General features: G+C 46.3%; 1 protein-coding gene and 1 long non-coding RNA gene across 2 annotated transcripts; one reads left to right on the forward strand and one right to left on the reverse strand.

The window, feature by feature from the left end:
- The first annotated feature begins 2828 nt into the window (after positions 1-2828).
- DOC2B (double C2 domain beta) lies at positions 2829-241081 on the forward strand. The gene is made up of 19 exons (XM_070931387.1): positions 2829-2908; positions 3556-3699; positions 8845-8974; positions 16947-17033; positions 22128-22314; positions 30653-30766; positions 31899-32066; positions 62750-62931; positions 64782-64891; positions 66271-66875; positions 114872-114951; positions 147751-147825; positions 169106-169215; positions 222078-222229; positions 222615-222625; positions 226208-226392; positions 230179-230260; positions 239812-239908; positions 240945-241081. The coding sequence occupies exons 1-19, from the start codon at positions 2832-2834 to the stop codon at positions 241079-241081; spliced, it is 2733 nt and encodes a 910-aa protein (XP_070787488.1). The 5' UTR covers positions 2829-2831.
- Positions 52775-54213, reverse strand: LOC139308460 (uncharacterized). Its single transcript, XR_011599720.1, has 3 exons — positions 54137-54213; positions 53783-53988; positions 52775-52853 (listed from the first exon to the last, which is right to left on the reverse strand). It is a non-coding gene; the product is annotated as an uncharacterized lncRNA (long non-coding RNA).
- Positions 241082-253218: the final 12137 nt, after the last annotated feature.

Genomic DNA, 253218 nt, shown 5'->3' on the forward strand with positions numbered 1-253218 from the left:
TTCTGGGAGTAGAAGTCCACCCATCTTAAAGCAGGCTGCCTGGGGAATTCTGGGAGTAGAAGTCCATCCATCTTAAAGCATGCTGGCTGGGGAATTCTGGGAGTTGAAGGCCACCCCTCTTAAAGCATGCTGGCTGGGGAATTCTGGGAGTGGAAGTCCATCCATCTTAAAGCATGCTGGCTGGGGAATTCTGGGAGTTGAAGGCCACCCCTCTTAAGGCATGCTGGCTGGGGAATTCTGGGACTGGAAGTCCACCCTTCTTAAAGCAGGCTGACTGGGGAATTCTGGGAATAGACGTCCACCCATCTTAAAGTTGCCAAATTTGAGAAACCTTGTTTTAAATTCTAAATGTTGCAAGTAGCACAGTCCGCCCTTTTTTCGTCTTGTGTGATGGAAGGGGCACCATTTGGTGCTGGGAATCAGTGGTTGAGATCCCCCCCCCTACTTTCCAACTGCCAAAATGGAGCCTTTTTGGCCCTGGGAACAGAATAGACTGGAAAATATGCTATTTCCTGCCTGCAAAAGAGGCCAAGGACAAACAAGCTATTTGCATTTTCGATAGTGCTCGGGTGAGGCAGTTGGGCAGAAAACCGGCCTTGACCATTGGAAGAGGCAGGAAAACTGGCATTTGAAGCATGTTTGCCTTTTCCCTTTATCAAAAAAGAAAGAACGTGTGAGAATATATTTTTCCACAGCCAAAAATCAGACACCGAACCGAACAAAACAATGAATCTTTCGCGGATACATCCATGTTGGATTTGAGGTAGCGCTCAACTTGCGAACATTCGCTTACTGACCGTTCAAAGTTACAACGGCACTGAAAAAAGTGACTTATGGCCATTTTTTTCCCACTTGCGACTCTCGTAGCATCCCTGTGGTTGCGTGATCAAAATGCAGACGCTTGGCAACTGATTCGCATTTACGACGGTTGCAGTGTCACGTTTTGCGACCTTCTGACAAGCAAAATCGATGGGGAAGCCGGATTCACTTAACAACCGTGTTGCTAACTTAACAACCGCGGTGATTCACTTAACAGCTGTGGCAAGACGGGTTGTAAAACCCCTTTAACTGTCTCGCTTGGCAACAGAAAAGTTGGGGGTCAATTGTGGTCGGAAGTTGAGGACTAACTGTACCCGAATCTAACAGTGTAAAATCATCCCCTTTTAGAGGGAAAAACGATCAAGAAACTGAGGTAAAATTTATTCTGTGCTTATTTCTGCAACCTGTTTTGTTCTACAGCTCATCCTCAACTTACAACGTTTAGTGACCGCTCAAAGTTAACCCCTGCACTAAAAAAAAAGTGACTTATGACAATTTTTCACATTTACGACCCTTGCAGCATTCCCATGCTCACTTGATTAAAATCTAGATCCTTGGCCACTGATTCATATTTATGACGGTTGCAGTATCCTGGGAGGATTAAATGATCCTCTTTTGCAACCTTCTTGACAAGCAAAATCGATGGGGAAGCCAGATTCACTTAACAACCATGTTACTAACTGAACAACTGCATTCACTTAGCAACTGTAGCAAGAAAAGGTCGAAAAATTGGCCAAAACTCACTTAACAGCTGTCTTGCTTGGGCTCCATTTTGGTCACAAGTCGACAACTGCCTGTACCTGTGGGTAAAAGTTGGTTTGTAAAATGTTAAAAAAAGTGATTGTATAGACTTATCATTGGATGTTTTTTAAGAAGAGGCTACTTTAGATAGTCACTTATCTGAAATGGTATAGATGTCACGGATGGCGAACCTTTTCAGGACCGAGTGCCCAAAAAGGAACATGTGTGCATCTGCGTGGACCTGAGCACCGGAAGCCCGAAGACCAGCTGGCCGGTGCACACATGCCTGTTTTTTGGCCATTTTTGGCCATTTTCTGGGCCGTTTTCCAGGCCGTTTTTGGGCTTGAAAACACCCCAGAAAATGGCCTGAAAACGGCCCCGAAAAGGTCCAGAAAATGGCCTGAAAACAGCCCGAAAAACAGCTGTAAAAAGGCTTAAAATGGCCTGGAAACAGCCTGGAAAACGGCCTGAAAAAGGCCCCCCAAAGGTCCAGAAAATGGCCTGAAAAAGGCCCCAAATAGGTCCAGAAAACAGCCTGAAAACATCCTGAAAAACAGCTGGAAAAAGGCCTAAAAATGGCCTGGGAACAGCCTGGAAAACAGCCGGAAAAGGGCCTGAAAACGGCCCAGAAAAGGTCCGGAAAACGACCTGAAAGCAGCCGGAAAAACAGCCAGAGAAAGGCCTAAAATGGCCTGGAAACGGCCCAGAAAACTGCCCAAAAAAGGTCTGGAAACAGCTTGAAAAACGGCCTGGTTTTTGGCTGTTTTCAGGCCGTTTTTGGCAGTGCCCGCAAAAACCAACTGGCCGGTGTGCTGGAAACTAGAAGAGCAGCTGGCGACGGTGCGTGTGCCCACAGAGAGGGCTCTGCGTGCTACCTCTGGCACACATGCCATAGGTTTCCCGTCACCGGTATAGGTTCTCCTGCTTGAGCAGGGGGCTGGACTAGAAGACCTCCAAGGTCCCTTCCAGCTTATTCTATTCTATTCTATTCTATTCTATTCTATTCTATTCTATTCTATTCTATTCTATTCTATTCCATTCCATTCCATTCCATTCCATTCCATTCCATTCCATTCCATATTTTCTAGTCTAGTCTAGTTTAGTCCATTCCATTCCATTCCATTCCATATTTTCTATTCTATTCTATTCTATTCTATTCTATTCTATTCTATAAATCACTTTTTCTCCAAAATAACTCCTCCCTCTCTCTCTTTCTCTCTCTCTCTGCAGGTTTGACTCCGCTTTCTGCAGAGCCCACGGCTGACCGATCCATGGCGGAAACCATTTTTGGCAATGGGAACGACCAGTGGGTATGCCCCAATGACCGACATCTGGCTCTCCGCGCCAAGTAGGTGGTGGATCCGTAATTTTTCCCATCCTTTCATCAATCATGATCATAATTGGAAATTTTTCTCATTCCTTTAGGGAAACCTGCTCAGTCTTGCTTATAGAACTTAAATTTAAATAAGGTGTGACGATGGGGCCTTGGGGTCGATCTGCAGGTAGTCCTCGAGTTATGACAACAATTGAGGCCAAAATATCCCCTGCCAAGCGAGTTTGTTAAGTGAGTTTTGCCCCATTTTACGGCCTTTCTTGCCGCAGTCGTTAAGTGAATCTGGCTTGTCAGAAGGTCGCAAAACGGTATCAAGTGAACCTGGGACATTGCGACCATCATAAGTACATGCCAGTTGCTCAGCGGCCTAATTCTGATCATGTGACCATAATTGGGAATGCTGCAGTGGTTTTTTTTAATAGAATTACAGAGTTAGAAGGGACCTTAGAGGTCTTCTAGTCCAACCCCTGCTCAAACAGGAGACTCTACGCCATTCTAGACAAATGGTTGTCCAAACTCTTCTTAAAAGCCCTAAAAATGGTGGCAAAAATAAAATTTGAGGCAAGCCGTATTGAGATAACGCAAATGCTGCATTTAAAGAAACAGAAACCTCGATTGGCTGGGGAAAAAAAAAATTCAAAACTGGTTTGTTTCCTTTGCAGGCTTCAGACCGGTTGGTCAGTGCACACTTTCCAAACGGACCGCCAGAGGAAGATGCAAGCTCTGGATTCGAAAGAAATGGAGGTCATTCTGGCGGTCATCCGAAGAGCTGAGAAGCTGGACATAATCGAGCAGAAGAGAATTGGGTATTTGTCTGCGTGTCTGTCTCTCTCTCCCTCTCTCCCTCCCTCTCCCTGTCTCTCTGTGCCTGTCTGTGTCTGTCTGTCTCTTCCTCTCCCTCTATCTCTGCCTATTCATCCATCCATCCATCCATCCATCACCTATATCTTTCTCTCTCCCTCTCCCTCTCCCTCTCTCTCTCCCCCTCCCTCCCTCCCTCTCTCTACCTGTTTATCCATCCATCCATCCCCTATATCTTTCTATCTCTCTCTCTCTCTGTGTCTGTCTGTCTGTCCTTTCCTCTCCCTCTATCTCTGCCTATTTATCCATCCATCCATCCATCCATCCATCACCTATCTCTTTCTCTCTCTCTCTCCCTCTCTCTCTCTGTGTGTGTGTGTGTCTGTCTCTTCCTCTCCCTCTATCTCTGCCTATTCATCCATCCATCCATCCATCCATCCATCCATCCATCCATCCCCTATATCTTTCTATCTCTCTCTTTCCCTCTCCCTCTCTCTCTCTGTGTCTATCTGTCTGTCTTCCTCTCCCTTTATTTATTTATTTATTTATTTATTTATTTATTAAATTTTTATACCGCCCCCTCTCCCGAAGGACTCAGGCGGTGAACAGCCAAAATTAAAAACACACAATACAAACATTAAAATACATTAAAACGAAATTAAATTATCTTTGGCTTCTCCAATTTAAAACCCCTTGCCCATAAAATTCCCCAATTAAAAGATTTTTAACCCTATCTCTGCCTATTTATCCATCCATCCATCCATCCATCCATCACCTATATCTTTCTATCTCTCCCTCTCTCTCTGTGTCTGTCTGTCTGTCTCTTCCTCTCCCTCTATCTGTGCCTATTTATCCATCATCTATATCATCTATATCTTTCTATCTCTCTATCTTCCTCCCTCTCTCCCTCTCTCTGCCTCTCTCTACACACACACACATACAACACACTATGTATATGATGTATAAATTGTGGAAACCTTTTGGGAAAAATGTATTTTTGAGGTTTGATGGCTATAATAACACCACTGTTTTGGGGGGGAGTTCCAAGATAATCCTATTCCACTGCTGGAATGGCCTGGGAATAGCCCAGACCTTACTTAACCCAATTGAAAATCTATGGAGCCGACTAAAGAAACTGGTTAGTCAGAAGCAACCCAGCAATAAAACCCAGTTAATAGAAGCCATCATTCGATCTTGGTTTCACATTAGAACAGCTGCAGAACTCAAAGACTTGGTTCACTCCATGGAAAGACGTAAGGCCGTCATTCATGCTAAAGGTTACCCAACTAAGTATTAACTGACATGGGGATAATTTTTGTATATCTCATTTTTTTCTACGTGTTTCACTTTTCTACTTTATACTTGTAACTGCTGTTCTAATAGCAAATTCTTCATAAAAGATATAATTTTATGGTACTACTCCAAAAATAAGTAGCATTATTAGCTAGTTTTAGAAAATACACTTTTCCCAAAAGGTTTCCACAGTGTTGGCCACTACTGTATATATATTAAGAGATATCTATATTTATATATACGGTATGTATCAACAGATATATCTATCCGGTGAAATCCAGCAGGTTCTCACAGGTTCTGGAAAACCGGTAGCGGAAATTTTGAGCAGTTCGGAAAACCGGAAAATACCACCTCTGGCTGGCCCCAGAGTGGGGTGGGAATGGAGATTTTGCAATATCCTTCCCCCAGGAGTGGGGAGGGAATGGGGATTTTGCAGTATCCTTTCCTTGCCACGCCCACCAAGCCACACCACGCACCGTCCACAGAACCGGTAGTAAAAAAATTTGGATTTCACCACTGCTCGCTCTCTCTCTCTCTCTCTCTCTCTCTCTCTCTCTCTCTCTCTCTCTCTCTCTCTCTCTCTTCATATTCATATATATCTCTGTTCATTCTAGTCACATCATCCTTTTAATGGATGAGCCAACAGGTCATCAGCTTGTCTGGTTGAAAAATAAATGGCTAAGCTGTTTTTTGTAGCCGGTTTTCCACCTTCTGGAAATAATTGAGATAATAATCCCCGCAGCGTTCAGCGGGGTTAATGCGCTTGCGTTCTTTGAAGCTTAAAAAAAAAAAAAAAAGATTGCAGCCGGGATGGCACTTCCAAAAAGAATTACAGCCTTAAATTAAAAGACACCGAAAATTTGCTGCCGAGAAACCTTTTAGCCATCGATGCAAGTAGCTGCTCCTTAAATCCCTGAAAAATTGTATTTTGGGCGACGGATAAAGTCACTTTGAATTTCGTGGTGGGCCGAGTCCATTACAACTGTTTTCCTAGCTGGATTTTAAAAAAAAAATTAATTTTATTTTCTTTTTTTTTAAATCCAGTCACTTTTGTCATTGTCTGGGTCTTTGAATGAAAGCTATTTATCTCTTTTATCTGTCTGCTAAAGGATTTGGAAACCTTTTAACTTTCAAGGTCGGTGGCATTAAATCGGGCAGAAGGGATTTGAGGAAAGTAGCAGAGATTATGAGTTCTGGCCTGGAAGAAGTAAGCTGTAAAGTCTTGCACGTCTCACCGATTGTGCTTAAAGCTGCTGTAAGGTTGCACCTTACGTCTGTGTGAATTGGAGATGAAGACAGACGTTTTTATCTGCTGCGGCCTTAAACGTTGCCTGCGTTAGGAAGGACTCTTTTTTTAAATATATAGCCAGATTTTTCCTACGTAACCAAGGTTTTTCTGCAGCCTTAGCTCAGTGGAATCACATCCACTCGATTCTGGGCTTTTTTCTTTCTGGCAGCCAGCAAGTTCTTGCTGCTGGGTGAGAGACTTACATAGATCTATTTCTGGCTCGTTAGCCATCATCAGTAAGCCACACCCACATGTATCCTCCCTGTAAAGGTACAATATCTATTTTCTTACTTCTTCGTAGGATTTATGTGTGTTTTTCCTCTAGCCAGGTTTTTCCTACGTAACCAAGGTTTTTTTTCTGCAGTCCTAGCTCAGTGGAATCACATCCACTCGATTCATATATATATATATGAATGCTTTTCAGCAGGATACAAAAAGCCCAGAAACTTGTGAATGAGATTTCACAGAACTAGGGCTGAGGAACAACTTAGCTTACGTAGGTGGAACCTGGCTAGAAAGAATATGCACATAAAAGCCTACGAAAAAAGAAAAAGACACATTGTACCTTTACAGGGAGGATACTTGAGAAGAGGGTGTGGCTCACTGATGACGCCTTATAAGGCAGAAATAGCTATTTGAGTCTCCCAAATTGCAGCAGAGAGTTGTTGCTTTTCAGCAGGATACAAAAAGCCCAGAAACTTGTGAATGAGATTTCACAGAACTAGGGCTGAGGAACAACTTAGCTTACGTAGGTAGAACCTGGCTAGAAAGAATATGCATATATGTATATGTATATGTATATGTATATGTGTGTGTGTGTGTGTGTGTGTGTGTGTATATATATATATATATATAATTGCTTTTAAAATAATGACAAAAAAGGAAAAAACAAAGCTGAGATAATTGGGATTAAAATGTATGTATATTGTCAAAGAAAAAGGAAGGAAAAACAAGCATGGAAAGTGCTTTTTTAAAAAAAAAAAAAAAAAGTGAATGAATGAACCAAAAAACCCCATGTAGGATATACCATTTTAACTAAACAAAAGAACAGAATAACCGAGTTGAAAGGACCTTTGAGGACTTTCTAGTCCAATTCCCTGCTCAGGCAGGAAACTCTATACCTGTGATGGTGAATTTATGGCACACGGAGCCATATCTGTGGGCACGCGAGTGTTGTTGTTGTTGTTGTTGTTATTATTATTATTATTATTATTATTATTATTATTATTATTATTATTATTATTTGGACTTATATGCCGCCCTATCTCCGAAAGGACTCAGGGCGGCTCACAACAATAAAACACACAAAGTTCATTTTTTTAAAAAAAATACCCAATAAAACTATAAAGACCATTAAAATCCCCTCTAAAACCCCTTCAGTCCAAGCCGGCCAGGCGAAATAGCCATGTTTTAAGGCCACGGCGGAAAGAGCGAAGGTCAGGGGCCACCCGGAGCCCCAGCGGGAGCTGATTCCACAGGGTAGGTGCGCCCACAGAGAAGGCCCGCTCCCTAGGGGTCGCCAGCCGACATTGTCTGGCCAACGGCACCCCAAGGAGAGGCCCTCCCTGTGGGAACGCACCGGGCGATGGGGAGGTGTCGTTGGCCGCAGATGGTCCGCCAAATACCCCGGGCCTAAGCCATGTAGGGCTTTGTAGGTGATTATCAGCACTTTGAATCTCACCCGGAGGGCAACTGGTAGCCAATGCAGGTCCCGCAGGAGGGGTGTAACATGGGACATTCCCATCACTACCCGCGCGGCTGCATTCTGCACCAGCTGAAGCCTCCGAGTGGTCTTCAGGGGCAGCCCCATGTAGAGAGCATTGCAGTAGTGTTGCCCTAGTTCAGCTCCAGCTGATTTCCAGGCCTACCAGAAGTCAGGTTGTTTCCGGCCTCCAGAAGGCCTCCGGGGTGGTGGGGAAGGCTGTTTTCGCCCACCCCAGGCTCCTAGAAAGCCTCTGGAGCCTGGGGAGGGCGAAAAATGGGCCCACCATGCCATCGCGTGCCAAAAGTGGGGTGAGCATGGGGTGGGATCACACGCATAAGCGGGGGGATGGAGTGTGGGGGTGCATTGAATTATGGGTGTGGGCACTCACGCATGCAACATCCCCCCCGCTCCCCCGCTTTTGGCACGCGATGGCAAAAAGGTTAGCCATCACTGCCCTATACAAATTTACCAATCCCAAAGGCCAAATAAGGAGAATAATGGATGGAAACTGATCAAGGAGAGATTCAACCTGGAAAAAAGGAGGAATTTTCTCACAGGGAGAAACAATCAACCCATGGAACAGAAGTTGCCTTCAGAAGTTGTGGGAGCTTCATTCCTGGAGGCTTTCGAGAAGAGACTGGGCTTGCCACCTGTCAGAAATGGTGTAGGGTCACCTTGCTTGGGGCGGTGGGTTGGACTAGATGACCTACAAGGTCCCTTCCGACTCTTGTTAATCTGTGATCTGAATGAAAGGTGGTCTTGAGAATCCCAGCGGGGAAATGCCGACGAATTTCGGGACCTTTCTGGTTCGATTTGCAGGCCGCGTTCTCGGGGCCTGTTTTGACGGGAGTCTCTGCCTTGCAGGCGCCTGGTGGAGCGGCTGGAGAACATGCAAAAGAACGTCCTGGGAAACGGATCGTCCCAGTGCCTGCTGTGCGGGGAAGGCCTGGGGTTTTTGGGGAGCACGGGGGTGTTTTGCCAAGACTGCAAAAAGGTAAGCCCCCCCCCTTTCCCTCCCTCCCCCCGCTTCGGGGTATGGCCTAGAACAGGGGTCTCCAACCTCGGCAACTTTAAGCCTGGAGGACTTCAACTCCCAGAATTCCCCGGCTGGGGAATTCTGGGAATTGAAGTCCACCGGGCTTAAAGTTGCCAAGGTTGGAGACCCCTGGCCTAGAAAAATATTTGTGGTGTTTTTTTGGAAGCGTCACCTGGCTTGGGCGACGTTTGAAACGTGCTTTGGGATATATTTTTTTTTTGCAATCGATCCCGATAATATGTCTGCAATTCCGCTTCTTCCCACCTACCTTAACACAGGCAAGTCCTCGACTTAACAACCTTTTGTTTAGTGACCGTTCGAAGTTACAACGGCAACAAGAAAAGCGACGTGATTTTTCACTCTTGACAACTGGTGCCGTGCAGGTACTCCTCGACTTACGACCACAATGTATGTCGTTGAGGGAGACGGTTGTTAAGGGAGTTTTGCCCCCATCTCACGACCGTTCTTGCCACAGCTGTTAAGTGAATCCCTGCAGCTGATGAGTTGGTAACCCCGGCTGTTAAATGAATCTGGTTTACCCCATTGATTTTTTTTTTTTTTTTAATTTGATTTATATGCCGCCCTTCTCCGGAGACTCAGGGCGGCTTACAATGCGTTAAGCAATAGCCTTCATCCTTTTGTATATTTATACAAAGTCAGCTTATTGACCCCACAAACTGGGTCCTCAATTTACCTACCTTAGAAAGGATGGAAGGCTGAGTCAACTTGAGCCTTGGCGAGATTCGAACCTGCAGTAATTGCAGGCAGCTGGTCTTAATAACCAGCTTAATAACAGGGTGCCTTAGACCACTGTACTACCAAGGCTCTTTTCTCGTCGGTTCTTGTCGGTTCTCGTTGGAAGGTCACAAAAGGGGATCACGTGACCCCGGGTGCGACCATCATAAGTATGAGTCAGTTGCCAAGCATCTGAATTTTGTTCATCTGACTCTAGGGATGCTGCAACGGTCATAAGTGTGGAAAAAACGGCCATAAGTCACTTTCTTAAGTGCCGTTGTAACTTTAGGTAAAGGTAAAGGATCCCCTCGCACATATGTGCTAGTCGTTCCCAACTCTAGGGGGCGGTGCTCATCTCCGTTTCGAAGCCAATGCTGTCCGACGACATCTCCGTGGTCATGTGGCCGGCATGACTCAACGCCAAAGGCGCACGGAACGCTGTTACCTTCCCACCAAAGGGGGTCCCTATTTTTCTACTTGCCTTTTTCACGTGCTTTCGAACTGCTAGGTTGGCAGAAGCTGAGACAAGTCACGGGAGCTCACCCCGTTACGCGGCACTAGGGATTCGAACTGCCGAACTGCCGACCTTTTCGATCGACAAGCTGAGCGTCTTAGCCACTGAGCCACCGCGTCCCTTAGTTGTAACTTTAAGTGGTCACTAAACGAATGGTTTGTAAGCCGAGGACTACCTGTAGTTTCCTGCGGTTGTCAAGTGATGGGATTTGTAGTCCCAACAGGTGGATGAGCAGGTTGTCTAGCCATTCTCCTATGCCTCTTCCTGCTCCGCCCCTCCCACCTTCTGACAGGCGATATCAATCAAAGCAGGAATTCTGCAGTTAATTTAGGCCAAAGATTAACAGCCTTCTAATTATTCTTGGTCCTCCCTTTGAACTGTTAAAATGAACATTTTGGAAGATCCCCCAGGCTTTCCTATTAAAAAAAAAAAAAAAAAAACTACCGGGGTTTTAATTAATTCTCAATAATCTCTGCAAAAAATGTTATTTATCGATTTATATTTTATTTATTTTCTCTGTACGGCCGTTTTGAATGGAAGGAAAAGCTGTTTCCTGGGTGATACGGCAATTTTTTTTTAATACTGTAGCGTGTGCGTGCGTCTGTTTATAAGTAATGACAAAGGAAAAGCACGTTAATGGATTTGCCAATTTTATAAGCTCCACAAGAGAGGGAAGGCTTGGTATCCAAATGCCAATTGAGCGCAATCATATATTTTTTTTTACCGAGATTGTTAGGGTGTGTGTAAAAAGTATTTGTTGCTTATGCAACGAGCAGAGCAGAAACACACAGGGAAGGAGATAAACGTGCAGCTCGTGTGAGAAAAATACTTTATATACAAGATAATAAGCAGTCTCGGTGTAAGTAAAACAGTCCAAGGTCATAAACAATAATATCAGTCCAGTAAGTATCTTCCCTTACCAAAGCAAACAGACTTTAGTAACTCTTGGTATACAGTACCATATAACAATTCAGTCTAACACCAATCAGCAGAAAGACGCAGGAAGCAACAGGAACAATCAGGAACAAAGAACGCTTCTCTGCGCTGCTTATTTATGCACTGTAGCCTAATTACAGGGTTCAGCAAACCCTGATTACGTGGCTCTGTTGTTTCTTAAAGAAACAGATATATTGCCTGACCAACAGGTTAGGAGTAAGCTACAAGCTGAACCTAACAGAGATAATAAGTAAAATTAGAAAACTGGAATTTGGGTTCCGAAGAAGAGGACAAAACCACTCAGCAAGCTCAATGAATTCGCTTTCACGGCAGCCATTCATTTAGTAACCGAGTGGGGCCGTGGCCTAGAGGTTGAGCTCTCGCCTCACCATCAGGAGGCTGATATTTCTCTCTCTGGGCACCATGAGAATATATCTGCTGAAAAAAAAACTCCGCATTGGCGACAGGAAAGGCATCCGGCCAGTAAACACTCCTCTCCATTCAGTTGCCCATGACTCCACCTCTCAAGGGATTGTGGACTCATTAAAAGGAAATGGGGAGAAACAGACTCAGGCTCAATCCATCCAAGACCGAGTGGCTGTGGTTTCCGACATCCCGATATAGTCAGTTGGTGCCATCACTGACTATCGGGGGCGAGTCGTTGGCCTCCACGGAGAGGGCTCGCAACTTGGGTGTCCTCCTGGACTCACACCTGTCTTTAGAAGGGCATTTGACGGCTGCGGCCGGGAGGGTATTTTATCTGGTTCACCTGATTCGCCAGTTGCGTCCCTTTCTGGATCGGGACTCGTTAAATACCGTCACTCATGCCCTCGTCACTTCCCGCCTGGACTACTGCAATGCTCTCTACATGGGGCTCCCCTTGAGGAGCACCCGAAGGCTCCAGCTGGTCCAGAATGCGGCCGCGCGGGTGGTTATGGGAGCGACGTGGCGCTCCCATGTGACCCCCTCCTGCGCGAGCTGCACTGGCTCCTGGTGGTCTTCCGGGTGCGCTTCAAGGTTTTGGTTACCACCTTTAGAGCGCTCCATGGCCTCGGACCGGGGTATCTACGAGACCGCCTTCTGCCACCAGTAGTCTCTCACCAACCAGTACGCTCCCATAGAGAGGGGCTTCTTGGGGTGCCGTCGGTCAAACAGTGTCGACCGGCGGCTCCCAGGGGGAGAGCCTTCTCTGTGGGGGCACCTGCCATCTGGAACGAGCTCCCGCCGGAGATACGGAGGATTACAGACCTGCGCGCTTTCCGCCGTGCCCTCAAAACATTCCTATTCCAGCAGGCTGGCCTGGCTTAACCTCTTTTTAAACTGTTTTAAATTTTTAAATTTGTCTTTTAAATTTGGGGTGTTTTAAAATTTTGTTTTATGGGCCAAATTATTTAATTGTATTTTAATGATTTTTTTAAACATTTGTATTATATGTATTTTATCTTTCGGCTGTTCACTGCCCTGAGTCCTTCGGGAGTAGGGCGGTATACAAATTCAATAAATAATAAATAAATAAATAAATAAATAAATAAATAAATTAATAATAATAATAATAATAATAATAATAATAATAATAATAATAATAATAATAATAATAATAAAAATATATGATGATGATTCATTTAGTAACCGTTTGACTTTGCAACAGCACTGAAAAAATTGACTTGCAACCAGTCCCCGTGCTTACGGACCGACATCACATCCCCACGGTCACAAGAGCAAAATTCAGGGACTGGGCAATCAGCCTGTGTCAGCGTCCCATAGTCACGTGATTGCCATTTGTGCAAAATGGGGCTTAACAACCATGTGATTCGCTTAACAACGGCAGTTGATTTGCTTAACAATCGTGGCAACAAAGGGGATAACATTGGCGGTAAGCCATGGAAATTCTGCTCTCCACGGTCGTTGTAAACCGAGGACAACCTATATCTTGTTTTATCTTCCTGCTGGGGAGCCCAGTGAAGGAGAACAGGTGGTCCTTGACTTACGACCGCAATTGAGCCCAAAATGACTGTTGTTAAGTGAGACATTGGTTAAGTGTGTTTTGCCCCCTGGTACGACCTTTCTTGCCACGGTCGTTAAGCGAATCCCTGCAGTTGATAAAAGTTAGTAACCCGGTTGTTAAGTGAATCTGGCTTCCCCGTTGATTTTGCTGATCAAAAGGGGGCAAAGGGTGATTCCCATGACCTTGGGACACAGCAGTGGTCATAAGTGTGAACCAATTGCCAAGTGCCTGGATTTTGCTCACATGATCCATTGGGCTGCTACAAAGGTCGTAAGTGTGAAAACCAGTCGTAAGTTGCGTTTTTCAGTGCCGTTGTAACTCTGAACGGTCACTAAATGAACCGTTGTACGTTGAGGACCACCTGTACTGAAGGGTCCTGTGCAGGGGGTTGGACTAGAAGACCTCTAAGGTCCCTTCCAACTCTGTTAGTCTGTATTCTGATCCCTCGCAGTTACCGCTTTTGAGCCAAGGTACCCAAGGGTGAAATGCTCCCGGTTCGGACCGGATCGCCTGATCCGGTAGTGATGGTGGCGGGTGGTTCGGAGAACCAGTAGCAAAAATCCCTGCCCCCCCCCAATGCCCAGCTGAGCCACACAATCATCAGAGGCTTTTTTTTTAACTTTTAAAAGCATTTTTTCTACAACCTTTTTGGGCAAAAAATGCTTTTAAAAGATAAAAAAAAAAAAGCCTCTGATGATCGCGCGGCTCAGCTGGGATCGTCCAAGGCTTTTAAAAGAAAAAAAGGGTTTTTTTCTTTTAAATTAATATATATCCTTTTAATTGTTTTTAATGTTTGTATTGTATGTTTTTATCTGGCTGTACACCGCCCTGAGAGTCCCTTGGGAGAAGGTGCGGTATATAAATTCGAAATAAAATAAATAAATAAATAAATAAATGTCTCTGACGATCCCAGCTGAATTTTTTTTAAAAAAAAATTTGATTTCTATGCCGCCCTTCTCCGGAGACTCAGGGTGGCTTACAATGCGCTAAGCAATAGCCTTCATCTTTTTGTATATTTATACAAAGTCAGCTTATTGCCCCCACAAACTGGGTCCTCAATTTACCTACCTTAGAAAGGATGGAAGGCTGAGTCCACCTTGAGCCTGGCGAGATTCGAACCTGCAGTAATTGCAGGCAGCTGACTGTAAATAACAGGCTATTAGCCAGCTGCGCCACCAGGCCCCAGAGGTAAGCCTCTGCCGATCGGGCAAAATGCTTTTAAAAGTAAAGAAAAAAAAAAAATAGCCACGCCCACCCAGTCACATTACCCCCACCACCACCAAGCCACGCCCACAGAACCGGTAGTAACAAATTTTAGATTTCACCACTGCAGGTACCCCTTTTTCTGTACCTGTCCATTCGGTTTTTCTCGCCTAACCTTTTTTCGACTGAGGACCCCCTCCAGGTTGACATTTTTTCAGCCTCCCGTGACTGTTCAGCATCCTGCCGCGGATACGGCCGGCGGCATTAATTTACCAGCGCCGTGCAAGGGAAATGGTTATTCCATCTCGCTGTGGAATTGATTTTTTTTTCCCCCCCAATTCTCTTTTTTTATTGAGCCCTCCATTTGATTTTATTCCTTCTGTTCGGGCCTCGCAGCTCTTTTGAAATCTTTTATGAACCGCTTTGCCCTGCGGGCTCGTTCGGCTTGTCCAGATGGCTGGAAAAAAACAACGGCTGTGTCTATTTTTTTTTTTTTTTTTTTTTGCTGGCTGGTCTTGAAATCGGAAGACGGGAAGTGTTGTGGCCCGCAGGCGGCCAGCAGAGCTGGCAGCAGAGTCAGATAGTGAGGAGGTTGGGGAGGAACATGGGCCAGTTCAGTGGTGGATTCCTCCTGGTTCGGCCCGGTTCGGTCGAGCCGGTAGCAGTGACGATATGACGTCACCGAACCGGTTCTCTTTTTCTGGGAGCTGGGCCCTCCTGCCCGCCCCCGTGTTATTCCTACCTTTTATTTCTTTATTTTTAGCCCAGCTGATACGTGCGGCAGAGTGGATTGCCGCACCTCAGCTGGGCATATTCCTAACGCGCTTGCGCGAAGACAACCGGTAGTAAAGCCGGTTAGAACCCACCACTGGGCCAGTCCTGGGGGCTGGGGAAAGCTCAGACGAGGGCTCTGCGTCGGAGGCAGAGAGGGAGGTAGACAGCAGCGAGGCAGCGGAACAACCGGAACCCGTTCCCAGTGTGCACATGCGCAGAGCTGCCAGAAGACAAGAACAACTCAGAAAGCAGGGTCGACTCGGGAGTAAAGCCACGCCTTGGAGGTGATTGGCCCCTCCCACAGGAAATAAAAAAGGAGTAAATAGGGAGTGGGATTTTTGCAGGAAACAATTAGTTCCGTGACTCCTTGAGAGACTCTGTGCCAAGTTTTGCCTTGTACTGCAGTTACGTGGCAGCTTGCCAAACGAGATAAGGTCTGTGTTGATGAATATTCCTTTGGAAAACTGTTTGGACAAACCTTGCTGACCGGGAATGAACGTAATTCACAAGTCGTGTAAATAAAAGAGGTTTTGCCGGGACCAATTCTCGCCTTCTGCTTGTTAAGGGAGCCCAGGTCAGAACAGGAAGAGAGAGACCTGCAAAGGCTAACATTGCCTTGATGATTCGTTCTGGCCCTAATCCGATTGCGGGAGATCGAAATTTCATTTTAATGTGTCTATGGGAGATTCTCGGCCATCCAAGTCGTGATTGTCCCAAAACTGCTTTTTAAAGAGGCAACTGGACTTCCTTTAGTTTTGCTTTGAAGACGTATAGCTTTGAATGGTTACTAAATGAACAGTTGTAAATTGGGGACTACCTGTATTTGAACCTCTCGAGAGAGGGTACCTCAAGTGCATTGTGGGAAAATACTTTGGGTTCGAAGTGCCAATGTTCAAAGTTAAGAAAGTAGTGCTTTCGTATGTCCTCAACTTACGACACACAATTCAACCCCAACTTTCCATTGTTAACCAAGTTAGTTTGGAAAGTTTAATGACCATCCAAACTTACAGCAGCACTGAAAAAATTATAATTTATGACCGCGTTTCAGACTTACGACCATTGCAGCATCCCTATGGTCACATGATCAAAACTCGGGCGCTTGGCAACTGGTTCATATTTATGACGGTTGTAGAGTCCCGGGGGGGGAATCATGTGATCCCTATTCGCGGCATTCCCAGCCGGCTTCCGCCAAAGAAACCAGATTTGCTTCAGGACCACACGATTTCCTTAACAAGTGCAGTGATTCGCTTAACAACGGTGTCAAGAAGGCTTGTAAAACGGGGAAAAACTCACTCAATCACTGCCTTGCTTAGCAAGGGGCATTTTGCGCTCGATCGTGGTCGTAAGTCGAGGACCGCCTGGAAACTTGGGGGGAAATCTGGTTTTTTGGAATTATTAATTGCAAAATAATAATTATATTATTACTTTGATATTAATAATTATATTATTATCTCAACTTGCAATTATTATTATTATTATTATTATTATTATTATTATTATTATTATTATTATTAATAATAATAATAATAATAATATAAATATTAATTGCAAGTTGAAATAATAATATAAATAATAATATAAATATTAATATAATAATATTATTTATTATTTCAACTTTTTCCTTTGCTGGAGGCAAGACATTTCCCCACATTTTTAGAGATTGATGCTTTCTCCCCCATGTCCCGGCCAACCCACCCATCCACCCACTGGTGTCACCAGTTTTGGATTGATTGGTTTCTCTCTCTCTCTCTCTCTCTCCCCAGAAAGTTTGCACAAAGTGTGGCATAGAAACGCCGGGTGCCCATAAGCGACCCGTTTGGTTCTGTAAGATCTGCAGCGAGCAGAGAGAGGTGAGTTTTTGCAATGGTGCCACAATTCTGCTGATAATTGTTCTGATAATTTGCTGTTTGTCAGGGGAGATTATTTTTAATCAGTTTTTCAACCTTGGCCCTTTAAAGACGTGCAGAATTCAACTCCCAATTGGGAATTCTGGGAGTGGAAGTCCATCCCTCTTAAAGCATGCGGGTTGGGGAATTCTGGGAGTGGAAGTCCACCCATCTTAAAGCATGCTGGCTGGGGAATTCTGGGAGTGGAAGTCCATCCATCTTAAAGCATGCTGGCTGGGGAATTCTGGGAGTTGAAGTCCACCCATTTTAAAGAATGCTGGCTGGGGAATTCTGGGAGTGGAAGTCCATCCATCTTAAAGCATGTTGGCTGGGGAATTCTGGGAGTGGAAGTCCACCCATCTTAAAGCATGCTGGCTGGGGAATTCTGGGAGTGGAAGTCCACCCATCTTAAAGCATGCTGGCTGGGGAATTCTGGGAGTGGAAGTCCACCCATCTTAAAGCATGCTGGCTGGGGAATTCTGGGAGTGGAAGTCCATCCATCTTAAAGCATGCTGGCTGGGGAATTCTGGGAGTGGAAGTCCACCCATCTTAAAGCATGCTGGCTGGGGAATTCTGGGAGTGGAAGTCCACCCATCTTAAAGCATGCTGGCTGGGGAATTCTGGGAGTGGAAGTCCACCCATCTTAAAGCATGCTGGCTGGGGAATTCTGGGAGTGGAAGTCCACCCATCTTAAAGCATGCTGGCTGGGGAATTCTGGGAGTGGAAGTCCACCCATCTTAAAGCATGCTGGCTGGGGAATTCTGGGAGTGGAAGTCCACCCATCTTAAAGCATGCTGGCTGGGGAATTCTGGGAGTGGAAGTCCACCCATCTTAAAGCATGCTGGCTGGGGAATTCTGGGAGTGGAAGTCCACCCATCTTAAAGCATGCTGCCTGGGGAATTCTGGGAGTGGAACTCCACCCCTCTTAAAGCAGGCTGGCTGGGGAATTCTGGGAGTGGAAGTCCACCCATCTTAAAGCATGCCGGCTGGGGAATTCTGGGAGTGGAAGTCCACCCATCTTAAAGCATGCTGGCTGGGGAATTCTGGGAGTGGAAGTCCACCCATTTTAAAGAATGCTGGCTGGGGAATTCTGGGAATGAAAGTCCACCCATCTTAAAGCATGCTGGCTAGAGAATTCTGGGAGTGGAAGTCCATCCATCTTAAAGCATGCTGGCTGGGGAATTCTGGGAGTGGAAGTTCATCCATCTTAAAACATGCTGACTGGGGAATTCTGGGAATTAAAGTCCACAAGTCTTAAATTTGCCGTACTTGGAGACCCCTGTCTTAGATGGCAAGAAATGAACCAATGAGACACACTGGTCTGGACTCCTTTGAGGATTGAATAATAATAAAAATGATCTGTCTCTGATTCTTGTTTCCTACCATGTTATCAGCTACACGTTTATTTCTCCATGTTGTCTTTTCTTGTCCAATTTTAAAGAATAAATATCTCGAGGCAGGAATTCAGTCTGTTCTAATCCGTTGAGCATCAATTCACATTTTATTTTATTTTTCCAGAATGGAAAAATAAATTTCTCACGGGGGAAAATGTCTTATCTGGCACAGTTTCCATAAGTCTAACACTTTTGTGTGCGTGTGTTTGTGTTTAAAGTGTGCCCTCGTTGAGTTTTTGATGAGCTTTTGCCGGCGGGCAGAAATTAAATTGAGTTTCAGGGTTTCGCCTTTCTTTCTGTGACAATTGCTCTTCCTTTTGTGCGAGGCTGTATAGATTAAAATATGTTTTAATAAGTTCCCTTCGTCCCTAATCTCTGTATTAAAATCTAAATTGGAAGGGAAAGTGTGCTCTTGAAAAAAAATTGGACGGGGTGAAGTTGGTGACCGGCTTTCGTGACCTCTTATCATCCGTGAGGTTTTGGCCCTCTTCTTAACTGAAATTACTTTTCTCTTGGCTCGAATGTATTTTCAGCTGAACATCCCCAAAATTTCCTCCTTGGCTTTCTGTAGAATGCATTTACGGCAAGTCCTTGACTTATGACCACAATTGAGCCCAACATCTCTGTGGCTAAGCAAGACAATTGTTAAGTGAGCTTTGCCCAGTGGTTTCATTCAAATTTTTTCCCTACTGGTTCTGTGGACGTGGCGTGGTGGTGGATCCTGTGATGGAGTGGGCGTGGCCAACTCAATGTCACTCACGGCCACTCAATCACATGACCCCACCAAGTCACGCCCACAGAACCCGGTAGGAAAAAATGTGTGTATGAGCACCAGAAGGGTTCATAGTGAATGCTGTGGCAGAGAGAAACCTGTTGTGGTTGCCAGCAGCCCGCGGAGCTGGCAGTGGTGTCAGACAGTGAGGAGTCTGGGGAGGACCATGGGCCAGTCCTGGAGTCTGGGGGAGGCCCGGACGAGGGCTCCTCATCGGAGGCAGAGATGGGGCCAGGGCCATCTGGAAGTGATGCGCACACTCCGGAGCCTCCAGAGGCGGACAGCAGAGAGGCAGAGGAACAGGAGGAGCCTGTTCCTAGTGCACGCATGCGCAGAACTGCCAGAAGGCAAGAGCAGCTAAAGCAAAAAGGACGACTCGGGAGTAAGGCTAGGAAATGATTGGCCCCTCCCATAAGGCTTAAAAGAGCAGCAAAGGCTCTTGGGCTCTTTGTAGGATAGCAACGTTGCTAAATCTGTTTCCAGTCGGCATCTCTTGTTTCTGAACTTCATGGGGCTTTGCCAAGAAAGGCCTTTGGTAGGGTGCCAAAAAAGATAAAGGTTTGTGATAAGCCTGAAGGATTTTTTCTGAAGAACTTGTTTTGCAATTAATTTGGACTAAACTGGGAATGAAGTAATTCTCAGCTGTTGTAATAAAATAGGTTTGTTTGAGACTAATTGTGTCTTGTAATGACTAAGTGAGCCTAGGTCACAAGAAAATCGAACTTTTCTCCCTCCATTCACAGAGGAGCTGCTGCTGCCTTTATGGTCCCCTCCTGGCCCCCCTCCCTCCCGGGGACTACCTTAAAGGGGCAGGCTGCAGCAGCTCCGCTGTGAATGGAGGAAAAAAAGTTCGGATTCTCTCTGCTGCAGCATTTATCGGTGAATGGGTCGAGTGGCCGGAAGGGGTGAGTGGTGACTGGGTGGGCGTGTTCGTACAAACCGGTCGAATTTCACCCCTGGCTTTGCCCCATTTTACGTCTTTTCATGCTACAGTTGCTAAGTGAATCGCTGCGGTTGTTAAGTGAGCAACACGGTCATTAAGGATACTGTAAAATCCCCACTCCCTCCCCACTCCAGGGAAAGGATACTGCAAAATCCCCATTCCCTCCCCACTCCAGGGGAAGGATACTGTAAAATCCCCATTTCCTCCCCACTCCAGGGGAAGGATACTGCAAAATCTCCATTCCCTCCCCACTCCAGGGGAAGGATACTGCAAAATCTCCATTCCCTCCCCACTCTAGGAGAAGGATACTGCAAAATCCCCATTCCTTCCCCACTCCAGGGGAAGGATACTGTAAAATCACCATTTCCTCCCCACTCCAGGGAAAGGATACTGCAAAATCCCCATTCCCTCCCCACTCCAGGGGAAGGATACTTCAAAGTCCCCATTCCCTCCCCACTCCAGGAGAAGGATACTGTAAAATCCCCATTCCCTCCCCACTCCAGGGGAAGGATACTGCAAAATCTCCATTCCCTACCCACTTCAGAGGGAAGGATACTGCAAAATCTCCATTCCCTCCCCACTCCAGCGGAAGGATACTGTAAAATCCCCATTTCCTCCCGATCAGCTGGGATTTGGCAGGCAGAGAATAGATGGGGGCTGGGCCAGTCAGAACTTTTACTACCGGTTCTCCGAAGTCCGAACTACTCAAAATTTCCGCTACCGGTTTTCCAGAACTGGTTAGAACCTGCTGAAACCCATCTCTGCCCCAGGTTTTTTCACACATGTGCACAAACTGCAAACGACTATCGGGGTCTCTTTTTTTCTGCCCAACCTCCCAAATTCAAGGTCGCTATTTGGAATTATTGTTTATTTTAAATTTTTATAGCCGCCGAGCCTGGGGGAGATTAAAATAAATTTTAAATAATAACCACAACAGAGGTTCACAAACAACACCCATCCAATTGTTTGGAATTGGGTTGTTTTTTTCATAGGTGTTTTCGGAACAATATTGAGGATATACCTACAAATGAAAGTATAATTAGAAAAATATTACCCTGTTTCCCTGAAAATAAGACCCAACCGGAAAATAAGTCTAGCATGATTTTTCAGAATGCTCGTAATATAAAAATAAACCCCCAAAATAAACCCCAGTTAAGATTGTCAGTCAGATGGGTACATTTAGTACCGTATTTCCCCTCAAAATAAGACCTAACCAGAAAATAAACCCTAATGCATCTTTTTGAGCAAAAATTAATATAAGACCCGGTCTTATTTTCGGGGAAACCTGGTAGATTGTGCAGAGATGAATAGACTGACATTAATAATAAAAGATAAGGAAGAAACAGAATATTTTTTAAAAATGGGATATGTTTTATCAATGGTTGGATAAAAGAGGTAGAACTTAGAGGATAAAAGATTATTGAAACATACAAGCAAATGAAGTAAAACATTTTTTACTATATTAAGTAAATTGTAGCATTTTAATTATGGATGATCTTACAATTATTATTTTTACTACTAGTTTATTAATATTTTGTATAAACAAATAGATCCAGACAATGCACTTGTTTATTAAGCATCTATGTATTTTAAAAATGTATAAATAAAAAATATTTTTTTTTTAAAAAGGAACAATATTAATCATTATTATGAAATGCTTTGGGAATGCGGCTACAAAGAAGTTTATTTTCCATAATTTTACCCTGATTCACCTATACGGACAATCGGTTTTGCAAGATTCCACGAACGTAGCTTTAACAATGAAGTCAATGATCTCATCTTCTTACGTTGGCTCTGTGTGGGAAGGCTGACATTAATTTTGCAAGCCTGAAAGCGAATGAATATAAAATGAATATTAAATAAAGTGAAAAAATGAATAAAAATAAAGGAGCAATCCGAATAATTGAACCCCTCTTTTTTTAATTTATGTTTTTAAATGTCGTCTTTAGGTCTGGAAGCGATCCGGAGCCTGGTTCTTCAAAGGCCTCCCCAAATGCATCCTGCCATTAAAAGAGACCAGCGGCAAAAAAGCCAAGGAAATCCACCTTCGGCCCCCTCCTCCTCGCCCAGAACCGTCATCGCTGGAGCTCCGGGGTAGCAGGACGGATCACACCTATACCTGGGCCAGAGGAAAAGGTTAGCACTCCCCCCACCCCCCATGAGAGACATGGGGAACTTGGAAAACAGAAGCTCAACTTCAGCAATGTTAAGATGGGTGGACTTCAACTCCCAGAATTCTCCAGCCAGCATGGTAGCAGGGGAATTCTGGAAGTTGAAGTCCACCCGTCTTAAAGCATGCTGGCTGGGGGAATTCTGGGAGTGGAAGTCCACCCCTCTTAAAGCATGCTGGCTGGGGAATTCTGGGAGTGGAAGTCCAACTATCTTAAAGCAGGTTGGATGGGAAATTCTGGGAGTTGAAATTCCCCCATCTTAAAGCATGCTAGCTGGGGAATTCTGGGAGTTGAAGTCCACCCCTCTTAAAGCATGCTGGCTGGGGGAATTCTGGGAGTGGAAGTCCACCCCTCTTAAAGCATGGCTGACTGGGGGAATTCTGGGAGTGGAAGTCCAACTATCTTAAAGCAGGTTGGATGGGAAATTCTGGGAGTTGAAATTCCCCCATCTTAAAGCATGCTAGCTGGGGAATTCTGGGAGTTGAAGTCCACCCCTCTTAAAGCATGCTGGCTGGGGAATCCTGGGAGTTGAAGTCCACCCATCTTAAAGCATGCTGGCTGGGGGATTCTGGGAGTTGAAGTCCACCCATCTTAAAGCATGCTGGCTGGGGAATTCTGGGAGTGGAAGTCCAACTATCTTAAAGCAGGTTGGATGGGAAATTCTGGGAGTTGAAATTCCCCCATCTTAAAGCATGCTAGCTGGGGAATTCTGGGAGTTGAAGTCCACCCCTCTTAAAGCATGCTGGCTGGGGGAATTCTGGGAGTGGAAGTCCACCCCTCTTAAAGCATGGCTGACTGGGGGAATTCTGGGAGTGGAAGTCCAACTATCTTAAAGCAGGTTGGATGGGAAATTCTGGGAGTTGAAATTCCCCCATCTTAAAGCATGCTAGCTGGGGAATTCTGGGAGTTGAAGTCCACCCCTCTTAAAGCATGCTGGCTGGGGAATCCTGGGAGTTGAAGTCCACCCATCTTAAAGCATGCTGGCTGGGGAATTCTGGGAGTTGAAGTCCACCCATCTTAAAGCATGCTGGCTGGGGAATTCTGGGAGTGGAAGTCCACCCATCTTAAAGCATGACGGCTGGGGAATTCTGGGAGTTGAAGTCCACCCATCTTAAAGCATGCTGGCTGGGGAATTCTGGGAGTGGAAGTCCACCCATCTTAAAGCATGACGGCTGGGGAATTCTGGGAGTTGAAGTCCACCCCTCTTAAAGCATGCTGGATGGGGGATTCTGGGAGTGGAAATTAATCCCTCTTAAAGCATGCTGGCTGGGGAATTCTGGGAGTGGAAGTCCACCCATCTTAAAGCATGACGGCTGGGGAATTCTGGGAGTTGAAGTCCACCCCTCTTAAAGAATGCTAGCTGGGGAATTCTGGGAGTGGAAATTAATCCCTCTTAAAGCAGGCTGGCTGGGGAATTCTGGGAGTGGAAGTCCACCCCTCTTAAAGCATGCTGGATGGGGGATTCTGGGAGTGGAAGTCCACCCCTCTTAAAGCATGCTGCCTGGGGGATTCTGGGAGTGGAAGTCCACCCCTCTTAAAGCATGCTGGCTGGGGAATTCTGGGAGTGGAAGTCCAACTATCTTAAAGCATGGCTGGCTGGGGAATTCTGGGAGTGGAAGTCCACCCATCTTAAAGCATGCTGGCTGGGGAATTCTGGGAGTGGAAGTCCACCCATCTTAAAGCATGCTGGCTGGGGAATTCTGGGAGTGGAAGTCCAACTATCTTAAAGCATGGCTGGCTGGGGAATTCTGGGAGTGGAAGTCCACCCATCTTAAAGCATGGCTGGCTGGGGAATTCTGGGAGTGGAAGTCCACCCATCTTAAAGCATGACGGCTGGGGAATTCTGGGAGTTGAAGTCCACCCCTCTTAAAGCATGCTGGCTGGGGAATTCTGGGAGTGGAAATTAATCCCTCTTAAAGCAGGCTAACGGGAATTCTGGGAGTTGAACTTCACCCATCTTAAAGCATGCTGGCTGGGGAATTCTGGGAGGGGAAGTCCACCCCTCTTAAAGCATGGCTGGCTGGGGAATTCTGGGAGTGGAAGTCCACCCATCTTAAAGCATGGCTGGCTGGGGAATTCTGGGAGTGGAAGTCCACCCATCTTAAAGCATGACGGCTGGGGAATTCTGGGAGTTGAAGTCCACCCCTCTTAAAGCATGCTGGCTGGGGAATTCTGGGAGTGGAAATTAATCCCTCTTAAAGCAGGCTAACGGGAATTCTGGGAGTTGAACTTCACCCATCTTAAAGCATGCTGGCTGGGGAATTCTGGGAGGGGAAGTCCACCCCTCTTAAAGCATGGCTGGCTGGGGAATTCTGGGAGTGGAAGTCCACCCATCTTAAAGCATGGCTGGCTGGGGAATTCTGGGAGTGGAAGTCCACCCATCTTAAAGCATGACGGCTGGGGAATTCTGGGAGTTGAAGTCCACCCCTCTTAAAGCATGCTGGCTGGGGAATTCTGGGAGTGGAAATTAATCCCTCTTAAAGCAGGCTAACGGGAATTCTGGGAGTTGAACTTCACCCATCTTAAAGCATGCTGGCTGGGGAATTCTGGGAGGGGAAGTCCACCCCTCTTAAAGCATGGCTGGCTGGGGAATTCTGGGAGTGGAAGTCCACCCATCTTAAAGCATGGCTGGCTGGGGAATTCTGGGAGTGGAAGTCCACCCATCTTAAAGCATGACGGCTGGGGAATTCTGGGAGTTGAAGTCCACCCCTCTTAAAGCATGCTGGCTGGGGAATTCTGGGAGTGGAAATTAATCCCTCTTAAAGCAGGCTAACGGGAATTCTGGGAGTTGAACTTCACCCATCTTAAAGCATGCTGGCTGGGGAATTCTGGGAGGGGAAGTCCACCCCTCTTAAAGCATGGCTGGCTGGGGAATTCTGGGAGTGGAAGTCCACCCATCTTAAAGCATGGCTGGCTGGGGAATTCTGGGAGTGGAAGTCCACCCATCTTAAAGCATGACGGCTGGGGAATTCTGGGAGTTGAAGTCCACCCCTCTTAAAGCATGCTGGCTGGGGAATTCTGGGAGTGGAAATTAATCCCTCTTAAAGCAGGCTAACGGGAATTCTGGGAGTTGAACTTCACCCATCTTAAAGCATGCTGGCTGGGGAATTCTGGGAGTGGAAGTCCACCCATCTTAAAGCATGCTGGCTGGGGAATTCTGGGAGTGGAAGTCCACCCATCTTAAAGCATGGCTGGCTGGGGAATTCTGGGAGTGGAAGTCCACCCATCTTAAAGCATGACGGCTGGGGAATTCTGGGAGTGGAAGTCCACCCATCTTAAAGCATGCTGGCTGGGGAATTCTGGGAGTGGAAGTCCACCCATCTTAAAGCATGGCTGGCTGGGGAATTCTGGGAGTGGAAGTCCACCCATCTTAAAGCATGGCTGGCTGGGGGATCCTGGGAGTGGAAGTCCATCCATCTTAAAGCATGCTGGCTGGGGAATTCTGGGAGTGGAAGTCCACCCATCTTAAAGCATGCTGGCTGGGGAATTCTGGGAGTGGAAGTCCACCCATCTTAAAGCATGGCTGGCTGGGGAATTCTGGGAGTGGAAGTCCACCCATCTTAAAGCATGACGGCTGGGGAATTCTGGGAGTGGAAGTCCACCCATCTTAAAGCATGCTGGCTGGGGAATTCTGGGAGTGGAAGTCCACCCATCTTAAAGCATGCTGGCTGGGGGATCCTGGGAGTGGAAGTCCATCCATCTTAAAGCATGCTGGCTGGGGAATTCTGGGAGTGGAAGTCCACCCCTCTTAAAGCATGCCGGCTGGGGAATTTGGAATGTCCAGAATGGTATTAGGTCTCTTGCTTGAACAGGGGGTTGGACTAGAAGATCTCCAAAGTCCCTTTCAGCCCTGATATACGTTGTTCTAAGCAATTCCCTGTTTTACACATTTCCTAGCCAGAGGTCCCTTTGGGGTGGGGTGGGGGGGACAGCCTGCCAACTAAGTTTAGCTCAAAATTAGATGATAGGAAGGCAGTTAGATTGGCAAGGGGGCCCTTCATTCTTCCTCTCCATAATCTCATCTTCCCCATCCAACAGCTGCCTTCTGCAGATTTCCTCCCCGCAGGCTGCTTAAATAGCCGAAGGGGAGGGTGCGGATTCCCACTTGTAAAGTGGGAACAATTTCCCAGTTCAAATAGCCACCCTGGGGTTTTTTTTTTTTTTTGTCAGCTAAATTGAGGCTTGTACCTTTGCCTTCTCTCCCTTCAATTTGAGTTTGCAAGAAAAAAAGCAGAAATGCCAGATGACAGGTGGGTGGGAAGCCACGTAATGAGGTTTAGTGCTAATACACCCTCCTAGATTTTTTGGGGGGGGGATGGATGAGGGGTGGGAGGTGGTTTCCTTTTTTTTTTTTCCTCCTTAAAGAAAAAAAAAAAAGAACATCGGAATTGATTTAACAGCCACCATATGCGTGTTTGAGTCACACGCTCCGCTTGTGACAGCTGCGAAGTCTCTGCAGGTTTCTGGGTGTTTTTTGTTTTTTTTTAAAGGGATTTTTATGAACTTTCCAAAATAAAAAAAAAAGGTAAAATACAAAGCCTCTGCGGATTTCTAGGTTTTGTGGTTTTTTTTTTTAAAAAAAGGATTCTATGAAGTTTCCGAAATAATAAAAAAGTCAAAATCTAAAATTACCGTAAGGGAGGGTAAAAAAGGAGTAAATGAGGTTAAAGGCCAACAGTGCAGTTCATCCTCGTCTTATGACCACAAATTGAGCCCAAAATTTCCGTTTTGTTCAGCAACACCGCTGTTAAGTGAGCTTGGGCTCATTTTATGACCGTTCTGGCCACCGTTGTTAAGTGAATCACTGCGGTTGTTAAATTAGTCACACGGTTGTTAAGTGAATCTGGATTCTCCGTTGACTTTGGTTTGTCAAAAGCGGATCACATGACCCCGGGACACCGTAACTTTATTTATTTATTTATTTATTTATTTATTTATTTATTTATTTATTTATTCATTCATTCATTCATTCATTCATTCATTCATTCATTCATTCATTCTATCTATCTATCTATCTATCTATCTATCTATCTATCTATCTATCTATCTATCATCTATCTATCTATCTATCTATCTATCTATCTATCTATTTATTTACCCCCACAATCCGGGTCCTCATTTTACCTACCTCGGAAGGATGGAAGGCTGAGTCAACCTTGAGCCTGGTGAGATTCGCAGTAATTGCAGGCAGCTGGTGCTACTTAACAGCACTTTAGTCTGCTGCGCCACCAAGGCTCTGTTAATATGAGTCGGCTGCCAAGAGTCTGAATTTTGAACACGTGACCATGGGGATGCTGCAACAGTCATAAGTGTGAAAAACGGTCCTAAGTCGCATTTTTTCAGTGCCGTCGTAACTTCGAACGGTAAGTGGACGACTATCTCTACATCATTTGATAAATATTTTCAAATTATTGAAATAATTCAGTGTAAATTTCAGTCCGTCCACCTATTTTCCCAATTTTCAAGCAGAATATTCAGTAACAGAGTCGGAAGGGACCTTGGAGGTCATCTAGTCCAACCCCCTGCTCAGGCAGGAGGCCTGTACCAGGGATTCGAACCGCCGAACTGCCGACCTTTCTGATCGACAAGCTCAGTGTCTTGAGCCATTTGAGCCACCTGGTCACCTCCCCTTACAACAGTTCTTTTAGTGACCATTCAAAAATTACAACACGACTGAAAAAAAACTGGCTTATGAGCATTATTCACACTTAACAACCGTTGCAGCATCCCGATAGTCGCGGATCAAAATTCAGACGCTTGGCAACTGACCCGTATTTATGACGGTCGCAGTGTCCTGGGCTCATGTGATCCCCTTTTGCGACCTTCTGATGAGCAAAGTCAATGGGGAAGCCAGATTCACTTAACAATCGTGTGACTAAGAACTGCAGTGATTCACTTAATGACGGTGGCAAGAAAAATTGTAAAATTGAGCAAAGCTCACTCAACAACTGTCTCGCAACAGAAACGTTGGCCTCAATAGTCGTCGTAAGTCGAGGACTACTGTACCTTTATATCCAAAACCTCCTGCTTATTTAAGCATAAAATCTGGACACATATTCCTCTTCCTGATTCATCGTCAATAACAATTTATGCACTTTAGCAATAAGATGTTCATCAACGGCGCATAAGTCTTTTTCAAAATCGGCTCCTTTCGTCTGTCAAAACAGAATTCTTTTTTTTTAAAATCCATTTTAAATCTTCCAAGCAATTGAGCGTACGTAAAAAAAATTGGCAAGTAAAACCTTCCTTCCTTGAGATTTTCCCTTATTTTTCAGACAGGCTTCTCTTCCAAGGAATGTTAATCGCTCGTCATATGTCAACCAAATGGGTTTAATTATCATTTTTCTCCTGAAGAGAAGTGTTCTGACCAACTCCCAGACATGACAAATCCTCTGAAGTGAACTCAAAAGATTCCTTTATTAGGGGCGCCGGCAGCCCCAGCAAAAAGTTTCCTTCTCAGGCTAACAAGTCCGTCTGTCCGGAAGACGAATAGTTGTCTCCCACATCTACTCGTCTCTGCCCCCTGCATTTTATCTCCAGAGCTAGCAGCAATGGCTCTTCCGTCCCGAGGACCGGCCCATAGATTTCCACTGCTCTCCTCTCCTCTGCCTTCTGCGCATCCATGCGTCAGGCACTGGACCCAGCTGTTCCTCCTCTTCCTCATCAGCCACCTCCAGACCTGGGGACTGTTGACTCTCCATCTGAGGGCTGACGGACGGCCCAGGCTCTGCCTCTGTCTCTCTCTGACAGCTCCATTCCCTCTTCCCGCTCGGAGCCCTCAGAGTTGCCTTGATGCCTCCTCCTCCTCCTCTGATTCGGCTGCTGGAGGGGCCGGCGGCCGACAGGCCACAACAAGAAGAGAACTTCTGTGGTTTTGGTTTATACCTGTTCCAAATTCTCAAAAAGTACCTCTAAAAAGGCACTACCGTATTTTTCGGAGTATAAGACGCACCTTTTCCCCCCCCTAAAAAGGGGGTGAAAATTTAGGTGCATCTTATACACTGAATGTAGCCCCGCCCACCCACTGGCCCCCACTCTTTGGCCTTTGCCTCTCAGCAGTTACCTCCTTTTATTTATTAATTTATTTATTTAATTTGTATACCGCCCTTCTCCCAGAAGGGACTCAGGGCGGTGAACAGCCAAAATTAAAATACATACAATACAAAAGTTAAGATAATTAAAAAGAATTAAATCATTGGCTTCCCAATTTAAAACCCCCAAGTCTATAAAATTTAAAATCCCAATTAAGAACCATTTAGGCTAGGCTTGCAATTTCCTTGCAAGCAAACAGCAAGAAAAAACAGCTCCTTTCAGCTTCAGCACAGCCTAATTAGCACAAGTTGATTGGATCGGCCTCCCGACTCTCAGCTGTTTTGCTCTCAGCTGTTTTGCGCAGGGCTCTGCTGCTTCCTGCAAAGAGGTAAATTGCTGGAGCAGATTTTTTTTTTCCCCTTGTGCTAATCAAGCTATGCTGAAAACGAAAACGAAAGTAAAGAAGGCTGTTGGCTGTTTGCTGCAAGGAGGCAAAATTGCTCAGAGGCAGAGGGAGATTTCTTTTTCTTCTTTTCCTCACCAAAAAAGGTAGGTGCGTCTTATACTCTGGTGCGCCTTATAGTCTGAAAAATACGGTACTTAAAATTTACATTCGTCTTAACTTTATCATAACTTAAGTAGCTGTGCCATCCAAATTTCAAGTCACGTCCCTCAACTGACAACAGTTCTTTTAGTGACCATTTGAAGTTACAACCGCACTGGAAAAAGCGACTCGTGACCGTTTTTTCACACTTACAAACATTGCAGCATCCCTGTGATCACGAGATCAAAATTCAGATGCTTGGCAGCTGACTCATATTTATGACGGTTGCAGTGTCCCCAGGATACTGTGATCCCCTTTTGCGACCTTCTGACAAGTAAAGTCAACGGGGGAAGCCGGATTCACTTAACAACCGTGTGACTCACTTAACAACCACAGAGATTCACTTAACCACTGTGGCAAGCAAGGTTGTAAAATGGGGCAAAGCTCACTTAATAACTGTCTCTCTGGGCAAAGGAAATTGTGGTTCTAAATGGAGGACTAGCTGTACTATTAACTACTATTATTAACACCAACATAAGTCCCCAGTTGATAACTCTCTTTTTTTTAAAAAAAAATGGGTGTCAGGTAAATATATCCTCAATGTATATAGGTAGTCCTCATCTTATGACAGCAATTGGGACCAAATGTTTTGTCATTAAGTAGTGCAGTTGTTAAGTGAGACGAATGACGGCCTTCACCTTCCACCATTTTGTTTGTTTTCCCGCAGTTGTCTCCAGCGACAGCGACAGCGATTCTGAGATCAGCTCCTCCAGTTTTGACGATCGGTCCTTGTCCGTGGGATCAAAGGGTTTCCAGATCAGGAAGCACCCAGCAGACTCCGGTGAGCAAAACCCACTGTTAGAGAATGTGCAAATAGGCGTAATTGTGACTTCACACTTCTTGCGGTTACTTCTGTCCTACTATCGCAGCACCATTGAGAGTGTCCTGACATACGGCATTCTTGCATGGTATGGCAGCAGCTCTGTAGCAGACAAAAAAGCTCTACAGAGAATCATTAAAACTGCCCAGAATATCATCGGGCTCCAGCTACAAGCCTTGGACGACATCTTCGAATCTCGCTGTTTGAGGAAGTTGCATAACGTTCTCAGAAACTCTTCCCAACCTGCTCACAATCTTTTTGGACTGTTGCCTTTTGGCAGAAGATACAGAATAATTAAAACTCAGACCACACGTCTTCTGAACAGTTTTTATCCCAGAGCTATAATTGTACTCAACAATGAACTAAAGGGCCACCATCAGTGAGCTGTTGGACAGCATTACTTGGTCTGTTGTGTGGATGTTTGGGTGGTTTAGGGGTGGGAAATTGTGGTGGGTGGGAGTGTTTTTGGGGATTGTTATGTGTGTTGGACCTGGTCTTTGGGTGTTAAGTGAATTTCGTTGTATGGGTATCCTGTGTATACATGTACAATGACAATAAAGTTATTATTATTGAATTAATCCATTGGGTGAGTTTACAGAAGACGATGAAAAGCTATTACATATAGTCCTTGAGCCCAAAATTTCTGGGTTTTTTTTTTGCTTTGATAGTGGAGATGGATTTTGGTTCATTCATTCATTCATTCATTCATTTGCTCGCTCGCTCACTCACTCATTTGTTCATTCATCATGGACAGTGGCGCAGTGGTTAGAATCCAGTATTGCAGGCTAACTCTGCCCACTGCCAGGAGTTTGATCCTGGCAGTGGGCAGATCGACTCAAGATCGACTCAGCTTTCTGAGGTCAATAAAATAAGGATCCAGATTGTTGGGGGCGATACACTGACTCTGTAAACCATTTAGAGAGAGCTGTAAAGCAGTGTAAAGCGGTATATAAATCTAAATGCTATTGCTATTCAATTTATATTTTTATTCACCGGGATTTTGTCCTACTGGCTTCCTGTCCAGCAGTAAGGCCAGTTTTCATACTCAAGATCACGTTAAATTTATTATTATTATTATTATTGCTTCCTGCAGTTTCCAGTGGCGAGGCTGCCCGGTCGCCAAGCGGGAGCATCGGTCGGACTCTGGGAAGCACCAAATCAGAAAGCCAAAGCAGTCTGGGCAGTGAGCGATACAGTGCCCCGGAGGGCTACCAGAGTGACCGTGAAGATGGCGATAGCGATACTGTCCGAAGCACTCCTGGTAAGTAGGGCAAAGAAAATTACCTTTTTTTCCTGGCTAGGGATGCGTTGTGGCCAGCAGAGCTGGCAGCAGATTCGGACAGTGAGGAGGTTGGGGAGGAACGTGGGCCAGTCCAGGACTCTGGGGAAGGCTCGGACGAGGCTCTGCATTGGAGGCAGAGAGAGGGCCAGGGCCATCTGGGAGTTCTTTGCTGCCTCCGGAGTCTCCGGAGACTGACATCAGCGAGGCAGAAGAGCAGCGGGAGCCTGTTCCCAGTGTGCGCGTGCGCAGAGCTGCCAGGAAACAAGAACAATTAAAGAAACAGGGTCAACTTGGGAGTAAGGCCTGGAGATGATTGGCCCCTCCCATTGTCAGGTTCTGGAATTCCGTGGTGAAATAAGACTCCAAACCAGAAGTTATCTGTGTTTTAGCAATCTTTATCCTCGGCTCCAGCACGAACCAACAAACACACGTGGAGAATGGTTTTTTGTCAGCGCTACCGCGCAGTGCTTCCCATCACCTTTTAAAGCTACCCGCTAATCCCGTGACTCCACCCCATACTCCCCCCCCCCAATGTTAGTTACATTCCGTCATTGTGGGTATGATAAACAAAGCTTCGCCCCTCCAGCTCGTCGAAACACTAAGGAATAGTCTTTAATATTAGAAGCCGCGTAGTCACTTCCGGGTTCGCCTCTCAGCTGTGCAGTGGTGATAGCGTTGGAGCTGCTAAAATGGAGGCTCCCTTAGCGGCAGAAATCCTATCCAAGGCTTTCACATCCCGGCGGCTACTGCGGAAATGGCGAGCAGGGTGGAATCAGCAACGGTACGCAGTCTGGATATGACAACTGGTAAGCGGGGTTTTCCCTCCCCCCGCCCAGCTGAATAACAACCACGACGCGTTGAGGTTGACACCTATAAGACATAAAAGAGAAGCGAACGGGACGTGAGCTTTTGCAGGAAGCAATTAGTTCATCTGGCCAATTCAAGGTTTGAAAGTTCTGTTTGTGACTCTGTGCCAAGTTTGGCCTTGTCCTGCATCTGGAAATTAGCTCTTTGGCAGTGTTCCACACGAGATAGGTGGGTGTTGATAACTTTCCTCTGAAAGACTGTTTATCAAGCCTTGCGGACTGTAAATGAAAGTAATTTACAGCCTTATGAATTAAAGAGGTTTACCAGGACTAAGTTTGTGCTGTTTAATTTTTAAGGAAGCCTAGATCAGAACAGGATGGGAGAAAAACACGGACTTGATTTGGTTGGGAGAAAAGAGGGTTATTACAGGTAGTCCTCGACTTACGACCACAATTGAGCCCAACATTTCTGTCGCTGGGTGAGTTTTGACCCATTTTGCGTGCTTTCTAAGTCAATCGCTGCACATGTTGAATGAATCATTTTGGTCATTAAGCGAGTTTGGCTTCCCCTGTTGACGTTGCGTGTCAGAACCCAGCTGGGAAGGTCACAAATGACGATCACATGACTCCCGATGCTGCAACCGTCATAAATGCATGCCAGTTGCCAAACGCTCAAATTTTTATTTTATTTTTTTTGCAAAAAGTTTTTTTTAATTTCTATTTTTCTCAGCAGACAAATGACATCTTTTCGGGACAGAGCCCTGATCCGGTCATCAATTTATACAATTTTTAATCGTCTTTAACAAAATTTTATATATTCCATTTTGCCATACCACTTATTTCTTAATCTTAAATCACCTATCTCAACTAATACCATCTTAAAAAAATTTACTCAAATTTACTTAATCAAAACAATTACCCTTCTATTAACCCCCCCTTAAATTTTGATTCAAGCGCTCGAATTTTGATCACATGACCCCGGGGATGCCGCAGTGGCCAGAAGGGTGAAAAACAGTCGTAACTCGTTTTTTGAATGCCGTTGTAACTTCTAACTGTCACTAAACGAGTGGTCGTAAGTTGAGGGCTACCGTATTTCCCCGAAAATAAGACCCAACGGGAAAATAAGCCCTAGCATGATTTTTTTTCAGGATGCTCGTAATATGAGCCCTACCCCAAAAATAAGCCCCAGTTAAGATTATCAACCAGACGGATGCATTCAGTACCGTATTTCCCCCCCCCCCAAATAAGACCTAACAGGAAAATAAGCCCTAATGCATCTTTCGGAGCAAAAATTAACACAAGACCTGGTGTTATTTTTGGGAAAACACAGCAGGTGCATTGAAGACAGGCTGGAATAAAATCCTGCCACGGTTTATCCTTTCTTGGAAATGATCTAGCTATCTTAGCTAGGGTGTGAGCATATGGGTGCTTTGACTTGTGAAATTTTATACACAAACATACTGTTTTGCCAAGCGTCGGGGCAGCGATCGGGTGCCCAGGCAACTCGTTCTTGTAGATCCAGAGACCATGAGCCCTCCTATCAATTAAAAGGGATGTTAAGCTTTATTATGGTCTCAAGCAAACAGAGATAAAAAGCATGATATAAAAAGGCTCTGGGCAAGAGGATAACGACAGCAGAGATATCCCCGGGGTGACCATTTTCCTCGGCACCTAGTGCTAGGTTCTGTGCAGTAATTCACACAAGGAACACAACCTGAAGGATTTTAACAAATGGTTTTAATTCTGGTCAGGAGACTTCAAGTCAGCTTTCGTGCCTAAGGAGGGACTAGAATTCATGTCTCCTGGTGATTGGCCCAAAGTCATCCAGTTCATGCGTAAGGCAGGACTAGAACTCACCATCTCCTGGTGACTGGTCCAAAGTCACCCAGTTGACTTTCATGCGTAAGGCAGGACTAGAATTCACAGTCTTCTGGTGATTGGCCCAAAGTCATCCAGCCGACTTTCATGCCCTAAGGTGGAACTAGAACTCACCATCTCCTGGTGATTGACACAAAGTCACCCAGTTCATGCGTAAGGCAGGACTAGAACTCACCATCTCCTGGTGACTGGTCCAAAGTCACCCAGTTGACTTTCATGCGTAAGGCAGGGCTAGAACTCACAGTCTTCTGGTGATTGGTCCAAAGTCATCTAGTCGGCTTTCATACCTAAGGCAGGACTAGAACTCAGTGTCCCAGTAATTAGCTCAAAGTCACCCAGCCAGCTTTCATACCTAAAGCAGGACTAGAACTCACTGTCTCCTAGTGATTGGCCCAAAGTCACCCAGCTGGCTTCCATACCTAAAGCAGCACTAGAACTCACAGTCATCCATTTTCTAGCCTGGTGCCTTCACCACTGGACCAAACGTGTTCTGGAAGCTCATGAGAAGCCATCAAGGTTTGGAGCAAAAGTTCTGTCAACTCGCAAAGCATCCCTGGCCTGCTCTCGAGTTGCCACAGGCAAGGAGTGTGGGAAAACGAACTTTGCAGCTGCAGTGAGGGAGCACTTCAGTGAAAACAAAAGCACATTCCAGCCACCTCTCTGTAAAGGCCATCTCCACGGTTACTCACAGTGGCCGGAGGGGAGTGATCTCCGCGAAATTGCTTCATTGGAGAATATGACACATCTTGGGGGAAGGGGGGAAACAGGGTCAGAGCCGGGACGTAAATTAAGTGGGGTCAGAGTTGACTAGCTGTCAGGGCTCCAACCGATGCCCTAATCAAATCATGAGCCTTGAGTCAAGCTTCAAAAGAAATCCAGTTATTTATTAGGAGCTTCATGTCGGCACGTTCCAAGTGAAGCCAACTCTGACCCCACTTATGTCCCGGCTCTGACCCTGTTTCCCCCCTCCCCCCCCCCCCCCAAGATGTGTCATCAGTCACACGAAGCAATTTTGCAAGTTGTAGAGATCACTCCCCTCCGGCCACTGTGGGTAACCGTGGAGATGGCCTTGATAGAGAGGTGGCTGGAATGTGCTTTTGTTTTGACTGAAGTGCTCCCTCACTGCAGCTGCAGAGTTCGTTTTCCCACACTCCTTGCCTGGGGCAACTCGAGAGCAGGCCAGGGATGCTTTGCGAGTTGACAAGTTCTGTATGCAACTACTTAACTGCAGCTAAGAAACAGGTCACAACATTTTGGACCAATAAAAGTTTGCAAGCGAACTGCAGGGCAAGTCCCAGCTAAAACCTCTTGCCACCGTCCAATACCGAAACACAGTTGCCGTTCTTCCCAAAATTTGTCCGTGCGCTGACATGCTTTCCTGTTTTCCTCTTCTTAAAAAGCGAGAAGACGCGTCTTAAAATGTCGCTGGCGATGACGGATCTCCAGAGCTTGCCGCCTTTATCCTTACTCACCTTCCGCGTCGAACTCAAGGCGGACATTCAACCGAGGAATCGGAGGAAGAACGCAAACCGTTGCCCACATGGCTGACAACCACACCCTGCCACTCGGTCGCTCCTCTGCCTTCATTGCTTGCCAGCTGATCGGTCTTTTTGACACCCAGGAATAGCGAAAAAAAGGAGCCTTAAAAATTCTTGCAGTTGGACTTTCCAAACAGGGTGGTGTCGTGTGGGAAAAAAACTTGGATTTAGACCACAGATGCTGAGATTCCTCCATGTTCCCTGAAAATATTTTCTTTTTCTTTGAAAATGGCAGTGGGGTGCAACAGGACCGGGATAAAAAAACCTCGGAATTTGGGTCTCTGGATAATACTGTCTCACATCTGCACACTCACAAAACCCCTTCCTGATTTTCATCCCGTGTAACAAGGTGGATTTTTATTTATTTTAATTTTTTTTTTTTTTTGCATTGTGGGTTCCTCTGCAATGCAAGGAGGGAAGGTTGAAGATGGAGCGACAGTCACACCTGCGGCTGGGAGGATGAAGAAAAGGCAGATGTCCCTCACTAGGAGTTTGGTGGGATCTAGAACATCTGGCAGGAAGAGAGAGAAGGGGGAGGTCCGTTGGGGGCTGGAATTGGCGAAATCTGGATTTCAGAAATAATTCAGCCGCTGGATTACGTTTGATTTCTATAAATTAGGTTCTGTTGATGAAAGTTGACTTTCCTTTAAGAAGAGACTTCAACTCCCAGAATTCTCCAGCTGGCCATACTGCGGTTATGACTGGGGAATTATGGGAAGCCATACTGGAGTTAGCATAAAGCATAAGGAGTGGTGCGGTGGCCTAGAGGTGGAGCTCTCGCCTCACAATCAGAAGGCTGTGAGTTCCATCCTAGGTAGAGGCAGATATTTCTCTCTCTCTGGGCACAATGAGAATATATCTGCTGAACAAAACTCCTCATTGGCAACAGGGAAGGGCATCCGGCCATGAAAACACTCTGCAAGCTCCATTCAGTTGCCCAGACTCCACCCCGCAAGGGATTATGGGGTCGTTAAACGATGATGATGATACTGGAGTTAGCCATACATTCAACTCCCAGAATTCCTCATACTGGCTAGGGAATTCTGGGAGTTGAAATCCACCCCTTTTAAAATGGCTCAGGTTGAGAAACCTTGTTCTAATTATTATGGATTCCTGAGAATCGCCTTTTTTAAAAAAAAATTCCTGTTGTTGCAATGGAGTTTTCTTAAACTCCTTTCTGCATATCTTTGTGTTGTATGTTGTCGGTTTCATATAAAGTATTTTTATTATACATGGAGCTTGCTCTCAGGATTATTCTTATTTTAATAGCCGAGATTGGCTATAATTGCACCAGATGGGGGGAAAATGTGTATATCCTTTTACTTGCCAAGACCACTTGCAGGTCAAAAAAATTCAAGAGGGCAGCCCAGTGGTGAAATCCTCCGCGGTTTACTGCTCACTCATGCGCGGTGCGGGACAAACGCATACTGCATGTGTGTATGCACAGTGCAATCCAAATACATGCTGGACACTTTCTAAGGTAAGTAGAACAGCTGGGGGGGGGAACAGCTGTGCCACGCTATTTAGATTTGCTAGAAAGCAGGATTTCCTGCTTTCTAGCTAATATAAATCAAGCGGCACAGCTGATTGTTGGAAATACCGGTTCAGACCAACCGGTAGCTTCTTTTTACTACCAGGAACCGGTAGCTTCTATCGCTACCGGTTCGCGAGAACCAGTGTGAACTGGTAGGATTTCACCACTGGGGCAGCCCCCTGGCAACCAAAGCATAGTGGTGGGCAGTGGTTAGAAGGCAGTATTACAGGTTAACTCTGCCCACAGCCAGAAGTTCGATCCTGACTCAGCCTTCCATCCTTCCGAGGTGGGTAAAATGAGGACCCAGATTGATGGGGGCAATATGCTGACTCTGTAAACTCCTTAGAGAGGGCTGTAAAAGCACTGTGAAGCGGTATATAAGACTTAAGTGCTATTGCTATTTTTGCATATGTGATTGATTGATTGGTTCGATTTATATGCCGCCCTTCTCCAGAGACTCAGGGCGGCTTACAATGCATTAAGCAATAGCCTTCATACTTTTGTATATACCTGCTTAGTAGGGCTTTCGGGCCCCCCCTTAAGGGGTGTTTTTTTTTTTTTATACAAAGTCATCTTATTGCCCCCACAAACCGGGTCCTCATTTTACCTACCTCGGAAGGATGCAAGGCTGAGTCAACCTTGAGCCTGGTGAGATTCGAACTCGCAGTAATTGCAGGCAGCTGGTGCTACTTAACAGCACTTTAGTCTGCTGCGCCACCAAGGCTGTGTTATAGCACATTTTCAGAAAGGGTAGGACTTCAATTGCAAGTTGTGATGTCATCTTCACTTTTGGGAGCCTCCCTCCCTCCATCAAGCCCTTATTATCTGCCCCCGGGTGTTGTTCCCCCCCCCAATCTCTTATTTGTAGGGTCCTTGGTGTTCTCTGAGCTTGGTTGTTTTCTTCAGCACCCAACTAGGTAACACCATCAGTGCGAGAAGGCAGTGGAGTTCTCTGTTTACGCCAATGAAGGAATTGCCAACTCAGACAATCAATAAATGACAATCGAATCAAGGAACCACCAAGAGCACACCTACCCAGGCAATGCTACGGACTCTGTTCAAGCATCTCGTATGTACCGTGTCCTTGAAAGAAGGGAGTGAACTGCCCATAATCTTTTCTACTGTCCTCACCACTCTCTGCATCACCTTCCTGTCCGAAGCAGTTAATGCTTCCGAACCAGACTGTAATGCAATACGACAGGATGCTCTCGATCTTCCCTCTATAGCAGGGGTTTCAAACTCGATTTCATTGAGGGCCGCATCAGGGTTGTGTTTGACCTTGGAGGGCTGGGGGGCGTGGCCATGGTGGGCGTGACACGGACTCGTGTTGGGGGTACCTGTAGTGGCCAAGTGCTTATGCAGGACTTCCCTGAGATCCTCCCTCCCTCACTCTCATTATTTATTTATTTATTTATTTTAATTTGATTTATATGCCCCCCTTCTCTGGAGACTCAGGGCGGCTTACAATGCGTTAAGCAATAGCCTTCATACTTTTGTATATTTATACAAAGTCAGCTTATTGCCCCCACAAACTGGGTCCTCAATTTACCTACCTTAGAAAGGATGGAAGGCTGAGTCAACCTTGAGCCTGGTGAGATTCGAACTTACAGTAATTGCAGACAACTGGTGTTAATCACAATGCTATCAGTCTGCTGAGCCACCAGGCTCCTTCCTTCCTTCCTTCCTTCCTTCCTTCCTTCCTTCCTTCCTTCCTTCCTTCCTTCCTTCCTCCCTCCCTCCCTCCCTCCCTCCCTCCCTCCCTCTTCATTCTCCTTCCTTACCCTCTTTCTTTATTTTTCCTTCCTTGCTCTCTTCCCATCTTCCCATCTTCTTCTCTCTTTTTTTGGTCTTTCCTCTTTCCCTTTCTCCTTTCCTGTCCCTTCTTGCATGCTCAAATGCAAAAGGGGAAACATTTCTCCTTTTTGTTTCGTTTTTAGTTTGTTTTGATAGCCCTCTGCCAGTGAAAACGGAGCTCAGGGGGGCTCTGCGCGGCCACCCCGCGCCCCATTTTCGGCCTGGATGGCCTACTGCAGCCCTCTGCCAGCAAAAATGCAGCCTGGGAGGCCCCCCCCCCCCAGCTCTCTTTTCGCTGGCAGAGAGTTGCAGGAGGCCATTGCGGTGTGAGGGGTCCATGCGCTAGCAGAGGCACCGTGGGTCAGGCCTTTGCTGTTTCCACGCCGGCCCCACGGGCCAAAACTAAGCACCCTGCAGGCCAGATGTGGCCCACGGACCTTGAGTTTGACACCTCTGCTCTATAGAAAGTGGTGAGGACAGTGGGAGGAAGATGTGCTTTTTTCATGCAGCACAGAAAATGCAGGTGCTGCTGTGCCCCACTTCACCCGTGTTTCACTGTTGAGCGACCAAGCTAGCCTAGATCCAACCTAGAACTGAGGAGAAACTTCCTAACAGTGAGAACAATTAACCAGTGGAACAGCTTGCCTCTGGAAGTTGTAGATGCTTCATCCTTGGAAGTTTTTAAGAAAAGACCGGACAACCACCTGTCTGAAATGGTATAGGGCAGTGATGGCTAACCTTTTTGCCATCGCGTGCCAGGAGAGGGGGGGGGCGGAGGAGGGTCGCGCGCACACATGCCCACATGCATGCGTGTGCAACCCCTCCCCCCGCTCCTGGCACATGATGGCCTGGTAGGCCCGTTTTTCTTTCTTACCTGGTTCCAGATCCTCTCTGTGTATCTGGGAAGGGCGGAAACAGCCTTTCCCACTCCCTTGGAGGCCCTACGGAGGCTGAAAGGGCCCATTTCCCAACTCTCAGTGGGACAGGTAGTGACATTTTTTGCCTCTCTAGGAGTCCCTAGGAGCCTCTCTAGGAGTCTCTAGGAGCCTCTCTAGGAGTCTCTAGGAGCCTCTCTAGGAGTCTCTGGAGGCTGGGGACAGGAAAAAACATCACTTCCTGTCCCACCGGGAGTCGGGAAATAGGCCCTTTCAGCCTACGTAGGGCTTACAAGGGAGTGGGAAAGGCTGTTTTCGCCCTTCCCAGATACACAGAGAGGATCTGGAGCCAGGTAAGAAAGAAAAACGGGCCTTCCCCACCCCACCCCCAGGCCCTCCAGAGGCAGGAAACAGCCTGTTTCCCTACTTCTGGTGGGCCCAGAAGGCCCGAAAATCAGCTGGCCGGCGCGCGCATGCGCCCCAGAGCTGAGCTGGCGTGCTCACTAATATGGCTCCACGTGCCATCTGTGGCACGCATGCCATAGGTTCGCCATCATGGGTATAGGGTCTCCTGCTTGAACAGGGGTTTGAACTTGGGGGTTTGCAGGGGTTCGGAAGAACCTCTAGCTAAGATTCTGTGCAGTTTGGAGAACCGCCAAATCATACTCCTGGCTGGGCCCGCCCGCCCCTCCAAGGAGTTCCTACGCGGCCGGTTTTGGATGCAGGTAAGTGCAGGGTACACGCGGAGGCTTGGGGAAGGCGAAAAACGGGCCTACCAGAAGATCGAGAAGAGGGCGAAAGAGCCTCTGGAGCCTGGGGAGGCCATTTTCGCCCTCCCGGAGGTTCGAGAAAAACCTCCAGAGCCTGGGGAGGGCAAAAACACCCCTCCTGCCGTGGTGCACAAGGCCGACTAGACCCCGCACACCATGGCCACGCCCACCCAGCACCCAGGCAAAGAACCCCTTCCTAAAATTTTTGAAGCCCACCTCTGGTTGGACTAGAAGACCTCCAAGATCCCTCCCAATCTTGCTCTGTTTGGATTGAGCGATCGAGTCCCATTCTGCTTCTCGAGTCGCCGTCTTCCCGCCCGACTGTGTTTCCAATTTTAGTCTTCACACAAAGGAAGCCGAGGCGGGAACGTTCTCTCCACCGGAACTTGGAGAAGCTGCCGAGAAGCCCACCCGCCCAGGATGATGGATTTTCAAGGTCCCTTTCCCCGCCCTTTGCTTTTTGTCTCCTCCTAACCATGGTGCCACCGATGTTTCATGTCTCATCCTTCTTCCACTTCTCCATCAATGCTGCTTTTGTTAGTATTTCTCTCCACCCCGTCCCGTTTTCCCCCATTGGGTAGAAAACCCATCCAGGATAATGCGGCACTTAATCATCACCGCGAAGTTCTCTTTTGTGGCTTGCAGCTTGTCATCGGTGTCTGGTATTGAAAGCAGCTTCTCCACCGCGCCGGCTAAGAAAAAAAAATCTCGGCATTGTTTGCACGCCTCATCCGGCAAGCGCTCTCTCTATATATATCTGCACCTTTTGATCTGCATTCAATCTCAAGGTTTTTTTAAATAATTGTCTTTCCGCTTCTCCCTTCACCTTCCCGCAATCGTACGTATCGTCCTTTTAAAAGCTCGGTGCAAAAAATTACATCTACAATTGGTTTTCGCTTGGCAGGCGCCACCGGGTTTCTTGCAAACATCTGCCTTTCTTTTTCTTTTCTTTTTTTACCGGATTTCTGTTTTTTTTCTTTTAATCCTTCGTTCTCCGATGTTTAAGAGAGAAAAAGAGAGGCTCCTGGCACACCTCCCCTTACAGGCGTGCCCACAACCATAATTCAATGCGTCTCCCCCCGCTTTTGGCACGCAATGGCACGGTGGGCCCAGTAGGCCTGTTTTTTTTGCCCTTTCCAGGCTCCAGAGGCTTTCTTGGAGCCTGGGGAGGGCAAAAACGGCCTTCCCCAGCCCCCCGGAGGCCCTCCAGAGGCTGGAAATGGCCTGTTTCCCGACTTCCGGTGGGCCCAGAAGGCCAGAAAATTAGCTGGCCAGCACATGCATGTGCCCTGGAGCTGAGCTAGGGCAATGCTCACGTGACCCAGATATGGCTCCGTGTGCCACCTGTGGCACGCGTGCCATAGGTTCGCCATCACGGCCCTACACCATTTCTGACAGATGGCAGTCCAGTCTCTTCATGAAAGCCTCCAGTGATGAAGCTCCCACAACTTCCGAAGGCAACTTCTGTTCCATGGGTTGATTGTTTCTCACTGTCAGAAAAATTCTCCTTATTTCCAGGTTGAATCTCTCCTTGTCCAGTTTCCATCCATTATTCCTTGTCTGGCCTTCCGATGCTTTGGAAAATAGCTTGACCCCCTTCCTCCTCTCTGGGGCAGCCCCTCCAATATTGGAAGATGCTCTCCTGTCTCCCCTGGTCCTTCTCTTCACTAGACTAGCCAGTCCCAGTTCCTGCAACCGTTCATCGTATGTTTCAGCCTCCAGTCCCATAATCATCTTGTTTGCAAACCGGAGACAAGTTTTGCTAGAACTTCCAATCTACTTTTTTTTTGTGTGTGTTATTTTTTGGGGATGGAGTAGATTTGGGGGTGTCAGGAGCAGGCATGTTTTGGGGTGTGTGTGAGGAAAATGAAAAAAAGCAAGGTGACAGCCACAACAATGCACTTGGAAGATTTCACGAAGTCTTTGACTTAGCACCATTCATTTAGCGACTGTTTTAAGTTACACCAGCACTGAAAAAAAAGGGATTCATCGTCAGTCCTCGCACTTAAGACGGTTGCAACAGCCCCCACGGTCACATGATCAAAATCCGGTGTTTTATGGCCGTCGGTCAAGACTTTTCTGATCTTCCCAGCCAGTTTCTGACCAGCAAAGTTGCTAAAGAAAACTGGATTTGCTTAAGGACTGCGGGATTCACCTCCAGTGTTTCGCTTAACAACCGCAGCAAAGAAGGTCGTTGGGTGCGACTCACTTAACGACCGCTTTGCTTAACAGTGGAAATTCTGGTCGTAAGCCAAGGACCCCCCCCTCCCCGTATTCCCTTTTTATGTACAATTCTGCTTTTTTAAAAAAAAGTTTTTTTATTTTTTACACAAACACACATACAAATATACAATGTATTTTTTCTGAACAGAGTATTTGGCTGATTCACAAATTTAAACAGTTTTTAGTCATTTCAACTAAATTACAATTTCTATACTTCCTTTTTGCCATAATATTATTCTCTCTATTTTTTTTAAAACCAATATTACCCTTTATCCTAACCTCTAATCTTAACCAAATTCAACTTTTCCCTTCCATTCTATGTTGTACCCCTCAAATTTAAAATCTCATCTAATATGATTCCTAGTATTTCCTTATATTCCTTTATTACAATTACTGATGTTTTCCATTGTCATCTATTTCAATATCCATCACCTTAGTACAAATTAATTATTGTTAATTAATTAATTTAAATTAATTTAAATTGTGGTGTTACAATCATTCATTTCTTATAGGAATAATAAACTCAATTGTTTTGTAGCATACATTTCCTTAAATAATACAATCCAACATCTTAATAAAAGTCAGTTAGTTTTATAGCTATTTTTTCTCTTTATATAATAATCATAAACCAAATAACTTTCCCCATATATTTCTTTATATAAATTCCAGGAATATAGACATGAATATTCCAATTATTACGTTTTCCATACAATCCACCTTCTTAAAAAGTCAGTTTATTATGTGGCCATCTTTTTTCTTAACATGATAATAATAAACCAAATAGCTACAATTCTGCTTTTTATAGGAAGATCTTAGGGGAAAAAAATTCTGCGAATCAGACTCTTGCTATCCTCACTTCTCATTCCTTTTTCTCTTTCTTTTCAGAACCTTATATAATTTTTTTCCTTTCTCTCGGATGTCTCCTTTTCTGTCTGACACCCCCGTTTATTTCTTCCAAACCCCCCCTCCCAACACCACCTCTCTAATTCTCTCTCTCTCTCGTTCTCACATGTCGAGTCACATTTTCGCTCCATCTCTCACGCGAGAAAGAAAATACATTTAAATATCTTTCTTTTTTTTTTTTTTTGTTTTGCACTTATCCATCCCACCAAATATGAATTCTCGTCTGAGTTTGGGATTGAGGTTTTGAGGTTGTCAGAGGCTGGGTGAAAATCTCACTTAATGGCCATTCTGTTGGGCAGAAAGATAAAAGAAATGTGACGGAGTGAAGGAAAACAGACCTCCCCCTGAACAAAGATTGGGAAGGTAGAATTAATCCCTCATCCTTGCTGTTGTGGGCAAAATTTACAGATTAACAGGGATCTTGTAGGTCATCTAGTCCAACCCTCCTGTTGGACTAACCCGTGATGGCGAACCTATGGCACGCGTGCCACAGGTGGCACGTGGAGCCATATCGGTGGGCACGCGAGTTCAGCTCCGGTGCGCATGTGCGTGCTGGCCAGCTGATTTTCAGCCCTTCTGGGCCTACCAGAAGTCGGGAAACAGGTCGTTTCCAGTTTCTGGAGGACCTCTGGGGTGTGGGGAAGGCCGTTTTTGTCCTCCCCAGGCTCCTAGAAAGTCTCTGGAGCCTGGGGAGGGCAAAAAATGGGCCTAACATGCCCACCAGGCCATCGTGTGCTGAAAGTGGGGGGGAGCGCAGGTGTGTCACGCACACATGCGCGGGGGCTGAGGCACATAGAAGTATGGGTGTGGGCACGCACACGGGCGACACCCCCCCCACGCTTCCCCCACTTTTGGCACACAATGGCTAAAAGGTTAGCCATCACTGCCCTACACCATTTCTGACCGATGTTTCTTCTCAGTTCCTTAACGCAGTGTTTTCTCATCCTTGGCAACTTTTAAGATGCGTAGACCTCTATTCCCAGAATTCCCCAGCCATGCTTCAAGTTGCCACGTTTGAAAGATGCTGGATTTGCATGATAACTGCAACCAGCATAATTTTGAGAGAGGCCTGGAGCAGTCGCTACCCCATCTCACACAGCATAGAAACATAGGGGTGGAAGGAACTTTGGAGGTCTTCTAATCCGGCAGGAGCCCCTATACCAGTGATGGCTAAACTTTTTCTCGTTGTGTGCCGAAAGCGCACGCACGCACACACGACAACACACACACGTGCCGGCACCCATAATGCAATGCGTGCCCTCCCGTGCGCATACGCAATGCGTGCTCTCCCCGCGCATGCGACCCTCCTTGTCCCCCCATGCATGACCCCCCCCGCCCCTGTTTTTGGCCTAACAGGCCTCTCTGCAGCCTCCTGGGCTCAAAAATGGGCCATGGGGGGTGAGCCGCACCCCCTCCCCCATACCTGTGGTGACCTAGGTTTCCTGAGTCATTAAAACCCACGAGTCGTCCCAAAAACCTCTTTTATTGCAACAGCTGTGAATTACGTTCATTCCCAGCTGAGTCCCAATTAGTTGCAAAAAGTCCTTCGGGAGAAGTCCTTCGGGATAATCACCAGCCTTTATCTCCTTTGACACGCTGCCAAAGACCTACTTGACAAAGCCACACGGAGTCCAGAATCAAACAGAGATGCCGACTGGGAACAGAATTAACAACGTTGCTTTCCTGCAAAGGGCCCACGTGCCTTTGCTCCTCTTTTAAGCCTTATGGGAGGGGCCAATCATCTCCAGGCCTTACTCCTGAGTCGTCCCTTTAGTTTTAACTGTTCTTGCCTTCTGGCAGCTCTGCACATGGGCGCACTAGAAACAGGCTCCTCCTGTTCCTCTGCCTCTCTCATGTCCGACTCTGGAGGCTCCGGAGTCCGCACATCACTCCCCGATGGGCCTGGCCCCATCTCTGCCTCTGACGCAGAGCCCTCGTCCGGGCCTTCCACAGACTCCAGGACTGGCCCATGGGCCTCCCCAGCCTCCTCACTGTCCGACTCCGCTGATAGCTCCGCAGGCTGCTGACGGACCACAACAATAACCCATTTTGGGCTTAGTAGTCTTCCCTGCAGCCTCCTGGGCCCAAAAACAGGCAGTGGGGGAGGCATACCCCCCCAAGCCCTGTTTTGGGCCTAGCAGGCCTCCCTGCAGCCTCCTGGGCCCAAAAACGAGCTGTGGGGGAGCATGCTGAACCCTCCACGCTCTACCCCACCCCCGCACATGCGCACACGACCCCCACCCCCATGCATGCGAGTGGCCCCCCTGTGCATGTGCGCAGGTCTCCTGCATGCGCCCTGTCCCCCGTGCACCCCAAAAATCAGCTGGCAGGCGGGAGGCGGCATGCATGCATAGTGGAGCTGAGCTGGGCGAGAGGGCTCTGCGTGCCAGCTGTGGCACGTGTGCCATAGGTTTGCCATCACGGCCCTATACCATTCCAGACAAGTGGATTCACTTAACAACCAGGGCAAAAACAGTTGTAAAATTGGGCACATGCCGAGCCGCAGAGGGAACTTTTCCAATTTCAAACACATCAAGGAGAGAAGCAACCTGGAACGAAGGAGAAACTTCCTGACAAGTGAGGACAATCGGTGGAACGACTTGCCTCAAGAAGTTGTGGATGCCCCAATGTTGGAGGTTTTTTAAAGAAGAGACTGGACAGCCACTTGTCTGGAGTTATATTATAGGGTCTCCTCCTTGAGCAGGGGGCTGGACTAGAAGACCTCCCAGGTCCCTTCCAACTCTGTTATTCTATTCAATTCTATTCTGTTCTATTCCATTCCATTCCATTCCATTCCATTCCATTCCATTCCATTCCATTCTCCTTTCCTTTCCTTTCCTTTCCTTTCCTTTCCTCTGTTCTGTTCTGTTCTGTTCTGTTCTGTTCTATTCATTGCTATCCTATCCTATCCTATCCTCTATTCTATTCTAAATTTCCATTCCATTCCATTCCATTCCTTTCCTTTCCTTTCCTTTCCTTTCCTTTCCTTCTTTCCTTTCCTTTCCTTTCCTTTCCTTTCCTTTCCTTTCCTTTCCTTTCCTTTCCTTTCCTTTCCTTTCCTTTCCTTTCCTTTCCTTTCCTTTCCTTTCCTTCATTCTATTCTAAATTTCCATTCCATTCCGTTCTGTTATCTTCTATTCATTGCTATCCTATCCTATTCTATCCTCCATTCCATTCCATTTTCATGTTCTGTTTTGTTCTATTCATTCCTCTCCTCTCTTCTAATTCTGTTCTTATCCCTATCCTATCCTTGTGTTTGTGCAAAAAAATAAGGCACTCCCAATAATCTCTCAAAGTGACAGTTACTGCTGAGTGATGCATCACAATTAGATGGAATTGATCTAATAAGGGCGGATGAAACGCAGCCCCTCCCCATTCATGTCTTCCTGCACAGTACACAGCTTAATTAAGTTTTACATCTGAGCTGCAAAAATGAAGCTATAGACTCTCTCTAAAGCCTTGCTTCATTCTCTCTCTCTCTCTCTCTCTCTCTCTCTTTTTTTTTTAAATATTCCCCTGCATTAGAGATAGTCCTCCACTTAACAACAGTGGCAAGAAAGGTTATAAAATGAAGCAAAACTCACTTCAGAAATGACCCAACTAGGTAACATCATCAAGTCTGCAAAGGACTAGAGTTTGTGGAATGAAATGGGGGGGGGAGGAGGAGGAGGAAGAGAAGAAGAAGGAGGAGAAGGAGAAGAAGGAGAAAGAGAGAAAGAAAAAGAAAAAGAGAAAGAGAAGGAGAAAGAAAGAGAAAAAAAAATAAATAAGGAAAGAGAAAAAGAAAAGAAAAAAGAAAAAGAAAGAAAGAAAGAAAAAGAAAGAAAGAAAGAAAGGGAAAGAGAAGGACTGAGGTCATTGGTGCTCTCTGAGCTGGGTCGTTTTCTTGCAGTTAATGATATAATTTTATTGAGGTTTTTTTTATAGAACACAACGAGAAAGACTTGCAAACCTACCTCGTCCGAAAGAGGAATAAATAGAGAGAAAAATAAATAGAAAGATATACGAAGGGAAGGATTAATTTGAACCTCAAGCAACAAAGAAGACGCAGAGGCAGGAACGGTTTACAAAACAAACGCAGAATAGCAATCGGACCAAAGAAAATAAATAAAAATTAGTTTGCATTTCAATGCAGCGTCAGCCCCAATTCCAGATTTTCAAACCAGCAACATAAATAGAACCGAGTTATCATTCCGCGTTCACAGTTCTCTCGCTTTTGCAATGTTGACAACACAATAAATGCATCTTGGCGAAAAGACTTGTACCGAAAACTTCATGGACATTCACGAGAAGAATGTGCAAAATAATTAAAAGTATTCCCGGATTTAAAAAAAAAATTGTATACGCATTGACGACAAAGAGACGTACTTTTGGAGAAATGAACATGAAAATGCACCCCCCCCCGGTGTGAATTGCAAACTTTTCTTTAAATGAAAGAAACCCTCAGTTTCATCAAACAACCAACTTGACAGATTTGCCGAACTGAGAATCTGAGAAAAAATACTGAATTTTCACACGTACACAAAGATGAGAAGCTGACAAAACCCAGATCTTGACACCTCTTCCCATCTTTAAAGTTGAATAATTTCTTCCGGTATCTGAAACTCAGCATGGGAACTGTAGTACGGTTAATCCTCGACCGACGACCATCATTGAGCCCAATATTTCTGTTGCTAAGCGAGACGGCTCTTAAGTACGTTTTACCCCATTTTACGAACCTTTCTTGCCATCGTTGTTAAATGAATTCCTGCAGTTGTTAAGTTAGTAATATGGCTGTAAAGTGAATCCGGGCTTCCCCCTTGACTTTGCTTGTCGGAAGGTCGCAAAAGGAAATCATGTGACATCGGGACATGAAAACCGTCGTAAGTACATGCCAGTTGCTCTGAATTTTGATCACCAATGTTGCAACTGTCGTGTGATAAATGGACATAAGTCGCTTTTCTCAGTGCCCTTGTAACTGTGAATGGTCACTAAACAAACTGTCGTAACTTGAGGACTACCTGTATAGCTTTGGCATTTTTTTGTCTCTTATGCCCAGGAATTTTTGACATCGCTCAGAAAATCTTGACTCCATTTTGACCAGAGATATTTGATCTGTTCCATAAACCATCTGATGATCTCTAAATGTATGACCCCCTTCAGTTCCCGGCATTCCCCAACAGTACTGATAGTCCCTGACTTACAACAGTTCATTTAGCGACCGTTCGACAAAAGTGACATAGGACCGTTTTTCACACTTAACGACTTTTGCGGCATCCCTGTGGTCACGTGACCAAAATTCGGACACTTGGCAAATTGACTCCTATTTATGACGACCGCAGCATCTCCGGGGCGGGGCGGGGAGGTCACGTGATCCCCTTTTGCGACCTTCGGACAAGCAAAGTCGATGGGGAAGCCAGATTCACTTAACAACGGTGTTAGTAACTTAGCAAGAAAGGTCGTAAAAATGAGGCCAAACTCCCTTAACAAGTGTGTCGCTTAGCTACGGAGATGCTGGGCTCAATTGTGGCCGCAAGTCGAGGACTAACAGTAAAGAAATTTTGAAAAAAGGAAGAAGAGAAAAGAAAGAAAAAGAAAGATATAAACAAACAGCTTCCGACTCTTTTTTTTTTTTACCGCAGTTATAAATGCATTTCTATTTGATCCGTTCTCTAATGCCAGAGTTTATCTCCCTGCTTTCCATATTTCAACCTTTCTAATCGCCAAAGCCATCAATCACACGCTCATTTTTCCTCCTTTTCAGCAAAAAGCCCATAACCGTTTCCCCGTCAGTGCCAAAGGTGGTAAGTTTGTTTTTTTTCTCCAACCAAACAAGTTAATTTTGCCAGCTCTGCAAATCCTGGCATCTTAAACCACCCCTGCCTTCCAGGTGGGCATTTAAATTTTTCCACCTTTGTGCACGGAATAATCTCAGCTGCGATTACCGAAAACAATTCTCCATCAATCCTTTTTTTGTCCATGACAGGTAGTCCTTGACTTAACAATAGTTCGTTTAGTGACAGTGGCCCTGAAAAAAAAATCTGAAGGATTTAGAGATAGTATCGTGGAGAAGAAGGAGACTGATGCAATACGGACTTAAAAGGAAAGATACAGAAAAGAAACAGGAAAACTCTAAAACAATTGTAGATTATGTAATCAGGGGGAAATAACTTTGTTAAACTGTCTTAATCTATTAATTAGTCTATTGATATCGAAAAGGGCCTGGTGGCTCAGCAGACTGATAGCATTGTGATTAACACCAGCTGCCTGCAATTACTGTAAATTCGAATCTCACCAGGCTCAAGGTTGACTCAGCCTTCCATCCTTTCTAAGGTAGGTAAATTGAGGACCCAGATTGTGGGGGCAATAAGCTGACTTTGTATAAATATACAAAAGTATGAAGGCTATTGCTTAACACATTGTAAGCCGCCCTGAGTCTCCGGAGAAGGGCGGCATATAAATCAAATTAAAAAAAAAAAGAAAAAAAGAAAGAGGAAAGAAAAGAAAAGAAAAGAAAAATTTGAAAAAGTTGCTAAAGGATTAATGAATTGTAGATTCATGGATTTGAGGTGAATGAACTAAAGTGATTTATATATCTGTATTATTGGTAAAAGATAAATATAGAATAAATAATAAGATAACTATTGACATTTTTCATACCACGGCACAATCCCAATCACGTGCACAAAATTTGGATGTTTGGCAACGGATTCTTATTTATTTATCTATCTATCTATCTATCTATCTATCTATCTATCTATCTATCTATCTATCTATCTATCGGTTCGATTTATATGCCGCCCTTTTCCGGAGACTCAGGGTGTCTTACAATACGTTAAGCAATAGCCTTCATACTTTTTTGTACATATCTGCTTATTTGGGCTTTCGGGCCCCCCTAAGCGGTGTTCTTTTTTATACAAAGTCAGCTTATTGCCCCCACAATCCGGGTCCTCATTTTACCTACCTCGGAAGGATGGAAGGCTGAGTCAATCTTGAGCCTGGTGAGATTTGAACTTGCAGTAATTGCAGGCAGCTTTGCAGCTAAGTGCTATTTAACAGCGCTTTAATCCGCTGCTCCACCAAGGCTCCATGACGGTTGCAGTGTCCCCTGGTCACGAGATCTCCTTTTGCGACCTTCGGAAGACCTTCACTGGGATTAAAATTTACATTCTCCACCCAAATTCTAAGAACAGGACATGACCTTTTAGGCAGGGGTGAAATGCTACTGGTTCAGTCCGGTTTGCCTGAACCGGTAGAAAAAAATGTAAAAAAAAAAAAGTTCCGACGATCAGCTAAATGACGCGCGATTGTCAGAACTTTTTTAAACACTTTTTTAGCATTTTTTTACTACTGGTTCTCCAAAACCGGTAGTTAAAAATACTAATTTTTTTTTTTTAAAAAAGTTCCGAAGATCGCGCGTTGCTCAGCTGATCATCAGAACTTTTTTTTTTTTTTAACTTTTTAAAGTATTTTTTTACTACCGGTTCTCTAGAACTTTAAACTTTAAAAAAGTTTTTAAAAAGGCTCCGACGATCACAGCTATGCCGCGCGATTGTCAAAGCCTTTTTTAAAAAACTTTTTAAAAGCATTTTTTTACAACTTATTCCGCGAATGCTTTGAAAATGCTTTGAAGATCGTGCGCCACAGCTGATCACCCCCCCACCTGCGTGCTGTTCTACTTACCCCCTGCCTCCTTTTGGTGTGCACTGCGCGCACGCACATTGCATTTGGTGCGTGGTGCGCACCGCTTGCGCGCATGCAGCACATGCGCAGCTAGCAAACCAGTAGTAAACCAGTTCAGATTTCACCACTGCTTTTAGGGCATAATGTTCTGCCCCAGCTCCGAATTTCCAAGGATTGTGACCAGGGTGGATTTGATTTAAATCGAGTTGATTTAAATCACAATTTAAATCATGATTTAAATCACTAGTAAAAAGACTTGATTTAAATCAACTCGATTTAAATCATAATTTTTAAAGAGCAACTGTCATCTCTGCTACTCCTTTGACCCACTGTTGACTCACCGATAGTCCCAGTGTTGCAGAATATACAGCCTCCTGCTACATAACTAAGCTCCATTTCATGCTGAATAAACTAAATTATTTATGTATCTTAAATAGAAAACTACCTTACAATAGATTTTTACCTCAAAATTTTTTTATTAAAATAAATTCGATAAAAATCAAAAAAATCCGATTTAAATCAAAAAAATCTGAATTTTTTTATTTTTTTAAAAAAATTATTGATTTTTATCCACCCTGATTGTGACACACTGTCAGGTATAAATGCTCTGCCCGTGCCAGGGATCAGCTATAGTGCAGTAGTGCAGGGGTTAACCCAGACTCCCACCTGGTCAGCTCCTCCCATAGGCCCCTCCTTACCTGAATCCCCGCCCACAGGTATAAAAGGTGGGCACACCTCTCCTCACCCCAGTTCCTGATGCATTCAAGTGATGATGTGATGAACCTGCAAATAAAAGAGTTATATTTTACCAGATGACTCAAGTCTCTTTATTGGGCCTGATCCACCATTCCTTGTAACAAAATGGTAGCAGAGGATGGTTGGTAAGGCCCAAAGATCCCAAGCCACAAAACAAGGACCCATACCTACCTGCAGAATGGCGACACCTCCGAAGCAACGGGAGAGCAACCCATCGGACTCGCCAGGGAAGGCAGGAACCTCAGCCACCCCCAAAGCCACAGCGACGGAAGAAAGGGGGGAGATCGAAAAAGGAAAAAGGGCCCACCACCACGACCAAGAGGAAGAGAAGCTGCGACTCGACGTCCTGCAGCTGCTGAAAGAGCGAGCCGGTGACAAGAACCTCCTTGCCGACCTGCGGAGCTTCATAATCGACCGCGAAGTGGCAAGGAGCGAAGAGGGCTCGGACTCTGAACTTGAGGAGCTGGACTCGGTGAGTGGATCGCCCAAAAGGGCACTTCCAACGGCCACCGAGCCCCAAAGCCCCGCTCTAAATTTGAAACGGCAGCCATCTTTGTCCACATGGTCAGACAAGATGGCCGACCCCCAACCAATCAGCGATCAGAATTCAAAATGGCCGGCGCGCGAAAAATGCCGGGCCATAAACAATGATGAAAGTGACCAGGGAGAGGGAACCGAATCTGACTCCGACCCCTGGTACACCCCCAGCGAGCGGCAAGTCGATAGGGCCATGAAGACCCTTGCCGCCGCCTTCGGCCCAGGCCTCAAAATTACCAAAGATAAGCCAGAGAGGCCGAAGCAGAAGGGAAGACGAGGAGAGGGACAGCGGAGCGCCCACCCAAGAGCCACCGACGCCCGCGGCGATTCGCCAGCCCATCTTCGCACCCCAGGGACACCGCGCCTCCGATCGCCCAGGCCGCGCACCCCGGACCGCATGGATTGGGGCAGCTACTTACAGCCGTCACCGGAGCCCCAACGCCGCCAGGATCTTCACTCGGGAGAAGCAGCCGCTGGACGACGCCCCCAGGAGCACATCTGGACCCCCAAGTACGAAGCCGAGGCCTACCCGACCGGCAGAGGCCTCCACAGCGGAGCCGCGATGAACAGGTCCTTCCTCGGCGACGGCGGAGCTGAAATGGACTTCGCGCATGCGCTCTTCCGCCTAGAAGAAGAAAAAAGAAAAAAATTACAAAGCGGGACTTTTAAATTACCGGCAAGCGTTCCTATGCCCTATTGCTGCTATAGAGACATAAGGAACCATGGACAGCAGCCAGCAGTAAGTAATTTTACTACTAGTGCTGGGAACTTACCTGTTGACTTTCCCAAGTTGAGGATGGATGGGGGCAATATCCTAGAGTGGTCACAGCAGCTCCAGGTGGTATTTCTGAAAGAAAACATGTCTCATTTTATTAATGACCCCCCTGAGAGACCATGGACTTTAGAGCTAGATTGCATGCACCATAAGGCATTCTACCTTTTAATTGCCAGTATTTCCCCCACCATTTACCACTGTATTGGCCACAACCTCACAGTATCCGAAATCATAGGGAAAATGTTTGGGTTGTTTTATAGTGAGAGTGTGTCCACCACCACACAAATTTCCAAGGAATTCTTTTCCGCCAGACTTAAGCCAGGGACACCCATGAGTGAGCACCTAGTGTCCTTAAGCGGTACCAGAGCAGAGCTACATCTTAGGGGAGAAGTTATTTCTGACCAAATCATGAAGAGTGTGATAATCAACTCTTTAGATCACTCATGGAATAGCTTCCTGACACACTTAGACACCGTCAGCCTAGGGATGCTGTCTGTGGAGAGGCTATCCAACAGGCTCATCGCAGAAGATAATCTGAGGAGGGGCCGCCCCGGCCCTCCCAGAGAACACAAGAGTGAGAAGAGAGTAGTCTTCCAAGAGAAACAACACAACACGCCCGAGTGCTACATCTGCGGGTCGAGGGGACACATCAAAAGGGACTGCCCCAAGAACTATAGGGAGAGAGGCAGGCCAGAGCATAGGTACAGACAAACAGAAAGGCACACATCCGAAGATAGGTATAGGCGTAGAGACTCACCCATCCCCAGGGATAGGAAGGGAAACAGGGACAGCTCACGCGACAGCAGGACAGGGTCCCTATATGGGATAGGGGAGCACACACACACCACACACCAAGACAAAGACACCAGCTCTTGGCTCCTGGACTCGGGAGCCTCCAACCACACCACATACAATCAGAAACTACTCTCATCATTCAAGAGAGAGGATTTTTCCATCAAAGTTGCAGACCAGAACCAAGTTAGAGTAACAGGCAAAGGGGCAATTACATTACCAGGCGTAGGGAAAATAGAGGGGGTACTACTAGTCCCGGAGATACCCCACAACATCCTGGCTGCAGTAAAACTTAGCAGGGAATCAGGGATTGAGATGATATTCTCAAAAGGCAACGTGAAGGTTAGCAAGGACGGGAAGGATATAGGGAGAGTAACCATTGACCAAGGGTTACCATACATAACTTTCTGTGAGGATTACGCCCACAGCATAAACACCAGCTCAGAGAATGCAGAAGACACTGACCAAGGCAGGGCTGAGGGTGAACAGGTAGACGGGAGGGAGGTAGATAACAATGACAACACGACACCAGAGACACAACACAACAAATACACCCAAAGGAGACCCTCAATAGGCAAACCAATGCACGACAACTGTGCCCACCTGCTGCATCGCAAGCTTGGACACGCCAGTTTTCCTGTGATACAAAAAATGGCCAATTGTACCGAGGGTGCCATAATAAAAAACTGTGAAAACTACCTCGAGTGCTCGGTGTGCAAGTGTTCAAAACTAAAAGTAAAACCCAGACCCAAGAAGTCATTACGCGCCGCCAACCAAATATTCGACCTAGTACACATGGACCTGGTAGGGCCCCTAAGGCCATCCATAACTTATAAAAAAAGGTACTTCCTCACCATAGTGGATGACCATAGTCGATATGGCTTCGTCTACACCTTAAGAAAAAAGGATGAGGCCTTCCAAAAATTCAAAGAATTCTATAAAAGAGTAGAAATCCAAAACAACAAACAGATCAAACAGATCATGACCGACAGAGGGTCTGAGTTTCTATCTAAGGACTTCTCACATTGGCTCAGGTCCAAAGGCGTGATTCACTTTACGTCGTCCCCGTTTTCCGCCTTTCAGAACGGGGTCGCAGAACGACGGAACTCCACGCTGCAAACGATGGTCAGGTGCGCCCTAGAGGACGCGGGAATTGGCCAACACTTCTGGTCTGAAGCCCTGGTCTACTCCAACTATACATTAAATAGAACATGGTCCAGTGTGATAGACAAAACACCCTACGAGGTCATGTATAACAAGAAGCCGCAGATAGCACACCTACATGTGTTCGGTGTAACGGCTGATGTACACATACCCAAGCAGTTGCGCAAGAAAGGGGATAAGGTGTCCAGAAGGCTCAGGTTTATGGGGTACGAGCCAGGAACCAAGGGCTTCAGGTTTGTGGACAATAATAATAGGTTTGTGGTCTCCAGAACAGCGGCATTCCATGAGCAAGCCAACTGGTCCAGGTTACACCTAAATGAGGTACCCACCAAGCAGGAGGATAGCCCAATCGAGCAAACCCAAAACAAAAACAAGACAGTGAAGCAGGAAGGGAGCAGGCCCAAGCCCGACCTCCAAGGCATCAAGGTTGAGGGATGGAAAGAGAATCATCCCAAGATAAGTGTCGAATCACTGACACAAAGAGAAGCCAGATATCTGCATGACACTGAGCAGGCAGCAACCAGGCCGGTCAGATCGACCAGAAACCAGCTGCCAAAAAGGTTAAATGATTACGTGATGCACGTGCATGCAAACCACGTTACGCCAAACTCATACGAAGAGGTGCTAAGACTACCCCAGGGGGAGAGGGCAAAGTGGGAGTTAGCCATGGCCAAGGAACTGGACAGCCTGAGGAAGCTGGAGGTGTACACCCCCACCAAAGTCCCAGAGGGCAAGAACACAATAGGCACCCGATGGATATTCAAAGTCAAGAACTTAGAGGGGGGCCAAAGCCTATACAAGGCAAGATTAGTTGCCCAGGGGTTTGCTCAAAGGTTTCCGGAGGATTACACAGACACCTATTCGCCCACCGTAAGAACAGAGAGCGTCAAGAGCGCCCTGGTCATCGCATCCTTGCTAGGGCTGGAAGTACACCAGTTCGATGTGCAGACCGCTTACCTGCACGCCAACCTAGACAAGGAGATATACATCAGAGCCCCCCACAGCAAAGAAACCAACAGAGGGGACACCTGGTTACTTCATAAGAGCCTGTATGGACTAAAGCAATCAGGCAAACGGTGGTACGAATGCCTGGTAGAGGCCCTGAAGTCTATGGGATTCACGGCGACCATAGCTGACAACTGTTTCTTCACCAGGAAAGAGGGGGACTCACCAGAATACATCCTAGTTTACGTGGATGACATTCTATACATCAGCAAACACGAAGCCAACCGCAACACCTTCGCCAGCAGGCTGAGCGAGCATTTCACCCTAAAGTACCTTGGGAGGATAAACCGATACCTGGGAGTACAAGTCAACCAGACGCCAAAGGGTTTCCAACTGTCGCAGAAAGAGAAGATAGAAGAGTTGCTCCATAAATGCAACATGGCAGACGCCAAGGGATGTGATTCACCCATGCAGGCGGACTTTCTAAAAAACATGCATGATGAATCACCCGAATTTGGAGACAACACGCTGTACAGGTCAATCATAGGCTCCCTCCTGTATATCGCCAACTGGACCAGACCGGACATTGCCCTATCCGTTAATTTACTATCCAGGCACATGAGCAAACCCACCACATACCACTGGGACGCAGTGAAAAGGGTACTAAGATACCTGAAACAGAGTGTCAATGCATGCTTAACCCTAGAGCCTGAAAAATCCGAAGAACCCATCCTCTCATGCTACGCTGATGCTGACTGGGCCGGAGACGCCAAAGGCCGCAAAAGCACATCTGGGTACATATTCTACTTAAATAACTGCCCAGTGCATTGGTACTCAGGCAAACAAATCCTGGTGGCAACTTCGACTACCGAAGCCGAATACATATGCCTCTCCAAAGCCGCCAACAACCTCATCTGGTTCGACGACCTACTTGCCAGCGTGTGGAGAGAACCAGCTTACCCAATAAATATATATGAAGATAACAAAGCCGCCATAGAGATATCCATGTCCGACGCTGTAGGACAAAGGTCAAGGCACATAGACATAAAATATAAGCACGTTAGACAGCTCTCCAGAATTGGTTTCATAAAAGCCATACACTGCGATACAGAGGAACAGACCGCAGACATACTCACGAAACCCCTACAAGGCAAACAACACTCACACTTAGTTTCCAAGCTCAACATCCACCCCAGGGTACCAACTAGTCAGTCAGGCCTACAGACACGGGTCAGGCATTTAGAGGGGGATTTGTCAGGTATAAATGCTCTGCCCGTGCCAGGGATCAGCTATAGTGCAGTAGTGCAGGGGTTAACCCAGACTCCCACCTGGTCAGCTCCTCCCATAGGCCCCTCCTTACCTGAATCCCCGCCCACAGGTATAAAAGGTGGGCACACCTCTCCTCACCCCAGTTCCTGATGCATTCAAGTGATGATGTGATGAACCTGCAAATAAAAGAGTTATATTTTACCAGATGACTCAAGTCTCTTTATTGGGCCTGATCCACCATTCCTTGTAACACACACACCAACGGTCGTTATCAAAGTTATAACGTACCAAGAATAAACAAAGTCCGGCAAAGATTGGCAACCAGCCCAGAAAACAAGATACGATAAGACACTCACTCTCCAAAATGCTCTGTAATAATTACACGTCATTTCCAGCAAGAAATTACTAACTGCGTGTGACTTAAATAGGCTAAGGGAGTGGCCAATTATCCTCAAACCTTACTCTCAAGGAGACCTCCTCCTCCTGAGTAGCCACTCTTGCCTTCTGGCAGCCCTGCGTGCCCGAGCATTGAGGAGAGGCTCCTCCACTTCGCTCTCTCCACTTGAAGGAGCCTCCGGAGGTTCTGAAGGCCCAGGCAGAGTCTCTGCCTCTGGCACCACATCCTCTTCGGCCTCCTCGCTGTCCGACGCGAGCGCCGGCTGCGCCGGCTGCTGGCGCAACCCCACACCAGCCTCCTCCTCATCGGGATCAGCCACGATCGGCGCAGGCCGCTGGCGGGCCACAACACCTAATAGGATTAACCCACCACCATCGAAATAGCAAAAGACACAAAAGCATCTTCATCGCACAATCCCCAGACCAGTTCAAGGTGAAATTCTTTTGTTTTGTGAATAAGCTGGCTCAATCTTTCTTAATGGGCACAAAATATCTGCTGGGGGGCGGAGGGGGGTTATTAAGAAAGATTTGAGTCTTCCTTCCAGTTTTTAAGAGCATCTTTCTCCATTTCTCCCTTTGGAGAAATAGAATATTCCACCTTTTAATATTCCTCAAAAATACTTCATTCTTCTAGGAGAGGGATGTGCGTGAGTGTTTTGGGTGGGGGGTGTGCATCTCTGTAAACGGGGCCTTAGCTGTGTTTTATCTACACCCAGAAGTGTGGGTGGGCAGGGTGAAGAAGGGAAGCTGGCTGCTCTCCCCCCCTCCCTTATCCAGGCTGCCCCCATTTAGAATAGAATGGAATGGAATGGAATAGAATAACTGAGTCGGAAGGGACTTTGGAGCAGTGGTGAAATTCAATTTTTTTTACTACCTTTGGGCGTGGCTTGATGGGCGTGGTGGGGCTTAGTGGGCGTGGCAGGAGAAGGGTACTGCAAAATCCCCATTCCCTCCTCACTCCTAGGGGAAGGATACTGCAAAATCTCCATTTCAGACAAATGGTTATCCAACATCTTCTTTAAAATAAAATAAAAGAATGGAATGAAATGAAATGAAATGGAATGGAATGGAGTGGAGTGGAGTGGAGTGGAGTAGAGTAGAGTAGAGTAGAGTAGAGTAGAGTAGAGTAGAGAATATGGAATGGAATAGAATAGAATAGAATAGAATAGAATAGAATAGAAAATATGGAATGGAATAGAATAGAATAGAATAGAATAGAATAGAATAGAATAGAATAGAATAGAAAATATGGAATGGAATGGAATGGAATGGAATAGAATAGAATAGAATAGAATAGAATAGAATAGAATAGAATAGAATAGAATAGAATAGAATAGAAAATATGGAATGGAATGGAATGGAATGGAATGGAATAGAATAGAATAGAAAAGAAAATATGGAATGGAATGGAATGGAATGGAATAGAATAGAATAGAATAGAATAGAATAGAATAGAATAGAATAGAATAGAATAGAATAGAAAATATGGAATGGAATGGAATGGAATGGAATGGAATGGAATAGAATAGAATAGAATAGAATAGAATAGAAAATATGGAATGGAATGGAATGGAATGGAATAGAATAGAATAGAATAGAATAGAATAGAAAAGAAAATATGGAATGGAATGGAATGGAATAGAATAGAATAGAATAGAATAGAATAGAATAGAATAGAATAGAAAATATGGAATGGAATGGAATGGAATGGAATGGAATAGAATAGAATAGAATAGAATAGAAAATATGGAATGGAATGGAATGGAATGGAATGGAATGGAATGGAATAGAATAGAATAGAATAGAATAGTGGAATGGAATGGAATGGAATAGAAGAATAGAATAGAATAGAATAGAATAGAATAGAATAGAATAGAATAGAATAGAATAGAATAGAATAGAAAATATGGAATGGAATGGAATGGAATGGAATGGAATGGAATAGAATAGAATAGAATAGAATAGAATAGAATAGAATAGAATAGAATAGAATAGAAAATATGGAATGGAATGGAATGGAATGGAATGGAATGGAATGGAATGGAATGGAATAGAATAGAATAGAATAGAAAATATGGAATGGAATGGAATGGAATAGAATAGAATAGAATAGAATAGAATAGAATAGAATAGAATAGAATAGAATAGAATAGAAAATATGGAATGGAATAGAATAGAATAGAATAGAATAGAATAGAATAGAATAGAATAGAATAGAATAGAATAGAAAATATGGAATGGAATGGAATGGAATGGAATAGAATAGAATAGAATAGAATAGAATAGAATAGAATAGAATAGAATAGAATAGAATAGAATAGAATAGAAAAGAAAATATGGAATGGAATGGAATGGAATAGAATAGAATAGAATAGAATAGAATAGAATAGAATAGAATAGAATAGAATAGAATAGAATAGAATAGAATAGAAAATATGGAATGGAATGGAATGGAATGGAATGGAATGGAATGGAATAGAATAGAATAGAATAGAATAGAATAGAATAGAATAGAATAGAATAGAAAATATGGAATGGAATGGAATGGAATGGAATAGAATAGAATAGAATAGAATAGAATAGAATAGAATAGAATAGAATAGAATAGAATAGAAAATATGGAATGGAATGGAATGGAATGGAATAGAATAGAATAGAATAGAATAGAATAGAATAGAATAGAATAGAATAGAATAGAACAGAACAGAACAGAACAGAACAGAACAGAACAGAACAGAATAGAATAGAATAGAATAGAGTTGGAAGTTCCTGCTTAGGCAGGAAACTTTATGCCATTTTAGGCAAATGGTTGTCCAATCACTTCTTAAAAACTTCCAGTGTTGGAGCATTCACAACTTCTGGTGGCAAGTTGCTCCACTGATTAATTGTTCTGACTGCCAGGAAATTTCTCCTTAGTTCTAGGTTGCTTCTCTCTTTGATTAGCATCCATCCATTGTTTCTTATCTTGCCTTCTGGTGCTTTGGAGAATAGCTTGACTCCCTCTTCTTTGGGGCATCCCCTGAGATACTGGAAAACTGAGATATTGGAACATAGTCCTTCTTTTCATTAAACTAGACCTACCCAGTTCCTGCAACTCGTCCTTTTTATCTGTTTTAGCCTCTAGTCCCCTCAGCATCTTTGTTGCTCTTCTCTGCACTCTTTCTAGAGTCTCCACATCTGTTTTTTTTGTATCGTGGGGACCACAACTGGATGCAGCATTCCAAGTGTGGCCTTCCCAAGTGGTATCAACACTTCATGTGATCTTGATGCTCTCCCAGCTGCAGCAGCAGTCTATCTGGGAAGCTCCAGATGGAGGACCCGCGCCTCCCTTGCCATCCCCGAGGCTGGGCTGGCCGGACGGATCCCCCCTTTCCTCTCTAGCGGGACAGGGGTGGGGGAACTGGAGAGGCGAGGGCGTCGCTTCCTTGCGAGCCTCCAGTTCCAGCAGCAGTCTATCCCAAAAGCTCCATCTTCTTTCTTGCGCTATATCCATCATCGGACGTTGGCAATCATGCTGGCGATCCTATTTTTAATCAACAGCCGCACGAAGCTTCCATACGGACTAGGAACATGGCCCGCTTGCCTTCCCGGAGGCTGGGCGACCCGGCCCGATCTCCCTCCCTTCTCTAGCGGAGGGTAGAAGGAGGGTGCTGGAGAGTCTTGGACGAGCCGCCTTCAGCCTCCCCCTTAGCCCGGCCCTTCCTTCGAGCCTCCAGCCCCAGCAGCAGTCTATCCCGGAGTATGAAGATCGCCCGCTTGCCTTCCCCAAGGCTGGCCGATCTCCCTCCCTCTCTAGCGGCTCGTAAGTTGAGGGCTGCAGAAGCTTGGGCGAGCCATTCTCGATCGCCCCCTTGCCCGCCCTTCCTCCGAGCCTCCAGCTGCTGCAGCAGTCTATCCCGGAAGACAGACTTCGCACATACGGAGCACGAAGACCGCCCGCTTGCCTTCCCCGAGGCTGGGCTGGCCGGCCCGATCTCCCTCCCCTGACTACGACCCAGGGAGCAGGTCTTTAGCCCGCTATCCGTCCCTTCTTTCATGCTTCGAGCCTCCAGCTCCAGCAGCAGTCTACCCCCGGAGTACGAACATCTCCCATTTGCCTTCCCGGAGACTGGCCGGGACGATCTCCCTCCCCGGGTCTGCTTGCAGAGCCTTGAGCGAGCCATCCTCGACCGCCCCCTTGCCGGCCTTTCCTTCGAGCCTCCAGCTCCTGCAGCAGTCTATCCCGAAGTATGAATCCGGCCCGTTTGCCTTCCCCGGGGCTGGCCGGCCCGATCTCAGGGGTCGGGTGGCTACCAGAGAGCCTTGAGCGAACTATCCTCATCGCCCCCTCGCCCGGCTCTTCCTTCGAGCCTCCAGCTCCAGCAGCAGTCTATCCCGGAAGACGGACTTCGTACATAACGAAGCACGAAGATCGCCCGCTTGTCTTCCCCGAGGCTGGGCTGGCCGTGCCGATCTCCCTCCCCCGTCTACGACCCAGGGAGCAAGTCTTTAGCCCGCTGCCCGGTTTTACGCTTCGAGCCTCCAGCTCCAGGAGGAGTCTACCCCGGAGGACGAAGATCGCCCACTTGCCTTTCCCTCCCCTCCCTAACGGCTCAAGAGTCGGGGGGGTCTGCTTGCGAAGCATTCAGCGCCCCACCCTCCCCCTTGCCCCGCCCTTCCTTCCTCCGAGCCTCCAGCTCCAGCAGCAGTCTACCCCGGGAGGACGAATATCTTCCGTTTGCCTTCGGGGAGGCTGATCGGCCCGATCTCCCTCCCCTCCCTTAGCGGGGCAGAGGGAGGTTGCTGGAGAGTCTTGAGCGAGCCACCATCAGCCGCCTCCTTGCCGGGCCCTTCCTTCGAGCCTCCAGCTCCAGGAGCAGCCTATCCCGGAGGACGAAGATCGTCCGTTTGCCTTTCCCTCCCCTCTGTAAGGCTCAAGAGTCCGGGGAGATGAAGCATTGTGAAGCATTCAGCGTACCGCCCTTCCCCCCACGCCCTCCCCCTTGCCCTGCCCTTCCTCCGAGCCTCCAGCTCCAGCAGCAGTCTACTCCGAAGGACGAACATCTCCCGTTTGCCTTCAGGGAGACTGGCCATCCCGATCTCCCTTCCCTCTCTTGCCGGCTCAGGGCTGCTTGCAGAGCCTTCAGCGACCTATCCTCGGCCGCCCCCTTGCCGGGCCCTTCCTTCGAGCTTTCAGCTCCAGCAGCAGTCTATCCCGAAGTATGAATCTGACCCGTTTGCCTTCCCCGAGGCTGGCCGGCCCGATCTACCCCCCCCTCTAGCGGGGCAGGGTGTCGAGGGCTAGAAAACCTTGAGCTTTCTAGCTCTCAACCCTTGCCCTCCCTTTCCTTCGAGCCTCCAGCTCCAGGAGCAGTCTACCCCGGAGGACGAAGATCGCCCGTTTGCCTTTCCCTCCCCTCCATAACGGCTCAAGAGTCGCGGGGGGGGGGAGGTCTGCTTGTGAAGCATTCAGCGAACCGCCCCTCTCCCTTGCCTTCCCCCTTGCCCTGCCCTTCCACCGAGCCTCCAGCTCCAGCAGCAGTCTACCCCGGGAGGACGAAAAAACATCTCCCCTTTGCCTTCGGGGGGAGCCTGGCCATCCCCGATCCCCTTCCCTTCTCTTGCCGGCTCAGGGCTGCTTGCAGAGCCTTTTCAGCGAGCCCTCTTAGTCGGTCGCCCCCGTCGCCCCGGTCCTTGGCTGGGCTCGCTTGGGCAGGGCAGGAGCCTCCAACTCCAGCAGCAGTCTATCGCCGACCTCCCTCCCCTCTCTAGCGGGGCAGGGTGTCGAGGGCTAGAAAACCTTGAGCTTTCTAGCTCTCAACCCTTGCCCTCCCTTTCCTCCGAGCCTCCAGCTCCAGGAGCAGTCTACCCCGGAGGACGAAAATCGCCCGTTTGCCTTTCCCTCCCCTCCCTAACGGCTCAAGAGTCGCGGGGGGGGGGAGGTCTGCTTGTGAAGCATTCAGCGAACAGCCCCCCGCCCTTGCCCTCCCCTTCCTCCGAGCCTCCAGCTCCAATAGCAGTCTACCCCCGGAGGACGAACATCTCCCGTTTGCCGAGACTGGCCATCCCGATCTCCCTCCCTTCTCTTGTCGGCTCAGGGCTCCTTGCAGAGCCTTTTCAACGAGCCATCCTCGGCCGCCCCCTTGCCGGTCCCTTCCTTCGAGCCTCCAGGTCCAGGAGCAGTCTACCCCGGGAGGACGAATCTCCCGTTTGCCTTTCCCTCCCCTCCCTAACGGCTCAAGTGTGTGGGGGGGTCTACTTGCGTCCCGCCCCGCCCTCCCCCTTGCCCCGCCCTTCCTTCCACCGAGCCTCCAGCTCCAGCAGCAGTCTACCCCGGGAGGACGAAAAAAACATCTCCCCTTTGCCTTCGGGGGGAGCCTGGCCATCCCCGATGTCCCTCCCTTCTCTTGCCGGCTCAGGGCTTTCTAGCTCTCAACCCTTGCCCTCCCTTTCCTCCGAGCCTCCAGCTCCAGGAGCAGTCTACCCCGGGAGGACGAACATCTCCCGTTTGCCTTTCCCTCCCCTCCCTAACGGCTCAAGAATCGCGGGGGGGGAGGTCTGCTTGTGAAGCATTCAGCGCCCCGCCCTCCCCCTTACCCTCCCCCTTGCCCTGCCCTTCCTCCGAGCCTCCAGCTCCAGCAGCAGTCTACCCCGGGAGGACGAAAAAAACATCTCCCCTTTGCCTTCGGGGGGAGCCTGGCCATCCCCGATGTCCCTCCCTTCTCTTGCCGGCTCAGGGCTTTCTAGCTCTCAACCCTTGCCCTCCCTTTCCTCCGAGCCTCCAGCTCCAGGAGCAGTCTACCCCGGGAGGACGAACATCTCCCGTTTGCCTTTCCCTCCCCTCCCTAACGGCTCAAGAATCGCGGGGGGGGAGGTCTGCTTGTGAAGCATTCAGCGCCCCGCCCTCCCCCTTACCCTCCCCCTTGCCCTGCCCTTCCACCGAGCCTCCAGCTCCAGCAGCAGTCTACCCCGGGAGGACGAAAAAAACACATCTCCCCTTTGCCTTCGGGGGGAGCCTGGCCATCCCCGATCTCCTTCCCTTCTCTTGCCGGCTCAGGGCTCCTTGCAGAGCCTTCAGCGAGCCCGTCCTCGGTCGCCTCCTTGCCGGGCCCTTCCTTCGAGCCTCCAGCTCCAGGAGCAGTCTACCCCGGGAGGACGAACATCTCCCGTTTGCCTTTCCCTCCCCTCCCTAACGGCTCAAGAATCGGGGGGGGGGAGGTCTGCTTGTGAAGCATTCAGCGCCCCGCCCTCCCCCTTACCCTCCCCCTTGCCCTGCCCTTCCTCCGAGCCTCCAGCTCCAGCAGCAGTCTACCCCGGGAGGACGAAAAAAACATCTCCCCTTTGCCTTCGGGGGGAGCCTGGCCATCCCCGATCTCCTTCCCTTCTCTTGCCGGCTCAGGGCTCCTTGCGGAGCCTTTTCAGCGAGCCCTTTTAGTCGGTCGCCCCCGTCGCCCCGGTCCTTGGCTGGGCTCGCTTGGGCAGGGCAGAGCTTGGGCAGAGCCGGTGACATCACCCTGACCGCCCACCCGCCGCCTGTGCCCAGCCGCCTCCCTCCCTCCCTCCCTCCTTCCATCCTCCTCCTCCTAGCAGCCAGCAGCGTGGCCGGGGCGCTCGGCGCGGCAGAGCCGGGCTGGCGACGGCCTCTGCGGGCTCCTGGCGGCAGCAACAGCAGCAACAGCACCAGCAGCAACAGAGGCGACGCGGACGGCCCCAGCAGCAGCTCCCGCAGCAGCCTCCTTCTTCCCCGGGCGCCGCCCGCATGAGCCACCGCAAAGGCGACAAGCCTCCCATCAGCATCCAGGAGCACATGGCCATCGACGTCTGCCCGGGTCCCATCCGCCCCATCAAGCAGATCTCCGACTACTTCCCGCGTTTCCCCCGCGGCCTCCCCGCCGCCGCTTTGCTCACCCGGAGCCAGAGCTTGCAGCAACGCCGCGCTTCCACCTCGGCCGGCCCGCCTAGCCCGGCCGGGACCCCTCCGCCCCGGGACGACGAGGAAGACCTCGACCAACTCTTCGGCGCTTACGGCACCGGAGAGACCCCCAGCCCCGCCGGCAAAGCGCGACCCCCGGATCAGCAACAGCAACAGCAGGAGGAGGAGGATCAGGACCCCCCTACCCATCATCCACCCCCGCCGGCCCGCCCGGAGGAAGAAGAAGAGGAAGCCGACGGCTACGAATCCGACGACTGCAGTAAGTTGCCCGGGTTGGGGATCCGAAGGGGCCGCGCGTGGGAAAGGCTCCAGCGGCGTCGGAGGTGGGACGGGGCGCCCGCGGGCGCCCAAAGTCTGCGAAGGAAGGGAGGGAGGAAGGAAAGGAAGGAAGGAAGGAAGGAAGGAAGGAAGGAAGGAAGGGATTTGTGCTTGGGCCGGACTTAGAGGCTTGGTCGGGTAGGGTTAGATGTGTGTGTGTGTGTAGACACGTGTAGTGTGCCCGCAAGTGTGAGAGCCCAAAGTCTGGGAAGGAAGGAAGGAAGGAAGGAAGGAAGGAAGGAGGAAGGAAGGAAGGGATGTGTGTGTGTGTGTAGACACGTGTAGTGTGCCCGCGTGTGTGAGAGCCCAAAGTCTGCGAAGAAGGAAGGAAGGAAGGAAGGAAGGAAGGAAGGAAGGGATTTGCGCTTGGGCCAGATTTAGAGGCTAGGTCGGGTAGGGTTAGATGTGTGTGTGTGTAGACACGTGTAGTGTGCCCGCGAGTGTGAGAGCCCAAAGTCTGGGAAGGAAGGAAGGAAGGAAGGAAGGAAGGAAGGAAGGAAGGAAGGGATGTGTGTGTGTGTGTAGACACGTGTAGTGTGCCCGCGTGTGTGAGAGCCCAAAGTCTGCGAAGAAGGAAGGAAGGAAGGAAGGAAGGAAGGAAGGAAGGGATTTGTGCTTGGGCCGGACTTAGAGGCTGGGTCGGGTAGGGTTAGATGTGTGTGTGTGTAGACACGTGTAGTGTGCCCGCGAGTGTGAGAGCCCAAAGTCTGCGAAGAAGGAAGGAAGGAAGGAAGGAAGGAAGGAAGGAAGGGATGTGTGTGTGTGTGTAGACACGTGTAGTGTGCCCGCGTGTGTGAGAGCCCAAAGTCTGCGAAGAAGGAAGGAAGGAAGGAAGGAAGGAAGGAAGGAAGGAAGGAAGGGATTTGTGCTTGGGCCGGACTTAGAGGCTGGGTCGGGTAGGGTTAGATGTGTGTGTGTGTAGACACGTGTAGTGTGCCCGCGAGTGTGAGAGCCCAAAGTCTGCGAAGAAGGAAGGAAGGAAGGAAGGAAGGAAGGAAGGAAGGGATGTGTGTGTGTGTGTAGACACGTGTAGTGTGCCCGCGTGTGTGAGAGCCCAAAGTCTGCGAAGAAGGAAGGAAGGAAGGAAGGAAGGAAGGAAGGAAGGAAGGAAGGAAGGGATTTGCGCTTGGGCCAGATTTAGAGGCTGGGTCGGGTAGAGTTAGATGTGTGTGTGTGTAGACACGTGTAGTGTGCCCGCAAGTGTGAGAGCCCAAAGTCTGGGAAGGAAGGAAGGAAGGAAGGAAGGAAGGAAGGAAGGAAGGAAGGAAGGAAGGAAGGAAGGAAGGGATTTGCGCTTGGGCCGGACTTAGAGGCTGGGTCGGGTAGGGTTAGATGTGTGTGTGTGTGTAGACACGTGTAGTGTGCCCGCGAGTGTGAGAGCACGTGTGAATCTGGGCAAGAACCATGGGGTGATTTGTTAGTGGAGGTTTTCCGAGGAGAGACCGGACAGACAGGCGTTTGTCCGGACTGGTATATAAGGTCTTTCCTGCTTGAGCAGGGGGTTGGGCTAGAGGACCTCTCAGGTCCCTTCCAACTCTGTGATGCTATATTTCTGAGATGCTCAAAAAATAAGGAAGAAATTTGCTGGCAGTGGCAGCGAGAACTTGTGGAATCTCCGGAAATTGTGGCTTCTCCAATTGACCGTTGGAGGTTTTGAAGAAGAAGAAGAGACTGGACAGCTGTTTGTCCGGAATAAGGTCTTCTGTTAGGGCAAGGGGTTGGACTAGAAGACCTCTAAGGTCCCTTCCGACTCTTTGTTATTCTGCTTTCCATTAAAGGCTTTCGATCAGCTTCTTGGACGCATGGACAGACCCCTCCCCTTGGTAGCAAACCTGGTGTGGGGGGAGAACCTCAAAGCTGCTGTTATGACAGTGGGTGGCACTACAGCCAGCCAGATGTTAACCCCAGGATTTGGCATCTGTGCCCCCCCCCTCCTCATCGAGTCCTTCCCAAAGATCTGAGCGAACCAGATGGGGGGGTTTAATAATATTACAGGGATGGTTTGCAGGATGTCAGCTCCTCCAAATCAAGCTGCCAGGCTGCAATTGACTGATAGGGGATTTGGTCACTGCCAAATGGTGTTCGAGGGATGCGCCAGATGTTTTGGGATTGTTATCGTCTTCTTACCCGCCTCCAAAGATCTCTGGATCTTTGCTGAAGGACCCTGCCCTCCTTCTCTGGCGCCCCGAGGTGTTCATGCCCAAAGATGCCTTACCTTTTCGGAGTGTTATTACCACTCTTAATATCTATCTTTATATTCTATTCTAACTTCTATGATAACAGTATTATTATTATTATTATTATTATTATTATTATTATTAATAATAATAATAATAATAATAATAATAGTATTATTATTATTAATAATAATAGTAGTATTATTAATAGTATGAATAATGCCATTTTCCTTCTTATCATCTTCTTCACTACCCCTCTCTGTTTGCTATTACGACGGTGATGTTTATAAATTTGTCGTTTTGCGTGTACGTTGGAGAGCTGCTGCGCCGGAGACGAATTCCTTGTGTGTCTCTAATCAACACTTGGCCAAATAAAACTATTCTCATTTCTGATCCTCTGCAAAAAAAATTCCTTCCGGGTTCCAAAATACCTCCAAACTCTTGGGAGTTGTGCTTCCCTCCCCCCCTCCTCAATTCTCCGATGCCCTCCTGCCCTCCCCTAGTTGTCCTTGCACCGCGAGAAAGACCACCTTGGGCGGGACAAGCTGGCAAAACACTGCGGCACTCACAAGCCCACTGCCCTCCAGCTGCCGCTGCAGCAGGGGGAAAAAAAACAAAAAACGCTTCCCAGCTTTCTCGCTTTCGGAAGGAAGGGATCTCCCACCCACCAATCCCCCCTTCCTCAAATCCCCCCATTTTTGAGGATTTTGCTGGAAACCACCAGTTGCTTCGCTTTGCAAAATCATGTGCCTAGTGCAACACAGAGCTGGGAGCAGGAGAAAGGGACGAGATGGGTGCAAAAGTACATTCTGCAGGCAAGGATAATGGGATGGGTGGTCCCTTGAACTGGTGGATCTGTGTCTCAGTTGGGGATCCTTGTTAGGTTTTCGGGAGCTGCATTCCTGGTTGGCGGTGAACAGGACACAGATGTGCCAGCTGTTTGTGCCGAGCGTTGGGTGTTTTTAAAGCAAGGTCTCAGCACCCAAGAGGTTGGGGGGGTCCAAAGACCCCGACCCCGACAATCCCATGCACAGAGATTCGGGTTGAATTTATGTTTTTTTGGAGCACAGGACTGGATACAAGATGCTAAGTTTCGAGAAAAAAAACACACAATTTTAAGATTCCTGTTTTGATCCTGTCCGCTGGGAACAGTGGTAACCCCAGTTACTGAAGGGAGTCAGGCAGGAATGAACCTGAATTGGGGAGGGGAGAGAGAGAAGGAGGAAGAAGAAGGTGTTTTTTGAGAAAAGAGCCAGTTTGGAGTTTGGAGAGAAAGGGATCCGGGCTTTTTAAGAGAGCCGCTTTGATATAGTGGTTAAGGTTTGGATAGACCGAAGAAGATCCAGGTTTTATTTATTTTATTGCTTTATATCTCACCTTTATCATTTTTATAAAGGTGGTGAACACACATACACACACAATGTTCCCTCATCCTCCTACTTTTCCCCGTAACAACAATCCTGTGAGGTGTGTTGGGCTGAGAAAGAGAGAGAGAGAGAGAGAGAGAGAGAGAGCGGCCCAGTTTAAGTTCACTTCCTCTCTGGAAGCTCATTGGGTGTGACTAGGACTGGTTATCCTCCCTCAACTCATCCTACCTCACAGGGCTGTTGTGATTGTGGGGATAAAATGCAGAAGGATCATCACCCAAATGAGTAGGAGTGAATTCGGGGAGAAAATGTAAAAACGAAACAAACACAGACACATGTATCTGTTTTATCTTGTGTATTTTTGTCTCATCTTTTCTCCCTAGTTTTTTTTTTCCCCCTCTCGACAACAACAATCTTATAGGGTAGGATGGGCGAAGTTGCTGATTTTTAACGATTTTCAGAGTTGCGTTGCTTGTTAAGTTGGACCGTAGATACTGTCTGCCTGCCAGCTTGAGCTGTTAAAAAAAAAGGACTAAATAGCATAGAAGTTACTTCCTTTCCAGCTGTGATTAATTTTAATAGTTTTTAATTGTGAAATGAATAATTCTAATTGTTCTTTGAATTAAGATTGCCCCCTTCCCAATTAAGAAAAAACCCTTTCAGCTTCTGTCTTGAAGGCAGAAATTCAACTGGCACAGTCCTCGACTTACAACCATTTATTCATTTATCGACCATTACAACGGCACTGAAAAAATTGACCTGCAACGGATCCTCACACTTACGACCGTCGCAGCTGCCGCACAGTCCTGTGGTCAAAATTTGAAAGCTTGGCATCTGGCATGTACTTATGACAGTTGCCGCATCCCAGGGTCTCGTGATCCCCATTTGTGACCTTCCCATCCACAAGCAAAGTCAAAGGCTCATTTAATGACTGCATGATTCACTTAACAACGGCAGTGATTTGCTTAACAACCGCGGGCAAAAAAAAGCTCATAAAATCAGACTCGCCTCGCTTAGTAAGTGTTTTGCTTTAGCATTGAAAATTCTGGCCCCAATTGTGGTCGTAAATCGAGGATTACCAGTAGTAGAGAGAGCCTTACCTGTTGAATTTCTGTTCCTGTGAAAAACACAAAATCTTTTTCTGTCCCTCTCTCTTCTATACATTTAGTCCTTGATTTACAACAGTTCTGTTAGTGACCAAAGTGACAATGGCACTGAAAAAAGTGACAGGACCATTTTTCACAGTTACGACCTTTGTAGCATCTCCGTGATCGTGTGATCAGAATTCAGAGGCTTGGCAACTGGCATGTACTTATGACAGTTGCAGTGTCCCAGAGTCACGTGATCCCTTTTTACGACCTGACAAGCAAAGTGAATGGGGAAGCCAGATTCACTTAATAACCGTGTCACCAACTTATCAGCTGCAGTGATTCACTTAACAACGGTGGCAAGAAAGATTGTAAAATGGGGCAAGGCTCACTTAACAGATGTCTCACTTAACAACAGAAACGTTGGGCTCGATTGTGGTCGTAAATCAAGGACTACCTGCAAGGGGCCCGCTGCCATCCCTAGTTTTAAGATTTTTCAGAACAGGAAATTGTAAAATTGGAATTCCAGTCACTTTTGAAGTGTGGCGCGGGCTAAATTTAATCTGGATGTTTTTTTAGCGTTTTTCCCATTTTTAAAACCTTTTTAATATTTTAATATATTTAAACTGCAATGTATTTTTTTTAATAAGCCGCCCAGACTCATTAACTGAGATGGGTGGCTATAGAAATTGAGCAAATTAACAAATAATAAAATCAATACATCCCTCCAAACTTAATTTTACCTTTAGGTAGTCCTCGATTTACGACCGCAATTGAGCCCAATATTTATGTTGCTAAGCGAGACATTGGTTAAGTGAGACTTTCCCCGTTCTACGTCTTTTCTTGCCACATTTGTTACGTGAATCACTGCAGTTGTTAAGTGAGTCACACGGTTGTTAAGTGAATCTGGCTTCCCCGCCGACTTTGCTTGTCGCAAAAAGAGGACCACATGACCGGGGACGCTGCAACGGTCATAAATACAAACCAACTGTCCAAGCATCTGAACATAATTCACACGACCGTGGGGATGCCGCCACGGTCATAAATGTGAAACACGCTCTGTGTCGTTGTAACTTTGAACGGTCACTAAACGAATTGTTGCAAATCGAGGACTACCTGTATTCGCAAAATCGCTTGAAGTCTGCAGCCCAGCCAGTCTGAACAGATCAGCAGTGAGAAAACTTAATAGTTTTAGCTGAGAGAAAATTCTGCTTTAGATCCTGGAGAGATTCGTAGGCTTCAAAAGCTATTTTTGCAGGTTGCGTTGATTCAAGGCGCCGGTCCTCAGGAAGGCTTTCGAAGGCTTGGGTCTCTAATTACTGCGGTACAAAGCAGGACTCGATCTTTTTCTTCCCCTCAAGAGGATTAACAGCTTAGCTTCTTTTTTTTTAGAAAGTAAGACACCTTACCGGGTTCGTGGGATGGATTGCAAGTTCGGTGCCTCCTTTTTTCGGCGCGGTGCAGCTTCCGAGGAGTTGTCGTTTTTCACTCCCAAACACAGGTGGTCCTTGACTTTCAGCCGTTCGTTTAGTGACCTGTTCGAAGTTACAACGGCACTGAAAAAAAAAACCAATTTAGGACCGTTTTCCAGACATACGTTGCAGCATCCCCCGTAGTCACCAGAATTCAGATGCTTGGCCTTTGGCTCATCTTTATGACGGTTGCAGTGTCCCGGCGTTACAGGATCCCCGTTTGCGACCTTCTGACAAGCAAAGTCAATAGGGAAAGCCAGATTCACTTAACAACCGTGCGACTCACTTAACAATGAGGGGTCCTTGGTGCTCTCTGAGCTTGGTTGAAGACATTTCATTACCCAGCTAGGTAAATATCATCAATGCTACCCCATAGTCGTCGTCCTCCTTCTCCTCTCCCCAAACCCCTTCTATCCCTGACGATGTTACCTAGTTGGGTAATAAAATGTCTTCAAGGAAACAACCCAGCTCAGACAGCACCAAGGACCCCTCAATCCTCCTCTTCCTCCTCCTCCTCTCTCCAAACCTCTCTCCCTTCTAGCACTAATGATGTTACCTAGTTGGGTCATAAAACGTCTGCAAGAAAACCACCCAAGCTCAGAGAGCACCAAAGACCCCCACATTTCAACCCCACCCTCCTCTCCCTTATTGGTGACTTAACAATTGCAAGCGATTCACTTTAACAACCGCGGCGAGGAAGGTCTTAAAACGGGGCAAAGCTCGCAACCACAACTGTCTCGCTTAGCTATGGAAACTTGGGAGGGGGAGACTCGATCGTAGAATCGGAGCCATCCGCTCACTCCTCCGGATTTCACAGCACCGCCCCCTTCTAGGAGTCAGCGCCGCTGATCCATCGCCTCTCTGGCTGCCAGCATCCTGTTCCTCAAAGGAGTTGATGAACGTGTTTCGGCTGCCAAGCGAGGAGAATCGTCCAGGGACGTGCGTGGATGTTGGAGCAACCCCTCCATTTACGCATGGCAGGGTGTTTGTTCACCCCGTCTTGGCTGCCGGCCTAAGCAGCGCAGGTTGTAAGGCTGGCATTCGGCAAGAGCTCAGAACTCGAGCGATGGTGTTACCCCCCACCCACCCTCTTCGGCAGAATATTCCCCATGTTTGGGTTTGAAGGCAGAAAGGAAGTTTAGCCTGAAAAGGATCAGGATAACTGGGGGACGTGGGACGTATAACTTTTGGAAATATTGTCTGGTTCAGGGCTGACCCCGGAGGCATCAACGCCGGCAAGCTTTCTAGTTCCCGTTGATCAGTTTTGCACTTTACACTTTATTTTATATTATTTCATTTCATTCTGTTCTGTTCTACTCTACTCTATTCTTTTATTTATTATTTATTTTATTATTTTGTTTTATTGTTTTGCTTTATTTTATTTTACTATTTTTATTTTATTTTTATATTATTATATTTTATTTTAATTGTTTTGTTTTGATCTATTATTTATTTATCTTTTATTTATTTATTATTTTATTTTATTTTATTCTATTCTTTTATTTATTATTTATTTTATTTTATTTTATTTTATTTTATTTTATTTTATTTTATTTTATTTTATTTTATTTTATTTTATTTTATTTTATTTTATTTTATTTTATTTATTTGCCGCCCTGAGTCTTCAGATAGGGGCGGCATATAAATTGAATTAATTATCTTATCTTATCTTATCTTATCTTATCTTATCTTATCTTATCTTATCTTATCTTATCTTTTTATCCAGCAATGAATGACTGGGTGAATAAATTGAAGCAATGGGGGGAAACTAATCAAGGAGAGAAGCAACTTAGAACTAAGGAGAAATTTCCTGACAATGAGAACAATTAACCAGTGGAACAACTTGCCTCCAGAAGTTGTAAATGCTCCAACACTGGAAATTTTTAAGAAGATGTTGGATAACCATTTGTCTGAAGTGGTGTAGGGTTTCCTGCCTGGGCAGGGGGTTGGACTAGAAGACCTCCAAGGTCCCTTCCAACTCTGTTATTCTATATTCTATCCCACCTTTATTAAATATTTTTACAAATCAGTGAAGACGGCAAACGTATTTCACACACCTTGCTCCTATTTTTTGCACAACAACAACGCAGCTGTGCTGTGAAGTGGGTTGACCTGAGAAAGGAGGGCTGGCCCAAAGTCACCCAGATAGCTTTCATGCCTTAAGCAGGACTAAAATTCACAGTCTCCTGGTGATTGGCCCAAAGATACCCAGCTGCCTTTCATGCCTATGGCGGGACTAGAACTCACCTCACCTGGTGATTGGCCCAAAGACACCCAGCTGCCTTTCATGCCTATGGCGGGACTAGAACTCACCTCACCTGGTGATTGGCCCAAAGACACCCAGCTGCCTTTCATGCCTAAGGCGGGACTAGAACTCACCTCACCTGGTGATTGGCCCAAAGACACCCAGCTGCCTTTCATGCCTATGGCGGGACTAGAACTCACCTCACCTGGTGATTGGCCCAAAGACACCCAGCTGCCTTTCATGCCTATGGCGGGACTAGAACTCACCTCACCTGGTGATTGGCCCAAAGACACCCAGCTGCCTTTCATGCCTATGGCGGGACTAGAACTCACCTCACCTGGTGATTGGTCCAATGTTACCTAGCTACCTCGGTGGGACTTGAACTCACGGCCTCCCGCTTTCTAGTGTGATGCCTTAACCGCTAGACCAAACTGTCCTCCAAAATCCGCCATCGTTCAGATCCAGTTTCTTTTTGGAGGGGAAGGAGGTGGTGGCACGAAACGGGATCTTTCAGTTCCTTTATTCCTTGTGCCGCATCGCTTGCCCAGTTGGCAGTTTCACACCGCATAGCTTTTCATTGTCGGATTTTGGGCAGAGCACAATGATGCCACCAACATCTTGGCAGAGACGGGGCTGGCATCGGTGGCAGAAAGAAAGGATGAAAAATTGGGAGCCCATTGAGCACAGCACACAGACTCTTTTCCCCCAAGGTTTGCAACCAGCTGGGGGAGAATATATGGCTTGGAGGCAACGGGTGGCAGGTTTTGGACAATGCCAGCAGCATCGGGGGGGTTTTAGAGCATTGACATGATGGTCTTAACAAACTAGAAAAGTTTAGTTTTTTTTTTTTTTTTCTTAAAAAAGGGAGCTGCATGGCTGGACGAAAATGAAAGGATGCAGAACGAATAGGATTCTGAGAATAAAACTAGAGTGGCATTGGCAGGAAAGAAAGTATTTAATGCACAAAGACATAAATGGGGGGTGGGGAGAGAGATTGAAAAAGAGTAAAGAGAGAGTTTGAAAGAGGGAGAGATTGAAAGAGAGAGAGAAAGAAATAAAGAGTGAGAGTGAAAGAGATTGAAAGAGAGAGAGGGAGATTGAAAAAGAGAAGAGAGATTGAAAGAGAGAGCGATTGAAAGAGATTGAAGAGAGATTGAAAGAGATAGAGAGAGATTGAAGGAGATTGAAAAAGACAAAAGAGAGACTGAAAGAGAGAGCGATTGAAAGAGATTGAAGAGAGAGTGAAAGAGATAGAGAGAGATTGAAAGAGATTGGAAGAGAGAGAGGGAGATTGAAAAAGAGAAAAGAGAGATTGAAAGAGAGAGCGATTGAAAGAGATTGAAGAGAGATTGAAAGAGATAGAGAGAGATTGAAAAAGAAGAGAGATTGAAAGAGAGCGATTGAAAAAGATAGAGAGAGATTGAAGAGAGATTGAAAGAGATAGAGAGAGGTTGAAAGAGATTGAAAGAGAGAAATTAAAAAAGAGAAAAGAGAGATTGAAAGAGAGAGCGATCAAAAGAGATTGAAGAGAGGTTGAAAGAGATAGAGAGAGATTGAAAGAGATTGAAAGAGAGAGAGATTGAAAGAGAGGGAGATTGAAAAAGAGAAAAGAGAGATTGAAAGAGAGCGATTGAAAGAGATAGAGAGAGATTGAAGAGAAATTGAAAGAGAGAGATTGAAAGAGATAGAGAGAGATTGAAAGAGTGAGAGAGACAGATTGAAAAAGAAAAGAGAGATTGAAAGAGAGAGTGATTGAAAGAGATTGAAGAGAGATTGAAAGAGATAGAGAGAGATTGAAAGAGATAGAGATTGAAAGAGATTGAAAGAGAGAGATTGAAAAAGAGAAAAGAGATTGAAAGAGAGAGAGGTTGAAAGAGATAGAGATAGAGAAATGGAGAAAGATTGAAAAAGAGAAAAGAGAGATTGAAAAAGAGAAAAGAGAGATTGAAAGAGATAGAGAGAGAGAAATAGAGAGAGAGCATGATTGAAAGAGAGAGAGAGAGAGAGAGAGAGAGAGCGCATAACCAGTTGTTTTGGTGGGGCTGTCCTATTTGGCATTTCTCTAAGCCCTAAATGCAAATTGTTTATTTATTTATTAAATTCATTTATACCTCATCTTTATCCCTTTGGGTAAACAATTCAAGGCGACAGGAACGTACTTAAGGCCACCTGCAGAACAGAATAATTGTAAACTCAGGCCTGAACTGTGGGGTCCTTGGTGCTTTTCTTGCAGACGTTTCATGACCTAACGAGGTAATATCATCAGGCCTAGAAGGGAGGGCAGGTTTGTGGAAAGGAGGAGTCCTCCTCCTCCCCCTCCCCCTCTCTCCACAAACCTCCCCCTCCCTTCTAGTCCTGATGATATTACCTCGTTAGGTTATGAAACGTCTGAAAGAAAAGCACCAAGTCAGAAAGTACCAAGGACCCCACAGTCCTCCTCTTCTTCCTCCTCCTTCTCCTCCTCCTCACTCTTCCTCCACTCTGCAAACCCCACTCCCTACTAGCACAGATGATGTTACTTAGTTTCTATCTTCCTCCCTGCCCTCTCTCCCTCCCTTTTCCTTCCTTCCTTCCTGCCTGCCTTCCTTCCTTCTTTCCATCCTTCCTTCTTTCCTTCTTCCCTCCTCCTTCCTTCCTTCTCATTCCCATTTCTCTCTTTCCTTCCTCCCTTCCTCTTCCTTCCTTCCTTCTCATTCCCATTTCTCTCCTTCCTCCCTCCCTCCCTTCCTTCTTCCCTCCTCCTTCTTCCCTTCTCCCCCCTTCTCCTTCCTTCCTTTTTTCCTTGATTCCTTCCTTCCTTCCTTCCCCTTCCGATATACTTCCTTTCCTCTTTCCCTCCCTTTTCCTTCCTTCCTCCCTCCTTCCTTCCTTCCATCCTTCCTTTTCCTTCTTCCCTCCTCCTTCCTTCCTTCTCATTCCCATTTCTCTCCTTCCTTCCTCCCTTCCTCCTCCTTCCTTCCTTCCTTCTCATTCCCATTTATCTCCTTCCTCCCTCCCTCCCTTCCTTCTTCACTCCTCCTTCCTCCCTTCTCCCCCTTCTCCTTCCTTCCTTCTTTCCTTGATTCTTTCCTTCCTTCCTTCCTTCCCCTTCCGATATACTTCCTTTCCTCTTTCCCTCCCTTTTCCTTCCTTCCTTCCTTCCTTCCTGCCTTCCTCCCTCCCTCCCTCCTTCCTTCCTTCCTTCCATCCTTCCTTCTTTCCTTCTTCCCTCCTCCTTCCTTCCTTCTCATTCCCATTTCTCTCCTTCCTTCCTCCCTTCCTCCCTTCCTCCTCCTTCCTTCTCATTCCCATTTATCTCCTTCCTTCCTCCCTCCCTTCCTTCTTCCCTCCTCCTTCCTCCCTTCTCCCCCCTTCTCCTTCCTTCCTTCTTTCCTTGATTCCTTCCTTCCTTTCTTCCCCTTCCGATATACTTCCTTTCCTCTCTCCCTCCCTTCTCTTCTCTTCCTTCATTCCTCTTCTTTCTCTCTCTCTCTCTTTCTTTCTTTCTTTTTTCACTTTCTTCTCTCAAATCAAATCTTTATAAGTCATAGAGCAGGATAAGGAAGGTGGAATACAAACTTCCCATCTCCTAGTGATTGGCCCAGAGACATCTTCCAAAACTTTCTTTTTTCTTCTCTCTTTCTTATTTTCTTCTTTACTTTTCTGGGTAGCCTTTTAACTCGGCAAAGAAAAAAAACAATCTTCCAACTAAAAATTTATATATTTAAACAAAATAGAGAGATGTTGACATTTTGAGGCCAAGTCTTGCCAGCCAGGAACCTTTGGTTAGAAGGTGGTTTAGCGAATTTATAATGGTTAAGAATTTCTTGTATAGCTACATTTTTTTTTCAGTCTGGGCTTTGATTCCCTGCAAGAGTGGCTTATATAAATAGGTAGACAGAGGTACGGATTAAAGGCAATTGCTGCATTTATTTCTTGACCAACCGTTAACTCCGGTGAAATAATTTTATTCCTAGCATGGAGGTTGCACAAATTCATTTATATTATCAGTGGTTTTCAACCTGTGCAACTTTAAGAGGTGTGGACTTCAACTCCCAGAATTCCCCAGCCAGCAACGCTGGCTGGGGAATTCTGGGAGTTGGTCCACACCTTTTAAAGTTGTCCAGGTTGACAAACTCTCATTTATACATTGAAGAGGCTACGGTTCTTCAAAGTTTGGCATAAGGGCAGTTGTGGGATTCAACCGGTTCGGGCAAATCACTGCCGTTGTGGGTGCCCTGTGGGTGGCGCTATGCCATCCTATTTAGCCACGTTTTCTAAGCCGTGCGCATGCGTGCCAACACATGTACATGTGTGGAAGGCCACACACGTGTGGGAGGGGTGCCTGTGCTCACATTTTCGGTACCGGGTGAACCGATTGTTAAATTAAGTGAAGGCCATCTCTGGCTAAGGGATGCAAATTTTCTTCAAACCCATCGAAGTTCAAAGTTCAACGCCTTTATCGTGATTGTACATCACGTATACAACGAAATCACTGTCCTCAGGAAGGGAAGGGAAAGCAGAGTAGGAGAGAAGGTAAGACAAGGGGGGGAAGAGAGGAGGAGAAGGAGAAGGGAAGGGGAAGTAGAGAAGAGAAGAAGAAGGTGGGGAAAGAAAGTTGGAAGGAGAAAGTTGGAAGATGAAATGTATCGTTAATAATTAAAAAGATAAGGGATCGGGGTTGCCTGAGCTCCACAATGGAAAACATTAAATTGGAAAATGAGTACAGCAATAGAGAGAGATGAAGGAATTGGAAGGGAGGAGGAAGGAGAGAGAGGGACGGAAGAGTAGGGAGGAAGGAAGGGAAGGGAAAGCAGAGTAGGAGAGAAGGTAAGACAAGGGGGGGAAGAGAGGAGGAGAAGGAGAAGGGAAGGGGAAGTAGAGAAGAGAAGAAGGTGGTGGGGAAAGAAAGTTGGAAGGAGAAGAGGGAAGAGGGAGAGGCTAGGTTTGAGGAGAAAGATTGCTGTACAAAAAAAAAAAGAAGAAGAAGAAGTGGAAGAAAGGCAGCTCCGAACAAACCAATATAAATATATTAGGAAAAAGACTGAATTGTTAACGAATAAAAGAGGACCAATATGTACAACTAGCAAAGTTAGAACTTAGGGATAAATGAAGAAGGTGTTTATATATGCAAGTATAGAAATACTTGAGGAGCACCCGGAGGTTCCAACTGGTGCAGAGCGCGGCCGCGCAGGTGGTTGCAGGAGCGACATGGCGCTCCCGTGTAACACCCCTCCTGCGCGAGCTGCACTGGCTCCCGGTGGTCTTCCGGGTGCAATTCAAGGTTTTGGTTACCACCTTTAAAGCGCTCCATGGCTCAGGACCTGGGTACTTGCGGGACCGCCTACTACCACCAATAGCCTCCCACCGGCCGGTACGCTCCCACAGAGAGGGGCTTCTCCGGGTGCCGTCGGCCAAACAATGTCGACTGGCAGCCCCCAGGGGGAGAGCCTTCTCTGTGGGGGCACCTACTATCTGGAACGAGCTCCCTCCGGAGATACGGAGGATCCCGGATCTGCGCACCTTCCGCCGCGCTCTCAAGACCTTTTTATTCCACCAGGCGGGCCTGGCCTAACTTTCTCCCTCTTTTTAAACAATTTTAATAATTTTAATATTTTTTAATATTTTTAATACTCAAAGTTTAAATTTGTTTTAAATTGATTGGGGTTTTAATCTGTCTGGGCCAAACTATTTAATTCGATTTTAATTCTGCTTTTTAAATTTTGTATATATGTATTTTATTGTTGGCTGTTCACCGCCCTGAGTCCTTCGGGAGTAGGGCGGTATAGAAATCAAATAAAAGTAAAGTAAAAAAGTAAAGTACTGAGGTATATTCAAAAAAAAAAAAAAAGGAGAGGAAGAAAGACGATATTGACAAAAATTGTAATTGAGTAAAATGTATTTGAATTTGACTAATTGTATAACATAAGTAACGATCAACACTGTTAAAAAAAAAAAGAAGAAAGAAAGATGCGAGTGAAGGTAGGAGAAGAGAAAAGAAAAAAAACCCAATAAAACTTGTTTAATAAATAAATAAATAAATCGCTGTCCTCAACTTGTGAGCAATTATTCACTTGCTCCTCAATATAACGGGCGCCGTAGCAATGGATTCCTTCCCGGGCTGGACTAACTGATCTTTAAAGGTCCTTTTTAGTCTTCGATTCTGCCTCAAATGCAGCCTCCCTATGGGAACCTTTGGCTCACAGCAAACATCCTTGGCGCTGAATTAAAACCTGGTAGTCCTCAATTTACGACAGCGCGTTTAGCGACCATTCAAGGTTGCGACCTCACAGAAAAAGAATGACTTATGGCCATTTTTCACACTGTCGCGGCATTCCCCCCCCCTCACGGTCATATGGTCAAAAATTCAGGCAGTTTGGCAACAGATTTGTATTTACGACGGTTGCAATGCCCCCGTGTGTGTGTGTGTGTGACGTGACTGATTCCCTTTTGCGACCTCCTGACGAGCAAAGTCAGTGGGGAAGCCGGATTCGCTGAACGACCGCGTTACTCATTGAACGACGGCAGTGATTCGCTTAACGACGGTGGCGAGGAAGGTCGCAGAATGGGGCGAAGCGTCTTTACGAGGCAAGTGTCTCGCTTAGCAACGTACATGTTGGGCTCGAGCTGCGGTCGTAAGTCGAGGACTTACCTGTATCTCCCAAACTGATTTCCACCGATGCTTTGCGGAGAGGCTAACTACAGTTCCCATCCTCCTGGGCCAGAAAGGCCCCCTATTCCCTGCTCCTCCAGGCTGGGGAAAAGTATCATAAGTAGGGCACGATTGCAGCCGGTTAGCTAAGCGTGACCGGCAAGGTTGGAAGTCTGAGGGGTTTTGGGGTTTTTTTTTGATAAAGTGTGAAAAATCAGCTTTTAACCTGCCAGGTAACAGCGGGGCGCACAGTTAGGACTTTCTCTGCATCAGCTACCCTGGAATTTTTGACAAGTTCTTTTTTCTCCTGGTAGCTATCAGCTTGTCTATTGATCCTTTTTCACACTGGCAGGACTCCCGTGGGAAAAATTTCAGCTTAACCAAAAACAAGAAAAAGAGCCTCTATTTGACACGTGAAGAGCTTTTGCAGAGCTGGAAATGAATAGAATAGAATAGAATAGAATAGAATAGAATAGAATAGAATAGAATAGAATAGAATAGAATAGCAATAAGAATTAGAATGGAATGGAATGGAATGGAATGGAATATTTAGAATAGAATAGAATAAAATAGAAATTAGAACAGAACAGAATATTTAGAAAAGTATAGAATAGAATAGAATTAGAATCTTTATTGAGAATAAACTAGACTAGAATGGAATGCAATATTTAGAATAGAATGGAATAAAACAGAAATTAGAACAGAACAGAATATTTAGAATAGAATAGAATAGAATAGAATAGAATAGAATAGAATAGAATAGAATAGCAATAAGAATTAGAATGGAATGGAATGGAATATTTAAAATAGAATAGAATAAAATAGAAATTAGAACAGAATAGAACAGAATATTTAGAAAAGAATAAGAGTAGAATAAAATTAGAATCTTTATTGAGAATAGAATAGAATTAGAATCTTTATTGAGAATAGACTAGACTAGAATGGAATGGAATGGAATATTTAGAATAGAGTGGAATAAAACAGAAATTAGAACAGAATAGAATAGCAATAAGAATTAGAATGGAATTGAATATTTAGAATAAAATAGAAATTAGAACAGAACAGAATATTTAGAAAAGTATAGAATAGAATAGAATTAGAATCTTTATTGAGAATAGACTAGACTAGAATGGAATGGAATGGAATATTTAGAATAGAATAGAATAAAACAGAAATTAGAACAGAACAGAATATTTAGAATAGAATAGGAAAGAATAGAATAGCAATAAGAATTAGAATAGAAGAATAGAATAGAATAGAATAGAATAGAATAGAATAGAATAGAATAGAATAGAATAGCAATAAGAATTAGAATGGAATGGAATGGAATGGAATGGAATGGAATATTTAGAATAGAATAGAATAAAATAGAAATTAGAACAGAACAGAATATTTAGAATAGAATAGGAAAGAATAGAATAGCAATAAGAATTAGAATAAAAGAATAGAATAGAATAGAATAGAATAGAATAGAATAGAATAGAATAGCAATAAGAATTAGAATGGAATGGAATGGAATGGAATGGAATGGAATGGAATGGAATATTTAGAATAGAATAGAATAAAATAGAAATTAGAACAGAACAGAACAGAATATTTAGAAAAGAATAAGAGTAGAATAAAATTAGAATCTTTATTGAAAATGGAATGGAATGGAATAGAATGGAATAGAATAGCAATAAGAATAGAATAGAATAGAATAGAATAGAATAGAATAGAATAGAAATTAGAACAGAACAGAATATTTAGAAAAGAATAGAATAGAATAGAATTAGAATCTTTATTGAGAATAGAATAGAATGGAATGGAATGGAATAGAATAGAATAGAATAGAATAGAATAGAATAGAATAGAATAGAGCTGGAAGGGACCTTGGAGGTCTTCTAGTCCAGCCCCGTGCTCAAGCAGGAGAATCCATACCATTTCAAACAAGGGACTGTTTAGTTTCTTCTTAAAAACCTTCAGAAATGAAGCACCCACAACTTCTGGTGGCAAGCTGTTCCACTGGTTAATTGTTCCCACCATCGGGAAGTTCCTCCTTAATTCCTGGTGGCTTCTCTCCTTGATTAGTTTCCATCCGTTGTTTCTTGTCTTACCTTCGGGGGGCTTGTTTGGAGAATAAATTGACCCCTCCTCCTTTTCTTTGTGGCGGCCCCTCAAATATTGAAATGCTGCTATCATATCCCCTCTAGTCCTTCTTTTCTCTAGACTCAACCCAAATCCTGCCACCTTTTTTTCCTTTCCTCCGCCGGGAACTTTCCCTGCAGCATCTTTTCATCTTTAGAATGATAATTTTTTTTTTTTAATGTCATCCAAGCCACATTCTTTTTTCATTCCTCCAGACTCCTCCGTTCTGGGTTGCAATTAAATCTTTTTTTTTAAAAAAAGACAGACGGACCGAAATTTGCAGAGGCCGTCTTTAAATAGGCAACGCAAGCAGACTAATTGCTGGAGACATCAAAGGACGGGTGAGCTGGGGGGAAATATAAATTCCGTTTATAAATTCCGCCTGGAGAAATGCTTCGTTTCTGATGAAAACCTCACCCAGCCGAAGCAGAGGCCGAAAGAAATTCAGGGATGGGATAGCACAGGAGAGGAGTCAAATTCCCCAAATCTTTTTGGGATCCAATACATACGCTGGTCTGTGAGCGCCATAAAGATTTGATCCGATTCATTCGTGATCAAATTTGTAATCGTTAATCCTTTTGGGGCAAGGTAATATCAGGCTAAAACAGTGGTGGGTTTCAAATTTTTTGACTACCGGTTCTGTGGGTGTGGTTTGGTGGGTGTGGCAGGGGAAGGATACTGTAAAAGCTCCATTCCTTCCCCACTCCAGGGGAAGGATACTGTAAAATCTCCATTTCTTCCCCACTCCAGGGAAAGGATACTGCAAAATCCCCATTCCCTCCCCACTCCAGGGGAAGGATACTTCAAAATCCCCATTTCCTCCCCACTCCAGGGGAAGGATACTGCAAAATCCCCATTTCCTCCCCACTCCAGGGGAAGGTTACTGCAAAATCTCCATTCCCTCCCCACTCCAGGGGAAGGATACTATAAAATCCCCATTCCCTCCCCACTCCAGGGGAAGGATACTGCAAAATCCCCATTCCCTCCCCACTCCAGGGGAAGAATACGGTAAAATCTCCATTTCCTCCCCACTCCAGGGGAAGGTTACTGCAAAATCCCCATTTCCTCCCCACTCCAGGGGAAGGATACTGTAAAATCCCCATTCCCTCCCCACTCCAGGGGAAGGATACTGTAAAATCTCCATTTCTTCCCCACTACAGGGGAAGGTTACTGCAAAATCTCCATTTCCTCCCCACTCCAGGGCAAGAATACTGTAAAATCCCCATTCCCTCCCCACTCCAGGGGAAGGTTACTGCAAAATCCCCATTTCCTCCCGATCAGCTGGCACTCAGGAGGCAGAGAATAGATGGGGGCAGGGCCAGTCAGAATTTTTACTACCGGTTCTCTGAACTACTCAAAATTTCGGCTACCGGTTCTCCAGAACTGGTTAGAACTTGTTGAAACCCATCTCTGGGCTAAAAACACGAGAGTCCAACTGAAGCTTGTAAAAATGATGCAGGTTCTTGCTAAAAGGCCAGGAAATAAATACAGGCAGTCCTTCCATTTATGACCACAATTGAGCCCAAAATTTCTGTTGCTAAGTGAAACTCTTCTTGAGTTGAAACTTCCACCATTTTACGACCTTCCTGACCACCGTTGTTAAGTGAATCCCGTAGTTAGTAAGACGGTTGTTAAGTGAATCTGATTTCCCCGTTGACTTTCCTTGTCACGAGGTCGCATGACCCCGGGATGCTGCAACCGACATAAATATGAGTCAGTGGCCAACCATCTGAATTTTGCCGACGTGACCATGGGGGATGCTACAAAGGTCGTAACTGTGAAAAATGGCCGTAGGTCCCTTTTTTTCAGTGCCGACGTAACTTTGAACGGTTACTAAATGAACAGTTGTAAGTTGTAAGACCACCTGTATATAGATAACACACTAAAAGCCGTATCAAATAAAGACCAGTTTTCACACTTACGACTTAATCAGGCTTAATGACACCATGATTCAGTTAACAACGGCCGTGACTCGCTTAACGAATAGGGGCAGGAAAGGTTGTAAGGTGGGGAAAAAAACTAAGTTAAGCACGGCCATGCTTAGCGATGGAAATTTGGGGCTCAATTGTGGTCGTAAATCGAAGATTACGTGAAATGGTCTAGGCCTAGACCAGTGATGGCGAACCTATGACACGCGTGCCACAGGTGGCAAGCGGAGCCATATCTGTGGGCACGTGAGCGTTGCCCTAGCTCAGCTCCAGCACGCATGCACAAGCCGGCCAGCTGATTTTCGCGTCTTCTGGGCCCACTGAAATTCAGGAAATGGGCTGTTTCCTGCCTCCGGAGGCCCTCCAGGGGGGTGGGGAAGGCCGTTTTGGCCCTCCCCAGGCTCCTAGAAAGCCTCTGGAGCCTGAGGAGAGCGAAAAATGGGCCTTCCGGTCCCACCGGAAGTCGGGAAATGGGCCGTTTCCAGCCTCTGGAGGGCCTCCGGGAGTGTGGGGAAGGCTGTTTCCACCCTCCCCAGGCTCCAAGACAGCCTCTGGTGCCTGGGGAGGGCGAAAAAACGGGCTTACCTAGCCCACGGTGCCATCGTGGGCCAAAAGTGGGGGAGCGCAGGGGGTCGCGCACGCATGCGTGTGGGGCATTGAATTATGGGTGTGGCCACACACGCACACGACCCCCCCCCCCGCACATCACTGGCCTCGACCATTTCAGATAAATGGTTGTCAAATCTCTTGTAACTGTGAATGGTCACTAAATGAATTGTTGTAAGTTGAGGACAACCTGTATTCTGTAACAGAATAAGAGAGTTGGAAGGGACCTCGGAGGTCTTCTAGTCCAACCCCGTACATAAGCAGGAAACCCTATACCATTTCAGACAAATGGTTATCCAGTCTCTTTTTAAAAACTTCCAGTGTTGGAGCATTCACAACTTCTGGAGGCAAGTCGTTCCGCTGATTAATTGTTCTCACTGTCAGGAAATTCCTCCTTAGTTCTAGGTTGCTTCTCTCCAGTGGTGAAATCCAAATTTTTTTAATCACCGGTTCTGTGGGCGTGGTGTGACTTCGTGGGCGTGGCAGGGGAACGATATTGCAAAATCCCCATTCCCTCCCCACTCCTGGGGAAAGGATATTGCAAAATCCCCATTCCCTCCCCACTCCTGGGGAAAGGATATTGCAAAACCTCCATTCCCACCCCACTCCTGGGGAAAGGATATTGCAAAATCCCCATTCCCTCCCCACTCCTGGGGAAAGGATATTGCAAAACCTCCATTCCCACCCCACTCTGGGGCCAGCCAGAGGTGGCATTTGCTGGTTCTCCGAACTACTCAAAATGTCCGCTACCGGTTCTCCAGAACCTGTCAGAACCTGCTGGATTTCACCCCTGCTTTTCTCCTTGATTAGTTTCCATCTGTTGCTTCTTGTCCTGCCTTCAGGGGCTTTGGAGAATAGCTTGACTCCCTCTTCTTTGGGGCAGCCCCTGAGATATTGGAAGATGCTATCATGTCTCCCTTAGTCCTTCTCTTCACTAGACTAGCCATGCCCAGTTCCTGCAACCGTTCTTCATATGTTTTTAACCTCCAGTCCCCTAATCCTCTTTGTTGCTCTTCTCTGCACTCTTTCTAGAGTCTCCACATCTTTTTTTACCTCATGGCGACCAAAAGTGGATGCTGTATTCCAAGGGTGGCCTTCCCAAGGCTTTATAAAGTGGTATTAAAACTTCATGTGATCTTGATTCTATCCCTCTGTTGATGCAGCCTGGGAGTGCATTAGTTTTGTTGGCAGTGTTGGACATTCACAACTTCTTGTGGCAAGCTGTTCCACTGATTAATTGTTCTGACTGTCAGGAAATTTCTCCTTAGTTCCAAGTTGTTTCTCTCCCTGATTAGTTTCCATCTGTAGCTTCTTGTCCTGCCTTCAGGTGCTTTGGAGAATAGCTTGACTCCCTCTTCTTTGTGAGAAGAAATAGACAGTCCGAACAACATCCAAACCATATAAATTACAACCCAGAGGATTGTAATGGTGTGGTTAAGTTAAAAACTTCCAGTGTTGGAGCATTTACAACTTCTGGTGGCGAGCAGTTCCACTGGTTAATTGCCTTCACTGTCAGGAAATTTCTCCTTAGTTCTAAGTTGCTTCTCTCCTTGATTAGTTTCCACCCATTGCTTCTTGTCCTGCCTTCAGGTGCTTTGGAGAATAGCTTGACTCCCTCTTCTTTGGGGCAGCCCCTGAGATATTGGAACATTGCTATCATGTCTCCCCTACTCCTTCTCTTTATTAAACTATCCACGCCCAGTTCCAGCAACTGTTCTTCATATGTTTTAGCCTCCGGTCCCCTCATCATCTTTGTTGCTCTTCTCTGCACTCTTTCCAGAGTCTCCGCATCTTTTTTTACCTCATGGCGACCAAAACTGGATGCCGTATTCCAATTGTGGCCTTACCAAGGCCTTATAAAGCGGTATTAACACTTCACGTGATCTTGATTCTCTCCCTCTGTTGATGCAGCCTAGAACTGCGTTGGCTTTTTTGGCAGCATTGCCAAAATGGGTACGTTTGAGGACGGGTGCCTTGTGGTGAGAATGCCGGTCTTAAAGAGATTTTGGCAAGGCTCTTCCAATTCGGCTTGTTATCTTTTCAGTGGTGGCCACAGATGAGACCGGTGGATCAGCTGCTGAGCTGTTGTTTTGATCCCGGAAAATCCTCTTACTTGTTTCTAATTCGGACCGCCAGCCTTAGTTCCAAGCCTCCCCTGTCTTTTATGCTGTGACTTTTCTCCGAAAATCCAGAGCCCACACGGCAGGTGGTTTTGCAAGGGACCAAAAAAATAATAAAAAATAAATAAATTAAATAAAAAAAATCACTCATGCTATCTTTGTCTTGTTTTTTTTTTTAAAAAAAAACACCGTTTGAACGATGTTTTAAAAGGTGGCGAGGAAAACACACGTCCTTGAAAGCAGATTAAGGATGGCGGCTTAATCAATGTTTGTTGGAAAGAGCCGTTATCTTTGCCAGGGGTGTAAAAAGAAGAGGCAGGCCTTATATTTACGTTTAATGGTTTTTAAAAGTTATTTAATTGTTTTTGGTTTGCTGGCCAGAGTGGCGTTTGTGAGATTATGGGTTGTCTGTCTGTCTGTCTGTCTGTCTGTCTATCTATCTATCTATCTATCTATCTATCTATCTATCTATCTATCTGTCTATCTGTCTAATCTATCTATCTAATCTATCTATCTATCTATCTATCTATCTATCTATCTATCTATCTATCTATCTACTTATCTATGTATCTACCTATCTAATCTATCTATCTATCTATCTATCTATCTATCTATCTATCTATCTATCTATCTATCTACCTATCTATCTATCTATCTATCTAATCTCTCTCTCTCTAATCTCTCTCTATCGATCTCTATCTATCTATCTATCTATCTACTTATCTCTATCTATCTCTCTATCTCTCTATCTCACTATCTCTCTATCTATCCTACTTATCTACTTATCTATCTATCTAATCTATCTATCTATCTATCTATCTATCTATCTATCTATCTATCTATCTATCTATCTATCTATCTAATCTCTCTCTCTCTAATCTCTCTCTATTGATCTCTATCTATCTAATCTATCTATCTATCTATCTATCTATCTATCTATCTATCTATCTATCTATCTATCTTCTACCTACATATCTACTAACCAGTCTACCTACCGGTATATCTGTCTGCTGTTTGTCCATCCGTCCATCCATCCATCCATCCATCCATCCATCATCTATCATCTCTCTCTTTTTGAACGTCTTGTGAAAAGAAAGACTAGGGGTGACAAGATAGCAACCAATATTTGAGGGGCTGCCATAAAGAAGAGGGGGTCAACCTATTCTCCAAAGCCCCTGAAGGCAGGACAAGAAGCAATGGGTGGAAACTGATCAAGGAGAGAAGCAACCTGGAACTAAGGAGAAATTTTCTGACAGTGAGGACAATTAACCAGTGGAACAACTTGCCTCCAGAGGTTGTGACTGCTCCAGCACTGGAAGTTTTTAAAAAGAGATTGGACAACTATTTGTCTGAAATGGCATAAGGTTTCCTGCCTAAGCAGGGGGTTGGACTAGAAGACCTCCAAGGTCCCTTCCAACTCTATTCTATTCTATTCTATTCTATTCTATTCTATTCTATTCTATTCTATTCTATTCTATTCTATTCTATTCTATTCTATTCTATTCTATTCTATTCTATTCCATTCCATTCCATTCCATTCCATTCCATTCTATTCTTGCAGTATAAACTATTGTCTCTCCTGCTTATCAATCAGAAAGAGAAAAAATACTCCTTTCCCCAGCCCGCCAGAAAAAAGGAATAATGAATTTCAATAAATTAGCTGGAGAGCTTAAAAATAGATCATCTACAAAAGATTTTTTTAAAAAAATGTATATGGCAGCGTGGAATGCAAATGAAAACAGGAATAATCAATGGAGTAGCAGCTGAGAGCAATTAGGCAGGTAGTCCTTGACTAACGACTTCAGTGGAGCCCAAAAGCCCTGCCGCTAAGTGAAACACTTCTTGAGTCAATTTTGCCCCATTTTACGACCTTCCTTGCCGCCGTTGTTCAGCGAATCGCCGCCGTGGTTAAGTTAGTCACACGGTTGTTAAGTGAATCGCCTATCCTCAGAAGGTCGCAAAAGGGGATTGCGTAACCCTGGGACGCTGCAGCCGTCACAAATATGAGACAGTTGCCAAGCCTCTGAATTTTGATCACATGACCATGGGGTGGGAGTGGGGGGATGCTGCGACGGTTGTAAGTGTGGAAAAACGGCCACAAGTCTCTTTTTTCAGTGCCGTTGTAATGGTCACTAAATGAACTGCTGTAAATTGAGGACTAATTGTAATTTTTTTTTCTTTTATAATTAAGAAAATGAGGAATTAGAGAAAGGGTAGTGTTGGCAAAAGGAAGGGATGTTCAGTCTTTGGGGTTGTTACCCAGCGTACCACGTGCCTAGTCTCCACAAAGGTGAAGAATATATAACAGATTAACGGAGTTGGAAGCGACCCTGTAGGTCCGTGACGGCGAACCTATGGCACGCGTGCCACAGATGGCACATGGAGCCATATCTGCGGGCACGCGAGCCGTTGCCCTAGCTCAGCTCCCCAGCTGATTTTCGGCTAGCCCCACCCACACCGTCCCTCCCCTCCCAGGAGTCTCCAATCAACCCGTTTTGGATGCCAGGTAAGTACAGGGCTCGCGCGGAGGCTCTGGGAGGGCGTTTTTGGCCTCCAGAGGGCCTCCGGGGGGGGGTTGAGGAGGCCGTTTTTGCCCTCCCTAGGCTCCAAGAAAGCTTCTGGAGCCTGGGGAGGGCGAAAACTGGGCCTGCCGGGCCCACTGGAAGTCGGGAAATGGGCCATTTCCGGCCTCCGGAAGGCCTCTAGGGGGCAGGGGAGGCTGTTTTTGCCCTCCCCAGGCGCCAAGAAAGCCTCTGGAGCCTGACGAGGGTGAAAAAAGGAGATTACCAGAAATCTGGAAATGGGCTTCAGGGAGGCCTGCTAGGCCCAAAATGGGGCGTGGTGGGGGGGTCGCGCACGCATGCGCAGGGGGGTAGAGCACGGGGAGGCATTGAATTATGACCCCTTTGCGTTCCCCCTGCTTTTGGCACCCGACGGCAAAAAGGTTAGCCATCACCCTACACAGATGCTCTTCCATTGTGAGTTGTTCCTCTGGTTGTGTTGTGCTTCCTTTTTTAATAGTATCTGCCGCACAGATTTGCCGTTGGCGAGATGCTATGTAAATAGATTAAATAAAGAAATACGCAAAAAGGACAAGATGGTTTCAGTAGCAGGCTGGAAAAGTTTTTATCATCGGTGCGTCCAAAAATATATATATATATATATAAAAGAACAAATTCTCACGGATGCGTGGAGAAACAAAGCAATAACAGCGAAGTGTAAATCAAACAGATAATTGCGATTATAATTAAAAACACTGCCGCTGGCACGAGGAATCATTAAAGCGTCCCTTTTGCCTCGTTAGAAGTTTCAAGGTTTTTTGTTATGAGGAGAAGAGGCTGACGGGGTCTCTGGTGCGTTTGTGTGTCTGTGTGTGTGTTTGTGTATTTACATTTGCGTTGAGATGTGCTGGGGATGGCAGAAATATTCTTACCAAAAGGATTGAACAAAGACAAAGGGAGAACAGAAAAATTAATATTTATTTAGGCCAAAACCTTTGCGATACCGAATGCATTCATTAAGAATCTCTTTGCATTCTAACAATGAGGGCAGCCCGAGAGCTAGTAAATTAAATCCGTGTTTCTAAACCTATGCAGTTTTACGATGGATGGAACTCAACTTCCAGAATTCCCCAGGCAGTAGGCTGGCTGGGGAATTCTGGGAGTGGAAGTCCACCCATCTTAAAGCAGGCTGGCTGGGGAATTCTGGGAGTGGAAGTCCACCCATCTTAAAGCAGGCTGGCTGGGGAATTCTGGGAGTGGAAGTCCACCCATCTTAAAGCAGGCTGGCTGGGGAATTCTGGGAGTGGAAGTCCACCCATCTTAAAGCAGGCTGGCTGGGGAATTCTGGGAGTGGAAGTCCACCCATCTTAAAGCAGGCTGGCTGGGGAATTCTGGGAGTGGAAGTCCACCCATCTTAAAGCAGGCTGGCTGGGGAATTCTGGGAGTGGAAGTCCACCCATCTTAAAGCAAGGCTGGCTGGGGAATTCTGGGAGTGGAAGTCCACCCATCTTAAAGCAGGCTGGCTGGGGAATTCTGGGAGTGGAAGTCCACCCATCTTAAAGCATGGCTGGCTGGGGAATTCTGGGAGTGGAAGTCCACCCATCTTAAAGCAGGCTGGCTGGGGAATTCTGGGAGTGGAAGTCCACCCATCTTAAAGCAGGCTGCCTGGGGGATTTTGGGAGCGGAAGTCTAACCATCTTAAATCAGACTGGCTGGGGGATTCTGGGAGTTAAAGTCCATCCATCTTAAAGCATGCTGGCTGGGGAGTTCTGGAAGCGGAAGTCCACCAATCTTAAAGCATGGCTGGCTGGGGAATTCTAGGAGTGGAAATTCACCCATCTTAAATCCGGCTGGCTGGGGGATTCTTTTTTATTTTATTTATTTATTTTATTAAATTTCTATACCGCCCTTCTCCTGAAGGACTCAGGGCGGTGAACAGCCATAAGATAAAACACATGAATTCAAAAATTTAAAATAGATTAAAAACGAATTAAATAATTTGGCTGAATTTAAAATACCCCAAAATTTAAAACAGATTAAAATTTATATTTAAGATTTATATTTAAAAGGGGAGAAGATTTAGGCCAGGCCAGGCCATTCTGGGAGTTAAAGTCCACCAATCTTAAAGCATGCTGGCTGGGGAATTCTGGGAGTGGAAATCCACCTCTCTTAAAGCAGGCTGCCTGGGGAATTCTGGGAATGGAAGTCCATCCATCTTAAAACATGCTGGCTGGGGAATTCTGGGAGTTGAAGTCCACCCATCTTAAAGTTGTCAAGGTTGGGAAATGCAGGTCTGAGTGCATTCAGGCAGGATTAACCTGGCCTGCATGTTACTCAACTCCCATTGTGCAATGCATTACAAAATAGGATTCTCCATGCTTCTAGTCCTCACAGTTTTAATTCACAGACCTGGCCAATAAAGCTGGAATAATAATAAAAAAAAAACCATCCCAAATTTCCTTCCTTCCTTCCTTCCTTCCTTCCTTTCTTTCTTTCTTTCTTTCTTTCTTTCTTTCTTTTTTTTGCTTTAATTTATATGCCGCCCTTCTCCAGAGACTCAGGGCAGCTTACAATGCGTTAAGCAATAGCCTTCATCCTTTTGTATATTTATACAAAGTCAGCTTATTGCCCCCACAAACTGGGTTCTCATTTCACCTACCATTGAAGGGATGGAAGGCTGAGTCAACCTTGAGCCTGGTGGGATTTGAACTTGCAGTAATTGCAAGCAACAGATATTAATAACAGTGCATTAGTCCACTGTGCTACCAAGGCCTCTTTGCAATTTGGTAATGACCTCCAAATGAATTGGAATTTGAACTTTTCCTTTTGATGTTTCAGACAAGCGCCGACCATTTTTTTCCCCACAGATAAAGAGGATTGAGAGAAGTGTCTGTGTGCATGTGTGAGTACACCGATAGATGAGAATATTTCAAAGTTGAATTTGTGGGTCCTAGAATTTGGTGGTTTTCTTGCAGACGTTTAATAACCCAACTATGTAAGATCATCAGTGCTATAAGGGACAGGAGTTTGTGGAGAGGAGGAAAAAGAGGAAGAATGTTGGGGTCCTTGGTGCTCTCTGGGCTAGGTGGATTTTTTGCAGACGTTTAATAACCCAACTAGGTAACATCATCAGTCCTAGAAGGGAGTGGTTTGCAGGGAGGAGGAGCAGGAGGAGGAGAAGAAGCGTGGGGTCCTTGATGCTCTCTGAGCTTGATGGTTTTCTTGCAGACATTTCATGACCCAACTGGGTAACATCCAGTGGTCAATTTCTACCGGCTCAGCCCGGTTCGGTTGAACCGGTAGCGATGACGGTGAGCTGAGAACGAACCGGTTCTCTCTAACGGTTAGCTTGGCCTTCCCGCCCGTCCCTGCATTATACATACCTTATATATGGTGGTTTTTAGCCCAGCTGAAAGGCGTGGCAGAGCGGATTGCCGCGTTTCAGCTGTTCTGTAATACACCGCGCTCGCGCGGAGCGCAAGTTTGACGCGTGCGCGAGCGAAGCACTTGCATTGTGCGAACCAGTGGTAACACCGGTTGAAACCCACCACCGGTAACCTCATCAGTGCTACAAGGGAGTGGAGTTTGCAGGGAAGAGGAAGAGGAGGAGGAGGAGGAGGACCAGAGGTGAATTCTACTTACCTTTACCACCGGTTCGCAACAGGATCGTGCGAGCACGATCGCTTCGCTCGTGTGCGTGCCTTGCTTCTGCGCACGCACAGACGCTTCTGCACATGCACAGATCACTGATAACGACATCCGGGGCGGTGGGCGGGTCCTCCCGCCGGTTTTACTACCGGTTCTTGCGAACCGGTCCGAACCGGAGACAACCCACCACTGAGGAGGACGAGACCTTTATCAATAAATTCCACATTTCTGAGAATGCCTCTTCGTTGTGGCAGAGGAAACGCAGGAGCCCACGCCGAGAGAACCTGCCTGGGGCAAGTGGTACGACAGAGCGGCCTTTCATCTTTTATTATTGTTATTATTATTTTCTCCAACTAATAAATGGAAAAACATTAATAATAAACGGTGTCAAGGGTGCGTTCTGGGATTGCTGCGCTGGCTCGGAGGCATCTGGAAAAGCAGATTTGTTTATTTCATTTAAAAAAAAAAAAAAAACCACACACACATATGGCTGGGGTTTATTTTCCAATCTCGGGGTTTCTAATTAAAAGCCTGATATGAGGATTAATGTCAAGCGTGAAGCACAGCAGAAGGAGGGGGGGGAGGGAGAGAGCAGATTGCAAAGGGACCGCGGTTGGCGCTAAGTGCCGGTCGCAGGACGCGAGCCAGTCCTACAGGGGTGGGGAAAAAACTAAGTTAAGCATGGCCATGCTTAGCAATGGAAATTTGGGGCTCACTTGTGGTTGTAAGTCGAGGACTATCTGAAATGACATAGGCCTAGACCCGTGATGGCGAACGTATGGTACGCGTGCCACAGGTGGCACACGGAGCCATATCTGTGGGCACTCGAGCATTGCCCTAGCTCAGCTCCAGCACGCATGTGTGCGCTGGCCAGCTGATTTTCGAGCCTTCTGGGCCCACCGGAAGTCTGGAAACGGGCTGTTTCCAGCCTCCATAGGGCCTCCGGGGGGATGGGGAAGGCCGTTTTCGTCCTCCCCAGGCTCCAAGAAAGCCTCTGGAGCCTGAGGAGGGCGAAAAAACGGGCCTAACAGGCCCACCAGTAACCTTTTTGCCGCCGCATGCCAAAAGCAGGGGAGCGCAGTGGGGTCATGCGCGCATGCGGGGGGGGGTGTCACGCGTGCATGCATGGGGGGCATGGGGGGCATTGAATTATGGGTGCGGGCACACGAGGGCATGACCCCCCCCCGCGCTCCCCCCATTTTTGGCTCCAGTGTTGGAGACCCACAACTTCTGGAGGCAAGCTGTTCTATGACTTTTCAGCCCCGTTGTAACTTCGAAATGAACACTTGTAAGTTGAGGACTACCTGTGTTTTCAAGAATTCAGCCCCCAAAGCAATCTCGAAACTCAACGGTACTGTTTTTTTAGAGAGTCATCCCGCTGAGCAGGGGTGGGTTCTAATTTTTTTTACTACCGGTTCTGTGGGCGTGGCTTATTTTGTGGGTGTGGCTTGGAGGTCATGTGACTAGGTGGGCGTGGCTAGCTGGTCAGAGTCATTTCTGGAAGGTCCTCGCACTTACGAACCCGACTCATTTGTTTGCTTTTAACACTGATCAGCTGTAGGGCGGCCCTTTGAAGCCCCGCGGCAAGAGTTTCAACAGTTTTTTTTCCCTCTAGTCATCAGCTGGGACTCAGGAGGCAGCAATAGATTGGGGGTGGGACCAAATAAAAGGTAAGAATAACGTGGGGGGGGGGGCGGGGGGGAGAACCGGTTTGGTGACGTCATATCGTCACCGCTACCGGCTCAGCCGAACCGGACTGAACCGGGAGGAACCCACCACTGCCGCTGAGGAAAAAAAAGGGCCTCTGTAACTTTAAATCGTCACCAAATGAATGGTTGTAACTCAAGGACTTCCTCTTCTCTTTCAGTGGAAAGCCTGCTCCTTTTCTTTGTGTGGGTTGCAATGTCGCACATAGATGTATAATGTTTGTGTGTGTGTGAAGATCTGCAGTGCCATTTGGGATATTTCGAAAACAGGCGTAGAAATTCCAATTTATTTGCCGTTTCTCCAAGTCTCTTTTACAGCTTGAATTTCCCTGCTGTGGCCTGTCGGCCGCCGGCCCCTCCAGCAGCTGAATCATAGGAGGAGGAGACGGGGGATTCAGGGTCAGCATCAAGGCAATTCTGAGAGCTCCGAGGGGGAAGAGGGAATGGAGCTGGCAGAGAGAGAGAGACAGAGACAGAGACTAGGGCTAACCTTTTTGCCATTGCGTGCCAGGAGAGGTGGGGCGGGGGAGGGTCGCGCGCGCACGTGCCCACGCGCACGTTTGTGCAACCCCCTCCCCCCCTCTCCTGGCACATGATGGCCTGGTAGGCCCGTTTTTCTTTCTTACCTGGTTCCAGATCCTCTCTGTGTATCTGGGAAGGGCGAAAACAGCCTTTCCCACTCCCTTGGAGGCCCTACGGAGGCTGAAAGGGCCCATTTCCCAACTCTCGGTGGGACAGGCAGTGACATTTTTTGCCTCTCTAGGAGTCCCTAGGAGCCTCTCTAGGAGTCTCTGGAGGCTGGGGACAGGAAAAAATGTCACTTCCTGTCCCACTGGGAGTCGGGAAATGGGCCCTTTCAGCCTCCGTGGGGCCTCCAAGGGAGTGGGAAAGGCTGTTTTCGCCCTTCCCAGATACACAGAGAGGATCTGGAGCCAGGTAAGAAAGAAAAACGGGCCTTCCCCACCCCGCCCCCAGGCCCTCCAGAGGCAGGAAACAACCTGTTTCCCTACTTCTGGTGGGCCCAGAAGGCCCGAAAATCAGCTGGCCAGCACGCGCATGCGCCCCAGAGCTGAGCTGGCGTGCCCACTAATATGGCTCCGCGTGCCACCTGTGGCACACGTGCCATAGATTCGCCATCACGGGACTAGGCCGTCCGTCAGCCCTCAGATTGAGTGTCAACAGCCCCCAGGTCTGGAGGCGGCTGATGAGGAAGAAGAGGAACAGCTGGGTCCCAATGCACGGATGCCCAGAAGGCAGAGGAGAGGAGAACAGTGGAAATCTATGGGCCGGTCCTCGGGACAGAAGAGCCACCGCTGCTAGCAAAGCCCCACCCTAGCTCTGGGGATAAAAGGCAGGGGGCAGAGATGAATAGATGTGGCAGACAACTATTCGTCTCCTTGCCGGACGGACTTGTTAGCCTGCGGTGAGAAAGAAACTTTTTGCCGGGGCTGCCGGCGCTTCTAATAAAGGAATCTTTTGAGTTGACTTCAGACGGTTTGTCGTGTTTGGGGAGCTGGCTCAGAACAGGTTAAACTGGAAAATGTTTGGTTTCTTTTTCTATTCAGCCTGTATTGGGGGAGAATCAGCCAAGCAAAGAGACTCTCCTTCTATTAAGTCGAGGAAACGGCGGTCGGTTTTTCCTTTCTCATTTTTCGCGGCTCATCAAAACCGCAAATGGGGGTTGAGATGTTCACCCTTCAACATCTCTGCCTTAGGATGCCACCCCCCCCGCCGTTTCCTTTGCAAACAGTTTCATTTGCAATTTTGCCCGTCGTTCCTTCAAGCTATTCCCCCCCCACCCCCAAGATATGAAGTGTAAGCTTTTTTCATAAATACGTAATATTTGTATATAGATGTTTGTATTGCTTCCCAAAGTCCCTGGGTTGAGACGGGCGGCTATAAAAATGGAATAAATAAACAAAAATAATATACAGACATCTGCCTACCCTGTTTCCCCGAAAATAAGCCCTCCCCGAAAATAAGCCCTCCCCGAAAATATTTAAAGCCAGTCCCCACCATTTCCTCTGGTTAGGATTACAGAGACAGAGCTGGAAATCGGGTAAGACGGCAGGAGGAGCCCCATCTTGCTCCACGTGCCCCAAAATAATAAAACCTCCCCGAAAATAAGGCCGAGTGCTTATTTCGGGGTTCAAAAAAATATAAGACAGGGTCTTATTTTCGGGGAAACACGGTAATATGATTGCTGATGTGTCATCGAGTCGGTATTGACTCCTAGCAGCTGCAGTTAGCCTTCCACTTATGATGATTCATTTAGTGACTGTTCAGAGTTAAACTGAAAAAAAGGTTAATCATCACGGGACTAGAAGACCTCCAAGGCCCCTCCCAACTCTTGTTACAGGTAGTCCTCGACTTACAACAGTTCATTTAGTGACCGATCAATGTTACAACGGCAGTGGGAAAAGTGACTTATGACCATTTTTTCACACTTATGACCCTTGCAGCGAGCACATTTATGATGGTTGCAGTGTCCTGGAGTTACGTGATCCGCTTTTGCGACCTTCTGACAAGCAAAGCCAATGGGGGAAACCAAGGTTCACTTAACACCCGGGCGACTAATTTAAGAACCGCAGTGATTCGGGCGAGAAACGTCGTAAAATGGGACAAAACTCATTTAACCCATTTCTCACTGCGCAGCGTAAATTCTGGGCTCAATTGTGGTCGTACGTTGAGGTCTACCCAGTGGTGGGCTGCAACCGGTTCGGTGATGGAGCACTTTGCGCGCATGTGCGCATAATAACCTTGCGCGCAGCGTTCAAAATACAGCAATTTGAAGCTCAGCCGCTTACTTTCTAAGGCAGCCCCAGTAAATAGAACAGCGGAGGCACGGAAACCAGCTGCGCCGCGCGAATCAGCTGAGCCAGAAAGAAGGAAATATAGGAAAGGATAGAACAGAGGCGGGTGGGTGCGGCCAGCTGATTGTTGGAACTACCGGTTCGTGCGAACCGGCTCGAACCGACAGCAGCCCAGCACTGGGTCTACCTGTATTCTGATACTTGGTTCATTTGAAATAATTTCAACCCTCCATTCTGCCTCGTCGATGGCCTAAAATATGCCCCCAACCCAGCCCAGATTACGTGACATGAAATTCTGATTTTGCAAATGGGGTGTGTGTAATTCTGCTTTTTTTTTCTGATCCGAGCAAAGCTTGCCGAACAGCTGGAAGGTTCAAGGTGACCCCAGAATCAGGGAACACTGAGCCATCCATCCATCACTGCTCCGTGCCAGCCCTCACATTAGAGCTTAGCTACTTTGGGGGAAAATTAACCCCAGCGGAGACAATCAAGGGCAATGCTGGTCTGTTTAAGGAGAGGATGGGTCAGGGAGATATGTCAGCAGGGGGACAGGCCAGGATGTCTGCCTACGATTGGGCCCTGCCGGAACTGGATTTGATCAAACGAAACCCCGTTTTTCTGGACGCTATGATGGTTGTTTGTTGGATTTTTTTTTTTAAACAACAATTTGGTTAAATTAAAAAAAAAAAAGAGGTCAAATTGAAAATAGCCAAAGGGGGGGGGGAAGGGGGGGAGGAAAGGAATTAAAAGGGAAGAAAGGGGGAAAAAAGAAAGAAAAGGATAGAGAAGGGATAAACGAAGAAATATATATATAAAAAGAAAGACTTGCAACTTTCCTTCTTACAGATATAAATGTGTAAGGAAGCAACCCCTTTGTCAGGTAGGAGATGGGATGGGAGGGGGGTGGCTATCTGTCAGGTTCCGATGTCATCTCAAATAAATTGCATTCCCAAACAATTAATCTTTGCTGAAATCTTTCATTTATTGAGTACGACAATCTGGCCCCGACTTCGTCGTAGCCGATACTAACCCTCTGACCCCCAATCCCTTCCCTTTCCGTTCCCCAATTCTCAGCGTCTCATTGGCCATCTTCCGAGTCAGTCTCCCCAGCTCCTGACTTCAACCCACAGGAATGTCCCCCCTCCCATCCCATCTCCTAGGGGATATTATCTACAGAGAAAATAAGTAGGTGAAAAGTCAAGCCTCGTCTTCTCCTCTTTATGGCAGCATCAGAATGCTGACATCCTTACTCTAAAATAAATAGAGGCAGTCCATGACTTGTGACCACAATGGAGCCTCCAAAATTTCTATTGCTACGCAAGAGAGTCGTTAAGTGAGTTATGGCCCCGTTTTACGACCTTTTTTACAACTCGTAACAGAATAGCAGAATAGCAAGGACCTTGGAGGTCTTCGAGTCCAACCCCCTGCTCAGGCGAGAGACTCTATGCCAGTGATGGCGAACTTTTTCGGCACCGAGTGCCCATACCGGGCATATGCTCCGGCCAGCTCATCTTCGGGTTTCCGGCGCTCTGGCACCGAAGACAAATTCCTTGTGTTTCTAACCACACTTGGCCAATAAAGAACTGCTCTGTTCTGTTCTGTTCGGTTCTGTTCGGTTCGGTTGTGTTTGGTTCGGTTCGGTTCTTAAAAGCCTCCAGTGATGAAGCACCTACAATTTCTGGTGGCAAGCTGTTCCACTGGTTGATTGTTCTCACTGTTAGGAAGTTTCTCCTTAGTTCTAGCTGGTTTTCTCCTTGCTTACGAAACGGGGAAACAGGTGCTTTCTGTCCCTGCCTCTGTGTTTAGGCCCCTCCTCTCTCCTTCCCTCCCACCTTCCCTCTCTTTCTCTGTCTTATCTATCTATCTATGTCAGGTATAAATGCTCTGCCCGTGTCAGGGATCAGCTACAGCTCAGTAGTGCAGGGGTTAACCCAGACACCCACCTGGTCAGCCACTCCCATAGACTCCTCCTTACCTGAATCCCCGCCCACAGGTATAAAAGGTGGGCACAATCCTCCATGTTCTTCATCCTAGTGTGAACGGTGATGATGTGATGAACCTGTGAATAAAAGAGAGATATTTTACCTGATGACTCAAGTCTATTTACTGGGCCCGATCCACCAACCCTCGTAACAAAATGGTAGCAGAGGATGGTTGGTAAGACCCAGAGATCCCAAGCCGCAAGACAAGGACCCATACCTACCTGCAGAATGGCGACACCCCCGAAGCAACGGGAAAGCAACCCATCGGACTCGCCAGGGAAGGCAGGAACCTCAACCACCCCCAAAACCACCGCAACGGAAGAAAGGGGGGAGATCGAGAAAGGAAAAAGGGGCCACCATGGCGACCAAGAAGAAGAGGAGCTGCGACTCGACGTCCTGCAGCTGTTGAAGGAGAGAGCCGGCGACAAAAACCTCCTTGCTGACCTGCGGAGCTTCATACTCGATCGCGAGGCGGCAAGGAGCGAAGAAGGCTCGGACTCAGAACTCGAAGAGCTGGACTCGGTGAGTGGATCGCCCAAAAGGGCACCCCCAACGGCCACCAAGCCCCAAAGCCCCGCTCTAAATTTGAAACAGCGGCCATCTTTGTCCACGTGCTCGGACAAGATGGCCGACCTCCAACCAATCGAAAGCCAGAATTCAAAATGGCCGGCGCGCGAAAAATGCCGGACCATGAACCATGAGGAAAGTGACCGGGCAGAGGGGACCGAATCCGACTCTGACCCCTGGTACACCCCCAGCGAGCGGCAAGTGGATAGGGCCATGAAGACCCTTGCCGCCGCCTTCGGCCCAGGCCTCAAAATTACAAAAGAAAAGCCGGAGAGGCCAAAACAAAAGGGAAGGCGAGGAGAGGGGCAACGAAGCACCCACCCGAGAGCCATCGACGCCCGCGCCAGTCCGCCAGCCCACCTACGCACCCCAGGGACACCGCGCCTCCGATCGCCCAGGCCGCACACCCCGGACCGCGTGGACTGGGGCAGCTACTTACAACCATCGCCGGAGCCTCAACGCCGCCAGGATCTTCGTTCCGGAGAAGCAGCTGCTGAACGACGCCCTCCGGAACACACCTGGACCCCCAAGTCCGAAGCCGAGGCCTACCCGACTGATAGAGGCCTCTACAGCGGAGCCGCGATGAACAGGTCCTTCCTTGGCGACGGCGGAGCTGAAATGGACTTCGCGCATGCGCTCTTCCGCCTAGAAGAAGAAAAAAGAAAAAAATTACAAAGCGGGACTTTTAAATTACCGGCAAGCGTTCCCATGCCTTACTGCTGCTACAGGCACATAAGAAACCATGGACAGCAGCCAGCAGTAAGTAACTTTGCTAATAGTGCTGGAAACTTACCAGTAGACTTTCCCAAGTTGAGAATGGATGGGGGCAATATCCTAGAGTGGTCACAGCAGCTCCAGGTGGTGTTCCTGAAAGAAAACATGTCTCATTTTATTAATGACCCCCCAGAGAGACCATGGACCTTAGAACTGGATTGCATGCACCATAGGGCATTCTATCTTTTAATTGCCAGTATTTCCCCCACTATTTACCACTGTATTGGCCATAACCTCACAGTATCAGAAATTATAGGGAAAATGTTTGGGTTGTTTTATAGTGAGAGTGTGTCCACCACCACACAAATTTCCAAAGACTTCTTTTCCGCCAGACTTAAGACAGGGACCCCCATGAGTGAGCATCTAGTGTCCTTAAGCGGTACCAGAGCAGAGCTACACCTTAGGGGAGAAGTTATTTCCGACCAGATTATGAAGAGTGTGATAATCAACTCTTTAGATCACTCATGGAATAACTTCCTGACACACTTAGACACCGTTAGCCTAGGGATGCTATCCGTGGAGAAGCTATCCAACAAGCTTATCGCGGAAGATAATCTGAGGAGGAACCGCCCCGGCCCTCCCAGAGAACATAAGAGTGAAAAAAGAGTAGTCTTTCAAGAAAAACTGCACAGCACACCAGAATGCTACATCTGTGGGTCGAGGGGACACATCAAAAGGGATTGCCCCAAGAACTATAGGGAGAGAGGCAGGCCAGAGCACAAATACAGACAGACAGAAAGGCACGCATCTGAAGAAAGGTATAGGCGTAGAGACTCACCCAACCCCAGGGATAGAAGGGGGAACAAAGACAGTTCACGCGAAAGCAGGACAGGATCTCTATACGGGATAGGGGAGCACACACACACCACACAACAAGACAAAAACACCAGTTCATGGCTCCTGGACTCGGGAGCCTCCAATCACACCACATACAACCGGGAACTGCTCTCATCATTCAAGAGGGAGGATTTCTCGATCAAAGTTGCAGACCAAAACCAGGTTAGAGTAACAGGCAAAGGGACAATCACATTACCAGGCGTAGGAAAAATAGAGGGGGTACTGCTAGTCCCGGAGATACCCCACAACATCCTGGCCGCAGTGAAGCTTAGCAAGGAATCAGGGGTTGAGGTGATATTCACAAAAGGCAATGTCAGGGTTAGCAAGGATGGGGAAGATGTAGGAAGAGTAACCGTTGACCAAGGGTTACCTTACATAACTTTCTATAAGGACTACACCCACAGCATAAACACCAGTTCAGAGAACACAGACGACACCGACCAAGACAGGGCTGAGAGTGAACAGGTAGACAGGAGAGAGATAGATAGCGATGATGACACGACAACAGAAACACAACACAACAAACACACCCAAAAGAGGCCCTCAATAGGCAAACCAATGCATGACAACTGTGCACATCTGCTGCACCGGAAGCTTGGACACGCCAGTTTTCCCGTGATACAGAAAATGGCCAATTGTACCGAGGGTATCACAATAAAAGACTGTAAAAACTACCTCGAGTGCTCGGTGTGCAAGTGTTCTAAACTAAAGGTAAAACCCAGACCCAAGAAGTCGTTTCGTGCCGCCAAACAAATATTCGACTTGGTACACATGGACCTGGTAGGGCCCCTAAGGCCATCCATAAATTATAAGAAAAGGTATTTCCTCACCATAGTGGACGACTATAGTCGATATGGCTTCGTCTACACCTTAAGGAAGAAGGATGAGGCCTTCCAAAAATTCAAAGAGTTTTATAAAAGAGTAGAAACTCAAAACAACAAACAAATCAAGCAAATCATGACCGACAGAGGGTCTGAGTTTCTATCTAAGGACTTCTCCAATTGGCTCAGGTCTAAGGGCGTGATTCACTTTACGTCGGCCCCGTTTTCCGCCTTTCAGAACGGGGTCGCAGAACGACGGAACTCCACGCTCCAAACGATGGTCAGGTGCGCCTTAGAAGACGCGGGCATTGGCCAACACTTCTGGTCTGAAGCGCTGGTCTACTCCAACTACACGCTAAATAGAACGTGGTCCAGTGTGATTGATAAAACACCATACGAGGTCATGTATGACAAGAAGCCGCAGATAGCACACCTACATGTGTTCGGTGTAACTGCTGATGTACACATACCCAAGCAGTTGCGCAAGAAAGGGGATAAGGTATCCAGAAGGCTCAGGTTTATGGGATACGAGCCAGGAACCAAGGGCTTCAGGTTTGTGGATAGCAATAATAGGTTTGTGGTCTCTAGGACAGCGGCATTCCATGAGCAAGCCAACTGGTCCAGAATGCACTTAAATGAGGTACCCACCAAGCGGGAGGATAGTCCAATCGAGCAAACTCAAAACAATAACGAGTCAGCGGGTAGACAGGAAGGGAGCAGGCCCAAGCCCAACCTTCAAGGTATCAAGGTTGAGGGATGGAAAGAGAATCATCCCAAAATAAGTGTCGAATCACTGACACAAAGAGAGGCCAGATATCTGCATGACACTGAGCAGACAGCAACCAGACCGGTCAGGTCAACCAGAAACCAGCTACCAAAAAGGCTAAATGATTACGTGATGCACGTGCACACGAACCACGTTACGCCAAACTCCTACGAAGAGGTACTGAGACTACCCCAGGGGGAGAGGGCAAAGTGGGAGCTAGCCATGGCCAAAGAACTGGACAGCCTGAGGAAGCTGGAGGTATACACCCCCACCAAAGTCCCAGAGGGCAAGAACACAATAGGCACCCGGTGGATATTCAAAGTCAAGAACTTAGAGGGCGGACAAAGCCTATACAAGGCAAGATTAGTTGCCCAGGGGTTTGCTCAAAGGTTCCCGGAGGACTACACAGACACCTATTCGCCCACCGTAAGAACAGAGAGCGTCAAAAGCGCCTTGGTTATCGCATCCTTACTAGGGCTGGAGGTGCACCAGTTCGACGTGCAGACCGCCTACCTGCACGCCAAACTAGACAAAGAGATATACATCAGAGCCCCCCACAGCAAGGAAACCAACAGAGGAGACACCTGGTTACTTCATAAGAGCCTGTACGGGCTAAAGCAATCAGGCAAACGCTGGTACGAATGTCTGGTTGAGGCCCTGAAGACTATGGGATTCACGGCAACCATAGCTGACAACTGTTTCTTTACCAGGAAAGAGGGGGACTCACCAGAATACATCCTAGTTTACGTGGATGACATTCTATACATCAGCAAACACGAAGCCAACCGCAACACCTTCGCCAACAGACTGGGTGAGCATTTCACCCTAAAATATCTTGGGAGGATAAACCGGTACCTGGGGGTACAAGTCGACCAAACGCCAAAAGGTTTCCAACTATCACAGAAAGAGAAAATAGAAGAGTTACTCCATAAGTGCAACATGGCAGACGCCAAGGGATGTGATTCACCCATGCAGGCGGACTTCCTAAAAAACATGCATGATGAATCACCCGAATTTGGAGACAACACGCTGTACAGATCAGTCATAGGCTCCCTCCTGTATATCGCCAACTGGACAAGACCGGACATTGCTCTACCCGTCAATTTACTGTCCAGGCACGTGAGCAAACCCACCACATACCATTGGGACGCAGTGAAAAGGGTGCTAAGATACCTGAAACAAAGTGCCAATGCATGCTTAACTCTAGAGCCTGAAAGATCCGACGAACCCATCCTCTCATGCTACGCTGATGCTGACTGGGCCGGGGACGCCAAAGGCCGCAAAAGCACGTCTGGGTACATATTCTACTTAAATAACTGTCCGGTGCATTGGTACACAGGCAAACAAATCTTAGTGGCAACCTCGACTACTGAAGCTGAATACATATGCCTCTCCAAAGCCGCCAACAATCTCATCTGGTTCGACGACCTACTCGCCAGCGTGTGGAGAGAACCAGCTTACCCAATAAACATCTACGAGGATAACAAAGCCGCCATAGAGATATCCATGTCCGACGCTATAGGGCAAAGGTCAAGGCACATAGACATAAAGTATAAGCATGTTAGACAGCTATCCAGAATCGGTTTCATAAAGGCCATACACTGCGACACAGAAGAACAGACCGCAGACATACTCACGAAACCGCTACAGGGCAAACAATACTCACACTTAGTTTCCAAGCTCAACATCCACCCCAGGGTACCAACCAGTCAATCAGGCCTACAGACACGGGTCAGGCATTTAGAGGGGGATTTGTCAGGTATAAATGCTCTGCCCGTGTCAGGGATCAGCTACAGCTCAGTAGTGCAGGGGTTAACCCAGACACCCACCTGGTCAGCCACTCCCATAGACTCCTCCTTACCTGAATCCCCGCCCACAGGTATAAAAGGTGGGCACAATCCTCCATGTTCTTCATCCCAGTGTGAACGGTGATGATGTGATGAACCTGTGAATAAAAGAGAGATATTTTACCTGATGACTCAAGTCTCTTTACTGGGCCCGATCCACCAACCCTCGTAACAATCTATCTATCTATCTATCTATCTATCTAGCTATCTATCTATCTATCTGTCACTCCTGGATCTATCTATCCGTATCAATCATCCATATCTATTTATTCTCTCTCTCTCTCCCTCCTCTCTCTCTCTTTCTTTCTTTTCTCTCTCTCTTCTCTCTCTTTCTTTTTTCTTTCTTTCTTTTTTCTCTCTTCTCTCTCTCCTCTCTCTCTCTCCCCTTTCTTTCCCTCCTCTCTCTCTCTCTCTCTCTCTTTCTTTTTTCTCTCTTCTCTCTCTCTTCTCTCTCTCCCCTCTCTCTCTTTCTCTCCCTACTCTCTTTCTCTTTCTCTCTCTCTTCTCTCTCCTCTGTCTTTCTCGCTCTTCTCTCTCTCTCTTTCTTTCTCTCCTCTCTCTTTCTCTCTCTCCTCTCTCGCTTTCTTTCTCTTCTTTCTTTCTTTCTTTCTTTCTTTCTTTCTTTCTTTCTTTCTTTCTTTCTTTTCTCTCTCTTCTCTCTCCTCTCTCTCTCTCTCCCCTCTCTCTTTCTCTCCCTCCACTCTCTTTCTTTCTCTTCTCTCTCTTTCTCTCTCTCCTCTCTCACTTTCTTTCTCTCTCTCGCTTTCTTTCTTTCTTTCTTTTCTTTTTTCTCTCTCTTCTCTCTCCTCTTTCTCTCTCTCCCTTCTCTCTCTTTCTCTCCCTCCTCTCTTTCTTTCTCTCCTCTCTCTTTCTCTCTCTCCTCTCTCGCTTTCTTTCTCTCTTCTTTCTTTCTTTCTTTCTTTTCTCTCTCTTCTCTCTCTCCTCTCTCTCTCCCTCCTCTCTCTTTCTTTCTCTCCTCTCTCTTTCTCTCTCTCCTCTCTCATTTTCTTTCTCTCCTCTTTCTTTCTTTCTTTCTTTCTTTCTTTCTTTCTTTCTTTCTTTCTTTCTTTCTTTCTTTCTTTCTTTTCGCTCTCTCTTTCCTCTCTCTCTCTCCCTCCTCTCTCTTTCTTTCTCTCCTCTCTCTTTCTCTCTCTCTCTCTCTTTCTTTCTTTCTTTCTTTCTTTCTTTCTTTCTTTCTTTCTTTCTTTCTTTTCTCTCTCTTCTCTCTCTCTCCTCTCTCTCTCTCTCCCTCCTCTCTCTCTTTCTTCCTCTCCTCTCTCTTTCTCTCTCTCCCCTCTCTCTGTTGCACCCATGGCAGTGTGGCACATTTCTGCTTCGACCTCTTCCCTTTGAGTGACCAAGGATTGTTTGACAAAACCACGGTTAAGGCTTGATATTCACCAGTGATCATGGTCAGAGGGAAGCAGCCGTGTCCTGCCAAGGAAGACAGGCTGCATTTCTGAGTCCGGCTTGCTGGTTTGATTTAAAATAGGAGAGGAAACGTGAAAATAAAAGGCATTTGTTTCAATAAATAAATAGATTCAATAAAACGGCCTCCAATAAATTCAATAAAAGACCTCTAAGGTCCCTTCCGACCCTATTATTCTATTCTGTGTTCTAATTAATTTGATTTCATTTGTCAACTCTGGGCATACAGGCAATCCTTGACGTACGATTGCAACTCACCCCCAAATTCCTGTCGCTAAGTGAGACGGTTGTTAAGTGAGTTTTGCCCCATTGCAGTTGTTATGTCAGGAACGCGGTTGTGAAGTGAATCTGGCTTCGCCATGGATTTTGCTTGTCAGAAGGTTGCAAAAGCGGACCACGCTGCAACTGGCATAAGTACATGCCAGTTGCCAAGCCTTGGAAGTTTGATCACATGACCATGGGGATGCTGTAATGGTCTTAAGCAGGGGTCTCCAAACTTGGCAACTTTAAGACTTGTGGACTTCAACTCCCAGAATTCCTCAGCCGGCAAAGCTTTAAGACTTTCGGACTTCAACTCCCAGAATTCCTCAGCCGGCAAAGCTTTAAGACTTGTGGACTTCAACTCCCAGAATTCCTCAGCCGGCAAAGCTTTAAGACTTGTGGACTTAAACTCCCAGAATTCCTCAGCCAGGAAAGCTTTAAGACTTGTGGATTTCAACTCCCAGAATTCCTCAGCCGGCAAAGCTTTAAGACTTGTGGACTTAAACTCCCAGAATTCCTCAGCCAGGAAAGCTTTAAGACTTGTGGATTTCAACTCCCAGAATTCCTCAGCCGGCAAAGCTTTAAGACTTGTGGACTTCAACTCCCAGAATTCCTCAGCCGGCAAAGCTTTAAGACTTGTGGACTTAAACTCCCAGAATTCCTCAGCCAGGAAAGCTTTAAGACTTGTGGATTTCAACTCCCAGAATTCCTCAGCCGGCAAAGCTTTAAGACTTGTGGACTTAAACTCCCAGAATTCCTCAGCCAGGAAAGCTTTAAGACTTGTGGATTTCAACTCCCAGAATTCCTCAGCCGGCAAAGCTTTAAGACTTGTGGATTTCAACTCCCAGAATTCCTCAGCCGGCAAAGCTTTAAGACTTGTGGACTTAAACTCCCAGAATTCCTCAGCCAGGAAAGCTTTAAGACTTGTGGATTTCAACTCCCAGAATTCCTCAGCCGGCAAAGCTTTAAGACTTGTGGACTTCAACTCCCAGAATTCCTCAGCCGGCAAAGCTTTAAGACTTGTGGACTTCAACTCCCAGAATTCCTCAGCCAGGAAAGCTTTAAGACTTGTGGATTTCAACTCCCAGAATTCCTCAGCCGGCAAAGCTTTAAGACTTGTGGACTTCAACTCCCAGAATTCCTCAGCCGGCAAAGCTTTAAGACTTGTGGACTTCAACTCCCAGAATTCCTCAGCCAGGAAAGCTTTAAGACTTGTGGATTTCAACTCCCAGAATTCCTCAGCCGGCAAAGCTTTAAGACTTGTGGATTTCAACTCCCAGAATTCCTCAGCCGGCAAAGCTTTAAGACTTGTGGACTTAAACTCCCAGAATTCCTCAGCCAGGAAAGCTTTAAGACTTGTGGATTTCAACTCCCAGAATTCCTCAGCCGGCAAAGCTTTAAGACTTGTGGACTTCAACTCCCAGAATTCCTCAGCCGGCAAAGCTTTAAGACTTTGTGGACTTCAACTCCCAGAATTCCTCAGCCAGGAAAGCTTTAAGACTTGTGGACTTCAACTCCCAGAATTCCTCAGCCGGCGAAGCTTTAAAACGTGTGGACTTCAACTCCCAGAATTCCTCAGCCGGCAAAGCTTTAAGACTTTGTGGACTTCAACTCCCAGAATTCCTCAGCCAGGAAAGCTTTAAGACTTGTGGACTTCAACTCCCAGAATTCCTCAGCCAGCGAAGCTTTAAAACGTGTGGACTTCAACTCCCAGAATTCCTCAGCCAGCAAAGCTTTGCCGGCTGAGGAATTCTGGGAGTTGAAGTCCACAAGTCTTAAAGTTGCCAAGTTTGGAGACTCCTGGTCTTAAGTGTGAAAAACAATCATAAGTCACTTTTGTAGCGCCGTTGTAACTTTGAATGGTTTTGTGTCGATGTTTACTTGGCCCTGATCTTATCCGCCCTCTAAAAATGCAGTTTTTCTGGGAAGTGTTCAAGAGTTGACAGAATAACAGTGTTGGAAGGGACCTTAGAGGTCTTCTAGTCCAACCCCTGACAACAGATACCATTCTAGAATATAAATACTGTAGTTATTTGTTTGTTTGGTGTTTCTCTTCATATTTTTCATTTCTCATTACCCTGTCATTGTTTTGCTTTAATTAGCGACCTGCCTGGAGTCTCTTTCTCGTTCCATCAAGCTAGGAATCCGACAAAGAAATAAATGAATAAATAAACCATCTTCGTGCATTAGATTTATGATATATTTAGCCGCCACTCTGTTCTCTTTTGGGATAATTGCAAGGTTGCCTGCAGGAAGGTTAAAAAAACAACAACAAGAAAATCAAAATAACGGCTGCAACTACAGATAGTCCTCGATTTATGACCAGTCACTTAGGGACCATTTGAAGTTGCGAGGGGCCTCCAAAACTGGGAGCTATGACCCAATTTCGAAGTTCCGATGTCCATAATGGAGACTAAGGAATTCTGGGAGTGGAAGTCCACCCATCTTAAAGCATTTCTGACTGGGGAATTCTGGAAGTGGAAGTCCACCTATCTTAAAGCATGAAGACTGGGGAATTCTGGGAGCTGGAGTCCAGCCATCTTAAAGTATGTTCACTGGGGAATTCTGGGAGTGGAAGTCCACCCATCTTAAAGCATGCTGGATGGGGAATCCTGGGAATGGAAGTCCATCCATCTTAAAGCATTTCTGGCTGGGGAATTCTGGGAGTGGAAGCCCATCCATCTTAAAGCATTTCTGACTGGGGAATTTTGGGAGTGGAAGTCCACCTATCTTAAAGCATGAAGACTGGGGAATTCTGGGAGCTGGAGTCCAGCCATCTTAAAGTATGTTCACTGGGGAATTCTGGGAGTGGAAGTCCACCCATCTTAAAACATTCTGGCTGGGGAATTCTGGGAGTGGAAGTCCACCCCTCTTAAAGCATGGCTGGTTGGGGAATTCTGGGAGTGGAAGCCCATCCATCTTAAAGCATGCTGGTTGGGGAATTCTGGGAGTTGGAGTCCAGCCATCTTAAAGTACGTTTATTGGGGAATTCTGGGAGTGGAAGTTCACAGATTGTAAAATCCCCATAGATGCCCACACCCCTGTTCTATAACAATTAAACTGAAGGATATTAATGGGTGATCAAGGTTATCCTGGGAGGTGTCAATCAATAATAGTAAACATTGTGAAAGCCATGTAGTCATTAAAATTAACTATGCTCGTTTTGGTTTTTGATTAATAACTTGTGGGATCTGTCCATCTCGGCACATTCCAAATTTTTTTTATTAACTCTTCATCTGTTGGTATTATTTCTTTTTCCCAATTCTGGACATAAACCATGCGAGCAGCTGTTAAAATATGTAGTAGCAAATATTTTATATCCTTCATGAATTTTTCTGTAAATATCCCTAACAGGAATGTGTCTGGTTAATGGACAGTTTAACAAAAGAACTTAAAAGAAAAGGAGGACACAGAACATTACAAGATTTGGCATAAATGGTACAAGTGGTTGGAGGAAAGGAAAAATGAGGAAGAAAAATAGGGGAGAAAAGATAGACATGTTTAAAAGTTAAAGCATTAGTTCAGCATTAGAATTAAGAATTTGTTATGAATGACGAGAAATATATTGTAAATAAAGTGAAGGGGACAAGTCGTAAATTGGAATAATATAAAGAGAAAAAAGGAAATTGTGAATAACAAAGAAAGATCATCATGAAATTGCTGTAGAAAGAATATTCATATATATGTTGTATGTCTTGTATTGTTGTTTTATGTTATAATAAATATTAATAAACAAAAAAAAACTTTTGGGAATGCTCTAGAATGTAATTTATTTTGATTTTCAGAGAACAAAATATCCCGTAATGTATGGATTTGCAAACTAGCTAAATGAAGTCTGGTAGCCTGTCTATAAGATGAGTCCAAGGCTGGGTTGAAAACTGAGTTCTCATTAGCGCTTCTTTCAATAAAACTGCATTAAAGGGTGAGCTGGAATGATCAAGGCTCTAGTCCTGGTAGAGGTAGGGCTATCAGGTTTGCAGGTGGCATAAAACCAAATGCAAAGAGACTAGAAAATAAAAAAACAGAATCCCAAACGATCATGTTAAGTAAAGGGAATGACATGAAAAATGAGGTTTAATAAGACAAACGCAGAGTTCTTGACGTCTGGTGACCGGTTGCTAGTCCCTGTTGTTTTCTTGGCAACATTGGTAGAAGCGATTCGCTCTTTTGCCTTCTTCTTAGGCCTGAGAAGAAATGAGTGACCCAAACTTACCCAGCTGGCTTCATGCCCAGAACTAATAGTCTCCAACTCTCTAGCCTGGGGCCTTAATTTGCATCAAATTCGCTCTTTTATATGCATTAATAAATATTTTTCAAATAAATGGTACGCCTTTTCCCACCTTCCCATGAGTTTTTAGGGGGGCAATTATCTACCCAAAGCTCTTCCTTGGCATAAAACAGTCAGTTTTCTGGAAGCTTAGCCTTTACCATCCTTTCCTGGTTTTTCATCGTATTTAATTGTGCATTGAATTCATGCTCAATAAGGCATAGCACAAAAGGAGAAAAGGCCGAGCAGGAAAAGTGGAAAACACGCAATATTCCAAATCCCCCGATTGATATTTCCTTCCAGGTCCAACTCCTGGCAAATATATGGAGAGGTCTCTTGCAATTTTATTGTGGCACCGTTTTGCAAAGTGGTGTGCCATTGCTTACTTCCTAGGGCTGAGAGAAAGTGACTGGCCTAAAGTCGCCAGTTGGTTTTTGGACCTAAGGCAGGTCTAGAATTCCCGGTGTCCCAGTTTCTAGCCTGCTGCCTCAACCCCTCACCACCAGAGGTGGGTTTCAGCAGGTTCTGACCAATTCGGGAGAACCGGTAGCGGAAATTTTGAGTAGTTCGGAGAACCGGTAAATACCACCTCTGACTGGCCCCGCCCCCATCTATTCTCTGCCTCCCGAGTCCCAGCTGACTGGGAGGAAATGAGGATTTTGCAGTAACCTTCCCCTGCCACGCCCACCAAGCCAAGCCACCAAGCCATGCCACGCCCACCAAGCCACGCCCACAGAACCGGAAGTAACAATTTTGAATCCCATCACTGCTCACTGTTAGGAAATGAGTATTACCTACCTTGTTGGGTTGGCAATATATAAACCATCAATATAGCTTTAAGTCTGCTGTATTGCGTCATACTGTGTCCTGATTGGTTAGCTCTGTAGCCAATCTCCTTAAGAGGGAGCTAGAAACATGGTTTGTTTCTCTTTGCTGTTCTTGCTCTCTGATATCTCTGTATGCTACTGTTTGCAAATCCAGAAGAACTGTTTATTGGGAATGACTACGACGACTGGTAAGAAGACTTTGTTATTGGATTATCCCTGCACTGTCGTTTTGCTATCTCCTGCTTTATATGTGTATGACCTGGACTGTTTATTGGACTGTGCCTTACTATTTCCTGAAAGTAAACACAACTCAGTGTATCTGTGTATTGACTGTGTTTATTCGTACCTACGCTCAATCGCTTTCATGTGCACACCCTTGCTATTCAAGGGTTACTCTGCGAATTCCTCAGCACTCACCACCAACACACAATGGAGCTGTCTTCAGAGATTCTCAATCATCCAGATCACAGTTGTCGTAAAGGTGCTTTTTCAAGACAATTCGCTTCTCATCCAAGAAGCTTCGGCTCTGACTGGATAGTGGGGAATGGAAGGATTTATATTCCTTGCAGGCAGCCAGTCATTTGCATCCTTTTAGAGGGTCGTTGAGGCCGTTTGAGGTTTGTCGTGTCCTCAGGGTCATCTGAGTAGTGCAAATGGGTGTGGAGCCTTCTGGCTGAAAGGACTGTGTTGTAGAAGTCTCCACACCCATTCGCACCACTCAGGTGACCCTGAGGATACAGGCAAACCTCCAAGTGGCCTCAATGATTTTCTGAAAGGACGCAAATGACCATTTGTCTGCAAGGAGTATCAATCCTTCCATTCCCCACCATCTAGTCAGAGCTGAAGAAGCTTCTTGGATGAGAAGCGAAACGTCTTCAAAGAAAAAAAAATAGGAAGTCCAGTTGCCTCTTGAAAAAAAGCACCTTTGGGACAACATAATGGAGCCTCTAATCTCCAAGACGGTCTACTTTTCAGAGCTAAATCTCCGTCCTTCTCCTGCAACATAACCTGATCTTGCTTTTGCAGAAATTTACAATTCGATCTTTTTTATTTTTGGCAACCGTTCGTTTGTATTTTTAAGAGGAAGCAAAAGGATTTTCCTTTCATGTACCCTGCGTTCCTCTTTTCCAGCTGCGCTGGGGACGTTAGATTTCATCTTGCTGTACGATCAGGAAAACAACGCGCTTCACTGCACGATCAACAAAGCCAAGGTAGGTGCCTACACATTTCTGAAAAAATCCATCGTTTTCTCTGTGGATCAAGCACAATGCAGTTATTAATGTCAGCTTCCTGAGCACATACATAGGCCCAGCATCCTCTGGCTTGTAATTTATATGGTTTGGATGTTCGGACTGTCTATTTCTTCTCACAAAGAAGAGGGGGTCCACCTATTCTCCAAAGCACCTGAAGGCAAGACAAGAAGCAATGGATGGAAACTCATTAAGGAGAAAAGCAACCTGGAACTAAGGAGGAATTTCCTGACTAGTGAGAACAATTAATCAGTGGAACAAGTTGCCTCCAGAAGTTGGAAATGCTCCAGCATTGGAAGTTTTTAAGAAGAGATTGGATAATCATTTGTGTGAAGTGTGTGGAGGATCTCCTGCCTAAGCAAGAGGATTGGACTAGAAGATCTCCAGGGTCCCTTCCGACTCTGTTATTCTAAGAATCCTCTTCTCTTCTCTTCTCTTCTCTTCTCTTCTCTTCTCTTCTCTTCTCTTCTCTTCTCTTCCCTTCCCTCCTCTCTTCATGTACCTCTTCTCTTCTCTTCTCTTCTCTTCTCTTCTCTTCTCTTCTCTTCTCTTCTCTTCTCTTCTCTTCTCTTCTCTTCTCTTCTCTTCTCTTCTCTTCCCTTCCCTTCCCTTCTCCTCTCCTCCCTTCCCTTCCCTTCCCTTCCCTCTCCCTTCCCTTCCCTCTCTCATCTTCTCTTCTCTTCTCTTCTCTTCTCTTCTCTTCTCTTCTCTTTCTCTTCTCTTCTCTTCTCTTCTCTTCTCTTCTCTCTTCTCTTCTCTTCTCTTCTCTTTCTCTTCTCCTTCTCTTCCCTCTCCTTCTCCTTCCTTCTCCCTCTCTTCATGTACCTATTCTCTTCTCTTCTCTTCTCTTCTCTTCTCTTCTCTTCTCTTCTCTTCTCTCTTCTCTTCTCTTCTTCTCTTCTCTTCTCTTCCCTTCCCTTCCCTTCCCTTCCCTTCCATTCCATTCCATTCCATTCCATTCCATTCCATTCCATTCCATTCCATTCTACTCTACTCTACTCTACTCTACTCTACTCTATTCTATTTTCCAGTTAGTTTCGAAAACCATCTTGCAGTGCATGAAGCTTGAATCTAAGTCGTGCCAAAAGTATTTTAGGAGCAGAATAACAGAGCTGGAAGGGACCTTGGAGGTCATCTAGTCCAACCCCCTGCTCAAGCAGGAGACCCTATACCAGTGATGGCTAACCTTTTTGCCATCGCGTGCCAAAAGCGGAGGGGGGGGAGCGCGGGGGAGGTCACACACGTGTGCCCACATCCATAATTTTATGTGCTCCCCCACCATGTTCCCCCTGCTTTTGGCACGCGATGGCACGGTGGGCCCGGTAGGCCCATTTTTTCGCTCTCCCCCGGGCTCCAGAGCCTTTCTAGGAGCCTGGGGAGGGCAAAAACGGCCTTCCCCACCCCCTCAGAGGCCCTCCGGAGGCCAGAAACAGTGTGTTTCCTGACTTCTGGTGGGCCCGGAAGACTTGAAAATCAACTGGCCGGTGCATGCACGCGTGCTGGAGTTGAGCTCGCGTGCCCACCAATATGGCTCCACGTGGCCCCCGTGCCATAGGTTCGCCATCATGGCCCTATACCATTTCTGACAAGCAGCTGTCCAGTCTCTTCTTGAAAGACTCCAGCGAACAAGGACTTACAACGTCCGGTGGCGAGCTGTTCCACTGGCTAATTGTCCTCACCATTAGGAAGTTTCTCCTTAATTCCAGGTTGAATCTCTCCTTGTTTAGTTTCCATATATTGTTCCTTGTCCGGCCTTCAGGTGCTTTGGAAAATAGGCTGTCCCACTCCTCTCTGTGGCAGCCCCTCAGCTATTGGAACACTGCCCATAGGATTCATTGTCATTGCCTGTATCCATTTATTTATTAGTAAAGTTTATACACTGCCTGGTCAGGGGTCAGCAACCTGCGGCTCTGGAGCCACATGCGGCTCTTTGGGCCCTCTGCTGTGGCTCCCTGTCAGGTGACCCCGCCCCTCGCCTTCCCCTCCCAGTCACTCCTCGCCTGGCCTGAGAAGGTAAGGGCAATGGCGTGGGATGGAGAAGCCGGGGCAGAGACAGAGATACAGAGAGAGTGGGAAAGAGAGAGACAGAGAGATACAGAGAGGGAGAGAGAAGAGAGAGAGATATGTCAAAAGGATTTTGTGGTTCCCGGTGTTTTTTAACAACTGGTTCTCTGCCCTAACGACCGGCTGAGTAGGCGTGGCTAGGGCAGGTGTCATGTGACTGGTGGAAGTGAGTGACATCGAGTTGGCCACGCCCACCCAGGTTTTGTGGCTCCCGGTGTTTTCTTTTCTGTGGGAAACGGGTCCAAATGGCTCTTTTGAGTATTTAAGGTTGCAGACTGTTACTGTTTAAGTAACCCTGGGCGGTGGAGTCTGGGCAACTGAATGCAGCTGAATGTTTCCTGGCCGGATGCCCTTCCTGTCACCAGTGCGGAGGTTTTTTTCCAGCGGATATATTCTCAGTGTGCTCAGAGAGGGAACTATCTGCCTCTACCTAGGATCAACCTACCTACCTACGAGACCGTCTTTTGCCACCAATAGCCTCCCACCGACCAGTTCGTTCTCACAGGGAGGGACTACTCAGGGTACCATCAGTTAAATTATGCCGACTGGCGACTCCCAGGGGGAGGGCCTTCTCTGTGGGGGCTCCAATCCTTTGGAATGAACTGCCCCCGGAGATACGGAATATCCCTGATCTCCGTGCTTTCCGCCGTGCCCTCAAGACCCTGATGTTCCAACAAGCGGGGCTAAACATACGAACATGTGAATGATTTTTTAAATGTTATCTAATTCTGGGTTTTATTTAATTGACCAAACTAAGTAATAATTTTAATTAGCAATTTTATGATGTTTGTGTGTCTATATTTTTCTTGACTGTACACCGCCTTGAGTCCTACGGGAGAAAGGTGGTATAGAAATATAATATAATATAATATAATATAATATAATATAATATAATATAATATAATATAATATAATATAATATAATATAATATAATATAATATAATATAATATAAAATAATTTAATATAAAATAATATAATATAATATAATATAATATAATATAATATAATATAATATAATATAATATAATTAATATAATATAATATAATATAATATAATATAATATAATATAATATAATATAATATAATATAATATAATATAATATAATATAATCAATCAATCTCACAGCCTCCTGATTGTGAGGCGAGAGCTCTACCTCTAGGCCACCGCACCGCTCAGCTGTCAATCAATCAATCCCCACCGAAATTTTCCCACTTTGGTTTCCCTGCCCGCCCCCCTTTTCCCCAAAATGCCCCCTCCCCTCCCTGGAAACAAAAAGAGGAACGTGGGAAGCGGAACATGTGGTGCTGCCACTCAACGCCGGAGAGCAGGTGGGCGGAAGGCTAGCTGGGCCCTTGCCAAAATCCAGCCCCGGCAACGGACGTGCCCATCCAAAAGCTGTGAAAAACCTGACGGCAAAAGGGGAAGGGATGAGTAATTCCTGCCTTCTTCCCTTTCCACTCCCCCTTTCCATCTAATGTTGGTTCCCGGAGCACCCCCTGATTTTTTTAAATTTCTTCCCTACGTTCCTTTCCCCTTGATCAACATTGCTGCCTGGAAAATTGCCCGCTGAGCCGTTTCCAATGCCCACCGATTTTGCCAGAAAGACAAATTCCCGTTGGACATATTCAGTGGTGAAATCCAAATTTTATTCAACTACCGGTTCTGTGGGTGTGGCTTGGTGGGCGTGGCAGGTGGGAAGGATACTGCAAAATCTCCATTCCCACCCCACTCCTGGGGGAAGGATAGTGCAAAATCTCCATTCCCTCCCCACTCTGGGGGAAAGGATATTGCAAAATCTCCATTCCCACCCTACTCCAGGGGGAAGGATACTGCAAAATCTCCATTCCCTCCCCACTCCTGGGGGAAGGATATTGCAAAATCTCCATTCCTACCCTACTCCTGATGAAGGATACTGCAAAATCCCCATTCCCTCCCCACTCCTGGGGGAAGAATATTGCAAAAATCTCCATTCCCACCCCACTCCAGGGAAAGAATATTGCAAAATCTCCATTCCCACCCCACTCCAGGGAAAGAATATTGCAAAATCTCCATTCCCATCCCACTCCAGGGGAAGGATATTGCAAAATCTTCATTCCCACCCTACTCCTTGGGGGAAGGATATTGCAAAATCTCCATTCCCACCCCACTCCTGAGGGAAGGATACTGCAAAATCTCCATTCCCAACCCACTCTGGGACAAGCCAGAGGTGGCATTTGCTGGTTCTCTGAACTACTCAAAATTTCCACTACCGGTTCTCCAGAACCTGTCAGAACCTGATGGATTTCACCTCTGGACATATTACTGGATGTGGAGGAGTGGACGGATGGGCGGTAGCAAAGATGGGTTTCACATAATTTTACCACCGGTTTGCCGCGCACCCGAAATTGCCACAAAGGAGCCCAAAATTTACGTGGCTAAGCGAGAGAGTGAAGTGAGCTTTGCTCGTTTTATGACCTTTCTTGCCACCGTCGTTAAGGGAATCGCCTCAGTTGTTCGATTCAGAACACGGCGCTTACTTGAATCACTGCAGTTGTTAAGTTAGGAACCTAATTGATTTGATTGTCCTACATAGGACCTTTGGCGTTTCTGGTGGGACATTTACAACAGTGGTGGGTTCAGCCCGGTTCGGCCGAACCGGTAGCGGTGACAATATGACATCAGTGAACTGGTTCTCTTTGTCCAGGAACTGGGCCCTCCCGCCCGCCCCCGCGTTATTCCTACCTTTTACTTCTTCCTTTTTAGCCCAGCTGATAGGTGTGGCAGAGTGGATTGCCGCACCTCAGCTGGCAAATTTGTAACGCGCTTGCGTGAAGCACGGGCACGAAGAGAACTGGTAGTAAAGCCAGTTAGAACCCACCACTGATTTACGAGGCCTAAGTAGGACATTTCAGTGGCCCAATAAGGACCTTTGGTGGCCCCACTAGGATGATGGCTGGCTGGGGAATTCTGGGAGTTGACATCCATGCATCTTAAAGCTGCCCCAGGTGGAGAAACATTTAGAGACTTGACTGATTCCGACTATTTTAATAACACAAAATTTGGAACAATTCTGGGCCCTTATGTACAAATTATGGGTAAAATGATTCTAAAACCGAGCATGTTCTAATTAAGAAGCAACAGGTGGAAACTAATCAAGGAGAGAAGCAATCTAGAACCAAGGAGAAATTTCCTGACAGTGAGAACAATTAACCAGTGGAACAGCTGGCCACCAGAAGCTGTGAATGCTCCAACACTGGAAATTCTTAAGAAGATGTTGGATAACCATTTGTCTGAAATGGTATAGGGCAGTGATGGCTAACCTTTTTGCTGTCGCGTGCCAAAAGTGAGGCAGCGCAGGGGAGTCGTGCGCATGTGTGCCCATGTCCATAATTCAATGCGCCCTGTGCATACGATCCTTTGCGCTCCCTCTGCTTTTGGCACACGCTGCCACGGTGGGCCCAGTAGGCCCTTTTCTCGCCCTCCCCAGACTCCAGAGGCTTTTTTAGGAGCCTGGGGAGGCTGAAAACGGCCTTCCCCATCCCCCCCCCCCGAGGCCAGAAACAGCTCCGTTTGCTGACTTACGGTAGGAAGTCGGCCTGTAAGTCGGCAAATGGGCCATTTCCGGCCTCTGGAGAGCCTCAGGGGGGTAGGGAAGGTCGTTTCTCCCCGCCCTCCCCAGGCTCCTAGAACGCCTCTGGAGCCTGGGGAGAGTGAAAAACGGGCCTTCCCTCCTCTCTCCGGAGGCCCTCCAGAGGCTGGAAACAGCCTCTTTGCTGACTTCCGGTGGGACCGGAAGGCCTGAAAATCAGTTGGCCGCCATAGGCATGCGCGCTGCAGCTGAGCTTGGGCAACACAAATAGGTTCGCCATCATGGGTATAGGGCCATGATGGCGAACCTATGGCACGCGTGCCACAGGTGGCACGCGGAGCCATATTAGTGGGCACGCCAGCTCAGCTCTGGGGCGCATGCGCGTGCCGGCCAGCTGATTTTCGGGCCTTCTGGGCCCACCAGAAGTAGGGAAACAGGCTGTTTCCTGCCTCTGGAGGGCGTGGGGGTGGGGTGGGGAAGGCCCGTTTTTCTTTCTTACCTGGTTCCAAATCCTCTCTGTGTATCTGGGAACGGCGAAAACAGCCTTTCCCACTCCCTTGGAGGCCCAACGGAGGCTGAAAGGGCCCATTTCCCCACTCCCGGTGGGACAGGAAGTGACGTTTTTGTCCTGTCCCCAGCCTCCAGAGATTCCTAGAGAGGCTCTAGAGATTCCTAGAGAGGCTCCTAGAGACTCCTAGAGAGGTTCTGGAGGCTGGGGACAGCAAAAAATGTCACTTCCTGTCCCACCGGGAGTGGGGAAATGGGCCCTTTCAGCCTCCGTTGGGCCTCCAAGGGAGTGGGAAAGGGCTGTTTTTGCCGTTCCCAGATACACAGAGAGGATTTGGAACCAGGTAAGAAAGAAAAACGGGCCTACCAGGCCATCCTGTGCCAGGAGCGGAGGGGGGGGAGGGGGAAGTCTCCTGGCACGCAATGGCAAAAAGGTTAGCCATCACTGGTATAGGGTTGCCTACCTAAGCAGAGGGTTGGACTAGAAGACTTCCAAGGTCCCTTCCAACTCTTGTTATTCTATTCTATTTAATTAAATTCCTGCAGAAGCTAGGTTTAATCATTGAGATATCAGAAATGGAATTTCTAATAGAAAACAGACGTCAAAATTTACGCTGAACATTATACATAGAGAAAACCGGTATAAAGTATTTTTACCGTGCCTGTATTCCAGCATTGATTGCTAAAATTGATCGCTCTGGGATTCGAGAGAACAATTTTTTTTTTTAGCCAAATAAACAATTCTAAAAATTGAATTTCTTTTCCAACCTGCTACTTTTAGCAAAATGTTACTAACCCTCGGATTCCTCTATTTAACTAGCCATGCACGTGGCTAACTCTGCCTCTGCATTTCCAGTTGGAAAGTACATACTGTTCCTTCCATATAAAAATGGCTAATTGAGGTGTGGGAGCAGTTTCTTTGATGTCCAAAATAGCTTCCAATTTCCAAAGTAAATCTTAACACAGAGTTTAACTGTGCTTGGAAGCCATTTTTAAAAGATCATTAAAATTACAGGCCTTTACCAATCTGAACTTTGGGTTTTCTCTTCACTTAAGTCTTAAACACGTGTCTCAACTTTGGCAACTTTAAAAGGAGTGGGGAATTCTGGGAGTGGAAGTCCACCCCTCTTAAAGCATGCAGACTGGGGGATTCTGGGAGTGGAAGTCCACCCCTCTTAAAGCATGCAGACTGGGGGATTCTGGGAGTGGAAGTCCACCCCTCTTAAAGCATGCAGACTGGGGGATTCTGGGAGTGGAAGTCCACCCATCTTAAAGCATGCTGGCCTGGGAATTCTGGGAGTGGAAGTCCACCCCTTTTAAAGCATGCTGGCTGGGGGATTCTGGGAGTGGAAGTCCACCCCTCTTAAAGCATGCAGACTGGAGGATTCTGGGAGTGGAAGTCCACCCCTCTTAAAGCATGCTGGCCTGGGAATTCTGGGAGTGGAAGTCCACCCCTTTTAAAGCATGCTGGCTGGGGGATTCTGGGAGTGGAAGTCCACCCCTCTTAAAGCATGCAGACTGGGGGATTCTGGGAGTGGAAGTCCACCCATCTTAAAGCATGCAGACTGGGGAATTCTGGGAATGGAAGTCCACCCCTCTTAAAGCATGCTGGCCTGGGAATTCTGGGAGTGGAAGTCCACCCCTTTTAAAGCATGCTGGCTGGGGGATTCTGGGAGTGGAAGTCCACCCCTCTTAAAGCATGCAGACTGGAGGATTCTGGGAGTGGAAGTCCACCCCTCTTAAAGCATGCTGGCCTGGGAATTCTGGGAGTGGAAGTCCACCCCTTTTAAAGCATGCTGGCTGGGGGATTCTGGGAGTGGAAGTCCACCCCTCTTAAAGCATGCAGACTGGGGGATTCTGGGAGTGGAAGTCCACCCATCTTAAAGCATGCAGACTGGGGAATTCTGGGAGTGGAAGTCCACCCCTTTTAAAGCATGCAGACTGGGGGATTCTGGGAGTGGAAGTCCACCCCTCTTAAAGCATGCAGACTGGGGGATTCTGGGAGTGGAAGTCCACCCATCTTAAAGCATGCAGACTGGGGGATTCTGGGAGTGGAAGTCCACCCCTCTTAAAGCATGCTGGCCTGGGAATTCTGGGAGTGGAAGTCCACCCCTTTTAAAGCATGCTGGCTGGGGGATTCTGGGAGTGGAAGTCCACCCCTCTTAAAGCATGCAGACTGGAGGATTCTGGGAGTGGAAGTCCACCCCTCTTAAAGCATGCTGGCCTGGGAATTCTGGGAGTGGAAGTCCACCCCTTTTAAAGCATGCTGGCTGGGGGATTCTGGGAGTGGAAGTCCACCCCTCTTAAAGCATGCAGACTGGGGGATTCTGGGAGTGGAAGTCCACCCATCTTAAAGCATGCAGACTGGGGAATTCTGGGAATGGAAGTCCACCCCTCTTAAAGCATGCTGGCTGGGGGATTCTGGGAGTGGAAGTCCACCCATCTTAAAGCATGCTGGCTGGGGAATTAAGTAACAGTAACAGAGTTGGAAGGGACCTTGGAGTTCATTTAGTCCAACCCCCTGTTCATACAAGAAACCTGTACTAGGGATTTGAACCGCTGAACTGCCGAACTTTCTGATCGACAAGCTCAGTGTCTTAGCCACTGAGCCACCTAGTCTGGCCTTTAAAGCATGCTAGCTAAGGAATTCTGGGAGTGGAAGTCCGCTCCTCTTAAAGCATGCTGGCTGGGGGATTCTGGGAGTTCTTAATACCTCTTAATGTTGCCAACACTGAGAAACGCTGAGCTAGTTGTAAAGAAATCAGAATAGATGTTCAGAAGCTTGAGTAGAATTTGATTCGGCTTTTAATCTTTATTTTATGATTCACATAACTATTTTTGTAGATATTAATACTTTGTTTTGGTTTTAACCAGGGCTGTAGCTCTCAAAACAGTATTCAGTAATATAATAATATAGTCCGGTATAATATATAGCAGTATCCTATAACCTAATTCTCTGATACTCATAAATTCCCTTTTTTTTAAATTTGTGCCTTCGTCTTCCTTTTTCTTTTCTCCCCCTTCTGCGTCCATGTTTTCCGAGAAATGCTGACTAAAAATATGGCTAAAACAAAGAGATAGGAATGTCTAACATGCCACTAAAACCCCATTTGAATTACAGGTAGTCCTCGACTTACAACAGTTCATTTAGTGACCGTTTGAAGTTACAACAGCACTGAAAAAATTGACTTAGGGCCGTTTTTCACATTAATGACCGTTACAGCATCCCTATGGTCATGTGATCAAAGTTCAGACTGACTCATATTTATGACGGCTGCAATATCCCGGGGTCAACTTGATCACCTTTTGCGGTGATCTGACAAGCAAAATCAATGGGTGAAGCCAGATTCACTTAACGACCATGTTACTAACCCCAGTGATTCACTTAACAACTGTTTGCAAGAAAGGTCGTAAAATCGGGCAAAACTCAGTGAACAACTGCCTTGTTTTAGAAATGGAAATTTGGGGCTCAACTGTGGTCGTATGTCGAGGACTACCTGTATTCATCAATCAATCAATCAATCAATCAATCAATCAATCAGAATAGAGCCGGAAGGGACCTCGGAGATCTTCTAGTCCAACCCCCTGCTCAAGCAGGAGACCCTGTACCAGTGGTAAAATCCAAATTTTTTTTACTACCGGTTCTGTGGGCGTGGCTTGTTGGGCGTGGCAGGGGAAGGATACTGCAAAATCTCCATTCCCACCCCACTCCAGGGAAAGGATACTGCAAAATCTCCATTCCCACCCCACTCCAGGGGAAGGATACTACAAAATCTCCATTCCCACCCCACTCCTGGGGGGAGGATATTGCAAAATCCCCATTCCCACCCCTCTCCAGGGGAAGGATATTGCAAAATCCCCATTCCCTCCCCACACCAGGGGAAGGATACTGAAAAATCTCCATTCGCACCCCACTCCAGGGGAAGGATACTACAAAATCCCCATTCCCACCCCACTCCAGGGGAAGGATACTGCAAAATATCTATTCCCTCCCCACTCCAGGAGAAGGATACTGCAAAATCTCCATTCCCACCCCACTCCAAGGGAAGGATACTGCAAAATCTCCATTCCCACCCCACTCCAGGGGAAGGATACTGCAAAATATCCATTCCCTCCCCACTCCAGGAGAAGGATACTGCAAAATATCTATTCCCTCCCCAGTCCAAGGGAAGGATACTGCAAAATCTCCATTCCCATCCCACTCCAGGGGAAAGATACTGCAAAATCCCCATTCCCTCCCCACTCTGGGGCCAGCCAGAGGTGGTAAATGCCGGTTCTCGGAACTACTCATAATTTCCACTACCGGTTCTCCGAACTGCTCAATATTTCCGCTACCAGTTCTCCAGAACCTGTCAGAACATGCTGGATTTCACCCCTGCCCTGTACCATTTCCAATCTCTCCTTAAAAACCTCCGGTGTTGAAGCTCCCAAGATTTCTGACGGCAAGCTGTGACAATATTGTGCTGTTCCCCTCGTACACAAGATCTGCCCTAGTTGCAATGCCATTAAAACAGAATTTTATTTATTTACTGAATGCTTATTCGAATCATTTCCAAGGCTCTGTCCATCTCTCAAATTTAGCTCTGGGCAGCCTAGAAGGGTTAAAATGGCCACCACCATGGTGTAATAATTGCTAGCTGGGGAATTCTGGGAGTTGAAGTCCAGATATTAGGAGCCTTGGTGGTGCAGCGGACTAAAGTGCTGTTAAGTAGCACTTAGCTGCCAGCTGCCTGCAATTACTGCGAGTTCAAATCTCACCAGGCTCAAGGTTGACTCAGCCTATGGAGCTTCTCCATCATCCAGGTCATGGTTTTCCCAAAGATGTTTTTTCAAGAGGCAAGTGGACTTCCTGTTTTTCTTGGAAGACGTTTCACTTCTCATCCAAGAAGCTTCTTCAGTTTTTGAAAACGCACTTTTGGGGCTGTTGTTTAATGTTAGCTTGTTTGTCTGCATTGGCAGCTCCTTGATCGGGGCGTTGTTTATCGCATGATTGTTAGTCTAGCGTTAATGTTGGTGTTAATCACCGCTTCTCTGGGTATTGATTGCAGGAGAGATGATGAGGTTTTTTGGTCTTTTTGTTTCCTTCTTTGGCATTTTGATTCTGCTTTAGAATGATGTGTAGATGTTGTTTCTCTCAATGTGCCTGTTGATGACTGATTTGCAAGGCTTCCAAGAATTAACTGGCATTTTTGGATTTGGCATGGTCTAGGACAGTGGTCCCCAACCCCCGGTCCGCGGACCGGTGCTGGGCTGTGGAGTACCTGGCACCGGGCCGCGCAGCAGCCGGGGGACATAAACGCTGCAGCGCAAAGGCTCCTGGGCCGTGCGCAAAAGCTCCTGGGCCGTGCGCAATGGGCCGTGCGCAAAAGCTCCTGGGCCGTGCCCCCACCCCTGCGCGCGCTCAGCGGGCCGCGGCGATAAAAAGGTTGGGGACCACTGGTCTAGGATGCTCACCGTGGGACGCTGTGGCTCAGTGGCTAAGATGCTGAGCTTGTCGATCGAAAGGTCGGCAGTTCAGCGGTTCGAATCCCTAGTGCCGCATAACGGGGTGAGCCCCTGTAACTTATCCCAGCTTCTGCCAACTTAGCAGTTCGAAAGCAGTTAAAAAATGCAAGTAGAAAAATAGGGACCCCCTTTGGTGGGAAGGTAACAGCGTTCCGTGCGCCTTTGGCGTTGAGTCATGCTGGCCACATGACCACGGAGACGTCTTCGGACAGCGCTGGCTCTTCGGCTTTGAAACGGAGATGAGCACCGCTCCCTAGAGTCGGGAACGACTAGCACATATGTGCGAGGGGAACCTTTACCTTTAGGATGCTCACCGTTTTGAGCGAAACTTTGGTGAAATCTGTCGGTGTCTGTTCACCAACCCCGACAAGCAGTCAGAAGACACGATGCAAACTCCTTCGTTACACAACACAACAACCGAGCTACAAATATTCTCTTCTATTCCAATTTAGCAGGAGGCTTCAAATCTTGATCCAGGTTGTAGATGCAGGAAGAGATGAAAAGTCGGGCATCGTATCAACACGGTTATTATTTTTTAATCTTTCAACTTCCTTTCCGAGTTGGGAAGATTGCTTCATAGGCGTCCTTTGTCGCAAGATCTATTTTCTCTGCCGCGTTTGCAGATCTCATCTTCCCCGGGGTACAGCCTGGCAATCTTACCAGCTTAGAACTTCATCAGAAATAAAAAGGAGATGGGCAATCTAGTTTTCAGTTTATTCCCTTCAAATATGATTACCTGCAAAACATTTCGCTAGTTGTACATAAGAGAATCGCACAGTTGGAAGGGAGACGCCTTCTAGTCCAACCTCCTGCTTTGGCAGGAAGCACATGGTTATCCAATCTCTTCTTAAAAACTTCCAGTGATGGAGCACCCACAATTTCTGGAGGCAAGTAGTTCCACTGATTAATTGTTCTCACTGTTAGGAAGTTTCTCCTTAGTTCTAGGTTGCTTCTCTCCTTGATTAGTTTCCTTCTATTGCTTCTTCTCCTGCCTTCAGGTGCTTTGGAGAATAGTTTGACTCCTTCTTCTTTGTGGCAGCCCCTGAGATATTGGAAGATGCTATCATGTCTCCCCTAGTCCTTCTTTTCATTAAACTAGACATTATTATTATTATTATTATTATTATTATTATTATTATTATTATTATTATTTAATCTTTAGTGAGATTCACAGCCTTTGAGGCTGGTTAATAGCTCAGCAGCTCGAGTCCTAACCAAGGACCTAGGAACTGTTAAGGTATCGTCGGAGGATGTAAGCTGTTCCGAGTAAGGTGGTTTTTTGTAGAGTCAAAATGTTCAAGTCCAGCAAATTTAGAATTTCTAAATAGCAGAGTAGCCCTTTGGGTATTGCTCCGAGGGCTCCAATTACAATCGGGACAACACACGATTTCTTTTTCCACAGTCGCTCAACTTCAATTTGCAAATCCCGGTACTTTGTGATTTTTTCTTGCTGCTTATCTTCAATCCGTGCATCACCAGGTATTGCAATGTCAATGAACCATACTTTTTTCTTTTCGACTATTGTTATGTCAGGTGTGTTGTGGACCAAGTGCCTGTCAGTCTGAATCCTAAAGCCCCACAAGATCTTGAGTTTCTCATTCTCTAAAACTTTCTCAACCTGATGTTCCCAGTGGTTTTTGCTGTACTCAAATCCAAACTTCTGGCACAATTTCCAGTGAATGATCTTAGCAACACGGTCATGGCGTTGTAGGTAGTCAGTTTGTATAATATATAATATATAATATATAATATATAATATATAATATATAATATATAATATATAATATATTATATATTATTATTATTATTATTATTATTATTATTATTATTATTATTATTATTATTATTTTGATTTATATGCCGCCCTTCTCCGGAGACTCAGGGCGGCTTACAATGCGTTAAGCAATAGCCTTCATACTTTTGTATATTTTATACAAAGTCAGCTTATTGCCCCCACAAACTGGGTCCTCATTTTACCCACCTTAGAAAGGATGGAAGGCTGAGTCAACCTTGAGCCTGGTGAGAATTGAACTCGCAGTAATTGCAGGCAGCTGGAAACTAAATACTACCTTTTAACAGTAGCATTAGTCTGCTGCGCCACTCAGGCTCATACCCAGTTCCTGCAACCGTTCTTCATATGTTTTATCCTCCAGTCCCGTAATCATCTTTGTAGCTTTTGTAGCTGATGTATGATACGTCCTGTTCTACCCAATGCGAAGAGGAAACATACCAGCAGTTTGGGGAGTGGTGTCAAACTGGCCACACCCACCCAGTTGGCCACACCTAGTTAGCCACGGCCTCCCCCAGCGCCCCCCCCGAGGTCATTGAGGGCCCTGACGCGGCCCTCAATGAAATTGATTTGACACCCCTGCGCTAACTTTTCTCGACACAATTGCTTTCTCCGGTGAATTCCCCTGCACGACATGGCCCAAAGTAAATGAGACACAGTTGTGTGGTTTTTGCCTTCCGGTGACGCGTCTCATGGATTATGCGCTCCATCTTTGTTAGTCAGCTTTGCTGTCCAAGGAACACGCAGGAGCATCGCAGCTCATATCAGCCAATTTTCTTCCTGTCTTACATTTTTTTTAAGGTCCGAGTTTCACAACCTGGAGGGGGGAAGCTACTCTAATGCAGTAGAGCTGACGGCTTGCAAAGCTGATGTAGGATTTTGTGGGAAGAAATATCCCTCTGGTTCGAGGGTGGTTCTACTTACCTTTACTACCGGTTCGCAACGGGATCGCGTGAGGAAATCACTCTTAACGACATCTGGGGCGGTAGGTGGGGCCTCCCGCCAGTTTTACTACCGGTTCTTGCGAACCGGTCCGAACCAGGAGTAACTCATCACCGATCTGTTCAGTTCAGTTCCAAGCTGGGAGGAAGACACTCTGCCCCAGTGCTATGCCGTCCTGTTTAGCCATGTTTTCTAAGCCACGCACATGTGGGCAAGCTGAGCGCGCGAACAAAGTGCATGTGCGGAAGGCATGCGCGAAGCAAGCGTGTGCGCTCACATTTTTGGTGTGTGGCAAACCGGTGGTAAAATTATGTGAAATCTGATGGACGCTGTTTGGAAAGAGGGTTTAATTTCAATTTTTTCAATTTCAATTTAATTCAATTTATATGCCGCCCCTCTCCGAAGACTCAGGGCGGCTCACAATACATTTAAAATCCTAATAAAAAAACATTGAAAAATTAAAAACATTAAATGGTGAACAGAATCTCCAAGCACATGTCCCTGATGCTGCTGACCACATGGAGTTGAGAGTGAGAGGGTGTTTATACCTTCTTTGAGCTTTGCACTTGAGCTTCCTGTTCCTGTGCACGAACATGTCTTCTATTGGCTGTTGCCAGACTCCCATGGGGCCATGTAGGGGTCATAGCTGGCTCTATAGGCAAAGAACAAATCCTAGGTCCATGATGCCGAACCTATGGCACACATGCCACAGGTGGCACACGGAGCCGTAACGGTGGACACGCCAGCTAATTTTTGGGCCCACCAGAAGTTGGGAATCGGGCAGTTTCCGGCCTCCGGAGGGCCTCTAAGAGGGTGGGGAAGGCCGTTTTCACCCTCCCCAGGCTCCTAGAAAGCCTCTGGAACCTGGGGAGGGCGAAAAACAGGCCTACCGTGCCATCGCGTACCAAAAGTGGGGGGAGCACGGGGGGGTTGCGTGCGCATGCATGGGGGGGGCAGGGCACATGTAATTATGGGTGTGGGCACACACATGCGTGATCCTCCCGCACTCCCCCCGCTTTTGGCACGCGATGACAAAAAGGTTAGCCATCACTGTCCTAGGTGTTTGTCTGAGCTACGTTTGGTTGAAGTTTGGCCTGCTCTGTGGGTGGATGGGCTTCTATTGTGGCTTAATGGCTTTGCCCTATGTTGGATCTTGAGCGAAGGCTAATCCTACCGTTCTGCCTTTGTTCAGTCTTTGCTGCAGGGAGTTTCAAAATATCCTGTCTTGAATGGATTTCTGCCTGCAGTATTTGCTTTGCCTGTGAATGGAGCTACCTAAATACTTGGCTTCTTTCAATAAGCTCTTTGTCAGCACTTCAACCTGCATTTACTCTAGTGCTGACATAAGAAGGAGAAGCGAAGGCGTCTGGAAAGGGACGGCTGACTTTTCACCTACTTATTTTCCCTGGAGATAATGTTTCCGAGGAGATGAGATGGGAGGGGGGAATTCCTTTGAGTTGGAGTAGATTAGGGGTAGAATGACTTGGAAAATGGCCAATGAGTGCAGGGGAGTGGGGAACGGAAAGGGAGGGTTTTGGGGCTGGAAGTCAGTGTTGGCTTCGTTGGGAGTCATGTTAGGATGTCGTGCTCAATAAATAGGAGTTTTTTCTTCAAAGATTTTGTTTGAAATGCATTTTATTCGAGACGACCTCGAAACATGACACTCTTTGTCTCTTAAGTGCTGACATCCGCTGTGGGCTGTTAAGGAAAGTCGGGGTTGCTTTCTGCCTCTAAAAAAACACAAACATGTTTCTCCATTTCTCCCTTTGGGAAATATAATAATCTGCCTTTGAAATATTCTTCAAAATATTTCATTCTTCTAGGACAGTGATGGCTAACCTTTTTCTCGTCCTGTGCCGAAAGCGTGCATGCCGGCACCCATAATGCAATGCGATCCCCCCTTGCGCATGCACGCACGACCCACCCCCGCTCTCCCCACCCCCTGCACATGTGCACCCCCCCCCCCCCGTTTTTTACCTAGCAGGCCTGCCTGCAGCCTCCTGGGCCCAAAAACGGGCTATGGGGTGGGGGCGCATAATGTGAAACCCACTGCTGCTTTAATCATCTTTTGTTGCTCTTCTCTGTATTTCCCTTCTCCTTATCATTCCCACATATTGTTCCAAACCAAAAGTTCCAGAGAGAGAAGTTTGCAAAAGGGAAAGACAGGCCATTACTCCACACTCCATTTTATTACCACAAAATAACTGTAAGAACATCACATCCTTGTTAGGTCTCCATTAAGGATTTATAGCGCCTTTTAAATCATCGTCGTGCCAAAATAGCAGGATTTAAGAACGGGTTTTATATCATTTCAGCAGTGAGTGCTTGATGCTGCGAAGACGGTGGGGACCATTTGTAACACACCCCAGTGATGCCGAATTACAGGCCGTCCTCATTTAGTAGCCACGATTAGGATATTTGTTAAGTGGAGCACTTACTAAGTGAAACCGCGCCTGCTTATCATCTTAGTTTAATTTAATTTAATTTAATTTAATTTATTTAATTTAGTTCAGCTTTCCTTTCCTTTATTAAACCTGCCAGGGTTGCCCAGTGCAAGGACTGGTTGTAAAGTTACTTTTTCATCACCACCATAATTACAAATGTTTGTTAAACGAGGGAAGTCACTCAACAAGCCATTCCTTGCAATGATACACATGGACTGAAGGCTGAAACATGCGAAGAATGGTTGCAAGATTTGGGCATGTCTGGTTTAATGAAAAGAAGGACTAGGGGAGACATGATGGCAGTCTTCCAATCAGGGTGGATTTGATTTAAATCGAGTTGATTTAAATCACAATTTAAATCACTAGTAAAAAGGCTTGATTTAAATCAGCTCGATTTAAATCATAATTTTTAAAGAGCAGCTGTCATCTCTGCTACTCCTTTGACCCGCTGTTGACTCACCGATAGTCCCAGTGTTGCAGAATATACAGCCTCCTGCTACATAACTAAGCTCCATTTCATGCGGAATAAACTAAATTATTTATGTATCTTAAATAGAAAACTATCTTACGATAGACTTTTACCCCAAAAGTTTTTTATTAAAATAAATTCGATAAAAATAAAAAAAATCCGATTTAAATAAAAAAAAAATCCGATTTAAATCAAAAAAATCATTGATTTTTATCCACCCTGCGTCCAATATTTGAGGGGCTGCCCCAAAGAAGAGGGGGTCAAGCTATTCTCCAAAGCACCCGAAGGCAGGACAAGAAGCAACGGGTGGAAACGAATTGAGGAGAGAATAGTTCAGGGCTCAATTGTAAGTCAAGGACTACCTGTAACTAGGACTAACTAACTAACTAACTAACTAACTAACTAACTAACTAACTAGCTAGCTAGCTAGCTAGCTAGCTAGCTAGCTAACTAACTGGATTATAAGAAAATATATCAAATATGGCTGTGATTGTGACATTGATTGCAATGATTTCTCTAGATTATTTGCAAGGGGGGTGTCTTAATTTCGGAACCAAATTTAGCAAAAGCCACTTTATGTGTCTGCCATCGGAAACCAGGTTTAATAGCAGTAACTGTGAGAGGGATCTTGGAGTCTTAGTGGACAACCAATTAAATGTGAGTTAGCAGTGTGCAGTGGCAGCCAAAAAAAAGCCAGTGCAATCCTAAATTGCATTAAGAGAGGGATTCAGTCAAGATCAAGGGAGGTACTAATACCACTCCATAAAGCCTTAGTAAGGCTACACCTAGAGTACTGCATCCAATTTTGGTCACCACACAGATGTTGAGACTCTAGAAAGAGTGCAGAGAAGAACAACCAGGATGATTAGGAGACTGGAAGCTAAAAGATACAATGAACGGTTGCAGGAACTGGACATGGCTAGTCTAGTGAAGAGAAGGACCAGGGGAGACAGGAGAGCATCTTCCAATATTTGAGGGGCTGCCCCAGACAGGAGGAAGGGGGTCAAGCTATTTTCCAAAGCACCCGAAGGCCAGACAAGGAATAATGGATGGAAACTGATCAAAGAGAAATTCAACCTAGAAATGAGGAGGAACTTTCTGACAGTGAGAACAATCAACCCATGGAACAGAAGTTGCCTTCGGAAGTTGTGGGAGCTTCATCACTGGAGGCTTTCAAGAAGAGACTGGGCTGCCATTGGTCAGAAATGGTGTGGTGTAAGTTAAAAACTTCCAGTGTTGGAGCATTTACAACTTCTGGTGGCAAGCAGTTCCACTGGTTAATTGCCTTCACTGGTGTAGAGGTCTTCTGCTTGGGCGGGGGGGGGTTGGACTAGATGACCTACAAGGTCCCTTCCAACTTGTATAATTCCGTTATCTGTGTATGTTACTAGTGGTTAATGTTTCAGTTCCATCCTTTACTCATTTCTCTTTTTTTCTTTTTTTCTTTCTGTTTTGTGTTTCAACCCTTTCTTTGGTTGTCTCTCCATCTTCCATTCTGCCACCTTCATTTCATTTCTTGGCTGGGATAAACAGATGCCCCAAACGCACCACCAAAAGGTAAGGTCTCTTTTAGCTCTACATTCCCCCCACCCCTCTGTGTCCTCCCCGGCAGGGTTGTTGTGATCTCCAAAAGATGCTCCAGAGAACCGAGAGATGCTCACCCAGCATTCAACGGCAACCGCTTTAAAGCAGCCGCATCAGTCCTTGGAAATTTGCAATTATGGAACAGCCATCGCTGCTACGTTATTTCAGGAGGGGAAAATGACTGTCTTAAAAAAAACGGCAGTCAGAAATTGCAGGTTGTCCTCGACTTACAACCGTTCATTTAGTGACCGTTCGAAGTTAAAACGGCATTGAAAAAAGTGACTTATGGCCAGGTGGGTTTCCACATATTTTTACCACCAGTTCGCCATGCACTGAAAATGTGAGTGTACATGCGTGTGCGCCTTCCATGCATTTGCACGGCCTTCCGTGCATGTGCTTTGCTCGCACGCATGGCTTGCACGCATGCACGCGGCGTAGAAAATGTGGCTAAACAGGACAGGATAACGCCGGGGTCAAACCGGCTGAATAGCACCAGGAATGCTTTACGAGTTGACCAGTGGGGAAATGTAAAATTTGTTACTACCGGTTCTGTGGGCGTGGCTTGGTGGGGGGTGGGGGTAATGTGACTGGGTGGGCGTGGCCAACTTTTTTTTTTTAACTTTTAAAAGCATTTTTTCTACAACCTTAAGAGGTTGCAGAAAAAAAATGCTTTTAAAAGCCTCTGACGATCAGGCAGCTCAGCTGGGATCGCCAGAGGCTTTTAAAGGCATTTTTTTCCCCTACAACTTCTTCGGCCGAAGAGGTTGTAGGAAAAATGCTTTTAAGAGCCTCTGACAATCCTAGCTGAGCCGCGCGATCATCAGAGGCTTTTTTTTTTTACTTTTAAAAGCATTTTTTTGGCCGAAGTGGTTATAGAAAAAATGCTTTTAAAAGTTAAAAAAAAAAAAAAAGCCTCTGATGATATCGCAGCCCAGCTGGGCATGGGGGTGGGGGAGGCAGGGATTTTTGCTACCGGTTCTCCAAACCACCCACTGCCATCGCTACCGGATCAGGCAATCCGGTCCGAACCAGGAGCATTTCACCCCTGGAGTTGACACACTGCTTATGACCCTTTTTCACACTTATGACCATTGCAGCATCCCCCCTCCTGGGTCACGTGATCAAAATTCAAAAGTTGGGCAACTGGCATGTATTTCTGATGGTTGCAGAGTCCCTGGGTCATGTGATCGCATTTTTGCGACCTTCCGACAAGCTACAACGGTCGTGTGAAAAACGATCACGAGTCGCTTTCTTCAGTGACGTCGTGACTTCGAACGGTCACTAAACGAACTGTTGTAAGTCGAGGACTACCTGTATTCTACTCCTTTCCTGAAGGTAGAGCTTGGAAATTTTCTAAAACCAGGGGTGGGCTTCAAAAATTTCAGCAAGGGGTTCTCTGCCCGGTTGCTGGGTGGGTGTGGCCATGGTGGGCGTGGCCTAGTCAGCCTCCTGCACCATAGCAGCGGGGGGGGGGGTTGCCCTCCCTGGGCTCCGGAGGCTTTTCTCGAGCCTCCGGGAGGGTGAAAATGGCCTCCCCAGGCTCCGGGGGCCCTCTAGAGGCCGGAAAAGGGCTTGTTTCCTGCCTTCCCGAACTTCCGGTATGCCCATTTTTCGCTCACTCCGAGCCTACGCACATGCCCTGCATCCAAAACGGGCCGTGTGGAGACTCCTGGGAGGGGAGGGGCAGATGGGAGGGGAGGGGAGGGGCGGGTGGGCGGGGCCAGCCAGGAGTGGGATTTGGGGGTTCTCCAAACTGCACAGAATCTTAGCTAGAGGTTCTCCTGAACCCCTGCGAACCCCCAGTAGCCCACCCCTGTCTAAACTCCTTCCCTCTCTCCTTTTATCACCGCCATAATCCTTAGTGAGGAAGACTAGATTAAGGGGAAAAAATGGCGAATTTTGTTCCTAATGAGCCTTGATGGCTTTTTCGCAGCCTAAACCGGCACCCTGTTGTAACCACTATGCCTGGCCCCCTCAGAGTGTGAAGTCTCTAAATCACTTCTGTGTAACCTTTTTGCACCGTTTCCAAAATCACCTTGTGGCCTCTTTTCCTAACCACTGAGCTGGCCAATAAATCGCTCTGTCTTTGGAGAGATCTACCCTAATTGATTAGAGGAAGGACAAGATTTAAATTGATGACGGACCGGAAGCCGCTTAAGAGGGGCTTGGGTTTGTGGTTTTGATGACTAGGGGGAAAAAATAACGGATAATAGAAAAAGAATGGAGCATTTTTTTTGGTGATCATAGAGTCAGAGATAACTTTATATCCGCCCAGAATCACCTTCTGAGCGATGTAAACATTTAATGAACAAACAGACAAACAAATGAGCCTTGGTAGTACAGTGGTCTAAGGCACCCTTTTATTAAGCTGGTTATTAAGACCAGCTGTCTGCAATTACTGCAGGTTCGAATCTCACCAAGGCTCAAGGTTGACTCAGCCTTCCATCCTTTCTAAGGTAGGTAAATTGAGGACCCAGTTGTGGGGGCAATAAGCTGACTTTGTATAAATATACAAAAAGGATGAAGGCTATTGCTGAGCACATTGTAAGCTGCCCTGAGTCTCCGGAGAAGGGCGGCATATAAATCAAATTTAAAAAAAAAATGCATAAAATCACACTTGAATTTGTGGCAAAAACAAATCAGAAGATTCCCCTTTTATTCCCCCTTTATTTCTATGTTATTGTGGGTTTTTTTCTCTTTGTTTGGTTTGTTCTTTTTTTGTTTTTATGTTCTCTTTGTTCTCAACGTGTGGTCCTCAATGGAACTGCATCTACATGGAGGGAGGGATGCAGTGGGGTACCCCAAGACTCTGTTTTAGGCCCAGGAGGACTCTTCAACATCTTCATCGATGTCTTGGACGAGGGGATAGATGGGGAACTCATCAAATTTGCAGATGACACCAAGCTGGCAGGAATAGCCAACACTCTGGAAGATAGGCTCAAGATACAGAAGGATCTGGACAGAGTTGAATATTGGGTGCTATTTAACAAAATGAAATTCAAGGGTGAAAAAAGGAAGGTTCTACATTTAGGCAAGGAAAACAGAATGCACAGATACAGTATAGGTCGGTGATGGCGAACCTATGGCACGCGTGCCACAGGTGGCATGCGTAGCCATAACAGTGGGCACGCCAGCTCAGCTCTGAGAGAGAGAGAGAGAGAGAGAGGCTCTGGAGGCTGGGGACAGCAAAAAACATTGCTTCCTGTCCCACTGGGAGTTGGGAAATGAGCCATTTCAGGCCTCCGGAGGGCCTCTGAGGGAGTGGGGAAGGCTGTTTTCGCCCTCCCCAGATGCATAGAGAGGCTCTGGACCCAGGTAAGAAAGAAAAATGGGCCTACCGGGCCATCGCATACCAGGAGCGGGGGTGGGGGGTGTTGTGCGCCCATGGGCAGGGCGCAGAGAATTATGGGAACCTCCCCCGCGCTCCTGGCACGCGATGGCAAAAAGGTTAGCCATCACTGGTATAGGTGGTACTTGGCTCAAATAGTAGTAACTGTGAGAGGGATCTTGGAGTCCTAGTGGACAATCCCTTAAAGATGAGCCAGCCGTGTGCTGAAGCTGCCAAAAAAGCCAACACAGTTCTGGGCTGCATCAACAGAGGGAGAGAATCCAGATCACGTGAAGTGTTGATACCACTTTATAAGGCCTTGGTAAGGCCAAACTTGGAAATACTGCATTCAGTTTTGGCCGCCATGATGTAAAAAAGATGTTGAGACTCTAGAAAGAGTGCAGAGAAGAGCAACCAAGAGGATTAGGGGACTGGAGGCTAAAACATAGGAAGAACGGTTGCAGGAATTGGGTATATCTAGTTTAATGAAAAGAAGGACTAGGGGAGACATGATAGCATCTTCCAATATCTCAGGGGTGGCCCCAAAGAAGAGGGGGTTAACCCAGGGGTGAAATCTACCAAGGGTGGATTCTAACCAGCTTTACTACCGGTTCTCTTTGTGCGCGCGCGTTGCGCGTGATCGCCTTTTCACTCGCATACGTGCCAAACTTGCGCTTTGCGGAAGCGCGTTGCGAATCTGCCCAGCTGAGGTGCGGCAATCCGCTCTGCCGCACCTCTCAGCTGGGCGAAAAAAGAAGAAATATAAGGTCGGAATAATGTGGGGGCGGGCGGGAGGGCCCAGCTCCCAAAGAAAGAGAACCGGTTCAGTGACGTAATAGCGTCACCGCTAGCGGCTCGGCCGAACCGGGCCGAACCGGGAGCAACCTAACACTGAAATCTACTTACCTTCCCTACTGGTTCGGAAGTGCACGTGCCGGGCATGCCAGAAGTGGGGTTTTTTTTTGTTTTTTTTTTAATTTGATTTATATGCCGCCCTTCTCCGGAGACTCAGGGTGGCTTACAATGGGTTTCAGCAAGTTCTGACCAGTTCTGGAGAACCAGTTGTGGAAATTTTGAGTAGTTCGGAGAATTGATAGTAAAAATTCTGACTGGCCCCGCCCCCATCTATTCTCTGCCTCCCGAGTCCCAGCTGATCGGGAGGAAGTGGGGATTTTGCAGGATCCTTCCTCTGCCACGCCCACCAATGTTTATGTTTATGTTGTTTATGTTTATTGGATTTCTATACCGCCCTTCTCCCGAAGGACTCAGGCCGGTGTACAGCCATATTAAACACATATAGATTTACAAAATTTAAAAACAATTTAAAATCGAATAAAAATTTGGGCCACAAATTAAAAACTAACATACACCCATTATAAAATTCATATTAGGTCAGCCCGGCTTGTTGGAACAGAAGGGTTTTCAGGGCGCAGTGAAAGGTACCAAGCCACGCCCACCAAGCCACACCCACAGAACCGGTAGTAAAAAAATTTGAAACCTACCACTGGTGCATGCGTAAGATGGGGTGAAATATATTTAGCAACTGTCTACCTTAACAATGGAAATTTTTGCTCAATGGTGGTTGTAGGTTCAGCACTGCCTGTATTTGCCACAGTCACGTGATCAAAATTTGGGCACTTGGCAATTACTTGGCGTGTATTTATGATGGTTGCAGTATCCTGGGATCATTGGATTGCCATTGGTGACTTTCCCAGCTGGCTTCCTCATTATCTTGGTGTTGTGGCCTGTATGCGGCCTGTGCAGGTAGTAGCTGATTCCGACAGCGAGGAGGCTGGTGTGGTGCTGCGCCAGCAGCCTGTGCAGCTGGCGCTCGACTCAGACAGTGAGGAGGCTGGAGAAGATGTGGTGCCAGAGGCGGGGATTCAGCCAGGGCCTTCAGAACCTCCAGAAGCTCCCTTAAGTGAAGAGGACGAAGAGGAGGAGCCTCTTCTCGATGCACGGGCGTGCAGAGCTGCCAAAAGGCAGGAGTAGCTCCTCAGGAGGAGGTCTCCTCGAGAGTAAGGTTTGGGGCTAATTGGCCACTCCCATAGCCTATTTAAGGAGGACCGCCGACTGAAGCAATTTGCAGGGAACAACTTCGTTCACTCTCCTTCGTGTCTTGTCTTGCTTATCTTATCAGCTTCCTGCAAATTGCTTCTGGGCATTCTGCCAACCACAGTAAGCTTTCAGTTATTATTCTTTGAATTCTTGGCGGCTGTTAATGCAATTAATTAACAGCCGTTGTTGTAAAAGACTGGTTTATTCAGTAAACCAAGGTTTGAACGGACTTTGTGTGTGCTGCGTTCTTTGGGGTCCGTAGCTGGGGCAGAACACTTGGTTTGTCAAAAGGACGCAAAAGAAGATTGCGTGACCCTGGGATACTACAACCGTCATAAATATGAATCAGTTGCCAAGCATCCGAATTTTGTTCACATTACCCTTGGGGATGCTGCAACGGTCGTAAGTGTGACAAACGGTCATAAGTCACATTTTTCGGTGCCGTTGTAACTTTGAACAGTCGCTACACCGACTCTTGTAAGAGTTTAGAATTCTTTATTGGCCAAGTGCGATTAGACACACAAGGAATTTGTCTTCGGTGCATAAGCTCTCAGTGTACATAAAAGCTGTAAGTGATAAATCATGATCACAATCATCATAAAAATACATTCGTCATAAATCATAAGATACAACACTTTAGTGATAGTCATAGGATACTAAATAAGCAATAAACGTAAATCATACTAGGAAATTAAATAAAACAGTATAAATTGTAAATATACAAGCAACAAAGTTATAGCCATTAAGTAGAAAAAGAGATAGGTAATAGGGAGGATGAGAATAATAATAGTAATACAGCCTTACTAAATAGTTTGACAGTGTTGTGGGAATGAGTTGTTTAGCAGAGGGGTGGCATGGGGGAAAAAACTGTCCTTGTCTCTAGTTGTTCTGGTGTGCAGTGCCCTAACTTTTTTGCCGTTGCGTGCCAAAAGCATGGGGAGCGTGGGGGGGGGCAGGTGTCGCGCGAATGCCCATACCCATGATTCAATGCACCCCACCTCCCACGCATGCCTGCGCGCCCCCCACTTTTGGCACACAATGGCACAGTGGGCCCAGTAGGCCCGTATTTTGCCCTCCAAGAAAGGCTCCAAGAAAGTCTCTGGAGCCTGGGGAGGGCGAAAACAGCCTCCTCCCCGGAGGCCCTCTGGAGGCCGGAAACAGCCTGTTTCCTGACTTCAGGTGGACCCAAAAGGCCTGAAAATTAGCTGGCCGGCGCATGCATGCGCGCTGGAGCTGAGCTAGGGCAAAGCTCGCGTGCCATAGGTTCACCATCACGGCCCTATATAATGTCGTTTTGAGAGTAGAAGCTGAAACAGTTTATATCCAGGGCCTGTCGATATTTTCACAGCCCTCTTTTTGACTCTTGCCGTAGGTGGAGGATTACCTGTAATTGAACGGTTGGAAATGTGAGGACCGGAGATGAGTTACTTTTTTCAGGGCCGTGGCAACTCTGAACGGTCACTAAACGAATGGTTGTAAGCAGCGGTGGGTTTCAGATGACATTACTACCAGTTCACGGCGTGTGTGCACACTCACTTTGTGTGAGCGCACGCCGGTTCTTGCACGCGCCTGCCTTCCATACATGCACCCAGCCTTCCGCAAATGCACCTGTCCTCAAAAACGTGCATAAATAGAATGGCGTAGAGGTGGGGCAGGTGAGCGGGCCCACCGTGATTTCTGCTACGGGTTCGGGCGAACCAGTCTAAACCGGCTATATATCTTCCCTGCATGCTTTTAAAAAAACCAAGTCCTCTCCCTGCATTAGCCAGGTCTCAATTTCTCTTCAATTCCGGATTGATGGTTCATGAATTCTTTCTGTTCTGCTTTGTGAATGCCACAGCCAGATGCTATTATGCCTTGCCTGCCTCTGCGCGCGCCGGCACATGGGCGCTGCTGTCTTTGTGTAGGTGTGCGTTTAAAGGAAATCAGTGTGACTCAGATGCCCCCACCCCCCCTTAGAGAGTTTCATTCAAGGGGGGGGGGATCCAGCCAAATTATCCCGCGGGGAAAAAGACACGGATCTGAAAAGCTTACCGCTCTGGCACCTGACAGTTTTAATGCTTTCGGCAATGCGACAGGGGCCGAGAAAGCTTTATTCTCGCTTTCTCGAATGCTTCGTCAAAAGCTGGCTTTGCTGGGAAGATTTCGCTTTCACCGCTGAGTCGTTGTGCGGCGGAGGAGAACTGAACCTGGACACCTGGAATGGAAATCAGCTGCCGTGTTCTCCTGCCTGCGTGCGCAGAATTTCAATGCAGAAGTTTGTGGGAGGATGGCCAGGCGCGTTTCTGCGAGCAAAACGATCCGGAGGAATTTGGCAGAATGGCTTTTCAGAAATGACCTAGATCCGTGATGGCGAATCTATGGCACACGTGCCACAGGTGGCACGTGAGCCATATCGGTGGGCACGTGAGCGTTTCCCTAGCTCTGGCGCACTGGCCAACTGATTTTCAGGCCTTCCGGAAGTTGGGAAATAGGCTGTTTCAGGCCTCCAGAGGGCCTCTGGGGTGGGGTGGGGAAGGCCCATTTTTCGCTCTCCCCAGGCTCCAGAAGCTTTCTAGGAGCCCGGGAAGGGCGAAAACGGCCTTCCCCACCCCCCCAGATGCTCTCCGGAGGCCAGAAACAGCCTGTTTTCCGACTTCTGGTGGGCCTGGAAGGCCCGAAAATCAGCTGGCCGGTGCGCGCACTATTTCCAGCCTCCTGAGGGACTCCAGGGGGGTGGGAAGTCTGTTTTCGCCCTCCCCAGGCTCCAAGAAAGTTTCTGGAGCCTGGGGAGGGCGAAAAACAGGCCTACCATACCCACCGTGCCATCATGTGCCAAATGTGGGGGGAGCATGGGGGGGTCACGCACATGCGCAGGGGGGTGGGGTGCATTGAATTATGGGTGGATCTTGACAGACTTGAACCCTGGGCCCTATCTAACAAAATGAAATTCAACGTAGAGAAAAGGAAAGTCTTACGCTTAAGCAAGCACACTGGGTGAAAACAGGTTTAACAGCAGTGATTGTGAGAGGGTCCTTGAAGTCTTAGTGGACAACCAGCTAAATAGGAGCCAGCAGTGTGTGGCGGCTGCCGAAAAAGCCAACACAATCCCAGATTGCATGAACAGAGAGATACAATCAAGATCAAGTGAGGTACTACAATAATACCACTCTATAAAGCCTTAGTAAGACCTCACCGAGACTACTGCATCCAGTTTTGGTCACCAGACTATAAAAAAGATGTTAAGACTCTAGAAAGAGTGCAGAGGAGAGCAACAAGGATGATGAGGGGACTGGAGGCTAAAACATACGATGGACATTTTCAGGAACTGGACACGGCTAGTCTAGTGAAGAGAAGGAGCAGGGGAGACATGATACCGTGTTTCCCTGAAAATAAGACCCTGTCTTATATTTTTTTGAACCCTGAAATAAGCACTTGGCCTTATTGCCATGCGCTCAAAAGCCCGATTGGGCTTATTATCAGGGGAGGTCTTATTTTTGGGGAAACAGGATAGTTGTTTTCCAATACTTGAGGGGCTGCCACAGAGAGGAGGGGGGTCCACCTGAAGGCCAGACAAGGAACAATGGATGGAAACTGATCAAGGAGAGATTCAACCTAGAAATGAGGAGGAACTTTCTGACAGTGAGAAGAATCAACCCATGGAACAGAAGTTGCCTTCGGAAGTTGTGGGAGCTTCATCACTTGAGACTTTCAAGAAAAGATTGGACTGCCGTTTGTCAGAAATGGTGTGGTGTAAGTTAAAAACTTCCAGAGTTGGAGCATTTATAACTTCTGGTGGCGAGCAGTTCCACTGGTTAATTGCCTTCACTGTCAGGAAATTTCTCCTTAGTTCTAAATTGCTTCTCTCCTTGATTAGTTTCCACCCGTTGCTTCTTGTCCTGCCTTCAGGTGCTTTGGAGAATATCTTGACTCCCTCTTCTTTGGGGCAACCCCTGAGATTTTGGAACAATGCTATCATGTCTCCCCTAGTCCTTCTTTTCATCAAACTAGACATACCCAATTCCTGCAACCGTTCTTCATAGGTTTTAGCCTCCAGTCCCCTTATCCTCTTCGTTGCTCTTCTCTGCACTCTTTCTAGTCTCAACATCTTTTTTACATCGTGGCGACCAAAACTGGATGCATTATTCCAAGTGTGGCCTTACCAAGGCCTGATAAAGTGGTATTAACACTTCACGTGATCTTGATTCTATCCCTCTGTTGATGCAGCCTAGAACTGTGTTGGCTTTTTTGGCAGTTGCTGCACACGGCTGGCTCATATTTAAGTGATTGTCCACTAGGACTCCAAGATCCCTGTCACAGTTACTGCTCTTGTCCCAGGTACCACTTATTCTATAGTTGTGCATTTGGTTTTTCTTTCCTAAATGTAAGAACTCCCGGTCAAGATTTATTCTTGAGCTCCCAGAGCAGAGGTCGGCAACCCGTGGCTCTGGAGCCGCATGTGGCTCTTTCATCCCTCTGCTGCGGCTCCCTGTCGGCGCCACAATTTTGAGAAGAACTTCCAGTTAGTGGGGGAAGCACAGCGTGCCAGGAGGAAACTCTATGGCAAGGGGTGGATTTTCCGGTCGGCTCCACAATTGATAGGGCTTTCGGTTAGGACAGGTAGAGGAAAAAGGACGCCGCTCTAGGAGGAGACTCTATGTTGGGGGGAACTGGACTTCCGGTCAGCCCCAAAATTGAATGGGAAGCTTCTGGTTAGGACCTCTGTGGCTCCCGGTGTTGTGGAATGATGAGACCAAACAACATTCCTGGGTTAGCCAGAGACAGTTTTATTGCGCAAGGTTCAGAGCCAGTTTTGTACTTGAAGCTTTGAACAAGGAGAGAACTCTGATACAATGGTTTTATACATTTCTAAGACAAAGGATTCAGTGAGATCATACATTTTCCATATATGGTTAATATGAGATCATACATCCGATTTTCCCTAGATGGTTACATACATTTGTCATATGATAATTGACGCACTTCCTAATTAATAAACCATTAGTAAAACATTATTTTTAGTTTATAAAATTATCTTAGCCACACAACTTTTCCTTAAGTGCTCGGAGTTGCTAATGGGAGAGTTACTACTGTCCATGGTAAATTTATTGGATTAAGTAACTCTTTGTAACATATAGGTCTTTGTGTCATTCACAGTGAGGTCACTCAGATGTTTTCCATATGGCAGTCCCTTCGTGACATCTAGGTCTCAGAAGATATATTACCACTTAATGGGGTTTAACTGTCCAACAAGCACCTTCCTCTCTTATAATAATGTGAATAGAGAGGTTCTCTCAGAGTTCATGTATCTAAGCACGTCTTCCCCTTATAATAATGTGAATAGAGAGGGTCCCCCAGAGCCCATATATCTGACTCTGTATGATTCCTTTCTTTTATTCACATTATTTCTTTTATTTACATTACCGGTGTTTTCTTTTCTGTGGGAAATGGGTCCAAATGACTCTTTGAGCATTTAAGGTTGCTGACCCCTGCCCCAGACCCTTTGACAGCCTAAAAACAGGATATTCCTAAATTTGGAAGTTTTGTTTGCAAATTGTTCCAGTAGAGTTTGGGAATTGCAAACCCGGTACGTTTTCTCTGTTGGCCGATGGTGGGACCAAAAAGTGTAGGTTTGCACAAACCTAGCGATCACACATCAAAGATCCCTGTAATTTGGTAGCTGCAGAAATCCCTCCGTTATTTAAGACAGGAATTAATTGCAGAGTTGGAACAAAGCGAAAATTTGCATCCATAACTGAGGTGTGAATTCGGCTTCAGTCAAAAAAAAAAAAAAAGAGAATGGAATCCTTGGTTGTATAAACAGAGGCATAGAATCAAATTCACGTAAAGTATTAGTACCGCTTAGTAAGGCCACACCTGGAATACTGCATCCAATTTTGGTCCCCACATTGCAAAAAAAGATGTTGAGACGCTGGAAAAACTGCAAAGAAGAGCAACTAGGATGATTAAAGGCCTGGAGACTAAAATATAGAATCCTAAAGCTGGAAGGGACCTTGGAGGTCTTCTAGTCCAGCCCACTGCTTAAGCAGAAGAACCTATACTATTTCAGATAAGTGCCTTAAAAACTTCCAGTTGTGGAGCACCCACAACTTCTGGTGGCAAGCTGTTCCACTGGTTAATTGTCCTCACTGTTAGGATGTTCCTCTTAATTCCAGGTTGCTTCTCTCCTTGATGAGCTTCCAACCATTATTTCTTGTCCTGCCCTTTGGTGCTTTGTAGAATAAATTGACCCCCTCCTCTTCTTTGTGGCAGCCCCTCAAATACTGGGAGACCGCTATCATGTCGCCCCTAATTCTTCTTTGAGGGGCTGCCACAACCTATTTTCCACAGCACCTGAAGGCAGGACAAGAAACAATGGGTGGGAACTCATCAAGGAGAGAAGCAACCTGGAATTAAGGAGAAACTTCCTGACAGTGAGGACAATTAACCAGTGGAACAGCTGGCCACCAGAAGTTGTGGGTGCTTCATCACTGGAGGTTTTTAAGAAGAGAGTGGACCTGTCTAAATAGTATAAGGTCTCCTGCTTGAGTAGGGAGTTGGACTAGAAAACTTCCAGCTCTGTTCTGATTCTGATTCCATCTCTCTTTTAATGCAGCCTAGGATTGTTTTGGCCTTTTTTTGGCAACTGCTGCACGTTGCTGGCTCTTATTTAAATGAATGGTCCATTAGGACTCCAAGATTCCTCTCCCAGTTACTGCTATTGAGCCAAGTTTTCCCTAATCTGTTCCTGTACATTTGGTTTCTCTTGCCTGACTGTAAATCCTTAACTTTTCCCTCCACTGAATTTCATTTTGTTGGATATATAGCTATTGCGAATGTTTTCTCTGAACTGGGTGGTTAGAATAGAATTACAGAGCTGGAAGGGACCCTGGAGGTCTTCTAGTCCAACCCCCTGCTCAGGCAGGAAACTCTATACCCATGATGACGAACCTATATCGGTGGGCACGTGAGCTCAGATTTCAGGCCTTCTGGGCCTGCCAGAAGTAGGTGTTTCCTGCCTTTGGAGGACCTCGGGAGGGTGGGGGGGAAGGCCTGTTTTTCTCTCTCCCCAGGCTCCAGAGCCTTTCTAGGAGTCTGGGGAGGGTGAAAATGGCCTTTCCCACCCCCCCAGAGGCTCTCCGGAGGCCGAAAATGGCCCGTTTGCCAATTTCTGGTCCCAACTAGAAAGGTCCTGGAGCCTGGGGAGAGAGAAAAATGGGATCACCGGGCCATCGCGTGCCAGGAGAGAGAGAGAGAGAGAGAGAGAGAGAGAGAGAGAGAGAGAGAGTGTCACGTGGGGGCAGGGTGCGTAGAATTATGGGTGTGGACGCGTGCACCCCCTCCCCACACTCCCCCCGCTCCTGGCACGCGATGTCAAAAGGATTAGCCATCACTGCTCTATACCATTTCAGACAAATGGTTGTCCAATCTCTTTGTAAAAACTTCCAGTGTTGGAGCATTTACAACTTCTGGTGGCAAGCAGTTCCACTGGTTAATTGCCTTCACTGTCAGGAAATTTCTCTTCAGTTCTAAATTGCTTCTCTCCTTGATTAGTTTCCACCCGTTGCTTCTTCTCCTGCCGTCAGGTGCTTTGGAGAACAGCTTGACTCCCTCTTCTTTGGGGCAGCCCCTGAGATATTGTAACTTTGCTATCACGTCTCCCCTACTCCTTCTCTTTATTAAACTAGACATACCCAATTCCTGCAACCGTTCTTCATATGTTTTAGCCTTCAGTCCCCTATTCATCTTTGTTGATCTTCTCTGCACTCTTTCTAGAGTCCCAACATCTTTTTTGCATCGTGGCAACCAAAACTGGATGCAGGATTCCAAGTGTCTTACTAAAGCTTTGTAAAATGGTATTAACACTTCACCTGATCTTGATTCTATTCCCCCTGTTAATGCAGCCTAGGATTGCATTGGCTCTTTAGGCAGCTGTAGCACACAGCTGGCTCATATTTAAGTGATTGTCCACTAGGACTCCATGATCCCTCTAGCTCTTTGTCCCAGGGACCACCTATTCTGTACCTGTGCATTTGGTTTTTCTTTCCTAAATGTAAGAACTCCCGGTCAAGATTTATTCTTGAGCTCCCAGAGCAGAGGTCGGCAATCCGTGGCTCTGGAGCCGCATGTGGCTCTTTCATCCCTCTGCTGCGGCTCTGTTGCATTAAACTAGACCTGCCCAATTCCAGCATTGAATTGGGACTTCGTGCCTCTGCCTTGTTTCAACCTTTCTCGAGCCCAGGGCCTGTGCGATGATCGTCGTGCGTTTAATCGACTCCCCCTTGGCACGATCACAGCCGGCTCGAGGAGGGCGGGTGGCATAATCATTAGACAGACACGAGCGCGTTGTGTAAACAGGAGTGGATAAATTGGTTTTGCCTGGAATAAATCAGGTGGAGACACCACAGGCTCTGAATAACAAAGAGGATGGGGGTTGCTTCCCCCCCCCTCTCCCTTTTCAGATTGATAGCAGCTGGAATTTCCCTCTTTATAATCTGTTTTTGTCTCTTTCTCTTCAGGGCCTGAAGCCGATGGACCATAATGGACTGGCTGATCCATACGTGAAATTGCACTTACTCCCTGGAGCCAGTAAGGTGCGAAAGTCTCACTCTTTTATTTAGACGGGTGGGACGCTTGACTGGAGCTATTTTTTCTAGGAAAGGCATTCACTGCCACTTCCCAGGTGTTGTCGGCTGGCTGCCGCTCTTCTTAATCCAGGCATCCTCAGGAGCAAATTGGAGGTCAGGATCAGAGCTGGGCTGGTGCAGAGGATGCTGTACGAGGAGGGAGGGGTTGCCTGGAAAACATAAAGGAGAGGAGGGGGGACATGGGAAGGGGAAGGAAGGAGGGAAGAAAAGGAAGGAGGGAGGAATTGGGAATGAGAAAGAAGGAAGGAGGGAAAAAAGGAAGGAAGGAAGGAAGGAAGGAAGGAAGGAAGGAGATGGGAAAGAAGGAGACAGAGGGAGGGAGGGAGAAAGGAGTGGGAGGTAGGGAGGCAGGAAGGAATAAAATGGGAATGAGAAAGAAGGAAGGGAGGAACGAGGGAGGGAGGAGATGGGAAGGAGAAAGAAGGAAGGAGATGGGAAAGAAGGAGATGGAGGGAGGAAGGAAGGAAGGAAGGAAGGAAGGAAGGAAGGAAGGAAGGAAGGAAGGAAGGAAGGAGATGGGAAAGAAGGAGACAGAGAGGGAGGAAGGAAGGAGTGGGAGGCAGGAGGGAGGGAGGGAGGGAGGAAGAAGATGGGAATGAGAAAGAAGGAAGGGAGGAATGAGGGAGGGAGGAGATGGGAAGGAAAAGGAAGGAAGGAGATGGGAAAGAAGGAGACTGAGGGAGGAAGGAAGGAGGGAGGAAGGAAGGAATAAGATGGGGATGAGAAAGAAGGGAGGGAGGAATGATGGAGGGAGGGAGGAAATGGGAATGAGAAAGGAGGAAAGGAAGGAAGGAAGGAAGGAAGGAAGGAAGGAAGGAAGGAGACAGAGAGAGGGAGGAAGGAAGGAGTGGGAGGCAGGAGGGAGGGAGGAAGAAGATGGGAATGAGAAAGAAGGAAGGAAGGAACGAGGGAGGGAGGGAGGAGATGGGAAGGAGAAGGAAGGAAGGAGATAGGAAAGAAGGAGACTGAGGGAGGAAGGAAGGAATAAGATGGGGATGAGAAAGAAGGGAGAGAGGAATGAGGGAGGGAGGGAGGAGATGGGAATGAGAAAGGAGGAAAGGAGGAAGGAAGGAAGGAGATGGGAAAAAAGGAGACGGAGGTAGGGAGGAAAAAAGGAGTGGGAGGGAGGGAAGGAGGGAGGGAGGAAGAAGATGGGAATGAGAAAGAAGGAAGGGAGGAATGAGGGAGGGAGGGAGGGAGGCAAGGAGGAATTGGGAAGGAGAAGGAAGGAACGAGATGGGAAGGAAGGAGACAGAAGGAGGGAGGGAGGAAGGAATAAGATGGGAATGAGAAAAGGGAGGGAGGAATGAGGGAGGGAGAGAGGGAGGAGATGGGAAGAAGAAGGAAGGAAGGAGATGGGAAAAGGGACAGGGAGGGAAGGAGGGAGGAAGGGAGGAAGGAGTGGGAGGAAAGAGGGAGGGAAGGAAGGAGATGGAAATGAGAAAGAAGAAAGGGACAAAGGAAAGGAGAAGATGGGAAGTGGAAGGATGGAAGGAAGGAAGGAGAAGGAAGGAAGAAAAGAAGGAAGGAAGGAGATGGAAATGGGAAGGAAGGAAGGAAAGAAAAAGAAAGAAAGAAAAGAAGTTGGGAATGAGAAAGAAGGGAGGGAGGAAGGAAAGTTAGGAAGAAAGGAGGGAGGGAAGATAGGAGAAAGAAAGAGAAAAGAAACGGTAGCAGAGGGGAAGAACAGAGAAAGAAGAAGAAAATGAGAGGATTGCATGACAGGCTTAAAATAGGGAGGGATGGGCTGATTTTTTGTCTTTGTCGAAAAATCTGAAACGGTGGAAATTATAACCGAAGGGGTTGATGGGAGATTGCCCCGTGTTTCCCCCCTGAGAATAGGAGGGTGGACTAGGTGACCTTGAGAGACCCTTGTCCTTTTGAATTTCTCTCTGCTCTGTGTTGGAAATGCACATAAGAAAGAAGAACCTTTTGGATGGACCTCCTTTTTGGCCTGAGGGTTTGCGGCCAAATTTAGAAATATTACATAGAAACCATATCAGTTTTCACATCGGGGGGGGGGGGTCTTGTGGGGGGGGCTGTCTAAAAATTCAAATGGGGTCCATTGTCACTAATCCATTGTCTGACTAGGTGGCTCAGTGACTAAGATGCTGAGCTTGTCGATCAGAAAGGTTCGGCAGTTTGGCGGTTCGAATCCCTAGTATATATCTCCTGTATGAGCAGGGGGTTTGACTAGATGATCTCCAAGGGTCCTTTCCAACTCTCTTACTGTCATGTGTTCAGAACATCACCTCTTCAATATCCATACCAACAAGGCAAGTTGGTGAGTGCAGAATCAGGGTTTACATGGTCGACTGCTTTGACTCTAATTTTCAGGCCATCTAGCTAACATTAAACCAACATTTAAAAAACAACAACATTTCAGCAGTTGGCAATACCAGGTCGTCCTCAACTTACAACAGTTCATTTAGTGACCTTTCAAAGTTACCACGGCACTGAAAAAAAAGGGACCTATGACCGTTTTTCACACTTAACGACCGTTCCGGTATCCCCATGGTCATGTGATCAAAATTCAGACGCTTGGCAACTAACTCATATTTATGACGGTTGCAGTGTCCTGGGGTCGCGTGATCCCCTTTGGTGACCGTCTGACAAGCCGAGTCAGTGGGGAAGCTAGATTCACTTAACAACCAGGTTACTCATTGAACAACAGCGGTGATCCATTTAACGACAGTGGCAAGAAAGGTTGTAAAATGAGGCAAAACTCACGAGGCAAAGCTGTGGCAAGAAAGGTTGTAAAATGAGGCAAAACTCACGAGGCAAAACTGTGGCAACAAAGGTCGTAAAATGAGGCTTAACAAATGTCTCACTTAGCAACAGAAATTTTGGGCTTAGTTGTGGTCGGAAGTCGAGGACTACCTGTAATAGATCAGGATTTCTGCTATCCTGAGTGAATCCTTCATTCTCCAGATTAAAATAAATTTTCAAAAATTGCCCCTTCAGAATTGGCCAGATTGAAATCACGGCGTCCAAATAAATTCAGGGATTTTGCTGAATTTGATCTGATCTTTGACCCCTTGATCTGAGGTAAAATATTGAGCCTTCGTGACGGATTTTTCTTGATTTATTTTTTGGGGGTGTGTGTGTGGCTCAGGAGTGGTGTGGTGGCCTGGAAGTGGAGCTCTCGCCTCACAATCCGGAGGCTGTGAGTTCGATCCTAGGTAGAGGCAGATTTTTCTCTCTCTGAGCACAATGAGAATATATCTGCCGAACAAAACTCCGCATTGGCGTTGGGAAGGGCATCCGGCCATTAAAACACTCTGCTAGCTCCATTCAGTTGCCCAGACTCCGCCCTGCAAAGGATTATGGAGTCATTAAATGAAGATGATTTTGGGTGGAATCTAGTCACGAAGGTATAAAGTCAGAAGAAAGCTGTTGTGTTATTTCCTCTGGGACCACAAATTCGAGCTGGTTGTGGTGCTTAACAATTCAGTGGCATCCTCCAGGAGGAAGAGCAGAATATGAATTATACAGTATATTAGAAAGAAAGAAAAAAACACAATTTGCACGGGTGAGTGGAGAAGGATATCCAAATTAAGCAGGCCTCTTGAATCTCCTTGTTTTAATTAGTTGTTGCATTGTGAACAATCACCTTTCCGTCTGTTCCTGCCCTTTTTCGGCTTGACTTTAAGGGAATTTTTATTGCTCATTAATTTAATCCAACCTTGGGGAGGATTTCAAGAGATAGTAGATAGGCGGCAAATAAATTTAACAAACACGGATGAAAGAATAGAATAGAATAGAATAGAATAGAATAGAATAGAATAGAATAGAATAGAATAACAGAGTTGGAAGGGACCTTAGAGGTCTTCTAGTCCAACCCCCTGCCCAGGCAGGAAACCCTACACCACTTCAGACAAATGGTTATCCAATCTCTTCTTTAAAACTTCTAGTGTTGGAGCATTTACAATTTCTGGAGGCAAGTTGTTCCACTGATTAACAAATAAATTAAACACATGGTATATGTAGATAGCTTTCGACATATAAGTATTCTTTTAGTGACCATTTGAAGTTGCAACGGCATTGAAAAAAGTGACTTATGACTGATTTTTCACACTTACAACCCGTGTGGTCAAAATTCAGACACTTGGCAACTGGCGTGCAACGGTAGTCCTTGATGTATGACCACAGTTGAGCCCTAAATTTCCATTATTAAGTGAGACATCTGTTCAGGAAGCTTGGCTCCGTTTTACGACCTTTCTTGCCACAAGTTGTTAAGCGAATCACTGCGGTTGATAAGTTAGTCACCTGGCTGTTAAGTATTGTGGCCCGTCAGCGGCCTGTGCAGCTAGTAGCTGATTCCGACAGCGAGGAGGCTGGTGTGGTGCTGCGCCAGCAGCCTGTGCAGCTGGCACTCGAGTCAGACAGTGAAGAGGCTGGAGAAGATGTGGTGCCAGAGGCGGAGATTCAGCCACGGCCTTCAGAACCTCCAGAAACTTCCATGGGTGAAGAGGAAGAAGAGGAGGAGCCTCTTCTCAATGCACGGGCGCGCAGAGCTGCCAAAAGGCAGGAGTGGCTCCTCAGGAGGAGGTCTCCTCAAGAGTAAGGCTTGGGGCTAATTGGCCACTCCCTTAGCTTATTTTAGGAGGAACGCCGACTGAAGCAATTTGCAGGGAACAACTTTGTTCATTCTCCTTCGCGTCTTGATCTTAGTTCTCTGCAAATTGCTTCTGGGCTTTCTGCCAACCACAGTAAGATTACGATTATTTATTCTTTGGATTCTTGTAGGCTGTTAAGAAAGTTAATTAACAGCCTTTGTTTGAAAAAGACTGATTTAATTTAGTAAACTAAGGTTTGTACAGACTTTGTGTGTGCTGCGTTCTTCCGGGTCCGTAGCTAGGGCAGAACATTAAGTGAGTCTGCATTCCTGGTTATCTTGGCTCATCAGATGGTCGCAAAAGGGGATTGCGTGTCCTTGGGACACTGCAACCGTCATAAATACAATTCAATTGCCAAGAGTCTGAATTTTGATGATCTGGTCACAGAGATGCTGCAACGGTCATAAGTGTGAACATTGGTCCTAAATCGCTGTTTTCAGTGCCGCTGTAACTTTGAATGGTCATTAAAGAAATCGTCGTAAGTCGAGAACTGCCTGTAATCTTTTATTTTGGGGGGGTGTTAATAAAAACATGGCTATGGAGAAGCCAGGAAAGATAATCTACTGAAGGTTTTCATAAAGCCCTTGTTATAGTACTTCATCAAAATTTTCTGTCAGCTTAACAGCCATGGAATTAAAAAACAGCTGGCTAAGTGATTGATTAAAAGACCGGAAAACCAGGAGTAGAAATAAATAGACATTTTTTTCACAATAAAGTTGTATAACGAGCAGAGTCATGCAGGGTTCTATCTTAGGAGTGGTGCTGTTTTTTTAACCTGTTGTTCCGCCAGGCCGGGCTATCAACATAATAGTTTTAAATTGGGGTATTTTAAATTTCTGGGGTTTTAATTGAGCCAAATTTATTTAATCACTTTAAATTTTAATTGCTGTTTTGTCTTGTGTTTTTAAATAGGCTGTACACCGCCCTGAGTCCTTTGGGAGAAGGGCGGTATAGAAATAAAATTATTATTATTATTATTATTATTATTATTATTATTATTATTATTATTATTATTATTATTATTATTATTATTATTATTTATTGGTTAATCTTTAGTGAGATTCACAGCCTTTGAGGCTGGTTAATAGCTCAGCAGCTCGAGTCCTAACCAAGGACCTAGGAACTGTTAAGGTATCGTCGGAGGATGTAAGCTGTTCCGAGTAAGGTGGTTTTTTGTAGAGTCAAAATGTTCAAGTCCGGCAAATTTAGAATTTCTAAATAGCGGGGTAGCCCTTTGGGTATTGCTCCGAGGGCTCCAATTACAATCGGGACAACACACGATTTCTTTTTCCACAGTCGCTCAACTTCAATTTGTAAGTCCCGGTACTTTGTGATTTTTTTCTTGCTGCTTATCTTCAATCCGTGCATCACCAGGTATTGCAATGTCAATGTGATGCACGGATTGAAGATAAGCAGCAAGAAAAAAAAAAATCACAAAGTACCGGGACTTAAAAATTGAAGTTGAGCGACTGTGGAAAAAGAAATCGTGTGTTGTCCCGATTGTAATTGGAGCCCTCGGAGCAATACCCAAAGGGCATTATTATTATTATTATTATTATTATTATTATTATTATTATTATTATTAACATAAAGCTAGTCCTCATTTAGCGACTGCAATTGGGGCCGAAAGCAAACTGGTTACTAAGTGGAAAAGCGCGATTGTGCTTTCCTTTTCCTCACATCCCCGCCCTTGAGAATGAGCATCCCGATGCTGGGATAATTAGAGAATTAAGGTTTGTATGTATATTCATTGGAGAGAAAGGGATTGCAAGAGAGTAAGCAGACACAGAATGGAAAATACGGGTAGTTCATTTGGTGGCCATTCAGAGTTACAACGGCATAGAAAAAGTGTTTTACGCTTACGACCATTGCGGCATCCCCATTGTCACATGATCAAAATTCAAATGCTTTGGCAACTGACTCGTATTTATGACGGTGTCCTGGGGTCATGGGATCACCTTTTGCGACCTTCTGACAAGCAGATTCAGTGGGGAAGTTAGATTCACTTACCAACCGTATTACTAACTTAACAACTGTTGTCATTTATTTAACCATTGTGGCAGGTACGGTTATAAAATAGGGCAAAGCCCGTGATGGCGAACCAATGGTACGTATGCCACAGGTGGCACGCAGAGCCATATCGGTGGGCATGTGAGCTCAGCTCCGGCGTGCATGTACATGCTGGCCAGCTGATTTTCGGGCCTTCTGGGCCACCCGAAGTAGGGAAACAGGCTGTTCCCTGCCTCCAGAGGGCCTGGGGAGGTGGGGAAGGCCCGTTTTTTGCTCTCCCCAGGCTCCAGAGCCTCTCTAGAAGCCTGGGGAGGTGAAAACGGCCTTCCCTGCTCCCCAGGGGCCCTCCGGAGGCCAGAAATGGCTCATTTGCCAACTTCCGGAAGTCGGCAAACGGGCTGTTTCTGGCCTCCGGAGGGCCTCTGGGGGGGGGAGGCTGTTTTCGCCCTCCCCAGGCTCCTAGAGAGGCTCTGGAGCCTGGGGAGATCACGTGCCAAAAGCGTGGGGACCATGGGGGGGTCGCTCACACATGTGCAGGGCATATAGAATTATGGGTGTGGGCACGCGCGTGCGTGAACCCCCGCGCTTTTGGCATGCGATGGTAAAAAGGTTAGCCATCACTGGGCAAAGCTCGCTTAAAAATGTCATACATAGCAACAGAAATTAAGGGCTCCGTTGTGGTTATAAGTCGAGAGCTACCTCTACTCACATTAGAAAGCAACGTGTTCGCAGCTGCAAACGGGTTGGACAAGCAGCCCAAGGTGTTCCCCATTGTGTGCTTGCTTAGTCTCTTATCATCCCTTCCTCTCCAATCTCTCCGTTCTGTGAGTGGGAGGGGAGGAAAACAAAAAATTAAGTCAGACACGGAAAACATCGCCTACAGAGATCACTTGTGGTTTGTTTTCTTCTTCACCCCTCACTTGTTGAAGCAATCTCTCCACTCGCTGAGGGGGTGGCGAAAACACCCCCCCACACACACACAACAAATCTCTGCAGGCAATCTCTCCTGTGCTTGACCTGTTTTCCTTTTTTAAAAAATGTGAACAACTGTAAAGCAGTGCACATTGTGTGAAAAATCCGAACTCCACATACAGGGGCTAGAACTAGAGGTGACAGCTGAGGGAAAAGACGTTGGAGTAATTGGGAAACAGGTCGACGGAGGTGTAGAAACCGGGCTGATCTGCTGTGAAAAAGGTCAGCATCGTGTTAGGGATAACAATAAACCATGTGGAAAACAGAAAAGCCAGCTGTCAAGTTTCGATATCGTCTCAAATAAAATAAATTGCATTTCCAAACAGATAGTCTTTGAAGAAATCTTTCATTTTATTAAGCACGACAATCTGGCCCCGACCGTGGCGTAGCCAACTCTGACATCCTGCCCCCACACCCTCCCTTTCCGTTCCCCAAATCTCTGTGTCTCATTGGCCTTCTTCCAAATCACTCTCCCCATATCTACTACTTCAGCTCCCAGGAATGTCCCCCTCCCTCTCATCTCCTAGGGGATATTATCTTCAAGGAAAATAAGTAGGTGAAATGTCAAGTGTCCTCTTGCCAGCTGCCCCCTCTTCTCCTCCTTATGTACATTTCCACCCCAGACCATCCCAATGATGCCTTGGAAGTGATGTCCCAGTGCCTGGAGGCCGTGTGGGTCTGGATGGGGAGAAACAGGCTTCGACTCAACCCTTCCAAGACCGAGTGGCTGTGGCTGCCGGCGTCCCGGTATAGCCAGCTGACGCCATCGCTGGTTATTGGGGGCGAATCATTGGCCCCCACGGAGAGGGCCCGCAACTTGGGTGTCCTCCTGGATGCATGGCTGTCTTTAGAAGGGCATATGACAGCTGTGGCCAGGGGGGCTTTTTGTCAGGTTCGCCTGATATGCCAGTTGCGCCCCTTTCTGGACCGGGACTCCCTACGCACGGTCACTCAAGCACTTGTCACTTCTCGTCTGGACTATTGTAACGCTCTCTACATGGGGCTCCCCTTGGGGTACACTCGGAGGCTCCAACTGGTGCAGAATGCGGCTGCGCGGGGGATTATGGGAGCGACGGGGCGCTCCCATGTGACTCCTCTCCTGCGCGAGCTGCATTGGCTTCCGGTGGACTTCCGGGTGCGCTTCAAGGTGTTGGTGATCACCTTTAAAGCGCTCCATGGTTTAGGGCCAGGGTACTTACGGGACCGCCTTCTGCCACCAATAGCCTCCCACCGGCCGGTTCGCTCCCACAGAGAGGGCCTCCTCAGGGTGCCGTCGGCCAGACAATGCCGGCTGACGACCCCCAGGAGGAGAGCCTTCTCTGTGGTGGCACCTACCCTATGGAACAATCTACCCCCAGAGATACGAGTGATCTCCGACCTCCGGATTTTTTGTCGGGCCCTAAAAACTTATTTTTTTCAGTTAGCCGGTCTGTCTTGATTTTAGGGTTAGTTTTAAAATTTTAATATTGATTTTAATTGACAAGTTTTAAATTATGGGCCAAATTTATAAATTATTTTAACTTTATTTTTAACTGTGATGTTTGTATAGATGTTTTTATCTTGGCTGTTCACCGCCCTGAGTCCGAAAGGAGAAGGGCGGTATAGAAATTTGAATAATAAATAAATAATAAATAAATAAATGTCAGCACTAGAGTAAATGCAGGTTGAAGTGCTGACACCAGCATTATAATCCTCTAATAGAAACCGCCGAATAGGAACCATTCTGAGGCATGGTGGCACAGTGGTTAAATGCAGTACTGCAGGCTAATTCTGACGACTGCCAGACGTTCGGCAGTTCGATCTTGACCGGCTCAAGGTTGACTCAGCTTTCCATCCTTCCGAGATCGGTAAAATGAGGACTCAAATTGTTGGGGGCAATTTGCTGACTCTGTAAACTGCTTAGAGGGGGCTGTAAAAGCACGGGGAAGCAGTATATAGGTCTAAGTGCTATTCCTTCCAAGGGAGGGAAGGAAAGAAGGAACAAAAGGAAGGAAGGAAGGCAAAGTGAAGAGAGGGAGAAATGGAGGGTAGGAGAATGGAGAAAAGAGGAAGGAAGGAAAGGAAGGAAGGAAGGCAAAGTGAAGAGAAAGAGGGAGAAATGGAAGGAAGGAAGGAAGGAAGGAAGGAAGGAAGGAAGGAAGGCAGGCAGACAAAGTGAAGAGAAAGAAAGGGAGAAATGGAGGGAAGGAGAATGGAGGAAGGAAGGAAGAAAGGAAGGAAGGAATCTGTGGTGGCACAGTGGCTAGAATGCAGTATTGCAGGTTAATTCTGCCCACAGCCAGGAAGTTCGATCCTGAGCGACTCAAGATTGACTCAGCCTTCCGTCCTTCCGATGTCGGTAAAATGAGGACCTGTTGTGGTCCGCCAGCGGCCTGCGCGGATCGTGGCTGATCCCGATGACGAGGAGGCTGGTGTGGTGTTGCGCCAGCAGCCTGAGCAGCCGGCGCTCGCGTCGGACAGCGAGGAGGCTGAAGAGGATGTGGTGCCAGAGGCAGAGACTCAGCCTGGGCCTTCAGAACCTCCAGAGGCTCCTTCAAGTGGAGAGAGCGAAGTGGAGGAGCCTCTCCTCAATGCTCGAGCACGCAGGGCTGCCAAAAGGCAGGAGTGGCTACTCAGGAGGAGGAGGTCTCCTCGAGAGTAAGGCTTGAGGATAATTGGCCACTCCCTTAGCCTATTTAAGTCGCACGCCGTTAGTAAGTTTCTTGCTAGAAACAACTTGTAATTATCATCAGAGCATTTTTGGAAAAGTCTTATCGTGTCTTGCTTTCTGGGCTGGTTGCCAACTTTTGCCGGACTTTGGTTTATTCTTGCTACTTAATAAATTTGATAAGGACCGTTGGTGTGTGTCTATATCCTCGGGAATCCGGAGCTGGGGCAGAACAGGACCCAAATTGTTGGGGGCAATATGCTGACTCTGTAAACTGCTTACAGGGAGCTGTAAATCACTGTGAAGCGGTATATAAGTTTAAGTGCTATTTCTTCCGAGGTAGGTAGGTAGGTAGGTAGGTAGGGAGGAAGGAAAGAAGGAAGGAAGGAAGGAAGGAAGGAAGGAATCCGTGGTGACACAGTGGCTAGAATGCAGTATTGCAGGCTAACTCTGCCCACAGCCAGGAAGTTCGATCCTGAGCGACTCAAGATTGACTCAGTCTTCCGTCCTTCCGACGTCGGTAAAATGAGGAGCCAGATTGTTGGGGGCAAGAGGCTGACTCTGTAAACCGCTTAGAGTGGGCTGTAAAACACTGTGAAGCAGTATCTAAATCTAGGTGCTATTGCTATCTGGCTTAGAGATAGTGCCCTCAATTTACGACCAGAACCGTGCCCGAAATTTCCATTGCTAAGCAAAGAGTTCTTTATAAAAATAATAAAGGCAGGGTAACACTAAAGAAATTAAAATTAAGAAAGAAAAGAAGAAAATACTCAGCAGTCATTTTGCAATTTAGGCTTGAGTTACTGAGGTAAACTGCTGGATGAAACTCAACCTGGATTCTGGTTTTCATTTTTTGGTATTTTTCAGCCGTGGTAGAACTTTTCTCATTGATGGATAGATTGTCATTTTGAACGCGGTCTTTCTATTTTAATCCTTTTGCTGCAAAGAGAGCGTGCATCCATTCAACGGCCTTGAGTCGCTTTTCGTAACATTGCAGAAAGTCCAATAAATCAGACGCGGGATATGAGATGGGCAGCGCATAAATTTCATATTAATAACAATAATAATAAAAAATTGTCTTTTGAAGTTGCCGATCCCCCACTGAACGGAATTTAAAAAATGCATTAAATTTATGGATAAGCTGTGGTTTATTTTTATTTATTTATTTTTTTGCTCCAGGTTTCTCTAAAATACACAGGGAAGTAAGTATGCGTTGAGGAAATTAGCCGCTGCATCGTCCCTGCGGTCACGTGATCAAAATGCTTGGCAACTGACTCATATTTATGACGGTCGCAGTGTCATGGAGTCATGCAATCTCCTTCTGACGACTGCAATGACTGCATGATTCGCTTAACGATGGCAGTGGTTCTCTTCACAACTGGAGCAAAAAGGTTGTAAAATGGGGCAAAAATCGCTTAATCACTGTCTCGCTTAGCAGCGGAGTTTTCGGGCTCAATTGTGGCCGTAAATCAAGGACTACCTGCAGGGGTGAAATTCAGCCTGTTCTATCCTGCTCGGGTGACACGTATGGACATCATGATGTCCCTTTTTTGCGATGCTTTTCAGCCTCTGCACATGTGCAGAAGGCTTTGTGCATGGGTGGACGATGTGTGCACATTTGCAAACCGGTAGGGAAGGTATAGGGATGCGGTGGCGCAGTGGCTAAGCTTGTTGATTGAAAGGTCGGCAGTTCAGCGGTTTGAATCCCTAGTGCCGCGTAACGGGGTGAGCTCCCGTTACTTGTCCCCGCTTCTACCAACCTAGCAGTTCGAAAGCAGGTAAAAAATGCAAGTAGAAAAATAGGGACCACTTTTGGTGGGAAGGAACAGTGTTCCGTCTTCAGGGCCTTACGGAAAGTGCGGAGATCCGGGATCAGTCGTATTCCGGGAGGTAGCTCGTTCCAGAGGGCGGGTGCTCCCACAGAGGCTCCCGCCTTTCTTGGAAGACATTTCACTTCTCATCCAAGAAGCTTCTTCAGTTCTGAAAACACTCTTTTGGGGCTGTTGTTTAATGTTAGCTTGTTTGTCTGCATTGGCAGCTCCTTGATCGGGGCGTTGTTTATCGCATGATTGTTAGTCTAGCGTTAATGTTGGTGTTAATCACCGCTTCTCTGGGTATTGATTGCTGGAGAGATGATGAGGTTTTTGGGTCTTTTTGTTTCCTTCTTTGGCATTTTGATTCTCCTTTAGAATGATGTGTAGATGTTGTTTCTCTCAATGTGCCTGTTGATGACTGATTTGCAAGGCTTCCAAGAATTATCTGGCATTTTTGGATTTGGTGTGGTCTAGGATGCTCACCGTGGGACACCGTGGCTCAGTGGCTAAGACGCTGAGCTTGTCGATCGAAAGGTCAGCAGTTCAGCGGTTCGAATCCCTAGTGCCGTGTAACGGGGTGAGCTCCTGTAACTTATCCCAGCTTCTGCCAATTTAGCAGTTCGAAAGCAAGTAAAAAATGCAAGTAGAAAAATAGGGGCCACCTTTGGTGGGAAGGGAACAATGTTCCGTGTGCCTTTGGTGTTGAGTCATGCCGGCCACATGACCACGGAGACGTCTTCGGACAGCGCTGGCTCTTCGGCTTTGAAACGGAGATGAGCACCGCCTCCTAGAGTCGGGAACAACTAGCGCATATGTGCGAGGAGAACCTTTACCTTTTAGGGAAGGTAAGAGAATTTCACCCCTGACTACCAGGATATGTTTGGGGCGAAAAGCTACCAATTAACTGAGTAAATTAATTGAGTGATCGGTACGCCTCCCCAAGCCGAAAATCGTGATATTAATTAAATAAATTTTAAAAATTCCTCCTCCCTTTAGAAGCTCATCGGTGGAGTTAATGAGTAAATATCACCTACTTTTATCTTCCTGACATGTCTGGAAATAGGTTAAGCCGACAGAGGATGACATGATTTCAAATAAATTAATAAAAATTTTCCTGGCGCTGATCTGCTGCTAATCCATTCCTCGCAGTAATAACAAAGGTAGAGAGAACGATCGCAGGCCAGCCGACTTTGATATGCTTGTTTAAACAAAATTATTCGTCATTAATAATGGAAGCTTCTCTGCCTTCCCTGCTTTTGTCTCTCGTTTCTCTGAATTCCTTCCCCTTCCTTTCTTTCTATCCTCCTTACTCATTTAAAGTTTACCCCTGTGGAAGAAATGTATCGGTTCTGCAAATCTTATTAAAATCCCAGTTCAAACGTTGTTTGTTTTCAAAAGGAATCCTATCTTCTAAAGAGGAGGACGCCGTAACGCAAGAGAAGAGTGAATTAAATCATAAAACAGGATTATATTTTCATTGCCGGGAGTCCTCGACTTGCCACCTTAAAATTTCTGCTGTTAACTGAGACAGTTTTTAATCGCAGTAGCAACAGCACTTAGACTTACATACCGCTTCATAGTAGAATAGCATAGAATAACAAGAGTCGGAAGGGACCTTTTTGCCATCGCGTGCCAAAAGTGGGGGGAGCGTGGTGGGGGGGTCACACGCGTGTGTGCCCACACACATAATTCAATGTGCCCCGCCATCCCCTGGTTCCCCCCGCTTTTGGCACGTGATGGTAGGCCCGTTTTTTGCCCTCCCCAGGCTCCAAAAGCTTTCTAGGAGCAAAAACGGCCTTCCCCACCCCCCCAGAGGCCCTCCGGAAGCCGGAAACGCCCCGTTTCCCAAGTTCCGGTGGGCCGTTTTTTGCCTTCTTCAGGCTCCAAAAGCTTTCTAGGAGCAAAAACGGCCTTCCCCACCCCCCCAGAGGCCCTCTGGAAGCCGGAAACGCCCCGTTTCCCAAGTTCCGGTGGGCCATTTTTTGCCTTCCTCAGGCTCCAGAGGCTTTCTAGGAGCCTGGGGAGGGCGAAAACGGCCTTCCCCACCCCCCAAGAGGCCCTCCGGAAGCTGGAAACAGCCCGTTTCCCAACTTCCGGTGGGCCGCTTTTTGCCTTCCTCAGGCTTCAGAGGCTTTCTAGGAGCCTGGGGAGGGTGAAAACGGCCTTCCCCACCCTCCCAGAGGCCCTCCGGAAGCCGGAAACGGCCCGTTTCCCAAGTTACGGTAGGCCGTTTTTTGCCTTCCTCAGGCTCCAGAGGCTTTCTAGGAGCCTGGGGAGGGCGAAAACGGCCTTCCCCACCCCCTCAGAGGCCTTCCGGGAGCCGGAAACAGCCCGTTTCCCAAGTTCTGGTGGGCCGCTTTTTGCCTTCCTCAGGCTCCAGAGGCTTTCTAGGAGCCTGGGGAGGGTGAAAACTGCCTTCCCTACCCTCCCAGAGGCCCTCCGGAAGCCGGAAATGGCCCGTTTCCCAAGTTCCGGTGGGCCGCTTTTTGCCTTCCTCAGGCTCCAGAGGCTTTCTAGGAGCCTGGGGAGGGCGAAAACGGCCTTCCCCACCCCACCAGATGCTCTCCGGAGGCAGGAAACAGCCGTTTCCCAACTTCCAGTGGGACTGGAAGGCCCGAAAATCAGCTGGGCGGTGTGCATGCGCGCTGGAGCTGAGCTAGGGCAACGCTCGCGTGCCCACATATATGGCTCTGGGTGCCATCTGTGGCACGCGTGCCATAGGTTCGCCATCACGGCCCTGTACCATTTCAGTATACTCTCTTCTTAAAAACCTCCCCACCTACAATTTCTGGAGGCAAGTTGTTCCGCTGGTTAATTGTTCTCACTTTTAGGAAGTTTCTCCTCAAATCCAGGTTGCTTCTCTTCTTGATTAGTTTCCATCCGTTGGTGCTTTGGAAAATAAATTCACCCCCTCATCTTTGTGGCAACCCCTGAGATACTGGAATATTGATGCTTTATAGTCTTCTCTAAACTGTTTACAGAGTCAGCCTCTTGCCCCCAATAATCTGGGTCCTCATTTTACCCACCTCGGAAGGATGGAAGGCTGAGTCAATCTTGAGTCGGTCAGGATCGAACTTCCTGGCTGTGGGCAGAGTTACCTGCAATACTGCATTATAACAACTGTGCCACCATGGATTCCTTCCTTCCTTCCTTCCTTCCTTCCTTCCTTCCTTCCTTCCTTCCTTCCTTCCTTCCTTCCTTCCTTCTGTTTCTCATTCTTTTCCTCTTCACTTTTCCTTCCTTCCTCTTTTCTCCGTTCTCTCACCCTCTATCTCTCTCTCTCTTTCCGTCTTCACTTTTCTTTCTTTCCTTCCTTCCTTCCTTCCTTCCTTCCTTCCTTCCTTCCTTCTGTTTCTCACTCTTTTCCTCTTCACTTTTCCTTCCTTCCTCTTTTCTCCGTTCTCCCACCCTCTATCTCTCCCTCTCTTTCCCTCTTTACTTTTCTTTCCTTCCTTCCTTCCTTCCTTCCTTCCTTCCTTCCTTCCTTCCTTCCTTCCTTCCTTCCTTCTGTTTCTCACTCTTTTCCTCTTCACTTTTCCTTCCTTCCTCTTTTCTCCGTTCTCCCACCCTCTAACTCTCCCTCTCTTTCCCTCTTCACTTTTCTTTCCTTCCTTCCTTCCTTCCTTCCTTCCTTCCTTCCTTCCTTCCTTCCTTCCTTCCTTCCTTCCTTCCTTCCTTCCTTTGCAATAGCACTTGGACTTGTATACCGCTTCACAGTGCTTTACAGCCCTCTCTAAGCGGTATACAGAGTCAGCCTCTTGCCCCCAACAATCTGGGTCCTCATCATACCGACCTCAGAAGGACGGAAAGCTAAATCAGCCTTGAGCAGGTCAGGATCGAACTTCCTGGCTGTGGGCAGAGTTAACTTGCAATACTGCATTCTATAATTACTCTGCCACCATGGTGGACCATGGAGATGCTGCCATCTTGACTTAATTATTCTACTGTCCCTGCAACCTCTAGCAGGACATTCCTTCCTTGTTGTCTCTTGTTGATATTTCACAGCATTTAAGCAATTATAGTCCTATGTCAGCTTCATTAAGGTTAATTGGATCAGCCTGTTTTTCTAATTGATTCATCTTACCCGTCATTGATCTAGCTGATTAGTCGGCTTGATCAGCTTGGTTTCACAGCTGAGCTGTAAAACCTGATGGTTGGGATGAAGACGATTGGATGGGTGTAGGGGCGGGTTTCAAAACCCATTGCGACTGGTTCGCTTGCGCGCGCGTGCACAGAAGCGTCCGGGCAGGTGGGCGGGGCCTCGTGCCGCTGCCGCTACCAGTTTGCCCGATCTGGGGCGAACTGGTAGCAACCCACCACTGGATGGGTGAGTTTGGCAGTGATCAAGGCGGAAGTCACAAAGCAAAAATACCCAGTCATGCTTCTCTTCTCTTCTCTTCTCTTCTCTTCTCTTCTCTTCTCTTCTCTTCTCTTCTCTTCTCTTCTCTTCTCTTCTCTTCTCTTCTCTTCTCTTCTCTTCTCTTCTCCTCTTCCTTCCCCCCTCCCCACCCCTCCCCTATTTCATATTTTCTCTCCTCTTCTCTCCTCCTATTCCATTCCATTCTTCATTCCTCTATTCTATTCTATTCTATTCTATTCTATTCTATTCTATTCTATTCTATTCTATTCTATTCTATTCCATTCCATTCCATTCCATTCCATTCTTCATTCCTCTATTCTATTCTATTCTATTCTATTCTATTCTATTCTATTCTATTCTATTCTATTCTATTCCATTCCATTCCATTCCATTCCATTCTTCATTCCTCTATTCTATTCTATTCTATTCTATTCTATTCTATTCTATTCTATTCTATTCTATTCTATTCTATTCTATTCTATTCTATTTTCCATTCCATTCCATTCCATTCCATTCCATTCTTCATTCCTCTATTCTATTCTATTCTATTCTATTCTATTCTATTCTATTCTATTCTATTCTATTCCATTCCATTCCATTCCATTCCATTCCATTCCATTCCATTCCATTCCATTCTTCATTTCTCTATTCTATTCTATTCTATTCTATTCTATTCCATTCTATTCTATTCTATTCCATTCTATTCTATTCTATTCTATTCTATTCTATTCCATTCTATTCTATTCCATTCCATTCCATTCCATTCCATTCTATTCTATTCTATTCTATTCTATTCTATTCTATTCTATTCTATTCTATTCCATTCTTCATTCCTCTATTCTATTCTATTCTATTCTATTCTATTCTATTCTATTCTATTCTATTCTATTCTATTCTATTCTATTCTATTCCATTCTTCATTCCTCTATTCTGTTCTATTCTATTCTATTCTATTCTATTCTATTCTATTCTATTCCATTCCATTCCATTCCATTCCATTCCATTCTTCATTCCATTATTCTATTCTATTCTATTCTATTCTATTCTATTCTATTCTATTCTATTCTATTCTATTCCATTCCATTCCATTCCATTCCATTCCATTCCATTCCATTCCACTGTTCTATTCTATTCTATTCTATTCTATTCTATTCTATTCTATTCTATTCTATTCTATTCTATTCTATTCCATTCCATTCCATTCCATTCCATTCCATTCCATTCTTCATTCCACTATTCTATTCTATTCTATTCTATTCTATTCTATTCTATTCTATTCTATTCTATTCTATTCTATTCTATTCTATTTTCCATTCCATTCCATTCATTGCTATCTGATCCCATCCCATCCCATCCCATCCCATCCCATCCCATCCCATCCCATCCCATCCCATCCCATCCCATCCCATCCTATCCACCCCAGGAATGGCCAAAACAAGCTGAGCCTTCTCAAAACTCCTGGATGGTGCTTTAGTCCTGCAAGGATAAAACTGTCCCATGAAAATGGATGCTTATTTTCAAGAAAAAAAAAAAACTCCAGGAAATAAACCAGAGCAGCAATTCCACTGAATGTCAGCAATATATTATTATTATTATGCTGAGTTACGGACTCGTTTTAAAGGGCCGGGAACCCTATTACATCCTGATTAACTGCCATTTTTTCCCCCTAACTGTCACATCCTGCCCTGCGCAGGGTTTTACATCGGGCGCTGACTGGCAATATCTTCTTTACAGAAAGTTCAAATCCTCTTTTTAGGACGGCACAAGGCTTGGCAACTTCTTGGTTCAAGCTGTAGATTTTCTTCGGCATTTCCAAAGGGCACCGAGTCCGCAGCAAAATGCGATCTCTTGTCAGAATAGAGCTGCCCGTGCAGAATTATGCAGCAAATAGAGGTAGTCCTCGACTTACGACCGCAATTGAGCCCAAAATGTACATCGCTAAGCGAGAAATTTCTTAAATGAGTTTTGGCACCATTTTGCGACCATTTTTTGCCACCGTTGTTAAGTGAATCACAGCAGTTGTTAAATTAGTAACACGGTTGTTAAGCGAATCCTGCTTCCCCATGGACTTTGCTTGTCAGAAGGTCACAAAAGTGGGATTACCTGACCCCAGGGGGCTGCGTCCGTCATAAATAGCGTCCGTCATAAATATGAACCAGTTGTCAAGCCGCTTACTTTTATTCAGTCGTAAAGTGTGAAACATGGTCACAAGTCACTTTTTTTCTGTGCTGATGTAACTTTGAGTGGTCCCTAAACGAACTGTTGTAAGTCGAGGACTTTCCTGTACTTACGACTGCTATTGGGACTTCACCCTCCCTCACTAGGTGATGTATATTAAGCGAGATGCGCCTAATTTTGGAAGTTTTTGGGCACGGTTGTTAAATGAATCACTGCAGGATTCACGCAGTCGTTAAGCAAATCTGACTTCCTCATTGATGTTGCTTGTCGGAAGCTGGCTGGCAAGATCAGAAATTGTGATCATGTGATCCTGACTGTTGTAAACGGATGTTTGCTACGAGCGTCCGGAGTTTGTTCATGTGAATGTGCAGAGTGCTGCAATGGTCGTAAGTCTGAGGACTGCTCTTAAGTCACTTTTTGGTTACAAGTTTGAATGGTCATTAAACAGATGGTTGTATGTTGAGGATCGGGCTACCGCTACAAGTCGTCTTCGACTTATGATGGTAACTTTGGGCCCAGGAGAAGGATGTGTTCTATTCCCACATTAGGGGTAAAAACTGGGTGACTTTGGACCAATCCCCAGGAGATGGTGAGTTCTAGTCTCTCCTTAAGCACAAAAGCCTTCCTGGGCCAATCACCAGGAGATTGTGAGTTCTAGTTATGCCTTAGATCTGAAAGCTGACTGGGTGACTGTGGGCCAATCACTAGGAGACAGTGAGTTCTAGTCCCCCCTTAGATATGAAAGCCGAGTGGGTGACTTTGGACCAATCCCCAGGAGATGGTGAGTTCTAGTTTCTCCGTAAGCACAAAAGCCCTCCTGGGCCAATCACCAGGCGACTGTGAGTTCTAGTTATGCCTTAGATCTGAAAGGTGACTGGGTGACTGTGGGCCAATCACTAGGAGACAATGAGTTCTAGTCCCCCCTTAGATATGAAAGCCGAGTGGGTGACTTTGGACCAATCCCCAGGAGATGGCGAGTTCTAGTTTCTCTGTAAGCACAAAAGCCCTCCTGGGCCAATCACCAGGCAACTGTGAGTTCTAGTTATGCTTTAGATATGAAAACTGACAGGGTGACTGAGGGCCAATCACTAGGAGACTGGGAGTTCTAGTCCCTCATTAGGCGTGAAAGCCCACTGGATGATTTTGGGCCAATCAGCAGGAGGCTGGGAGTTCTAGTCCCACCTTAGGCCTGAAAGCCGCCCCCCTCTCTCTCCCCCCCCCAAACATATCCTGGTAGGGGTGAAATTCTCTTACCTTCCCTAAAAGGTAAAGGTTCCCCTTGCACATGTGCTAGTCGTTCCCGACTCTAGGGGGCGGTGCTCATCTCCGGTTCAAAGCCGAAGAGCCAGTGCTGTCTGAAGACCCCTCCGTGGTCCTGTGGCCGGCATGACTCAACGCCAAAGGCGCACGGAACACTGTTACCTTCCCACCAAAGGTAGTCCCTATTTTTCTACTTGCATTTTTTACCTGCTTTCGAACTGCTAGGTTGGCAGAAGCTGGGACAAGTCACGGGAGCTCACCCCGTTACGCGGCACTCGGGATTCGAACCGCCGAACTGCCGACCTTTTGATCGACAGGCTCAGCGTCTTAGCCACTGAGCCACCACATTATTATTTATTATTATTTATTATTGGTAGGTAGGCTTAATATCTGGTGGGTGCCGTTTTTATTATTTTTGTGGACGATCACACCATGGAGGCTTTAATTTAATTTAATAATTTTGTTCGAGATAACGCAACGAGAGTGTTTGATTGTGGCGGGATAGAAACGCGAGACGTAAATAAACAAAACGTGCAAATTTTAATGGAGGGATTTGCACCCAGCGAAACAGTGAAAATTTGAAAGTCGTCGGTTTACTAAAAAAAAAATTGAAACAAAGAATGGCCTTTCAGGTCCCACAACTTAATCTGTTCTCTTGCACAAGCTCCCATTAGCTAGTTTAGTCTATTGGTTAAGGCACCAGGGTAGAGGCCAGGAGATAGGGAATTCTAGTGCTGCCTTAGCCGTGAAAGCCAGCTGAGTGACTTTAGGCAGATCACTAGGAGACAGTGAATTTTAGTTGCACCTTAGGCATGAAAGCAGGTGGGTGACTTTGGGCCAATAACCAGGAGACAGTGAGTTCTAGTCATGCCTTAGGCACGAAAGCCAGTTGGGTGACTTTGGGCTAATCACCAGGAGACTGTGAGTTCTAGTCCACTTTTAGGCATGAAAGCTGGCTGGATGACTTTCGGCCAATCACCAGGAGACGGTGAGTTCTAGTCCCGCCTTAGGTATGAAAGTTGGCTGGGTGACTTTGGGCCAATCACCAGGAGACCATGAGTTCTAGTCCCGCCTTAGGCATGAAAGGCGGCTGGGTGATTCTGGGCCAGTCACCAGGAGATGGTGAGTTGTAGCCACGACTTAGGCGTGAAGGCCGTCTGGGTTACTTTGGGCCAATCACCAGAAGGTAGTGAGTTCCAGTCCCGCTTCTTAGGCAGGAAAGCTTATTGGGCCAGTCACACACTCTCAGCCCAACACACCTCACAGGATTGTTGTTGTAGGAGGAAAAATGGTAAGAGATGGTCGCTGATTTGAGTTATTCATATAAACAAACTGATTTATTTTCTTTCCCCCCCCTCCAACCCAGGCGAACAAACTGAGGACCAAAACTTTGCGGAATACATTAAACCCCGCTTGGAATGAAACCCTCACGTACTACGGGATCACCGACGAAGACATGATCCGCAAAACACTCAGGTGAGTCCGTGTCAGCCTTCCAGGTAAAGCAGACAGGGAACCACGACCAGGTGAGCTAATTCTACTTTATTATCAGTCTGCAAGTACAGAATCTTGCAAGTCAGAAAGTACAAATCTCCCTCGGTCTCTTTTATAGCCTGAGAAATCGTTTCTGAATCTCTTTTTCTGTCCATTATGCAGCTGAGGGCTCTGCTGTCCCTTATCTAATTGTTCCTTAAGCAGCTTTCTTTCCTCCGTCTGCCGAGGTCGTTCTCACATACCATAACAGATAGTCCTCGACGTACGACCACAATTGAGCCCAAAAGTTTCTGTTGCTAAATGAGACAGTTGTTCGGTGAATTTTGCCCCATTTTACGACCTTTCTTGCCACAGCTGTTAAATGAATCACTGCAGTTCTTAACACGATTGCTAAGTGAATCTGGCTTCCCCATTGACGCTGCTTGTCAGAAATTTGCAAAAGGTTATCATGTGACCCAGGGACAATGCAACGGCCATAAATATGAGTCAGTTGCCAATGTAACGGTCATAAATATGAGTCTGTGAATCTGGCTCCCCCATGGACAAAAATTTACATTGCTAAGTGAGAAATTTGTTAAGTGAGTTTTTCCCCATTTTACGACTTTTTCTTGCCACATTTGCTAAGTGAATCCCTGCACTTGTTAAATTAGTAACACCGTCATTAAGTGAATCTGGCTCCCCCATTGACTTTGCTTGTGAGAAGGTCGCAAAAGGGGATCGCGTGACCCTGGGACACTGCAACCGTCATAAATATGAGTCATCCATAGGGATGCTGCGACCGTCGTAAGCGTGAAACATGGTTGTAAGTCACTTTTTTCAGTGCTTTTGTAACTTTAAATGGTCACTAAATGAACTGTCGTAAATGGAGGAACGTCAGAGCCCTGTTCGACTTGCAAAATTGTGGATCGAGTGTCTGGCTTTTGAAGTGTTTTAAATCTCCTTTTGATGGATTATATCAAAACCAGTCAGAAGGAACTTTGTCTGCCCAGTGGCTAACCATTTTCCCAAAGCGTAAAATATATTTTCCCAGACAATGCCTGAGCTTAAAGCTGATTTATCTTTCCTTTCCCCAGCCAATTACTTAACTTATTTTCCCCCCTTTCTCATCTCGGTAAATTCTCAGCTTTTAGCAAAACTAAATTTAGAAAAAAAATAATAAATCCAGGAAACCACAGACCTATCAGCCTGACCTCAATATCAGGGAAGATTCTGGAAAAGATAATCAAGCAACGAATCAGCGAACACCTAGAAGCAAACCAAATAATAACCAAAAGCCAACACGGGTTTGTCAAAAGCAGATCACGCCAGACTAATCTTATTGCATTCTTTGACAAAGTGACAAAATTAATGGACCAGAGGAGTGCTGTCGAGATAATTTACTTGGACTTCAGTAAGGCATTTGATAAAGTAGACCATAACTTACTACTAGAAAAAGTAGGAAAATCTGGGTTATCTTTATCTTCTTTATCTTTATTTGATTTATATTCCGCCCTACTCCCGAAGGACTCAGGGCGGTGAACAGCCAAACGATAAAATACATAAATACAAAATTTAAAAACAGAATAAAACCGAATTAAACAATTTGGCCCAGACAGATTTAAAACACCCCAATCATTTAAAAACAGATTAAAATTTTCATATTAAAAAGAAAAAAGGAAAAGATTAGGCCAGGCCCGCCTGGTGGAATAAAAAGGTCTTGAGAGCGCGACGGAAGGTGCGCAGATCCGGGATCCTCCGTATCTCCGGGGGGAGCTCGTTCCAGATCGTAGGTGCCCCCACAGAGAAGGCTCTCCCCCTAGGGGCCGCCAGTCGACATTGTTTGGCCGACGGCACCCGGAGGAGTCCCTCTCTGTGAGAGCATACTGGCCGGTGGGAGGCCGTTTGCGGCAGCAGGCGGTCCCGTAGATAACCAGGTCCTAAGCCATGGAGCGCTCTAAAGGTGGTAACCAAAACCTTGAATCGCACCCGGAAGACCACCGGGAGCCAGTGCAGCTCGCGCAGGAGAGGTGTTACATGGGAACGCCATGTCGCTCCCATTACTACCCGGTTAGAAGCAACACCACCAGATGGATTCGTAACTGGCTGACCAACTGCACTCAACGAGTGGTCCTCAATGGAACTGCATCTACATGGAGGGAGGGATGCAGTGGGGTACCCCAAGGCTCTGTTTTAGGCCCAGGACTCTTCAAAATCTTCATCAATGACTTGGACGAGGGGATAGATGGGGAACTCATCAAATTTGCAGATGACACCAAGCTGGCAGGAATAGTCAACACTCTGGAAGATAGGCTCAAGATACAGAAGGATCTGGACAGAGTTGAACATTGGGTGCCATCTAACGAAATGAAATTCAAGAGTGAAAAAAGGAAGGTTCTACATTTACACAAGGAAAACGAAATGCACAGGTACAGTATAGGTGGTACCTTGCTCAATAGTAGTAACTGTGAGAGGGATCTTGGAGTCCTAGTGGACAAACATTTAGATATGAGCCATCCGTGGGCAGCATCTGCCAAAAAAGCCAACACAGTTCTAGGCTGCATCAACAGAGGGATAGACTCAAGATCACGTGAAGTGTTAATACCACTTTATAAGGCCTTGGGAAGGCCACACTTGGAATATTGCATCCAGTTTTGGTCGCCTCAATGTAAAAAAGATGTTGAGACTCTGGAAAGAGTGCAGAGAAGAGCAACAAAGAGGATTAAGGGACTTGAGGATAAAACATAGGAAGAACGGTTGCAGGAACTGGGTATGTCTACTTTAATGAAGAGAAGGACTAGGGGAGACACGATAGCAGTCTTCCAATATCTCAGGGGCTGCCCCAAAGAAGAGGGAGTCAAGCTATTCTCCAAAGCACCTGAAGGCAGGACAAGAAGCAATGGGTGGAAACTAATCAAGGAGAGAAGCAACCTAGAACTAAGGAGAAATTTCCTGACAGTGAGAACAATTCACCAGTGGAACGACTTGCCACCAGAAGTTGTGAATGCTCCAACACTGGACGTTTTCAAGAAGAGATTGGATAGCCATTTGTCTGAAGTGGTGTAGGGTTTCCTGCCTAAGCAGGGGGTTGGACTAGAAGACCTCCAAGGTCCCTTCCAACTCTGTTATTCTATTCTATTCTATTCTATTCTATTCTATTCTATTCTATTCTATTCTATTCTATTCTATTCTATTCTATTCTATTCTATTCTATTAACACATTTCTCTCCCCTTTCTCATCTCGGTAAATTCTCAGCTTTTAGCCAAACTACATTGTTTTACCTGGAAAGACGCCGGGGCCATTCCCGGTTGTTGAAAATGCAAATTTTCCATTTTGATTAACTCGTAACTCTGCCACAACCTAATCTGGCAATTTGAAAGATGACGGCTGGATGCTGTCGAAGCCGCGGTAAACTAAATTTTAATTTGAACGGGATTTTCACTTTTAAATGTCCCTGCTTTGTATATTTATTAAGTGGTTTTAAGGCTGGAGATGTTTTAAACAGAGAACGGAGTAATAAAATACAAATCAGGGGTTTAAAATGAAGACATAAAATACCCACTGGGGATTTAGAAATGTCAAGGAAATTATCACTTGCTAATATAGCATTACGTAGCTGTAAATAATTGAGGCTGCTCGAAGCACACGATGGGAGGCATGTACTGTAAATTTGATAATAAAAATTAAAAAATGAGTACAGGTACTTCTTGACTTACAACCATTAGTTTAATGACGGTTCAAAGTTACAACGGCACTGAAAAAAGTGAATTATGACCGTTTTTCACACTTACGACCGTTGCAGCGTCCTCATAGTCACGTGATCAAAATTCGGATGTTTAGCGACCGATTCGTATTTATGACGGTTGCCATGTCCCCAGGGTCACATGATCCCCTTTTGCCACTGTCTGACGAGCAAAGTCAACGGGGAAGCCAGATTCACTTAACAACCATGTTACTAACTTAACAACTGCAGTGATCCACTTAACAACCGTGGCAAAAAAGGTCGTGAAATGAGGGAAAACTCACTCAGCAACAGAAATGTTAAGCTCAATTGTAGTCGGAAGTTGAGGACTTCCAGTATACAGGTAATCCTCGATTTACAACGAGATGACTGTTCAAACTTACGACTTCCAGTATACAGGTAGTCCTAGACTTACAACGAGATGACTGTTCAAACTTACGACAGCACTGAAAAAAAGTGACTTATTATGACCATTTTCCCCACTTATGAACCTTCCAGCATCCCCCCCCCAATGATCCTGTGATCAAAATTCAGACACTTGGCAATTGACTCATACTTATGACGTCCCGGGGTCATGTGATCCCCTTTTGCGACCTTCTGACAAGCCAAGTTCATGGGGAAGCTGGATTCACTTAACAACGGTGTTACTCCCTTAACAACTGCAACGGTTCACTTAACAACCGTGGCAAGAAAAGTCGTAAAACGGGGCAAAGCTCACTTCACAAATGTCTCACTGTACAAAAGAAAGTTTGGGCTTCTTTTGGTTGTAGGTCGAGGACTACCTGTTACCCGGTACCACTTTAAGTGACTAAGAACTCCAGAGAGGTTGCGATGAGTTTGTATGTGTGAATAATGTGATATTCGATTTAGCGCAAATTGCAAATTGATACCAGGAGGTGTTTAATGTGCCCCAGATCCACTTAATGTGAGACGAACACGTGTGTGTGTGGGGGGGGTGTTGAGCCTGCTAATTTTCTTCCTTGCAAAATGAGGAAAAACAAACTTTCGTCAGGGGAAAAACGGTACAAGTTTTTTTTTTTTAAAAAAGAAATCTTGTTTTTGTCAGTGTCGGCTTATCTTTTGGAAAAAGGTTTGGATTTTTGGTTATCCTTTGCGTTCTCTAAACAGCCCTGTGAGTCCGTTAACTGTCAGTTTAAATTATATGTTATTTATTTAATCTGTTACTGGCATATCTCATGAATATACATATAAAGATTGATGTGCAAAAAAAAATGTATTGCCTATTTTCATTGAGCTGTTTATCGGTTTACCATACCCTGACGTATGACCCCACAATGGAGCCCAAAATTTCTGTTGCTACGTGAGACGGTCATTAAGTGAAATTGTATGACCTTTCATGCCACAGTTGTTAAGTGAATTAGCAGTAGTTAACCCCAGGGGTGAAATGTAAAATGTGTTACTACCGGTTCTGTGGGCATGGCTTGGTGGGGGGGGGTAATGTGACTGGGTGGGCATGGCTAACTTTTTTTAAAAAAAAAACTTTTCAAAGCATTTTTTCTAATGCTTTGAAAAGCCTCTGGCGATCAGGCAACTCAGCTGGGATCGTCAGAGGCTTTTCAAAGCATTTTTTTTACCACCTCTTCGGCCAAGAGGTTGCAGAAAAAAATGCTTTGAAAAGCCTCTGACGATCCCAGCTGAGCCGCGAGATCATCAGAGGCTTTTTTTTTTTTACTTTTAAAAGCATTTTTTCGTTGGAAGAGGTTGTAGAAAAAATGCTTTTAAAAGTTAAAAAAAAAAGCCTCTGATGATCTCGCGGCTCAGCTGGGCATGGGGGTGGGGGTGGGGCGCAGGGATTTTTGCTACCGGTTCTCCGAACTATCCGCCGCCATCACTACCAGATCAGGCGATCTGGTCCGAACCGGGAGCATTTCACCCCTGGAGTTGACACGCTGCTTATGACCCTTTTTCACACTTATGACCGTTGCAGCATCCCCTCCCCCCCATGGTCATGTGATCAAAATTCAAACGCTGGGCAACTGCAACTGAGCCTTGGTAGTACAGGGGTTTAAGGCACCCTGTTATTAAGCTTATTAAGACCAGCTGCCTGCAATTACTGCAGGGTTCGAATCTCGCCAAGGCTCAAGGTCGACTCAGCCTTCCATCCTTTCTAAGGTAGGTAAATTGAGGACCCAGTTGTGGGGGCAATAAGCTGACTTTGTATAAATATACAAAAGGATGAAGGCTATTGCTGAGCACATTGTAAGCCGCCCTGAGTCTTCAGAGAAGGGCGGCATATAAATCAAATTTAAAAAAAAAAAAAAAAACTGGCATGTACTTCTGACAGTTGCAACATCCCTGGGTCATGTGATTGCATTTTTGCCACCTTCCGACAAAGCTACAACGGTCGTGTGAAAAACGATCACAAGTCGCTTTCTTCAGTGACGTCGTGACTTCGGACGGTCACTAAACGAACTGTTGTAAGTCGAGGACAACCTGTATTCTACTCCTTTCCTGAAGGTAGAGCTTGGAAATTTTCTAAAACCAGGGGTGGGGCTTCAAAAATTTTAGCAAGGGGTTCTCTGCCCAGTTGCTGGGTGGGTGTGGCCATGGTGGGCGTGGCCTAGTCAGCCTCCTGCACCATAGGAGGGGGGGGTTGCCCTCCCTGGGCTCCGGAGGTTTTCCTTGAGCCTCCGGGAGGGTGAAAATGGCCTCCCCAGGCTCCGGAGGCCCTCTAGAGGCCGGAAACAGGCTTGTTTCCTGCCTTCCCGAACTTCTAGTATGCCCATTTTCCGAACCGGGAGCATTTCACCCAGTGCTGGGTTCCTCCCGGTTCAGTCCGGTTCGGCCGAGCCGGTAGCGGTGACGATATGACATCACCGAACCGGTTCTCCCCCCCGCCCTCCCACCCCCCCACGTTATTCTTACCTTTTATTTGGCCCCACCCCCAATCTATTGCTGCCTCCTGAGTCCCAGCTGATGACTAGAGGGGGAAAAAAACTGTTTAAACTCTTGCCGCGGGGCTTCAAAGGGCCGCCCTACAGCTGATCAGTGTTAAAAGCAAACAAATGAGTCGGGTTGTTAGTGCGAGGACTGGCCGTAAGTGCGAGGACCTTCCAGAAGTGACTCTGACCAGCTAGCCACGCCCACCTAGTCACATGACCTCCAAGCCACACCCACAGAACCGGTAGTAAAAAAATTTAGAACCCACCCCTGATTTCACCCCTGGTTAACACCCAGATTGTTGGGGGCAATATGCTGACTCTTGTAAACTGCTTAGAGAGGGCCGGAAGGTATTGTGAAGCGGTATATAAGTCTAAGTGCTATTGCTATTGCTAATAACATGGTTGTTAAGTGAATCTGGCTTTGCCATGGACTTTGTTCATCCGAAGGTCGCAAAAGGGGATCACGTTACCCCGGAAAACGGCAACCGTCATAAATATGAACCAGACGCCAAGCGTCTGAATTTTAATCTTGTGACCGTGGAGATGTTACAAACGGTCGTAAGTGTGAAAAATGGTCATAAGTCACATTTTTCAGCGCCATCGTCATTTCGAACAGTCAGTCGACTGTACAGGTAGTGCTTGAATTACGACCACAGCAAGGCAGTTATTAAGAGAGTCAGGCCCGATTTTACAGCCTTTTTTTTGCCCGTTGTTAAGTAAATCAGTGCAGTTGTTAAGTGAACGATGTAGTCGTCATTCAGCGAATCCAGCTTCCCCCATTGAGTTTGTTTGTTGGAAGGAAGCTGGGAAGGTCTCAAAGAATGATCCCATGTCACTGGGCCACTACAACGGTCGTAAATACAGATAGTCCTCAACTTGCGACCAAAATTGAGCCCTGTTGTTAAGTGAGACATTTGTTAAGTGAGTTGTGTGAGTTGACGACCTTTCTGGCCCCCGTTGTTAAGTGAATCAGTGCGGTTGTTAAGTTAGTGGCATGGTTCTTAAGTGAATCACTGCAGTTGTTAAGTTAATGGCACCATTGTTAAGTGAATCACTGCGCTTGTTAAGTTAGTGGCACCGTTGTTAAGTGAATCTGGCTTTCCCCCATTGACTTTCTTTGTCCGAAGGGGATCGCGTGAACCCCAGGACATTGCGACCGTCATAAATACGAGTCGGTTGTTAAGCCTCTGAATTTTGATCCCATGACCATGGGGATGCTGCAATGGTCGTATGTGTGAAAAACGGTCATAAATCACATTTTTCAGCGCGGTTGTAAATTGAGTCACTAAACGAACGGTTGTAAGGGGAGGTTCAACCTGTCTTCAAGGACGCCCCTTCTCTTGGTCCCATTGCAGAAATGCAATTCAGGTAGTCCTCGACTTACAACCATTCGTTTAGTGACCTTTCAAAGTTACAACGGCACTGAAAAAGTGACTTATGACCAGTTTTCGCACTTATGACCGTAGTAGCATACCCATGGTCATGTGCTAAGAATTCAGACGCTTGGCAACTGACTCCTATTTATGACGGTTGGCCTCTGGGAGGGTAGGGAAGGCTGTTTTCACCCTCCCCAGGCTCCTAGAAAGCCTTTGGAGCCTGGGGAGGGCGAAAAACCGACCTACCAGGCCCACCGTGCCATTGACTACCAAAAGCATGGGGGGGTGTCGCGCGCATGCGTGGGGCGCATTGAATTATGTGTGTGGGTATGCATGCGCATGATAGGAGATAGATAGATAGATAGATAGATAGATAGATAGATAGATGGATAGATGGATGGATGAATAGATGGATAGATGGATGGATGGATAGGTGATAGATAGATAGATATGGATGAAAAGATGGATGGATGGATGGATGGATAAGTGATAGATAGATGGATGGATAGATAGATAGATATGGATGGATAGATAGATATGGATGAATAGATGGATGGATGAATAGATGGATAGATGAATGGATGGATGGATAAGTGATAGATAGATAGATATGGATGAATGGATGGATGGATGAATGGATGGATGGATAGATAGGTGATAGATAAGATAGATGGATGGATGGATGGATGGATGGATGGATGGATGGATGGATGGATGGATAGATAGATAGATATGGATGGATAGATAGATATGGATGGATAGATAGATATGGATGGATAGATAGATAGATAGATAGATAGATAGATAGATAGATGAATAGATGGATGGATGAATAGATGGATGGATGAATAGATGGATAGATGGATGGATGGATAGGTGATAGATAGATAAATGAATAGATGGATGGATGAATAGATGGATAGATAGATATGGATGAATAGATATGGATGAAAAGATGGATGGGTAGATGGATAGATGATAGATAGATAGATAGATAGATAGATAGATAGATAGATAGATAAATAGATAGATAGACGGATGGACGGTTGGACGGATAGGTAGGTAGGTAGATGGACAGAGAAACAGACGGACAGATGATAAGGGGTCCTTGGTGTTCTCTGAGCTTGCTGGTTTTCTTGCAAACGTTTCATTAGCCTAACTAGGTAACCTCATCAGTGCTTGATGCTGTTACCTAATAAGGGTAATAAAACGTCTGCAAGAAAACCAGCAAGCTCAGAGAACACCAAGGACCCCCTCAGTCTGACTAATTTAACAATGACAGCGATTCACTTCACTGCGGCAAGCAAGGTCGTAAAACGGGGCAAAACTCACCGAACCAACGTTTCACTTAAGCAACCGAAATCTGGGGGCCCAATAATTGCGGTCCTCAGTCCAGGATTACCTGTACTCTTGGCAGGTTTTGTAGAATTTAGATTTTTGTTGTTGCAAAAATGCTTTGCTTTGAGATCTCACCCCGTTCTCCCTCCGGGCTCATGAAATCAAAACTTTGCGTGTGGCCTTTAGACCCATAATTTATTCGGGGTCTTCTCACCTGAGACCTGGACATGCTTTATCAGCAGCAGGTCAGGATAATAGTTGGTCATCGTTTTTTTTTTGCATGCTTTTCTGGCTCTCGCCCATAAATCTCCCGTGACAGCTGCTTGATATACGGGAAAGGAGCGTGAAGGTGTGCAATATCTTCTCCGGGCACTTTTATCTCCTACAGAAGTGCACATGGGCCGCAGGAGTGCGAGGCGCGAGATTAAAGAGGCTTGCGAAGGGAGGTCGAGGCAGGTTGGAGAAGTGTAGGAGACAGAATCTGTTAAGGATATTCTTGGCTCATAACCGATGTCATGGGTTATTGAGCGGAGTACCCGTTGAGTATGCACATGAAAGCGGCTAAGAGTGAGTAACCACAGTTAATATACTGACACACTGAGTTGTGGTAGTCTTTTACTTTTAGAAGAAAGTAAAGCAAAGTCCAAAGTCCAAAATCCAAGTCATACGATAAGATAAGGCGATAGTTAAAATATCAATTCAGGGATATTCCAAGTACAAAGTCTTCTTACCAGTTGTTGTCATTATACAATAAAACAGTTCTTCTCGAGTTTCAAACAGGAACAAGTTCAGTATTAAAACATTCAATAAATAGTAGAAAGCAACAAGTAGCAATGATCAAACAATGATCATGCAGAGAGATCAGGTAGAGAGTAACAGCAAATAAGGAGGAACCACTCCTGCCTTTTGGCAGCTCTGCGCGCCCATGCATCGAGAAGAGGCTCCACCTCTTCTTCCTCTTCACTTATAGGAGTTTCTGAAGGCCCTGGCTGAATCCCTGCCTCTGGCACCACATCTTCTCCAACCTCCTCATTGTCCGACTCGAGTACCAGCTGCACAGGCTGCTGGCACAGCACCTCACCAGCCTCCTCGCTGTCGGAATCAGCTACTAGCTGCACAGGCCGCTGACGGGCCACAACACAGAGTGGGCAAAACTCAAAAATTGGAAAAATGAGGGCCCTGTACAGATAGTCCTCAACTTACAACCACAGTTGAGCCCAAAATTTCTGTTGCTAAGTGAGACAGTCGTTAAGTGAGTTTTGACCCATTTTACGACCTTTCTTGCCACAGTTGTTGAGGATTCCTTCCACCTGTATCCTTACCTTGCTCCCCGGAAGGAAAGGAAGAATGCCAACCTGGTAAAAACGGCTCCCAGTATTTTCCCAGAATGCAATGCAATGCTTCTCACATTGCTTCCGCTTTCCAAACAAAATCACATAACCTATCGCCCCGCCTTCCACGTGCGGACTGCAACTCCCATCATCCTCAGCCAGCACGGGTTTGGAGAAAGGCTGCTGTGCCGTTTCTCCTTGCCTTTAGAAACGCTGGCAGTCGGTGCATGAAATGTTGAGGACTAAAAACTTTTGCAGTCACGTCCGCCAAGATTGCTCAGACTGTGGTATAAATCGGCAGGAACATCATGGCTCCCCACGACTCCCCGAACATTTGCTTTTCCCTTTTTTTTTTTTTGGAAGGACTGTTCACCTTATTAAATTTTGCAATCAGTGGTTAAGACGGCAACACACGCGACTACTGTTATTCCCTGGGCTCCTGCTGGGGCTGTTGGTGCTTAATTGTGTTTTTTTTTTCTGGAAAGCTCCCAATTCTTTTTAGCCATGAAAATTGGTTGAAAAAGCAAATTGCAGCTCTTCCCGACATAGCTTGAATGCAAAGGAGACATGGAGTGCATAATATTGAAACAGGATATAGACTTCTAACACGTATAAAGATAAGTTACAATCCTAGCTTTGAAAGGGGTCTGGAATATTTTGGTTTACATATACTGTGTTTCCCCAAAAATAAGACCGGGTCTTATATTAATTTTTGCTCCAAAAGACGCATTAGGGCTTATTTTCTGGTTAGGGCTTATTTTGGGGGAAAATATGGTACTAAATGCATCCTTCTGGTTTATAATCTTAATTGGGGCTTATTTTGGGGGTAGGGCTTATATTACGAGCATCTGAAAAATCATGCTAGGGCTTATTTTCTGGTTAGGGCTTATTTTGGGGGAAATACGGTACTAAATGCATCCGTCTGACTGACAATCTTAACTGGGGCTTATTTTGGGGTAGGGCTTATATTACGAGCATCCTGAAAAATCATGCTAGGGCTTATTTTCTGGTTAGGGCTTATTTTGGGGGAAATATGGTACTAAATGCATCTGTCTGGCTGACAATCTTAACTGGGGCTTATTTTGGGGGTAGGGCTTATATTACGAGCATCCCGAAAAATCATGCTAGGGCTTATTTTCTGGTTAGGGCTTATTTTGGGGGAAATACGGTACTAAATGCATCCATCTGGCTGACAATCTTAACTGGGGCTTATTTTGGGGGTAGGGCTTATATTACGAGCATCCCGAAAAATCATGCTAGGGCTTATTTTCTGGTTAGGGCTTATTTTGGGGGAAATACGGTACTAAATGCATCCATCTGGCTGACAATCTTAACTGGGGCTTATTTTGGGGGTAGGGCTTATATTACGAGCATCCTGAAAAATCATGCTAGGGCTTATTTTCTGGTAAGGGCTTATTTTGGGGGAAATACGGTACTAAATGCATCCGTCTGTCTGACAATCTTAACTGGGCTTATTTGGGGGGTAGGGCTTATATTACGAGCATCCTGAAAAATCATGCTAGGGCTTATTTTCTGGTTAGGGCTTATTTTGGGCGAAATACGGTACTAAATGCATCCGTCTGACAATCTTAACTGGGGCTTATTTTGGGGGTAGGGCTTATATTACGAGCATCTGAAAAATCATGCTAGGGCTTATTTTCTGGTTAGGACTTATTTTAGGGAAAATATGGTACTAAATGCATCCGTCTGTCTGACAATCTTAACTGGGGTTTATTTTGGGGTAGGGCTTATATTACAAGCATCCTGGGAAAAAATCATGCTAGGGCTTATTTTCTGGTTAGGGCTTATTTTAGGGAAAATACGGTACTAAATGCATCCGTCTGTCTGACAATCTTAACTGGGGTTTATTTTGGGGTAGGGCTTATATTACGAGCATCCTGGGAAAAAATCATGCTAGGACTTATTTTCTGGTCTTTACTTTCAGGGAAACAGGGTAGTCCTCAATTTACAACCGTTCATTTACTGACCATTTGAAGTTACAACGGCACTGAAAAAAAGAGACTTTCTCACACTTACGAGCGTTTGCAGCGTCCCCGTGGTCATGTGATCAAAATTCGGACCCTTGGCAAGTGACTCGTATTTATGATGGGTGCCGTGTCCTGAGGTCATGTGATCTCCTTTTGCGACCTTCGGGCAAGCAAAGTCAAGGTGGAAGCCAGATTCACTTAACAACCGTGTTATTGATTTTACAACTGCATGGATTCACTTAACAACGGTGGCAAGAAAGGTCGTAAAATGGGTGCAAAACTCATTTCTCTCACTTAGCTACAGAAAGCTTGGGCTCAATTGCGGTGGTAAGTCGAGGACTCCCTGTACAGATAGTCCTTGACTTACGACCATCACTGAGCACAAAAACGTTCCGTTGCTAAGCAAGGCAGTTGTTGAGTGAGTTTTGCCCCATTTTACCACCTTTCTTGCCACAGTTGAATCACCGCAGTTGTTCAGGGAATCACGTGGTCGTTAAGTGAATCCGGCTTCCCACATTGACTTTGCTTGTTGGGATCGCATGACCCCCAAGACAGTGCAACTGTCACAAGTACATAAGCCTCCAGAGTTTAGTTACATGACCGTGAGGATGCTGTGATGGTCATAAGTGTGAGGACTGGTCCTAAGTCATTTTTGTCAGTGCCATTGTAACTTCAAACAGTCACTAAATGAATCGTTGCAGGTGGTGTGTCAGTAGAATTGCTGAGAACCAACGGGGAGGCTTGGACTCAGAGAGAGAGGCAAACTTGAATTGTTTTAACTTCTTCAAGGCAACCCTCCTGTTCTGCCCCAAAAAACGCAGCACACACAAAGTCAGTTCAAACCTTAGTTTACTAAATAAACCAGTTTTTTACAACAACGGTTGTTAATTAACTGCATTAACAGCTGCCAAGAATTCAACGAATAATAACTGAAAGCTTACTGTGGTTGGCAGAATGCCCAGAAGCAATTTGCAGGAAGCTGATAAGATAAGGAAGACAAGACACGAAAGTATGTGAACGAAGTTGTTCCCTGCAAATTGCTTCAGTCGGCGTTCCTCCTTAAATAGGCTAAGGGAGTGGGCAATTAGACCTCCTCCTGAGGAGCCACTCCTGCCTTTTGGCAGCTCTGCGCGCCCGTGCATCGAGAAGAGGCTCCTCCTCTTCGTCCTCTTCACTTATGGGAGCTTCTGGAGGTTCTGAAGGCCCTGGCTGAATCCCTGCCTCTGGCACCACATCTTCTCCAGCCTCCTCACTGTCTGAGTCGAGTGCCAGCTGCACAGGCTGCTGGCGCAGCACCACACCAGCCTCCTCGCTGTTGGAATCAGCTACTAGCTGCACAGGCCGCTGACAGGCCATAACACTTCCTGGGAATGGCATGTACGGAGCACCTGGACCAGAGATGTTCTCAAAACATCTTCCTGGCCGATGATAGGAGTATATTAGACTGACTACTGAGGGATGGGCTCTAGGACTATTTTCAATTTGTCTTTCCACACGCATTTGCTTCAGTCCTTGCCCGACTTTTGCTGCATTCAGTAAAAGGCAGTTAGTAAAAGTGCCTCTTCTCTAAATCCATGGAGTCGAGGGTTTTCTTTCCTAGGAATTGATCGGAGGCAGCACTGACAGTAAGTCGGGGACTGTCTGAACTCCCCCACCTCTTCTCTCGGTTTAAGCTTCCAGCTTTTCGATGCCTGTTTGTCTTCCTAAACTTTCTTGCGGGCTCCTGTGAATCTAAAGCAGCTGTTATAAAATATTGTGTCAACTTCTCGCCTTCACAGGAACCTGGAATTTATTTATCGCCCTTTGGGTGTTAATGAACTGTGTTGCTGACCTCATAAAGATTCATAAAGGACAAGTTAGATCGCGAAAGTTTTCTAGGTCAGGAAAATGACTTAGAAATATGTGCCACCATAGATTGTGGGTGAATTCAATAGAGTTGATGTGAAACTGTGCAAAGCTTTTGTGTTTCACAGGACTCCTTGGCAGAATCGGAAATCTAAGTCCACGGGATTCTGTGAGAGAGCATTCCTTCCTAACATCAGCAAGAACTAGTCCCATTAAAAAAATCATATGAAACTTGTTAGAAATAGAAGTAGAATCATAGAGCTGGAAGGGAGCTTGGAGGTCTTCTAGTCTAACCCCTTGCTCAAGCAGGTGACCCTATACCCGTGATGGCGAACCTATGACACGTGTGCCACAGGTGGCATGCATAGCTATATCAGTGGGCACGCAAACTCAGCTCCAGCTGATTTTCAGGCCTTCTGGGCCCACCAGAAGTAGGGAAACCGGCTGTTTCCTGCTTCCAGAGGGCCTCGGCGGGTGGTGGGGAAGGCCTATTTTCGGCCTCCCCAGAGTTCTGGAGAGGCTCTGGAGGCTGGGGACAGCAAAAAACGGGCCTTCCAGTCCCACCGGAAGTTGGAAAGCGGGCTGTTTCTGGCCTCTGGAGGACCTCCGGGGGTGGTGGGGAAGGCCAGTTTTCGCCCTCCCCAGACTTCTAGAGAGGCTCTGGAGGCTGGGGACAGCAAAAAACGGGCCTTCCGGTCCCACCGGAAGTTGGAAAGCGGGCTGTTTCTGGCCTCTGGAGGACCTCCGGGGGTGGTGGGGAAGGCTGGTTTTCGCCCTCCCCAGACTTCTAGAGAGGCTCTGGAGGCTGGGGACAGCAAAAAACGGGCCTTCCAGTCCCACCGGAAGTTGGAAAGCGGGCTGTTTCTGGCCTCTGGAGGACCTCCGGGGGTGGGTGGGTAGGGAAGGCTGTTTTCGCCCTCCCCAGACTGCTAGAAAGGCTCTGGAGCCTGGGGAGAGAGAAAAACGGGCCTGCCGGTCCCACCGGAAGTTTGCAAACAGGCCATTTTCAGCCTCCGGAGGGCCTCGGGGGGTGATGGGGAAGGCCCGTTTTCGCCCTCCCCAGACTTTTAGAGAGGCTCTGGAGGCTGGGGACAGCAAAAAACGGAAGTTGGAAAACGGGCTGTTTCTGGCCTCTGGAGGACCTCCGGGGATGGGTGGGTAGGGAAGGCTGTTTTCGCCCTCCCCAGACTGCTAGAAAGGCTCTGGAGCCAGGTAAGAGAGAAAAACGGGCCTACCGGGCCATCACGTGCCAGGAGCGGGGGGAGCAGGGGGGGTCGCGAGTGGATGCGCGGGGGCAAGGTACATAGAATTATGGGTGTGGGCACACACGCGTGCAATCCCCCCTGCCCCTCCCTCATGGCACACGATGGCAAAAAGGTTAGCCATCACTGCCCTATACCATTCCAGACAATCTCTTCTTAAAAGCCTCTAGTGATGGAGCATTCACAACTTCTTGTAGCAAGTAGTTCCACTGCTTAATTGTTCTCAGTGTTAGGAAAATTCTCCTTAGTTCTAGGTTGCTTCTCTCTTTGATGAATTTCCACCCATTGCTTCTCGTCCTGCCTTCAGGTGCTTTGGGGAATAGCTGGACCCCCTCTTCTTTGTGGCAACACCTCAGAGATTGGAAGACTACTATCATGTCACCCTAGTCCAGTGATGGCGAACCTTTTTGGCTGGGCTGCGACCTGGAAGAGGAGTTGCCCAGGATGCATGTGCGCGGCTGATAATGAACTTCTATTCTTCTGGGTTACTGGCGCGCATGCGCGCCGATAATCAGCTGGCCAGCGCGCATGCTCACGCAGGAAAATGGAAGACCAGCTCTTCCAGTTTCCAGAACCGCCGCACGCAAAAAGACCAGCTGATCGTCATGCGTACATGCGCGCCAGAAACCCAAAAGATGTTCTGTCCCCGTCCCACATATGCACCCCCATAGACGGCCCGGAGTTAATAAGCCACACAACAAAATCTTTGAAGATAAAACTGGCAGCAACCCAGTGGCTAGCTGCCAATTCAGACTTTACTCACACAAAACAAAGATTCGACTGCAAGCATTCCGATAAAGCAGGCAAAGTTTCAGCAATACAAGGATTAGTCCAAATGCAGTCCGACAAGGCAAGCAGAAGTCCAGTAACGCAGAGATCATGGATTATTTCTAGTTTTTGCTCGTCACAAACTGAACCGGCCACCACACCCACATTTATACCCGGTGGGGTGTGGTCCAGTGACTCAGCTAATCTCTGGCACGCCTTCCCCTCTGCTGCGCACGCTTCTCCCTGCGCCTCTGCCGAGGGTCCAGCCAGCACTTATCTCCTTCGTCGCTGTCCACCTGTGGCTGCGGGGACGTGCTTGGCTCTGGGCCTATCTCTTGGCCTTCGGTGTCCTCTGGAGGCATTGCCAGAGAGGAGGGTCCTGGAGAGGGAGGCCTTGCCAACTCCTCTCCCTCACTCTCAGAGTCTGCATCTGTCAATAGCCCAGGCTCAGGCAACGGAGCCACAACAAAAGAGACATGGGCAACACCATGCGTGCCAAGCAACATGGCTCTGCAGACTACTTCGGGCATGGGTGGCATAAATTCGCCATCACGGCCCTAGTCCTCCTTTTAATTAAACTGGACATAACCAACCGTTGCTTGCAACCATTCTTCATATGTTTTTGTCTCCAGCTGTTTAAACATCTTAGTTGCACTTTTTCCAAAGTCTCAACATCTTTTTTTGTAACGTGGGGACCAAAACTGGCTGCAGGATTCCAGGTGTGGCTTTATTAAAGCTTTATAAAGCGGTACGACCGTATTTTTCAGAGTATAAGACGCACTTTCCCCCTTCCCCCTAAAAGAGGGTGAAAATTTCGGTGCGTCTTATAGACCGAAGACAGATCTGTTTTGGCCTCCCGAATCCTCTGCGTGTCACATTTTTGCTGGTTCACATTCCTTGCCGAATGCAATGCCAAATTGCAAAGGTTTTTGACAGCCTTTCTAGCTTGATCCTAACTGCATCTTCAAATTAGGATGCGATCATCATTAGAAAACTTGGTTTACGTGACACACTAAACTGAGTGGGTGTCAGACTTCGATGCTATCTCAAAATAAATGAATTTCCAAACTGCCAATCTTTAAGGAAATCTTCTCTTTCTTCGAGCACAGCAACCGGATCATGACTCGTGCGGACAAGACTGACCTTTTGCCCCCCAATCCCTCCCTTTCCGATCCCCAATTCTCTGCTTCTCATTGGCTATCTTCCAAGTCACTCTCCTGACTTCTTGTCTCGTCATTTCACAGGAATGTTCCCCTCCCTCTTCATTTCCACAGAGACCGAGCTTCAAAGGGATTTAGCAGGCAAAAGTCCAGGGCTTATCTCCCTTTCTATGTCAGCGCTGAAACGCTGACATCGGGCTGGTTAAGAATTTGGGAATAAGGAACAGGGTCGGCATTTACTCATTGCAATTAGCCATTTCCTTCAAACCTTCCCGTTTTTCTTTTTTAAAAGAATTACTTTTCTTCCAGAGCAATTAACAAAATATTTCCAAGGCACTGAGGAAAATCTGTAATGCACGTAGACAAAAAAAAAAAAAAACCAACCTACTGAAAAGTAAATTGAAACGAATTTTAAACGTTCCTATTTACCATTTAAACATCGCCAAGAATAGGTCTGCGGCAATTAAGATAAAATATAATCACTGCCCAACTTTGATAGAATATAGTCCCTGCTTTTCAGTATGCCCAGCATTTTTTTTTTCTTAACGTGGCCTTCGAGAGCATCATTGGATGACTAAGCCACCATGTCGGGCTTTGCATTAACCCTAAACCCTAAATTATGGCTTGTCAATCAAAGTGGCTGGTTTACACCAAGCAGAACTAAATAAAACACTTTATGGCTCAAACTCAAGGACTCCTTTCACCCTGAAAGGTTGGCCTTGAATATGAGAGAAATATAATCCACTTTTCTGAATTCTTTCTCTAAGGAAGGAAATTTACTTTCGCCACTGCGGTATTTGTCTTTACGTGAGTTTTCATTCAGAGTTTGCCTTAAGCTTTTGCGCAGTACAGTACAGGTAGTCCTCGACTTACGACCACAATTGAGCCCCAAATTTCAGTTGCTAAGTGAGACAGTTGTTAAAGGAGTCTTGTCCCATTTTACGACTTTTCTTGCCATGGTTGTTAATCGATGCAGTTGTGAAGTTAGCAACATGGTTGTTAAGTAAATCGGGCTTCCACTTTCACTTTGCTTGTCTGCAACCATCATAAATACGAGTCAGTTGCCAAGCGTCTGAATTTTGATCATGTTGCAACGGTCGTAAGTGTGAAATATGGTCTTAGGCGGGTCTCTTTTTTCAGTGCCGTTGTAACTTCAAATGGTCACTAAACAAATAGTTGTAAGTCCAGACTACCTATAATTGAGTTGGAGTTCCAACTGTTTGAATTTTGATCACATGATCACGGGGATGCTGTGATGGTCGTAAACATGAAAAAGGGTCTTAGTATTGTGGTCCGCCAGCAGCCTGCAGAGCTGGCAGTGGAGTTGGACAGTGAGGAGGCTGAGGAAGAACATGGGCCAGTCCTGGAGTCTGGGGAAGGCCCGGATGAGGGCTCTGCGTCGGAGGCAGAGATGGGGCCAGGGCCATCGGGGAGTGATGCGCGGACTTCAGAGCCTCCAGAGGCTGACAGCAGAGAGGCAGAGGAACAGGAGGAGCCTGTTCCTAGTGCACGCATGTGCAGAGCTGCCAGAAGGCAAGAGCAGCTAAAGCAAAAGGGACGACTCAGGAGTAAGGCCAAGAGATGATTGGCCCCTCCCATAAGGCTTAAAAGACCAGCAACGGCTCTTGGGCTCTTTCTCAGAAAACAACGTTGATAGATTTGTTTCTTGTCTTGCTGCACTTATCTCTGGTCGGCGTCTTCTGCTCCTGAACTTTTGCCAAGAAAAGCCTTTGGCAGTTTGCCTAATTATACCAAGGTTGGTGATTAGACTGAAGAATTTGTGTTATGAAGAATTTGTTTTAATTTAGTTTGGACCTCGCTGAGAATGAGTTAATTCTCAGCTGTTCTAATAAAGTCTGTTTGTTTTGGAACTGTTTGCGTCGACTACTACCTACTTGGGTCAGAGGCTTTTAAAAGCATTTTTTTTCTGCAACTTCTTTGGCCAAAGAGGTTGTAGGAGAAAAAAATGCCTTTAAAAGCCTCTGGCGATCCCAGCTGAGTTGCCTGATCGTCAGAGGCTTTTCAAAGCATTGTTTTCTGCAACCTCTTAAAGTTGTAGAAAAAATGCTTTTAAAAGTTAAAAAAAAAAAAAGTTGGCCACGCCCATCCCGTCACATTACCCCCCAACCAAGTCACGCCCACAAAATAAGCCACGCCCACAGAACCGGTAGTAAAACATTTTAGAACGCACCCCTGACCAGAAGGCAGGACAAGAAGCAACAGATGGGAAACTAATCAAGGAGAACCAAGAAGTTAAGAAGTTTCCTGAGAAGTGAGAACAATTAACCAGTGGAACCGCTTGCCACCAGAAGTGGTGGGTGCTCCATCACGGGAGGTTTTCAAGAAGAGTATTGGACAGCCATTTGTCAGAAACAATATAGGGTCCCTCCTGTTTGAGCGGGGGTAGACTAGAAGACCTCCAAGGTCCCTTCCTTCTATTCTGAATTGAATGAACATTTTTTTTTCACCTTCCCCTATCTTCATGAGGAACACAGCTGGAGCTGTGCATGTGTGTGATTGTTTTTTTACAGCACGGGAAAATTTTTCAATTTGTCCCTCTCTTCCCCCAATCGTTTCCCACCTCTTTCTATCCGAGCGTCGCATTATGTTGTTTAAAAAATTAAAAAAAAAAAAAATTGGGGGAAAAAGCATCCATCCTCTCCTACTACCCAGGCAGTAGGATGGTGATTTAATTACCTGCCTGGCAGGAATTGGGGGGGGGTGGTAAAAGGAAGCGACGATGGGTACCCTCGCTGGGTTGCTATGGCAACCGAACCTCCGGAAAAAGATACCCCCAAGGAAGGTTGCATGAACGAAACGGAGGCTTTTAAATCTTTCTCACGGCCGAAGATTTCTCTTGGCAAATACTTTTTTTTTAGAATGATTGTGAGGGTACTCGGGTAAAAACCCTGAGATCGATGGGTTTCATGCAGGGGTGGGTTCTAATTTTTTTTACTACCGGTTCTGTGGGCGTGGCTTATTTTGTGGGTGTGGCTTGGAGGTCATGTGACTAGGTGGGCGTGGCTAGCTGGTCAGAGTCATTTCTGGAAGGTCCTCGCACTTGCGACCAGTCCTCGCACTTACGACCCGACTCATTTGTTTGCTTTTAACACTGATCAGCTGTAGGGCGGCCCTTTGAAGCCCCGCGGCAAGAGTTTAAACAGTTTTTTTCCCTCTAGTCATCAGCTGGGACTCAGGAGGCAGCAAAAGATTGGGGGTGGGACCAAATAAAAGGTAAGAATAACGTGGGGGGGGGGGGGTGGGAGGGCGGAGGGGAGAACCGGTTCGGTGATGTCATATCGTCACCGCTACCGGCTCGGCCGAACCGGACTGAACCGGGAGGAACCCACCACTGGTTTCATGTTTCTTTGTTTGTTTGTTTTTTGGTAGGCTCATGAGATCTATAGGGGAATAATAGAGTTGGAAGGAAGGGACCTCGGAGGTCTTCCAGACCAACCCCACTCTGCACAGGCAGGAGAGCCTGCCTACCCCATTCCAGATCAAAGGGCTGTCCAATTTCTTCTTGGAAAAACCTCCAGTGTTGGAACATCCACAATTTCTGGTGGCAAGTAGTTCCACTGGTTAATTGTCCTCATTGTCAGGAAGTTTCTCTTTAGTTCTAGGTTGCTTCCCTCCTTGGTTCGTTTCCACCCGTTGCTTCTTGTCCTGCCCTCAAGTGCTTTGTGGCGGCCCCTTAAATAGTGGAATGCCGCAATCATGTCACCTCTGGTCCTTCTCTTTGTTTTGGTCACCACAATATAAAAAAAGATAGAATAGAATAGAACAGAACAGAACAGAACAGAACAGAACAGAACAGAATAGCGATAAGAATTAGAATGGAATGGAATAGAATAGAAAATATGGGATGGAATAGAATGGAATGGAATGGAGTAGAGTAGAGTAGAGTAGAGTAGAGTAGAATAGAAATAGAATGGAATGGAATAGAATAGAATAGAATAGAATAGAATAGAATAGAATAGAATAGAATAGAATAGAATAGAATAGAATAGAACAGAACAGAACAGAACAGAACAGAACAGAACAGAACAGGAATAGAATAGGAAAGAATAGAATGGAATGGAATACAATAGAATAAAGTAAAATATAGGCTAGGATAGGATAGGATAGAATAGAATAGAATATGGAAAAGGAATGGGAATGGAATGGAATGGAATGGAATAGAATAGAATAGAATAGAATAGAATAGAATAGAATAGAATAGAATAGAATAGAATAGAATAGAATAGAATAGAATAGAATAGAATAGAATAGAAAATAGAATAGAATAGAATTCTTTATTGGCCAAATGTGATTGGACACACAAGGAATTTGTCTTTGGTGCATACGCTATCAGTGTACATAAAAGAAAAGATATGTTCATCAAGAATCATAAGGTACAACATTTAATGACAGTCATAGGGAACAAATAGGCAATCAAATCATACTAGGAAACAGTCAATATAAATCTTAAGGATACCAGCAACAAAGTTACAGTCATGCAGCCATAAGTGGGAGGAGATGGGTGATGGGAACGATGAGAAGATTAATAGTAGTGCAGACTTAGTAACCAGTTTGACAATGTTGAGGGAATTGTTTGTTTAGCAGAGTGATGGCGTTCGGGGAAAAAACTGTTCTTGTGTCTAATTGTTCTGGTGTGCAGTGCTCTATAGCATCGTTAAAAAAAGATGTTGAGAGTCTAGAAGGAACGCAGAGAAGAGCAACAAAGACGATTCAGGGAATGGAGGCTAAAACATACGATAAATGGTTGCAGGAACTGGGTATCTATTTATTATTTTATTTTATTATTTTATTTTATTTTATTTTATTTTATTTTATTTTATTTTATTTTATTTTATTTTATTTATTTTATTATTTTATTTTATTTTATTTTATTTTATTATTTTATTTTATTTTATTATTTTATTTTATTTTATTTTATTTTATTTTATTTTATTATTTTATTTTTTAATTTATATTACCGCCCTTCTCCCGAAGGACTCAGGGCGGTGAACAGCCATAATAAAACAGTGTACAAAATAGAATTTAAAAGCAGATTAAAATAATTAAATCATAGGCCGAATTTAAAACTCTCATTTTAAAACCAATTTTAAAACCCCATTAAAGCCAAATTAAAACCATTTATCCCATCAGAGCGGCTTGCTGGAATAACAGGGTCTTCACTGCATGACGGAAGGCACGGAGGTCGGGGATCCTTCGTATGTCCGGGGGTAATTCATTCCAGAGGGCAGGGGCCCCCACAGAGAAGGCTCTCCCCCTGGGGGTCACCAGTCTACATTGTTTGGCTGACGGCACCCTGAGGAGACCCTCTCTGTGGGAACGTACCGGTCGGTGGGAGGCAATCGGTGGCAGAATGCGGTCTTGTAGATAGCCAGGTCATAAGCCATGGAGCGTTTTAAAGGTCTATCCCCAGTTTAGAGAAAAGAAGGACTAGGTGGGATATGACAGCAGTCTTCCAATATCTCAGGGGCTGCCCCAAAGAAGAGGGAGTCAAGCTATTCTCCAAAGCCCCTGAAGGCAGGACAAGAAGCAACAGATGGAAACTAATCAAGGAGAGAAGCAACCTGGAACTAAGGAGAAACTTCCTAACAGTGAGGACAATTAACCAGTGGAACAGCTGGCCACCAGAAGTTGTGGGCGCACCATCGCTGGAGGTTTTGAAGAAGAGACTGGACAGGCCCTTGTCTGGATTGGTATACATAGAGTCTCCTGCTTGAGCCAGCAGGCTGGACTAGAAGACCTTCGAAGTCCCCTCCAACTTGGTTATTCTGTTATTCTGCTCCTTGAACCTAAGTGCTTTGCCACGTTGCGTACAGGGGGTGGACTAGAGGACCTTCAAGGTCCCTTCCGACTCAGTTATTCTATTATTCTGATCCTGAACCTGTGCGCTTTGCAATGTTGCATGCAGGGGGTGGACTAGAGGACCTCCAAGGTCCTTTCCGACTCAGTTATTCCGTTATCCGACTGTGTTGTGGCCTGTCAGCGGCCTGTGCAGCTGGTAGCTGATTCCGACAGCGAGGAGGCTGGTGTGGTGCTGCGCCAGCGGCCTGTGCAGCTGGCACTCAAGTAGGACAATGAGGAGGCTGGAGAAGATGTGGTGCCAGAGGCGGGGATTCCGCCAGGGCCTTCAGAACCTCAAGAAGCTTCCATGGGTGTAGAAGAAGAAGAGGAGGAGCTTCTTCTCGATACACGGGCGCGCAGAGCGGCCAAAAGGCAGGAGTGGCTCCTCAGGAGGAGGTCTCCTTGAGAGTAAGGCTTGGGGCTAATTGGCCACTCCCTTAGCCTATTTAAGGAAGGATGATGACTGAAGCAATTTGCAGGGAACAACTTCATTCACTCTCCTTCGCGTCCTGATCTTAGTTCTCTTATCAGCTTCCTGCAAATTGCTTCTGGGCTTTCTGCCAATCATAGTAAGATTACGATTATTTATTCTTTGGATTCTTGTAGGCTGTTAAGAAAATTAATTAACAGCCTTTGTTTGAAAAAGACTGATTTAATTTAGTAAACGAAGGTTTGTACAGACTTCGTGTGTGCTGCGTTCTTTGGGGTCCGTAGCTGGGGCAGAACAGACTGCTCCCCTAGCTGCAATTCTTCTCTCCATCTATCAAAATTATTCCCAAAGACCATTACCAAGATAGAGAGGGGTGAGAGGGGCCAGGTGATGCTTTCCCCGAAACGAAAACTAAAATCTTGTATGGCCCACTGCACACTTCCTAATGGGCCACTCACCTCCCCGCCTCTCTTCCTTCCTTCCTTCCTTCCTTCCTTCCTTCCTTCCTTCCTTCCTTTCTTTCTTTCTTTCTTTCTTTCTTTCTTTCTTTCTTTCTTTCTTCTCTCCCCATCTGTGTTTTATTTTTTCCCTCTTCCTTCCAGCCAAGCCGACTTCCTATCCCCCCACCCCCCCTGCTTCCTTGCATATTTGAAGAAAACTAAATTTAGGTGTGCTGCGAAGCAGACGCCTGCATGCCAAGCATATTAATTTTAACTTTTTTTCTCCCCAGAAATCTTTAGGAGAGCGAGGAGGTGGAAGGAACAGGAGGGTGGCTGTTCGTAATGTGGGGGGGCTGGAGATGGGGGGGGGGCTTGAGGTAGTCCTGAAAGAAAACCACCAAGCTCAGAGAGCACCGAGGACATCATCTTCTCCTCCTCCTCCTCCTCTTCTTCTTCCTCTTCCTCTTCCTCCTTCTCCTCCTCTTTCTCTCTGCAAAGCCCATTCGCTTCTAGCACTGATGAAATTACCTAGTTGGGTAATGAAATGTCTACAAGCTCAGAGAGCATCAAGGACCCCACCTCCTCCTCCTCCTCATTTTCCCTTCCTTTTTCTCTTCCTCCTCCTCCTCTTCCTCCTCCTCCCCCCTCCTCCTTTTCTCCTCCTTTCCCCCCCTCCTCCCCTCTTCTGTCTCCTTCTCTTCCGCCTTTTCTTCTTCCTCCCTCCCCCTTCTCCTGCTTTTCGCTTCCTCCTCCACTTCCTCATTTTCCCCCCCTCCCCTTCCCCCAGAGGTGGGTTTCAGCAGGTTCTGACCAGTTCTGGAGAACCGGTAGCGGAAATTTTGAGTAGTTCGGAGAACCGGTAGTCAAAAATTCTGACTGGCCCCGTCCCCATTTATTTTTATTTATTTATTTATTTTATTGAATTTGTATACCGCCCTACTCCCGAAGGACTTAGGGCGGTGAACAGCCATAGAACAAAACATATAAATACAAAATTTAAAATAGACTAAAACGAATTAAATAATTTGGCTAAACAAATTTAAAAACCCCAATAATTTAAAACCAAATTTAAAATTTCCATTTAAAAAGGGGAAAGACTTAGGTCAGGCCGGCTTGATGAAATAGGAAAGTTTTGAGTGCGCGACGGAAGGTGCGCAGATCCGGGATCCTCCGTATCTCCCGGGGGGAGCTCGTTCCAGATAGTAGGTGCCCCCACAGAGAAGGCTCATCTATTCTCTGCTTCCCAAGTCCCAGCTGATCAGGAGGAAATGGGGATTTTGCAGTATCCTTCCCCCTGGATTGGAGAGGGAATGGAGATTTTACAGTATCCTTCCCCTGCCACGCCCACCTTACCACGCCCACCAAGCCATGCCACACCCACCAAGCCATGCCACACCCACCAAACCATGCCACACCCACAGAACCAGTAGTAAAAAAATTTGAAAGCCACCACTGCCCTCCCCCCCTCCTCTCTGTGTAACCCCTCGTCCCTTCTATCACTGATGATGTTACCTAGACAGCTCATGAAACGTCTACAAGAAAAGAAGGAAGCTCAGAGAGCACCCCCCCCCACCTCCCCAATTCAACCCTGAGCTACAAATATTCTCCCTTATTGGTGCGCCCCAAAATAAGAGCTTCCCCTTTTTAACCAGGAAGGAGGGAAGATTGCATAACCCAATTAGACCGAACTGCTTATGCCGGCCTCCTTCTTAGCGCTTCCAATTTCATCCCCACCGTCAGCAGTTCGTCAAAGCCGCTGGAACAGGTGACAGATGTTACACCACCTGAGATTCTGTCAAGGGTCCCGTTTCCCACTTGTTAAAAGAGACGCAATTGCACATTTATTATTATTATTATTATTATTATTTTGCAAATCTGTCAGGAGGAGAAAATTGACACCGGCTGGGTGGGATTCAGGTGGACTCAGGGGGTGGGGGCCTGGGGGGGGCGTTTGTTGCTTTAAATACCATATGTGTGTACGAATCTTTCGTTAACAAATTAAGGTGCAAAGTTGTAAAATGTGACAGCTCCGAAGGTGGTGTTATGCAAAACAACAGGAGACGTGTTTGTGTGAGTGTGTAGTTTTCTCCAAACAGGCTGATTTCAATGGGTTGGAAAGTCCCAAGTTCTTTCCCCTAAAAGCAGCAACCTGCGGCTCCGGAGCTGCATGCGGCTCATTGGCTGGCCCCGTCCCTCGCCTTCCCTTCCCAGTCACTCCTCACCTGGCCTGAGAAGGGAAGGGCGACGGCGGGAGATGGAGAAGCGGCCAGGGCAGAGACAGAGAGATACAGAGAGAGGGGGAGAGAGAGGAAGGGAGGGGAGAAATATGTCAAAAGGATTTTGTGGTTCCCGGTGTTTTTTAACAACTGGTTCTCTGCCCTAATGACCGGCTGGGTAGGCGTGGCTGGGGGGGGTCATGTGACTGGTGGAAGTGAGTGACATCAAGTTGGCCACGCCATCCCAGGTTTTGTGGCTCCCGGTGTTTTCTTTTCTGTGGGAAACGGGTCCAAATGGCTCTTTTGAGTATTTAAGGTTGCAGACCCCTGCTCTAAAGCCAGCTAAAGTTAGATGATGGGGCTTGTAGTCTCCACAGCTGTCAGCCCTGCGAGGTAGTCCAGACAAGGAGCACACACCCAGGGGTGACAGCTGAGTGAAGCTATCCCGTCCTATACAATCGCAGTGTTTTTGACGCAGCACGCATGTACGCAAGGCGCGCGAGCAAGCAAAGCTATCCTGTCCTATAAAATCGCCATGTTTTTGACATAGCGCAAACTGCGTGCGCGAGCGAAGCTATCTCATCTTATATAATCGCCGTGTTTTTGATGCAGTGCACATGTGTGCAAGACGCGCACGTGAGCAAAGCTATTACGTCCTATACAATCGCCATGTTTTTGACGCAGCACGCACATGTGCAAGATACATGCGTAAGCGAAGCTATCTCGTCCTATACAATTGCCGTGTTTTTGACGCAGTGTGCATGTGTGCAAGGTGCGCATGCAAACGAAGCTATCCCGTCCTACACAATCGCCATGTTTTTGATGCAGTGTGCATGTTGTGTTGTGGTCCGCCAGCAGCCTGCGAAGCTGGCAGTGGAGTCGGAAAGTGAGGAGACTGAGGAGGACCACGGGCCAGTCCTGGAGTCTGGGGAAGGCTCGGACGAGGGCTCTGCATCGGAGGCAGAGATGGGGCCAGGGCCATCTAGGAGTGATGCACAGACTCCGAAGCCTCCAGAGTTGGACATTGGAGAGGCAGAGGAACAGGAGGAGCCTGTTCCTAGTGCGCGTATGCGCAGAGCTGCCAGAAGGCACGAACAGTTAAAACTAAAGGGACGACTCTGGAGTAAGGCCTGGAGATGATGGCCCCTCCCATAAGGCTTAAAAGGCATGTGGGCCCTTTGCAGGAAAGCAACGTTGTTAATTCTGTTCCCAGTCGGCATCTCTGTTTGATTCTGGACTCCGTGTGGCTTTGCCCAGTAGGTCTTTGGCAGTATGTCAAGTGAGATAAAAGTTGGTGATTATCCCAAAGGACTTCTCCCAAAGGACTTTTTGCAAGTAATTGGGACTCAGCTGTGAATGAACGTAATTCACAGCTGTTGCAATAAAAGCGGTTTTTGGGACGACTCGTGTGTTTTAATGACTCAGGAAGCCGAGGTCACAACAGTGTGCAAGGCGCGTCCGTGAGCGAAGTTATCCCGTCCTATACAATCGCCGTGTTTTTGATGCAGCACGCATGTGTGCAAGGCACGCGTGAGCGAAGCAAGCGTGTGCACGCGCTCTCACATTTTCAATTCTGGGCGAACCGGTTGTTAAATTATATGACGTCCACCTCTGCTTATGACCGTTGCAGCATCCTCATGGTCACGTGATCAAAATTCGGATGCTTTGCAACTGGCATGTACTTATATTACACCGAAATGAATATTTTATATAATTTATTAAAAATGACATGCTGATTCACACCACATGTTGATTGACAAATCACCCAACCTTAATTTAGCTCAGTGGGCCGATGTTTTGTGAATCCAGCCAAACTAATTTTCCGAAAATATTTTCGATAGTCTGATACCACCTTCTTTAAAAAGGTGATCTGAGAGATATTTTTAAAGGCTGCCGGAATTGGGGAAGTGTGAATTTCCACTCGTCCGTCTGAATGTTGTTGGTTAAGTCGAAAACTCAAGGACCTCTTAGCTACAGCCCTAAATAGAAGCAGAGGCACTTCATAAGCTCACAGAATGTTCCCGTGAAATGCAGAGAAATAATAGAAATAAAAAAAAAATCAAAAGCAATATTAGTGGTTATGGCACCAGGCTAGAAACCAGGAGGCTGGGAGTTCTAGTCCCTCCTTTAGGCGTGAAAGCCCACTGGGTAACTTTGGGCCAATCACTAGGAGGCTTGGAGTTCTAATCCTGTTTTAGGTATGAAAGCCGGCTGGGTGACTTTGGGCCAATCACCAGGAGGCTGGGAGTTCTAGTCCCTCCTTTAGGCGTGAAAGCCCACTGGGTAACTTTGGGCCAATCACTAGGAGGCTGGGAGTTCTAGTCCCGCCTTAGGCCTGAAAGCCCACTGGGTGACTTTGGGCCAATCACCAGGAGACGGTGAGTTCTAGTCCCTCCTTAGGCATGAAAGCCCACTGGGTGACTTTGGGCCAATCAGCAGGAGGCTGGGAGTTCTAGTCCCGCCTTAGGCCTGAAAGCCCACTGGGTGACTTTGGGCCAATCACCAGGAGACGGTGAGTTCTAGTCCCTCCTTAGGCATGAAAGCCCACTGGGTGACTTTGGGCCAATCAGCAGGAGGCTGGGAGTTCTAGTCCCGCCTTAGGCCTGAAAGCCCACTGGGTGACTTTGGGCCAATCAGCAGGAGACGGTGAGTTCTAGTCCCTCCTTAGGTCTGAAAGCCCACTGGGTGACTTTGGGCCAATCAGCAGGAGACTGTGAGTTCTAGTCCCGCCTTAGGCCTGAAAGCCGACTGGGTGACTTTGGGCCAATCAGCAGGCTGGGAGTTCTAGTCCCACCTTAGGCCTGAAAGCCCACTGGGTGACTTTGGGCCAATCACCAGGAGACTGTGAGTTCTAGTCCCGCCTTAGACCTGAAAGCCCACTGGGTGACTTTGGGCCAATCAGCAGGAGGCTGGGAGTTCTACTCCTGCCTTAGGCACTAAAAAAAGTGACTTATGACCGTTTTTCACATTTACGACCGTTGCAGCATCCCCGTGGCCACATGGTCGAAATTCAAATGCTTGGCAACTGGCTCATTTGCCCCATTTTACCGTATTTCTAGTCCCAGTTGTTAAGTGAATCTGACTTCCCCATTGACCTTGCTTGTCAGAAAGTCGCCAAAGGGGATCATATGACCTCAGGAGAGACATATTAAGGGTCATACTAAGGGGTCATAAATAGATGAACCAGTTGCATCTGAATTTTGATCATGTGACTATGGGGATGCTACAAAGGTGTGAAAAATTGTCATAGATCACTTTGGAACAGTCACTAAATGAATTACTGTAAGTAGAGGACTACTTGTATTTTATGACGGCTGCAGTGTCCCGGGGTCATGTGATCCCCTTTTGCAAACCTCTGACCAGCCAAGTCAACGAGGCAGCCAGATTCGCTTAACAACTGTGTTCCTAACTTGATTAAAGTCTAAATCGGTTTTAAATTGATTGGGGTTTTAATCTGTCTGGGCCAAACTATTTAATTCGATTTTATTTCTGCTTTTTAAATTTTGCATGTATGTATTTTATTGTTGGCTGTTCACCGCCCTGAGTCCTTCGGGAGTAGGGCGGTATACAAATCAAATAAAAGTAAAGTAAAAGTAAGTAAAAAAATTGCCCTGATTCATTTAACGTCTGTGGCAAGGAAGGTCGTAAAACGGGTCAAAAAAACTCCCTGAACAACTGTCTCGCTTAAGGAACGGAAATTTGGGGCTCAGTTGTGGTTGTAAGCCGAGTGGCCACCCGTACTCCAATGCCCATGGTTCAGTTCCCATGTTGTAGTTTTGAGTTGCCCAAAGCTCTATAGCTGTGATAGTGAACCTATGGCATAGGTGCAGGGGTGGGTTCTAAATTTTTTTACTACCGGTTCTGTGGGCGTGGCTTATTTTGTGGGTGTGGCTTGGAGGTCATGTGACTAGGTGGGCGTGGCTAGCTGGTCAGAGTCATTTCTGGAAGGTCCTCGCACTTACGACCAGTCCTCGCACTTACGACCCAACTCATTTGTTTGCTTTTAACACTGATCAGCTGTAGGGCGGCCCTTTGAAGCCCCACGGCAAGAGTTTAAACAGTTTTTTTCCCTCTAGTCATCAGCTGGGACTCAGGAGGCAGCAATAGATTGGGGGTGGGACCAAATAAAAGGTAAGAATAACGTGGGGGGGGTGGGAGGGCGGGGAGGGGAGGGGAGAACCAGTTCGGTGACGTCATATCGTCACCGCTACCGGCTTGGCCGAACCGGGAGGAACCCACCACTGCATAGGTGCCACGGGTGGCACACAGAGCCATATCTGTGGGCACATCAGCTCCAACCCGCATGTGTGTGCCAGCCAGCTGGTTTTCGGGCCTTCCCGGCCCACCGGAAGTCAGGAAACAGGCTGTTTCCGGCCTCCTGGGGTGGGTGGGAAAGGCCATTTTCGCCCTCCCCAGGCTCCAAGAAAGCCTCTGGCGCCTGGGGACGGTGAAAAATGGGCCTACCGGGTCCACTGGTAACCTTTTTGCTGTTGTGTGCCAAAAGCAGGGGGAGTGGGTCACGCCGCATGCGCGGGGGGGCGGGGCACGGGGAGGAATTGAATTATGGGTATGGGCACGCGCGTGCGTTACCCCCTCCCCCACATTCCCTCTGCTTTTGCCACGCGACGGCAAAAAGGTTAGCCATCGCTGCTCTATAGGCTGACCCAGAAAGAGGAAGCGTGACCCAGTGGTTACAGTACTCGTAAACATGGAAGATGTTCTGCCCTAGGTCAGATTTCCGAGGATATTGACACACACCAACGGTCCTTATCAAATTGATTAAGTAGCAAGGATAAACAAGACCGGCAAAGGTTGGCAACCAGCCCAGAAAACAAGATACGATAAGACACTCACTCTCCAAAATGCTCTGTAATAATTACATGTCGTTTCCAGCAAGAAATTACTAACGGCGTGCGACTTAAATAGGCTAAGGGAGTGGCCAATTATCCTCATGCCTTACTCTCGAGGGGACCTCCTCCTTCTGAGTAGCCACTCCTGCCTTTTGGCAGCCCTGCATGCTCGAGCATTGAGAAGAGGCTCCTCCACTTCGCTCTCTCCACTTGAAGGAGCCTCCGGAGGTTCTGAAGGCCCAGGCTGAGTCTCTGCCTCTGGCACCACATCCTCTTCAGCCTCCTCGCTGTCCGACGCGAGCGCCGGCTGCGCAGGCTGCTGGCGCGACACCACACCAGCCTCCTCCTCATCGGGATCAGCCACGATCCGCGCAGGCCGCTGGCGGGCCACAACAAAAGAGCCTGAGTTTAGTCCCACCTTTCGGGGGTCTGAAGAGACCCCTCGGAAGGTCCCCAAGCAGACCAGGAGAAGAAGACCCTTTTGCCATTCCAGCTTGATTCGTATTAACTTAGGTTTATTTAGACAAACCTTTGTTTATTTATTCTCTTTGTAGTCTACTGGTGGCTTCGCCTTTGGGATGATCATGGAACCCATCAGACAGTGCAAGGAGGCCCTACAAAAAACCAACTTCTGAGCCCTTCAGCAAATCATGTATTATTGAGAACATCTCAATTGGCGCTACCGGCCAATTATGACTCCATTCCCTGATATGGATTTTTTTGGCAAATAACAGCCTTACTAGAGACATGAATTATTAACCAGGATTGTCTGGTCTGTCTCTGCTGGAGGCATCAGCCCGTCTGGGTTTCTGTCCTTTGGGGGAGCTGGGCAGGGGGACTCTAAGATCGGGGTTGGGAGGAGAAGGGCAGGCGAACCCCTAAACTCAGGGGTGAAATCCAGCAGGTTCTGACAGATTCTGGAGAACCGGTAGCGGAAATTTTGAGCAGTTCGGAGAACCGGCAAATACCACCTCTGGCTGGCCCCAGAGTAGGATGGGAATGGAGATTTTGCAATATCTTTCCCCCAGGAGGGGAGGGAATGGAGATTTTGCAGTATCCTTCCCCTGCCACGCCCACCAAGCCACGCCCACCAAGCCACGCCATGCCCACAGAACCGGTATTAAAAAAAAAATGGATTTCACCACTGCCTAAACTCTATAGTTGTAAGAAGGGCGAGGTGAACCCCAAAACTAAGTGTCATGCCCCCGTCGGAGCCTGAATCTGTGGAGGACGACGAGCCGGTGCTTGGAGCCTATGGAGATCAAGGAGGCGGCTTCGTTGGCTTTGGAGGAATGTGGGGAGGAGCCGGCCGAGTTCAGCCCATGGCCCTTCAGGATTGGGGCGGCTTGTTAGCAGGGAGGAACGGGGGTGGGTGGGTGGCAGGATGACTGCAAGACGGCAAGCGGTGGACAGGAGGAACGACAGAGCTCAGACGATGAGCAAGAACCGCCCCCTCCTGATCCCCGAGCACGGAGAGTGGAGAGAAGGTGGGAACAGCATAGGCTGATCCGACGACTCAGGAGGAGAGCATTCCGCCCCTCTACACAAGGCACACCTGGGGACTGAGCTTTAAGGAGATGCTATGGGGAGGGGCGTTTGTCGGGAATATACGCTGAATTGGTGGAATTTGGTTTGCAGTCCTGCAAATATTTGGAGTTCGCAGGACTGCTTGCATGTTTCTTCCTTACTTTGTGGACTCATTGGTTGTTCGTTTGTTTCGTGGACTCATTTCCCTGTTCCTTGGTTTTGCTGGACTGGGTGCAGCCAAGAACTTGGGAGCGTTTGAGACAGGAGTGAAATTCAGCAAGTTCTGACAGGTTCTGGAGAACCGGTAGCGGAAATTTTGAGCAGTTCGGAGAACCGGCAAATACCACCTCTGGCTGGCCCCAGAGTGGGGTGGGAATGGAGATTTTGCAATATCCTTCCTGCAGGAGGGGAGGGAATGGAGATTTTGCAGTATCCTTCCCCTGGAGTGGGGTGGGAATGGAGATTTTGCAAAATCCTTCCCCTGCCATGCCCACTAAACCACACCCACAGAACTGGTAGGGAAAAATTTTGGATTTCACCCCTGGTTTGAGAGGAATTTTGGAGCATTAAAGGGAAGTTTGAACTCTCAGCTGGCTCTCTATTTGGGAGAAGAAAGGCAATTTAAATGAGGAGAAGCAGGGCAGAGTGAACCCCAAATATTGGAGCTCCATAGTTGGGACAAGGGCAGGGTGTGAACCTGGATTCGCTTAATGGCCGATTGATTCCCTTAACGACCGCAGTGGTGGTTCGCTTAACACTCATGACCGAGCAAGGTTGTAAAATCGGGCACAACTCGCTGAACCAATCGTCGTGTTTAGCGAGGTCGATTCTGATCCCGATTGTGGTCATAAACCGAGGACTCGCCTGCATGCGCACTCATGCGCTTGAATTTCCTAAAAGCCCCAAATCATCTCTTGCCACCTCATTTTTAATGGCTGCGTGGAACTTGTTCTTGGCTCCTTACGGATCGATTTTTTAAAAAATTTTATTGTATTTTCCGGGGAATGGTCCAATTTGCCATTCCCCCCCCCCCCCCCGCCTTAAAACGCGCATGGAAAACCTAATGAGCTCCATCGATTCTTCGCACCGAAATGCCTAGAGGAAAGTAATTGCTTTGAACGTCTCTCGGTGGAGAAAACGAATGGAGTTGCTTAATGGGACTGACTGAACTCTCTCCGCGCCGTGCCGGGAGTTGTGACTACCTCGGTGATGGCTGGCAGACCAAAATGAACCCCGTAATGAGGTTAAAACATCCTGCGTTACCGCCAGATTGTAGGTTAAGTCCAGTCGAGCATGGAGAAAAGCCATTCGCCTCTGATGGAAAAAAAGAGAGATAAGAAAGAAAATTCATTTTGCAAAGCAGGAGGTCAGCTAAAAGACTTTCTCCCTTGAAGAGAAGAGCAAGAGGAGCCTTGGTGGCGCAGCGGACTAAATGTGCTGTTAAGTAGCACTTAGCTGCCAGCTGCCTGCAATTACTGCGAGTTCGAATCTCACCAGGCTCAAGGTTGACTCAGCCTTCCATCCTTCCGAGGTAGGTAAAATGAGGACCCGGATTGTGGGGGCAATAAACTGACTTTGTATAAAAAAGAACACCGCTTTTATATACACAAGCCCTACTAAGCAGGTATATACAAAAGTATGAAGGCTATTGCTTAACGCATTGTAAGCCGCCCTGAGTCTACAGAGAAGGCCGGCATATAAATCAAAATAAAACAAAACAATACAATACAATACAATACAATACAATAATAATATAAAATATAAAATAAAATAATAAAAAATAATAATAAAATAAAATAATAAAATAATAATATAAAATAAAATAATAAAATAATAATATAAAATATAAAATAATAATAAAATAAAATAAAATAATAAAATAAAATAAAATAATAATAAATAAATAATAAACAAACAAACAAACAAACAAACACAGATGATTAGGAGACCGGAGGCTAAAACATACGAAGAACAGTTGCAGGAACCAGGCACGGCTAGTCTAGTGATGAGAAGGACCAGGGGAGACATACAGATACAGATTAACAGAGTGGGAAGGGACCTTGTAGGTCATCTAGTCCAACCCCCCGCCCAAGCAGGAGACCCTACACCCGTGATGGTGAACCTATGGCACCCGTGCCCGAAGTGGCACGTGGATCCCTGTCGCCTGGCATGCGCGGCGTCGCCCGTTCCTCTTCCAGGTTTCTGGCGTGTATGCACATGCGATGATCAGCTGGTCTTCCATTTACCAGAGTGAGCATTTCAGAGGTGGGTTTCAGCAGGTTCTAACCAGTTCGGGAGAACCGGTAGCGGAAATTTTGAGTAGTTCGGAGAACCGGTAATAAAAATTGTGACTGGCCCCACCCCCATCTATTCTCTGCCTCCCGAGTCCCAGCTGATAAGGGAGGAAATGGGGATTTTGCAGTAACCTTCCCTGGAGTGGGGTGGGAGATTTTACAGTATCCTTCCCCTGCCACGCCCACCAAGCCACATCCACAGAACCGGTAGTAAAAAATGTTGAAACCCACTACTGGAGCATTTGCGTTGGCCAGCTGATCGGCGCGTGTGCATGCGTGGCAGTAACCTGAAGACTTGCCAGCTGGCGCGCATGTGCACGTCAGAAACCGGAAGTGCATTTTCCAGCGCATGTTCACCAGCTGATCGGCATGTGCGCATGCGCAGCAGTAACCTGAAGAAAAGTCGTAAAATGGAGACAAAACTCACTTAACGACCGTTGTACTTTTGTTTATATATATATATATATATATATATATATATATATATATATATATATATATGTATGTATGTATGTATGTATATATGTATATGTATATGTATATGTATATGTATATATAATTTTTAAAAAATTTTCTTTTAATTACAAACATTCCATCATTCATTAAACAGTGTGTCATCTGGGTACAATTTTTTTTGTGTCATAACAGTTAAAGCTTACTACCATATTCATTATTTATATCTACAAAATGTAGCTAATCGTTTGAAAATTTGAATAAAATAATAGTGAACTTTATACGGCAGGTGGAAGAAGGCGAGAATCAACTGAAAACTGTTACAAGATGCAAGAACCCGAGGAGGGCTTGGATTACCAAACTGGGAATTATATTACCAGGCATCAGTCTTAACGGTTGTCATTTTGAACTGTCACTAAATGAATGGTTGTAAATCGAGGACTTCCACACAAATTAGAAATCCTTGAAATTTCCATTATGTGGGAGTTAATGGCGTCCTTTCTTTCAGCTAGCAGACTTGCGGTATCTTGATTTGGAATATTTTTCGTGTTGTGAGGTACCGATTTGGCAAATTGAAAGTGACAAACAGACAAACAGACGGGCGAGTTTTACTAATGTAACAGCGGGAACATCTAATTCTAAACCATGTTTCATTCTGCATTAGGCCTTCATTTTCCCAGGGCTATTTTTCTATCTGTCCTTTCCTTTTCCCTTTTTATTGCTGCGGCTGTCCTATTAACCAAGTTTATATCGAGTCTTTAATCGCTTTACCTTCAGAAATAATTGACTAACAGGCCTTAATTTCTCCAGAGACTCTGAGAGGGAATTGAGAACAAAACCCAGAGGATGAAGTGCATTATTTCTCGCTTGAATTCTCCCTTAATCTTTGACTGTCCCTTCCAATCTGGTGCCAGATTAGAACTAAACTTCCCAGAATGCCTAGGGCCCAGATCAGCAGGGGATTCTGGGATTGAGAAGATCTGCGTTTGGAGGGCACTGAGGGGATCCTTAGCTGGGACCAAATGGTCAAGGAGATGGTTGGGACAGTGGGAAGTCACCCCATGTTTGATGTTTTGGTCCTTTTGATGTGGGTTTAAAGTCCCAGAATTCCCCAAATGGCTTGGAATTAGTCCATCTGTCATAAAGATGCTGAGGAATTCTGGGAGTGGAAGTCCACCCTTCTTAAAGCATGCTGGATGGGGGATTCTGGGAGTGGAAGTCCACCCCTCTTAAAGCATGCTGGATGGGGGATTCTGGGAGTGGAAGTCCACCCCTCTTAAAGCATGCTGGCTGGGGAATTCTGGGAGTGGAAGTCCACCCTTCTTAAAGCATTGCTGGATGGGGGATTCTGGGAGTGGAAGTCCACCCATCTTAAAGCATGCTGGATGGGGGATTCTGGGAGTGGAAGTCCACCCCTCTTAAAGCATGCTGGATGGAGGATTCTGGGAGTGGAAGTCCACCCCTCTTAAAGCATGCTGGATGGAGGATTCTGGGAGTGGAAGTCCACCCTTCTTAAAGCAAGCTGGCTGGGGAATTCTGGGAGTGGAAGTCCACCCCTCTTAAAGCATGCTGGATGGGGGATTCTGGGAGTGGAAGTCCACCCTTCTTAAAGCAAGCTGGCTGGGGGATTCTGGGAGTGGAAGTCCACCCCTCTTAAAGCATGCTGGCTGGGGAATTCTGGGAGTGGGAAGTCCACCCCTCTTAAAGCATGCTGGCTGGGGAATTCTGGGAGTGGAAGTCCACCCCTCTTAAAGCAAGCTGGATGGGGGATTCTGGGAGTGGGAAGTCCACCCCTCTTAAAGCATGCTGGCTGGGGAATTCTGGGAGTGGGAAGTCCACCCCTCTTAAAGCAAGCTGGCTGGGGGATTCTGGGAGTGGAAGTCCACCCCTCTTAAAGCAAGCTGGATGGGGGATTCTGGGAGTGGGAAGTCCACCCCTCTTAAAGCATGCTGGCTGGGGAATTCTGGGAGTGGAAGTCCACCCCTCTTAAAGCATGCTGGCTGGGGAATTCTGGGAGTGGAAGTCCACCCCTCTTAAAGCAAGCTGGCTGGGGGATTCTGGGAGTGGAAGTCCACCCCTCTTAAAGCATGCTGGCTGGGGAATTCTGGGAGTGGGAAGTCCACCCCTCTTAAAGCAAGCTGGCTGGGGGATTCTGGGAGTGGAAGTCCACCCCTCTTAAAGTTGACAAGCCTGAGAAATCCTGAATTACAGAGATAGATTAAAATGATCCATTTTTGACAGTTATTCTGCTCTCCTTCTCTGAATTGGCAGTTTGGGATGCCACCCAAGTCTTGTCCTCTACCTTTATGAAAAGGGAGAGGGGGCTGCTACAGGTAATCCCCGATTTACGACCAATTCATTTAGTGACCTTTCGAACTTACAGCGGCACTGAAAAAATTGATTTAGGATCGTTTTTCACAGTTACGACCATTCCAGCATCCCTGTGGTCGCGTGATCAAAATTCAGAGGCTTGGCAACGTCTCCGTTGTCATGTGGCCGGCATGACTCAATGCCAAAGGCGCACGGAACGCTGTTACCTTCCCACCAAAGGTGGTCCCTATTTTTCTACTTGCATTTTTTACCTGCTTTCGAACTGCTAGGATGGCAGAAGCTGGGACAAGTCACGGGAGCTCACCCCGTTACGCGGCACTAGGGATTCGAACCTCTGAACTGCCGACCTTTCGATCGACAAGCTCAGCGTCTTAGCCACTGAGCCACCGCGCCCCTCTCAGTGACTATATCCCTCCATAAATCCAATTAACCCCTCCCGAATGAATCTGATGCCACAGCAAAACCTGATTTTTGAAAGGTCTGCCAAAATCTGACCCTAAAAAGGAGATTTTTATTTTTTTTTACCAACTGGAAAAATGTGCCAATAAAAACGAGAATAAGCCACCCATCCTTTACCTTAATGTGATTTACACACACCCACATCCCAAAAAAAGAGGGGCCGCTTAATCAGATCTCCTCCATGGAGTTTTAATTGTAAACAGACTCGGCTCGGATTCCCACTGTTGCTAACTGTCCCAAGCAGGATTCCCTATCGGCTGGATCCAGCTGCTTGGAAAATCAGATTAAAATATCTTTTTTTGCCCCCCCCCCCCCCCCCTGCAGTCTGTTTGCTCCAGATAATTCCTCACAAATGCAGCAGTTTCTCTACTCAATGTTGAGGACAAATTCGGCATAGCCGGGTTGGAGATGATCGGCAAAATTTTTGGCAGCCGTTGGGCGTCTCGAGGTTTTGCCCATAATTAACGGAAATCGTCTGTTTGTGCATGTTTCAGGCTCTTTAGCCAACAAAACTGGTAGGGAAGGGAAGGAATTGATAAACCACCTTTCTTTTTGGGTGATTATGTGAATTATGAAGCTGGGGTTTACTTCTGCCAGCCAAGAAAAAAAAAACAAACACCAGTTTTAAATTCGGCACAGTTGCCAAAACAGGAAAACAATTGAGTCGTTATTTGTGTGTTTGTTTAATGATGGATTTTTAGCCTGCCTTTATTAATGTTGATAAGTAATTCAAGATGGCCAACGGATGTCGTACTCTATCTTCCTCCTCTTTTTCCTCACAACAACAACACTGTGAGGTGAGATGGGCTGGGAGAGAGAGAGAGAGAGAGAGAGACTGGCCCAAAGGTACCTGGATATCATTTTTATGACTAAAGTGGGACTAGAACTCATCATCTCCTGGTTATTGGCCAAAGTCACTTAGCTGGCTTTCACGCCTAAGGTGGGACTAGAACTCACACTCTCCTGGTGATTGAGCCAGTCACCTAGCTGGCTTTCATTCTTTAGGTCAGTGATGGCTAACCTTTTTGCCATCGCATGCCAAAAGCGGGGGAGCGCAGGGGGGGAGGTCACGGGGGTTGTACATAATTCGATGTGCCCCGCCTCCCCATGCATGTGCGCGTGACCCCCCCCTTGCTCCCCCCACTTTTGGCATGCGATGGCACAGTGGGCCTGGTAGGCCTGTTTTTCGCCCTCCCCAGGCTCCAGAGGCTTTCTAGGAGCCTGGGGAGGGAGAAAAAGGCCTTCCCCACCCGCCGGAGCCCGGAAACAGCCTGTTTGTCGACTTCTGGTGGGATCGGAAGCCCGTTTTTCACTCTCCCCAAGCTCTAGAGCTTTTCTAGGAGCCTGGGGAGGGCAAAAAATGGGCCTTCTGGTCCCACCAGAAGTCGGCAAACGGGCTGTTTCCCAGGTCTGGAGGGCCTCTGGGGGTGTGTAGGGAAAGCCGTTTTCGCCCTCCCCAGGCCTCTAGAAAGGCTCTGGAGCCTGGGGAGAGCAAAAAACAAGCCTTTCCCCCCCCCACCCGAGGCCCTCCGGAAGCTGGAAACAGCCTCTTTCCTGACTTCCGGTGGGCCCAGAAGGCCCAAAAATCAGTTGGCCGGCGCACATGTGCTGGAGCTGAGCTCGCATGCCCACCGATATGGCTCCACGTGCCACCTGTGGCACACGTGCCATAGGTTCGCCATCACGGCCTTAGGTGGTACTAGAACTCACCATCTCCTGTTGTTTGGGCCAGAGTCACAGCAGAGTCAGAGGCAAGGGAGATCATAAAATGGAACCAAACTCATGTGACAAATTTCTTGCTTAGTTAGCAATATCAATTTTGGGCTCGATCATGGTTGTAAGTCGAGGACTACCTGTCGTGGTTAAGGGGGCTGGCTGACTAGGAGATTGCGAGTTCTAATCCTGCCAACTTTCTTATCTCAGTCTTCTGTGGGAAGCCACACTCCCCCCGCCTCTCCTTTTTGGAGTCTATTAAAAGTGGCAGAATATTATATTTCCCCAAAGGAGAAACGGAGATACATGTTTTTAGAGGCAGAAAGCAGGCTCCAGTCTTTCTTAATAACTTGACAGCAGATGCCGAGGAAGCCAACTATCTAGATCACGGGTGTGAAACTCAAGGCCTGCGGGCCAGATATGGCCTGCGATGTGGTCAGATATGGCCCACGGGGCCGTCCTGGAAAATGTAAGGGGCAAGCCCGTGCCGCTTCGGCCCAGTCTACCTGCGTCACTTTGGCCCGGTCTACCTGTGTGGTTTCAGCCCGGTCTACCCAATGCAAAGAGGAAACATGCCAGCAGTTTGGGGAGTGGTGTCAAGCGGGCCACGCCCACTCAGTCAGCCACACCTCCGCCGAGTGGCATCAAGCTGGCCGTGCTCACCCAGTTGGTCACATCCCCACGCCCCCGCTGAGGTCAACCATAGCCCTGATGCGGCCCTCAATGAAATTGAGTTTGACACCCCTGATCTAGATGGCTCCATTCATAAGCAAAGCAAATGCTGCCCACAGAAACCCATTCAAGACAGGCTATTTCGAAGCCCCTTACAGCAATTTCGACAGCTAACAAAAGCAGTTAGTGACAGGATTAGAGCAAGCAGCCCCCTCACCCAAAAATCTTAACACAGGACCCAGCCCTCAGCCACAATAAGTATGACCCAACACCCTTTTCAGAACACAAAGCCCATCTTGCACAAATCCCAAACTTCAACGTTACTCTAAGGGTCCGTCCACTCCTTCAGCCCTTTGGTCAGCTGCCCCAGAACCACATGTGGTTGGTGCTTCTGCTTCATCAAGAAATGGACCTTCTCTCCAGTCAGCCTCCGGCCTCCATTTTAGTTCCAGTGTCTTTCTCTCGGTTTGGGACTGAACCTGAGGTGGCATTCAACCGGTTCGGGGAAACCGGTAGCGGTGACTGCGGGTGGGATAGGCCTGTCCCCGCCCCGGCATAATGTCGTCCTATTTAGCCACGTTTTTGAGGCCGTGTGTATGCGCGGAAGTTGTGCGCGCACGACAAACTGGTGGTAACAATATGTGAAACACACCGCTGGACTGAACCAGGTGGATTTTCCTTCCAATTCTTAAACCGAATTTGAGAGGAGGAGGCCACAAAATTTTGCTGTCTTTGATTTCCCAGGTGGCCGAAAAAAACCCAACTTATAATCAATTCTGAAGCTCCAGTTTTGCCCTGGAAAAAATAAAATTAAATTAAAATAACCTGCTGGCTCTCGGTTGTCCCTTGCCAACTATAAGGGATATTGAAGGCCAGGGAGGCAACGAGACCTCCGAACTGCTGGGAGATAAAAGAAAATGAAATTCTTTCCTTCTTTTCTTCAATTCTCCCCCCCGCCCCAGTTTTTATTACTACTCTTCCTTGTCCGCTTCTCTTTTTTATCAACTCTTTATCCCCACAGCCTGTTTTGAAACAAGGGACAATCTTGTTAACTCCAAAATTCAAATGTTTTTGCCCTCCAAAACTCAACAAACACACACACACAAACAGGTACATACATCTTCTTTTTAAAAAAGGGGTGAAAGGTTTTCTCGTTTACAGGCAGTCCTCGATTTACGACCACAACGGAGCCCGAAGTTTGCGTGGCTGAGCGAGACGTCTCTGAAGTGAGTTTTGCCCCGTTTTACGACCTTTCTTGCCACGGTTGTTAAGCGGATCTCTGCCATTGTTTAGTTAGTAACACGGTTGTTAAGCGAACCATTGACTTCGCCTGTTGGGAGGTCGCGAAAGAGGAGCAGGGGACCCCAGGACACTGCGGCAGTCATAGATATGAGTCACTTGCCGAGCGTTTGAATTTTGATCACGTGACCACGGGGATTGCTGCAACGGTCGTAAGTGTGAAAAACGGCCACAAGCCACTTTTTTGCTGTGCCATTGTAACTTCGAATGGTCACTAAATGAATCGTTGGAAGTCGAGGACTCCCTGTCCTTTGAAACGGGGAAACGGGGAAAATGTAATCCTCTTCCTTTTTCTAAATTCACCATTCAAGTTGCAGATCACAACATCAGGGGCTGTGTCTGAATTCCTGGTGGTTTTCTAAAGCGACTAGTCCTCATTGTTAGGATTTCTGAGCTGTACCTCTTTCTGTGCAGCATCTCAGAAACCAAGGGGGGTTTGTGTGTTGTCGATGTGTAAACATATATTGCTTGCTACGATCAGGAGGCTGGGTTTTAAAACAGATTAAATTTAGAGGCCGCTTTGAAAAATTACAGGCTAAATTGGAAATATATGTAGGTAGTCCTTGACTTACAACAATTCATTTAGTGGCCATTCGAAGTGACAGCGGCACCGGAAAAAGTGACTTACGGCCCTTTTTCACACTTATGACCATTGCAGAATCCCCATTGGTCACGTAATTTAAAGTCGAATGATTGACAACCGACTCACATTTATGACGGTTGCGCAATCCCCTTTATTTTATTTTTTTATTTTATTTTTTTGGATTTATATACCGCCCTACTCCCGAAGGACTCAGGGCGGTGAACAGCCAAAGATAAAACACATACAGTATAAAATTTAAAAAAACAATTTAAAACACATTAAATAAATTCGGCCCATACTAATTAAAACACCCCTATTTTTTAAAAAACAAATTAAAATTAAACAATTAAAAGGAGTTAGGCCAGCCCAGCCTGCTGGAATAAAGAAGTCTTGAGGTCACGGCAGACCTTCTGATGAGCAAAGTCAGTGGGGCAGCCAGATTCGCTCAACAACCCTGTTCCCCACTTAACAACGGTAGTGATTCCCTTAACAGCAGTGGCAAGAAACATTGCGTGATTAATTGAAGAACCGGAGCGATTCGCTTAACAAATCTGGAGAGAAAAGTCGTAAAACGGGACAAGACTCCCTGGACACACTTCTCCGTGAGCAACATCAATTTCGGCCTCCGCTGCGGTCGTATGTTGAGGATGGATCTGTACGCTACATGAAAATAAGATTCAGCAGTAACCAAGTCCTCTCGAAGCATCTGTGGAAAACAAGAGACTAATGGGATTTTGAAGTGGTTCCAACGAGCTGCCGAAAAAAGTGTCATTTTAAGATGACGAGAGTCGGGGGAAAGAAAGAGAAAATGCTCTCAGAATAGCATTCGGGGTTTGAACGCTGACAGCCCGCTCGCTCTACGATATCTTGCTATTAACGCAGATAAAAATATCCTGATTTTTTTTTTTTAAATAAGAGGGAAAAGAAAACACGGAGAGCATTATTCTCGAGGTCAGGATTCCAGTACTGGGTTTCACATTATGTTACTACCGGTTCGCTGCGCATGTGCGCTCTCGCTTTGTGCGCGTCCACGCCCGATTCGCACATGGCCTTCCTTCCGCGCATGCGCTTTGCTCACACACGTGCATTCTGTGCATGTGCCCAGCCTCAAAAATATGCCTAAAGCTTGCAAAGCTTTCAAGTTGCCATGAGCAGGAGGGAAGGAGAACTGATAGAGCTGATTGATTTCCCTAACTGAAGCCGCATTCCATAGATGCTTTCTTACCGCAATCAGTAGGAGAGTGTTGGGTTTCACAGCCAGCCAAAGTGGTTAATTGGAGAATGTGATTTATGCAGGGAGAAATGCTCCTGGTTCGGATCGGATCACCCGATCCGGTAGCGATGGTGGCGGGTGGTTCGGAGAACTGGTAGCAAAAATCCCTGCACGCCCCACCACCATGCCCAGCTGAGCTGCAGGATCATCAGAGGCTTTTTTTTTCTTTTAAAAGCATTTTTTCTACAACCTCTTCCAATGAAAAAATGCTTTTAAAAGTAAAAAAAAAAAAAAGCCTCTGATGATCGCGCGGCTCAGCTGGGATCGTCAGAGGCTTTTCAAAGCATTTTTTTCTGCAACCTCTTGGCCGAAGAGGTGGTAAAAAAAATGCTTTGAAAAGTCTCTGACGATCCCAGCTGAGTTTCCTGATCGGCAGAGGCTTTTCAAAGCATTAGAAAAAATGCTTTGAAAAGTTAAAAAAAAGAAGAAGTTGGCCACGTCCACCCAGTCACATTACCCCCCCCCCCGTCCCCACCAAACCACGTCCACAGAACCGGTAGTAACAAATTTTACATTTCACCCCTGGATTTATGACATGGCCAGGGAGGAGGGGAGAGACAGGGTCATAGGGGAACGTAAATCTACATGGGATTAGTTCTAACTGCATCCAGATATTGCCGAAATGGTGCTCCTAATAAATGACTATATTTCTTTTGAAGTTTGGCTCGTGGCTCATGAATTAATTAGGGCATCTTTTGGAAATTTCACAATGGCATAGAGCTGGGATGAGTGGGCAGCCCCACCTGCGATTTCCACTACCAGCTAAATACCACCTCTGCAGGTTTCCAAGTAATAGAGCCATTGCAAGCAAAAACTCCGAGGCAGGTAGATTCCTCAAAGAATAGCTTTATTGGAAAGATCATATTGGCACAGTTCTGGTGAAAACCGACTCTGAAGGATCCCACGTTTTTGTTTTTGTTTTTGTTTTTTGCTTTAATTTATATGCCGCCCTTCTCCGGAGACTCAGGGCGTCTTACAATGCGTTAAGCAATAGCCTTCATACTTTTGTATATTTATACAAAGTCAGCTTATTGCCCCCACAATCTGGGTCCTCATTTCACCTACCTTAGAAAGGATGGAAGGCTGAGTCAACCTTGAGCCTGGTGAGATTCGAACTTGCAGTAATTGCAAGCAGCAGTTGTTAATAACAGTGCTTTAGTCCACTGTACTACAGGCTCTTAAGGTTTTCCCCTAATTAAAAGTAAAAGTTTTTCCCTCAACCCCAAACAATCAGTCACATGTCCCAATAAAGGCAGCGTCCACTACTGGTCAGGCGATATCACTCCTCCATCCTCCGGCCAGGTGTGAGAACGTCCTTGGTTCCCAAGAGAAAGTATTTTGTTTTGACTACATAGCCCACAACTATCTCTAATCCCCCCTTTCTATCCCTCAGCTCCAGTGTGGCAGAATTAAGGTTTTAAAATGGCTGCCCCCAGGCCAGCTTCACAGTTAACACTTGAGGCATTAATCTCTATTATTATAGATGCATGATAAAAAGCATTATTCTCTATTCGGGCCCCGTTTTCATTCACATCCGTAGAATTTACTCCTTTGTAGGGGTAGCCCTCGACTTGCCACCGTCGTTAAATGAATCGCTGCAGTTGTGAAGTCAGGATAACGGCCGTTAAGTGAGTCTGGCTTCCCCATCGACTTTGCTTGTTGGAAGGACACAAAACGGGGTCACATGATCCCGGGATACCGCAACTGTCATAAATATGAATCGGTTGCCCAGCGTCAGAATTTTGATCACGTGACCACGGGGATGCTGAAATGGTCGTAAGTGTGAAAAACAGTCATAGGTCACTTAGGGTTAGGGTTAGGGTTAGAACTCTAGAACTCACCATCTCCTGGTGATTGGCCTAAAGTCACCCATCTGGCTTTCATATCTAAAGCGATACTAGAACTCACCATCTCCTGGTGATTGGCCCAAAGTCACCCAGCTGCTGACTAGAACTCACTCTCTCCTGGTTTCTAGCCTCGTGCCTTACTCACTGGGATTCTGGGAGTGGAAGTCCACCCATCTTAAAGCATGCTGGCTGGGGAATTCTGGGAGTGGAAGTCCAGCCCTCTTAAAGCATGCTGGCTGGGGAATTCTGGGAGTGGAAGTCCATCATCTAAAAGCAGGCTGGCTGGGGGATTCTGGGAGTGGAAGTCCAGCCCTCTTAAAGCATGCTGCCTGGGGAATTCTGGGAGTGAAGTCCAGTCATCTTAAAGCAGGCTGGCTGGGGAATTCTGGGAGTGGAAGTCCACCCATCTTAAAGCATGCTGCCTGGGGAATTCTGGGAGTGGAAGTCCAGTCATCTTAAAGTAGGCTGCCTGGGGAATTCTGGGAGTGGAAGCCCACCCATCTTAAAACAGGCTGGCTGAGGAATTCTGGGAGTGGAAGTCCACCCATCTTAAAGCATGCTGCCTGGGGAATTCTGGGAGTGGAAGTCCAGTCATCTTAAAGTAGGCTGCCTGGGGAATTCTGGGAGTGGAAGCCCACCCATCTTAAAACAGGCTGGCTGGGGGATTCTGGGAGTGGAAGTCCACCCATCTTAAAGCATGCTGCCTGGGGAATTCTGGGAGTGAAGTCCAGTCATCTTAAAGCAGGCTGGCTGGGGAATTCTGGGAGTGGAAGTCCAGCCCTCTTAAAGCATGCTGGCTGGGGAATTCTGGGAGTGGAAGTCCATCATCTAAAAGCAGGCTGGCTGGGGGATTCTGGGAGTGGAAGTCCAGCCCTCTTAAAGCATGCTGCCTGGGGAATTCTGGGAGTGAAGTCCAGTCATCTTAAAGCAGGCTGGCTGGGGAATTCTGGGAGTGGAAGTCCACCCATCTTAAAGCATGCTGCCTGGGGAATTCTGGGAGTGGAAGTCCACCCATCTTAAAGCATGCTGCCTGGGGAATTCTGGGAGTGGAAGTCCAGTCATCTTAAAGTAGGCTGCCTGGGGAATTCTGGGAGTGGAAGCCCACCCATCTTAAAACAGGCTGGCTGAGGAATTCTGGGAGTGGAAGTCCACCCATCTTAAAGCATTGCTGGCTGGGGAATTCTGGGAGCTGAACTCCACCCATTTTAAAGCATGCTGGCTGGGGAATTCTGGGAGTGGAAGTCCATCCATCTTAAAGCAGGCTGCCTGGGGAATTCTGGGAGTGGAAGTTCATCCATCTTAAATCAGGCTGGCTGGGGAATTCTGGGAGTGGAAGTCCAGCCATCTTAAAGCAGGCTGCCTGGGGAATTCTGGGGGTGGAAGTCCACCCATCTTAAAACAGGCTCGCTGGGGAATTCTCATATCCACCTTAAAGTTGGCAAGGTTAAAAACACTGCTAAAGAGAATTCTTAATCTGCAATTCTGCTATTTTTCCAGGCAAGAAAGCTATTTAGCCAGCCCAAGTTCTCCATACAAATTTCTCTGTTCCCCACACACCACATTCTGCATCTAAGGAATGCAAAATGTTTCAACCCGTCCCCTTGGGATGCCCGCTGCGTGCCAAAATACCTAGGCACAGAGACAGCTTTCCCCCCACACCATCATACTGCTAAACATCTAATTCCCACAGCGCTCTCTTATGTCTAAGGATGTTTATCCATGCAGTATTACCGTATTACTATTATCCTTCTTGCCTTTCCTACCACCTTCTCCTATCAGTATCTTACGATTGTGTTTTCTGAATAGTTTTTATCCCAGAGCTATAATTGCACTCAACAATGAACTAAAGGGCCACCATCAGTGAGCTGTTGGACAGCATGACTTGATCTGTTGTGTGGATGTTTGTGTAGTTCAGAAGCGGGGAATTTGTGGTGTGTTTGGGGATTTTTATGTGCGTTGGACCTGATCTTTCGGTGTTAAGTGAATTTCGTTGTATGGGTATACTGTGCATACACGTACAATGACAATAAAGTTATTATATTATATTATGTTACTTTGTTGTTTGCATGTACACTGATAACCTCTGCACAGGAGACCAATTCCTTGTGTGTCCAATCACACTTGGCCAATAAATGATTATTCTATTCTATTCTATTCTATTCTATTCTATTCTATTCTATCCTATCCTATCCTATCCTATCCTATCCTATCCTATCCTACGTTCTGTTCTGTTCCGTTCCATTCCAATAGAAAATCCCATATTTTCTATTCTATTCTATTCTATTCTATTCTATTCTATTCTATTCTATTCTATTCTATTCTATTCTATTCCAGCTGATCATCAGAACTACCGGTTCACCCGAATCGATCCGAATCGGCAGCAGCCCAGCACTGATTCTATTTTATGCTTTTCTGTTCTGTTGTTCCGTTCCGTTCCGTTCCAGTCCAGTCCAGTCCATTCCATTCTTATTACTCTTCTCTTCTCTTCTCTTCTCTTCTCTTCTCTTCTCTTCTCTTCTCTTCTCTTCTCTTCTCTTCTCTTCTCTTCCCTTCCCTTCCCTTCCCTTCCCTTCCCTTCCCTTCCTCCCTTCCCTTCCCCTTCATTCCATTCCATTCTAATTCTAATAATTCTAATTCTAATCAATTTAATTCGATTCCATTCTTATTTCTCTTCTCCTCTCCTCTCCTCTCCTCTCCTCTCCTCTCCTCTCCTCTCCTCTCCTCTCCTCTCTTCTCCTCTCCTCTCCTCTCCTCCCCTCCCCTCCCCTCCCCTCCCCTCCCCTCTTCTCCCTTCCCTTCCCTTCCCTTCCCCTTCATTCCATTCCATTCTAATTCTAATGATTCTAATTGTAATCAATTTAATTCCATTCTATTTCCTCCTTTCCTCCAAAACCCAGGATGGCCACTCTGCAGATTCTGCGCTCCCTTCCAAGGACGCCTTCCCCCTCCCCACACCTGCCCGACGGGATGTCACTTTTAATCATCCTTAATTATGCTGAGTTTTGCTCTTCCCCAGTTGTGGCTCATTGGGGAAAAACAATAGCTGCATTGGGGAGGCTGTAATTAAGATACGTTTTGACGCGGCCCCTATTTTGAGCATTATTTCCACACGCGCTGGCGGGAGAGGCAGTGTGCATAGGAGAGATTCACACACACACAAACACAAAGACCCAGCTATATACACAAACACCCACACATATACACAAACACCCGCACTCAAACACACACACATACATACATACATACAGACACAAACACATCAAACTGGCAACCACGAAGAGACGTTTGCAGCGATTTTTCATTCACGAGGAGAAAGAAGTTTCTACAGGCAATCCTTATCTTACAACAGGAGACGTCCGTAACATCTCTCCTGCCCCCCACCCACCTCCGGCCAGTCCGTGGAGCAGAACTACAATGCTGATCGAAAAAACCCAGTTTGACATTCCTGGTGTAAAAGATTAAGCAATAATCCACCGAGCAGTGGTTGATTGCTGTCACTTTCAGAAAATTTCTCCATATTTCTAGGTTGAATCTCTTCTTGATCAGTTTCCATCCATTGTTCCTTGTCTGGCCTTTGGGTGCTTTGGAGAATAGCTTGACCCCCTTCCTCTCTGTGGCGGCCCCTCAAATATTGGAACAATGCTATCCTTTTTTTAAAAAAATATATTTTTTATTATAATTTTTCTTTTTCATAACTCTAATACATAGTCAAACAGACAGTGTCATTTTTCTATACTTTGGGTTAACAATTCATGTAATATATACATTATATACATATATACATATATATATATATATATATATATATATATATATATATATGTATGTCTTTGGTTATTCGGGTTTTCTCCCGCGTAAAATTGGAGGTGTCTTGGCAACGTTTCGACGAAGTCTCACTCGTCGTGTTCTCGGCTTCGTGCTTCTAGGAGCAACGAAGCCGAGAACACCAGCCTGAAGATGACGAATGAGACTTTGTTGAAACGTTGCCAAGACACCTCCAATTTTACGCGGGAGAAAACCCGAATAACCAAAGACCTACATACAAACACCCGCGAAAACCTCAGAAATATATATATATATATGTATACACACACACACACACGCACACACACACACACACACACACGTTTAATGTCTATTCCTCAAATTCCTTCTGTATATTACCTATTTTAGGTGGCACGCATAGCCATATTGGTGGGCACAAGAGTTCAGTTCCGACGCGTGCCAGCTGACTTTCGGGCTTTCTGGACCCACCAGAAGTAGGGAAACAGGCTGTTTCCTGCCTCCGGAGGGCCAGGGGGTGGGGGTGGGGAACCCCCGTTTTTCTCTCTCCCCAGGCTCCAGAGCCTTTCTAGGAGTCTGGGGAGGGCGAAAAAAGCCTTTCCCATCCCCCCAGAGGCCCTCCGGAGGCTGAAAACGAACAAGTTTGCCAACTTCCGGAAGTTGGCAAACAGGCCGTTTCCGGCCTCTGCAGGGTCTCCGGGGGTGGGTGGGGGTGGGGAAGGCGGTTTTCGCCCTCCCTAGTCTCCTAGAAAGGCTCGAGCCTGGGGAGAGAGAAAAAAGAGCCCACCAGGCCATCACGTGCCAGGAGTGTGGAGGTGTGTGGCATGCGCATGCGCGGGGCACATAGAATTATGAGTATGGGCACGCACGTATGTGACCCCCCCCGCACTCCCCCTGCTCCTGGCACGCAATGGCAAAAAGGCTAGCCATCACTGACCTATACCATTTTCCCCAAACCGCATAATATTCCAACTCATCTTTTTCATTTAACTCAAAGTAAGTTTGTTCATTTTGGCACATTCGTATATTTTCTGGATGATCAATCCCTCTGGTGGCATGTTGCATTCCTTCCAATATTGCGCGAACGCAATTCTTGCCGCTGTTAGTATGCGTAGGATCAAATATCTTATTTTTTTTTAAATCAAATTTAGTTTTTAATATTCCCAGGAGAAATGTTTCCGGATTTAGCTCAATTTGACAATTTATTAGGTCTTATAGCCAACCTTGTATCTTGGAATAGTGCTATCTTGTCTCCCCTGGTCCTTCTCTTCACTAGACTAGCCAGGCCCGGTTCCTGCAACCGTTCATCGTATGTTTTAGCCTCCAGTCCCCTAATGTTTTTGGAGGACGAGGAACTTAAAGCAGAATCAACCTTCCTTCTTCTTAACTTTTTTTCCTTTTGTTTCTTTAAAACGGATGCCTAAAGCAGACTTTTCAATAACAGAGCAGGGGTGAAATGCTCCCGGTTCGGACCGGATCGCCTGATCCGGGAGCGATGGCGGCGGGTGGTTCGGAGAACCGGTAGGAAAAATTCCTGCCCCCCCCCCCCGCATGCCCAGCTGAGCCGCGCAATCATCAGAGGCATTTTTTTATTATTTTTAAAAGCATTTTTTCTACAACCTCTTCAGCAAAAAAAATGCTTTTAAAAGTAAAAAAAAAAGCCTCTGATGATCACGCAGCTCAGCTGAGATCGTCAGAGGCTTTTAAAAGCATTTTTTGCCCACCCAGTCACATTACCCCCTTCCACAACACAGTCCTTTTAAAAGTTCCAAGCAGGCTCCACACCCATTTGCACCACTCAGGTGACCCTGAGGACACAGAAAAACCTCCAAGTGGCCTCAATGACTTGCTAAAAGGATGCAAATGACCAGCTGTCTGCAAAGAATATACATCCTTCCCTTCCCCACCATCCAGTCAGAGCTGAAGAAGCTTCTTGGATGAGAAGCGAAACATCTTCACAGAAAAACCAAAAAGTCCAGTGGCCTCTTGAAAAAGTACCTTTGGGACAACCTGGATGACAGAGAATCTCCATAGGCGAGTGGCTGGCTAGTGCGCACATGGGTGTGCGCATGCACCCCCTCTCACTTAGACTAGTGTCACTGCGACCATTGTGCGGGCACTAGCATCGCCCGCCTACTGACAGCGCTGTTTGCATTGCGCACACACTCGTGGCCCCGTTTGTGCGTGTATGCGTAAAGGTGCGTGTCGTCTCCCCGCCCCTGTCGTGGTCCGCCAGCAGCCTGCGGAGCTGGCAGCGGAGTTTGACAGTGAGGGGGCTGGGGAGGAACATGGGCCAGTCCTGGAGTCTGGGGAAGTCCTGGATGAGGGCTCTGCGTCGGAGGTAGAGATGGGGCCAGGGCCATCTGGGGGTGATGCACAGACTCCGGAGCCCCCAGAGTCGGACAGCAGAGAGGCAGAGGAACAGGAGGAGCCTCTTCCTAGTGCACGCATGCACAGAGCTGCCATAAGGCAAGAGTAGCTAAAGCAAAAGGGACGACTCAGGAGTAAGGCCAGGAGATGATTGGCCCCTCCCATAAGGCTTAAAAGAGAAACAAAGGCACTTGGGCCTTTTGCAGGAAAGCAATATTGCTAACTCTGTTTCCAGTTGGCATCTCTTGTTTGTTTCTGAACTTGTGGGGCTTTGCCAAGTAAGGCCTTTGGCAGGGTGTCAAAGAAGATAAAGGTTGGTGATTATCCCGAAGGACTTGTTTTGCAACTAATTGGGACTCAGCTGGGTATGAACGTAATTCTCAGCTGTTACAATAAAATAGTTTTGTTTGGGACTAATTGTGCATTGTAATGACTCAGTAAGCCTAGGACACAACAGCCCCCTCCCTTCAGGCTGCCTACTCAGAAAGGTTGGAGAACTCTGCTCTAGAGGCCTGGGTCCTTGCCTTGACCACCTGGGTCATAACAGGGACCTTGGAGGTCTTCTAGTCCCACCCCCTTGCTCATCCTTCTCTTGACTTCGCAACTCGAATGATTGCCCATCCCTGCTCTTCACAATCCAGACTAAGCCATGCCTCCTGCTGAGTTAGGAAGAAGAGTTTGTGCTGAATTGATGCTGTTATTAACCGTTTCCACTGGCAAATGATGGCCTTGCTCATCTCCCCTCTCCCCTTCAGGATCTCGGTTTGCGACGAAGACAAGTTCCGTCACAACGAGTTCATTGGCGAAACGAGAATTCCTCTCAAGAAACTGAAGCCCAACCAGACTAAGAAATTCAACATTTGCCTGGAGAAGCAGCTGCCGGTGAGTGACAGTAAAATGTCAGGCGGCGATATGAAAAAGGGAAGGAAGGACGAAAGGAAGGAGAGAAAGGAAAAAGAGGGAGGGAGGGAAGGAAGGAAGGAAGGAAGGAAGGAAGGAAGGAAGGAAGGAAGGAAGGAAGGAAGGAAGGCAGAATAACAGAATTGGAAGGAAGAAGGGAGAGAGAGAGAAAGCAAGAGGTGGGGTAGTCAAAGGAAAGAAAAAAAGAAAGAAAAAGGAAGGAAGGAGAGAAGGGAAAAGAAGGGAGAAAAGGAAGGAGGGAGAGAGAAAGCAAGAGGTGGGGTAGTCAAAAGAAAGAAAGAAAAGAAAGAAAGAAAAAGGAAGGAAGGAGAGAAGGAAGGAAGGAGAGAAGGGGAAAGGTAGGGAAAGAAGGAAGGAGGAGAGAGAGAAAGCAATAGGTGGGGTAGTCAAAGAAAAAAAGAAAGAAAAAGTAAGGAAGGCAGGAAGGAAGGAGAAAAGGTAGGGAGAGAAGGAAGGAGGAGAGAGAAAGCAAGAGGTGGGGTAGTCAAAGAAAGAAAGAAGGAAGGAAGGAAGGAAGGAAGGAAGGAAGGAAGGAAGGAAGGAAGGAGAGAAGGGAAAAAGTAGGGAGAGAAGGAAGGAGGAGAGAGAGAAAACAAGAGGTGGGGTAGTCAAAAGAGAAAGAAAAAGAAAAAAGAAAGGAAGGAGAGAAGGGAAAAGAAGGGAGGGAGGGAAGGAAGGAGGACAGAGAGAGAGAAAGCAAGCAAGGAAGGAAGAAAAAGAAAAAAGAAAGAAAAAGAAAGAAAGAAAGAAAAAGAAAAAGGAAGGAAGGAAAAGAAAGAAAGAAAAAAATGAATGAAATGAAAATGAAATCTTGGAAACTGCTCAAGAGTTCTTGATGAGCAATTCCAGGACAAAGAGAAATGTGTGGGAGGACAGAGATAGAGAGAAACTCCTTCTGTGGGACTTAAAACATAAGAAGATTGCATTTTCTCTCAGCTCAGGCTGATGGCTGGAAGGATGAGTGTCTCCTTGCCTTGATCCAGGGGCCTCTTCTGCGCCCTCCCCACTTTTCCAAATTCAAATTAAGCAGGCCACTTTTACAAAACCCCAATTTCATCAGCAAAAGCCCCCGGACAGAGACACCCCTGCTTTTAAGTCTATCCTCAAGAGGCTGAAATTCAGTCGATATGACTTCTGATTTACTTTCTCACGAAAGTCCAGAATCCTGCTTTCCAGCCGAGCTACTAATTACTCTCACTGGTTTTTTTTTTCCCCCGACGGCTGGGCCTTCCCCCTTTTCCTGAGAATAAAGTAAAAATGAGAGAAGAAAAAGCCTTTTTTTTTCTTTTGAATAAAATCTCTTAGTCAGGGTTGGGGTTGAAAAATTTTAGCAACCGGTTCTCTGCCCAGTTGCTGGGTGGGTGTGGCCATGGGGGCGTGGCCTACTCGGCCTCCTACACTATGGGGGAGGGGTTCACCCTCCCCAAGCTCTGGAGGCTTTTCTTGAGCCTCCGGGAGGGTAAAAACGGCGTTCCCTGTGCTCCGAAGGCCCTCCGCAGGCCGGAAACGGGCCCCTTTTCGGACTTCCGGTACTTCCGGTAGGCCCGTTTTTTTGCCCCCCCAGAGCCTCCACACATCCAAAATGGGCCGCGTGGAGACTCCTGAGAGGGGTGGGGCCAGCCAGTCCTTCCAACTACCGGTTTGGCGAACCAGATGTAAAATTAGCATCCGATTTGCCTGAACCGGTCTGAACCAGTTGAATCCCTTCCCTACTCTTAGTGGGAAAAGGTGTTACCAGAATCCTGATTTTTGTCTTATAGGTAATTCTCGACTTACAACAGTTCATTTAATGACCATTTTAAGGTGCAATAGCACTCAAAGAACTGACTTATGACTGTCAAGCCATGTCCTCTTCTTACCTGACTGTTCTGTATGCAGCACCTATCCCTCCTACCTCCATGCCCGGATTTGCAACGTCATTCCCACGTACCGTTACATCTTATTCAGTATGAGCACCTGTGGACAGGATCCTAATTGAATCCGACATTCCTTTTAAACAGGTGTTCAGCTCCGATTTCAGTCGGCTTTAATCTCGACTACACCTTGCTGGGGACGAGTGCGTTGTTATTCCAATAAACAGATTAAATCTGTCAGCGACAACAGATTGAGGTGGGGAGGATGAGTAAGGCTAAGAAGGCACCACACAAGTAGATATGGGGAGAGTGGGGAGAAAAATTCTGGCTTTCTGGGATGATATCCCTTCTAAGATAGGTCAGACCTGAACATCTGAGCTCAGAGGGAGCCATAAAAATTGGATGTGACTCTAGAGGTCATCTAATCTCCAAAGCACCTGAAGGCAGGACAAAAAGCAACGGATGGAAACTAATCAAGGAGAGAAGCAACCTGGAACTGAGGAGGAATTTCCTGACAGTGAGGACAATTCATCAGTGGAACTACTTGCCTCCAGAAGTTGTGGGTGCTCCATCACTGGAAGTTTTAAAGAAGAGATTGGATAACCACTTGTCTGAAATGGTGTAGGGTTTCCTGCCTGAGCAGAGGGTTGGACTAGAAGACCTCCAAGGTCCCTTCCAATGCCTGTTTTTCTATTCTATTCTATTCTATTCTATTCTATTCTATTCTATTCTATTCTATTCTATTCTATTCTATTCTATTCTACTCTACTCTACTCTACTCTACTCTACTCTACTCTACTCTACTCTACTCTACTCTACTCTATTTCTACTCCTACTGTATTCTGTTCTACTCTACTCTACTTTACTCTACTCTACTCTACTCTATTCTATTCTACTCTACTCTATTTCTACTCTACTCTATTTCTACTCCTACTGTATTCTATTCTGTTCTATTCTACTCTACTCTACTGTACTCTATTTCTACTCTACTCTATTCTATTCTACTCTACTCTATTTCTATTCCTACTGTATTCTATTCTATTCTATTCTATTCTACTCTACTCTACTCTACTCTACTCTACTCTATTTCTACTCCTACTGTATTCTATTCTGTTCTATTCTATTCTACTCTACTCTATTTCTACTCCTACTGTATTCTATTCTGTTCTGTTCTGTTCTATTGTACTCTATTTCTACTCCTACTGTATTCTGTTCTATTCTACTCTACTCTACTCTACTCTACTCTACTCTACTCTACTCTACTCTACTCTACTCTATTTCTACTCCTACTGTATTCTATTCTGTTCTATTCTATTCTACTCTACTCTACTGTACTCTACTCTATTTCTACTCTACTCTATTCTATTCTACTCTATTCTATTTCTACTCCTACTGTATTCTATTCTATTCTATTCTGTTCTACTCTACTCTACTCTACTCTACTCTACTCTACTCTACTCTACTCTACTCTACTCTACTCTACTCTACTCTACTCTACTCTACTCTACTCTACTCTATTCTATAGCAGCAGAGGGCAGGACCAGAAATAATATGTGGAAGATCATTACAGATCCTCCTCTACTTACAGCTATCCGTTAGTACCGTTTAGTACTTAGTACCGTTTTCCACATGTATGACGCAGCATCCCCGCGGTCACATGATCAAAATTCAGATGCTCGGCAATTGGCCCATATTTATGACGGTTGCAGTCTCCCGAGGTCACATGATCCCCCTTTGCGCTGGCACGATGCAAACTGGTAGTAAAGGTAAGTAGACCCCTGAGGTCCAACCCGCTGCTTAGGCCGGAAACCCTATAACTTTTCAGTATAGATCAGTTCCCTCTTCTTTATAACAACCTCTTAGATATTGGAAGACTGCTATTATGTCTCCCCTAGTCCTTCTTTTCATTAAACAAGAGTCTAGTTTGTCTAGTTACTAGACAAACCCAGTTCCTGCAACTGTTCTTCATATGTTTTAGCCTCCAGTCCCCTAATCCTCTTTGTTGCTCTTCTCTGCACTCTTTCTAGAGTCTCCACATCTTTTTTACATCGTGGTTTGCTCTTGAGAGTGTTCCTGGACCTTCAACTTCCAGGTAGAAATTTGGGGCTCAGCCATTTTGTTTCCTTCTCTGTTCACAGATGGACAAAATGGAAGACAAGTCGCTGGAGGAGCGTGGCCGAATCCTTGTTTCCTTGAAATACAGTTCTCAGAAACAGGGCCTGCTGGTCGGCATCGTCCGCTGCGCCCACTTGGCTGCCATGGACGCGAACGGTTACTCCGATCCCTACGTGAAAACGTAAGTGAGCACGATTTACAGCAAGGCGGGTCTCCAAATTTGAGCCCTTTAACACGTGTGGACTTCAACTCCCAGAATTCCTCAGCCAGCCAACTTCCACTTGAAGCCCACATGCTGATTGGAGGAATTCTGGGAGTTGGAAGGATTTATACTCCTTGCAGACAGCTGGTCAGTACAATGCAGCGAGCCATGTGCCGATCGGTATATTGGGGAAACAAAACATCCACTTCACAAACCCATGGTGCAACGTAGGAGAACAAAACCCATCGGGACAAGATTCAGCAGTTCCGTCTGCAAAGACAAAAGGCCGCTCTTTTGAAGACAGCAAAGTCCACATTTTGGACAGAGAGGACCGCTGGTTTCAAAGAGGAGTCAAAGAGGCCATCGTCAAAATTGAACAGCCCGCTCCAGGGGCAGGCTTCAAAAATTTTAGCAAGGGGTTCTCTGCCAGGTTAGTGGGTGGGTATTGCCATGGTGGGCGTGGCTTAGTCGGCCTCCTGCATCACAAGCGGGGTGGGGCATTTTTGCTTTCTTCGAGCCTCCGGAAGGGCAAAAAACGGCCTCCCCAGGCTCTGGAGACCCTCCGGAGGCTGGAAACGGGCCTGTTTCCGGCCTTCCCGAACTTCCGGTAGGCCGTTTTTCACCCTACCCGAGCTTCCGTGTGCGCCCTGCACTTACCTGCATCCAAAATGGGCCGCGTGGGGAGTCCTGGGAGGGGTGGGGTGGGCCAGCCAGGAATGGGATTTAGGGGTTCTCCAAACTGCACAGAATCTTAGCTAGAGGTTCTCCCGAACCCCTGCGAACCCCCAGCAGCCCACCTCAACAGAGGGGGAGGGATACATCATCATCTATCTCCAGTCTACAACAGTCCTTTCAGCAGTTCCAAGAAGGTTCCACCCCCTTTTGCACCACTCAGGTGATCCTGAGGACACAGATAAACCTCCAAGTGGCCTCAAAGTCTCTCTCAAAGGATGCAAATGACCAGCTGTCTGCAAGGAGTATAAATCCTTCCATTCCCCACCATCCAGTCAGAACTGAAGAAGCTTCTTGCACGAGAAGCGAAACGTCTTCAAAGAAAAACCAGAAAGTCCAGTTGCCTCTTGAAAAAAAGCAGCTTTGGGATGGTCACATGGAGAGGAACCTCGGCCTGTCTTGGATCTTTTTGCCCATCGAGTGAATCCAACGCATTGCTGCTTGTTCAACAAACCAAGGTTTAAACGCGGCTTAGCTTGATGTGCGATCGCAACCTTGCTCTCTTGGGTAAAATCCAAGCATTTCATTTTCCTCCTCAATTTTTCAGCTCTTGCTGTTTGCGGCCAGGCGAGCATGATTTATTCCACAAAACTTTTAATCTCCAAGCTTTACAGCGCACGGGGTAGATTTATAAGACAATCCACAAGATCGTAATTTTTAGCACACACAGAAGTCCCACACGCACATCCATGCGGGGACGACAAAGGAAAAGAGATAAATAAAATATGGTCATAAAGCAGTGAGACGATAAAACAGCCACAGAGACCTATAGGATTAAATGCCAAAACAGCCATAAAACAGTGTGTTCCTTCTGTTTAATTAAAAGCTCCAGAGAAAATAATTGCTTTACTCCGGTGCGTCAATTAAAGGCTGCAGTTTTACTTTGCCTGGAAGAGCGTGGGATTCTGTTGAATTCTAGAGTGGGGAGGTTCCCTCGAGGTTATCTAGTTCAACCCTCAGTTTGGGCAGGAATCCAAGCATCCCAAATATTTTATTTTATTTTATTTTATTTTATTTTATTATTGTACTTTATTATTTATTTTTATTATTATATTTTATTATTTATTTTTATTATTATTGTATTTTATTATTGTATTTTATATTGTATTGTATTTTTATTTTATTTTATTTTATTATTGTATTTTATTGTATTTTATTAATTTTTATTATTATTGTATTTTACTGTATTTTATATTGTATTTTTATTTTATTGTATTTATTATATTTTATTATTGTATTGTATTTTATATTGTATTGTATTTTTATTTTATTTTTTTTATTGTATTTTATTATTTATTTTTTTATTATTGTATTTTATTACTGTATTTTATATTGTATTTTTATTTTATTTTATTTTATTTTATTTATTTTATTTTATTATTGCAATCAACTCAAGGCACAGAACATATTTAATCCTTGTCTCTCCTATTTTCCCAACAACAACCCTGTGAGATGGATTGGGTTGAGACAGGGATACAAGGTCAAGCAGTTGGCTCTCATGCCTAAAGTGGGACTAGAACTCACCACCTCCTGGTGATTGGTCCAGAGTTACATAGCCGGCTTTCATGCATAAGGCGGGACTGGAACTCACCGTCTCCTGGTGATTGGCCTAAAATCACCCAGCCAATTTTCATAAATAAGGTGGAACTAGAACTCACTATCACCTGGTGATTGGCCCAAAGTCATTCAGCCTGCTTTCATGCCTAAAGCGGGACTAGAACTCATTGTCTCCTGGTGATTGGCCCAAAGTCAATCAGCCTGCTTTCATGCCTAAGGCGGGACTAGAACTCATTGTCTCCTGGTGATTGGCCCAAAGTCATTCAGCCTGCTTTCATGCCTAAGGCGGAACTAGAACTCACTATCACCTGGTGATTGGCCCAAAGTCAATCAGCCTGCTTTCATGCCTAAGGCGGGACTAGAACTCACTGTCTCCTGGTGATTGGCCCAAAGTCATTCAGCCTGCTTTCATGCCTAAGGCGGGACTAGAACTCATTGTCTCCTGGTGATTGGCCCGAAGTCAATCAGGCTGCTTTCATGCCTAAGGCGGGACTAGAACTCATTGTCTCCTGGTGATTGGCCCAAAGTCACCCAGCCTGCTTTCATGCCTAAGGCGGGACTAGAACTCATTGTCTCCTGGTGATTGGCCCAAAGTCATTCAGCCTGCTTTCATGCCTAAGGCGGGACTAGAACTCATTGTCTCCTGGTGATTGGCCCAAAGTCATTCAGCCTGCTTTCATGCCTAAAGCAGGACTAGAACTCACCTTCTCCTGATTTCTAACTTTTCGGCATGTGACAACAAAAAGGGTAGCCATCACTGGTCTAGGGTCTCCTGCTTGAAGAGGGTTGGACTAGAAGACCTTTCAAGGTCCCTTCTAACTCTGACATTCTGTTAATGACAATATTTTATTTATTGTTTATTTATTTATTGGTTCGATTTATATGCCGCCCTTCTCCACAAACCGGGTCCTCATTTTACTTACCTCGAAAGGATGGAAGGCTGAGGCAACCTTGAGCCTGGTGAGATTTGAACTCGCAGTAATTGCAGGCAGCTGGTGCTACTTAACAGCACTTTAGTCTGCTGCGCCACTAAGGCTCTTTTATAAGTGAGTCAGACTTGAAAACAGGAGGAAGAAACTTTGAGACAGCTTCTGACCTTGATTTTAAGAATCCAATGGATTCTCAGATGTTATACGTAAATTCTCAACTTACAACTTATTTTCCAAAGCACCGGAAGGCAGGACAAGAAACAGTGGATGGGAACTCATCAAGCAGAGAAGCAACTTGGAATTAAGGAGAAACTTCCTAACAGTGAGGACAATTAACCAGTGGAACTGCTTGCCACTAGAAGTTGTGGGTGCTTCATCACTGGAGAAAAGACTGGGCAGCCACCTGTCTGGAATAGTGTAAAGTCTCCTGTTTGAGCAGGGGGCTGGACTAGAAGACCTCCAAGGTCCCTTCCGTCTCTGTTATCTTGTTATGATCTGAACCCTGAGTTATGGCCCAGGTAACAGAACTGGATGTTTTTCTTTGCAGCTACTTGAAACCAGACGAGGACAAGAAATCGAAGCATAAGACGGCCGTGAAGAAGAAAACCCTCAACCCTGAATTTAATGAGGTACGTCTGTCAGGATATTTTCTCTGTCAATTTTGGGCTGGATTGAATCGAACCGTAAGCCTGTCTCTGATATGGTAACCAGAGTGGAGCAGCAAATATTTTTAATATATCCAAGTATCTCTGCAAGCCTTTCTCTGAAACGATGAGCAGAAATAGAGCATTGGCCGCTTTAAGACGAGTGGACTCCAAGTCCCAGAATTCCCCTGCCGGCTTGTTGGCTGGGGAATTCTGGGAGTTGAAGTCCACTCGTCTTAAAATGGCAACGTTTGAGACTTGGTACATGACATACTTCCCCATATTTCCTCCCTCCATCCCCTAGAAGTTCCAAGATTCTTATAGTCTCTTATATATTTTCTCCTGGACATTATTCAAAAGAACAGAATTACAGAGTTGTAAGGGACCCTGGAGGTCTTCTAGTCCAACCCCCTGCTCAAGCAGGAGGCCCTATATCCGTGATGGCGAACCTATGGCACGTGTGCCACAGTTAGCATGTGTAGCCATATTGACGCGAGATCAGCTCTGGCGTGCATGCACGCACCGGCCACCTGATTTTCAGGCCTTCTGGGCCCACTGAAAGTAGAGAACAGGCTGTTTCCTGCCTCCAGAGGGCCTCGGGGGGGGATGGGGAAGCCCCGTTTCTCTCTCTCCCTGTTGTGGCTCCGTTGCCTGAGCCTGGGCTATCGACAGATGCAGACTCTGAGAGTGAGGGAGAGGAGTTGGCAAGGCCTCCCTCTCCAGGACCCTCCTCTCTGGCAATGCCTCCGGAGGACACCGAAGGCCAAGAGATAGGCCCAGAGCCAAGCACGTCCCCACAGCCACAGGTGGACAGCGACGAAGGAGATAAGTGCTGGCTGGATCCTCGACAGCGGTGCAGGGAGAAGCGTGAGCAGCAGAGGGGAAGGCGTGCCAGAGATTAGCTGAGTCACTGGACCACACCCCACAGGGTATAAATGTGGGTGTGGTGGCCGGTTCAGTTTGTGACGAGCAAAAACTAGAAATAATCCATGATCTCTGCGTTACTGGACTTCTGCCTGCCTTGTTGGACTGCATTTGGACTAATCCTTGTATTGCTGAAACTTTGCCTGCTTTATCGGAATGCTGGCAGTCTAATCTTTGTTTTGTGTGAGTAAAGTCTGAATTGGCAGCTAGCCACTGGGTTGCTGCCAGCTTTATCTTCAAAGACTTTGTCGTGTGGCTTATTAACTCCGGGCTGTCTGTGGGGGTGCATGTGTGGGACGGGGACAGAACACTCCCCAGGCTCCAGAGCCTTTCTAGATGCTTGGGGAGGGTGAAAACGGCCTTCCCCCCCACCCAGAGGCCCTCCGGTGGCCGGAAACAGCCCGTTTGCCAACTTCCGGTGGGACCGGAAGGCCCGTTTTTTGCTCTTCCCCAGCCTCCAGAGCCTTTCTAGGAGCCTGGGGAGGGTGAAAACGGCCTTCCCCGCCCTCCTGGACGCCCTCCAGAGGCCGTTTCCAGCATCCAAAGGGCCTGCGGGGGGGGGGGGGAGGCCATTTTCGCCCACTCCAGGCTCCTAGAAAGGCTCTGGAGCCTGGGGAGAGAAAAACGTGTCATCTCGTGCCAGGAGCGGTGGGGGGGGAGGAAGAGGGGGGGTGTCACACACGCATGTGTAAGGGCGGGGCGCATGCGCGACACCCCCCACCCACCCCTCTCCTGGCACGCGATGGCAAAAAATGGCTGTCTAATCTTTTCTTAAAAACCTCCAGAGTTGGATCACCCACAGGTTCTGGAGGCAAGTTGTTCCACTGGTTATTTTGGCTGTGGTTCTACCTTGTAGGATAATAGCTTCCCAGACCACCAGGGCAAAAATGATTCACCTCGTAGACTTCTTGATGGCTCCAGGATTAAAATGTGGTGCCTGATGTTCTTTGAGCTTAGATGTGGGTTTTTGGTAGATATTTCGTGATCAGCCTAGATCCGGGAGGAGGTAGCCTTATCAATGTGTCTTTGCTGATAGTTTTGGGACCATCAGCCAGATAAGCGAGAGTTTGGTCTAGTGGTTAAAGCAGCAGGCAAGAAAGCAGGAGACAGTGACTTCCCACCGTAGGCATGAAAGCCAGCTGGGTGACTTTGGGCCAATCACGAGGAGACTGTGGGTTCTAATCAGGGGTGAAATCTACTTACCTTCCCTACCGGTTTGGAAGTGCGTGCGCCACACGTGAGCGCATCATGTGTGATTTTGGACCCTCTGCATGCGCAAAGCCTTCTGTGCATGCGCAGAGGGTAAAGAAACAGGTTACTTCCTGGTTAAAACCAGGAAGTATCGACGTACGGGCGGTGGGAGGAGCCTCACGCTGCCACCGCTACCAGTTCTCCAAACCACCCGCCGCAGCCGCTACCAGTTCACCCAAACCAGACTGGCGAACTGGTAGCATTTCACCCCTGGTTCTAGTCCTGCCTTAGGCATGAAAGCCAGCTGGGGGACTTTGGGCCAATCACCAGGAGACTGTGGGTTCTAGTCCCGCCTTAGGTATGAAAGGCAGCTGGGTGACTTTGGGCCAATCCCCAGGAGACTGTGGGTTCTAGTCCCGCCTTAGGCATGAAAGGCAGCTGGGTGACTTTGGGCCAATCCCCAGGAGACTGTGGGTTCTAGTCCCGCCTTAGGTATGAAAGGCAGCTGGGTGACTTTGGGCCAATCCCCAGGAGACTGTGGGTTCTAGTCCCGCCTTAGGCATGAAAGGCAGCTGGGTGACTTTGGGCCTATCACCAGGAGACTGTGGGTTCTAGTCCCGCCTTAGGCATGAAAGGCAGCTGGGTGACTTTGGGCCAATCCCCAGGAGACTTTGGGTTCTAGTCCCGCCTTAGGCATGAAAGGCAGCTGGGTGACTTTGGGCCTATCACCAGGAGACTGTGGGTTCTAGTCCTGCCTTTAAAATAATAAAATAAAATAAAATAAAATAAAATAAAATAAAATAAAATAAAATAAAATAAAATAAAATAAAATAAAATAAAATAAAATAAAATAAAATAAAATAAAATAAAATAAAATAATAAAATAAAAGAATAGAATAGAATAGAATAGAATAGAATAATAAATAAAATAAAATAAAATTATAAAATAAAAAAAATAAAATAAAATAAAATAAAATAAAATACAATAAAATAAATAAAATAAAATAAAATAAAATATCTACGGGTAGCCCTGGATTTATGACCATTCGTTTACTGGCAGCTTGAAATGACAATGGTTATGAAAAAAGTGACTTACAACCCCTCCTTCAAGTTACAATAGTTGCACCTAATCACTCCCGCCCACCCCAATCACATCATTGCTATTGGGACACTTGGCAACTGCTTACAGTTAATTATTTGTATTATTTATTTATTAAACAAATTTGTATATCTGCCCAACTCACATGTAGCTGCCTCCAGCCGATTTACAACATTTAAAAAAAAAATCCACCAGATAACAAAAACCCATAAAATAACCCACCCCACCCCCACCCCGATGTCAGCACCAACACCAACACATCAAATCAACGTAAATCAAATTTACAGCGGTTGTGGTGTTTTTGCGGTCACGCAATTGCAATTTGCGACTTTCCCAGCTGGCTTCTGCCAAACAAACAAACAAACAAAAGGCAATTGAAGAAGCAGGATTTGCTTAATGACCTCGTGGTTCCCCTAACGATCAGGGGACATGTTTAATGACCGCAGTAGAAATAGTCAAAAAAAGCAAGTCAGCTCTCGTGATGGCTCGCTTAACGACCATATTGCTTAATAGCTGAAATTCCGGTCATAAGTTGAGGACTATCTGTAGGCAACAACACCAGATGTGCAATCAAGAAAGACAAAAAACACTCCAATCAAGGAAGACTGGCTGGGGTAGTTACTATACATAAACACCCAGAGGATTTCACTCTTCCTCAGACGGATGCTGTTACCTAGCTTGGTCACAAGACGTCTGCAAAAAAGCCATCAAATTCACAGAGTACCAACCATTCAACCTGAAGTTACAGATTGTTGTAACTTGTAACTGCGGCCGCGTGGGTGGTTATGGGCGCAACTCGTTGTGCCCATGTGACACCCCTCCTGCACGAGCTGCACTGGCTCCCAGTGGTCTTCCGGGTGCGATTCAAGGTGTTGGTTACCACCTTTAAAGCGCTCCATGGCATTGGACCTGGGTACCTTCGAGACCGTCTTCTGCCACCAGTAGCCTCCCACCGGCCAGTTCGCTCCCACAGAGAGGGTCTCCTCAGGGTGCCATCGGCCAAGTTATGTCGGCTGGCGACACCCAGGGGGAGAGCCTTCTCTGTGGGAGCCCCAGCCCTGTGGAATGAACTGCCCCCGGAAATTCGTAAGATCTCCGACCTCCGTGTATTTCGCTGTGCCCTCAAAACCTTGTTGTTCCGCCAGGCCGGGCTATCAATGTAAAGATTTTAATTGGTTTTAAATGTGGGATTTTAAATTTGGGGGTTTTATAATTGAGCCAATTATTTAATAATTTTAATTATTTTTAAATTTTGTCTGTCTTTGTGCTTTTAATCAGGCTGTACACCGCCCTGAGTCCTTCGGGAAAAGGGCGGTATAGAAATAAAATTATTATTATTATTATTATTATTATTATTATTATTATTATTATTATTATTATTATTATTATTATTATTATTATTATTATTGTGGCCTGTCGGCCGCTGGCCCCTCCAACACCTGAATCAGATGAGGAGGTGACATGGTAGTCAGGACCAGTATCAAGGCAACCTGAGAGCTCTGAGGGGAAAGAGGGAATGGAGCTGGCAGAGAGAGAGAGAGACTGGGCCGTCTGTCAGCCCTCAGATGGAGAGTCAACAGCCCTCAGGTCTGGAGGTGGCTGATGAGGAGGAGGAGGAACAGCTGGGCCCAGTGCCTGACGCTCGGATGCACAGAAGGCAGAGGAGAGGAGAGCAGTGGAAATCTATGGGCCGGTCCTCAGGACGGAAGAGCCATCGCTGCTAGCGAAACCCCATCCTAGCTCTGGAGAGGCAGGTGGTGGATATGAATAGATGCGGCAGACAATTATTCATCTTCCGGCCGGAGGGACTTGTTAGCCTGCGGTGAGAGAGAAACTTTTTGCTGGGGCTGCCGGCGTTCCTAATTAAAGGAATCTTTTGAGTTCACTTCAGAGGATTTGTTGTGTTTGGGGAACTGGGTATTCTCTTAGATGCCTTCCCTTTTTAACTCAAAATCATTTGAACACCAGGCACGGTTCCTAATTGAAGCTCAGGCATAAATATTGAAATCTGGATCCAGCCCCTCTCAAAATCAATTTTTGCAAAGAAACAAGACTTTTGCCTGGAATAGCCTCCTTGCTCAGATTTGTACCATCCAGAACCTCAAACCCGGGGTGGGGGGGAAAAAAATTGGTTTCGTTCACATTTAAATGCAGGCTAATCTCATTTCACACTTTCAAGCCAATCACAGGTGAAGCAAAGCTGATTTTCCAAAACGCAGACCTCCGAATTTGGCAGCGCCGCTTGCTAATTGAAACAGCGCCTATTGAGGGGGGGGGGGAGAAAAGGAGCTGCGAAAAGACAAACACCCGCGAAAGGGATGATTAAAATGTTCTGTATAAAAAAATCCGTGCGAAGGACGCCTGTCTGTGAGGCAACCTGGCATTGCCATCACACTGGCAAATTGGAAAATATTATAAAAAAAAAAAAAAACCCGCACCCACGTCGTGCAGAATTTAAACAAATCTCAATGGCAACAGATTAGATTCCACAGATCCGTGTTTCGTTTTTTTTTTAAAATAACCCTGTGGACGTATGTTGGAGACGCAGTTAAGTGTGAATGCATCAGAAGTGTCAGGTCGTAAAGGGGGGGGGGTCCAAGCAGGCTAGGACAGTGTTGGTGAACCTTTTCGGCACCGAGTGCCGAAACAGAAGCTCACGTGCGTGCATGTGCCGGAAACCGGAACAGTAGCTACTTGGCGTGCGCCTGGTCTTCTGGTTTCTGGCGTGCATGCATGCACGAAGAGCAGCTGGTTGCATGCCAGTGGTGGTTTGCTCCCGGTTCGCACCGGTTCGCAAGAACCGGTAGTAAAAATTTGTAGTAGTTCGGAGAACCGGTGATAACATTGGCTAGCCACGCCCCCGATCCGGTCCCCGGCCCGGGCGCTGCTCGCTTACCCCGCCCACCTCATCAGAGTCTTTTTTTTTTTTAACTTTTAAAAGCATTTTTTCTACAACCTCTTTGGCCGAAACAATGTTTTTAAAAGTAAAAAAAAAAAGCCTCTGATGATCGCGCGGCTCAGCTGGGATCGTCAGAGGCTTTTAAAAGCATTTTTTCCTGCAACCTCTTAAGGTTGTAGAAAAAATGCTTTTAATTGGCCACGTCCACCCAGTCACATTACCCCCCCCCCACCAAGCCACACCCACAAAATAAGCCACGCCCACAGAACTGGTAGTAAAAAAAATTTAGAACCCACCCCTGGTGCGTGCGCCGGGAAAATCATTTTCCAGTTTCTGGTGCGTGTCCGTGTGCGCAGACCAGCTGGCGGGTGAGCATGCACAAGCTGGAAATCAGAAGAACATCTTCCCTGCGTGCACATGCACACCAGCCAGCTGGTTTTCGCACGCATATGCATGCCAGAAATCAAAATACTAGGCGCCCTGGAAACGAGAGCATGCGCACAAGCAAGCAAGAAGATAGGACACAAAGACACAAACACACACCAGTAGATGCCATTGCGAGTTTCATTACTAAGGATGCTTAAAAGTTACCACAATTGGGCAACAATCCTCTAATGAGCTAAAATATTCTTACTTCAAGATGTTCCTGGAAGGGAGTGTTGCTTTTAAATTGTCAAAGTGTGGCTAAACTATTTTCCAACAAATTTAGTTTGTGTTTATTAATGAGGGCCTTTGAGTTAACCATGCTTGGATCAGGGGTGGGTTCTACTTACCTTTACTACCAGTTCGCAACGGGATCGCACATGCGCAGATCGCCTATGACGACATCCGGCGCAGTGGGCGGAGCCTCCCACTGGTTTTAGTACCAGTTCTTGCGAACCGGTCTGAACCTGGGACAAGCCACCACTGGCTTGGACCCTTGCATCCCTAAACCACCCGATGTTTTTGTTAGAAATTCTGTTTTATATGTAGCACCGCAGACCAAGCAAAGAGTACAGTCACCATGTGCTTTACTGCTTAACTGCTCAACTGTAAAGGGAAATAGGAAAGTCTACTTAGTACAAAAGAATATAGAGCAGTGATGGTTAACCTTCTTGCCGTTGCGTGCCAGAAGTGGGGGTTGTGGGGGGGGGGGGTTGCGTGCATGTGCCCACACCCATAATTCAATGCGCCCCCCGCGCTCCTCCCGTTTGTGGCACGCAATGGCACGATGGGCCAGGTAGACCCATTTTTCGCCCTCCCCAGGCTCCAGAGACTTTCTAAGAACCTGTGGAGGGCGAAAACGGCCTTTCCCCCAAAAGAGGCCCTCTGGAGGCGAGAAACGCCCTGTTTCCCAACTTCTGGTGGGACTGGAAGACCTGTTTTTTGCTCTCCCCAGGCTCCAGAGGCTTTCTAGGAGCCTGGGGAGAGCAAAAACAGTCTTCCCCACCTCCCCAGAGGCCCTCCAGAGGCTGGAAACAGCCCGTTTCCCAACTTCCTGTGGGCAGCGCACACATGCGCGCTGGAGCTGAACTAGGGCAACGCTCGCATGCCCACAGATATGGCTCCGCGTGCCACCTGTGGCACATGTGCCATAAGTTCGCCATCACGGATATAGAGTATATATCCCATAGATCCAAAGTTGTAAACACTGCCATCTACTGGCTGAATACTACAGCTACTATTGCATAAAATTACAACAGTTTACAAATTAACAGAGCAGTTAGTCCAACCTCCTGCCTCTACCTAGGATTGAACTCACAACCTCCTGATTGTGAGGGAAGAGCTCCACCTCTAGGCCACAGCAGCTTATAGCAAAAATGGACTTAAAATGTAGAGTCCTAGGCTTACGACCACAATTGAGCCCAAAATTTCTGTTGCTAAGCGAGACAGTTCTAAAGTGGGTTTTTCTCCATTTTGCAACCTTTCTTGCTACAGTTGATAAGTAAATCACTTCAGTTGTTAAGTTAGTAACACGGTTGTTAAGTGAATCTGGCTTTCCCATTGACTTTCCATGACCCTAGGATACTGCAACGGTCACAAATATGAGTCAACTGCCAAGTGTCCGAATTTTGATCATGTGACCATGGGGGATGCTGCAATGGTCGTAAGTGTGAAAAACGGTCATAAGTCACTTTTTTTCAGTGCTGTTATAACATCAAACGGTCACTAAATGAACTGTTGTAAGTTGAGGACTATCTGTACTACTTAGCCTTTGTATTACCGTGTTTCCCCGAAAATAAGACCCTGTCGTATATTTTTTTTGAACCCTGAAATAAGCACTTGGATTTATTGCCTGTGCACTCAAAAGCCCGATTGGGCTTATTATCAGGGAATGTCTTATTTTGGGGAAAACAGGGTATATCTATCTATCTATCTATCTATTATCTATCTATCATCTATCTATCTATCTATCTATCTATCTATCTATCTATCCATCCATCCTTCTTTCTATCTATCTATCTATCTATCTATCTATCTATCTATCTATCTATCTATCTATCCATCTATCCATCCATCCATCCTTCTTTATCTATCTATCTATCTATCTATCTATCTATCTATCTATCTATCTATCTACCTACCTACCTACCTACCTACCTACCTACCTACCTACCTACCTACCTATATATATATCTTTCTATCCATTCATCCATCCATCCATCCATCCATCCATTCTTCTATCTATCTATCTATCTATCTATCTATCTATCTATCTATCTACCTACCTACCTACCTTTCTATCCATCCATCCTTCCTTCTTTCTATCTATCCATCTTTCTCTTTCCATCCATCCTTCATTCTTTTTCTATCTATCTATCTATCTCTATCTATCTTTCTATCTATCCATCCATCCTTCCTTCTTTCTTTCTATCATCTATCTATGTATCTATCATCTATCTATCTATCTATCTATCTATCTATCTATCTATCTATCATCTATCTATCTATCTATCTATCTATCTATCTATCTATCTATCTATCTATCTAATCTACCCATCCATCACTCTATCCATCTCTCCATCCACATCTCTCTCCATCCTCATCTCTCCATCTGTCTACTATCTATCATCTACATTTCTATCCCTCTCCCATCTCTCATCTCTCAAGATACTATAAAAGAAAGACACAATGATTTCCTGACAGTTAGAAGAATTAATCAGTGGGACAACTTGCCTCTAGAAGTTGTGGTGCTTCATCCCTGGAGGCTTTGTCTGGAAGGTATAGAGGGTCTCCTGCTTCAGCAGGGGGTTGGACTAGAAGACCTCTGAGGTCCCTGCCAACTCAGTTCTGCATTCTGGTTGTGGATGACCAAAGCTCACATTATTGTTTAAAAAGCATCATTGTTCATTGTTCACCAGAGACTTGCTCGTTTCTAGTATAGGTTTACTATTCAATGATGAACTGAATAATTTTCCTCCTTTCTAAATTCCTTTTTTGCAGGAATTTTTGTACGAGATAAAGCATGGCGATTTGACCAAGAAGACCTTGGAGGTGACAGTCTGGGACTATGACATTGGCAAATCCAACGATTTTATTGGTAAATCTGGGTATTGGATGGGAGGTGGCCCAGGATTGGAACTCTGGGTTCTCACAGCGTTATTTTGCAGTGAATCAAACAAATTCTCATTGACACTGATTCCATCATCATTACACACTCAGCCATGTTTCAAATCCCTTCTTAAATCCACCCAATATCAATTATGATTCAGTTAGGCCAGAGTTTCCCAATCTTGGCAACTTTAAGGTTGGTGGACTTCCGCTCCCAGAATCCCCCAGCCAACATCTATTAAGATATGTATTTTCCTACGAGATTGTGGAACTCTCATTTTATTTATTTATTTATTTGTTTATATCCTACCTTTAATATTTTTACAAATAACTGAAGGCAACAAAATGGGCGTTGACTTACCTGAACGCCCCTTCTGGGGGCTGGGAAGACAGCGGTCAGTACACCTTCCCTCCTCCTATTGTCCCACAACCACCCTGTGAGGTGGGTTAGGCTGAGAGAAAGAGAGGGATTGGCCCAAGGTCACCCAGCCAGCTTTCATGCCTAAAGCAGGACTTGAACTCACCATCTCCTGGTTATGGGCCCAAAGTCATCCAACTGGTTTTCATGCCTAAGGCAGGACTAGAACTCACCGTCTCCTGGTGATTTGCCCAGTCTTCCAACTGGTTTTCATGCCTAAAACGGGACTAGAACTCACCGTCTCCTGGTTACGGGCCCATAGTCATCCAACTGGCTTTCATGCCTAAGGCAGGACTAGAACTCACCGTCTCCTGGTGATTTGCCCAGTCTTCCAACTGGTTTTCATGCCTAAAATGGGACTAGAACTCACCGTCTCCTGGTGATTTGCCCAGTCTTCCAACTGGTTTTCATGCCTAAAATGGGACTAGAACTCACCGTCTCCTGGTGATTTGCCCAAAGTCTTCCAACTGGCATTTATAGCTAAGGCGGGACTAGAACTCACCGTCTCCTGATTTCTAGCCTGGTGCCTTAACCACTAGACCAAACTGACTTTCCTTGATTATCCTGGTTACTTGCTTCCTTCTGTTCCATCCCTTTGTGCATTCAGGTGGCGTAGTTCTGGGTATCAACGCCAAAGGGGATCGTCTGAAGCACTGGTTTGACTGCTTAAAAAACAAGGATAAGAAAATCGAACGGTGGCACACGCTTACCAACGAATTACCGGGAGCTCTTCTTAGCGACTGACTGTCAAGATCTCGAACCCGGGATCGACAAATGTCAGAAGAGACCGCTGGCTGTGGATTGTGGGTTGCTTGACCGCACACGATTCATTTAGGGCCTCCCGGGCGCGGAGCGGAGAAACGGGCTGGGCAAGGGGCATGGCTCATTTTCCGGCGACTCCAATCCGAAGCGGTTTGGTTTCTTGGTCGTTTGGCAAATCCGTGCTGGGGGGGGGGGGGGTTGGTTTTTTTTTTTTTTTTTTTCTGGGATGCCTTGAACCCTGTGTGCGTTTGTGTGTACGTGTGACAAGAGTGTGTGCGTTTGGGGAAAAGTTACCCTGCATGTATTACAGTGGTGATTTATATGAATATTCTGAATTTCAGGCTTGAAAAGTCAGCCTCTAAATACGTTTCGACAGGTTTACTAAGTCTCTAAAACAGAGATGTCCAATTTTGGCAGCTTTAAGACCTGTGGACTTCAACTCCCAGAATTCCCCAGCCAGCCATTTATGGCTGGCTGGGGAATTCTGGGAGTTGAAGTCCACAGATCTTAACGTTGCTAATGTTGGATATTCCTACTCTACTAGAAAATGCTCTGGATTGCATTTTTGGCGGGTGGATAATTTGGAGCAGGGTCTTTTCCTGCGTTTAACGTTTACGGTGATTTTAGTTCTTGGTTTGCGTGCCTGCTGCGTGTATGTGTATGTGCGCATGTATACATGTGTGTCTGGTTGTGCAATGAAAGTTTGCTGTACTTTTGGCGTCCCTAGTGTTTTACCTGCCCTTCCAGACAATCTGTACAAAACCACAAAGGGCTGTGTAACTAATTACTCATTGTACACCCCCGAATAGCGTTTTTGTGTTTCTTCGGCTTTACCTCTAATTTACCAAAAAAAAAAACCAATGCAAAATTCTAAAAAGAGCAGCTCAAAATTTCTCATCCGTTCAAAATACGGCAGTCCTCGGCTTACGACCACAACGGAACCCCAAATTTTGGTTGCTAAACAAGAGAGTTAAGCATACTATCTCGGGCCGTGATAGAGCCGTATCTGTGGGCACACGACCTTTGCCCTAGCTCAGCTCCAGTGTCCATGCGCGCACTAGCCAGCTGATTTTCGGGCCTTCTGGGCCCACCGGAAGTCGGCAAACGGGCCATTTCCGGCTTCCGGGGGTGTGTGGGGAAAGCCGTTTTTGCCCTCCCCAGGCTCCAAGAAAGGCTCTGGAGCCTGGGGAGGGTGAAAAAACAGGCCTACCGGGCCATCACTTATCAAAAGTGGGAGGAGCACAGGGGAGTCACACGCGCATGCACAGGGGGTGGGGCACATTGAATTCTGGGTGGGGGCATTCGTGTGCGCGACCCCTTGGGCTCTCCCCGCCTTTGGCTCGCGACGGCAAAAAGGTTAGCCATCACTGATCTACGGAATTTGGGGAGTTAGAATAGAACCGAGATGGCGAACGTATGGCACGTGTGCCCGAAGTGGCACGCAGAGCTATCTTTCCGGGCACTGGAGCTGTCACCTAACTCAGTGGTCCCCAACCCCCGGTCCGCGGACCGGTGCCGGGCCGTGGAGTACCTGGCAATGGGCCTGCGCAAAGGCTCCTGGGCCGTGTGCAATGGGCCTGCGCAAAGGCTCCTGGGCCGTGGCCCCACCCCTGCGCGCGCTCAGCGGGCCGCGGCGATAAAAAGGTTGGGGACCACTGACCTAACTCACCTGCAGCTGTGCATGTGCATGGGTCCCAGCTGGTGTTCGGACTTCCGGTGCACATGCGCGCAATTCAGGGGACCCAGCTGGTCTTCGGAGCTCTCCTGCGCACTCGTGCACGTTTGCGCATGTGTGCAAGTCCTTCCGTGCAACACATGCATGCATAGATGATGTTCGCACCCGTGCATTGCACGCATGGAAACTGTGAGCATGAACAGATGGTGCGGTTGTGCACGCAGCGCACAGGGAAGGAGTCGTGCGTTAGCACAGATAGCACGGGCGCTCACGAAGCGCGTACTTGTTCGATAAAAGGTTCGCCACCACTGGAATAGAATAACAAGAGTTGGAAGGGACCTTGGAGGTCTTCTAGTCCAACCCCCTGCTCAGGCAGGAAACCCTGTACCATTTCAAATAGTTGTCCCAGTCTCTTCTTAAAAACTTCCAGTGTTGGAGCATTCACAACTTCTGGAGGCAAGTAGTTCCACCGATTAATTGTTCCTACCAGGGATGGGCTGCTGCTGGTCCAGGTGGTAGTTGTGACCTGCCATCCTATTTAGCTGCATTTTTTAAGCTGCGTGCATGCGTGTGTGCGCAAGAGTAAAGCACATGCGCAGAAGGCAGGTGTGCACATTTTCAGTGCTGGAGCAAAGCGGTTGTTAATTCATGTGCCGTCCACCTCTGATTCTTACTGTCAGGAAATTCTGGGAATTCTGACTGGAGAACTCTGGGAGTGGAAGTCCACCAATCTTAAAATATGCATGCTGAGGAATTCTGGGAGTTGAAGTCCACCCATCTTAAAACAGGCTAGCTGGGGAATTCTGGGAGCTGAAGTCCACCCATCTTAATCCAAACAGGCTTTTCCGAAAGGCAACTGGACATCCTTGGTTTTTTGTCCTTGAAAACATTTCGCTTCTCATCCCAAAAAGCTTCTTAAGAACCGAAGAAGCTCCTTGGATGAGAAGTGAAATGTCTTCAAGGTCAAACAACGAAAGCCCAGTTGCCTTTTGGAATGAAGCTCTTTTCGGGGCAGCCAAGATTGCAAATCTCCATAAACATTCGCCGTCATAAAACATGGCTGGCTAGGGAATTCTGGGAGTTGAAGTCCAGCCATTTTAAAGCATGTTGGCTGAGGAATTCTGGGAGTGGAAGTCCTCCCATGTTAAAATATGCTGGCTGGGGAATTCTGGGAGTTGAAGTTCAGCCATTTTAAAGCATGTTAGCTGAGGAATTCTGGGAGTGGAAGTCCTCCCATAATAAAATATGCTGGCTGAGGAATTCTAGAAGTCCACCCATGTTAAAATATGCTGGCTGGGGAATTCTGGGAGTTGAAGTTCAGCCATTTTAAAGCATGTTAGCTGAGGAATTCTGGGAGTGGAAGTCCTCCCATGATAAAATATGCTGGCTGAGGAATTCTAGAAGTCCACCCATGTTAAAATATGCTGGCTGGGGAATTCTGGGAGTTGAAGTTCAGCCATTTTAAAGCATGTTAGTTGAGGAATTCTGGGAGTGGAAGTCCACCCATGTTAAAATATGCTGGCTGGGGAATTCTGGGAGTTGAAGTTCAGCCATTTTAAAGCATGTTAGTTGAGGAATTCTGGGAGTAGAAATCCTCCCATGTTAAAATATGCTGGCTGAGGAATTCTGGGAGTTGAAGTTCAGCCATTTTAAAGCATGTTAGCTGAGGAATTCTGGGAGTGGAAGTCCTCCCATGATAAAATATGCTGGCTGAGGAATTCTAGAAGTCCACCCATGTTAAAATATGCTGGCTGGGGAATTCTGGGAGTTGAAGTTCAGCCATTTTAAAGCATGTTAGTTGAGGAATTCTGGGAGTGGAAGTCCACCCATGTTAAAATATGCTGGCTGGGGAATTCTGGGAGTTGAAGTTCAGCCATTTTAAAAGCATGTTAGCTGGGGAATTCTGGGAGTTGAAGTCCGCCCATCTTAACGCTGACAAAAGTTGAGAAACACAATCTCCGAATCCTATTTCAATGCTTGAGAGCAAAAAGTTTCCCATTCTGAATTTTTCCCGACGTAGAATCGACATTTTAAACTTTGCACAGGAACAAAGAAAGCCCGTTATTTCTGCTTGGAAGTGGGAACCGATCCATCTCGATCCGGCAGGGCGATGCCTCCTTCTTCACGTCCCTCGTTTGCACGTTGTGTAAATCCCCTCTCCTCCGGCTGGGTTTTTACTCCTCTCCCCGTGATCTGTGGTGGACGCTTTCATTTTGTATCAAACCCTTTTGTTTCCCCACCCGAAAACTCTGTATAAACTGACCTATACATAGATTATATCCTTATACAGCATATAAATATATAAATAACAGGCCTATTTAAACGAAATATCTTATTATCGCATGCCAGTGGGTGGTTGTCATGCAACAGAACTTGTTAAATGTTTGATACCAAATGTTTTGCTACAACGTGGTCACCGCTGAAGGCAGCCCTGACTACAACTTCAGACATAAATTTTGTATTCCACTATCGTTTTATGTGTCTTTATTTATTTATTGTTTGTCAAGTTGGTTAAAGCTTACGAACCTGAAATCTCTTTTTTTTTTAAAAAAAAACAACACAACACTTTGCAGATTGGTGGTTCCAACGTGGCATCCTCAGGTGCTAATGTATAACTAGTCCTCGACTTACGACCACAATGTCAGTTGCGAAGTGAGACGGTCGTTAAGTGAGTCACGCCTGACTTTGCAACCTTTTTTTTTTTTTTTTTGCCGCAATTGTTAGCAGGTACTCCAGGACAGGTAGTCCTCGATGTACGGCCACCACGGAGCCCAAAATTTCTGTGGTTAAGCGAGACAGCGGTTAAGTGTTGAGTTTCGCCCCATTTTACAACCTTTCTTGCCAAAGTCGTTAAATGGATCGCTGCCATTGTTAAGTTAGTAACACGGTTGTTAAGTGAATCTGGCTTCCCTCCCCTTCATTGACTTGGCTTGTTGGAAGGTCACAAAAAGAGATCACATGACCCTCGGGACACTGCGACCGACCGTCGTATCTATGAGCAAGTTGCCGAGTGTCTGAATTTGATCACGTGAATTGCTGTAGTCGTTAAGTGAATCCTAGAGACGTTAAATGAATCTGGCTTTCCTCAGTGGACTTTGCTTGTCAGCCTTGAGCAGGCTGAGAAGTTTGCAAATGGAAATTAGGTGACATTGCAACCTTTGTAAGTACACGCCAGTTTCCAAGTGTTCAAATTTCGATCACGTGACTGTGCCGATGCTGCACAGTCGTATGTGCGAGGACCAGTTATGTCACTCTTTTGAGTGCTGTAAATTCGAACAGTCATTAAAGGAACTGTTGTTGCCACCACCTCCTCCTATTTTGAGGAATATTAAAAAATAGGCAGAATATTATATTTCCCTAAATGAGAAATGGAGAAACGTTTTTTTAAAGACAGAAAGCAGACTCCCCACCACCCGAAGCAGATATTTTGTGCTCATTAAGAAAGACTGGGCCAGCCTATCTACAAAACAAAAGACCTTCAGCCCCAGGATGATGGGATAAAGAAAAACAGGACACGATCCTTCAGGACACAATAGGATTAACCCACTACCGTTTAGCAGAAGGCACAGAGCTCACTACATTTGCACAATCTCCTAACGGTATTGCCTCACCCTCAGAAACTTCCAACCAAACTTAGCTCAGACACACACCTAGGATTTGTACTTTGCCTACAGAGCCAGCTATGACCCTTACATGACCCCATGGGAGTCTGACAAAAGCCAGTAGAATACTACATCTTGCACAGGAACAGGAAGCTCAAGTGCAAAGCCCAAGGGAAGGTATCAAACCCCTCAACTCTCAACTCCATGTGGTCAGCTGCCCAGAACCACAAACCCATATGGTTCTGCTTCGTCATTAAACCATCTTTTCCAATCAACCTCCATTTTGTCTTCCAATTCTTCCGGATTGGAACTGAACCAGGTGGATATTTCTTCCAACAGTTGTAAGCCAAGGACTACCTATATAATACGCTGTATCCGTGGTGGGATTCAACCGGTATAACTGGTCGCTGAGCGGGCACTCTGCGCGCGCACAGTGTGTCTGAAAACAGCTCTAAAACTTACCTTCTACTGCAGCCCCGGGGAGTAAAATAGCTGAGGCCTGGGCCAATCAGCTGGGCTTCCAACAAAGGAAATATAGGTCGGTATAGCGCAGGGGCGTGTGGGCAGACCCAGCTGATTGTCAGAGTGAACCAGTTCACTCTCAGCTGATCGTCTGATCGTCGGAGCTACCGATTCGCCCGAACCGACTGAATCTCATCCCTGCGCTTTATATGCGAATACTGTACTGTCTTCATGGCTTCCCCCAAAGGTTGAAGGATCTGAACCTGATTCAATAATTCTTGAGTGTCGATGTTAGAAATATTTAGAAGCACGAGAAGTCACACGCGTAAGCAGAAAATTGTGAGGTAGCGAACCCACCACACCCCCGCCCCCTTGCAGATTTTGGCATATCACGCTCACAGGTGCCGCACGCTCAGTTTAATCCCCTTTTGCATTCCATGAATAATTCTTGGGAAGCCGAACCGAAGGTGTAAACAGCTGATTTGGAACACTGGAAAAACACTGTTTATCTACAACCACCAGATTGGCGGAATGAAAAGCCTTCCGCACTTTTCCCAGGTTTGCTCTAACCTGGTTTTCAATTTTTTTTTTCCCAATCAAATTGCTTGTTTTCTTACAGACGTTTCATGACCCAACTAGCTAACATCATCAGGCTTGCAGGGAGGCGGAGAAGAGGAGGAAGGCTGCGGGGTCCTTGGTGCTCCAAGAACCTAGTTCAGTGATGGCTAACCTTTTTCTCTTTGTGTGCCAAAAGCACCCATAATGCAATGCGTGCGCCCCCCCCGACGCATGCGCACACCCCTCATGCTCTCCCATGCATTGCTGGGTGGGTGTGGCCTACTTGGCCTCCTGCACTATGGTGGGAGGAACGTTTTCGGGCTCCCCAGGCTCCGTAGGCTTTCCTTGAGCCTCCGGGAGGGCAAAAACGGCCTCCCCTGGGCTCCGGAGCCCTCCAGAGGCCAGAAACGGGCCTGTTTCCAGACTTCAGGAACTTCCGGGAGGCCTGTTTTTCGCCCTCCCCAGATTTCGCACGGGCCCTGCATGTACCTGGCATCCAAAACGGGCCGTGTGGAGACTCCTGGGAGTCTCCTGGGAGCCTCTTGTGCCCAAAGACAGGCCATGGGGGCACGCCACACCTAACCCTAACCCCACGCTCCCCCCTCGCACGCCTGTGCTTCTCCCGCATGTGCCCTGCCACCTGCGCATCCCGAATTATCAGCTGGCCTGCGGGAGGCGTGCGTTCGCAGTGGAGCTGAGCTGGGCAACGGCTCGCATACCCACAGGGAAGGCTCTGCGTGCCAGCTGTGACACGCGTGTCATAGGTTTGCCATCACGGACCTAGTTGGCTTTTTGTAGATGTTTTATGACCCAACTAGGTAACGCTATCAGTTTTAGAAGAGAGTAGGGATTGCAGAAAGGAAGAGGAGGGGGGAAGAGGAGGAAGGCTGCAGGGTCTTTGGTGCTCTATGAGCCTGGTTGTTTTCTTGCAGACGTTTCATGACCCAACTAGGTAACATCATCAGTGCTGTAAGGAAGTGGGATTTGTAGAGATGAGGAGGACAACTGTGGGGTCCTTGGTGGTCTCTGAGAAGGGGGAGGGGCACAATACCACAATTGAGCCTAAAATTTCTATTGCTCAGCTAAGCAAGACAGTTGTCAAGTGGGTTTTGCTCCATTTTATGACCATTCTTGTCACTGTTGTTAAATGAATCATGGCAAGTGTTAAGTTAGAAACACGGTTGTTAAGTGAATCTGGCTTCCCCATGGAATTTGCTTGTGTTAGAAGGTTGCAAGAGAAGGACGGCACGACCACAGGGCCACTGATATTCATAAATATCATGAATGGGCTGCTATGCAAATGTTTAAAATAAATAAAAATAAAATAATAAAGAGAAAACCCTTTGACTGTTCAGCCGAGTTGCTTAGAAGGGGGGCTGCTCTATAAATGTTTTAAAATAAATAATCATAAAATAATAAAAAGATAAAAGACTTTTGACTGCCAAGTGGAATTGCTTAGAAGATGGGCCCCTAGATAAATGTTTTAAATAGATAGAAATAAAATAATGAAGAGATTGCCCAATAGAGTTGCTTGGACGATGAAGAATAAGGTAAATGTTTTAAATCAGTGAATAAAAATAAAATAATAAACTAAACTAAATAAAATAAAATAAGTAAAATAAGAACCTAAACTAAATAAAACAATAAAATAAAATAAATAAAATGAAATGAAAATAATAAAATAAAGTAATAAACTAAAATAAAAGAATAAAGTAAAAGAATAAGGTAAATGTTTTAAATCAGTGAATAAAAATAAAATAATAAACTAAACTAAACAACTAAATAAAATAAAATAAGTAAAATAAGAACCTAAACTAAATAAAATAAAAATAATAAAATAAAGTAATAAACTAAAATAATAAAGTAAAAGAATAATGTAAAATGTTTTAAATCAGTGAATAAAAATAAAATAATAAACTAAACTAAACAATTAAATAAAATAAAGTAAATAAAATAAGAAGCTAAACTAAATAAAAAATAATAAAATAAACTAAATAAAGTAATAAAGTAAAATAAAAGAATAAACTAAAAGAATAATGTAAAAGTTTTAAATCAGTGAATAAAAATAAAATAATAAATTAAACTAAACTAAACAAAAGAAAAGAAAAAACGTAAGATAATAAATAAAACTAAATAATAAAATAAAAATAATAAAATAAACTAAAGTAATAAAGTAAAATAAAATAATAAACTAAAAGAATAATGTAAATGTTTTAAATCAGTGAATAAAAATAAAATAATAAACTAAACTAAATACTAAACTAAATAAAATAATAAACTAAACTAAATAAAATAATAAATTAAACTAAAAGAATAAAAGAAAGCAATAAAAGAAAAGAAAAGGAAAGAGAAAAGGAAAGAAAAGAAGAAGAAAAAAAAAGAAATGATACTTTGATTTGTCTGGCTGCTGCATCTTCACAATTTCGCCCCCTCCCATAGACGCCCCTAATCCCGATTTAAACCTGCCCAAGGAAGGGATTCATCCTTTGCCTTTGCTATTAATCCCACTAACACCACCCCACCTTTTAAACCTGTTACAAAAAACAAAGGATTTGTACCATAACAACCACCATATTTTTTCGGTCCCCTTTTTTAATTTAACTCTGAGGCCGGACAATCCAATATTCACAAGGATTTTGCTGGGACTCTGAAGCCGCAGCCAGTAGCTCCTCTAATCCATGTTGCTTTATTTTATTTTATTTTATTTTATTTTATTTTATTTTATTTTTTTAATTTAAATTCCAAAGCCCCGTCCGCTGCCGGCGAGATTGTACTATCTCCAAAGAAGACATCTAAATCTCAAAGCAGCTTTGCACACAAAACCCCAACAAACCTCAGGTTGACATTCCTGAACTCCGGTTTATGTGATTTACGAGCGCATCAAAAAGTTTTGGGTGGAAAAGGTGGAGGGCCTTGATGGATGGACGGAATGCCTGAAAATCTGCGGCACCAGAAAAAAAAATATATACCCCGTCCGCTCCATTCATGAGCCTGGCATCGAAATAACAGGGAGTCCTTGATTTACGACCAAAAAAAATTGAGCCCAAAATTTCTGTTGCTCAGTGAAAACTCACATCGGTGAAGGGAGTTTTGGCCCGTTTTACGACCTTCCTTGCCATTGTTGTTAAGTGAAATCACTGCAGTTGGTAAGTGAGGAACCCTGGTTGTTAAGCGAATCGGCCTTCCCCGTGGACTTTGCTTGTGAGATCGCAACCGTCATAAAGCTGCAACAGTCGTAAGCGTGAAAAACGGTCTTAAGTCACCTTTTTCAGCGTTGTCGTAACCTTGGTCACTAAATGAAATGTTGTAAGTCGAGGACAGTTCGTTTAGCGACCGTTCGTAGTTACCATCACAGTGAAAAAAGTGACATCAACGGTGTCACACAACGGAGATAATATACAATAATTACAGGTAGTCCTCAATTTACAACAGTTCCTTTAGTGACCATTTGAAGTTACGACGGCACTGAAAATAGTGACTTATCACCATTTTTCACACTCCCGACCATTGTAGCATCTGTGGTCATGTGATCAAAATTCAGAGATGTGGCAACTGACTCATAGTTATGACGGTTGCAGCGTCCTGGTGTCACATGATCCCCATTTGCGATCTTCTGACAAAGTCAACGGGGAAACTGGACTCAATTAACAACTGTATTACAACTGATTCACTTAACGACTGGGGCAAGAAAGGTCGTAAAACGGGGCAAAATTAAAATTAAAAACTGTCTCGCTGAACAACAGAAATGTTAGGCTCAATTGTGGTCGTAAATCGAAGACTACATGTATTGGAAAAACTGGGAAACATGTCCCATCAGTGCTATTGAAATACAGGCAGTGCTCGGCTTACAATCCATTCAGTGACCGCTTGAAGTTACGACGGCAGTGAGAAAAGTGACTTATTACCAGGTTTCACACTTACGACCGCTGCAGCATCTCCTTGCTCACGTGATCAAAATACAGACGCTTGGGCAACTGACTCATATTTATGACGGTTAGTGTCCCGGAGTTGTGTGATCCCTATTTGTATAACTTTCCAGGTGGCTTCCAACAAACAGTCGGAAAGTGAAACCGGATTCGCTTAACGATTGCATGATTCACTTAACGATGGCAGTGATTCGCTTCACAACTGTGGCCAAAAAAAGTTTGCAAAATGGGGGGCAAGACTCACTTAACAACAGCCTTTGCTTAGCCACGGAAACGTTGGGCTCGGATTGTGGTCATAAGTCGAGGACTACCTGTAATTAGTTTCAGGCGGATGGGAAAAAAAGCTTTCCTGCTCGTAAACAACTTCAGCCTTTGAGTATTAAGTCTGGGGTGTGTCTTTGTGTATGTGTGTGTGTGTGGGGGGGGGGGTTGTGTGCCGCACATATGTTTGTGTCAGTCATGCTTCATAAAGCAGACTTAATCAGTGCAAATGAGTTGACCAGAGCCGAGATGCAAATTAAATGTTTTTAAATTTAACGGACATTAATTGTAGCTAATTACAGGGAATATGATTACTCTCGTGGCGTTAATGCCAGATTTCCCCCCCACCCACCCCCGGCTACATTCCATCAATCAAAATAGGCCTGGAAGGGGACCCTGGAGGTCTTCTAGTCCAGCCCCCTACTCAAGCAGGAGACCCTAACTTTACAGCCTTGTTATTTATGTAAAAATAATGAAAGCAGAATATAAATAAATAAGTTTCTGTGTCAAACGCCCACCATGGCCACGCCACGCCCCCACCCTCCGAGGTCAAACACAACCCTGATGCGGCTCTCAATGAAATTGAATTAGACACCCCTGCCCTACACCATTTCTGACAGATGGCAGTCTCTTCTTGAAAACCTTCAGTGATGAAGCATTCACAACTTCTGGTGGCAAGTAGTTCCACTGGTTAATTGTTCTCACTGCCTTAGTTCCAGGTTGCTTCTCCTCTCCTCTCCTCTCCTCTCCTCTCCTCTCCTCTCCTCTCCTCTCTTCTCCTCTCCCATTCCATTCCATTCCATTCTCAATATTCTATTCTATTCTACTCTATTCTATTCTATTCTATTCTATTCTATTAATTCTAATTCTATTCTAAATAAAGATTCTATTCTATTCTATTCTATTCTATTCTATTCTATTCTATTCTATTCTAATTCTATTCTAAATAAAGATTCTATTCTATTTTATTCTACTCTAATTCTATTCTAATTCTATTCTAAATAAAGATTCTATTCTATTCTATTCTAATTCTATTCTAAATAAAGATTCTATTCTATTCTATTCTAATTCTATTCTATTCTAATTCTATTCTAAATAAAGATTCTATTCTATTCTATTCTATTCTATTCTATTCTAATTCTATTCTAAATAAAGATTCTATTCTATTCTATTCTAATTCTATTCTAAATAAAGATTCTATTCTATTCTCAATATTCTATTCTATTTTATTCTCAATAAAAATTCTATTCTATTCTATTCTCAATAAGGATTCTATTCTATTCTATTCTCAATATTCTATTCTATTCTCTTCTAAATATTCTATTCTATTCTATTCTATTCTCAATAAAGATTCTATTCTATTCTATTCTATTCTATTCTATTCTATTCTATTCTGTTCTATATAAAGATTCTATTCTATTCTATTCTATTCTATATAAAGATTCTATTCTATTCTATATAAAGATTCTATTCTATTCTATTCTCAATAAGGATTCTATTCTATTCTATTCTCAATATTCTATTCTATTCTATTCTATTCTAAATATTCTATTCTATTCTATTCTATTCTCAATAAAGATTCTATTCTATTCTATTCTATTCTATTTTATTCTATTCTATTCTCAATAAAGATTC

The sequence above is a fragment of the Pituophis catenifer genome, unplaced genomic scaffold, assembly GCF_029215685.1.
Source record: "Pituophis catenifer annectens isolate HBS135680 unplaced genomic scaffold, rPitCat1.0.hap2 SCAF_1, whole genome shotgun sequence".
In the NCBI taxonomy this organism is placed as follows: domain Eukaryota; kingdom Metazoa; phylum Chordata; class Lepidosauria; order Squamata; family Colubridae; genus Pituophis; species Pituophis catenifer.

What these genes read in the sequence shown, in the direction of transcription:
- DOC2B (XM_070931387.1), top strand. Translation starts at nt 2,832, where the DNA reads ATGGCGGAAACCATTTTTGGCAATGGGAACGACCAGTGGGTATGCCCC. An exon ending in CATCTGGCTCTCCGCGCCAA is followed by an intron (nt 2,909 to 3,555) that starts GTAGGTGGTGGA and finishes TTTCCTTTGCAG; the next exon opens with GCTTCAGACCGGTTGGTCAG. An exon ending in TACTGTCCGAAGCACTCCTG is followed by an intron (nt 32,067 to 62,749) that starts GTAAGTAGGGCA and finishes TCATGCTTCGAG; the next exon opens with CCTCCAGCTCCAGCAGCAGT.